Raw genomic sequence first — 271,299 nt, forward strand, 5'->3', positions numbered from 1 at the left:
TCCTTCTGCTCTGACTTCCAGGAAGGGTTACCTGTGATGGTTTCATCTGAAGCAGGCATTGAGAACGGTTTCCTTCCTGAGGGTTATACAACTTTCATAGCGTGCTTCATAAGCATGCAGGTTTCCCTGAAGTTGCTCTAAAATAAGAGGCGACAATTTATTTTTAAAAATTTTATTTTGGAGAGAGAGGGTGAGTGGGAGAGGGAGAGAGAAGTTGAAGTAGACTCCGCGTGAGTGCAGAGCCTGATGCTCGATCCCACGACCCCAAGACCATGACCTGAGCCGACACCAAGAGTCGGCCACTTAACCGACTGCCCCACCCAGGCGTCCCAAGAGGCAACACTTTAAATTCTGATCTTTGCCATATGGTGAGTCCCTTTGTTTAGCTGAGCAGTCTTGATAGGCCTTTCTTACTGAAGACCCCTTTTAATATGTGGGGTTCAGAAGCAGGAGACTTATCAAGCCCCTACGGCATGTAACCCCTGGGCTCTCTCCATTCCCTTCAATCTCTGCAGGAAAACCATTTATTTCCTGCCCGAGTTTACTTGTATACTTGTAGTTATTTTTCAGCAGGAAAAATATCGAATACACTGTTGCTTTGGCTCTTTCCATTCATTTCCCCTGAACTATAGGTTCCTAGTCTTACCAACCACCTTCCATGTACAACAGGCAACTGTTTTATCAAATGCTTTGCCCCTGCGTGATACGGGTTATAGTTTTCAGCCTGCTCTTAGCTATTCCCCCACTGCTGGGTGCTTGGCTGCTAAGCCACTGTCACATACTTGTAAACATTCATTCTCGAAGAACCCCCTGCAAGGTCCCAATATTTGTTTTGGTTTCGATTGTTTGTAGTAACAAGTGGGCTCTAAAATGTGTAAAGGCTCAAATACAGTAGAAGTTTTTCTTCTCATTTATGTTAACATTCCAAGGCAAATACATCTGGTTGTCTCTTTCCTGTGAAGTGACTCAGTGACCCAGAATCTTTCCAACTGGTGGCTCTGCCATGCCCTTGGCTTTCATTTTCCTCTGTATCAGCCAGTGGGAAGTGAAAGGAGGCATGGAAACAGCACAGTTATTCCTTAAAAAGCCTCTTCGAAATTGGTGTGCGTCATATTCCACTGGCTAGAACTCAGTCGTATGGCCATTCGTAATTTCAAGGGAGGCCAAGAAATGTAGTCTTATGACACCAGAAAGGAAAACATGGATTTTGGTAAAGAGTGGGCAGTTTCTATCACATGTTAAAAGGATTGCTTGGAAAGTTTTCCCTTAGATATGTTTTCCTTATGTCAACTTAGTATATGCCTTCAGTTTTCCCCTCTAGCTAATATAAGTTTCTGAGATTCTTATATAATTTGTCCCCGTTTATTTGGCATTTAATTACATAGAAGCATTGAGTGTATTATTTTAATTGATTGAAAAGCACTAATTAAACAAAATTTTTCACATATTTACTGAGACCTTTTATTTTTAAATTGAGAATTACTTTATTTTCAAATGGGAAACATCATGGAATATTTTGATAATCTACGGAAAGAAAAAGTTGACTTAAATATTTTGCATACTGGAGATCAAAAGAGTTACAATCAATTTGCAATTAAAACATAATCTTGAGTATTTATTATATATATATATATATATAGAGAGAGAGAGAGAGAGAGAATATGGTATGATGAATAACTACCTAAATCCCTCTGCAACAATAAAAACATGGTAATTTAATGATTTTCTAGTTATAATGCAGATGTGCCTATTTTCTGCTGGAAATTTCACTTTATATCAATTGTAATTCTGTGAAAGACAGTAAGCCATGACCCAAATAAGTATCACTTTTTTTGGGGTAAGCGCATAAGCAAGTCTATTATTTTTGCTTCTTTAACCTTAAATGTCTTAATAGTTGAAACCCAGCCTGTTTTTTGTTTTTGGGGGTAGGGGGGTGAATTCAGCAACGAGTACTGGGAAGGGGTATAAGTTCCTTAAACTTAGCTGGAGATTAAATTATGAACCCATTTATTTTAAGCAGAAGTGTTTCACATTTTGTATTTCAGTAGACGCAACTCTATTGAAATTTAATTTTAATTAAAAAAAAATTAAACCAGAGAAATCGAGCATCGGTGTTCTAGTCTTAAAAAAAGTTAACTGAAAAAGACTTCTGGTTAATTTATGGAACTAAAGATTCAAAGACAGAGATTAGAGAGTATTGTAGCAACTTTAATTTCTGTCAATTTTAGAGCACCAAAAGTTTAAATTCTTTTCAATATGGAAAACAGGACTTCTACAGTCTGTTTTTATAAATCTTTGTTGCTGGAAATAAAAGACATGGGAATAAAATATGAAAAAATATATCTAAACTCAAGGTCTTTGGGAAATAATACAATAAATGCCTAATAAAAAAGGACTGGGAATCAACAAACTGCTATTGCCAAATACAAAATGATTTTCTTAAATAGAATGGTGATACCAATGAATTACGACACGTTCACAGTAAGCTAGGTAACAGTGTACGTGTATACCTATTCCAGCTGAAGATGCTGAGATCACTTTGAAGCTAGTTTCATTCTTGACTTATTTGTGAACTTTAAAGGAGATGATTTTAAAATGTTTAAATTTGCTGTAGTCTGTTTTCTTTGGAGGTCACATTTGACTCAGAATTAAAATAAAATGACCGAAACACTGTGACAGCAATATTTTATAGCATGTTGAAATGAGATTCCTTTCAAAATCGACATCTTAATAACATTTACATGTCTCCATCCGATATTTGCTTATGCAATTGACATTATTCTGGGCAATGATCATATTGACGCTTGTCAATGATAAGAATTTGGGCTGGTTTTTGTGTATGCTCATCCGAGAAGACGACTGCTTACCCATTCCAAGTGAATGCTAACACGTGAAGAGATTTCTGACAGAAAGGTGAAGAAGAAAGGTAACTTTTAACCCACACAAAAATTTATTCTCTGGAAAATCAAACTGCCATTAAAATTTCCTTGGATTAATAATTTTAACAGTTCTTATATTGTTTACAGAGAGGTCAGCGATTTTTTTTACGTAATACAATTATACAAAAGGAAAAAGGCACCGAGACAATCGGTGTATAGATAGTAGAAAAGTAGACAGGAGAATAAAATACCACATATAGCACATTTCAATTACATGAAAGTGATTAGATATATGCTCATTCTATAAAATGGGTTGTTTCACACACGCATCTGTTTAGATTTTTGACCCCAAATGCAAATGAATATGTGACGATAGTACAACACTGTTGATAACCATAAAGACGCTTATATATATTAACAAGATCCATTAATGGTGTAGAGTCACTAGAAAATATGGAGACAATTGAAGACCAAGGGAAATGTTAATCAGCAGTGCATTTCTTCAGGTTGTTTAATAGTTTTGCTCACAGAGCATTTAAACTTCACCACACTGTTATATCCATTATTAGAAAAATAAGTAAGAAAGCTCTGTAGAAACTATACTATTAAGGAAGTCTCTTCGCCTCCAAAAAAAAAAAAAAAAAAGAAAAGAAAAAAGGAAAGAAAGAAACAAGAAGAAAGGAAAAAAGAAGCAAAGTAAGGGGATATTCAATGTAACATTCCACTAATTGAGTTTTCCATAAAAATTATGTTACTTTGAGAAATAAAACACAATGCAAGAATATTGAGCAGTTGTGAACATTGTTTTAGAAAAAGAATAGATCCTAACATTTATCGAGAACCTTAAAGCTCATATAATAATTGGTTCTTCATAAAGACTAACTGAACTGAAAAGGAACATTGATAACACTTTATTTCAAAATTCTAATAAAAATCCAGCCAAAGTTTGGCTGTCCTCTCTATGACAGTTTTAAAGATTCCTCAAAATTGTTGCCACTATATTTTCACCACAAAAACAGAAATCATCTAATTAAAATTAGGGAGAAACATTATAAATTAATTTTGTAATGCAAGCTACTACTGGAAACTTTCTCTTAAGTAAATTTAAAGTGATATTTATAATTGCAAAATACTGTTAGAAGTGCCACCATTACTTTCTAGCTGTGCTTCAAGTAATTGTTTAAATATATTTAAGTACTAAGCCAGCCGATTTATATGCAAAAGCTACCCTGGTTTCCCCTCGCAAAACAAATGTGACATAATCATAGAATGTTGTAAATGTTCTCAGTATTTGTCCAGAACGACTGCCCCAAACAAAAACAAACGCCCTCTCCCTCCCAACACAAGCCTTCCTATGACTCTATGGTCTTTACTTCAGTTTCCCTTTTTTGAAATTCTGCCAAGTTAACATTTGACATTTTTAAAACCATGGCTTTTTGAGGCTTTCTCACAAAATTAAAAAAAAAAAAAAAAAAAAGAATGTACAAGGGAGAGGGAGAAGATAGAAGACCAAAAGGAGGGAATTTAGGATAGGACATAATGCCCTAAAGTCTCACTTCTGAGAAGTGGGCTTCTACTCCGTTATGACTAGAATCAAGTGTAGGTATTCAGGTTACCATCCTGTGCTGGGGGCTCTAAGATATTGTTCCTTTATGCTTTTGGGGTCCTTTTTGCCTATTGGTGCTCATGTGGTACTTCCATCCACATTAGTGAGGTTAGGAACAGGAATCACTGCGGAGGACCTCCCCCCGGGGTAGAAAAGGTTTGGTTGTTACTGGAAACAATACCATGCGGAGGAGGTGAGCACACTCAGAAACTGACAGATGAAGGGCTGGTAAGAGGCTCACAACCATCCCCCTTCGACCAGATGTGAGGCAAGACAAGCAATAAATCTCAGAGAAATGGGAAAATTCCTACTTTCTCATTAAGCAAAATAGTCACCTTTAATATTAACTGCACTGGATGTTAAATAGCTAGAATTTAAATAAAAATTTGAAGAAAAAAATATTAACTGCTTAGATTTACAGAAATAAGCATTCCAGCGATATCTGAATATATAAATGAATACCAGAAAATTATTTTTTCGGTGCATAATGGAGTATTATATTTCATCTATTGGGTATTCATTTTAAAAACAATGTGTCAGGTGAGAGATCACATGTTAAAGGAATGAACAGAAAGGTAGTAAGGGTGTTCTTTTTAAAGTAGTCTTGAATATTTAAAAAGACAAGCTCAAACATCAAATACTGATCAGAATAATAAAGGGTGAAGAAGGAAAGTAAACTAATAGGACAATGGAAGATAGACTGTCAAACTGACATGGAAATAATGTCAAAAATCTTGCATGACGACTGCCATAGCAGTGACTTTGCAGTTATTTAGAGATTTTTATGTGCTAAGGGTTGAGATTCTGTAATAAAATATGCCAAAATTCTGTTGGATTAATACTCAAGTTTCCTTCTCCGCTCCTGACCCGGACAACGTTTTAGAGTACTTCCCACTAGTGGAGGGGAGTACAATCATCGCCAGAGCAAACCTAACCTCCAGTGAGTAACGGGAAACGTGCTTTGCTCCCTCTCGTCATCGGGAAAACCCAACTGGTCCTCCCACTGTCGGGTCCATGTGATTAACAAAAAAAAGTCAGGCTATGAACTCCGGTATTCGGTGTGAATGTATGTGAATGCAAATGGGCAAAAGGGCAGGGAGAAAGAAAGAAGGACTGTAAAGAGAAACATACCTGTCTAAACAGGGAGAGAAAAGAGCAAGACTCATTTTTGATAATGGGCTAATAATTCCCGTCTATCACACACTTTCACGTTAAATTTGCATTAACCGGGTCTCAGGTTATTTATAAACAGACCAAACACAATGATACAGCAGCAGTTACAAAACAGCCCAATTCCCTACCAGATCATCTGAAATATTCAAATAACCGCATTTTTCAGTGGGTTAATCACAGATCTTTCTTGGGGGGAAAACGTTTCTAAATGTAAATTCTATTCATGTGAAATATTACACGAGAGAAGAAGGTATGTCTACATTTTGAATGAGGGAAGAGAGAAACTCAGATGAACTGCACGCACAGTATTTATTTTTACAGAAAGAGGAAGGCAGATCCTAAGAAAGAGCAGAAAGAAGCAACGAAATAGAGATTGGGGAAGAGGTGATAGAAACATTGGTGTTGCTAGTGAAGAATCCAGAAACGAGGTTCATGTGATGAGTGTGAGGACAGGGAAGCCACTGACGAGAATGCTAAAAGTTAATAAAGCTGACTATCCACAGGAATTAAAAATGCCACCATTTACAGCTGTTACCATAAACTTACCTATAGGTCAGCCTAATTTCGTTGAGAATACCGACAGAGAGATACTCGGCAAATAGCTCCTCAGACTCTCTCTTTGCCTTATATTTATCACTGTAAAGACTGCTTACAGGGGAGTATGTGAACCATAAACCAAGTAATTTTCAGGAATCATAAAACATAATAGAATTTATTATACCAAGGAACACTTTGAAAAAGTTATGTTGAATGTGAATGTACAGGAACTCATAATTAAACATCTTTTAATGTTTTGTTAAATATTTTTCTTTTTAAGGCAGCACAAATAAAAGATCAATAGCACTAGCCCCAGTCATAATCTCACTCTTAATTATCACTATTATAAATTTAATCTATGGACACTGAAACATTGCTATCAGTAATTCTGTATCATGAGCTCAATATTCTAAATCAAGGTATCTCACACAGAATTTCCTGGAAAGCTTAATAAAATGTAGATTTGTGGGCTCCACTCCAGACCAAATGAAACAAACATCTCCGGAGGTGGGACTTTGGAATACAAATTAAGCTCTCGAAATAATTCTTAAACACCATAGTTTGGGACATACTACAGTTGTTTCAGATTTTGCCCTTGGAGAGAATATATTCCTTGTGTTTGTTCTTTAAGATCCACCTCAAGGGTAAACTTCCCCAGGAAGATTGTTCTGATCCCACATTGTACTCTACTAAATGCATATCATTCTTTGGCTATCTTCCTACCTTAGAATGCAAGCTCCATGAGAGCAAAAAGACTTTGTCTCTCTAATATACGATCTCTGCATCTGTAGTACTTAGAACAATACATGACACATAGTAGGTCCCCTTACAAATATATATATAAAATAAAAGAATAAATAAATCCATGCATTACATAAGATTCATAAAACTGAGACCTATATAACAGTATTATTGATTTCTTTATAGGAAATTTAGTTCGATTCAGTATTTATTATATGCCTACTATGAGCAAGGGGCACATAAAGATAGTAAGACAAGGCATTTACTACTATTAAGGAAGAAAGAAAGACATGTAATAAAATTAGCTGTAATGCAGTTATACCTTAATAAAGGGTATGTAAGAAACAAATAAATTACAATGAGAGCACAGAGGAAGAAAGGGTCATTTCTCTCACCACTGATATGGGCAAGATACCTGCTAAAGGATACAGGATATCTACTTCATAGAAAGGCGATCATATACAATTAAAATATCTTGGATTCCCAAAAGTAGATAAGGAGCAGAACCAATTGATTAACATATTTTCAGAATATAAGTATAGGTTAAATTTGTAGAGTAAATTAGTTTCCAAGTCTCTGGAAATCAAAAGTCATCTACAAAATATTACACAGAAGTACCATTTGTATCCTGAGGGAAAAAAAATCTCTGATCTTCTTTGTCTTGTGTTTCTCTTTCCCAAGCTCTGATTTTTCCTTCTTTTTTTCTAGTTCTGCCATTCCATTAGGTGGATGGGATTACTGATGAATACAATGTTGTCCTAACTGTTTTTCTTGCAACTGGTAAAGAGGGAATGCAATTGCAGTAAGTGTAGTAGAGGTTTTAGAGTAATTTATACCTGGGTTCTAATCTCATTTCTACTACTTACTTACTGGATGACCTTGGGCAAGTCTGCTTAACCCCTATGCTGTAGTTTCTTCATCTATAAAATTTGAAAATATTCTTTACTTTATAGCATTGTTGTGAGAATCAAAAGAAATAATAAATTATAATGCTAGACCTTAATAAATTATAGCAGTTACCATCATCATCATTATACATTTTGGTGGGCACAGATGATGTCTTAAAAGTTAATTAAAAAAATGTTTCATCGCATATTTAGCTTTCTGCTCAATATTGAGTTTGGTTGGTGGGGATGATGATGGCTACCTCCAGTGCAGGCCATGGGTGAGCTGGGGGGTGGTGAATGGAAGAAGACAAGAAATAAAAACTGATGGATGAGAACTATCAGTGTGAAATAATGTAATGACCATCGATGAGAAAAATCTCTATGAATTGGCCATCTAGTCCATCTAGGCGAATGGCAATTTTAGGCCAGTGGATTTGTGTCATTTCTATTCATATCAGGAAAAAATTTGTTGGTGACTACTGTTCTTATTTCATCTGAGATTTATACCTTCAAATCGCCTCTCAGTTCACTTGAAAAGCTGTGATCTCATTTGGTCTCCATCTTCATCTTAACACCCTCAATTCTATGACCTCTTACCCTATGGATGCTGTCTTACCTTGCGATCAGTGATTATGCTTCTGATTCACCTGAGAAGTAAATGAAAATAATGAGGGTATCAAGAAAATGATTTAACATGTAGCCCTGGGCATCTATCTGCACTAGGCTGGATGAAACCACCCTACCAGGCCCTATACTTAAACATGTGTATACTAATCAAGGTAGCTTCGATACTTACTGGCTTTTCTTTAAATTTAAAATTGTGGTCCAATTTATTATTTTTGTCACTAAATACATTATGGAGAATTCACTGAATGCATAGTAAGAAGACAGACAAATAAATGGATTTCACACAAAATGTGGACAGTACAGAAGACACGAGAGTATAGAAGAACGCTTCTGAAAGTAAGAGGATATTCTACTAAACAAATTCTTTACTGATTTGAAATACCCTTTGTTTCCTGGGCAGTAATAAGCAACTACATTTTGCAGCTCATTTGGGAGACAGATAAAGCCTGTAATTCCAGGCTCAGGAGCTCTCATGAATGCCAGTCAATTGCCATATTTGGACTATCTCATTTTTTATAAAACTTTGGGGACTTTAAGAGAACAATAAGAAAGTGCGTTGTCTTGCTCAAGTTTCTGAGACAGAACCTGCTGCCCACCGGTGGGCCCCTATTTGCTGCAAACTGCTGAGATATAAGATTTTGCCTTTACGCTTTCATGCAAATTTAAGCACACAAAAGAGCAGTAGCACTGTCTTGTACATTAGATTCAGTAGAGTGAAGTGGGTCTCTCGAGACCTATTTAATCTTTTGCTAAAAGAATAGATAAATTTTGGGGAGTAATTACGCTAAGTTGTGTCAATCCACAAGATAAAAATATACATATTTTGCTGTGTGTGGAGGAGAATGGTAGCAAATAGCACCCAAAACCAAATATAATTTCTAGTAAATATACAGAGGAGAAAAATAATCCATAAACTTGATAAATGTTTCTCTAATTAGTTATTGGAAAAAGCCAGGGCACCTTCACCTTTACAAGTGTGTGTGTGTGTGTGTGTGTGTATAGGCATGTGTGTGTGTGTGTGTGTGTGTGTGTGTGTGTGTGTATAGGCATGTGTGTGTGTGTGTGTGTGTGTGTGTGTGTGTGTGTGTATAGGCATGTGTGTGTGTGTGTGTGTGTGTGTGTGTGTGTGTGTATAGGCATGTGTGTGTGTGTGTGTGTGTGTGTGTGTGTGTGTGTGTGTGTAGGCATGTGTGTGTATACAGATACACATACACATAAATTCATACTCTTTGAGGACTTGGCAGCTGGGGTGGAGGTAGGGTCCTTCTTAAAAAACCTTTAATATTGTTGATTAATTTTTAAGCCACATTGGATTTGATATCTATACCAGATAACCCCGTAATGACAGACCAAAGTGCACACACAGTTCTGGGCAGAGTCTGAAGAAAGCCAGATTTAGCAAATAACAGCTAGTTAGGTCTTTTCATCACTGAAGGAGAAAGCACCACACTGGTCTCATAATGTGTTCGATTACTGATTAGGCTTTGTTATAGCTACGACTAAGACTAACTCTTTCCATTAGGAAGATCCCAGTTCTTAGCAATGCAGTCAGTTGTTTCAAAGCCAGAAAAGATCCTCGTTGCGTGAAATGCTTAAATCCAGTTTCTCACTAAGGTCTACAACCCCCCTTCAAATCTCTTTCCATACTGTTGCTGAAAATATGTACGTGAGATATTTCACCATTTGATACAGATTCTAACTTTGTAACTTAACTCATTTATTAAAAAACCCTGGAAAAAGCTCGTTAGTGTAACAATAGAAGAATGGGTTTTCTCTTTAATGCAACTCTGTAACATACATTCTTAAACCTCAGGTCACCCAATATAACATCTGTATTTTATCTTATAATTCGTGTACATGAGTGCATAGAGCTGCCATTTTTTAAACTAAAAAATATTAGGAGTTCACTGTCTTTTTGGATTTCTTTTAAGGCCTTTCAGTAGAGCCAAGCTGAAATAATAATGTCTATGCACGGTTTTGTTATTGTGGTAATAACAAGTCCTCGTGTAATAACAAGCACTAATATATAGTGCTTAGTTGGGACTAGGAACAATGGTATGCTGCTTTTTAGTAACTGGTAAATAGTATGTTTTTGTCTAGTTTAATTAGAAATTAGAAAGAGAAGGAAGAAAATATTTTTCATATATACAAAACATATTCTATTTTAATAAAGTATATGCATAAATTATATACTGGGCAAGAAGCAAAATTAAAAAGAAAACAGCTTATAATATTCCTGATTAATAAGAGTTCCTAAATATAAAAACAACAAATGAAAATGCCTTGCCATTTAAAAAAATTAGCACATTATACAACTTTTACATACTTCAGAGGAAATAAAGATCTTGTGACACTGTTCTGAGGAATCTTTACATTTATAAAAATTGAAGGCCTAATTTTGCAAATACAACTTTCAAGCTGTATGAGCAAATGTAACTTACATGAAAGGCACAGAATGACGTCACGTTGAAGAACGTATCTGTAAGTTTCATAAAATCTAGTCACAGGTCACTAGAAATTTCATAAGGAATCTCAGAACTGTTTTTAACATGATGTTCTGATTCAAACTGAGAACTGGAGAGTCTTTAGATCACAAGTACAAATCGAAGTAAGACTGAAGAAGATTTAGAGAGAGAACGGTTTCTTATTGGAACTATACCTGCTTTATGCAGTGTTGGTCATTCCATTCTCAGAGCAGACAATTAACATTTTCTTTAACTTGAACTGTTTTCAATTTTCATCAGCTTATCTACTATATTTTTTTTTAGTTTGTAAAAAAACGTATTTTCACATTACTACAATTTTAGAGAGTCAATTGTTGAAAGTATTTTAAAGTAAAGTCCTGCTCTATTAGCTTCCTACATTGGAATACAAGAATACAGGAAGTGCTTTCAACAGAAAGTTACGTGGTTCCACAGTACAACCTGTCTAAACGACTTGCAAAGGACCAGCCCAGGGACTGGGTCTCTTTGGATCAGGCAAAAGCAGAGGCAAATGAAGAAATGAGTTGTTGGTTTTTTTAAAATAACATATAAAAAAATTCCTTTATGAAAATGAATACTTGCTTGCACTTGAGATTGAGTGCTATTGAGAAGAACTGAGGCACAATGAAACTAAGTGCACAAAGGGAAAATATCTGAAATAAAACAATTTTCTATGTAATTGAAATCCTTCACCATTAGATATGCCTCATGATAGAGCTGGAGACCTACTTTTTCCAGCTTAAAGAACATTTCCAACACCAGGGATGAGCCAGTCAAAATATGTGTTTCCTGGTTAACATTTAGGGTGATCCTAAAACAGTGTTGCAACTAAAAATTCTGATTTAAAAAAATCACTTATAGTTTTGATTTTTTTTTTTTCATGAAATTACTGGCTCTTTTGCCAAAGTAAACTTAACTTCAAACCAAAAGTATGTTCTTAAAGCTCTGGAGGACTGTTAACAATGATGATGCAAGTGTCTCATTTCCCAAACAAGCTCTACCAGAGACACATCTTTTCTTCATTTGTGTCAGTATTAGACGCTCTTTCCGCAGACCTTAACGCATTCTGGTAGAATGTTGAGGATGATGCTCCAAAGAACAGCTCTTCTAATGGTGACTAGGTAAAAACAGTAATGCTGCAATCAGAGATAATGCTGCCTTGGATTGTAATTGCTTGGTTACCCTATTCATCATGACTCTAGTAACGCATGCCATCTACACACTTGCTGTCCTTTCAACTCTTTCATTTCAGTCCAGTGATTGAGCTCCTCTTCTCCAGAGCTGTTCAGACCTAAAGAAATCCAGCCTATCATCTCTTTTCTTTTCATGCTGCGTTTGTTATACACAGACAGTATGAGTGTCACATCAGAAAGTTGAAATAGGGCCACTTGAAAAACAAAAGTTTCCTTGTATACTGGATTAGGCTGCCCTCTGCGGATGGATGTCTTGCATTTGGACATCTCTTGACCCATGGAATTCAGGAGAGTTAATTTAACATACGTATCTACAGAAAAAAAAAAATACCACAAATATCATTTGAAACAAACTCAAAACACCTTCCTTGTGATGTTTGTTGAGAACGTGAAGTCTTTATACTTTATAAGGATATGGTGTATACCATGTTTAATGGAAATTCAACGAATTCCATTTTGATGCTGATGCTTACAGAATGTGACAAGTACAGAGAATGCAAATCTTTTGTGGGTCATAATATCTCAACCTCACTACTTCTACGTCATAGTTAGAATTTAAAGGTATACCTCATAATCCTTCCTCCACCCTCCCACCCCCAATCCTTGACCTCCCATTCCCACCCCTTCCCAACCCCATCCCCATTTAGCTTCACTAAGCAGGACATCATAGCATTAATAAACACTTAGCAAGCTCAATTAGCCACAACACTGTAAAGCATTCCACTGTGTTTTCAGAGAATAAGAATAAACAAACAAATAGAAATGAAGGCAAATGGTAAAGAGAAAAAGAAGACAAGAATGCAAAGATGACATCAAAACAGCTTAGGATGAAATGTCAAAAAAATCTCTGCATGGATGTGGTTTTTAAATATATTTTAAAAACATTTAAAAGGGCCAAAATGAAGCCAAATGCATTAAGGGCTCAAAGTTTAGCAAATCAAGGAAAACTTTCTCCTGGTTTCATGCAAGAGTACATTTAATGTGCTTTTTGGATAGTTAAAATAAATACTACAGGATTCTCTTTTTTTGGCAGAATTTAATGTAAAATTTAAAGTATGGTATTCTTAATTGTTTTCATGAATTACAAAAAAAATGGATGTGATGTTTAGTGTACAAAGTGAAACATAACAGTTCATTGCCTGATTATTTGGGAGATAAACCCTCTCTTCAAACAACTGTGTTTTCAGGTTCTTTAGACTCATGCAAATGATCTTCAGCATGGTGATCCATCATGTGTACTTCATATCAAAATTTCAATTAATTTTAATGAAAATTGCAATATTTCTCATGAGATATCTATTGTATGAATCAAAATACAATACATGAAAAATAAAACCTTTAATTTAAAAAGTTTTGCTTATTTTATACATACTCTGAATACCATCATCCATAATCAGAGATAAATTCTAAGTTAGTTTTATTTAAAGTACCACAGATAATAAATGTGCATTTTTTTGGAAACCAACATGGTGGACAGCTTCACTGCTGGCAAGTTTTAGGGTATTTTGTTTTTGCATGAAAAGACAACATCCAATTAGCCTCTACAGGAACTCACCTCGGATTATATAAACCTGTCCACCTATCAAGTGTTTTAGACAACAGAACAGTCCATCTGACAACAGGGGGTGGAAAGCAGTAAAAGAAATAATGACCAGATGTCAATTGTTGGGTGAAAGAGGGTCAAAGGTTAGAATTAAAGAGGAAACACTGTTCACTGGAGTTGGAAGAACACAAAACTTTAGCATTTTAATTCAGGTAGAGGGGTTGAACAAAAGGGTTGTTGGGTAAATTTCATGGAATGAGAATTTTTAAGGTCCTTGTGTAATCTTAAACAAAAATTACACTGTTTTAAAGGCGGAACATCTTTATAATGATATCCTCTTGGTCTAAAGCACATTGAACATAGAATCATGCAAATTATCAGACTATATAAAAGACTGAATAAAAGTCATTATAAGACTACTATTATGCTAAGTTTTGAAGTCTATCCATGCAATAGTAAATATTTCAAATACTTCTATTACTTTCAATGTAATACAAAAAAATTAAGTTTAAACAAAATAAAATAGGACTATTAAAAGTTTTGCTCTTGAATGTTCCCATTGTTTCTTTGGATCATTCAGTTGATAACACAGTTCAAGGCCTAGAACTAGGTATATACGAAGAGTCACAATCTTATAGAACATATACAGTATAAGACAGACTGATAAAACTGGATTATATTTTACTTTGTAAATACTCCACTTCATTTTTTTAAAGATTTTATTTACATACAATTAATTTTAATGTTGACTTATATTTACCTACTAGCTGCCTCCCAGCTAACACCATTAACCACCCTGATATTGAAGATCTAATTCTAAAATAATGGAAATTGCTCTAATTTACTCTTTAACCTGAAAACACCTACTCTAAGTTGTGGATGCTAATCTCTCAACCTGTTTATTATCCACCCTGCCTCCATCCCCCCACCCCTCTTCATTTTAGTTCTGGTTTCTCTGTTTCTATCAGAGTGGGTACAAGCAAGGACAGAAAGGCAAGCATATCATTCCATTCTGCTAGCTTTTAGCATCTCAAGCTAAATATATGTCAAAAAATCAAACTGTTAGCTAAAGCAGGAATGGCAAGCTGAGAGCTGCTGGCTGGATGTAACCCCACGTAATATTCTGTTCATCCGTTACAGTGTTCAGAAGTTGTGACTCTGCATGTCTCGAGGCAGGGTATGCATGCTTGCATTCGTCACTGCCTCCCAATGCTCCTTATCTTCCACCTGCCAAGTTTGTTCATTTAAGTTACTTCCCAGACCATTTGAGTTTGCATTCTAAGTATGTATCAATAAAGAGAACCCAGGTCACACTTCCAAAGCTGTTTATTCTAGTAATTGCTTCTTTCCTCCCTCTGAACTCTTCCTTCTGAAAGGAGAAAGGGGACAATAATAATTCCATCCTTCTTTTATGCACCTTTATCCGATTTGAGTCTCACAGTTACCCTGTGACAGACACAACCTCAATTTTACATATGAGGAAACAGACTTAGGGGAGTTAGGTTACTCATCCAAGGGTAGAAGAATACACATAATTTTGGCCTTCTGACTTTTAATTCAGGAATAGATACATTCCATGATATCTGTAAGAAGCAAGGTTTCCAATATTACTTAGGGAAAACCAAATATATTTTTGTGACTTTTCACTTGAATTAAAAAGACAATGTTGAAGACATCTGGAGGTAAATGAATTAATTTAATTCAAGGGAGGAAAAAGTTTCCCCTCCAATAATTATTTGAGACTCTGAGTAGAAGATGGCTTTAAGCAAGTCTGTGAGAAATCTTTAAGTAAATTTAAGTGGCCATTACTATTCAAGATTTCCTTTCAACTTTTTTAGCTTAGGAGACTAACAGCTTTGATTTCAGAGAAGTATAAAAAAGCTGTTACGTTCCCAACTCATTCCTACAGATATTGACAAACGGTTTTGGAGGTCTAGTGAGCGACGATCTCTCTGCACTCCCGTAATCTGCCTCCACCCCCATGAGCAGGAAGAGAGATAAGGAGGGAGGCGTGACAGGCATATAGAGCAGGGCACAGTACCCCATCTTGCTTTCCTCTCCTCGCATCTAGGGGAAATATCAAACTATTCCTTATTCTACTTGTCCTGGGAAAGGCAAAGCCAAGCCATTTAAGAAAAGACTCGCTGGCAGTACTAATTTATAATATTAGAGGAGGAAAAATGTGAGGAAACAGTTTCTTCTTAAATAATCTTAACAGAGAAAAGAGAAAAAATACAGAATTATTAACATTAGTTCATAGTACTGCATGCAGACAGAAAATACCACATCATTCTTCAGTTGACACCAACAGCCATATATATTCTTGACCATATCTGTGGAATATTACTAACTTTAAAAAACTCTGTAACTTTTTCTAGCATTGGAAGATAATGGCTATGATAGGGATAATTTATTCGGCAGACACTATGAAAAATTAAAAGTCTTGTCACCTTACAATATTTTGAATTTCAAATTTTTCCACTTCCCAAATGACTGGAAATAGAAAACATGAAACAGATTGGCTGATGATTATACCATTTCATTTTGATCGGTTAAGACTAAATGATAGGATTGAGGCCCCTAACACTGAGAGTCCCGTAAGTGCAGAAAACATAAGCATTAAAAAAATTTTTTTTCACTCACTGGGTGGTCTGTTTGCTGCCAAGTTTTTGAAGTGGCTGCCTTTTATCACTTCTGCTGATAGTCTTCCAGTTGTGGCATTATAAAGCAGGCCAATGAGAATTTCTGGAACCGAGCCATGTTCAAGAGACTGACATGAGGATGTACTTTCACTACAGGACATTTCTGACACACTCATTTGGGAGTCACAGCCCTGTAATCAAGAATGAAATCTTTATAGTATTTTGTGAAAAAGATATATTAAGAGATACATCGTTAATGCTGTGTTATTGGAATTAGGTAAATCACAATAAAGACAAGAGCTGCAGGCAAAATTCCCAAAACACTAAATCAGAAATGTTGTTCTTAGTGTATTTTAGCCCCTGGATCTCTTTTCATTATATAGCAGTCAAAGAAATAATAGGACATGAGAAGGTTTCATAAATCCCTACACATTTATATACAAATCAGAGAGGATAAATTTCTTACACTCACAGGTGTTAATGAACTATTTTCGGAACGTGAAAAATTGTTGTTTAAAGACTGACACAGACTCAGACTCAATTACAATAAGTGTAAATGTCTTCACTGTGTCTTTAATGACAAAGATTGGTAAACTCTGATTAAATAAATAAGACTATCTGCTATTTATAAGTCAATAATGTAAAACACTGAGAAACAGAAAGTTGAAAAGGATGGGAAATTATTTATCGTGCAATAACTAAAAGAAAATTGTAGCTACATTAATATCAGTCAAGGTTAGCCATTAATAGTAATAACCATTACTAGAGATGAAGAGATAAACTCAATTTGAACTTTCAATTTACCAGGAAGATAAAATAGGTCCAAATTTGCATGTATTTAGTAACATGGGCTCAGACTATAGAAAGCAGAAATTGCCAGAACTAGAAAGAGAAATAGGCCAATCTACAACCAGTGGGGATGACTTTAGCATACTTTCTTTTAGTAACAGACCAAACAGACAAACACAGTAAATATGTAGAAGATTTGAATATCACAATAAGCAAAATTGACCTAATAGTAATATGCAGAACAGCATACCCCACAACTATGAAATACACATCTTCTTAAGCACGTAGTGGTATTTTTACAAAACTATTTATAAAAATGAAGCAAAGATTTTCAAATGGCAGAAATCATTCAGAATAGGTCTTTTAATCAGCTAGAAATCAAAACTATCTCCTAGTAAAGAAAACAATACCTATATGCTTGGAAATAACCCACGGTAACTAAATGATAATGAAAACAAATTATCTGAAAAGAGTAATAAAAATAGATAAATGTTAGAGAGTCCAATTTAAGAAGAAAGAGAAGGCATGACTAACAAATATCAGGAATCAGGAATGAAAAAGGAGACATCACCACATATGCTATAGACCACAAAAACATAAAAGGATAGTAAAAACAACTTTTTTCCCAATAAATTTGAAATTCTGATGAAATGGACAGATTCCTAGAAAACCACAGCTAACGAAGATGCACACAAGAAGAAACAGAATATCTGAACAGTGTTAACTGAAGAGATTGAATTTATAATTAAAAACCTTTCCAAAACAAGCAAAAAACAAAACTAAAAACCTTTAGCTAGAAGGCTTCACTGGTGAATTCTAATGAATACTGCTAGTCTTATGAAAACTCTTCCAGATAGTAGGGAAAGAGGAAACTCTCCAGTTGACTTTCAGAATCTAGCAAAACCTTAAAGTGAAAGCCTGACCAGGACATTATGAGAAAAATTACAGAATTTTCTCTTTCATGAACTTAGATTTAAAAATCTAAATTAAATGATTAGCAAACCAAATCTAGCAATGTGTAACATCATACTTAAGAGAAAAACTTTTGAATGTTTCCCCTTTGAAACTGGGGATGTGACAATGGTGCCAACCATTACCACTTCTAGTCAACACTGTAGTGGAGATTCCAGCCAGTGAAAGTCCTAGCCTTACTAAACGCAACGCAACGCAACGCACGCAACGCAATAAAAGGTATAATGATTTGGAAGGGGAGGAGATAAAACCGTCCTCAGGTGCAGATTATGTAATTAGGTACAAAAGAAATCTGAAGTCCACAGATGAATTACAGTTGTATACAAAGGTAAAAATTTTAAGTCCATACATTGCTATACACCAGCCACAAATCTAAAAATAAAATTTATTCAAAAATAGCATTTAGGGGTGCCTGGCTGGCTTAGTTGACAGAGTGAGCGACTCCTTGGTCTCAGGGTCATGAGTTCAAGCCCCACATTGGGTGTGGAGCCCACTTAAAATAAAAATTGAAAAAAAAAATTTTTAATTAGCATTTATATTAGAGCATAAGATATCAAGTATCTAGAAATAAATGTACAAGTGATAACGTGAGGCCTCTACATAGAAAACTATGAATAGAGGCAAACTGAGAAGCGCTACACGGATATACTATTGTAATGTACCAGAAAGCCCAATTTTGTAATATTATCTCTAAACTGATCTACAGATGAAATGCAGTAACAGTTGAAATCTCAACAGGTTTCTTTGTGGAGCCTGACAAGCTAATCCCGAAGTGCTCACGGTCTATACATACAACGCAGTATTATTCAGCCTTATAAAAGAAAGAAATGTGACAACATGGATGAACCTGGGGACGTGATGCTGAGTGAAATAAGCCAGACACAGACAAATACTGCATGATTCCACTTATATGAAATATGTAAAATAGTCACAACCACAGAAGCAGAGAGCAGAACGTCGGTAGCCAAAGGGTGGGGGTAGGGAAAATGGGGAGTTGCTGTTCAACGAGTATATAGTTACAGTTACCCAAGATAAATAAGTTCTAGAGATCTGCTGTACAATGTAGTGCCTATAATTAACAATATTGTATTGTACGCTTAGACATTTGTTAAAGGGTAGACATCATGTTAAATGTTCTTACCACAATAAAATAAAATAATAAAATAAAAATTAACACAGTAGAATGCCCTGTTCTACGAGTATCAGAATTTATCATAAAGCTACATTATTTAAGATAATGTGACAAAAACAATGTAAAATACACTAACAGAATAGAAAGCCCACAAATTAACCTAGGCATAACAGACAATTTACAACAAGGGTGGAACTATACAAAGCAGTGGGGAAAGGATCATCTTTTTAATGAATAGTGCTAAGACAATTGATTATCCATCCAGAAATAAATGAAAATTAACCCCTACCTCAAAACATACCAAAAAGTCAATTCTGAATTTAAATATGAAAAGCAAAATGATAAATCCATATGTTAACATATGGGATTATATTCATGATCTCAGGGTAGGGAAAGACTTCCTAAAGAGGACAGAATCATAAAGGAAATCTTGGATGAATCTGAAAATGTTAAAATTAAGCATTTCTGAGCTTCAGCAGAATCTTTCAGGATGGTGAAAAGGCAAATAACCGGGTGTGAGTGAGGTCTAGAACACATACACTGCACAATCAGCTCAAATCCAGAATACGTAAAGAACACTTATAAATCAACACAGTATAAAAAGAGCCAGACACTTGAACAGCAACTTTACAGAATAGCCAATAAATATATGAAATGTTGTTCAACTTTATTAGTAATGAGGGAAATGGAAATGAAAACCATGTGGTATCCCTATACAGAGAGGCTGAAATAATAGTGTGGCTAGGACACAGAGCAATGGGAACTTGCAAGAGCCCTCTGGTGGTAAAGAAATATGGCTTTTAAAAATGTTAAAAACACATATACCTTATGACCTGCCAATATACACCCATCAGAAATATGTGATATGTCATATCAAAAGACATACGAAAGAATGTCCATAGCAGCATTGTTCCCAAGGGCCCCAAACAGCAGAATGGATAAATAATTTGTGGTGAGTTCATATAATAGAGCAACGATACCGTACACACTCCACAGCAATGAAAACTAATTATAACTACATTTACAAACATGACTTCGAGTGAAAAATGTTGAACCTAAAAAGATACTTGGCTGTATTAACTCCATTTATGTAAATTTCAAAGACAGCAACCACCACCACCACAAAAAAAACCAAAACCAAGAACCAAAGACCAGATAAAACTAAACCATAGTATTTCAAATGCATGAATAGGAGCAAGCAAGAAAGCGATCGATGTAAAAGTTAAAATTGTGGTTAACTCTAGGGGTGGGGAGAGAAGGTACAGTGATTGGAAAGGGCATGATGGGGGTATCTGGGGGTACTGGTAACGTTTACTTCTTGACCTGGATTGCAGTTTACATGGGTTGTACATTTTTGTTTTTCATACTTTTCAAAAAAATACTTTATTGATTTATTTGAGAGAGGGCACACGTACAAGCAGGGGAAATGGCAAAGGGAGAGGGAGAAGCAGACTCCCTGCTGAGCAGGGAGCTTGATCCCAGGACCCTGAGATCATGACCTGAGCTAAAGGCAGATCCTTAACCGACTGAGCCACCCAGGCGCCCCTGTTTTTCATATTTTTCTAATGTGTGTTGGATTTCAAAAGATAAAAGGCTTAATGAAAGAATTACTTAATACAAGGACACAATATATACACAAATTAATGTATGGTGATAAAAATAAATATTTAGAACTTTCTCTTAAGATTCCTAAGGGAATTAACTCCACAAGTTCAAAAAAAGATAACACTATTTTCTATAATGGGTTTTTAGATTTAAAACATTTTAGATGTAGATTTTTCAAATTTAAAAAAATCTAAAAATGTTTTATACAAATCTTCGAGTCTACAGTTGGCTTTATAAGTGGTTAAGGATAATTAATGCATACCTGGGAACTGAATAAACTCACTGGGCTAGTATTCGGAGGGATAAAATCTCATATTTTCAAATCTAACTCTAAATCACAGAGGAGAAAGCCAAAAGGAATATATATCTTATATTCCTAAATCATGGGTACACAAAACACATAGTTTGGTATGTTTTCATGACAGTTGGAGGAGAAAACATAATTTTAGTAAGTTTCAATTAGGATATATCATCACTTATGAAAATAGTGTCAAAAACATGCTCAAGCACATTTGGTGCATTTGCTACATTAGGCTATTATACTAGCAGCATCTGTTAGAATATTGTGAAATACATTTTTCATAATACAGTATTTTTCACATTAACCTACTGTCAGATAATAACATGTGAATCTAATATTTTCTTATTAACGCAGAGGTCATATTGCCAATTTTGAGCAACAAAGTGATGTACCAACAAAGTCCTGGGAAAGGCCTTTCTTGCTTCTGAGGAAAACAGCCAACTCCTGTCCTCACTTTACTGCTGCAAAAAATGTCCTTGTCTCCAAGCTCGACAAAAAAGCAAGAGTGGTAAGATCCTTGGTGATCACATTCTATTTCAGGAAGCCCTGCTGAAATATAGTAGTGTTAAAGAGAAAAACAAAACACAAAAAACACAAAACACAAAAACACTATCGTCTAAAGGAATTCATTCTGAATTTATTTGGCCCCTTAGAAAAATGCCCATCTCATGGCCTTCCCACCACCATGGGTGTAAGGCCCCTCCGAGGCTGGCATGGGCGTGGCAGTCCAAGGAGATCGTGGAACACAACAGAAACAGTGTGGAGTAACTATATAAATAGACCAACAGCAGGAAAGGCAAATTAAATACAGATCCTTTATACTCCAGTGGCATCTTTCCTCCGTTCCTCAGGGCGTGCCGCTCCATCCGATGTATGCTCAGGAATTTCTCCTCTCTCTGCAGACCCCTTCATTAATTTATAACTGGGGCTTGCCCAGGTTGCAGTAACTGCAGGTGATTAACCCAAAGTCAAACAAATCCCCATCATAATTAGGTTACTTAAAGGAATAGTCCCACAGGCTCCCCAAAGTAAAAGTGTATCTTCTTTCCGTCTAACATAGTTTTTTTTTTCTTTTTAATACTTCCTCTCCTCCCCCCTGAGTCCTCTGCCCTAGGGTGGAGGATTATAAGCAATTCTGTGAAAGTAGGAAGAAGTCTATTGAATTTTTCAGAGAAATGAGTAAACTCTATATAATGTTTACAAGCAGAATTAGTGGTTATGACACCCACTACATGTCCTTAATGGAGTTAATAGGTTAAAATTAGGTGGGAACTTGCAAATACAGAGGAAAAAATCCATAAGATTAAAAATACAACATAATTCCTATTAAGGAAATGTACTGGGCTTTTTATTAATACTAAATTGATTCTACCTTACTTGTAACCACTTATACTCAGTATTTTTAAGGTAAAACTGCTGAGCTGTGCAATGGTAATTACTATAACTTTGAATAGTTTGTTGAATTTATTTTCACTGTGCCTGGAAGATATTCTCTGGTTTTTAATGGAATTTACACATGAAATGCTTCCATTACACTTTTCTGGAAATGGGGCGACGAGGATGCGGAGGGTGCCGCAGTGTGACAAGAGGGAAGTCACCTGCTGCAGCACCTTCCCTCTTCAGGGCCCCTTCCCAAACCCAAGGTGCTCAACTTCTCTCAGGCTAGGGAAGGAGGAGATAACAGGGGTAATTTCAGGGAAGAGAAAGCAAGAACAGCGTAACGGCTCCGAACCTTGCCCCACTCCCTCCCCAATCCAGTGTGAAGGAGAAGCATTCTGTATCTGAGTCGGGGTAGAGCTACCGAGCGACCCCAAAGGATAATGTGCGAGTGAGCTAGGGATGGGTGGATAGCTTAAATTTCAGAGTAGTGTTGGAATCAGGATCCTTTCAGTTGCCAGTGCCAGGATCTCCAGCTTTAACTAGCTGAAGCAGCTCAAGGGAATGTATTGGCCTCTGTAATCCAACAGTTAGTAAGGAGGTAGCCTCAGGTACTCACCGATCCACACTTAACCCAGGTCAGGAGGAATGAGTTCTCCTTGTCCATTTTTGTGGGTGTGTTCCCCAAGTTTGGCTTTATTCTCAGGGAGACTCTTCCCTCCTAGTTGCCAGATCATTTCCAGCAGTTCTGAGTGTTGTAGGAAAGAGGGAGACATCATCCCGACTGCTTCAAGCCAAACCCCGGAACTTATGAGTTAGGGCCCACGAGATTTGATTCCGGGGCTTTGGGATAGTCACTTCATCAGAAGCACAGGGGCAACTTGGTCTCCCAAACAAAATCTGGGAATTGTGGCCACAAGGGGAAGGTGTGGATGCCAGGTCGTTTGGCCCTCTGTGAGGACTATCACCCACATTAGGGAGGAGCTGCTCGTGCGCTGTGACTACTTCCCTCATGCTCTTTGCTGGGTTGGCTCTGCAGTCATCAGTCTTGCAAGAGCCACAGAGGAGGAAAAAATGGCTCAGTGGAAGGGACAGTTACTCTACTCCTGGAGCACAGCTCTGACATCCACGTTAGGTAATGGAGAGTGAAAGAAGACGTAGTAAACTCTCACTTTCTCTTTCACAAAGTTTTTCTCATATTAACACTGAAAACTTAATGCACTGATAAGTTTAAGATATAAGGAAAATTGTAAAACAAACAAAATATTTTGTATTATCAATACTTGACTACAGTATCATGTAGAAATGGTCATGCAAAATTCCTGCTTCGATTAAGATGTATATGTAAGTATATACGTGTATGCACAAGTGCACGTTATTTTTCTTGCTGTGTTCAATAGGAACATACTTAATTTGACACTCCTGTATATATGCTTGTAAGATTGGTTTATAAAGTTCATAGATTTTTCTCATGCTCTCAGATAACTCCTATGCCATATAAACTATATCAGAGGATGCAAAGGAAAAGTACCCAGCTTCTCTTTTGAGACTTGTTATAATTTTGACACCGACTAGACAAGAACAACATAAGAAAATTATAAGCCAATCTCACTTATAAACATATATGCAGAAATCCCAAATGAGACACTGTTAAGTTGAATTGTGCAAAATATATATACACTTATGCACATATACATATGTAATCATATACATATATACATACACATATATATTTTTCATCAAATAGGCATTATTCTGGGAGAGTTATTTATTCCCTGAAGTTGGGTAAAACTTGCCTCTGAAGTTCAACCATCTTTTTTTTTCTTTCTTTTGTGACACTCTTTCTACTGATTGAATTTCTTAATGGTAATAAGTCTTTTCATATTTTCTATGATCCCTAAATCACTTTTTAGAAATTTGTATTTTTCAAGAAAATTGCTCATTCCAAAAAGTTTTCAAGTTTGTTTTCCTAGAGTTATTATCCTTATGGTCTTAAAATTTCCACTGAGGGGCACCTGGGTGGCTCAGTCAGTTAAGCACCCGACTCTTGATTTTGGCTCAGGCCATGATCTCAGGGTCGTGGGATCGAGCCCCACATGGGGCTCTGGGCTCAGCACAGAGTCTGCTTGAGATTCTCTCCCTCCCCCTCTCCCCCTCCCCCCGCTTATGTGTGTGCTTTCTCTCTCTCTCAAATAAAATCTTCTAAAAAATAAAAATAAAATTTCCACTGAATTAGTGATTATGTCCTCCTTTTCATTTAACATACTGTTTCTTTTTCCTTCCTGATAAACATTTCCAGGGGTTTACCTATTATATTATTAATTTCAAAAAAACTTTTTTGTTAAACATCTTTACTATTCTTCTTACGATAATTTGTTTTTTATTTCAAACTTCTTTAGGTGGAAGAATTTGCACTCTTTCTTATCTTCTTATAAATACATTTAAGGCTATACATTTCCCTCTACTACTGTTATAGCTGCACCATACAAATTTAATAGTGTTTTCATTTGTTTGATTCTAACTATTTCTAATTTCCATTATGTTTTTTCTTCTGACTCAGAGTTAATTTAGAAAGTTTTTTTGTTTGTTCACTTGAGTATCCAAATATATAGATTTAGGGGATGGGAGTGGTAGGAGATTGCCTCTTTTACCTCACCTTCTAATATGGTACTCCTAATCATGGAGTTCTAGCTGAACAGGCCTCCTTGCTATTCCTTTTAACAACACACATACTCTGAGCTCTCAGAATTGGCTGTTCCATCTGCTTGCAATGTTCCTTCCCCAGATATGCACATGGCTAGCTACTCCTTGCTTCCAAGTCCTTTGCTCTCATGTTACACTCCCAATGAGCTTTATCCTACCTCTTATTTAAAATTATACCTCCTTGAAACCAAAAGTGACAGTATAAAGGCAGGAAACACAAAGCAGTAAAAATGAGTATTTCTGTAAAAATCAGTCGAGGAACTCACACACAAAAGCGCATATAAAATAAAATAACATACACCTAAAACATGGGGGGAAGAGGAGGAAAAATGGGTTCAAACTTGAATGACCATCAACTTAATACAGACTGCTATTTGCAGGAGAGGTTATATCCAAACCTAAAGGTAACCATTTATCAAAAACCACTAATAAATATGTAAAGAATAAAGAAAAAGAAATCCAAATATATCACTAAAGAAAATCAACAAAACATGAAAGATAAGAAAGGATCAGAGAAAATCTCCAGAAACGACAAAACAGATAATAAAATTTCAATAAATACATGTATCTACCAATGATCACTCTGAATGTAAATGGACTAAATGCTCTGATCGAAAGACAAAGGGTGTCAGAATGGATAAAAAACCAAGATCCATCTATATGCTGCCTACAAGAGACTCATTTTAGACCTAAAGACACCTACAGATTGAAAGTGAGGGGATGGAGAAACATCTACCATGCAAATGGATGTCAAAAGAAAGCCACAGCAGCAATACTCATATTGGACAAACCAGACTTTAAAACAAAGACTGTAAGAAGAGACAAAGATACCATTTTATAAAGGGGACAATCCAACAAGAAAATATGACAATTGTAAATATTTATGTACCCAATGCATGGGAGCACCCAAATATATAAAACAATTAATAACAAACATAAAGGAACTAATTGATAATAATGCAGTAACAGTAGGGGACTTTAATACCCCACTTACATTAATGAACAGATCAATCAAATAGAAAATTAACAAGAAAACAATGGACACACTGGACCAGATGGACTTAAAAAGATACATTCAGAACATTTCATCTTAAAACTGCAGAATACACATTTTTTTCAAGTGCAAATGGAACATTCTCCAGAATACATCATATATTAGGTCACAGAACAGGCCTCTGCAAATACCAAAAGTCTGAAGTCACACTATGCACCTTTTCTGACCACAACATTATGAAACTAGAAGTCAACCACAAAAATAATCTGGAAAGACCACAAATACATGGAGGTTAAACATGCTACTAAGCAATGAATGGGTCAACCAGGAAATCAAAGAAGAAATTTAAAAAGTACATGGAAACAAATGAAAATGAAAACACAATGGTCCAAAACTTCTGGAATGCAGCAAAAGTGGTCTTAAGAGGGAAGTATATAGCAATAGAGGGCTACCCCAAGAAGAAAAATCTCAAATAAACAACCTTACCTTATACCTAAAGGAGCCAGAAAAAGAACAAGAAACAAAGCCTAAAGCCAGGGGCGCCTGGGTGGCTCAGTTGGTTAAGCGACTGCCTTTGGCTCAGGTCATAATCCTGGAGTCCCGGGATCGAGTCCCGCATCGGGCTCCCTGCTCGGCGGGGAGTCTGCTTCTCCCTCTGACCCTCCCCCCTCTCATGTGTTCTCTCTCTCTCATTCTCGCTCTCTCAAATAAATAAATAAATAAAATCTTAAAAAAAAAAAAAAAAAGCCTAAAGCCAGCTGAAGGAAGGAAATAATAAAGATTAAAGCAGAAATAAATGATATAGAAACTAAAAATAGAACAGATCTTTGAGGGGCGCCTGGGTGGCTCAGTCGTTTAGGGTCTGCCTTCAGCTCGGGTCATGATCCCAGGGTGCTGGGATCGAGTCCCACATTGGGCTCCTTGCTCAGCAGGGAGCCTGCTTCTCCCTCTGCCTGCCACTCCCCCTGCCTGTGTTCCCTCTCTCGCTGTCAAAAAATAAATAAAAATCTTTAAAAAAAAAAAAAAAAAAGAACAGATCTTTGAAACCAAGAGCTGGTTCTTTGAAAAAATGAATAAAATTGATAAACCTCTAGCCAGACTTATCAAGAAGAAAAGAGAAAGGACCCAAATAAATAAAATCACAAACAACAGAGGAGAAATAACAACCAACATCATGGAAATACAATTATGAGAATATTGTGAAAAACTATATGCCAACAAATTGGACAGCCTAGAAGAAATGGGTAAGTTCTTAGAAACAAAAACTAAAACAGGAAGAAATAGAAAACTTGAGAGACTGATAACGAGCAAAGGAATGAATCAGTAATCAAAAAACTCCCAACAAACAAAAGCCCAGGACCAGATGGCCTCACAAGCAAATTCTACCAAACATTTAAAGAAGAGTTAATACCTATTCTTCTCAAACTATTCCAAAAAAAACAGAAAAGGAAGGAAAACTTCCAAATTCATTCTCTGAGGCCAGCATTGTCCTGATACCAAAAGCAGATAAAGACACTACTAAAAAAGAGTACTACAGGCCAAAGTCCCTGATGAACAGAGAAGCAAAAATTCCCAAGAAAATACTAGCAAACTGAATGCAACAACACATTAAAAAATTTATTCACCACGATCAAGTGAGATTTCTGGGTTGCAAGAGTGGTTCAATATTTACAAATCAATCAACATGATACATCAAATTAATAAAAGAAAGGATAAGAACCATATGATCATTTCAATATGTTCAGAAAAAGCACTTGACAAAGTACAACATCCTTTCATGATAAAAACCCTCAACAAAGGAGCTTTACAGGGACCATACTTCAACATAATAAAATCCATCTATGAAAAACCCACAGCTAATATCACCCTCAATGGGGAAAAACTGAGAGCTTCTCCTCTATGGTCAGAAACAGGATAGGATGTCCATTCTCACGACTTTTATTCAACACAGTACTGGAAGTCCTAACCAGGGCAATCAGACAACAAAAAGAAATAAACGGCATCCAAATCAGTAAGGAAGAAATAAAACTTCCACTACCTGCAGATGACTTGATACCATATATAGAAACCCTGAAAGACTTCACCAAAAAACTGCTAGAACTGATACACAAATTCAGTAAAGTTGCAGGATACAAAATCAATGTACAGAAATTTGTTGCATTTCTATACATCAATAATGAAGCAGCAGAAAGAGAAATTAAGATATCAATCCCATTTATGATTACAACAAGAACAGTAAGATACCTAGGAATAAACCTAACCAAAGCTGTAGTCTGTAAACTATAAAACACTGATGAAAGAAATTGAAGATGACACAAAGAAATGGAAAGACATTCCATGCTCATGGATTGGAGAAACAAATATTGTTAAAATGTCTATACTACCAAAAGCAATGAACATATTTAACGCAATTCCTATCAAAATACCAACAGCATTTTCCACAGAGCTAGAACCAACAATCCTAAAATTTGTATGGACCCACAAAAGGCCTGGAATAGCCAAAGCAACCTTGAAGAAGAAAAGAAAAACAAAGGTGGAAGCATCACAATTCCAGACTTCAAGTGATATTACAAAGCTGTAGTAATCAAAACACTATGGTACTGGCACAAAAATAGACGCATCGATCAACAGAATAGAAAACCCAGAAATGAACCCACAATTATATATGGTCAATTAATCTATGATAAAACAGAAAAGAAAAAAAAAAAAAAAACAGAAAAGAATATCCAATGGGGAAAAGAATGTCTCTTCAACAAATGGTGTTGGGAACCTGGAAGCAACATGCAAAAGAATGAAACTGGACCACTTTCTTACACCATACACAAAAATAAGTTCAAAATGGATGAAAGACCTAAATGTGAAACCATCAAAATCCTAGAAGAGAACACAGGCAGCAACTTCTTTCTAGACAGGTCTCCTGAGGCAAGGGAAACAAAATACAAAATAAATTATTGGGACTATGTTAAAATAAAAGCTTCTGCACAGCAAAGGAAACAATCAACAAAACTAAAAAGGCAACCTATGGAATGGGAGAAGATATTTGCAAATGACATATCTGATAAAGGGTTAGTATCCAAAACATATAAAGAACTTAAACAAATCAACATCAAAAATCCCAAATAACTCAATTAAAAGTAGGCAGAAGACATGAACAGACATTTTTCCAGAGAGGACATACAGATGGCCAACAGACACATGAAAAGATGCTCATCATCACTTACCATCAGGGAAATGGGAATCAAAACTACAATGAGCTATCACTTCACACCTGTCAGAATGGTTAAAACCAACAACACAAGAAACAACAGGTGTTGGCAAGGATGTGGAGAAAGGGGAACCCTCTTGCACTGTTGGTGGGAATGCAAGCTGGTGCAGCCACTCTGGAAAACAGTATGGAGGTGCCTCAAAAAAGTTAAAAATAGAACTAACCTATGATCCAGCAATTGCACTACTATGTATTTAACAAATAAATACAAGAATTCTAATTCAAAGGGATACAGGTATCCCTATGTTTGTAACAGCATTATCTACAATAGCCAAATTATGGAAACAGCCCAAGTGTCCATTGACTGATGAATGGATAAAGAAGATGTGGTGTATATGTACGTGTGTGTGTGTACGTTATATATAATATATATGTATAATGGAATATTACTCAGCCATAAAAAAGAATGAAATGTTACCATTTGCAATGACATGGATGGAGATAGAGAATTATGCTAAGCAAAATAAGTCAGTCAGAGAAAGACAAATATATGACTTCACTCATGTGTGGAATGTGAGAGACAAAACAAATGAGTAAAACGGAAAAAGAGAGAGAGAGGCAAATAAAGAAACAGACCCTTAACTATAGAGAACTGATGGTTACCGGAAGGGAGTGGGTTGGGGGATGGGCAGGTGATGGGAATTCAGGAGGGCACTTGTTGTGATGAGCACCGGGTGTTGTATGGAAGTGGTGAATCACTATACTGTACACCTGAAAGTAATATTACACTGTATGCTTCTAACTGGAATTTAAATAAAAACTTAAAAAATATATATAAAATTACACCTATCCTTTCCCACTAGCATTCTTGATTCTGCTCATCCTCTTTCTTTTTCCCCCCATAATACTCACAACCTTGTTTGCTGTATACTTATTATATTTATTTATTATGTTTATTGTCTCTCTCCCCCCACCCCCACAATTAATTAAGTTCCATGCAGGTCAAAATTTATTTCTGTTTTTCATTAATGTACACCAAATAACTAGAACAATGTCTGGCAAAGTATGTGTGCAATAGATATATGTTGAATGAATTTCTAATTTCATTGCAATGTGGTCAAAGAAGTTTATTTATATGATATTGATTCTTTTGATATTTGTGGAGACTTCCTTTGTGGCTTAGCATATGGTTGACATTTGTAACTGTTCTACATATGCTTACATTTATTAAGTAGAGGTCTCATATATAAATCAGACTTGTTAAGTGTTACTCAAATCTGCCATATCCTTACTTGTATTTTTCTGCTTGATCTATCTCTGTTTATTTCAATTTTCTAAGTGTTTAACATTCTCTTGGCTCACCATCAGTTCTTCCATCTTACTTTTTCCTTTGAATTCAACGTTTTTTAAAAAATTTTATTAAAATTTTTTTTATTATGTTAATCACCATACATCATTAGTTTTTGATGTAGTGTTCCATGATTCATTGTTTGCGTATAACACCCAGTGCTCCATGCAGAACGTGTCCTCTTTAATACCTATCACCAGGCTAACCCATCCCCCCAGCCCTCTCCCCTCTAGAACCCTCAGTTTGTTTCTCAGAGTCCATCGTCTCTCACGGTTTGTCTCCCCCTCTGATTTCCCCCTTCATTCTTCCCCTCTGCTTTTTTCATTTTTTTTTTAAATATATAATGTATTATTTGTTTCAGAGGTACACGTCTGTGATTCAACAGTCTAACCTCAATGAGATACCACCTCACACCAGTCAGAATGGCTAAAATTAACAAGTCAGGAAACGACAGATGTTGGCAGGGATGCGGAGAAAGGGGAACCCTCCTACACTGTTGGTGGGAATGCAAGCTGGTGCAGCCACTCTGGAAAACAGTATGGAGGTCCCTCAAAAAGTTGAAAATAGAGCTACCATACAATCCAGCAATTGCACTACTGGGCATTTACCCAAAAGATACAAATGTAGGGATCTGAAGGGGCACCTGCACCCCAATGTTTATAGCAGTAATGTCCACAATAGTCAACGTTCTTAAAAAAGTATATGCTTTAGTGATTATTCCAGGAACGATCTATGAGTGGTAAACTCTCTTGGTCTTTGCCTGAAAATATCCGGAGCTTGCCGTCTCCCCTAAGTGATAATTTAGGTGGTGATAATATTCTCAGTTGGTAGTTCGTCTACCTTCTTGGCACCTTGAAGATACTGTACCACTGTCCTCTGGCCTTTAGCGCTGTTGAGAAGCCTTCTGTTAGATGAATTGTTGTTCCCTTATATTTTCTCTGTGGTTACATCCATCATTTGGTCTTTGGGATTTTGTCCTCTCACTGTAACTATAGGTGTGCATTCATTTTGACAATCCAGCGTAGGACATGTGTTTTCTCAATCTGATGATCTAAGTATTTCAAACATTGCCTCTCATTTTCTGTAGTCTTTCATTCTGCAGTTCTTTTAAGAAAATATATTTAACGTTTTCATTCCACCCTCCATTTTCCTTACCCTCTTATTCATATTTTTCATTGATTCTATTTTTAATGACTCTATTTTTCATTCTGGAAGTTCCATATGGTCATTATTTAAATCTGCCTCCTTTTCCATATTGTCTTGTTCTTTCCTCATGGTTTCTATTACTTCTTTTAGCTCTTTACTCATTTAAAGCATATTTATTTTATAATCTCCTTCACCGTGTTCTATCAGTTTATGTCCTAGAGATGCCAATATACCTACCTCTGGGGTCTACTGACTATCATTCATGGTGGATCATTTCTTTCTGCTTATATTTTTAAAAATGTGAGTTAATCTTCAGGGGGGATTATTTTTTTCTGTAGGAATTCTGTATGGCCTGGGTTTGGCTACCTGAACAAAACAGGATGTCATTTAAGGAAAGAAGTAAGAAGTAATAGGGATAGCATATTGGCAGAAAACCAACAGTGTCCATAACACCATCATACCTAGTATTTCCATTCTCAGTTTGTTTAATGATTTTTAGAATCACTCATATTCATCTCACAACCCTGATTTGTGACCAGACTTCAGGCTAGTTGCAAAAAGTAATTATAAACAGCGTATATTGTTTCTGTCTTCCTAAAGGAAACAGAACAGAGGCAAAAGAGGTATTTGGGAACCCAGCAGTATAAATGTTTACTGACTGCTTGTTCTGTTCAAGGTACTGTACTAGGAAAGAGATTAATTGATTTCAAGGCAGACTATAAAAAAATGCCTTGAGAGGCTTTATGGGAAAATATAGGTGGATATGATTAACTTGGGGAAATCAGAAACCATATTCCTGAGAAGATATATTTGAAGTTGGCCCTGAAGGGATTTCAATAGGCATGGGGAATGGCATTTCAGAGTTTGAGCTAAGGCCCAAATGTAGATAGCATGTTTGGTACATGTCAGCTGATCTGCTATGGCTGGTATATGTGGGGAAAGGAGTAAAAATGTAGCTAGAAAGGAGGGCTGAAGCCAAATTTACTCACTGAGCACTGTTTCTATCAGAGACTTGTCATACTGCACTGTAACCTTTGCTTTGTCTGTCTTTCCTACCAGACTGTTAAGTCCCTTGGGGCAGAACCTTCGTTTTATTTATCTTTGTATGTCCCCAAATATCACTCAGCAGGCATTTAATAAATACTTTTGAATGAAAAGAACTGTGAAAGATATGAAACATGGTGGCAAGAAAAACCGGACCTGCCTCTAAGCAGTGGGAAGCAGGAGAGGCATTTGAAGTGGGGAGTAACAGGCTCAGACCTGTGTCTTAGAAAAATAACCTAAGGCCAAACACGTGGCAGGACTGAGAGCCTGGGCAGAGGGCACAATTTACTTTGTTGTGCTAGTGATAGCCAAGTCTCTCCTTGAAACAGGACTCATGGTCTGTCTCTGTACATTTTACATCTTCAGCAAAAAATTGCCATTTTTCACCTTGTAGCAAAACATGAGACTTTAAAAAATCTGATTTATAATAACTGATCTTAGAGATCTAGAAACATGTCATAGTGGCAGTAATCACTTAAGATTTTTGTACCCTAACAGATTGAGCACATATTAAGAACTATGACTTTTATTTCAAAATTAATGTAGCCGACTTCCCTGTCTTCTTAGGGTCTATCACTTTGCTGAAAATTGTAAAAGCTTTTTTTTTTTTTTTTTTTTAAGATTTTATTATTTATTTCAGAGAGAGAGAGCGTGCACGCAGGCAAGTCAGGGGGAGGGACAGGAGAGGGAGACGGGGAGGGGGAGAGAGAGAGAAGCAGACTCTCCGCTGAGCACAGAGCCCAAAGCAGGGCTCAATCTCACGACCCTGAGGTCCTGACCTGAGCTGAAATCAAGAGTTAGACGCTTATCTGACTGGGACACCTAGGCGCCCCATGCAAAAGCTTTCTTTCTCTGAGATGTTTGAGTCACTGGCAACAAATATTGGGTTGTAAGGTAGTAAAGACTGTACCCCAGAAATGCCCTCACGTATACATCTGGGGGAGGTGTGAGCTTTTTAAAACTGGTCACTAAGCTTAAAGAGTGCTAGAATCACAGTTACTCCTGTGCAAATTAGTGTATCCCACATGTGTTAAATGTTCCCTTTAATTACTGTTTGAAATGAGATGATTCAAATCTATGTTTTTAATAGAAATATATATATTTTTGAACTACTGGAAAACGAAATAGAATGACAATTAGAAAATAACAGCCCCAAATTATTTCTAAATGTCTTCTAAGTTTGGAATTACATTCTATTATCCATAGGCTCCTAGTTTTCCAACTGTGGTTAGTGCAAACTCTTGAATTTCACTTTTAAAATATAGTTTTATCTATTTAAAAAAGAAAACAACAGGGGTGCCTGGGTGGCTCAGTCGGTTGAGGTCCGACTCTGGATTTCAGCTCAGGTCATGAACTCAGGATCCTGAGATCGAGCCCTGCGGCGGGCTCTCCGCTGGGAGTGGAGCCTGCTTAAGATTCTCTCTCTCCCTCTCCCTCTGCCCCTCCCCCCCAAGAAAAGAAATAATAGCAGTATATGCACATAAATGAGTATTAACATAAGGAGGCAGAACAATGTGCTGGTAAGGAAAGGAAACTAAGAGTCAAGCAGGGTCAGTAAGTGATGGGAATGTGACTTTCGGATACAGTCTTTAGCATCTCCGAGCTTTAGTTCATTTACCTAAAAGACATGGAGTAACTGTCTGCTTCCTTAGTAGCTCTCCCACTTGTTAACATGGAGGGGAACGGTGTTTGTATCTATACTGCAGGTTTCACTCAACATTGCTTGTGTTTTGGACTGAATATGTCTGTTTAATTGAGAATTATTTGGAGATTGCGGAGTAAGCTGTTTAGAGAGATACCATTTCCAACTTCTTATCTGTGTGAATCACTCTTCTCTATACGGTGTAATTTGAAAAAAGAACTGAATTGGGCTTAGAGCCGAAGTAAGACTAAGACGTATCATCAGCAATTGTATAATTGTAGGTACGGGTGCTCTGGAATAAGACAGTTGGGCTACTCTCTGACATTTTGCCATCTGTGTGACTTTGGGCAAGTTTTAAAATTTGCTTGAGACCCAATTTCCTCATCTGTAAAAGGAAAACAAAACTAGTACGACCTTAAAAATTTTAGTCTAAATTTTTTGCTTATTAAAACAGCTCCATGATTTTTAGCGTTTGATGTTGTAAGTAAATAGTATAAAATAAGACTTCTGTTAGTAAAGTATCACTATTATCTGCTTTATATATTTGGGTTACAAATAATATGTCATTTGAAATAAAGGGTGTGAGTGCTTAAAAAACCTGAAAACCATGTACCACACTATCTTTATATCTTTCTGTTCGTGAATGGTCCATTCAAATGACCAAATTTTAAACACTGTAAGATGGTGCTGCCCCCTGCTGACTTCGTTTCTCCAACGTATTTTGAGTCTAAGGAAGTCAAAACTTAAGTATAATAGTTAAGTAACCCTAAGGTAGGCTAGAAGACTATAATAATGCAGATGGTAAAATATTAAATGTAGCTTTAAATAATATATGAAGTTTGTCAAGATACTGAAGTACAAACAATCTCATGGTGGGAACAAATAAATACAATAAAATACTCCTAACTGTAATCTTTAACAAATTTAGATATCCCATTCCAAATAACCATTACAATTGCTATTGTTTTAAGTGCTGCTGACACCTTGTGGAAAATTAGCAAAATATATACATTTTGGCCTAATTTAAATCTTCAATAATTATTTCCCTGATTCTTTCACTGAATTAACAGCAACTTGATCTTTATTTCCTCCTATTAGAATAGCATTTGTCTTTTGACTAGTTCCAACGTACTAAATTTATACTTTCTGTGCTAGAAATCTTGGGCATCTTCTTTCTTTTAATCTCACATATCCAACCAGACATACCCTGGTGATTTTTCCTGCAGAAATCATCTCAAAATTGGTTCATCCTTACTAGTAACAAAAACTCCTCTAACAGAGGCTTATCACCTAGTAGTGCAAAGAGTACTTGACAAGAAATCAAAAGAGCTAAGAGTAATGCTACCTGTTGTTAGCCCTAAGACGTTTGGTAACTTACTTATTGAGATTTTCATTTTTCCTCATTATAAAATAGACTCTTTTTCATATCCTGTCCAGTAATAAGATTACATGAGCTAACATATAGTAAGTGCTATGAAAACAGATCACTATGACAACTTTATTTCTATAATGCAATAGCATCTAAGTTAGCTTTTCCCCATTTTAATGTTTTCTATACACCATGATCTATGTACTCTGCCATGGACGTATGGAGTGCAAAGTGGGGGGATGGGAAGGATGGGGAGAAAGCAGGCAGAGAAGAAATTTTCTACATTCAGTTAGATCAACCACCTTGTCCACTCAATCTGTTACTTATACTTTTGATTCTTTGAACTTTGGCCTTATAACTCTCCTCTGTAATGTTCTTAGGTCTTAATTGGATGACCGTTTTGAGTCAGCTTACCACACTCTGTGTCACCAATCTCCATATGCCAGAGGAAAAGATATCAGACACTAGTAAACCAGACTTCCATAAAATTGGCTTTGATGGTGATGCACCTCTTCCCAAATATAGTCAAAGGCAGAATGGTGAAGTAAGGACCTCTGACAATCTGCTCCTTTATAAAAGCGAAAAGAATACTGGCAAAAATGGTCAAAATCAACTTTTTCAGGACTCCTAGTTACCCAAAGGCTTGCAATAATCCAAGGACTGTTTGTGCAAGAGAAATGGCTGAATACCAGTAAGAACAGTAAGCTTTGTGGTGTTTTTAATTTACCCTATTCCCATCTCCCACTCCCCAGTTCCATGGTGGCCTTGAAAACCGAGTCTCACAACCCTATGGTAGCTGTGAAAAACAGCAGCTGAGCAGACCGTGGAGGGATAAGAAAAGGTTTGGAGCTTCCCCAAAGCCTGATTCCCAGAGAACTATTATGACTTGTCTGATAGGTCCCTGATAAGCTCCATTCTCAAGCTTTGTTTTGATTTCACCTTACTCAGAGCTTGATATATGTGTACAGCATGACTGTATCCTAAGGAAATTTGTGGAAACAATTAGTGGCAAGTGCTTAAAATCACAGTCACCTGAGAAAGCAGTACTAGTTGGGGCTAACAAGAGATTGATGAAGAAACTGAAACAAAAATCTTGGGAATGAGAAGTTCACAGGGGGCTTTTTTTTTTTTTTTAAAGATTTTATTTATTTATTTGAGAGAGAGAGAATGAGAGAGAGCACATGAGAGGGGGGAGGGTCAGAGGGAGAAGCAGACTCCCTGCCGAGCAGGGAGCCCGATGCGGGACTCGATCCAGGGACTCCAGGATCATGACCTGAGCTGAAGGCAGTCGCTTAACCAACTGAGCCACCCAGGTGCCCTCACAGGGGGCTTTGATAAGCTTCAAAACATTCCTAGGACTCAAAAGTCCATGCACATATGTAAGGCTATGCACACACCCAGGACAGACCTGGGAAGGTCCTAAACTCACCTCTAGCAGAACCTGAGGCTCAATGCATGCATGAAGTAAAAGATAAGGCGCAGTTGTAAACTTGCTGCCGGAGCACTGAAGGCATGCCAAACACACAAATGCTAGGAGATATTATAAGGCATTTAAGGAAATCTTGACAATGGCTGGGAGATTTATACAACATATTTAAGGAAATCTTGGTCCAGTCATTAGCTGACAACTAATCTTTTTCTTTTTTTAATTTTTATTGTTATGTTAATCACCATACATCGTTAGTTTTAGATGTAGTGTTCCATGATTCATTGTTTGTGCATAACACCCAGTGCTCCATGCAGAATGTGTCTTTTTTTTTTTTTAAGATTTTATTTATTTATTTGAGAGAGAGAGAATGAGAGAGAGAGCACATGAGAGGGGGGAGGGTCAGAGGGAGAAGCAGACTCCCTGCCGAGCAGGGAGCCCGATGTGGGACTCGATCCAGGGACTCCAGGATCATGACCTGAGCCGAAGGCAGTTGCTCAACCAACTGAGCCACCCAGGTGCCCCAGAATGTGCCCTCTTTAATACCCATCACCAGGCTCACCCATCCTCCCATCCCCCTCCCCTCTAGAACCCTCAGTTTGTTTTTCAGAGTCCATCATCTCTCATGGTTCGTCTCCCCCTCCGATTTCCCCCCCTTCATTCTTCCCCTCCTGCTATCTTCTTTTTTTTTTTTCCTTAACATATATTGCATTATTTGTTTCAGAGGTACAGATCTGAGATTCAACAGTCTTGCACAATTCACAGCACTTACCAGAGCACATACCCTCAGTGTCTATCCCTCCCACCCCACTCCCCACTCCAGCAACCCTCAGTTTGTTTCCTGAGATTAAGAATTCCTCATATCAGTGAGGTCATATGATACATGTCTTTCTCTGTTTGACTTATTTCGCTCAGCATAATACCCTCCAGTTCCATCCACGTCGTAGCAAATGGCAAGATCTCATTCCTTTTGATGGCTGCATAATATTCCATTGTATATATATACCACTTCTTTTTTATCCATTCATCTGTCGATGGACATCTTGGCTCTTTCCACAGTTTGGCTATTGTGGACATTGCTGCTATAAACATCGGGGTGCACGTACCCCTTCGGATCCCTACATTTGTATCTTTGGGGTAAATACCCAGTAGTGCAATTGCTGGGTCGTAGGGTAGCTCTATTTTCAACTTTTTGAGGAACCTCCATACTGTTTTCCAGAGTGGCTGCACCAGCTTGCATTTCCACCAACAGTGTGGGAGGGTTCCCCTTTCTCCACATCCCCGCCAACATCTGTCGTTTCCTGATTTGTTAATTTTAGCCATTCTGCCTGGTGTGAGGTGGTATCTCATTGAGGTTTTGATTTGGATCTCCCTGATGCCGAGCGATGTTGAGCACTTTTTCATGTGGCTGACAACTAATCTAAATGAATAAACTCCAGTGGCCCTCCCTCTTTCTTTGTCCTTCCCCCACCCCCCACATGTACGCACGCACACACTCTCTAAAAAAGAGTAACTCAAACCACACAAAGAAACAAAGAGAATTAGTAAAGGTAACTACATAGGTAAATAGAGAAGACAGTATAAATGTATTTTAGTTTGTAAAGTTGTGGTAGGGTGAATAATGCCCCCAACAAAGAGGTCCATATCCTAATCTCCAGAACCTATGAACATTTTACCTTATACGACAAAGGAGACTTTAGATGGGGTTAAGTTAAGGAATCTGAGATAAGGACATAATCCTGGATTATCTGAATAGGCCCAGTGCAATCACAAGGTCCTTAGAGGGAGGCAGGAGAGGAAGAGACCAAGAGAGAGGGAGGACTGTGAAGACACTAGGCTGCTGGCTTTGAAAATGGAGGAAGAAACCCATGAAAAAATGCAGATGGCCTCTAAAAGCTAGAAAAATGAATGAATGAATGAATGAATGAATGAAGAAAGAAAGAAAAATCTTTCTTTGGTACTTCCAGAAAAAACAGCCCTTCTGATATATTTTGGACTTCTGACCTCCGGAACTGTAGGATAATAAATTTTTGTTGTTTTTAAGTTTGTGGCAATTTGTTACAGCAGCAATAGTAATATAATACATAACTCTTTTCTTCACTATCTTATTTAAAAGACATGAAATAAAGAATAAGTATAATCTAGTTCAGATTAATACCAACTTAATTTCAAAAGTATATAAAAATTTTAATAAATAGTTCCATTCCCTTCCTCCCTTCTTTATGCTATTACTGTCATATAAATTATATCTTTGTACATTATAAATTCATCAACAAATTTTATACTTAGATTATTTTAAAATAGGATGTTAATTTTTATCCCCAGGCAAACCACTAAGAACTTAAAAAATAGAGTCAAAGAAACAAAGCAATTAAAATGGTATATTAGAAAATAACTATTTAACATGAAAGAAGGCAATAATGGAGAAATAGAAAAACAAAAAAAGGCATAAGACACAGAAAATAAATAGTACAATGGCTGTTTTATTAATCAGCAATTACACTGAGACTAAACAGTCCAATGAAAAGGGAGGGGTTGGCAGAATGGTTTAAAAAAACATGACCCAATTATACGCTGTCTATAAGAGTCACATGTTAGATTCAAAGATCCAAAAAGACTGAAAATAAAATGACTAAAAAAGACCTACCATGCAAACAGAAACCAAAAGGGAGCTGGCATGGCTATACCAATGTCAGACAGACTGTAAGACAAAAATTAATACTAGAGACAAAAAACATTTTATAGTAATAAAAGAGTCAATCTATCAAGAAGATATAAATCATATATGCACCCAATAACAAAACCCCAAAATACATGAAGCAAAACCTGATAGGATTAAGAAGAAAAATAGACAATTCAACGATAGTAGTTGGAGACTTCAATACCTTGTTTTCAATACTGGATAGAACAACTAGACAGAAAATCAAAAATGAAATATAAGAGGGGCGCCTGAGTGGCTCAGTCGTTAAGCGTCTGCCTTCGGCTCAGGTCATGATCCCAGGGTCCTGGGATCAAGCCCCGCATCGGGCTCCCTGCTCCACGGGAAGCCTGCTTCTCCTTCTCCCACTCCCCCTGCTTGTGTTCCCTCTCTCGCTGTGTCTCTCTCTGTCAAATAAATAAATAAAATCTTAAAAAAAAAAAAAAAGAAATATAAGACTTGAACAAATAAAGCAACAACATCTGAAAGATATCTGTGGGATACTCTAACCAAAAGGAACAGAATGAACATGCTTTTCAAGTGCACATGGAACAATTCTTTATGGAAAGAACATATGTTAGACTAAAAACAAGTCTCAATAAATTTTTAAAAAGCCCTAAAATCATATAAATTATATTCTTGAACCACAAAGGAATTAAATTAGAATTCATTAACATAAACAAAAGTTGCAAATTCACAAATATGTGCGATTTAAACAACACAATCCTAATAACCAACAGGCCAAAGATGAAATCACAAGGGAAATTAGAAAAAAAATTGCATAAAAACAAAAACACACCATTTCAAATCATATGGGATGAAGTGAAAGCTAGCGTAGAGGGAAATTTATATCAGTAAATGTCTATACTTAAAAAGGAGAAATAACTGAAATCAATAACCTAACTTTCTACCTTAAGAAACTAGAAAAGAGTGAACTAAACTCAAAGCAAGGAAAAGGAAGGGAATTATAAAGATGGCATTTTAGAAAGACTAGAAAAAATAATAGAGAAAATCAACAAAATCAAAAAGTTATTCTTTGAAAAGATCAACAAAATTGACAAGCCCCTACCTGGCCCCTACCTAGGAAAAAGAGACAGCACTCAAATTACTAAAAAAAGGTATAAAAGAGGGGTCATCACTACTGAATTTCCAGAAGTAAAAAAGATTTTAAGAGAGTATTACCTACAATTAAACAAGTTAGATAGTCTAAATGAAATGGAAAAATTCCTAGACAGACATAAACTACTAACATGGACTCAAGAAGAAATAGAAAATATGAATACACCTATAGCAAGTAAAGACTTCTTAAAGTAAAGTAACTTCCTACAAAGGAAAGCCCAGGCCTAGATGCCTTCACTGCTACGTTCTATCTGCTGCCGACTGAATGTGCCCCCTACAGATATGGGCAAACCTTAACGCCTGTTACTTACAAATGTAAAGTTATCTGGAAACAGGGTCTCTGAAGACTTACTAAGATGTAAGTTAAGATGAGGTCATACTGCTGTAAGGTGGATCCCTAATCCAATATGACTGGTGTCCTTATAAGAAGAGAAACAGACACAAAGACACACCGGGAGAACACCGTGTCAAGATGGAGGTGGAGACTGGATTGAAGCAATTATTTCAGGGCCAGGGATGCTAAGGACAGCAGCCATCACCAGAAACCAGGAGAGAAGCATGGAACAAATTATCCCTCAGAACCTTCAGAAGGAACCGATCTGCCAACATCTTGGACTTGAACTTCTGGCCTCCAGAACTATGAGAGAATAAAGTTCTGTTGTTTCATGGCTCCATGTTTGTGGTACTTTGGGATAGCAGCCTTAGTAAACTATACACTGCCAAATGTTTAAAAATTCTGTCAAATAACAGAAGAAGAGGTAACACTCCCCAGTTCATTCCTTGAGACCAGTAATACCAGAGCCAGGAATAGGTATCACAAGAAAACTACAGATCTATGTCTCCTACGATATCACAAGAGTCCTCAATAAAATACTAGCAAACCAAATCTAGCAACATATAAAAAGGATTATACATTATAATTAAGTGAGATTTATTCTAGGAATGTAAAGTTGGCTTAACATAGGAAAATCAGCCAATGTAAAATGTCATAATATAAAGGACAAAAACCACATGATCATCTCAATAAATGCAGAACAAGCATGTGAAAAACCCAATACCCTTTCATGATAAAAACACTCAACAAACTAGGAATACAGGGAACTTTCTCATTTGATAAAGGGCATATATGAAAAACCTATAGCTGACTCACATCATACCTAGTGGTCAAAGATTGGATGCTTTCCCCAAGATAAAAATCTCTGTTCTCACCACTTCAATTCGGTACTGTACTGGAGTATCTAGTCAGGACAATTAGTAAGAAAAAGAAACAAAATGCTGTTAAAAATTATTCTGACACCTGTTAATACAGCAAGGAAGTCTTTACAAGTACACCTTGGAGATATTATGGGTTAGGTTCCAGATTACTGCAATAAAGCTAAGATCACAATAAAGCAAGTCAAACGAATGTTTTGGCTTCCCAATGCATGTAAAAGTTATTTTTACCCTATACTGTAGCCCATTAAGTGTGCTATACAGCATTATTTCTAAGAAAAAAATGTACATACCTTAACTAAAAAAATACTTTATTGCTAAAATATACTAACCATCATCTGAGCTTTCAAAGAGTGATAATCTTTTTGCTGGTGGAGGGTCTTGCCTTAATGTTGATGGCTGCTGAGTGACCGGGTGGCGGCTGCCAAAGGCTGGGGTGGCTCTGGCAATTTCTTAAAATAAGACAATGAAGTTTGCAGCATAACGGACTCTTCCTTTCGCAACCACTTTCTCTGTAGCATGTGATGCTGTTTGACAGCATTTTACCCATAGTAGAACTGCTTTCAAAATTGGATGGCAATCCTCGGAAACTCTGTTGCTGTTTTATCAACTACATTTATGTGATATTCTCAACCCTTGGTTGTCATTTCAACAATCTTCACAGCATCTTCACCAGGAGTAGATTCCAAGAAACCACTTTCTTTGCTCCTCCATAAGAAGCAGCTCCTCATCCATTCAAGTTTTACTGTGAGATCGCAGCCATTCACTAACAGCTTCTGGCTCTACTCCTAACTCTAGTTCTCTTGCTATTTCCAACTGTAGTTACTTCCTCCACGGAGGTCTTGAACCCCTCATAGTCATCCATAGGGTTGGAATCAACTTTTTCCAAACTCCCCTTAATGTTGATATTGTGACCTATTCCCATGAATCACAAGTGTTCTTAATGGCGTCTAGAATGATGACTCCTTTTCCAGGTTTTCAATTTACTTCGCCCAGATCCATCAGAGGACTCACTCTCTATGACAGCCGTAGTCTGATGAACTGTATTTCTGAAATAATAAGGCCTGAAGTTAAAATTGCTCCTTGATCCATGGCTGCAGAATGGATGCTGTGTTTGGAGGCACGAAAACAACATTAATCTCATTGGACATCTCCATCAGAGCTCTCGAGTAACCTGGTGCACTATGAACAAACAGTAATATTTTGAAAGGAATCTTTTTTCCTGAGCAGTAGGTCTCAATAGTGGGCTTAAAATATTCAGTAAACCGTAGTAAACAGATGTGCTGTCATCCAGGCTTGGTTGTTCCAGTCATACAGCACAGGCAGAGTAGATTTAGCATCACTCTGAAGGGCCCTAGGGTTTTCAGAATGGTGTGAATGAGCAGTGGTTTCAGCTGCATTAGCTCTTAACAGGAGAGTCAGCCAGTCGTTTGAAGCTTTGAAGTCAGGCACTAACTTCTCCTTTCTAGCTATAAAAGTCCAAACGACATCTTCTGGTACAAGGCTGTTTCATCTACATTAAAAATCTGTTGTCTAGTGTGGCTAACGTCATTAATTATCTTAGCTAGATCTGGACAACTTGCTGCAGCTTCTAGATCAGCACTTGCTCCTTCACCTTGCACCTTTCTGTTATGGAGGCAACTTCTTTCCTTAAACCTCATGCATCAATCTCTACTGGCTTCAAGCTTTTCTTCTGCAGCTTCCTTACCTCTCTCGGCCTCCACAGAATTGAAGAGAGTTAGGGTGTAGCTGTAGATTAGGCTTTGGCTTATGTTGTGGCTGATTTGATCTTCTATCCAGGCCACTAAAACTTTCTCCCTAACAGCAATGAGGCTGTTTGCCTTTCTTACTATTCATGTGTACACTGGAGCAGAGCTTTTAATTTCAAGAACCTTTCCTTTGAATTCACAGCTTGGCTGTTTAGTGCAAGAGGACTAGCTCTCAGCCTCTGACATGCCTTCCTCACTGAGTTTGCTCATTTCTAGCTTTTGATTTAAAATGAGAGACAAGCAACCAATATTACACTCTATGTTAACCACATAAAACTTAAATTAAAAAAACGAGAGATGTGCAACTCTTCCTTTCACTTGAACACTGAGAGGCCACTGTAGGGTTATTAACTGGCCTAATTTCAATATTGTTGTGTCGCAGGGAATAGGAAGGTTGAGGACAGGGAGAGATGGGGGAACAGCCGGTTGATGACGCAGTCAGAACACACACAAAATTTATCAGTTAGGTCTGCGGTCTTCTATGGGTCTGGCTGGTAGCACTCCAAAATAATTACAGTAGTAACATCAAAGGTCGATCGTCACAGATCACCGTAACAAATACAATAATAATGAAAAAGTTTGAAATACTGTGAAAATTACCAAAATTTGACGCAGAGCCATAAAGTGAGCAAACGGCTGTTGAAAAAATGGTGCCAACAGACTTGCTTAATGCAGGGTTGCCACAAGTCTTCGATTTGTAAGAAATGCAGTATCTGCAAAGCACAATTAAGTGCAGGGCAATAAAATGAAGTATACCTATATTCGAGACTACCACAATAGGTGTCAAGACTATGGCCACTGGGGAGAAAGTTCAGGCTCAACTCCAAATACAGCAGAGACAAGTGGAGATTTATAGCCAATGAATACAGCGAGGGGGTCAGTGAATGAAAATTTCCAGAGACTGCAAGGATGGGAAAATTCTTGCTGAACTGACTTAACAGCATTTCTACTGAAGGCAGGTCAAGGACTATTACACCAAGGTGGGGATGAGAAACTTGATCTATGAAAGGTGGGGGGATTCGCACTAAACTGACTAAGCAGCATTCTCTGCTAAGACTGGGCTGTGCTGGGCTGGTCAAAGACAGGACCACCGTCAAGTTGAGGGCTAGTCAAAAAGAGGGCTCAGGGAAGCCTGATTAAAATTGGTTCAAGGAGAGAGTCTTTGCCAAGGCATTCATATTGGGAAAAAAAAAAAAAGTAAAATTATCTCTATTCATAGATGACATGGTCTTGAATACAGTAAATCCTAACATACACCAAAAAACAAGCAACAAACCCTATTAGAACTAATGAATGCATTAAGCAAGGTTGCAGATATGTGATCAATATACAAAAATCAATTGTATTTTTATACACTAGCAATGAACAATCTGAAAACAAAATTAAGTAAAACAATTCCATTCACAACAGCATCAGCAAGAATAAAATTCTTAGGAATAAATTTAACAAAAGAAGTGTAAGATTTACACACTGAAAGCAACAAAACATTTTTTGAAAGAAATTAAAGACAACCTAAATAAATGAAAAGTCTTTTCCTATTAATGTACTGGAAGGTTTAGTTTTGTATTATTATTTTTTAAATTATGAATTCCACCATTTATTCTTAAAGTATACATCCAGCATGGGACTTGAACTCACAACTCCAAGAACAAGAATCACATGCTTTACTTACTGAGCCACCCAGGCACCCCCTAGAAGGTTTATTAACATTACAAGATGGTAATACTTCCCAGAGCAATCAACAGATTCAGTGCAATCCCTATCAAAATTCCAATGGTATTTTTTGCATAAATGGAGATGCCAATTCTAAAACTCATGTGTAGCAAGGGACTCATAGCTACAACAATCTTGAAAAAGAAGAGCAAAGTTGGAAGGACTCACATTTCCAATTTTAAACTTAGTACAAAGCTACAGCAATCAGGACAGTGTGGTACTGGCACAGGACAGACATATAGATCAGTGGAATATAAATGAGAATTCAGAAATAAAAATTTAAATTTGGGATAAATTTTTTTTTTTTAAGAGTGCCAACACAATTAAATGGAAAACGGTAATCCTTGCAACAAAAGGTACTGGGACAACTGGATATCTCACAGGCAAAAGAATTAATTAGAACTCCTACCTTACACCATATAAAATAATGAACTAAAAATGGATCATAGACCAAAATTTAAAAGCTAAAACTATAAAATCCTTAAAAGAAAACATAGGAATAAATCTTTGTGACCTTGGATTATGCAAGGGTTTCACAGATATGACACTAAAAGCACATATAACAAACGGACAAATAAATTGAACTTTCTGAAAATTAAAAACTTTATGCTTCACAGGACATCAACAAAGTAAAAGGACAGCACACAGAATGGGAGAAAATATTTTCAAATAATTTTTCTGATAAACAGCTTGTTTCTCAGGATATATAAAGAATGCTTTCATCTCAATAATAGAGAGACAAATAAGCTAATTTAAAAATGGACAAAGGATTTTAATAAAACTTCTCCAAAGAAGATATACGAGTGGCCAGTAAGCACATGAAAAGATGCTCAACACCATCAGTTACTAGGGACATAAATATCCAAACCACAATGAGATACTGCTTTACACTCACTAGGATGGCTATATATGTATTATTGTATAAACACACACACACACACACACACAAAGAAGTGTTGGAGAGGATGTGGAGAAATTGGAACTCTTATACATTATTGGTGGGATAGTAAAACAGTGCAGCCACTTTGGAAAACTGGCCATTTCTAAAAATGTTAAGCATAGAATTGCCAGCAATTCCAGAACTAGGTTGTCTACTCAAGAAAAATGAAAACGTATGTTCACACAACTTGTACACAAATGTTCATAGCACTATTATTCATAATAGTCAAGAATGCAAACAACCCAAATGTCTATCGACTGATGAATGGATAAACAAAATGCTGTATATTCATAAAATGCAATAATATTATTAATCCTAAAAAAGCAAGGAAATGTGGATAGATGCTGAAACATGAATGGACTTTGAAAACATCACATTAAGTGAAAGAAGCCAGACACAAAAGACCATATATTATATGATTCCATTCATATAAAATGTCCAGAAGAGGCAAAACACCATAAAGACAGAAAGCAGATTAGAGGTTGCCAAGGGCTGTGATTGTTAATGGGTATAGGGTTTTCTTTCTAGCTGATAAAAATGGTTTGGAATTAGATGGTGGTGATGTTGCACATCTCCATGAATATTCTAAACACATGATTTGTATACTTTAAAAGGGGGAATTTCATGGTATATGAATTATATTTCAATATAGTTATGAAAAATTATTTAAGGGCTCCATATATCAGCATGAAATAATTTTAGAAAGAACCTCAAAGAAATTGAATCCAGTGGTTTTCAAAAATCTTACTAACAGTACCCTTTGAAAAAAATAAAATCTTACTCCAAGTTCAAACACATGAAACAGACAGGTGTAGCGGTTTGTTGGAATGCACTTATTATCGAGTTCTAATTTATAACAGGCCATTTGGATAAAAAAATTTGACAGTAAGGTTGTGGACAACAGTGCAGTCATGGATTAGGTTGGCATCCAGTGTTTGTGTTTCATTTTATGTACAATATTAATAAAGGCCTGATAAATTGTGAATTACTGTGCCTTGCAATGTCAGAATATTAATCCATTTAACTGACCGAGAAAATGGAAAGATAAAGTTATGGGAAATTAAAGAAACTTCTCAAGTTTCGTCACTAATGGTATCAAACAATTACTTACATCTTTTTTTTTTTTTTAAAGATTTTTTTATTTATTTGACAGAGAGAGAGACAGCGCGAGAGGGAACACAAGCAGGGGGAGTGGGAGGGAGAAACAGGCTTCCCGCGGAGCAGGGAGCCCGATGTGGGGCTCGATCCCAGGACCCTGGGATCATGACCTGAGCTGAAGGCAGACGCTTAACGACTGAGCCACCCAGGCGCCCCCAATTACTTACATCTTAAAGAATGTATTACCCTAAATTCAGACAAATCACTAAAACTACCTGACTACTAGGTCATAGCAAAGACACTGACTAGTATTGACTGTAATACACCAACTTAGTAAAATTGTTATGGGCAGACATGGATTGGAGCAAATTAAAGAATACATCAATACCAAGCTATAATATTCCTAAGCAAGGACATAATTACAAGAATTTCAAATATAGAGAAATACGGCAGCTTTATTAGTAAATCTATAGGGAAGAAAAAGTACATAGTGTGGGTTAACATGTTAATAGCTTCCACTGGATTAAAACTGAGTACAAATCAGTATGTGTACTGATTTTTACAATCTTAAATTATATTCTCATTTTAAAAAGAAATTTGTTTTTAAAAGATTTATTTATTTTAGAGAGAGAGAGAGCATGTGTGCGCACATGAACAGGGGGAGGCAGGGGAGAGGGAGAGGATCTCAAGCAGACACCCCACTGAACACAGAGCCCGACTGGAGGCTCGATTTCAGGACTCTGAGATCATGACCTGAGTCAAAACCGAAAGTTGGATGCTCAACCGACTGAGCCACCCAGGTGGCCCCACTTTCAAAAAGAAATCTGAAGCAAATGTTTCCAGGATCCAGAAAGTATTTCTGTAGAACATGGTTCAAATCCACCTATTTACCTAATTATGCTTATCTTAAAGATTGGAAAAGTCAGGCTAAATATTTAATTTCCCAAAGTTTTATATCCAGTTATCCTACAGAAAATGAACTAGGGTTCAGGATTCTCAACTCAGGATTCTTAGTACCATAGTCACCTCTTACTACCAAGTCGAAATTCCTCATTTTCAAGGGTCTCTCTATCTGGCTTCATTCTAATACTTCTTTCCTCCACAATTCGTAAGAGCAGTGAAGTCCCAACAATTCTACTGGAGAAGATGGGGAGCAATTGTTGGACAAGCACTGGTGAGATGGGGATGGAGATGTTGGTAGGGGGAGTACCAACAGCTCATCAAGAAAGCAAACACAGGGGCTGGACGCTGTGTCTTGTCCGTTTCCCTCTCAAACGTGGGGCCCGCAGCCTCTTCCTGAGAGTTCCTGTTATTATTTGAGAGGCTTTCAGTGGGGGCTGGTAAAAATTAAGGAATAGGATAAAATCCCCTCAAGACTGCTCATAACACTGACACAAATTTATTTTATTTATTTTTAAAGATTTATTTTAGAGAAAGAGGGAACATGATTGAGCTGGGGGCAGGGGGAGGGGCTGAGGGGGAGAGAGAATCCCAAGTGGACTCCCTGCTGAGCACTGATGCAGGGCTCGATCCCAGGACTGAGATCACCACCTGAGCCAAAACCAAGAGTTGGACGCTCAACCAACTGAGCCCCCCAGGCACCTTGACACAAATTTATTTTTATACAATTTTGAAGTAGTTCCAGAATCCCTGAGCCACTTCTGTACAACATGCTTCAGTCTGAAGCTCCTGCCATCTGACTGCACCATCCTTCTTCCTCAGCATGTTTTCAACTGGCACATTGACTGAAGATTTTCACCTGGCTCACAGACTGCCCTTTTACCCAACCTCCGACTTCAGGTGCATTCAGTTTCTACATGAATAACCCCTGGGCACTAAGTTATTTGATTTTTTTTCATTCCTACTGATTTCTTCCTTCCAGTCTCATTACTTCTTAGATCTCAGCATCATCAGAGGCTGCTGGTAGGTCCTCACCAAAATTAGGAAGTAAAAATTCCAGATGCTTAATTAAGCACAAGCTCTTATCCATGTGATCTGATCATTCAGTTCTCTCACAACATCACTGACTGGATCTCCAGTCTCTTGACACCATATTCGCTGGCCCCTTTCTGTCCTCACTTCCTCCTCCATCAACTTATAGCCCAAGATTCATCATTTCAATCATTCTCTTGCCTTAAACTTCCTTGCTTCTCTGTCTATTCAACATACCTGACTGGCTAGCAAAATGCTAACCTTGGATGAACTTGACAACTCCCTCACTGTACTGGAGGGATGATCACACAATGGAGTGGATTGTAACCTTGTCTGGGCCATCATCTGGTTATATATATAATCTTGTTATACTTCTCTAATAAATTTATTTTTCCAGTTTCTCAATGATTATAAACCTTCGGTTCTAAAATCACCTGACCCCATTTCTTTTCTCCTTCCTTATTTTTGCCTCCTTCTATACACACATACATCTGTGTAATCTTCCTCAGTTTTCCTCCAAAATATCTACAAACTTTCTTACATCTAAATCCTCTGCTTCTTTCTTCCCATTGTTGTAAGAGAAAGTATCTCTATTTCAGACCAATTTCTCCATGTCTGGATTCTATGTCCTCAAACTTTCTTAAAAAGATATTGCATGTCTCTATTTCTCTCATATCCTAAATATCTCTCTTCACTGGATTCTTCTCATCCATATTTAAACATGCCTAAGTCTCACTCATATTTTTAAAAAACTTTTTTTAGATCCCAAACCTTGTTCCAGATACTCTATTCTCTTTCCCCTTTCTCTATCTTTTCCCCATTCAGTGTCAGACTTGGTTAAAGAGTTTTGACTACATTAGCATCATATACTCAGTTCCCACTCATTCCTGAGCTCATTATGCTCCCACTGCTCCACCAACATGACTCTTATTAAGATCAACTGGTGAGACCTTCATGTTCAATCTAATCGGTGTTGAGTGTCATCTTAGTTAACCATGTAGTAACATTCAATACAGCCAATCACTTTCTGTTTGAGACCCAATCCTTGGCTTCGGTGATACCACCCTCTCTCTCTTTTTTTTTCTTTCTTCTTTTTTTTTTTTTTTTTTTTTGCTATTCCTCTTTCTAATTGTGACAAGGACTGCTAATTGTCCACAAAAATCTATTTTCCACTTCCTTCTGGGCTCAAGGCTTCCATATTTTCCAGCTTCTTTTGGGGTCAGGTATGGACATGTGACTGAACGTGTAATGTAAGCAGAAAACACACAGGCCTGAACTTTCAGTCACTGGGTAAGCCCCCTCTCTATCCTCCTTCCCCCTTTCTTATCACCTGGAACCCAGAAGCAATGGAGATCCAGCTTTGAACAGTCGCATGACCGTGCCCTAGAGTAAGAGCCGGTGAAGTACAGCTTGTGGGCCAAATCTGGTCTGTGGCCTGTTTTTCTATGGCTTGGAAGCTAAGGATAGACTTTACATTTTTTAAAGTTGTAAAAAAAAAAAGACGATGATGAAGAATATGACAGAGATCCTACGTCACTGGCTAAGCCTAAAATACTTACTTTTTAGCCCTTTACAGAAAAAAATCATGGACCACTGTGCTAGGGGACAGGTGGCAGAGCAACACCAGGAGACAAAAATGGACTCCCAGATGCGCGTGCGGAACAGAGGTTCCCCTTATCTTACCCCACGGGCGGGCGACCATCTGGGCCCATCTGCACGGCCAGGTGCGACCGGGGCACAGGGGAACTGATGTAGACCTCCTGATGCTAACGCTGCTGCTACGTCAAGGCTAATTCAATCCTTACTGCCAGCAGGTGTTACGCTGCGGCAGGCGGATCCGTCAGCTAGAAGTAGGTCAAATTCTCTGCCCCTTCACAGTTAACAGTCAACTTCGGTGTTAACTATCTTTCTTTGAAATAACATACAGTTTTTAAGGGGCACTTGGGTGGCTCTGTCGGTTGAGCACCGCCTTCGGCTCAGGTCATGATCTCAGGGTCCTGGGATTGAGTCCTGCACTGGGCTCCTTGCTCTGTGGGGAGCCTGCTTTTCCCTCTGCCCCTCCCCTTGCTCGTGCTTTCTCTCTCAAATAAATAAATCTTTTAAAAAAATTTAAAAAAGAAATAACATACAGTTTTAAAAACTGAGAATTTTTAGAGCATTTAGTCCATTTACATGTAATGTTATTACGGAGACATTGTCTTTTGTGCTTTTTTCTTTCTTTCTTTTTTTTTTTAGGGAGAGAGAGAGAATCTTAAGCAGGCTCCATGCCCAGTGCAGAGCCCAATGCAGGTCTCGATCTCACAACTCTGAGATCATGACCTGAGCCAAAATCAAGAGTTGGATGCTTACGAATCGGCAAAGAAGAAGTCAAACTCTCACTTTTTGCAGATGATATGATACTTTATGTGGAAAATCCAAAAGACTCCACCCCAAAACTACTAGAACTCATACAGGAATTCAGTAAAGTGGCAGGATATAAAATCAATGCACAGAAATCAGTGGCATTCCTATACATCAACAACAAGACAGAAGAAAGAGAAATTAAGGAGTCAATCCCATTTACAATTGCACCCAAAACCATAAGATACCTAGGAATAAATCTAACCAAAGAGGCAAAGAATCTGTACTCAGAAAACTATAAAATACTCATGAAAGAAATTGAGGAAGACACAAAGAAATGGAAAAACGTTCCATGCTCCTGGATTGGAAGAAACAATATTGTGAAGATGTCAATGCTACCTAGAGCTATCTACACATTCAGTGCAATCCCCATCAAAATACCATCCACTTTTTTCAAAGAAATGGAACAAATAATCCTAAAATTTGTATGGAACCAGAAAAGACCCCGAATAGCCAGAGAAATATTGAAAAAGAAAAGCAAAGCTGGTAGCATCACAATTCTGGACTTCAAGCTCTATTACAAAGCTGTCATCATCAAGACAGTATGGTACTCGCACAAAAACAGACACCTAGATCACTGGAACAGAGTAGAGAGCCCAGAAATGGACCTTCAACTCTATGATCAACTAATCTTCAACAAAGCAGGAAAGAATGTCCAATGGAAAAAAGACAATCTCTTCAACAAATGGTGTTGGGAAAATTGGCCAGCCACATGCAGAAGAATGAAACTGGACCATTTCCTTATACCACACACAAAAATAGACTCCAAATGGTTGAAAGACCTAAATGTGAGACAGGAGTCCATCAAAATCCTAAAGGAGAACACGGGCAGGAACCTCTTCGACCTCAGCTGCAGCAACTTCTTCCTAGAAACATCGCCAAAGGCAAGGGAAGCAAGGGCAAAAATGAACTATTGGGACTTCATCAAGATAAAAAGTTTTGCACAGCAAAAGAAACAGTCAACAAAACCAAAAGACAACCGACAGAATGGGAGAAGATATTTGCAAATGACGTATAGATAAAGGGCTAGTATCCAAAATCTATAAAGAACTTATCAAACTCAACACCCAAAGAACAAACGATTCAATCAAGAAACGGGTAGAAAACATGAACAGACATTTTTCCAAAGACATCCAAATGGCCAACAGACACATGAAAAAGTGCTCAACAGCACCTGGCATCAGAGAAATCCAAATCAAAACCTCAATGAGATACCACCTCACACCAGTCAGAATGGCTAAAATTAACAAGTCAGGAAATGACAGATGTTGGCAGGGATGCGGAGAAAGGGGAATCCTCCCACACTGTTGGTGAGAATGCAAGCTGGTGCAGCCACTCTGGAAAACAGTATGGAGGTTCCTCAAAAAGTTTAAAATAGAGCTACCCTACGACCCAGCAATTGCACTACTGGGTATTTACCCCAAAGATACAAATGTAGGGATCCGAAGGGGTATGTGCACCCCGATGTTTATAGCAGCAATGTCCACAATAGCCAAACTGTGGAAAGAGCCAAGATGTCCATCGACAGATGAATGGATAAAGAAGAGGTGGTATATATATACAATGGAATATTATGCAGCCATCAAAAGGAATGAAATCTTGCCATTTGCAACGACGTGGATGGAACTGGAGGGTGTTATGCTCAGCAAAATAAGTCAATCAGAGAAAGACATGTATCATATGATCTCACTGATATGAGGAATTCTTTTTTTTTTATTATGTTATGTTAATCACCATACATTACATCATTAGTTTTTGATGTTGATATGAGGAATTCTTAATCTCAGGAAACAAACTGAGGGTTGCTGGAGTGGTGGGGGGTGGGAGGGATGGGGTGGCTGGGTGATAGACATTGGGGAGGGTATGTGCTATGGTGAGCGCTGTGAATTGTGTAAGACTGTTGAATCACAGACCTGTACCTCTGAAACAAATAATACGTTATATGTTAAAAAAAAAAAAAAGAAGAAGAAGAAGATAGCAGGAAGGGAAAAAGGAAGGGGAGGAAATCAGAGGGGGAGACGAACCATGAGAGACTATGGACTCTGAGAAACAAACTGAGGATTCTAGAGGGGAGGGAGTGGGGGGATGGGTTCACCTGGTGATGGGTATTAAAGAGGGCACGTTCTGCATGGAGCACTGGGTGTTAACATGCAAATAATGAATCATGGAACACTACATCAAAAACTAATGATGTAATGTATGGTGATTAACATAACATAAAAAAAAATCCTAAAAAAAAAAAAAGAAAGAGTCAGATGCTTAACCAACTGAGCCACCCGGGTGCCCCTCTTGTGCTTGTTATTTTTTTTTTTCTTCCTACTTACATATTTGATTTTTAAAAATCAACTTTTTTAAAGAATAATTTACATAGAATGAAATCAGCATAGCAATTTTAAGAGCACAAGCTCAATAAATTTTTATAAATGTACACATTTTGTGTGTAACCACCTCCCAACCAATACAGAGAACACTTAAATCATCAAAAAGTGTTCCACTGTGCCTCTTCCCAATTAATTCTCCCACCCACAACAGGCAACCACTGATCTGATTTCTATCACTATCACTTTTAACTTCATCTAATTGTAATCATATGGTATATACACTTGGGTATCTGCCTTCTTTTGTTCACAGCATATTTTTGATATCCAACTGTATTATTAGTGCTTATTAATTTTTATTATTGATTTGCATTTCATGGTCTGACTACTCAACATTTTCTTTTTCATCTGTTGTGGGTACCTGGAATGTTTCTAATTCTTGGTTAATAAGTTTCTATGAAAATTCAAGTACCAATCTTTGATGAAATTTTTTCATTTCTCTTACATAAGTACCTAGGAACTTCTGGGATACATGATAAGGGTTAATTTAAAAAGAAATAAAGTAAAAAAAAGTAAAATAAATAAATAAATAAAGTGATTGTACTATTTTACATTCCCATCAACAGTGTATGAACGTTCCAGGCATTCCATAGTCCCAGCAACACAGTCTTTTTGTTGTTAGTATTTTTGTTAGTCTTTTAAATTTTAGACATTCCAGGGATTGTATTAATAATATCTCCTTGTGGTTTTAATTTACATTTTCCAAAGACAACCTTGTTCATGTGCTTATTAGTCACGTGCATACTTTCTTTAGGGAACTATGTGTTCAAATGTTATGCCTATGAATTATCATATTGTTTATCATTCTATTATTGTGTTTTAAGAGTTTCTTATATATTCATTTTTTAAAAAATTTTTGAGAGAGAGAGAGAAAGAGAGAAAGAGAATATCCCAAGGAGGCTCCATGCCCAGTGTAGAGCCCAATGCAGGGCTTGATCTCACAACTCTGAGATCATGACCTGAGTTGAAATCAGAGTCGGACACTTAACTGACTGAGCCATCCAGGCACCTAAAGAGTTCCTTACATATTTGATACAAGTCTTCTGTCAGATATACGTGTTGGGAATTATTTTCTTCTACTCTGTGAATTGACTTTGTTTTTCTATACATAACAATACATTTTCTGAAAAAGAAATTAATCAATCCTACTTACAATATCATCAAAAACAATAAAATACTTAGGAGTAAATTTAACCAAGGAGGTAAAAGATCTCTAATCTGAAAACTACATGACATGGATGAAAGAAATCAAAGAAGACACAAATAAATGGAAATGTATCCTGTATTCATGAATGGGAAGAATTAATATTGTTAGAATTAATATTGTTAGAATTAATATTGTTAAATGGAAATGTATTCTGTATTCATGAATGGGAAGAATTAATATTGTTAGAATTAATATTGTTAGAATATTGTTAGAAATTGTTGATACTACCAAAAGCCATCTATGGATTCAATGTAACCCTATAAGATTCCAATGTCATTTTAAACATTCCTCAAATTTATATGGAACCATAAAAACCCCAAATAGTCAAAGAAATCCTGAAAAAAACAGAAGACTTCACACTTCCTGATTTCAAGCTATACTATAAAATTATAATAATTAAAACAGTATGGTAGTGGCATAAAAACAGACCAGAGGAACAGAACTGAGAACCCAGAAATAGACGCAAACATATATAGCTAGCTAGTATTTGACAAGGGAGCCAAGAATACTCAATGAAGGAAAGACAGTCTCTTTAATAAATGGTGATGGGAAATTGGATACAGGCATACCTCATATACACATGTATTTGTATAATCTCACATGTAAAGCCTAAAAACATTGAACTCACAGAAACAAGACAGTAGAAGGTGGTTGCCAGGGGCTGAGGGGTGTAGGAAATGATGAAATGTTGGTCAAAGAGTACAAACTTTCAGGTATAAAATGAATACGTTCCAGGGACCTAATGTACAGCATGGTAACTACCGCTTACAACACTGTATATTGTGTACTTGAAAGCTGCTATAGGAGCAGAGCTTTAATGAGCTCACCATAGCACGAACAAGACTGTAAGTACATGAGGTTAAAAAAAAAAAAGTGCTAACTTTATTGCGGTAAGCATCTGCCCTATATGTGTATCGTATCATCACAATGTATGCCTTACACTTACACATTATGTCAATTACATACCAGCAAAGCTGGAAAAAAAGACAAAAATCTCAGAAACAGGTAACAGGCATAGTTAGACCTGTAACCTGTGAGTAAGATTCAAGCCAGCTAACAAGAATTCAAGAGAGAGGCCAGGAATTTGTTGGTACCATGGATAGTTCCATGGCTCAACTGGTTTCTCTGTCTTTAAGGTCAGAAATTATACCTAGTTGCAATACTCTGAATTTTATACTTGGTGGCCATTTTATATACACTTGGAAAAGATAAATATCTCAATTATTTGTGACATAGAGAATGGCCGTACGTGATGTATTACTGGCCAATATAAGTTAGTTGCTAACATCATCATTATCACCGACCTCACTCACTAAGGGACAGTCAAGTGATCATTAATTTACAAAAATCTATTATATCCAAGCAAGATGAGGAGGGCATCCTCATGGATGAGTGGCATATCAGCCTGGACAAGATAAGGACTGTGTACTTGCTGGCGGTGGGGCAGAATATATGAAGTGGTAAGAGGGAACCCGGATGCACAGCCTGGTGGTGGCTACCAGATCCAGCACAGAATGAAGAGGCCATTTCCAAAGAGGGGTGGCCTAGGCTGGCGTGTAAGGGCCCTCCCCCCACATGGGTAAGGAGGACATCCCGCAGAGGGTATTGATGGGTAACACAGAATGGGCTCTCAGAGCCTCAGCAGGGTGAGGGCATCCATTCAGAGACGTGAGTCAGTATGAGATATTAGATCCTAAATAAGGTGAGGATACTTCCACAGAAAGGTGGTCCAGTAGGGGTGTCACGGCCCTAGCAGAATAAGCCAGGTGTCCCTGCAACAGGGTGGGGGTTGGGCGGACTGGGTGTCAGAGGTCAAGCACAGTGAGGACTTCTATGCAGGAGGAGCAAACGGACACAAGGATTTGGAGTCTGAGTTTGGGAAGAAGGGTATGAGAATGGAGTAGGAGATGGCTGCAGTGGAACCCGAGTTACCTACAAAGGGACTGATCAAATAGTTTAATGCATTGAGAAAAGGAGCCAGGCTTCTATCAAAGAAGGTAGTTACAAAACAGAATGAACCCTGGGGTGAACTGGAACTGGTGATCTCAGTATGAACGCACAGCTTTCAATAAACAGAGAAATAAATATAGATGTAAATACGAATGTGTATGGATATATATATACACATACATATTAATAGAATAATAATACTTGAAAAGAGAATAGAATAAATATTTCATATGTCTTGCCTCGATGAAAAAGTGGTGCAGACCATGAAAGATATCTTGGACGGTTCATATGGTACTAATGTAAAATGAAAACTTAAAAAATTTACATTTCTTTCATATTTTATAACAAGTTTTACTTCTGTATTAGTACAACTATCCATATCAAAAGGAGAATTAAAAAAATCATCATCCATGTATAATGTTAACGGGGACAAAATGGATTATGGAAGTAATTAACTGTGGCTTCTCACCAACAGGAAACCGAATTAAACTACCCTATTCTTATGGAAAAAACAAGTAAAAGGTGAAAGTAGAAGTGGTGATTTCATGGTAGCAGTAAGGGAGTGATGATGCCTATGATATTAGTACAACTAATATCTACTGAGTGCGCACTAAGTCCCAGGTACTGTGTAACTGCTTTATACACATTAAAATCTTAGAGACGCTGGCACCAAGGCATTAGGAAACGATGATTTCAGTTTAAGTTTATGAACACCTTCAAGTTTCAAATTTCCTCTCTTAAACTTTAAAATGGTAGTAACAATTCTCTTATGCCACAAAACAGACTATCTGAAGATTAGTTCTGATTCAAATGTTGAATGTTACAAATAATTTAGTGACAAATGAAACAGCAAGGTATGATTTCTATGTTCAATATAATGTGAATATAGAAGGATATTTCTGAGAGTCTTTAATGCAACTTCATAATGAATTCTCCAGTTACCTGAATTATTTCACATGATGTTATTACTGTTTTTTGTTCATATCCTCACAGAGCATTCAAAGCAGTTCCCAGGAAATGAAATGTTAAGAGCTATAGAAATAGCAGTGCTTTTTATTTCACTTTATCACGATGCATACCACTTTAGAACAATTTTTTATACTATTTCCATTTTACAGTGTGATTTCAGGATGGTCTAGGTGGGACTACACTATAAAGATGGCCTTGAGGACTGTTAATAAGCCACATGGCATATTTTCCCAAATTCAGGTTCCTAAAAGACCAATGAGGCCCAGGAAGTGTTGAATTTGCCAATTTATGAAAATTTACTTCTAATGTCTTCAGTGCCATGATAAACTTTGTTTAAATAAAACCGAATTCAAAGACAATCTAATCTATAATATTCTAAGGTTACATATAATGAATGTTTTTTGACAAAATAGTTTTTTCTTATGGCCATAATGACTTTAATCCCTTTTAAGATGTTTTTCATCTTTTTCTGTTCTGAAAATATGTCAAGCTCCTGATGAATCAAGGAGATAAATAATTTTAATCTTATAATAGATCTGAAATATAAAGTTTTGAAAGAAGCCAAAGGCAATGAAAGTTAACACTTACTAGTGTGCATAACCATTTCTTCCTATTCAGGCCTATTTCAAAATAATTTACAAAAATCCAATTCTCATTACAAGTATTTTAAACAAAACCATTTGTATTAAACGTGAATTTTAGTAGTTTAGTTGGTTGCAATTTGAGCAGATAGTTTGGGGAAAAAATTTTATACTATTAACAAGTCTTACAGTAGAGTTTTCTTAACGATATGGTTAGTTTCGTGTTACATCTTATCAGATGTCAAAACTTGGCAAGGACTCATTTTAGTCCTATGGCTACCCAGGAACTAACAGGAGAGAGTAAGATGTGGACATAAGACAGATTCTATAGGGCAATGATAATCAATGCTACTCAGGCACTAGTGTCTCTGTCTTTTTAAAGGTATGAAGAACCTGGCCCTATTCCTTTAATATTTTGATTCAACAAGTGGAAGCCTATTCACCTTTATTTTAAAAACTCAAGTCATACTAATGTAATCAGGATTGAGAATCATAATTTTCAGAATTTAGCTCATAGCCAATTAAGCATATCAGAAAGACAGTGTTTAACACAGAACTCAAGATTCCTAAAACAGTACACAGAGAAGTATGCCTAATTCTAAGGTATTATCACATTGTTTAAAATAGGATTTCATCCATGGTATGTCCAATCACTAAAGTTTTAGGGCATATGGAGAGGGAGAGAAAACTTCAGCAGGCTGCACGTCCAGTGTGGGCCCAACATAGGGCTCAATCTCACAACCCTGAGGTCATGACCTGAGCTGAAATCAAGAGTCAGATGCTTAACCGACTGAACCACCCAGGCGCCCCTAGTGAATTTTATTTTTAAGAAATTTAAATAAACATTATACTGGACTTTAGTCATCTCCATAGTATTTATTCATCACTTCTTTCTAATAGTGAACATACTCCTTTCCATCCCTTACCTAATGTAGTTTGGGAGGTGATCCACTGACCAACTCTAGGGCTTAAGCTAAACAGTAGAGCCCATCCCTGTGATTGGTTCTGGGACAGGCAGGTAACCTAATGAGACACAAGAAGTTTCAAGAGGGCAATTATGTGAAACCTCATTATGATATTGACACATGGAAGACAGGGTGGGGGGGTTGGGGGGGCAGTGGAAGGAGTAGAAAGAGAGAGAAACCAGGACTTTAGTGGTACTATTTGAGTCACTGGATCAAGCCAGGCCTGAAGACAGGATTACTCTCTGGATGGTCCGTTACTGCTCAAGCCCCTTCCCAGTTCCCCCCATGCTTACATACTCTTTCTCACAAAAAAAAAAAAAAAAAAAAAAAAAAAAAAAAAAGACTTTTACTTTCCTCTTTTCCAGACTGTTAATGTTCCTTCTTATTCTGAAACTTGAAAAACACAATGCAGTAATTTTTACTTACGGACTAGCACCTAATGAAGATTACTACTGAATTAGAACACTAAATTTATCCGCACATGAATAACACCAAATTAGTTAACAGTGTCAAGTTCCTATATGTGCCAGACGATGTTTTAAGTTCTTTCCATGGATTATCTCCTTTAAGCCTCACTAACATTTCTGAGGCAGCTATTATTGTTACTATCCCCTTTTATGAATGAATACACAAGGCACAGAGCGGCTGAGTATTCACCGAAGAACACAAGTCAGGAAGAGGTGGGGAACTAAGATGTGAAACCAGGGACTGCAGAGCCCTCTATGCTCCCAACCTCAAAGCCACACCGACCCACCCAAATGCAAATATAAACTTGGTCTTGGATGCCTAACAAGTTTGACATTAAGACTGTAGATTTCCACTATCTGGTAATTCTTTAATCTTTTATGAAAAATCACAAACGAGTAGTATAAAGAAACATTTTTTATAACGTGAATACAGCTTAAGGGACAATGCCAGCGTTCATTTCAAAGTAAAATATAACCCCCCAAATTAAGCTAATATGAAAAATCTACTTATAATACATGCTATTTTCCATGAACTAGGTATCTTATTCCTTGAAAAATGAACTAAAGTTTAATTAGTTCACTTTATTTTTAATTGTAGAATAAGGAAATATTAAGAGATATATAATTTTGATTATATAAATTATATACTTTGACGATACAACATGAGAGAATTTAAAAACTGTGTGTACCAAACTTACTCAGTTTTCAGTTCCTATCAGCTCTATCAGCTTTTTCTGCTAGAAAAAATGTAATCAGTACCATTCTAGTAATCAGCTGCCCAAAATGACAGATTATAAAAAGACCACTATAAACCAGTAAGATACAGCCTATATAAACAATTGCAGGTCTAAGATTAGATAAAGGAGGGATAAGACATTATTTTTTGTTAGATAAGAGAGTACCTTTTTTTTTTTTGAGAGAGAGAGAGAGAGAGAGCATGAATGGGAGGGGCAGAGGGAGAAGCAAACTCCCCAGATCGCGGAGCCCGCGGCGGGGCTCCATCTCATGACCCTGAGATCAACCACCTGAGCTGAAATCAACAGTCGGGCGCTCAACCGACCGAGCCACCCTGGCACCACGAGAGTATCTTTAAAAAACAGTAAATGATGGCAGAATGATTCAAATTAAGGATAACCTATTTCATTTCAAGTTAACAACTAATACTTCTAGTCTATGAAGGTTTTCCTGTAGCTCATTCATTTACTCATCCCAACCTTGTGAAGTAGTCAGGTCACATACTCCAGTCGTATCCCTGGCGCTAATATATACACTAGGGAGAATTAGGCTTTTCCCAAGAATACCTCTGCATGCTCAACACTTAGAAACATGCATTTCACTTGAACAGGAGCTTCCAGTAATGAGTAAGCACACACGGCATATGCAGGACGACCATGCTCATTTTTGGTGATAGAAATCACTTAAATATATCTGCCTAATAGAAACAGCATCAGGAAGTGATATTCAGGCTTATCATGTACTATCATTTTTTTGACCAGAATTATTCTTTGCTCTGAATAGAATTAAGTAAAATGTAACTGTCAAATGGAGATATTTTCTGGCTCCTTACAGGTCCCTATAGAGTCCATAGAACAAATGTGATAATCAGACTGAAAACTCACTAATAATAGATTTCCTTTAACTTTAATTTTTAAAAATTCAGTTCCCTTGTCCTAGGCCTGATCAGTATTTAAACTCGTATTCCATCCCAAGAACATTTATGTGTCAAATGTAAAACTGTTTTTCTAAATTAAATTTCAAATTTTCTAATGAGAAAAACATTTTTGTAATTAGTATTTATCAGCTCTCTTTAAATTTGCACTGTATGCCTAAATAGGCATTACTCTAGAAAAGTAGCATTAAACCCTGTCAAGTTCAAAATAAATGTCCCAGCAGATAAAACCACAACTCTTTTGGGAGATGCATCCTCAATACTATTAATTCAGATGAAAAGACTATAAGCAATATTATTGCTACTGGTCGGTTTAAAAAATATATTCTGATAAAATACATTTTCATATCTACCATGTTTCAAAATTAGTACCACTTTAATAATTTTTCCAGTGAAGAACTTACTATTTTAAATTATCTGTCAAGACTTTAAACATGAAAGTCCTAAAACTGAGGATTTGGGTTTTGAAACACATCTGCCCACTGGATACTGCCCTGCTATTTAATATGAACATGATGGGGGGAAATGACTAAGAAAAAATTAAATGTTGCTTCTGTTTGCTATTTCTTTTATCTGTAAAAGGCAGGCCTCAAGGACAACCTCACTCAATGTTATTGTTCATTAATTATCAGCCACCGCACCACATAAACAACATGCACAGTGGCTATAACTCTTCCATTATTGTTCAACAACCCAGAAGAAAGGGAACTGCTCATGATAATGTACTAAAGCGCACCTTTAAAGGGAAGTGCATATAACTCCTGGTTGGTATTAACGAACAAGGTATGTATTCAGGATGTCCACCATCTAGACCCTCCAAAAGAATACTTTTTAAAAATAGCGGTCAATACTTATAATTTGAATGTTGAATATCTTTCCATGATGTTTCTATAAAGTACATTACATTATCCCCTCTTGCTAATGCACTTTAGAGTGTTCTTAATTATAGAAATATGCTGCCCTCTTGAACCTAAATTTAACTGTGATAATCCTTATTCCACTCTAAATTGATCAAATAGTACTGTCTTCCCATAAAGCGTTTGTTAATTTCTCTCATTAGTATTACAAATAATTGAAATCAGTATCTTGGAAAAGTTAATTGCATAAAATAAAATATAGGAGAAAAGGAACACAATACCTGTACTTTAAGCTTATTCTTTAATTTTCTGGCTTTAGAAAAAAAAAAAACAAACCACGAAACAAGAAGTAAGTATAGGTTGGTCCTCAGTAATTTATAGTTTAGCACTTGGATGGTTCAACGGAATGAATCCCAGTTGAGCTGATGTTCTTTATTCCCTATACTCCATATACAAAATAGTAACCACTGAAATTTCAGTTTTTCCCACTCAATTTTTCTGCATGTTCAAAATTTGAGACATAGGGTTTAAACTTGATTTCTTTTTGTCTTGTAAAGTAAGATCTGATTTAAACGAAAAGCTTCCTTTTATGCTCTAATTTAGCTTCTTTCACTGAAAGATTTATCTGATAACAATTCTTCATGTGAGACTAGAGTTATTCCTCTCCACTGATAATATATGCTCACCTACTTTGAATAACTGTCTCTAAATAGGTCTGTAACTATTTAGTTTTATACTAAAGTGAGCCATGAGTCATATTAGTGTTAGCATCTAGGGACCTAAATTGCACACATGCAGCTTTCCCCTTCATGTAGTAACTGTTAACTGTGATCATCAGTTTATCATGAAGTATCTACTTTAAATTGCTTTAGGATGAAGAAGTGTAATCTACATTTAGAAAATGTAAATTTCTGACAAGGTAGTATGTGAATGTAGTGAATATGAAAATAGGAGAAGCCAAGTTTTAAAAGACATTTGCTAATAGTACAGACTAAAGTATGATTCTTAGAGGGACACACATTTCAATTACAGAGTATGGCCGATAATTTACCTGTCTTAATAATAAAAGTCACAGTATAAATATCAAACTAAATTAATTTAGTCTATTAACAAAAAAGATAGGCTATTTTTGAGATACAGGAATTTTAGGAATTAAAGGTTGAAACAGCAAGTACCTAAAAGAAGATCATCATTTCAGTAAGTCATGAGGAAGGCTGATCACTCTAAAAGACTGTGGCATTAAACTCTTGAATAGGAAATAATATAAACATATATGTCCCTCACTGATTATTTTTTAGGAGTAATACTTCATGATGTGTTCCTACTTAATTACTCTAAGATCATGCTTATTGGATTCTAGGTCATAAAAGATTCCTAACAGGGCTATTTTAAGGATACTGGTACCTGTCAGGGAATAATGTTATATGGATCTTAGTAAGAATTTTAGAACTACTGGGTTTACCTGAACATGTTAATAAATCAATTTAACAAGTATTCACTGAACACCTATATTCTAGTTCTATGAAAAGTTAAGTATAACTAAAACCATGTAAGTCAAACACACAGACTCTATTTTCAAAGTATTTAAAATCTAGAAGGAAGACACTGAACAAGTTCAATAACAAGAAAACATATGACTGGCTGCAGAAACAAGCATCAGAGGCAATAACTCAGAAATAATATGGACCACACCCACCCACTCACCCACCCTTCCAACCAACATTCACACAGCAATAACCAGGACTCCATACTTGGTATACAAAGACAGAGAAGATCAACAAATTTAAATTTGTATCAGAAACAGTCTAACAAATTTCTATAAAGATGGGATTTAAATTAGACTTTAACATCTGAGATTTAAATAGATTCAAATTATAATCAGGACTGACATTTTAGAACAATCTAAATGAAGGTGAATCCCTGATGATATTGGCCAGCTCTCTTGCTTTAACATTCATTCCGTTATTCTCTGTACTTCTTCACTATCACAAACTTCCATCACGCTCCTCCTTTTCTAACTCTTCACTATGCCTCTGGTCCTTCTGATCTATGATAAACTCCTCCAGAACTTTAGTTTCTTCTCTGAACCCCAACATCTTACTTCAACCAAAACCCAATTCTTCCCTGAGGATACATCATCCTCTGCAGACTTCTCATCCTGGCTATTCCCTCACACCTAAAGTGCCTTAGGGTCAAAAAGCAAAGTTCTCTGCTGCTTTCTCAAACATTCCTCCTCTGAATTTATAGGGCAGAATAACTTATTTTTCTTTAAGGTTTATGTCATCCTGTCCTCCTAGACAGTCTGTCCTGGACATTTCCTCTTCATTCCTTGAGAACAATAATCTTTAATTCAAACTTCTTTTACACTTCAATTTCTGCCAGTATCTTTTGTGACTTCAATGTCCATGTGGATAACCTATCCACCAAGAACCTGGCCTCTCCTGACCAACTTACCCATCTCCAGTGATTCTGCCTCCTATTCCTCTCAGATGCCCACTCTGGACCCTTGCCATCCACCGCATTAACTGAAAGCAGTCTTCTCTCTAGTCACATTCCCCTGTCATGCTGTACTTCTTCAACTCCTCCTCTCACATCTGTCCCTTGATATCCCTGGGATTTTCAGTCCACCAACCTTTCCTTCCCCTGCCTATCAGTCCCTTTCTCTCTTCTTCACTTCTCTCTTTCTTCAACTGAGATTTCATGATCCAAAATATAAATACATGTCTTAAAAATACTCAACATTTTTGCCTTTCTCTTCATCCCAGACATATCAAATAATGCCCATCTTCAATTAGCAACCCCATATTGTACCTTCCACCAATGATGACATCAATGGCGTCAGTATTTAAGCATGTTCATGTCTCTCCTAACCTCAAAAAATCTTTCCTAAAGCCCTACTTTCCAAAAACTGTCTCTTCTTCCTTCCTATTTTCATAGCCAAACTTGGTGTAAAGGTTGTCCACATGATTGCCACTCTAGTTTGGATTTTGCCCTCACTACCCCACCCAAATCTGTCCCTCTAAGGCTACCCATTACTGGCATATCCTGAATTCAATAAACAGTTTTCAATACTTAGATTATTGGTTCCATTAGAAGCATTTGACAAAGTTGATTAGTCCTTCCTTTATAACTGATTCTTGGCTTCTGTGATATTTTGCTATCTCTTTCTTCCTACCTTACCCTTCCTTTCACCAGCCTTTAAGTCTTAGAGTTCCTGAGGATCTTCCTCACCCCTGAGACAAGCCCACCCACTCCCATGTCTACTTACTACAGATGCTATGCATTCACACAGAAATATAACATGGAACCAGACTTAATGGAACACAGACATCTGGGTGCCTATTAAGTACATTTAGCATTACAATTTCATCATGTTTTCTGTAGGTCGGAAGGCCATATGGGCTCAGCTGGGTTCTCTGCTTAGGGTCTCTCAAGACTAAAATCAAAGTTTCAGCTGGGCTGGGCTATTACCTAAAGGCTCTGGCTGAGAATCTACTTCTACGCTCCTTCAAGATGTTAGCTGAATGCAGTCCTTTGCAGTTGTAGGACCGAAGCCCGCATTTTCTAGCTAGTCACACTGTGTACATCATGCTAACTAAATACTGTCTGTATAAGGAAGGGTTGTGTATGTTCATGAGAGACAGAATGAAGTCTCATTATTAATGAATCATAAGAAAAAATCTACATTACTATTAAGAAATCTAGTAAGTTGACTAAGAAATACCACTGGACTGAGGAAAGGAGGAAAGGCTATTCCAGGCAGCTGTTACACACAGGAATGCAGAGCCAAAAATGTAGGTGAAGAAGGTAACTGGGGTTCTACACTAGGGAAGAGTACCATATGAATGCAGCCGAGTATATGAGAAAAATTCCAATTATAAGAGGGCTGTACCACGGTAGGAAGGGTAACTGCTAACACTCTAGCTGTTGAGTATGGCTTAAGAGATCACTAAAACAAGTAACTAATAAACCCTACGGCTATTTCAACATTTATCAGTCAGGGTCCTATTTGAAAACCCTGGAAGCTAACTCGAAGTGGAATAGTAATTTACTAAAGGAATCGGGATGACTAGAGAACAGGCTTATGGGTAAACTTCTCAAAAACAAAACCTAAAGCCGTCCTGCAGAACTGGCCTGGTGAGGAAATTTTGCTGCTGCCCCCACTGGACACTTCTGTGCCAAGGTCTTTTCTCTCCTACAGCTGTCACTGTCTAGCACCAATACTGTTTCTGCACCAGCAAAGCTATTTCAGAATTTTTACTGACTCTGAGGATCTGATTCCTCCACCATCAGCCTCATGCAGACATGAGGTGAGCGCAGCAGCCTCTTCTCTGTTCAGTCCGCACTGAGGTTTCCAGGAAGATAGTTCATATTTTCTCAGTTAATAACGAAACTGCCCTAGCTATCGGTCAGACTGGGAAGTGAACTTTATGGCTTACCCCGGTTGGGGGGGGGGGGGAGACTAGTAGCTGGGGCTTTCTCAGACATTAGGAGATGGTTGAAAAGATAGGGAAGAGTAAGAAAACATAATCAGTGTCCGAACAAAATGTCATACATTTAGCACACAAAACTCATCTAAAATCCACCCATTTCTGTTCTTACCTAACGCCTTTCCCAATATAAACTAGTAGAATTGGAATATCAGAGATAGATGGACATTTGGTTTAATTCCCTCATTTTACTAATGCGAAACCTGATGCCTAAAGTGATTAGATCATTTATCCAAGGTTATAACCACAACTAGTGGAAAAAACTCATGTTTTTTTCAACCCTTTGTATATTTTCCATCATTCAGTGATCAAACTGTATCTTTATCTTAAAGTTCAACTTAAATCCTACCCTACGGAAAATTCAGGATTTAGTTCTCAAAAAGTCTTTGGGTGATAGTGGTCACTTTTCTCTCAATGTACTGATTTGATCAGTTCCTGAAAAACTAGCTATAGAGTTAAATGTTACATTGTAGAATTCTATTTTTCTATTATTAGCCATGAAGGTAAACTATAACTAGGCTTCAAATATGTTTTAATCCGAGTATATAAATTTTTTGGCTGGATTAAAACTGTCCCTTGCCAAAGGCTAATATTCTTGCAACAACAACAAGTAATTATTTAAAAGCTACAAGAATAAATGTCTCATTATGAAAGAACTTCTCACTCATATATTACATTTTACAGAATTAAAGCTAAAATCACCCATGTAATCTATAATCACATGATTTCTCCATATCAAAACTTAAGCAAAGGGAACATTAATACTGTAGCATACACAGAACATACACATTCTAGTAGTATTTTATTATGATAAGACAAATGATAGACAAAATTATGAATCTTGACCTCACAAAACTGCGGTGTGAATTGCTTCTGGCACAGAATCCAAAAACAAGCAATGAGATTTTGAGAAGATAGAACAGGAAAGAAGATAAGAGAGAAGAACAATTAAACACAGGCATTAAATTTGGAAAGTGTGGCAATGTAGAGAAGAAATTCTCCAAGAGCAGAAGATGGTTTTATTCAGATTTAAATGTTATGTCTTAGAAGCTGTTTGTCCAGCACTGTCTTCTTTTTGTGAACATGCCTCAGAAATTTATTGTACTCGTTGTCAGAAATACAGAATCTATGACCATAAGCTAATACATGTACTGTAGGTGTGTACAGAAATAATTAAGTTTGACCAGACATAAAACCATATCATTTTCTATAGCTTCATTTTCATTGTGAAATGAATATAATTACTACAGAACTGGGAATGGATAATTTGAAGTAAATAAACACAAAATACATACCTCGTGATGACACAGCCATTCTCTTTTAATTTAAATCAGGTACTTCTCTAAAAGAATGTATTTTCCACAGATTAACTAGTCATCACTCAGACCAAATCATGAAAATGTTTAAAATCCTATTAAGAATTGCAGACTATTCAAATTTTATTAAAAATATCTTTTTCCCTCTGAAGTATTGCCTGGACTTTCTTTTCTCTCTCCTCTGATAAACTGGTAACTATATTTTTAAAAAGGACACTTCCCCAAAATGGTAATTCTGCAACTTAAAATTATAACAAGTTATCAATAAAGGCTATTATCCTACAAACCAATAGGGATATACTATATTTAATATCACCTTTTGGTTTTAAAAATGTTGAAATCATGTAGCTAAAATGGTATGGTGGAAAAAAAAAAACAAACCCGTCTATTGTAAATGACTGTCCTGTAAGATCAAATGTTATCTGGTATAAATTCAGTGAGGCTCTGATCTTGGATTTGTGCTTACACCTTTAAAAGCTTAAAAACAACTCTAAAATACTATACTTTTACTTAAAAATATACATCCATTCTAAAATCTCCGTATTTGTATTATAAAAATGCTTTTAATTCAATATAACCCAGAGAGGAATAAATATAATTCATAATTTACATTTATAGCATATCACAGATTTTCTCATAATCTAAATAACTATGTGGCATAATGTATCTCCCCAGTTTAAAGAAGTTGTTCAGCTCTCCTGTGCTTTGCAATGTGGGAATTTAGTTAAAAATATGGAGAGAGAGAGAGACTTGTATGTGATCAGAACATGGAGGAAAAAAGAGAAAAGGGAGAGCAGCTCACAGACCAAACTTAAGTATTCTCCCAGATATACTGCAAAATCTTTGCTTAAGAAGGGTGCAGAGTATAACAAGGCCAGGTTTTCTTTTGAACCTTTAAAAATAAGTTCACAGGAGTTCTGGAAAGATAATCAGTCACGAGCTGGGCAGCGGTACATATTCTATAAAAGCAAATAATTTCTGCACTATATTAAGTAAGATACGGGGCTCGATCTTGCTAGAGCCCTTCGTTTTAACCTGGAAAGAAAACAATAAATTCTACAAGGCATTCACTTGATGTCATAATTAATCATCTAATAAATATATAACCAAGGAACAAACGTGTAAGACACGGCACCAGACCCTGTGAAGGATAAAATACATAAAATGAATCACATATAATCTTCAAGGGCAACTTTTCCAGAAGGAGGAAAAACTATACCTACCTAGCTGGGGCTTAGAAATTTTGTAAAGGTATGATTATCACATGCAAAAAAAATTGAGAAAGTTGTTGGGTTGATCATGGCTTTTAAAAATTATGTATATGTTACACAGCACGACGTAAACCGTCTTCAGGCTTTTTGATCAGATACTCACAGAATGATTGTAAGAAGGCTCCAATATCACAGGTAATGACATTTTCCCTTGAAGATTCAATTTTGTTAAATAAAAAATCTTTTCCCCCACAATCTTTTCTTTTTTCATGCGATGTACACCATATAGTCTAAACCGAACTGCATAATTTCCAATCATCTCAGATTCAACGTGATTAAATTTGAATGTTTCTGTGAAGACAGGGCATGGTCCTCTCTGGATGCTGGTTTTTGCTCTCTGTTTCTTTATAGGTAGAAGAACAAGGTGTACTTGCCATGAGTTGCCACCTGTCCTGTTATGTGTTGGGATATCTGTGACAGCCGTCACTGTTACCAGAAGCTTCTGTTCTTGGGAGTCATAGTCAAAAGTCACATCCAGTGTGCCGTATTTAGCTTCTGGCTCAGGATCAAAAGGTTTAGGAAGCTGTGACGATGATCCTTGAGCTGACATATCCTGAAAAAAGCAAATTTAGATGTTTTCAGTTTTTAGCTCTATCATTTAATCTAGCATGTAAATAAACACCTGATATTTCTTTAGGGAGATGATGTGAAAACTGTCTTGATTTGCTGTCAGAAAGAAAGAGTAATTAATGGTCAACTACCATCAAAAGCGACTCTACAGGGCCAGGGTGGGAAAAGTGGTAGGTTAAACTCACAAACTTACTGTAACAAAGACAAAGAATATAGTATCCCCCATCACAATTTTGAGAAAGCTGGATATATGTCTTCATGATGAGAATTGAAAATATATACTTCAATGTGTATCTCTTTTTGTAGGAAACTACTATATTTTACTTCCTACATTATAAACAACACAACTGACAGCTCAGTATTAGGCTGGCGAGAGAGATAACATAAATACGAGTGTAATGCCATCGAAAAATCTGGTCCCATTTAAGTCTGTTCTAAAACGCCTCTATCTGTAATAGAATGTAAACACATTCAGGCTTGGAAATCAATGGAAATGTGAAACATGAAAGGATAAATCCAAAGGCCTCAAAAATATTTGCAGCTAAACACTTATTTTCCATAACACACACACACACACACACACACTTTTTTACACTTTAACTTTTAATCTGAGTTTAAAACTATGTATGATTTCTTAATGTTAATTACTGCTGAAAATTGCTGACCACACATTTCAAAAGTTCAAGAAAGACTGAAACTATACATTTTGATTATAAGTTTGAAAGAAATTATACCCATTCTACCTGGAGCTGTCTCAGATTCCTGCCAGTCTAACCCTCTGGAATGTAACAGGAGTGTTGGCTAGTTACCAACAATGCCAAACCCAGGTCTCTGACCTTTCAACTATAACCACTTTGCCCCTTCAGGTATTTTAATGAATCTTAAATGTTTTTTATTTTGAAATGTGGACCAATTTTGCAATTTTCTAACTGTTGCTGAGCTTGTTCTTAGTGCCTATGGTAGCAGTCACTAAACTATTAGTCCCAGTCTTCCCTTTTTGCATTTCTCAGAAGACCTACCTGAGTTTTAGGCAGAAAAACACTGCCTGGCAAGAGCCTGTACTTCCATACTTGCCTTATGGCTGATATGCTCATGAGACTCAGCCTTGGTCAATGGGAGGCAAACAGAAGTTACTTCGGAAATGTCCAGATCAGGTTTACACAAGGCATTACTAGCCCTTCACTCTTTCTCAGTCTTCCCACAAGCAGATACGCAGGTAGGATGTGGCTCTGCCTGGACCAGGTGGACTAGGACAGTATTCTAGGGGACGGCAGAGTGACAAAACCCAACAATGGCATCAAAACCCTGGGTCCCTGAATGATGTTGTAGAGCAAAGCCACCTACTCACACTGGACCCTGGACTGTCGTTAAATGAAAGGCAATCTTTGGTGGTTTTTAGCCACCGTATTGGTCTCTTCTTAAAGCAGTTTAACACGTACCTATTATACTGTGTGCCAGGCCATAGTTTAGGTGGGGAGGGGGGGTGCAGTAGAGAACCAAAAATATTCAGGTCTTTTACCTTATAAATCTTACACGTCTACTTATGGTGACCTGCTTGGTACCACGTATGAAAAGAAAGATAACAAATGAAGAATACTTGGGGAGAGGCAACAAACTCTTAAAGAAGAATTCAGGTTTTTTTTAAACGGAATATGATGAAATCAGGGTAACGTATTCTTACTCTGTCAAAAAAACTGACAGCCTAGAGAAAAATGGTTTAATGTATGCCACTTCATAACTGGCAATCAAAGATGATTAATTACATGGCTTTGATTTTTCAATGAAATGTTTTCTAAAATAGTATAATAGCTAGGATTTTCAAGGTAGTAAAAAATTTCATAAGGTCCTAGAGAGGGTTAAAAGGGGGGAGCCTTACAGATAAAAACTAGTATTTGTGTTCTGTAACAGACAACTAGAAAATAATTCTTCCTTTCAAGGTGTCTGAATTAAAGTTTTGAATCGTTGTTAGCGAGCAACAGGTAGTCGACAGAGTCTGTGACCTCCTTGCCAGGGAACTTTCCGGAACCCTATTTCAGTTCAGTCATGTATGTGGATGGACTCTAACATAGCTATATCCTCGATAAACCAAGAAGAAAGTAAGAATTTTCTATTTGATAAATAATATCTATTAAAGGAACAGTAGGAAGCAAAATAAACTTGAAAAAACACAAGACTGGGCTTTGTACTAACAGGCTATAAAAGCATCTAGTTATTGATATAATCTGCATTTGCTGTATTGTTTGAATATATTCAATTCTGCTGTAGAGACACAAAACAAGCAGCATACAAGAGACTCATCAGTGTTAACAGAGAGCAAGCTGGCAGCTTCTGAAATATGGGCAAAACTCAAAGGTTGTATTAACTATAAATCATGAATAAGGAAGTAACTTGAGAGACAGGCAAAATTCAGAAGATACAGTAACTACAGATATTAACTAAGTTAATAACTTGGAATCTATGCCAAAGATAGACATAATAAACATATTATAGAACAAACGAGCACTACCTTGAGAAAGGGGTGTGAAGCCCATGCCATGATCACATCACCTCTGAGCTAACAGTTGTGTCACCCACGTGTTCCTTAAGCAGAAACGCAAATAAAAACGCTAACTGGCAAGTTTCACTGATGACCAGGAGTACCTGTCCCTGCATCTCTCCCAGAAAACAAAGTTTTTGGCCCTTGGCACCCCTGTTCAAATCTCGACTCTTGGGGCACCTGGCTGGCTCAGCCAGGGGGCATGTGACTCTCAAGCTGGGTGGGGGTCGTGAATACAAGCTCCGCGCTGGGTGTATAGATTTACCTGACAAAATCTCAGCTCTCGCCCTTGTCATCAGACCGCATAAAGGGAACACTGATGGGGCAGAAAGAACGACAGGGACATATGGGCAATACTTACATCAAGGCTCACACGGTGTGTTCCTGCCACCTGTACCTCCTGGCTTCCTATGCTAAGTGTGTTAACACCTGGCTCATCTTGCTCCTCTTACTTCTTTATATTTGAAATAGATTAAAACACACACACGTACATGCACACACACACACGTAATCTGAGCATCTGAATTTGGTCCACAAGCCCTCCGAAATAGCTTGTCTGGTGGTGTACGGGGAGGGTACAGATGCATCGAAGTAATTTCCCACACAATGACTTAGGTCAAGAGGGGCAACAGGATCTAGTCGGTAAGAGCACTGTGTGCGGTCGCACCTGGGTTTGGATGATAGCGCCACCACCTGAGAGGCGCGTATGTGCGGGCAAACTGCTTCCCTCTCTGAGTCTGAATGTTTTCGTTTGTAAAGTGGAAATAACTTCCTGAAGATGAGGTTACTAACATGGAATGTGCTGACTGTAAAGCTTATAGCAAAATCTCTGGCATAATCGTGGCCAGCCACTGTTGTTGTTGATTCCACGATCCAGGCTTGGCTGCCGGCTTGCCGGCCAGCTCTGGGGCGGGTAAGCCTATACAAGTGTTCTCAACATGTTCAGGCACAGGGCACAGGGAGGGATTCTTGGGGAAGATCGTGGAATCCTGATGGATTAAACTTAAAACACCAATGTGGAATTTTCTTCTAAGTTAGATACTATATTAGAATACTAGAAATAGTAGAAAAGTAGTAACAGATAAAATGTGTTTTTAGAAATTATATAAGAAAAACTTAAAATTAAGGGAATTCTGTTCATAGCTCTACTTCCATTATTTAATTTTGGTGGTAGATGAAAATTCACCCAGTAAGAACACTGACACACTACAGTATTATGAAATGTTGTCTGGGACAAAAGTTGTAAAAACCTGCAATCTGAAAGAAATAAATCCTAAAAGCACATACTACCTAATGGAAACCTTTAAATTACCTTTACTGTTTTCATCATAAAAGGAAGATTAAAACAAATCCTTTCTAGAACATGGAGAGACTTCAAAAGTTCAACACACCTATTTTTGTTGTTATTTTCACATTTTTGCTTCAAAATAGGAAATAACTTAAAACACAAACAACGACTCTAAACACATGATGCCATGCATTCAAGTTTCATTAGTAAAGCTGAACATCACTTATCCATTCCATATTCCGTGATATGAAAATGCAAAATCATCATTTTTGAAAAACCTATAAAACACGAATGAGCAACCTCCCCGAAGTAAAAATATCCCAAATAAAATAATTTTAAAAATAAAAAGCACATAAATAGGAACCTCAAGATGAAAGAAACATTTAAGTAATTCCAGAATGTTTTGTATAAAATGTGAAAATAAAAAGACCTATCTTGAGGTTGAAACCCAGGGAAGATAATATGTTTCAGTATCTTGTGAACTGCTCTCATTTTTAGCTACCCATCTTCCTTTTGGGGAAAAGGGAGGAGGGTGGGTGGAGAAGGATTCGGACAGTCCTGGTAAGTCTGCCGGATAAAGAGGAGATCCAGGATACCACTGGTACGTAAGCCACAAAGGACAGGAGAGCGATAAAACCTTCTTACCGAGAGGAGAAGCACAGGGTTATCGTCCTCCAATAACATGCACGTAAAAAGCTCTAGGTGTTGTGTTACTTACTTCCGGGCTCAGGACTGCGGTGCTGTCGCTTGGAACATCTTCTTCATATCCTTTATTAGGAAAACTTTCTATTTCACGACCTATGCTTCCTTCACTTGGGCACTTGTTATATGAGCATCTTGGACTGTTGCTGCAGTGGGAAAATTCACATTTACTGTCCCCAATTTCTGAGGGCGTACATGAGAGATGGGGAGAACCACTGTCATCCTGATATGGTGGTGGCTGCAATTCATCCAGTGGGGGTGTTCTTCTCATTCTCTGAATGCAGTTTCCTGACAATGATTAAGAATCTGGTCACTGTTTCCAATTAGCCTCAACATGCAGTACAGTCCACAATTACTGTAAATAACTTTAAAAAAACTGGATCAAGAAATTTGTGGCAACATAACTAGTAGATTCACTCGTGAGTTTCCTTCTTCCCTAACGGAGAGACGCAGAAGTAAAATAGCCTGGTTTCCCACTCCTCTCCTCCTGCACAGTAAGATTAGGAAAAATAAAAGTCACATATGTGGAGAGATGCTGTTATAGACCACAAAGATGGGAGAGCGATAAATACTAGTGAACTAGCTTATTTATTTAGTTCTTTCTTTCACAACAATCCGGAAGCATACACATATTTTGCCTACTCCCCTATGATGTGTGGCCTCTCTAGCCACACTAGGTACAAATACGGGAGGGACCACAAACATAAAAACCTCATTTATTTTCTTCAGCTACAGAGATGGACTTAAACTAGCACTCAGCTCAACCATGTCAGAAACTATTTCTCCACATCCACAGGAGATCCAGAATCCTAAAATGAGGTGCACTGTGAACCCAGGCCTAATCCCCATTAACGAGCAGAAACCGAACGCTGCATTTCAGCCAGTCTCCACAATCAGGCGGCTGCTCCCTGCCCCACTGCGGCTCTCCCTGCCCCCCCCGTGGCCCCCTGCCCCCAATGCCGCTCCCTGCCCCCACTGCGTCCCTCTCCCCCTTCTAAAGTGTAGGCTCCACCTTGTCTACAGCAGGCATCTCTACCTCCAGCAATGAATCTGAAACCACATTTTCTTGCAGTCTTAAATTATCCTTTTAATTTTTACCTCAATGATCTGTCTCAGGAGCTCAGAATAAACAGGTCTGTGAACAGGATAGAGGTGGGGGGAGGAGGGGGGTGTAAAAAAATAGAGCTGAGTATACAATTTAAGAGTAGCTAAGTCTCTGTAGATAAATCCTGAATGCAATATCAGGTATTAAATTTAAACACTGCTCGTTTTTTCTTTTAATGGGCTGTGAATCTCCGTTCTTAAAAGGGGCCCTGAAAAAAGGTATTTTGTATTATAATTCTTATAATGGAGTTCAGTTCAAACACTCAATAGGTCTTCTGTTCTTCCTAAGATAGTAAAACTTTACATAAGAAATACAAAGCTCATTTAAAAATTATCACAATGCCTGGTTCAATGAAAAATATTAATTTGCATGAACTTAGCACAAATTTACATATTTGCTCAGAAGCAAATTTTAGAAAAAGAAAACTAAACATCTTACCTAGTGAGTCTAACATACCAACTTTAGTTTATAAAACACAAGCAAAAAATAAAAAAGTTACTGAATTAACATACTTGAAGCTAAATTTGAGAAGGGAAGATAGATTAAATTGATACACTGCACTTAGTAGCAAATAAATATCCCAGATTTCAGAGAGGGGCTTCCAGGAAACCTTTGGTTTTCCTGATAAAAGCAGGCAGACTCAACTGGCAGGCACTTTTTGTCCCTTCTCTTTCCTCCTGCCTGGAGCTGCGGCAGCCATCTTATAACCATGAAGTATACAAGCATGACAATGAAAGCTAAGGAGAAGGAAGCAGAAAAATAGAGAGTATCTGGGTAACTGAAACATCACTAAGTAGCTATCGCCAAACTTTCTGAAGCCTAAGACAAATCCCTCTAGGTTAAAAAACATAACAACAAAACGGTGACAGTTGGATTTTCTGTTTCCAAATATATTATCTATTGATACTTCTAAAATTATTTAACCAATATCCCCCCTCATTAAAAATGTATATTTAATCAGCCATTGAATTATAAATTAAATGGTAATACCTAATATTTGCTGTAACAGGAAGTCAATTAAAAATTTCTCAATGTAGTGGTTTTAGGAGTCAGCATACATTTTTTCCTTTACCTTTATTTTTTTTAAAAGAGAGGTGATCTTTCCCAGATCTCAGACCTGATTGCCCAGCATATTATCTCACAGGTCACACTGAAGAGAATTGGGTACATATCTATTCCTCAAACTATCTCTTAAAGGGGGGAGGATGGGATCACCACAATTGACTTAGATTAATCAGTAGCCATCAAAGTAAAGCTGGGGATGGAGTCAGCTTCAATGTCCATATTTACATGGGAGAGAGTAGATGCCACTCACCAAGAAAAAAAGAGAACGAACTTAAATGAATAAAATTAGGTATGAAGATAGAGACATTACAACTGAAACCACAGATACAAAAGATCATACAAGATTACTATGAAAAAGTATATGACAACAAATTGGACAACCGAGAAGAAACATAAATTCCTAGAAACATACTAGCTACCAAGATTGAATCATGAAGAAACAGAAAATGTGAACAGACCAATAACTAGTAAGGAGATTAAACCAGTAATCAATAACCTCCCAACAAACAGATGTCCAGGGCCAGATGGCTTCACTGGTGAAGTCTACCAAAACTTAAAGAAGAATTAATACTAACTCGTCTCAAACTCTTACAAAAAACAGAAGAGGAGGGAACACTTCCCAACTCATTTTACCATGTCAGCATTACCCTGATACCAAATCCAGACAAGGACACTACAAGAAAACTACAGGCCAATATCTCTAATAAATATAATGCAAAAATTCTTAACAAAATATCAACAAACCAAATTCAACAATACATGAAAGGCATCACACGACATGATTAATTGGGATCTATTCCAGGGATTCAAGGGTGGTTAGACATCTGTCAATCAAGTGATGCAATACAACACATTAACAAAATAAAGGATAAACAACATATGATTATCACAATAGATGTAGAAAAAGCATTTGACAAAATTCAACATCCATTCATGACAAAAACTCTCAAGAAACTGGGTAGAGAGAACATTAATCAACATAATAAAGGCCATATACAACAAACCTACAGCTAACAGTATATTCAACAGTGAAAAGCTGAAAGCTTCTCCTCTAAGATAAAGAACAAGACAAGGATGCTGACTCTTACCACGTGGAAATCCTAGCCAGAGCAATTAAGCAAGAAAAGAAATAAAAGGCATCCAAATTGGAAAAGAAGAAGTAAAACTGTCTCTATTTCCAGATGACATATTATATATAAAAAACCCTAAAGACTCCACCAAAAAACTGTTAGGATTAATAAATGAATTCAATAAAGTTGTAGGACACAAATCAATATAAAAAATCAGTTGCATTTCTATATACTAACAACAAACTATCAGGAAAGAAATTTTTTAAAATTCCATTTACAATTTGCATCAAAAAGAACAGAATACTTACGAATAAATTTAGTCAAGGAGATGAAAGATCTACCTGCACCATACACTAAGAACTGTAAGATATTGATGAAAGAAATTGTAAAAGACACAAAACAAATGCAAAGATATTTTATGCAAATGGATTGGCAGAAATAGTATTGTTAAAATGTCCATACTACTCAAAGCACTCTACAGATTCAAAGTGAACTCCATAAAAATTCCACTGCCATTTATTCACAGAAATAGAAAAAAACAGTTCTAAACTTTGTATGGAACCACAGAAGACTCCAAAAGCCAAAGCAATCTTGAAAAAGAAAAACAAAGCTGGAGATATCATGCTTCCTGATTTCAAACTATATTAAAAACCTACAGTAGTCAAAAGAGTATGGCAATGGCATAAAAACAGATACACAGATCAACAGAACAGATAGCCCAGAAATAAACACATATATTGCCAATTAATTTATTACAAAAGAGCCAAGGATATACAATGGGGAGAGGAAAATCTCTTTAATAGATGGTGATGAGAAAATTGGACAATCACATGCAAACTAATGAAACTGAATCACTATCTTATAAACAAAAAACCAACTCAAAATGGAATAAAGACTTGAATATAAAGCTTGAAACTATAAATCTTAAGTGAAAACATAGGGAATAAGCTCCTTCACACTGAAGCAAAGGCAACAAAAGCAAAAATAAACAAGTGGGACTATATCAAAATAAAAAACTTCTGCATAGAAAGCCATCAAAAAAATTATAGGCAACCTATGGAATGGGAGAAAATATTTACAAATAATATATCCAATAAAGGGTTAATACTCAAAATATATAAATAACTCCTCCAACTTAACAGCAAAATAACAATCTGATTAAAAAATGGGCTGAGGAACTAAACACATTTTTTTCAAACAAGACATCCAAATGGCCAATAGGTATATGAAAAGGTGGTCAACATCACTAATCATCAGGGAAATGCAAATCAAAAGCATAATGAGATATTTCACACCTGTTAGAATGCCCAATATCAAAAAGACAATGGATAACAAATGCTGGCTAGGATGGGGAGAAAATGGAACCCTTGCACACTGTTGGTGGGAATGTAAACTGGTAAAACCAGTTTTAAAACAGTATGGAGATTCCTCAAAAAATTAAAAATAGAACTACCATATGATCGAGCAATTCTACTTCTGGGTATTTATCTGAAGAAAATGAAATCACTATCTCAAAAAGATACCTGCACCCCATGTTCACTGCAGTATTATTTATAATAGTCAGAACATGCAAACAACCTAAGTGTCCATCAATGGATGAATGGATAAAGAAAGACACACTGGACTGTTATTCAGCCACAAAAAAGAAGAAAATCCTGAATTTGTGACAACACACATGAACCCTGAGGGCAAGTGAAATAAGTCAGGAGAGAAAAATACTGTATGATGTTACTTATATGTGGAATCTACAAAATCTGAACTCACAGGTACAGAGAACAGATCGGTCATTGCTAGAGGTGGGGATGGGGGGGTAGTGAATGAAATGTGTGAAGGGGCTTTCCAGTTATAAGATAAATAAGTCCTGGAAAGTAATGTACAGCACGGTGACAGCAATAATGTATTGTAGACTTGAAAGATGCTAAGGAGAAGATCTTCAAAGTTTTTTGTTTTTTTTTTTAAGATTTTATTTATTTGACAGAGAGACAGCGAGAGCAGGAACACAAGCAGGGGGAGTGGGAGAGGGAGAAGCAGGCTTCCCGCTGAGCAGGGAGCCCGATGCGGGGCTCGATCCCAGGACCCTGGGATCATGACCTGAGCCGAAGGCAGACGCTTAACGACTGAGCCACTCAGGCGCCCCTAAAGTTCTTTTTTTTTTAAAGATTTATTTATTTATTTATTTATTTATTTATTTGACAGAAAGAGATAAGAGAGAGAGAGCATACAATCAGGAGGAGCAGAGGCAGAGGGAGAAGGAGAAGCAAGCTCCCCGCAGAGCAGGGAGCCCCGACAGGACTCGATCCCAGGACCATGGGATCATGACCTGAGCTGAAAGCAGACACTTAACCGACTGAGCCACCCAGGCACCCCAAGATCTTCAAAGTTCTTATTAGAAGAAAAAAATGTCTAACTATGTGAGGTGACCGATGTTAACTAAACTTACTGGGGTAGTCATTTTGCAACATGTATATATATCACATCGTATGTTGTGCAAATACCTTGAACTAATATGTCATATATTGATTATATCTCAGTAAAACTGGAAAAAGAAAAGTAAAGAATGACTAAACACTTCCCTTTCAAAAGCTTATACACTAATTGGGAGTATAAAAATACATATACACATGAAACCAAAGCAAAGAAACAAACCAAAAGAATATATGCCTAAAGAATACAGGGTTCAGGAAGAAGGAAGATAAAGGACATTGGCTAGAAAAACCAACACAATCAAGTCCTTGCCTTCTAAATCCTTCACTCTGATTCCAGTTTTCATCTTTATTAAAATACCTTCTCTCTCTGTGGCTCTTTCTTCTTTAATAGCAGTTTCACTCTATTAACCCTTCTCATGTAACCAACACAATCTAACTTTTGTCTGGTAATAATCTTATACCTTACCTCCTTTAGTTTGCTTTTTTTACATCAGGTCCCTGTCTAGATGCCAGCCAACTAGGATATATTTACACAGCTGAGCTCCTGTCATCTGGGTCTTGTTGAGATTCAGTGTAACCACACTCCAGAGACCAAGGCATAAGTTACCCAAAAGACATTTAGTGATATTTAAAGATACTAAGTAGGTTCCATGAGTAGACCTCACTAGTGTTTCTGGATTTGAGAGAAAAAATTTTAGAGCTGTGAATTTTGGAATATACATATCAGGACATATAAATTACATACATATAATTTATGATATATAAAACATATTAATAAGAATAAATAAATATATATTAGGATACCTTATATTTATTATATATTTATGACACTTCATAATTACATAAATATATAATATATAAATTTGTAACATGTAAATTATATTATTTATATATTTATTATACATTTATATAATTATAAGGTATTATATAAATCCTTAAAGTTTTAAAAATAATAATACCATACGTTTCACTTTTCACTTTACTTTTGCATTTTACTTTACAAAGTGAAGAACACCCAAATGTATCCAGAACAGGAATTTCATTTAAAAAAACGCAGTTACGAAGATTTTTCCTTTTTCAATCTTTTGCAACAATATCTTCTTTCTCTAACTGGCAACTACTTCATATCATATTCACAGTATAATAACTAAGAGTTGGCTAAAATTTAATGAATATTGGAAAATTTTTAATACAAGTGTTTTATAAAATAACAATTTATACTATAGTTGTTAAATTACACTGTAAACATCCAACCTTAAGGGGAAATTTCTAGTAGAACTATCAAACACCAAAATGATGATAAGCTACTATTACTTTTTCCCTCATTTTACAACCTAATTCCATACCCTATTTTGTGGAAATGATAGATCCATAAAAGGATTCATGCATGGAAATATTTTAAGCATGTTAGCTTACCATCTGCATATTGCAGAGCACCCACAAAAGAAGACTAAGTATGTTTTTACCTTACAAAAAACCAGGATGCATGCATATCTGGAATATGACCTGGAGTTTTTAACATATTTGAGAGTAGTTTTCTAAGTTTCAGAACTTCAGCTCTAAAAAAGGTGAACATTCTACATCTGCAGAATTCAGTTTTCAAGTGTCTGTAGAAATTTGCCAAAACTGATCACATACCGTGTAGTAAGTTAAGGCTCGACACATTTCACAAAACTGGAAGCATAAAGAAGATATTTTCTGACTACAGTGAAATTAAACTAGAAATCAGAAACAAAAATATAACTAAAAAAACTATAGAAATCTAGATAAAATAACCAGAAATTAAAATATACTTCTAAATAATTCATGGGTCAAAGAAGAAATCACAATAGAAATTAGAAAATGTACTTAAATAATGATAATAAAAATAATCTGGGAGCACCTGGGTGGCTCAGTCAGTTAAGCTATCTGCCTTGGCTCAGGTTATGATTTCAGGGTCCTGGGATGGAGCTCCCCATCAGGCTCCTCACTCAGAGGGGAGTCTGCTTCTCCCTCTCCCTCTGCCCCTCCCCCTGCTCGTGCTCTCACTCTCAAATAAGTAAATAAAATCTTAAAAAAAATAATCTGTATAAAATACTTATGGAATGTGGCTAAAGCCATACTTAGAAGGAAATTTAAGGGCCGAAGTGCTTATGTTGGGGAAGGAAGGGGAGTGAGGAAGGCTGAAAACAAGGACCTAATTACTCACTTCAAGAAGTTAAAAACTTAAAAAACAAACAAGTTAACTCAAAGAAAGGAGAAAGAATGATATAATAAAGAGCAGAAATAAAATAGAAAACATACACACAAAAGAGAGCATTAGTAAACCAAAATAAAACTCATTGAGAACACTAATAAAATTGATAAATTGCTGGAAGAGACTAGTCAGGAAGCGAAAGAGAGATGGTATAAATTATTAATATCGGGAATAAGAAGGAGGACATCATTTCAAACCCTCCAGACATTAAAAAGAGAGCAAGCTTTTCTTTCGTCCTTTCCTTTTCTGGAAATTCCAGTCCTAAAGCTAATCAGTGGGGCTGAAGGAGGCAGCAGTCTGCACTGGTAGTAGCATCTGTCAGAGCCTGGGTGAGATGAGGATGTCTACCCATGGCAGAAGCTCAGCATACTATTTCGGAGCCCAAGAGAGACGAGAAGGGCATCCATGTCCATACAGGGACAGCCCAGCATGAGGTGTCAGAGCTCACGTAGGGTAAAGAGGGCACCCATCCATGGGGCATCCCCTAAACAGCATGCCGGAGCCCAAGCTGGGTGAGAAACGCCCAGCATGGAGAGCCAGAGCCTCACCAGGATGAGAAGGCTCCCCACAGTGGGGCAGCCTCACATGGGGCAACAAAGCCCAAACGGGGTAAGCAGTGTATCTCCAATGAGGGAAAGGGGAGTCAAAGCCCGAGGAGGATCAGGGCCATGGAGGGGGGACTGGCGTGGGTTGCTGAAGCCCAGGAATGCAGAAGAGGGAACCCACACAGAGGCACACCTGTGGAAGTGCATCAGCACAGCTGGCCTGACACAGGAAAACCAGACCCGAAGCAGGATGGGGAAGGTATCCACGTGTGGGGGTAACCTGGCGTGTGGTGTTAGAGCCCAGGTGGGGTGAGGAAGGCAACTGTGTGGGGAAAAGGGGAAGTCCTGGAACACAGTGTCCAACCCCAAGCAGGAAGTGAGAGCTTTGGTAAGGTGGTGAGGACATCCGGTGTGGATGGTATGCTAGTCTGGAGTGTCAGAACCCACGTACTGAGGGTCATGAGGACATCCACAAGTAGAAAAGGCTGCAGGGGATAGCAGAGCCCAAATAGGGTGAGGGGGCATGCATGCAGACAGAGGGTGTGATTAATTGAATAATAAATATGTTAAGTTTAATGGAAGCCAGGTCTATCTCTCCATGTTGGAAAAGGAAGTTACAATATGGAAAGGGGAAAATCTAGAACTCTGGTCTTGGATTAGAATTGAGAATATCAGTGAACTTAATTTTTAAATATTAGGTAAATACAGCATAAATATGCATATAATATGCATACACACATACACATACACACCATTTCGAAGTATCCTAGCTCTGTCCACTGAGAGGGTTTAAGAACAACACCTCAATAGGGGCTCCTGGGTGGCTCAACTGGTTAAGTGTCCGACTCTTTATCTCAGCTCAGGTCTTGATCTCAAGGTTGTGATTTCAAACCTTGTGTTCAAGAAGCTTGGCCAGTAGCTGGCCAAGAAGTATGATGCTTTTTGGCTTCAGAATCTCTGATCAAGCAGATCCCACAAATCCTAGGCCCAGGCCTGAGTAAGACTGGCAAGTTCCCTTCCTTGATGACACACAATGAGAACATGGTGGCCAAAGTGGATGAAGTGAAGTCCACCATCAAATTCCAGAGGAAGAAGGTGCTGCATCTGGCAGCAGCCACTGGCCATGTGAAGATGACAGATGATGAGCTTGTGTATAACATCCACTTAGCTGTCAATTTCCTGGTGTCACTGCCCAAGGAGAACTGGCAGAACATCTGGGCTTTATACATTGAGAACTCCATGGGCAAGCCCCAGTGCCTATACTAAGGCACAGTTTAATAAACCCTAGTGTGCGACCATTAAAAAAAAAAAGAAGAAGAAGAAAAGAACACCACCTCAAGAGCAGTGTACACATCTAGTACCCAGATCTTGGCTTCTAAATCTATTCTTCGCTAAAAGGAACCAGGACTCCATGAGGAAACAGCAAATTTCAGGGCTAGGAAAAGAAATTGAGAATAAGAATATATTCAGAGAATAAGGGGGACATGTCAAAAAGACAAAGACGCCAGCTTGAAGTGATTTGCACTGAGCAAATCCCACAATTTGAGCTTCAAAAAAAAAAAAACATAGTTGAAGTAACTGATTATAACACATTGAAGAGGAAAATTTTAATCCATCTAGATATAAATATATGAATAAATTGAAAGAATTTTGAGGAACAGATTTATGTACATAGTTACAAAGTACTTAATTATCAAGAGTACATACTTCCTTAATGAAGAGATCAAAGTGAAAAATAGGAATAACATGACAAATCAAAGTGTGCATCACCTGATAGGATGCAATGAGAGGAATAAGCACCACTTCCTTGGTCTTCCAGTTAAAGGTGCATAACCTGAATCTAATCATGAGAAATCTCAGACAAATGCAGATATTCTAAAAAATAACTGCTCCGTAATCTTCAAAAAGGAATGACTGAAAAACTGGTCTAGCCCAAAGGAGACTAAAGAGACATGACATCACATAATTTTGAACTAGATCCTTTTGCTCTAATGGACACTATCTGGACAACTGTTGACCATGAATGGATTCTGAAGACAAGATGGCAATATAAACCAATGTTAATGTCTTTATTTTGATGGTTGTATTGTGGTTATGCGAGAGAATATTCTTGTTTGTAGAAAATATACACTAAAGTATTTGGGGGTGATGAAGCATCAGGTCAGCAGGCGACTTACTCTGAAATAGCTCCAGGGGTAAAAAGGATTTTGTACTATTTTTTGTACTATTTTTTGGTACTATTTTTCCAACTTTTGTTAATTTTGTGAATGTTTAAAACATTCTCCATAAAAAGACACTGTCGTATCTCTTGAAAATTTGAAAATCATAGGATACAAATTCCTAAAGAAAAAAAACCTAAACAGATCCAAGAAACAGGAAAATTATATAATCTTACACCTATTACAGAAACTGAACTCATACTTTAAAACCTTCCTAACAAAGAAAAGTCCAGGCAAATTTACCATTTAAGGAAGAAAAATCACCAATTTTATACAAAATATTTTAGATAATATTAAAAAGAGGGAACACTTGTGAAATTATCTTATGAAGCCAGTATAAACTTGCTACCAGAGCCTGATAAAATATCTTACAAGAAAAGAGTAAGCCAATTCCTCTTGTGAACACAGATACAAAAATTCTACACAAAATACTAGCAAATGAAACCCAGGGTCCTATAAACAGGGAACTACATCATAACCAAGTTGGGTTTATACCAGGAATATAAAGTTATTGTACAAATGCAAGGTGGATTTACTTTTACTGCATTAAAAGAATAAAGGTAAAAAGTCACGTGATAATTGTAATCAATTTTAAAAAAGCATTTGAAAAAAAAAGCATCTGATAAAATTCATTATCCATTCATGATAAAATCTCTACTCTGCGCAAATGAGGGATAGAAGGCAAATTCCTTTATCCCATAAAGAGTATCTTTAAAGTCCTACAGCAAACATCGTATTTAATGGTGAAATGTTGAAAACGTTACGTCTGGTATCAGGAATAAGACAAGGATGCCTATTTATCACCACTTCTTTTCAACAATGTACTGGAAGTTCTAGCCATTGCAATAAGGTGAGAAAAAGATGTAAAAGGATTGGAAAAAAAGAAGTAAAACTGTTTTTACTCTCAGATGACGACTGAGATATAGAAATCCCCAAATACTTTAGAGATAATCTATTACAGCTAGTAAGCAAATTTAGCAAGGTCACTGAATATGGTTATCAATGTAAAAAAGATCAACTGAATTTCTACACACACAAATGAAAAATTAAAAAATGAAGTTTAAAAACAATCCCACATAAAATGGCACCAGATAACACCAAATACCTAAGAATAAATCTAAGAAATCATTTTGCTGTTATTTCTCAGTTTAGGGGTTTATAATTAGAATTATTATTAGCAATTGGCAGAGTCCACACTTTGGCTTTCTAAGCAATGGCTATATGGTGTAGAAAGGGATTGCCAGAAACCACTGGACTTTCCTTTCTCTAGGAACAAGTCATCCCAAGAGAAAAGGAGAGATGAGTCTACCATCAGAGACTTGAGAATTGCAAGTTTGGTGAATGTCTTCACTAGTTTGGTCACTGTGAAAATTAATAAGCTTGAAAAATGATGGCAGATTATCATAAACTTCTAATTAGACGATGACTTTAACTGGAGTTGCCACTCCAGATGGAGTCTCCTTATTAAGCAAATTAAAACAGCCTTGGTATTTGATATGTAGCTTTTACATAGAAAATGCTTTTTCCTTTGTAACAATCCAGAGAGAACAAAAGTAACATGTTGTTTTCACCTGGCAAAGACAGCAATACTTCTACTTCCCAGGGAAACATAATAAAATATTCTTGTTCTATACCACAATCTGCTCTGCAGAGACCTTGGCTGCCTCAATATCCCATTCTACATGCCCTTGATCCTCCTCTGAATGACAGCAAACTATTAGGAGCTGGAGAGTAGGAGACTTGAGGGATTGAAGTGCCTTGGTAAAATATACATGTGTGACAGAATTGAGAACTCAATCTTATGAAATTACAAGGGCTTGCCTCCTCAGTAAAATTCCTGAGAATACAGGAGTATGATGGAATATTCCTTCCAACGTCAAAGAGAATTTCCTACCCCTTGTCTGCGTCCCACTAAGGAGACAAAAAGTTTCGTTGGCCTTTTTACACTCTGAAAGCAGCACATTCCATAGCTGAGTATACAGCTTTGATCCATCTACAAGGTAAAATAAAAAGCTTTTAGCTTTGAGTAGCACCCAGAACAACAGAAGTCTCTCTAGATGATCCAGGGTACGGTGGAATGAGCTTTACACTTGACCTTTAAAGACTCAGCAAACCAAATGGTCTTCAAATGTCTGTAGTAGGTGATGATGCTTAAAAGTATTAAGAAGCTCTGATGGTAGAATTCATTGGAGGACTCAATATTTTTTTTTTTTTGCCATATCTTTGCTGACATTCTTGCTTCTTTTAATTTAAAATATTTTATTTATTTTATTTGAGAGAGAGAGTGAGGCCGAGAGAGAGAAAGAGAGGCCAAGTGGGCAGAGGGAGAGGGATCAGCAGATTCCCCACTGAGTAGGGAGCCCAATGCAGGGCTTGATCCCACGACTTTGAGATCATGACCTGAACCGAAGGCAGACACTTAACTGACTGAGCTACCCAGGCGCCCCGACACTTTTGCTTCTAAGATTTTAAATCTTATTGCCAATCTGATGGGTAAAAGTTAGTATCTTGTTTTAATTTGCGTAGGGAGGAGGACATCTTTATCAACAACTTATATTTTCTCTATATTCCCCATTAGATATTTACCTCTTTGAAGTGCTATAGTATTCTGTATATATTAAACACAGTATTCATATATTATTGGTATTTGGTATATGCTACCCATAGCAATCTATATATTTAATGCAATCCCTATCAAAATACCAACATTTTTTCATAGAACTAGAATAAAACTAAAATTTGTATGAAACCATAAAAGACCCTGAATAGCCAAAGCGATCTCAAGAAAGAAGAACAAAGTTAAAGGTATCATAATCCCAGATTTCAAGATATACTACAAAGCTATAGTATGGTACTGGCATAAAAACAGACATATAGATCAATGGAACAGAATAGAGAGCCCAGAAATAAGCCTACACTTACACAGTTGATTAATCTACAACAAAGGAAACAAGAATATACAACAGGGAAAAGACATTCTCTTCAACAAATCGTGTTGGGAAAACTGGACAGCTACATGCAAAAGAATAAAACTGGACCACTTCCTTGTACCATACACAAATAAACTCAAAATGGGTAAAAACAAACAAACAAACAAAACAAAAAACCTAAATGTGAGACTTGAAACCATAAACTCCTAGAAGAAAACATAGGCAGCAATTTCTTTGAGATCGGTCATAGAAACATTTTTCTAGATATGTCTCCTTAGGCAAAGGAAACAAAAGCACAATTAAACTACTGGGATTACACAAAAATAAAAACCTTGTGTGCAGCGAAGGAAACCATCAACAAAACAAAAAGACAACCTACATTGAACGGGAGAAGATATTTGCAAATGACATATCCGATAAGGGGTTAATATCCAAAATATACAAAGAACTTACAAAACTCAGCATGAAAAAAACAACCAATCCAATTAAAAATGGGCAGAGGACCTGAACAGATTTTTTAAATTATGATTTTTTGCACCTCCAAACACATTTTATTACAAGACAGAGTTCAGATTATTTTTGTACCATGATTTAAAACTCTTAATCTTTCTCACCTTATTTTCCTGGTGGTTTGAAATAATTTCTGAATCAAACTATATTTCACATAGAACTACTGACTTTCTACCAGTACAATCTTGCTCAGTACATCTATTTTCTGAGTGAAAAATCAATTCACGGTGTCTCATTTCTTGACTTTTAGGTTTTGTTAAAGATCATAGTCAGTTCAAGTGAAATGAGAAGTGGTTTGTTTGTTTTTGAGAAACAACTCCTGGCCTACTATTAATATGAAACAGAAACTAACTGGAGGATCAAGAGATGCCAGGTAGCTACATGATCCAAACTGTCCAGGAGGAAGTAGATAGCATGTGCTCATCTAGCTATAAAGTTGGGGATGTCAAGCTGCACTCCATCATCAAGGGAAACTAGCAGATACTGGATGAGGACCGAGTAAGCTCTGAAGGCACAGGCAGGTATTATAGGTACGCCTGCTCTTTTTTGCTTAACCCGCATGCATTGCCTCGTGAGTACAGTATGACTAGTGAGGGCTAACTGAGGGTTAAAACATTATGTCTAGTGATATGCCAAAACCATCAGAAGTGGAATGTTCTAATATTATAATCCTTTCAGAGGAGGCCCTGAAAAACAATATGGAAGGAAAATCTCGGTGGACAGAATTCTTAGTAGCCCATTTGGTTTTCAACTTTGCTTAGAGTAAGAGTTGATCTCAATGACTGGGTTGCCAAAGGTCTGGCTGGATGTAAGGACTTGAGAGAGACTGGCAGACTGGTGTCACCTAGAATGGCTCTGGGGCCTGAAAACATTAAATCCCCAGTACAACTTAAAACACAAATATGCAGCAAATACCATGACTTCTAAAATTTAACTTTATATATTTTAAGTCTGATTCTTTTCCAAATTGAAAAAGGCAAGATTCTTGATAAATTAGACTCCTAGATGAATTTTGAAAGCATGTCCCAAAATTATGTGAATTTCATTCAATATTTTTGTTTCTCATTTTAGCTTTGTGTTCAATGCTATTCAATTTTATCTACAGACAATATTTAATATTAATGAATGATTAAAAATAATATCAAGCAATTTCTGTTTTCATGCACAAGGGAGTAACTGGTGTTTGGTCAGTCTTCCTGCTGTAAACAACTACCAAACTGGACGGAATACATGACACAACTGTTTTCAGATGGAGGACAGCATGCAGTGTGAAAAGGAACACTCACAAGGTGATCCCCTCAACTGACCAACTCTCTGCTTGGGAACAGTATCCTAACGATAGCAGAGAGAATTAAGGTCTGCATAGGGCCAAACAGTCACCTGAGCTGAGGAGGCAGAGGTAAGGGTTTGAGGCAGCTACAGCAGCTGAACAGGAGGGAGGGAGCTCTACAGAGAAAATGGGGCCTCAAAAGTCTGTGTGGAGGACCCCCCGAGTCCCCGGCCAAAGGCTGGCTATACCCGTGCACAGACAGACTGCCCGGGGCGTACATGGAGATACTAGAGGCCCAGCAGCACTGGCGGAAGAGCTGGGCTCTTTCAGAGTGACGTCGACTTTTAAAATCTATTTTATTGTGATATAATTTATAGACAATAAAATCTATCCATTTCAATGTTTCAACAAATGTATACAGCCTTGTAACCACCACACAAAAGAGACAGAGAAAGTTTCCATCCCTCTCAGTTCTCTCCTGTTCCTTCATCTCCCATAAGTCCAGCCACAGGCCAACTACCGACCTGCTTTCTTTCACTAGTTATGCCTTTTATAGAATCTCATACAAATAGGGTCATAGAGTACATACTCTTGTGTCTGGCATTTTGTACTTCCTGTAAATGTTTCCCTGATTGTCGCGTAACCTTTTGTCAAGTTGTATTCTACTGTACGGATACAACTTATCCTTTGAACCTGTTTTCCAGGAGGCTGTACAATTTGCAAAGTATGAGAGTTCCATTTATTCTACATTCTCACCAATATTTGTTATTGCTAGTCTTTTAAATTTTAACCACATCCCTGGCTGTGTAGAGCTATATCATGGTGGCTTTAGTTTGCATTCCCCAAATGACTAGAGATGTGAGCATATCTTCATGCATTTATTTGCCATTCATAAATCTCCAGTGATGCATCTGTCCACAAATGTGCACATTTTTAGGTTGTAAATTTCTTATAATTGACTCATGAGAGTTCTGTGTAATCCAGATACAGCCCTTTATAAAATGTACATTTTCCCTGTCTATGGCTTACCTTTTCATTTTCTTAATAGTGTCTTTTGAAGAGCAAGTGTTTTTTACTTTAATGTAGTCATAATCATTCCAGTTTTATTTTATGATTCATGCCTTTTGATTCCTATTGAGAAAATCTTTGCCTAACCCAAAGTCACAAAGATTTTCTTGGTCTTCTAGTAATTATATAGTTTTAGCTTTTACATTTAGGTTTATGATCCATTTGGGATTAATTTTTGTGTATGTTGTGAAGCAACACTTGTCACTTATTTTTTCATATGGATTTCCTGTTGTTCCAGCACCACTGATTGAAAGCTTTTTATCCTCACTAAATTCACTGGACACCTTGTTGAAAATAATTGTCATGGGGGCACCTGGGTTTCTCAGTTGGTTAAGCATCTGCCTTTGGCTCAGGTCTGATCCCAGGGTCCTGGGATCGAGTCCCACATAGGGCTCCTTGCTCAGCGGGAGGCCTGCTTCTCCCTCTCGCCTTCCTTCTGCTTGTGTTCCCTCTCTTGCTGTGTCTTTCTCTGTCAAATAAATAAATAAAATCTTTACAAAAAAAAAATAGTCATGTGTGTGGGTCTGCTCTACATAGGGACTCTCTCTTCTTTCACTGACCTATACGTTAAGACTTGTGCCAATACCACACTTTCTTGATCACTGTAGCTTTACACTAAATCTTGAAACCAGAAAGTGTTAAGTCCTTTTTTTTTGTTTATCTCTATAATACTTTATTCCTACATGTTTTGCATTATACTTTTTAAAATTTAAATTCAATTAATTAACACATAGTGTATTATTAGTTTTAGAGGTAGAGGTCAGTGATTCATCAGTCTTATATAATACCCAGTGTTCATTACATCACATGCCCTCCTTAATGCCCATCACCCAATTACCCCATCCCCCCACACCCACCCCCAGTAACCTTCAGTTTGTTTCCTATGATTGAGAGTCTCAGGTTTTTGTCTCCCTTTCTGATTTCGTCTTGCTTTGTTTTTTCCCTCTCTTCTCCTTTTATTTTGCTATTTGTTTCCACAGCTTTTTTGCCCACTCGGTGCCCATTTCATTTCCATAAATATTTTAGCTTGTCATAGGATACAAAAACAAAAAAGAAAAAAAAGAAAGGCCTCCTGGAATTTTAACTGAGATCATATTCAATCTTTAGATCAATTTGGGAAGAAGAGACATCTTAACAATATTGAGTCTTCTAATCAATGAACAGGATATACTAACACATTTAAGTCTTCTTTAAGTTATCTCAAGTTTTGTAGTTTTCAGTGTAAAGATATTGCTTATTATTCTTATTCCTAAGAATTAATGATAGTTTAAGATGTATTTTTAAAATGTATTTTCCACAATTTACAGCGCTCACCATAGCACATACCCTCCCCAAGTAGCGCTGTGAATTGTGCAAGACTGTTGAATCACAGATCTGTACCTCTGAAACAAATAATACATGTTAAAAAAAAAAAAAAAGAAGAAGATGATAGCAGGAGGGGAAGAATGAAGGGGGGGAAATCAGAGGGGGAGACGAACCACGAGAGACGATGGACTCTGAAAAACAAACTGAGGGTTCTAGAGGGGAGGGGGTGGGAGGATGGGTTAGCCTGGTGATGGGTATTAAAGAGGGCACGTTCTGCATGGAGCACTGGGTGTTATGCACAAACAATGAATCATGGAACACTACATCAAAAACTAATGATGTAATGTATGGTGATTAACATAACAATAAAAAATTTAAAAAAATAAAATGTATTTTCCAATTACTTTTGCTAGTAAACAGAAACTAGATATTTGTATATTGACCTGGTAGCCTAAAAATTCTTTATAGATTTATTAGAAATTTCTACATAGTCATATCATCTGCAAAGATAGTTTGGTTTCTTCTTTTCCAATCTCTATGACATTTTTTTTCTTGCCTTATTGCACCAGCTAGACCCTGGATTAAAACACCATATAAAACAGTAATGAGAGAGGGAATGTTTACCATATAGTGAATTTTTTTAAAAAACATTCAAAATTTCACCACTAAGTGTTAGCCTTATGGGGTTTTAAAAAAGTTTACTTTGTTTTGTTAAAGCCTGTAATCAGAGATTAAGAAAGTTTGTTGGAACTTTGTCACAAATGGAAATTGAATTTTGTCAAACACATTTCTCCTCAAGTGTAGTGAATGATTATATGATCTTCTACTTTATTCTGTTATGTGGAGAAATGCAATCCTCCAGTGTTAAACTAAATCTGTATTCCTAAAATGAACCCTACTTGGTAATGATAAATTATTCTTTTTTTACTGCTAGATTTAACTTGTTATCTTTAAAGGATTCTGCACCTAGGCATAGAGCAACATTGACATTTTTCTCTTTGTAATACCCTTGCCTGTTTTTGCTATCGTGGTAATTCTGGACTCATACAAAAACTTGGGAAATGTTACCTCCCTTTCTTATTTTCTGGAAGAGTTTGTGCTGAATTGGTAATACATTTCTTTTTAAAAATGTTTAGTAGAATTCATTGATGAAGCCAGCTGGGCCCACAGTTTTCTTTACAGGAGAGTTTTTAACTATAAATATAGGGCAACTGAAGTTCTCTCTCTTCTTGAGGGAGATTTGGTTCTTTGTGTCTATTTGTCTATTAGGTCAAATTTATTGGCATAAAGTTGTTCATAATATTCTCTTATAATCCTCATAACATCTGAAGGATCTGCAATAATGTACCTATTTCATTCTTGATTATTTGTCTTTCCTTTTTTCCTGGTCAGTAGGGATTGAGACTTATAAATTTGAGTTTTTTCAAAAACCAGCTTTTGGCTTCATTGTTTTTTTTTTTGTTTCTTCATTTACCTATTTGTTTTCCACTCTTACTTTTATTATTTCCTTTCTTATGCTTAGTTGTTTTTTAAATTTCCTAATTTCTTTTTTTTTTTTTTTTTAAAGATTTTATTTATTCATTTGAGAGAGAATGAGATAGAGAGAGCATGAGAGGGGGGAGGGTCAGAGGGAGAAGCAGACTCCCTGCCGAGCAGGGAGCCCGATGCGGGACTCGATCCCGGGACTCCAGGATCATGACCTGAGCCGAAGGCAGTCGCTTAACCAACTGAGCCACCCAGGCGCCCTAAATTTCCTAATTTCTTATAGGAAAAGCTTACATGATTGATTTTCAACCTTTTTCCCTTTCTACTATTAGCAATTAATGTTATAAATTTCTGCCTAAGCACTGCTAGCTGGATCACAAAAATATTGATATACTATACTTTGTTTCATTCAGTTCAAAATGCTAATTTTCCTTATGATTACTTATTTGACCCATACTTATAAGTTTTTTAAATGGCCATATTTACAGATTTTCCAGATATCTTACTACAACTGATTTCTAACTTAATTCCATTGTGGAGAGAGAACATAGTCTACGGGATTTCAATACTTTTAAACTTATTGAAACTTTTTTTTAATGGCCCAGAATATGTGTTTCTTGGAAAATGTCTATGCGCACTTAAAAAGAGTATATATTTTGGGGCGCCTGGGTGGCTCAGTCAGTTAAGCATCTGCCTTCACAGCTCAGGTCATGATCCTGGGGTCCTGGGATCGAGCCCCGCATCAGGCTCTGTGTTCAGCGGAGAGCCTGCTTCTCCCTCTCCCTCTACCTGCAGCTCCCTCTGCTTGTGCTCTGTCAAATACATACATAAAATCTTAAAAAAAAAAAAAAAAGAGTATATATTTTGCTACCACTGAGTGGAGTGCTCTATCAATCCAATTGGTAGATTCTGTTGTTCAAGTCTTCTGCATCCTTACTGATTTTCTTTCTACTTCTACTCATTACCAAGAAAGAAGTACTGAAAATCTCTAAATATAATTATAAATGCCTGCTTCCTTTGCTTCACTTTTATTGAAACTGTTATTTAGGATTGTTATGTCATCTTTTTTTCTTTTTTAAAAGGTTTTATTTATTTGACAGAGACACAGTGAGAGAGGGAACACAAGCAGGGGGAGTGGGAGAGGGAGAAGCAGGCTTCCCGCTGAGCAGGGAGCCCAATGCGGGGCTCGATCCCCTGGGATCATGACCTGAGCCAAAGGCAGATGCTTAATGACTGAGCCACCCAGGCACCTCAGATTGTTATGTCTTCTTGATGAACTGACTCATTATTATGAAAATGTTCTTCTTTATCCCTGGTAATAATACTTGCCCAATAATCTTCTTTGTCTAATATAAATATAGCCATCTCAGCTTTCTCTGAATTCATGTTTGTATAGTATATCATTTCTGTCTATCCTTTTTTTTTAAAAAGAAAGATTTTATTTATTTATTTTAGAGGCGGGGAAGGACAGAGGGAAAGGGGAGAATCTCAAGCCATCAATCCGCAATGTGGGGCTCAATCTCACGATCCTGAGATGATGACTTGAGCCAGGATCAAGAGTAAGATGCTCAACTGACTTGAGGCACCCAGGTGCCCTTCTATCCTTTAATTTTTTTTTTTTTTAAGATTTTATTTATTTATTTGACAGGGAGAGATACAGCGAGAGAGGGAACACAAGCAGGGGGAGTGGGAGAGGAAGAAGCAGGCTTCCCGCCGAGCAGGGAGCCCGATGTGGGGCTTGATCCCAGGACCCTGGAATCATGACCTGAGCCAAAGGCAGACGCTTAACGACTGAGCCACCCAGGCGCCCCTATCCTTTAACTTTTAAATTATCTATGCCTTTATATTTAAATTAGGTTTCCATACATATGGATCTTGCTTTTATATCTAGTCTTGCTTTAAAAAAAAAAATTTCATCGGAAAACCTGTAACTTTTAATGGGCATATTTAAACCATTTACATTTAATGTAATTACCTATATCAGTGACTGACAAACTTTCTGTAACAAATCATATGGTAAATATTTTAGACTTTGTAGGCCACATATAGTGTCTACCACATATTTATATGTGTGTGTGTGTGTGTCATATACTGCTTTAAACCATAAAAATCTAGTAATACAGGGGTACCTGGGTGGCTCGGTGGGTCAAGCAACTGCCTTTGGCTCAGGTCATGATCCCCGGGTCCTGGGATTGAGCCCTGTGTCAGGCTCTCTGCTCAGCAGGGAGTCTCCTTCTGCCCCTCTCCTGCATGGTGCGTGCTCTCTCAAATAAATAAAATCTTTTAAAAAAATCTGGTAATACGTACAATAAAATATTTTTCAGCCATAAAAACAAATGAAATTCTAGCATATACTACAACATGAACAGATCTTGAAGACATTATGCTAAGTGAAATAAACCAAACAAAAAAGAACAAATACTGTATGATTCTATTTTTATGAGTTACCTAGAGTAGTCAATACAATAATCTATGGTCTATACAAAACTTAACATTACTTAATACTTAAGAATGTGGGTTTTGGTATTAGCCTGCCAGGTTCTAAATCTACTTCTGCCATTTACTAGATGTGTGACTATGGGAAATTTATTTATATCTCTGGTGCCTTTATTTCCTCATCTGTAAATTAGGAATAATTAGGTATAATAGCACCAATGTCACTGGGATTTTTGAAAATTAACTGAGATGTTTAAGTGCTTGATTAATACAAGAATCCAAGAGGGTAGGTGAGACTCAGAAAGGGCAAATGAATTAGATCTAGATATTTTTCATTTTTTTTTTAGTATTCTTAAGAAAAAACAAAAGGACTTCTAAATCTGTTTGCAGATAAATTTTGCAGGAACTCTACTCTGGTAAATTGTACAGAACATTATGTCACCTTATTCCAACCTTATAAAAAAGAGGACATAACAAAAAGTAACCAAACAAGGATTTTTCAAAAAGCAAGATACAGGATTACTGCTCACCTCATGTCATTTAGCAATATATATACTCCATGCCATCTTTATTAGTATGAGCATTTTAATTTACAGCTTTTACTTCGGATCGACCTAGTAATCAATATTAATCGTGACCCTAAATTATCATTAAAGATTCAATTAAGCTAAGTATAAAACACAAATCGGAAAGGTTTCCATTTAAAAATTAAAGAATTCTCAGGCTTAAGAAATGAATTCCCCATTATTTTTGAGGGATATAGATAGCTAGGGGTTTATGGTATTCAAATTACATCAGAGATGCAACAAATCTAATAAAATATAGCCAACTCCATTTTCACATTCAAATTTTCGATATCTGGTACTTTCTCAAGTCTCCCACATTTATATACTCCTATAATTTTATATGCTCCTGTCAATCAGCACATAAAATATGCACATCAGTAAATGAGTAAAAAAAGTAGAAGTTAAAAAATACAATTATGTTATTAAATCATATCTGCTACATTTCCCCTTAGTAGCTTTTCACATGTCTGAGTTTTAATTTAAACCAATCAATAATCTGAAATAATATATTTTAGCTTTATTTGCCTTATCTGATGTACTGAATCAGGAAATATAATTCTGTAGGTGCTATATATGCAAATAATATACTGTAATTGATATTATAACACATACCAAAGATTTAATTTTAGAATCAGCTTAAGCCCTGTTGAGATTATATATTACATTTTTTGCTATGAATAATTTGGTGAGAAGTTTTTATATTTGTTTTATGAAATGGAAAAGAACCAATATTCTTAGAAAGACAAAAAATATAATTCAGTTCTGGCCTGTAAAATATACAGATTTACACTGGATGATGTTAACAGTGTAGTTTGGTGGTGGGGGTGGTGGGGGTGGTGGTTATATACTAATAAAGACAATAATGAGAACAACTAAGTAGCTTTTACTTATGACATGAACTGGGGATGTGATCTCAATTCTTTGAGGATAAAACAATAAGGCAGTTTTCATTCCCATTTTGTTTTAAAAGACTTCAGGCATTCTTAGGACTTTTTATTTTTTCATTTTTATCACACCAGTAACCAGACATTTCAAAAATAGATGGTTGAAATAGTAGCAATTTAGGATTATGAAGCTGTTAAGTGCTTCACAATGTTGATGTAATATAGCAATTATAAACCTTTGTAATTCAGCAAAAAGGCTTTGTTTTCTTGTTACTCATATTGAAACTATACAATAAGAATACCTCTTTATTTTCACAGAAAAGGACTCAAATTTTAAAAATCTTTGCATTAATGTTTTGACCATTGTTATGAACTCACCGTTGAAATTTATTATTTTGTAACTAAAAATAAAATGAAGCACTAAGGGGGAAAAGGTTGTATAATGTTAGAATTTTGATTAGCAATCACAGCTGCACCAGAATTAGTTTCTATAGCAACAGGAAGAAATAATGTGTTGAATTGCAATGCAATACAAGATTATTCTTCACAGATTGCAATTCAAAAGAAAATCTTTCAAGAATTTTGTCTTAAAAGAGTTATTAATCTTTTATCCATCATAATTCTCTTATAGAAAATACTTAATTATTCTAGTCTACTTTCCATGAATCCTGTTTTAACTCATTCAAATTAATATGTTCCAAAAAAGATTGAAAATTTAATATACCTGAACAGTAAGAATTTTGGCTACTGTCTTATTTGTGTTTTAAAATAAAAATGCATGGACTCATTCTTGCACATTGTATAGATAGAAAGTATGTTTCCTAGGCCCATTAGAATCTACAAAGAAAAGCCTAAAGGGTCTTGTTTTGAATAAACTATGTTGTTGGAATAAGAATTAAAAGCAATAAACAAACTCAACATTTTTATCAATATGAAACTAATCCTCCCTTTTATCAATGCGCACTCCCATTCCAAATTATGATTAAGAAACTACACCACTGTGAATATTCAGAGTGTACATCTCCCTTACTTTAGGAAGAGAAAAGACAAGCATTAAATTTCATATGCTGCCCATACCATTTCTAACAATGAAAAATATTATTTCATGGCATCCTTTCCACTCCTAGCTATTTCTGGAAACTAATTAAAAGCATATGCCTGAACCTTTTATGTATTTTGCCCTTATAATGAGACCCATTACTGTGGCTTACTCTATCCATCTGAGTTCCAAAGTATCTTTGGAGTTACCATGGATACCAGTGACAAGCATTCTCCCACAACTGCTTTATGTGTCTCATCAAACACAAGAAAACTGACATGGCAGGAATCAAGCCATCTAGACACCATGAATTTCTAATTGTACTAGTATTTGTGCTTTTTTAGAAAATAGAAATATATATATACATATTAAATTAAACAAAGCAGCTGACCAGCAACTTATTTAAAAAATCTGAGTAGACATCAAATCACTGGGTAAAAAATAAGAGGTTATAAAAGAAAAGGTACAAACATTAAAACACATCAGTACAACAGTCATCAGTGATTCATAGGGTCCAAAGTGAAACCTGAAGCCCAAAATAAACTTGGGTTTTGAGATCTTCAGTAATGAAAACTCCTTATTAAAGACAATATATAATAGGGACACTTGTATCATATAACCCATAATAGAAAATGTCAGAAGTCATTTATGAAAACATATAGGATGTCCAGGGTTACTGCTGGCTGTTAACAAAAACATCCTTGTAAAATTGAATAGAATGCTTTTTTTTTTTTTAAATTATCAGGCAAAATTACCAGTAAAAATTATTTAGTCTATGTCAGAAATCATCTCATTCTATCTGTACTTTTTTCTTATCGTAGCAGTCTAATCTCTCTTAACAAATTAAAACCTTTTACTAAACAAAACATCTTTTTAAAAAATCAAGAACTGAGTATCAAACTTGACTTCTAACAAGAAATATTTTCAGCATCTCCTTTTGTGACTTACATTTTAAAAAACAGCATAAATATGTAAGGAGTGTGAGACAGATTTCCTATCAGAGCTATGTAATTTCATTTTTTAAAACAAATGTAGACACACAAGTCAAAGGTTTCATTCTCTTCATACAACATAAATCACAAGAATTATATTATTAAATGTAGAGAGATATGTCCTTTCAATGAATGTTTAATTATTCTAACTTTAATGATTAAAAAACTTCAACCTAGTACTACATATTATTCCATCTACAAGGACCTGTGACTTAAAGATCATATAGATTAGGCAAACACAATGTTTTTATTGCCTAATATGTGAATATATGATTTACTAAGGCAAAGCTCTGGAATTTATAAGCATTACATATAAGATACACATTCAGTCTGATACAGTGAATTCCACACAGAGGTTCCAAGTCCAACCTCACAACGCCTCAATTTTGCCATCTGTAGAGGGGGAAAGAACCTATTATAGTTATTGAATGATTATAAAAAGTTAATAGAAGCCATAAGAACAGTTAAAGGAAATAGGACTACTTTGTTTAAATCAGAATTAGCTGAGGGAAAAATAATACATTTCTGAAATTCTTACAAGGACTCAAAGGAAATTTTTAGTACCTGTTTTCCTTATCACTAAGGACTGTGGAAAACATTATACTCTATTCTTGTTCAATTTAGTTGAGCAGAGAAAATTTATCCACCTAAATCAGCTTCTCTTATGACTGGCGCAAGAGACCCAAAGCCATGTTCTGTTAAGACTGGTTTGGGGAAATAACATGTAGACCTCTATTGAAAACACCCATCTAATTTCAGTGTGCCTCATTTTTGCCCAAGTTAATGAAGTGCAAACCGCCTAAAACAGAGCAATTCCAAGTTTACCTGTTTTTCTCTCCCAGGAAAAGGTAAACAACATGCATTTATTTTAGTACCTATTTTGTGGTAGGCAATATGGAAGGTACTAAAATGCTACTAGCGCTTAGAAGAAAACCTAATTTGTGATGCTTTTATGTCAGGGATAAGGAGAATAACACCAAACGGGGAGGGAGAAACCCTGGGTGTGAGTCTATGATCTTCTATGAAGAAGCTAAGTAAGCATTTAAACTCTAGGCCTATGTTCACAAAAGGAAGAGAATGAGCTAGATCACTAAGATCCCTGCAATAATAACAATAAAAAAAAGATCTCTGCAATTTTAACTACTATGAATCTGTAATATTTAACGGCTCCATTTTGGAACTGGAATAAAAGAAGGCATTACTTCTCTTAACTAATGATGCAATGGACTATGAAAGGGAACTAGAGGATCTCCTTTCTGGTTTTACATTTTGATATCTGAGACATAACTACTAGCTCTCAAGATCCTATCTGGTTTGTGATTCAACAACTAAATGCATGGTGACTGCACAATGCAAAAGGACTTGGAAAACAGGGCATGATAGGTTGTTGTAAAGATTAAAAGAGGAAAAAACAAAAACATTTTTTCCTCCCGAAAATAAGATGTTTATAGCAAGTAATCTTAGTGACCATTAAATTTTGTAAGCATTTTACATTAATACTATTCTAGATCTTATCAGTAATTTCAACTTTAATGTGAACAGTGTTTTCTTTGATTGTGGCTAAATTCCTAAAGTTGTTTAGAACATTTACAAATATACCCTTTTCTGAGGATATTTCTAGAGATATAGATGCCACCAAATATGAAGACCACCAAAAATTTCTACACACTACATTACAGTCTTAAAAAGTCCATTAGAAGGAGGAGTTAAGATGGCAGAGGAATAGGGGACCCTAATTTCATCTGGGCCCTGGAATTCAGCTAGATAGTTATCAAATCATTCTGAACACCAGTGAAATCAATGGGAGATCTAAGAAAACAATTGCTGCAGTTCTACAAAAATCCCATCAGACAAAAGCAAAAAAAGGAAGACAAAGCAGCATAGAAAAGTGGAGTGAATAGAAAAATAATAGGCAGAAATGAATTCAGACATATGAATAACTATAATAAGTACTGTAATAAATACATGGAAACTAAAGTTTAAGAAATAGAACTAAGAATGTAAGAAGGCTGAATATTAAAGCATAGAAAAAGACATATTTGACAAATATTAGAAAAAAGCTATATAGGTAAGTGTATTATATCAAATGAAATAGATTTGAGACTCTTCTCAAAAGGCATAAAAATAAAGGGATAAAGAGGGTTAATACTATGTAACGGTAGAGGAGATGATTTATCAGAAATATATAAATTTGTAAACATGTAAGTCCCTTGAAACATAACTTTAAAATAATTAAAGAAAAATGAACAGAATCCCAAGAGGAAAAAACTGACAAATCCACAATCATAGTGACAGACTTAACACATCACTCCTAATGAATAAAATGTGAAGCAGAAAAATATTTAGGAAGGATACAGCAGATCTGAACACAATAAGTTGACTAAAGGACATTCATAGAACCTTGCAACCAAGAATTTAAAAATACATATTCTTTTGATGGACACACTGAACACTGACAACCTTCCCCTTCCTCCTAAATAAATATATTAGTTACAAAAAAGCAAGTCTTGGGATGCCTGGGTGGCTCAGTCAGTTAAGCATCTGCCTTTGGCTCAGGTCATGATCCCAGGGTCCTGGGATTGAGCCCGGCATCGGGCTCCCTGCTCAGTGGGGAGCCTGCTTCTCCCTCTGCCTGCCGCTCCCCCTGCTTACGCTCCCTCTCTGACAAATAAATAAATAAAATCTTTAAAAAAAAAAAAAAAAGCAAGTCTTAACAAATGGCAAGAGTCAGTATCTGTTACCTGATCACAACACAATTACTTAGAACTCAGGAACAGGAAGAGTTTTGTTTTGTTTTGTCTTAACTGAAAACATTGGGAAATTTTCTCTATGTTTGGATATTTTTTAAACTTCAGGGCATGATAACCAAAAATCACGACAGGGATTAGGAAAATTATAAAAACAAATGGAAATGGAAAAACTATATACTAAAATGTGTGATACAGTTAAAACAATAAAAAGAAATGTATATCCTTAAGTGCATATGTTAGAAAACAAAAAAGATAATAAAGTATCTAATTCAAGATGTTAAAGAAAGGAAAAGTCCAAAGAAAACAGAAGAAAGAAAATAAAGAACATAGAACTAATGAGATTTAAAAATATATTCAACAAAGAAGATTGATAAAAACCCAAACCAGATTTCTTGAAAAAAACTAAGGAAAAAAGAGAAACCCTAACAAGATTAAGCAAAGATTATGATTAATAACTTCATTACCATGACTTGAAAACTTATAAAATAGAGAATTCCTGGGAAAATATAATTTACCAAAACTGACTCAAGAAGAAATAGAGAACCCAATTACTCCTACAACATTTAAGTACTGAATAAAAAATCTACCCACAAAAAAAATCCTAAGGTACAGGTAGATTTTACAAATTAACTATGCCAAACATTTAGAGAACAGATACTCTCAATTTCATATAATGTTTTTAGGGAAATGAGAAAGAGGAAATAATTTAAAACTCATTTTATAATTTTAGTAAAACCTTGATTCTAGGAATCAAACAAGGTCAATATGAGAAGGGACATTTTTACAGTAAACTCCTTCAGGAACATAATTGTAAAAATCCTAAGGGAAACAAAAGAGTAAGCCAAATACAGCATGACAACTTTGATTCAATAGCCGGAATGCAAGGTTGGTTTAACATAGGCATTTCTTTTAATTTACAAAAGAAGCAGATCAAAACTTAAAAGCCATGTGATCTCGTAAGATCAGAAAGAGCAACTGGTACCATTAAACATCGATTGATGACTAAAAAATAGTCTTAAAAAACTAGGAACTGAAGAAAATTTCCTTAACTCAATAAAGGATATCTTCCAAATACCCACAGCAAACATCACAAAAGGAAAATATGAGAAGCATTCCCTTTACAACCAGAACAAGAAGCGGTCACTAGCATTCAACACTGTACAGGTGTTCCTAGCCAGAGCTAGAGGCAAATTATTAGAAATAATGACCAAAGCTGCTGGATGATAATTTGCCTATATAGTCTCTTTCCTTTTCTAAGCAATCATATCATTTCTCAACAATGTCTATTTTATTTCTTCCTTTCAGAGCTCTACAAATTTCATTTCTTTTCCCATTTTAACTGTTATTCCTAGGGACTCCACTACAATGCTGAGTATCATCCACTAGATTGCCAAAAATGCCTAAGTCTGGCAACTACAAGTATTGATAAATATATATAAGACCAGTAACAATGGTTACAACTGTTACTGGAGGGTAAATTTTTTTAAATGTAAAAAATGCATGAGAATGATAAACACCAAATTATAGGCACTAAAGATGCCTATATATAGAGAGAGATCTTTAAATCTACCTAATGTCTCATGTCTTTAAAAAAAGGTTTTGGAATATAGTAAAATGTTAGAATCTAAAAAAGCTAGAGAAGCATGCATCATGATGAAATTACATGTATGCTTAAAACATTTAATTTAAAAACAAAATAGGAGACCAAGCCACAGCATGGCATTATAAGGAGCTCCACTGATCCATACCCAGTGAAACTGGTAAAACCTATATGTTTTTAAAAAGGCCATATAAAGTCATTGGAAGTGAACAGGAAATGAAGAAACATCTGTTCAAGAACATCTGAAAATTCACCAAGAAAGACAAGGGTCTACGGTACTTGAACCAAGACTGCTCCCTCCCTCACCCCTCCTAGCTTAGCAAGGCAAGGACTCTACTCCAGATTGATGCAGCCAAGAACAGAGAGCTCACCTCCCCACAACACCCGGATGGAGGGCTTTTTCCTGGAGGAGCAAAATGCCAGCACTTTATCCTGTTCCCAGCTACCGGTTACTGAGGCTAAGTCTCAGACAAGTGCAACTGAGAGGTGGGCTTCCTTCTTCTGCCCAGTCCTCAATCATGGAATGAGGGCTCTAACCTTGGGAATGGTGTCCTGAGAATACTGCAGCTCTGATCAGCTTTGCCCCGCTTGTGAGGCATAGTTTCACACTGGGAAAAGCACCTCAGGCTGCTTCTCCCCCCACAGTGAATACTTAGCTCCTAGAGCGGGAGTGTCAGAGAAAAGTTTGCCATTGTGTCCACCCCATCTCCAAAGCCCTGGCTCAGAGATGTTGCCTCAGGGGGAGAAACATGCCATAAAACACACACACACACACACACACACACACACACACACAGTGGAGCATCAAGAGGAATGAAATTCTGATATATGATGCAACATGGAAGAAACTTAAATTATGCTAAGTGAAATAAACCAACACAAAAGACTAAAATTGAATGATTCCATGATTCTGCTGATATGAAGTTCTACTTCTGTGCAGTAAATTTTCTGCGTTTATTTTATCACAATAACAAAATTAAATTTAAAAAATTTCACTAGAGTGAGAGAGTTGAAATCCAACCCCAAGTGACTGGAAGTAACACCTAGTGAAGATATGCAGGTATGGTTAACTAGCCTCCAGGAGAACTTGAAAGGCAAGGAAAGAGAGTGTTAGTACAAGGTAACTCAAAAGATTAGGATGTTACCTCAAATACTAAAAACAAAACAAAAAACCCACACAGACGAAGATTAGAAGGATGGACATTGTTCATGCAGGGAGACCTAGGAATGTTTAAGAATGGAAGGAAGGGAGGGGCTCCTGGGTGGCTCAGTCGTTAAGCGTCTGCCTTCGGCTCAGGTCATGATCCCAGGGTCCTGGGATCGAGCCCCACATCGGGCTCCCTGCTCTGCGGGAAGCCTGCTTCTCCCTCTCCCACTACCCCCTGCTTGTGTTTCCTCTCTCGCTGTGTCTCTCTCTGTTAAATAAATAAAATCTTTAAAAAAAAAAAAAGGAGAAAAAGAATGGAAGGAAGGGAAAGGCACCTGAGTGGCTTAGTCAGTTGGGCATCCGACTCTTGATTTCAGTTCAGGTCATGGTCTTGGGGTCAAAGGATCAAGCCCTGTGTCGTCAGGCTCCGCACTGGGTGTGGAGCCTGCTTGAGATTCTCTCTCTCCCTTTCCCTCTGCCCCCTCCCTCCCTCACATGTGTGTGTGCACTCTCTCAAAAAAAAAAAAAAAAGAAGGAAGGGAATCATGGAAAGAATTAACTTGCACAATAAAGAAAGATAAGTGATTGCTGATAACATCCCAGCTAAGGCCAAATGGAGAAAGTAGCAAAGGCATATAAAAATGATTTGACCCCTAAAATATAAAGTAGAGAGGACGGATAAAAATAAAAAGGTATTTTTATATGTAAAGGAGGGGCACTGAAAAACTTCACATTGGTAATTAAAGTCAATGTTAAAAAGAAATCAAGAAACACCCTTGATTAAAGGTCAGTGTGACCCCTTGTCAAACTAGCATGAAAACTGTTCTAGAGTTCATCTAGAAGAATTAATGTAAAGGAATAACCAGAAAAAAATTGACAAAAAAATAATATAATGTTACAGTATTATCATTAGACACTGTAACAGAGAAAGTAACTGAAACAGAATAAAGACATGAATCCAAAAAGAAATTCAGCATCTGAAAAAGTAGTATTTCAAATTGGTGGTTAAAATATTACATTTTTCAGTAAATAACAGTGATAAATTTGGAAAAGAAATTTAGTAATTTGAAAGAAGAAAGCTAAATCACCACTTCAGTCCTTGCATCAAAATAAATCCCAGCTGGATCAAAGATTTACATGTTAAAAAAAAAAATGAAACCACAAAAATACTAGAAGAAAACATGACAAAATTTTGCAAACCTTAAAATATGAAAGGTCTTTCTAAGCCTAACATAAAATCCAGAAGCCATAAATTAAAAGACTTAAAAATCACAATCAACATAAAATTAAAAATCTGGGTTGGAAAATCACTATCAATAATATAGAAAAACCAACTATAAAAACATTTATTAACATACAAGAAAGGCTAATTTTCTTTTTTTTTATATTTTATTTATTTGTGAGAGAGAGCAAGAGAGAGAGAGAGAGAGAGAGAGAGAGAGCACACATGAGAAGGGTGGAGGGGCAGAGAGAGAAGGAGAAGCAGACTCCCGGCTGAGCAGGGAGCCTGACTCGGAGCTTGATTCCGGAACCCTGGGATCATGACCTGAGCCGAAGGCAGACACTTAACTGACTGAGCCATCCAGGTGTCTCGAAAGGCTAATTTTCTTAATATCCACGATCTCTTATGAATTAGTAAGAAAAATAGTATCAGTGCAAAAGAAAAATGAGTCAAATTTGCCAACAGTCACAAACGCAGATACACGTAAACATACATGTAACATAAGCACGTAAGCTTTAGAAACCAAACACTGAATATCAAATTCCAGAACTATTCTTTTCACAATTTAAAAGCTATTACAGCTTCATAGAAAATTTATATTTAGAGATATAATATAAAATATAGGTGTCAAGGACATGGATTGTCCTTAGAATTGACTGATTTCCCCCCCAATTTCCATGAGAGTGAAAGGTACAGGATTTTATGAGACTAGAATGTCAAATGTCATTTGTAAACTACAATGTTTAGTTGTACCCACTGTAATTTTAGAATTCAAAATGGACATGCTGATGGTAGGGTGCTATAACCAGCAACAAAAAGCTTGCCGCCTATTTATTTAAAAAAAGAAACGGCATGCCTGAGCCATCAACTCATAATCTGTGAAAGGTAATCCTTATTCACTTGCACATTACAGTGTTTTTGTTTTCTACTGTCAAAAGTTCAACAAATTAGAAAAAATATCACTGACCTAGTAAACCTATCAGATAGCATCTTTTGTATTTGTAATATACAAAACAAGTTATTGGCAGTCAACCATTTGCAGAGATCATCCCTGTACAGTTTTGCACTGTAAAAATCAAATTTCCAAATATGCACTTGGTTATTAGTTCTATTTTTAACCTGCCACTCATACACTGTCATGTACTTAAAATTCAGAACATGTTTACATTATCCATCCAGCAGGCTAATGCAACTGCACACCAGACAGTCATGCATAATTCAAATCAATATCCTCAGGCTTGCAAATCTAAGTCAAGGCTGCCTTTAAAAAAGCTAGGGTGTGACTTTAACATGAATAAAGTATATCTAATTTTTCTTTTTATGTGACAAATTGATACTTGCTGCAACAGAATGCCAAAAATGCAAAGCCACTGTATAATAGATCTTTATGCTATTGAAAAAAGAGATAATTGAAAAAATAAATAAGGCAACTACAGTAGTCTTAGGAAATTAATTCTAAATAGTAAAAGAGATCAAGCTCAACAAGATTCAAATAGCAAAGCTCACAATATAACAATCGATTATATGAAGTTTTGCCAACAATCAGAATGTACATAAAATTACAAAACCAAGGATCTAAGTTACACTGTGAAATGGAAGTTCTTTTTACACTTAAATTCAGATTACAGTTTTAATATCTGTAAAGTTAGTTTCATTTAAATTCCTTAAATAAAAACTCCACTACTGAATTTCTATAACTAGTTATATGTCAAGAAATGGTTTAGGTCTAGAAAAACTTGAGTCTATCAAATGTAAATTGAGGTTTATTGGCTAAGTATGTCGAGATAGAGCCCTGAATATCTACTATACCAGACTCTAGTCTCTGTTACCTTTACAGCAGAGATATGATTTTTTTTTTTTTAATAAGAAAAGAAAGATACTGGGTCTTATCTACAAAGGTCTCCTTTTAAGGCTTCTAAAAACATAAGTATTTACCAATAACTTGAAATGTGACACATAACCGATCTAGATTAAAATTCTCATAATAAATGTATATATTTTGATAATTTTTCCTCTTGGAAGCTTCAGATTTGACTCATTTAAAGAAACCCTCCAGATATGAATGACATCATTGCTCGGGCAACTCAACTCAATTATGAAAATTTTATATTAGTCCTATTCAATATTACAGACATACCAAACATAATATCCTTTACAATGACAGTCCATTAATGTCAAGGTGCAGTAATATGAAGGATGAAATTAATGGGATAGAGAGAAAGGATTCAACGGTATCTGAGATAATGAAAAAGAAGATTAAATGGCAGACCTTTGGGAAATTCAGTAAAGGCATGGAAGTCCTCCCAGTGAAGACAGAATCTAGTTCAGGTACACAGAATATATCTTTTCAGTTTTCTTGTAGAGATGGAAAATTTAAACAAAAGTTCAGATGACAGAATGGATAAATCAAAGATGTCTTCATTGATTAAGACTTGAATTTAATTAGGAGCTTATAGGTAACACTTGTTAGTCACATCAGTCCAATAACTATTCTTCAAGAAAGTAGCAGAAAAAAAGTTTGATAGCAATTCAACTACCAATTAATGCTAAAGAAACGATTCACAGAAATTCAGAATTATAATAGCAACAGCTAATGAAAAACTGCCCTAAAAAAGAAAGTTCAATCTCACCTAGCAATAATAGTGGCATGAACCATGGACTGAATTTTTCCCCTTCTTCTGGGGATACGTTCCTTTAAATTTCCATAGTTCTTGCCCACAATTACCACCATGTAACAGTTTTAAGGCTCTCCAAAGATAAATCAATTTTTAGATCAGAGTTGTCTTCCTTTGTTTACAAACCTACTTTGGAGAATATTTGTGGTATAGTATAATAGTTCAAAGAGCACAAAGATTCAAAGAGCATTTTCATATTAATTTTGACATGGAGACTAATGATAGGTTTTAGAAAAGTAGCCAACAAAAAGAACCATAAGAATGATTACAGACTATAAACTGCATACATAAATTATTTTTCATAACTTACTATACTGAAAATTATGAAGGCAATAAAATGAAATTTTAACAGTTCTACTTAGGAACATATGAACTCAGAATGTGAGATCTGGAATGAACCTTAGATCATTCTGCCCAAGTCTATCATTTCTGCAAAGGGAAGCACAGAGAGCCTGTGACATGCCCAAAGTAAGAGCCTATAGGAAGGATAAGATTAGAAGCCATGTTTACCACTTACGGGGCTGGTGGGTAGAGACCTGTTCGGCCCTACATGGTGGTGGCTCTAACCACTTATATGAAGTAGGTTTAGGCAAAAAGAAAAAAATAATGAAGTTGCCAGTAAAGTTTTAATGATAATACAGATATAACAGGGGCCAAAGTTAGACTAGAGCTGAGATTCAGGTATAGCTCATAGATGAAATTAGATGACACCCCTTATCACCCAAGTTCCTCAACTCCCACTCTCCACACCCCCACGGATCTACCTACATCTCTTGATTTATATAGTGATTTATACACAGGCTGAGAAGCCTCCCAGGAAAACATCTTAAGCTAGACTACACGGAAACATGTCTGGTATATAAGAGGATAAAGCACATGAGACAATCACAATTTCTGAAAGGAGCAAGAAGACTCCTGCCCCTCACGATAAGGGAAGGAGACATGTGCCCTAGAAAGCCATTCTAAGCTATAGGGCCTGAAGTTAGAGAAAGGAGAGGCTCCCGTGCAGGTGACGGATGGTAAATGCATCCATCCTGCCAAGTTACTGTGACCATGCGTTCCCATTCTGGGAAGACAACATGCTGGGCATGAGCTGAAAGCAAGCCTCTTAGACTCTGTGACCACTTCAGAGCCCAGAACTCTGGCACAGGATTCGCCAAATAAAGCCTAAAGCAGAGGAGAATTCTTTTTCTCGCCTGCAAAAGAATGCTGAGCCGTCGTGTCTCAGCGATAACCTAGTGCCATGCTGCTAGAGGCCAACTGGTAAGTTCTTCAGAGCAGCGCTGACAACGTGTCCTGGGTGGCAGGACTGGTGAATGAAGAACAGTTTAGAGCAACACGGGTCAAGAAAGGGAGTAGCTAGCTGGCCTAATCTGCGAGTTGATGAACGGCACCCCTTGAGAGCTCCCTAAAATCGTTGAAGGAATGGGATATATGAGAGATTAGAGTCTCCATGAATAGGTAAAGCTGACACTATTACGATTTGAACATTAATATTAATGTTCAGGTTCACATGATGAAGAAACTTGTCAATGTCTGGGTTATCTACGTACATGCAGACACAGACACACGCACAGTTTCTCTCATCAGGTTAAGCAAGGGTTAATTTATCAACTCTGAAACTACCAGTTTCATTCACAAATTAGGAATATGATATGCTCTATATAACCCGAATGCTGTATTTCACTAATTATAGATTAATACAGCTGGTTTTCATGATATACTATGTATGTTTATATTTATGACATATTTTAAATATACTAAAGCTGAGTCCAATTGACTTTAAATATAAATATAAATAAGCAGTTTATTAAACAGTCTCAGTTCAGTGGATTAGGACACAAAGCAGCTTCATTTTCACGCTAATCTCTATCTTTCAATTGTATGAAATTGAATTTCCCCACTGTCCCCCTGATTTGACCTTAGGGCAGAATTCAGACACTCACTTTCCGTTAGTAAAGAATCTCAAGCTAGTAGAATTTAAATTCTATCCCCCAGAGGTCAAACTCAAATCTCAACTCTATACCCTAAGTTTTGTAAAAGGGAGTTGATAACAATCCATAGCTGACTGACCTGTTACAAGATTAAATGAATTAGCCGAAGAGCTTAAAACAGTGCCTGTTACATAGTGAGCACTATAACTCCCTCCCAAGGATGCCAACTACGCTTTTGCTCACAGAACTTTGAGTGGGAGACACAATGTGGGGTGCACTTTTTCTCTTTTTTTCTTCTTAATCCCCTTCATCTACCTCACACGTCACCTCACCTACCTCCCCTCTGGCGACCATCAGTTTGTTGTATGTAGTGAAGAGTCTGTTTGGTTTGTTTGTTTTTTAGACTCCACATCAAAGTCATTATTTTAACAGGAAGAAAGAAAAAAGAAAAGAAAAGAAAAGAAAAGAAAAGAAAAGAAAAGAAAAAGAAAAAAAGAAAGAAAGAAAGAAAGAAAGAAAGAAAGAAAGAAAGAAAGAAAGGGAAAGAAAGAAAGAAAGAAGAAAAGAAGAGAAAGAAAAGAAAGAGAAAGAGATCCAGCTCTCGATTCTCCTCATTTTATTTCTCACACCTTATTTTGTCTTACTCCTGGGGAAACTACTACCAAGAATCTACAGGACCCATTCACGGAGCACAGGTTTAAAACTATTATATATTTTGGGTCTCAACTAGCTTTCAGTTGTTCCAAGTCTCATCTAGTATCATACCCTATGGACTCCTTTACTCAGGGTTTCACTGCAAGCTCCTGAGACACATCAGCCCCAAAAGGCTAAATGTTGGAAATGTTAGTACAACTTTTGTAACACAAAGATGTCATCAAATGTACTTTAAAGAACATAAACTTCATGACAGTTATGGGTCTAACATGTCAATATTTTAAATGATTTTAAAATAAGCAAACTTTGCTTCTACCTGTATAACTACAGAGCTTTTACCAACACCCAGGTTACTCTTAGGCAAAAGAGCAAATACTTTTTAAATACAGCATCGAAAATCTTATTTATATGGTGTTTTTAAATATTCTGTAAGAAGAGAGACATCATTTTTAGAAGTGGTTTCTGAAAGGTTTGTCAGAGGTGACGTGGCAATGGTCTCTGGGAGCTCAATTTAAATTTTAACTGATATCTAACCAACAGCTGTGACTGGAAGTAACTTTCTGGACGGAAGACAATTCTGTTTTTAAGAGGAACATTCTGACAGGGAAAAATGAGATACTCTGCCCTTCTGACTAATAAAATACCAATAAAAGCCAGCCGTTACGATGCTTTTCGGTAGTTTGAAGTTTACGAACTCTATTTTTCCAACAAATTAGCAATGTGTAACTATGTGATTTAATTTTACACATGTAAAGACCTTTCATATGTACAGGTATGTTAATAGCTAACATTTACTCAGAACCGCTATATCCAAAGATATGCAGAGTTTCTAGTCCTTACAGTAAGTCTTTAAGGTAAGTTTTATTAGCTATGGTTTACATTTACAAAAAGGAACTCAGAACAGTTAATTATGTCACATGGATGATAATAATCAAGGATAGATTTGAATTCAGTTTTTCCACAGGGTATTCATTTCCTGACTATGTGACTAAGTCAGAATATGATAAAAAACAAACCAATTCACTCCACAGAGCTCCAGAAAGGCTCAAGTACTATGGAAGGTGGTGGGTGAGGTGTGTCTGCTAAAAACAAGAAAAGGTGGATGAAAGCCTGCATAATAAGCAACTAACAACACTCCGGACCCCAAATTGCATCCTCCATACTAAGCATCCAAGCGTCCAAAGGGAGCTCAGGCATAGGAAAAAGAGAAGGAGAGGCATCATACCGAAAATGGAGAATTAAGTGGAAATCTATATGGTGAATGGTGAGATGCCTAAGCTGCATTTTCTCCCTTAGTTCCAAGAGTGCTGGCAGTCAAATAATACCACACACTACCAAAAAAAGGATGATGGAGGCTTCTTCTGAAAAATTGAATGGTCTCAGAGACTGTAACTTACAATAAATTTGTGCCCAAAGTGTATTGTGACAAAAAGAAGGAGAATATCCATACATTTCCAGAGAAAATAAATCATCTAAGAATGACTGAGAACCAAAGTGGCACAGGCTTCTTACAGCAACCGTAGGAAGACAACAGAGCAATGTCTTCAAAATTCTAAGGGAAATTATTTTCAAACTAGCATCCTGTACCTGGCCAAACCAACAATTAGGAGGTTGGCCTAAAAATATTTTCCAAGTAGAGTACTTCAAAAAGCTTGCCTTCAATGTAACAATTCTCTGGAAGCTACTGGAAGATATGTCCTACACCAAAATGAGAAAATAAACCAAAAAAGAAGACTGCAGATTTTTTATACACTTATCTACATGAATTATTTTCATACAACCTAAAAGGTGTTCTGATAAGATCAGGGTTAGAATAATGATTAATGGCTTTAGATTTTAGCGAGATTGGTACCAGAAGTTGAACATTTAAGCACTCATTCTACGGACATAATCCACAGAATTGCCTAAGGCATGCTAGGAATTATTACCATTAGCTCCTTGATAAAATTTTCTATTACTGCCGAACTAAACATAAACATCTCTTGCCTAAACAGTTAACTTAGCTTCCTACCTCCCATTTCTCACATGTCTAATCCATTCTTCATAGACTTTGTAGTGTTCTCTTCTTAGAACAAATGTCAGGTCATGTAATGCTCCCATTTAAAAAAATCTTCTAGGGGCGCCTGGGTGGCTCAGTCGTTAAGCGGCTGCCTTCGGCTCAGGTCATGATCCCAGGGTCCTGGGATCGAGCCCCGCATCGGGCTCCCTGCTCGGCGGGAAGCCTGCTTCTCTCCCTCTCCCGCTCCTCCTGCTTGTGTTCCCTCTCTCGCTGTGTCTCTCTTGGTCAAATAAATAAATAAATAAATAAAATAAAATATAAAAAAAGCTTCTAATTGCTCTTCAGTGCCAAAACAGAAGTCCAAACGGCTTCGCCCAGCAGCTGAGACCTAAACGATCTGCATCAACTTTTCAGTCTATGTTCCTACTATTGCTCCTCCAGCCACACGTGACCACCTGCTGCTTCTCAGACTCAGCAGAAAGAAGTTCATTTTCTCTTAAAAAGCTATTTTTTTTCCCATCTCTGTGCATAGCACAGTTGGCATTCCAAAAAATACTGTGGCATAAATTAGTGATTCATTGTAGTAAAAGAGCAAAAAAGAGTCTGCTACGATATAATCATATCCTGTATGTATCAAAATAAAAAAAGTAAAAATGTTTTTTTCTTTTTTTTTCAAGAGTTTATTTATTTGAGAGAGAGAATGAGGGGGAGGAAGAGGGAGAGAGAATCTGAAGCAGACTCTGCACTGAGCGCAGAACCCAACACGGGGCTCGATCCATGACCCAGGAGATCATGACCTGAGCCAAAACCAAGAATCAGACGCTCAACTGACTGAGCCACCCAGATGCCCCAAAATTGTTTTTTTCTACAGTGTATGTATGGATATAAAATTTCCCCATTTTGGTGTAATTTGGCCTTTTTTGATCTGGGCTATGTATTTATATGAAAATAAATAAAGGAAGATTCACAGCCATGTAACAGACATTTTATAAAATTCTAATACTGGAAATTGTAAGAAAATGAGGAGAGAGAAGACTAGGGCATTTAATGCTGCACCTAAAACAAAGGTTAACACATGGACTGAATTTTTTAAAAAGGGAAATATAGGGGGCGCCAGGGTACTCAGTCAGTTAAGCGTCTGCCTTTGGCTCAGGTCATGATCTCAGGGTCCTGGGATCGAGCCCCGCATCGGGATCCCTGCTCGGCGGGGAGTCTGCTTCTCCCTCTCCCTCTGCTGCTCTCCCTGCTTGTGCTCTCTCTCATGCTCTGTCTCCTGCTCTCTGTCAAATAAATAAATAATCTAAAAATAAATAAATAAAAATAAAAAGACAAATATGTAAACTTTAAATAGGCAAGTGGAACTATTTTTAATTAATTAATACATCTCATTAATTTCCTGTTAAGAACCTGCTGAATGGATCTCTAACCATTCATAATGCTCCCTGCCTGTCAACATTTTAATATTTCTTAAATTGCCTAAGAATGCCATTGTTTCTGGGCTTGGAGAGTTTTTAATACCAATTAGTGGTTCCAAATAGTTTACCAAGAAGGGGACCCCAAGAGCCTAAATATACTGAAAACTCTATATTAGAATTCAAATAAATTGCTCCTAAAGAGTAACTTCCCATGCAAGAGCTTGAAAAGAATTCAGTAAATCATTGTTAGCAATTTCTCTGAAACAATGCTCCTAATGAATTTCAGTTCAGAATACAAACCAAGAAATTTGACTATATAAACTCAAAAGGATCCAAAAGTTAACATACGTAGCAGACAACAAGAAAGTTAAATAATCTGCTAAAAACAACTGATATAGTTAATAGTCTCAATCCTATTAAGCATAAAGAAAACAAAGTAACAGATACAAAGCTAGTCTTTTAAAGAAATTTGATATTAATATTCTACAGAAAGTAGTCTGAAAAGTATTTCCTCTTTTCAAGAGTGTACCTTGGGGCACCTGGGTGGCGCTTGCGATTCTCACTGCCTCTCCCTCTGCCCCTCACCCCCCCAATGCGTGCTCTCTCTCTCTCTCTCTCTAAAATAAATAAATAAATCTTAAAAAAACGCGTACCTTACCTGCAGATACAAAACAGAAGGAAGATCTCTATGACCTCACATGGGGTGATTTCCATGATAATTAAGTGGCAAAAGGAAGGTGCAAAAGAAAAAACATACACATACACACATAATACATACACACATACTTATATATAGTATACTACCTTTTATATAACACCAAAGGGGAAATAACAAAACACACAGTTATTTTTGTAAAAAAAACACAGAAACAAAAAAATACAAACTGAACTACACTTATTCCAAATAGGTAAAAAACCACAATGAAGAAAATAAAAAGAATTAATCCAGGTGACTTTTGCTCAGTTATATACCCTTAGTGGGATATACTCTATGAATAATCAGAATGCGAAAACGAATTTTCTTTAATAGGTTTACTGTCGGAAGCTGTGTGTAGCAATGCCTAAGCTACTCTGTATCGCAGGACTGAGCAAGTGAATAAATGCATGAATGGTGCTGGGAACCACAGTTCCTACTATGGGTGAGAGTAGATACACAGAATGGGGAAAGGAGAGGAAGAACTCTGTGGTGTTGGATTCTAAACTGTGGTATCAGAATGAACTCTATCCACTGAAGAGCCCAGAAGCAATGACACCTGATAGTAACAAGCAATCTAGATCTTAAACTGAATATAAAAACAAAAAAAAACAAAAACAAAACAAAGCAAAAACACATTTAAGACATGATACCTTTTGTGGAAGTTCAAGTAAATTTTAAAATACATGCTAAAAAAAAATACCACTCCTCATAAAAAAGAGCAAGGGATAATCAAAAAACATGATTGATTCTTGGGCTGGTCAAGGAAAATACAACAGAAAAATAGAACTTCTTCTGCCAAAAAATATTTAAAGTTAGAAAGTGCTCAGGGTCTGATGGGGAAATGTTGGAAAGATACAGGGGTCATGGTGAGTGCATCTTTTCATGTGTCTGTTGGCCACCTGTAGGTTTTCTTTGAAAAAATGTCTATTCAGGTCTAAAAAGATATATGCACCCCTATGTTTGCTGCAGCATTACTTACAATAGCCAATACAAGAAAATAGTGTTGTGTAGTGACGGATAGCACCTCAATTGTGGTAAGCATAGCATGAAGTACAGAGAAGCTGAATCACTTTGTTGCACACTTGAAACTAAAGTAATGTTGTGTGTCAACTATATTCAAATAAAAAAAAATTTTAAAGAGAGGAAAACCAAGAAACAGACTCTTAACTACAGAGGACTGATGGTTATCAGAGGGCAGGGGCAAGGGGATGGGTTAAACAGGGGATGGGGATGTATGTAAGTGTTGAATCACTAAATTCTACACCTGAAACTAATATTACACTGTATGTTAACTAACTAGAATTAAAATAAAAACTTGAAAAAAAAAAAAAAAGACAAAGGAGTCAAGAGCAAGAGCCAAAGTTGGGACAATTTGAGCATCCAAATGAAAAATAACAGGAATGGATAATAGTGAATACAAAAATAACCTATGAGTGCTAATAAAAAATATTTAATAATTGATTTAGGCAAGAATCATCAAAGAATGCTAAAACCACTAGGTGTTGGTGAACAGGATATTCATATGCTATCAATGTACAACCAAGAAATTATTTACTCATTAGAAGGTGGAACAGGATCCTTTAAAATGAAGCAATCTAATGGACACCACAGTATTGAAATCAAACAAAGTTAGTAGCACCAATGAGACCAACCTCATGTGGGCCCTAATGTAACACACTGAGGATCCTTCATCCACAGTAGTAGTCCTACAGAAACAATGTTACCCTGAAGACGGTGAGCATTGTATTATTCATGTTTTGTATAATATGTAACTAGCATTTCCAATTCTTCCATTCTTTCATTCTTTCATTCTAATGAAAATATTATCCACATTAAATTTTTCAAGTTAGGATACATAGGAAAAAAGGTGAATAAACAATAAAGGCAGAAAAATTATACCTAAACCTAGACTAGAGAAAAATCCAAACAATTTAAAATTTTTATTTGGCTACATTAATTCCATACACATTCATAGGATACCTTTCTATGTGCTATACTCACAGTGCTAAGCAAACAAGGATGATTATGGCAAAGTACTTTTTCTCTTTTCACAAAAATTTCAAATCATAATAAATCCAATGAAAAAGAATATTTACCTTAATTCTGGTTTAAAAGGACTATATAATGGTGGATCTAAATTAGTCAGAATCATCGTTTAACTATATCAATATAATGAGGGCACAGTAATATAAAATAAATATCATATTGATTAAATACAGAGGTAGATCTGTGATTCAACAGTCTTGCACAATTCATAGCAGGAGGGGAAGAATGAAGGGGGGGAAATCGGAGTGGGAGATGAACCATGAGAGACGATGGACTCTGAAAAACAAACTGAGGGTTCTAGAGGGGAGGGGGGTGGGAGGATGGGTTAGCCTGGTGATGGGTATTAAAGAGGGCACGTTCTGCATGGAGCACTGGGTGTTATATGCAAACAATGAATCATGGAACACTACATCAAAAACTAATGATGTAATGTATGGTGATTAACATAACATAATAATAAAAAAAATTAAAAAAAATACAGAGGTAGGAAATATAGTGATTAGAAACAGGGAATCTACCTGGCTGAATCTGGGGCGCAAAGTAAAATGGGGATGGGGTGCCTGTGTGGCTCAATCAGTTAAGCATCTGACTCTTGATTTTGCTTCAAGTCATGATCTCAGGGTCCTGGGATCGAGCCCCACCTTGGGCACCACGCTCAGCGCAGAATCTGCTTGAGATTCTCTCTCCCTCTCCCACTACCCCCCCCATTTGTGCACTCACTCTCTCTCTAAAATAAAAAATAAATAAAATCTTTTAAGAAAAGTAAAACGGGGATGATATAACTAACTTACAGAGATGTTGTAAAGATTAAATGTATAATGTACATGAAAGGATCTTACCATACTTACTGGCAACCACAAAGATTTGCATGAGAATGTTCATAGCAGCACTGTTTGTAATAGTCAAGAACTAGAAATGTGCTAATGTTCATCCATGGATGAATGGATAGGGAATATATGGTATATCCATACAATGAAACACAATTCAGTAATAAAAAGGAACTACAAATGCTATTCTACTATTTTAATCTTAATTTTTTTAAACAGCTTGGAAGTATAACTGATATATAAAAAACTGCACATATTAATGGATACAATTTGGTGAGTAATAAACATATCCACCACCTCGGAAAGTTTCCTTTTGCCCCCACCCCTTCCCCTTTTTGTGGTTAAGACCATAACAGGAGATCTTAAAGAAATTTTCATTAAGAGGGTAGATCTCATCCAAATGCTATTCTAAACCAAAGATCAGAAGATGAGAAATCATGTTTCATTTGGTAAAAATCCCTTCTTGTTTATTAATGTAACTTTCACTATTACACTTCAGAGATGTGAAATGGCCAGAGGAAGCTTTTTTCAAAGGCTTCACCTCAGAGGGAGGAGTATTCCTTCAAAAGTGCTTGTAGCATTATTCTGTTTTTAAAGTATATTTTATCTGAATTAAAAAAAGAAGAAAAAAACCCACACAGACAGAATGTGTCCTCCCTTAAAGTATACTAAACTTATAAATTTTAAAATGTGTTAATTTGAAATGTAAGGTTCTGAAGTAAATGAACTTCAAATTAACTGCATTCAAAGCATCTCATATATTTTTTATAGAAATCTAATTAATTTGGGAAAAGCATTTACTTTGTATTTAGCCCTATTTTGAATAAACATCTTCGTTTGACAAGGTTTTATAATACATTAGGAAAATATTTTGTAGACTAATTTACACTGATGAAATTAACTTCTACAATTTTTACTGTTTTAGCAGCTTTCAGCTGAATGTGTGTAGCACTGAATGCTATTATTTTAAAATCTAAATACATAAAAATTATAAATATTCAATAAGAAGATGCACTATTAGTAAGAGAATCACTTTCAGGAAATTCCAAGGAAGGGGAAAACTTTTAAGGTACTTTTATCCTTCCTTAGAATGAACATGTCTGAACAGTAAGGTATCTTTAATATCAACACTATTCGATCTAGAAAGAGTAAATCTATCATATTTGATAGAAGCAGCACCCTGGTAAGTTTTAAAACGAAACAAAAGAATCCTAAGGCCTTGATTCACTAAAAGACCATCTCAAGCAACAGATTTCCACAAAAGGATAGAGGCCAGCAATGGCTTAAATGGGGAAAAAATTGAGGTACACTTTCTAAAGGATCTAAAACATATAATTTATCCTCACAGAATTTATCCTTACAGAGATTCATATAGTAAAACACAAAGACTGCTACAAATATTTCTGTATTAGTTAGCAACAGGAACCAACTAGAGCTACCATAAGCCAAAGAAAATAAATGTATAAGAAAATGCAAGGATATATGGAACATGATCCTAGAAATCATTACAAAACTAAGCCTTATAAAAGGCATTAACCAGGACCCTTCCGGGGACCCTAAAGTAGAAGTTTATGTACTTGCTCTTCAGAACATTGCATCAACAAGCACAGCAGCAAGGGTAAGGTGGTGAAATACAGACAAAGCTGCTGGGGGTTCAGCCCTAGACCTTCGAGATAGTTCCCAGAGGAGGGAGAAGTGCTTTAAACTGAGAAGCCGAAACAAAAAGAGTATAAAATTAAAAAAAAAAAAAAAATACTACATGTCCACATTCCTGAAATTTACCTTGTCAATATCATCCTAACAAATGATCTGGGATAGTCTGTTAGACAGATCTGATTGCAGTGTAATGTATAATAAACAAGTATAACTAAAAGAGTCCCTGGTTTTAAATACCATCTATAGACAGTAATGATTCCCCAAATCATATTTCTAGCTTGGACCTTTTCCCTAAGTAATCAGACTCATCCAGTGAACTATCAGTGTGTTACGTTAAGTGGATATCTTGAAGTTGTCTGAACATGTCCACAAAATCCTTATTCGTGTCCTATTCTTCCTCATACTATCCTCATTTATCATACAAAGCCCCAGGAATCTATCCTAGATTCCTCACTTTTTTACCCACATACTGAACCCAAAACTTGTTGATGCTCCTTCCAAAATGTCTCAAATCTCCCTACTTCTATCCCCAGTGCTACTCCTGCAGCTGAGAAAAGTATGATGTGCCGCTTGGATTACAGTAACAGCATCTTCCTATCAACACAACTTCCCCTTTTGAAAAAAAAAAAAATCAAACATCTCTTTGTCTGGTTAGGGTAACAACACAGTCTCCTCTGTTTCTCTGTGCTTTTGGTTTTTAGAGAGTATGTTTCCAAATTTAATTTCCTTATATTTATGTAAAACAAGGTTTGTCTGAGAAGTTGCTTCCATCCTTTCCTTGCAGATTACTATTTTTAGAAGTTCTTGTTTTCCCTTCCATTGTTTTTAAATATAAGCAAAGACAAACCTATTTCCCCTTAGATAAAACATAATATAGTGCACAAAATTTTCTGCACCTTGCCTTTTTTTTTTTTTTCACTTAATATAAGCCAGACATCTCTCAGTAGAAGAGTAAATGTTAAGCACTCATATACTGCATGCCCCCCCCCCTCCGCCACACACACACACATCCACAAACACACACTCTTCCTCTAGGAAATAATTTTTTAGTAAATTATAGGGCTTCACCTATTTCACCAATTATCAAACCATAATCAGTGATCAGCTCAGGGCTGACATTCGGCCATATGGTACCAGTATAGTTTTTGTTTCCTCATTTAGAAACTTCTTTGAGGCTGGTTGGTGCCTCAGCAAGGAGCCACCACAAGTCCCACCTCCTGGACACTGCAAGGACTCAAGAGGGTTGACTGAAGGCCTCCTATCTGGCTCCTTCCAGAGCCTTGGGTAAAGGCTGCCCTAGCATGCCCCAGTGCTCGGCCCTATCCTTACCTGTGCCCACACACACCACAGAAGGAGACAGCCTTGGCAGCCCAGCAGACAAATGCTCCATGTCCATCTGGTCTACCTGCTGCCTATCTACATCCCCTCATGCTGCTCCTTCTAGTAACCGCAGCCTCTATAGGACTGGCTCTGAAAGATCTAAGGACTGCAGAGGAGTGGGTGGTAATGGAAGTCCTCACCAAAGGCACTGTCTTGGTGCCATACCGCAAGCACTCCCGTAACAGCATGGACTTCATGATTTGAGACGTGGAAGATGCCCTGGACGGGGAACCCCTGTCCAGAGTTTCACAAACTCCCTGACTGTCCAGCTAACGTCAACATAGTATCATCAACAAAAATGACAGCTAACCTTATCCATCATTTGTTCAGTGAATGGCACTGTTATAAATAAATATTACCTTATTTTGGTATTATATTTATTATCATCATGTCCACTTACCAGATAAGAAAACATGAGGACAGAGAGTCAGGAATCAAACCTAGGCAGCTCAACAACAGAGCCCAGGTTCACCACTTTTTTTCTTTCTCTTTCTCTCATCTATCCTGAAGGATTAAGTCTAAACTTATTAAATATGAAATTCCAATAAATTATTTTTTTTGCATTTGATGTTACTAGAGATAGTGAATATATAAAAACAACTGTCAATATGGCAAACATTTTCATGTAATTGTTCAGTTCAGCAGGAGCTGATAAAGGATTCTCTACTGTAAACAATATCATTACTATTTGAGAAAGTTTCTAGTTATTGTCACTACAAGTCAACTAATGACTACAAATTGAATGGAAAAATAACTGGATGAGTTTGAAATAGTTCCCAACGTCAAATCATGGCTCAGAAAAGCATATCATTTAGCTAACAGTAGCAGCAAATTAAAGATCACAGCATTGATTTCTAAAAATAATTAAACGATTTTGAAATCACTAGAATAATTTGATAGTTTTTCCTACAACTTATACCCTTTGTAACTAGTTTTATTATAAATAACCTTTAATGTAGTGAGAGAATAAATATATCCAATTTATTTACTCTTTATTCATGTTAGTTTATATTAACCAGCTGTTAAATATTTTTAATATCACCTGAGTCCATATAATGCCCTCACAAATGTACAGCACCTTGAATTATTTACAGAATACAAAACACAACATGCACAAATCACATCCAGACCTCTTATTAAAAACAGAAGCACAACTGAGGGTTTTAGAGGGGAGTGGGGTGGGGGGATGGGTTAGCCCGGTGATGGGTATTAAGGAGGGCACATATTGCATGGAGCACTGGGTGTTACACACAAACAATGAATCATGGAACACTACATCAAAAAGTAATGATGTACTTTATGGTGACTAACATAACATAATAAAAATAACTAACTAAATAAAAACAGAAGCACAGAATGAAAAGAACTCCTTTGACCAGTGACATTCAAGTCAGAATCTTGAATCAGAAAACAGAAAATGCCAGAGAACATGGTAGAAAAGAAGTAATTTTAAGATATTAAGAACAACCTTATCCATAGGAAAAATCAGAAACAGACTAAATATCAGTAACTAAAAACTGCTGAATAAGCATGGCACACCCATGTAATAATATATTGTACAATTTGTATATGTGATGTTGTGAAGTATTTATGTTGGCAAGAAAAGATGTATTTTTGAGTGGAACAAAAGCAGATCACAACGCTGTGTAAGAAACCCATTTTAATTTTAAAAATATGTATGCAAATAAAAATGTCCATAAAAGGATACAACAAAATAGAAGCAATGGTATTCTCAGGATGGGAATATGAGTAATTATTCTTTTCGTCATCAGTAATTTCTGATTTTTCTATAATGAATATACATTACTTACATATTAAAAACAGCAATAAAGAATTTATTTCGGGAGTATGGGTGGCTCAGTCAGTTAAGCATCTGCCTTCGGCTCGGGTCATGATCCGAGGGTCCTGGGATCGAGTCCCACATCGGGCTCCCTGCTTACTGGGGACCCTGCTTCTCTCTCTGCCCCTCCCCCATGCTCATGCTTGTTCTCTCTCTCAAAAATAAATAAATAAAAATACTTTAAAAAAAGAATTTATTTAGGTGTAAAAGTTACATAAAAAGACAAATTCTTCTCACAGGACATCATCCAAGGTATTTCAGTGGAGAGGCTCAGTGCGTTAGCTCTGAGGACCGAGGACTGGTACTTGAACCCTGGCTCTCTCGCATACTTGCTATATAACCCTAGACAAGTTACTTACCCTTACTGTGCTTCAGTGTCCTCTCTGGAAAATACGGACACCAACAAAACCTGTGTCTTAGGGTAATTGTGAAGGTTAAAAGACTTAATTTATATAAAGTGCTTAGAATAGTGTTTATAATCATTCATTATATTACAGCTTATGTTATTTATGGAACTGTAATTAACCTGTTATCAATGTACTCAAAATACAGATTTTCAAACTTCAAAAATATTTTAATCCATCATCTTGAAAAAGCTATTCATTAAAAAATTTTTAAAAGATTATAAAAATTTATAAATACTTTCCTCTAGATTGCTGATGCTTAAACTTGTACTTAAAGCATTTCTGGAGTTACCAGTGACCAAATTCCCTTACTATGTTTTTCCCTTAACTACTAAAACAAGGCACAATGAGTAAAAGATTGTGTAAACTGTAAAATGCAAAGGACTTCATAACTATCTAGACCTTAAATAACTACCATACTAATTCTCAAAATCTATTTAAATTATCTTAGTTTCAGTTGATGGCATTACTGAAAACCTCAAAGACTTAAATATAACCAAATTTTCTAAGAAAATATTTATCTTTTTGAGTACATATTAAGCAAAAGGAAAAAGATATGCCAAGGCATCAAAATACCTCTCAGCTTATGAAGGTAATTTTTGACTCATTCATCAGAGATTTTAATGTAATTTATTTTCTCAGAGGAAGGAAGTCTCAAAACGAGAGCCCCACATCAAGATTGCTTACAGGAGAGATTTTTCAGAATTTTAAAATTAAAATAGAACCTCAATTCCATTTCACCAAAAGCTGTTAATTAAGTTGTTACCTCTTTGAAACAGCTCAGTAATTATTTAACATGAATGAAGCAGGAGGAGTATCTACATACCATGATGTGTAACTTGTATCACTGTATCTCCAATTCAATTTTCATTGTCTCTCCCCATTGCCCAATAAAAGTTCGCATCCATTCAGGCCTCCTCTCCTTTTACTTCCCAAAATTCAAACTGTGATTCGCAAACTGATTCTCAAACATAGGGCAGACAGGATATGGTCTTCTGATACTCTTATGTAAACAATTTAGTTCATGCTTTCATGGTCATAACTGTTTTTTCCCCCTCTCTTAACTCTTACACTAGCTTGTGTTATAGCAGAAACTGGAAAGAAAATATTTGAGTGACCTTACCCCGTACTGAGGTTTAGTTTCAAGGCAAACTCCTTTTTTTTTTTAAAAACAAAAGTGTTAAAATTTCACGAGTGTTGTGAACCAGTTTAGAGAATATGTAAATAAACTTAGTGCAAATGCTTAGTTAAGTCTGTATCACATACAATGTGCAGAGTGGGAAACATGGAAGAACAAACTGGAAAAACAGCACAGGGAAATCAATCAATTTCTAATTATCATCTTCACAATAAGAAACCAACAGCATCAATACATTCTTCAGTTCCAGTATCCACTGATATGTATTTATGTTCTCTTTCTCAGTGATAGATTTTTTACTGAGCAGTACAGAGGCAGTATTACTTATTAAAATAAAATAAAAGGATATATGAGGAGTTAACATCATAAACAATTATGATTTCATGTTTTAACACTATATTTTCCTTTCCAACTTTTTCTTTTTTTTTAGAAAGACAAGTGATAATTTAGAAACTTCTAACTGTAAAGAATCTTCCTACTGGTCCATGAACTATACATTAATTGAGAATAATTGTCTCTTCAAGATAAAAATCTACCCAAGAAAATTATTTGATGGCTTTAACCAGATTATGTTATACATGAGGGGATGGGAGGAAAGGGGTATTTAAGAGTTGAAGACAGTCCCTGGTCTTCTTCACTTCCTTTCACTCACCATGGACTTCACTCCCTTTTTCCCAAGGAAAAAGCAACATTATACCTTCAATGAGCCTATGATAAAACCATTTGTGTGAGTTTAAAAACACACAAAAGTATACTTTCTATTAGCAGCTAACGTGTTTATAAAGTATGAAGACAAAGACTGGAAGGATATATGCCAAACTTGTAACAAAGGTGGCCTCTGGGAAGGGGGGTGGGGGGAAGGATCAAGAGAAGGAAACATTTATTAATTTCCTAACAGGTTGAATTTTTGAAGGAAAATGTATTCATACATTGCTATATAAACTGTTTTAAGTTACAGCCATAAAAAATTCTGGAAAAAAGAATCCTGAAGTACGAATGGTGGCTGATTCTGAGTGGTATGAACATGCGTGAATGCCACGGACTTCTCTGTAATTTACTACTGAAGTTGCTACCAGTCCATCCCAGGGTAAGGTGTGGCTTTTGATCGGCTGACTAGTTCATGCTACCAGAGATGTTTACAAAAGCTCCTTCATACTGCACCTGGACCTACACTGGAGTCTCACACTGGTAGTGGTATCTTTAGTTACTGCTGAGACTGTTACAAAGACTTAAAACATTAGATGCGGCTTCCTAAGTCTCCTATAATGGATTCTAAAGCAAAGGTCTACAGGAAGATTTCTGCCACGACATGAAAAAATAACAATAAAACTAAGGTGTGACACTGCAGGGCTGTGCAGCAGGCTGCCAGAGTGGGCCTCTCGCTCTTGCTGTGGTATCCTTAATCCAATCATACCTCAAGGGGACGGGGTGCTACTTCTGGATTCCTGTATCCAGATGGAATACTTCCCATGTGAGCCAACTGCTGAAATCTCTCCTCTTTAAGTGAACGCTAACAAGAGCCCACCATGGAAAAGTTCTGTAGTATCTCAATAAACCCCTGCTGCTTTTCTTGGAATTAAGGCTAGAGGTCAAGTGACAAGTCACTGGTTTTCCCCCCAACTTTCTGTATTGGGTTTTGAGGACAAGAAGTCTGCACATAAACCCTGGGGTCTTACTAGCCTGCACAGCCTGCAGGGGGCTGCCCAAGGTTTGGGTTCCGTACGGCTGGCGTGAGTCCTGCTTCATCCCTGAGTCCGAGACCAAAACCCTGGGTCCTTCCCAGTGGTATGGTTCTTCCTTTTCCTGGAGGCCACAGTCTTCACAAAATTCTCTTACAACAATGAGACATCATTTTTGGAAGAAAAAAAAAATGGTTTCTTTATCCTTGTGCTAGGTAGGAGAGTAGCTGACATGGTAGATGAGAGCGCTCGGGTGCCTGAGCTCTGGAAGCAGCTGACCCTGCGTTTACACCCCAGCTGTCAGAGCGGCTGGAAACTGGAAACGTGGGCATGCTAACGTACCTCTCTAAGCTACTGTGTTTTCAAAACTGGAATACTAATTAATTAATTAGACAGAAAAATAAGAAAATAAAAAGATTGCTGTGAGGATAAAATTAAATATTCTACACAAAGACTTGAGCAGTGCCTGAAGGACAGTAAAAATGAATGTTACAACAGCCACATTCATCAGCATCCCGCTGGCTAGAGGGCTCCTTCCTCTTCAGGCCTCCCCACTGTACCGTCCTCCCGAACTCCACTCCCCGCTGAAGCAGTGAGGGTCTTCCCCAGGCGCTAGACTTGACAGGCATGTGAGGCAGTTTTTAGAAGGAGCTTCAAATTTCTATTACACCACCTTAGGGAGATTATCACACGTGCTGGAGTACAAATGGACTTGCGCCTCCCTCATTAGGGATAGTTTCCTACGAGATCTACTTCATTGGTAAGCTTGAACTGACAGTGAATACAGATATTCTCATCACTGCTTCAGGTAATAAGATTACTGGCAGTCCATTTGTGACTCTATGTCATGCTCCCCAAATATATCTGAGACTGAGCTCCTATAGGCTTTGCTAACAGAAACCTGCAGAGAATGTGTCAGGTCTCCATAATTGCCAGATTGCTGTTAGCATTATTCCTCTACTTAGCAGACATGCCTCTTCCCCCTAGCAAGGGACACAGCCTATGTTCAATTTATAGTGCATCTCTTATCTATTCACTTGGTTACTGAATAGTCCTCTTTTAAAATTTATTTTTAATTGAAGTAGAGTTGACATATTTTATACACACTTTTTTTTTTTTAGAGAAAGAGAGAGCGAGAGCATGACATGAGCGGGGTGAGAGAAGGGCAGAGGGAGAGGGAGAAAGAGAATCCTAAGCAGGCTCCACGCTCAGTGTGGGGCCCCGTGTGGGGCTGATCTTATGACCCTGAGATCATGACCTGAGCCAAAATCAAGAGTCGGATGCTCAACCAACTGAGCCACCCAGACACCCCGGTGTACAATATTGTATTGTTTCAGGTGTACAACATAGTGAGTCAACAAGTATACTCATTACAAAGTGCTTACCACAGTAAGTATGGTTATCATGTGTCACCATACAAAGTTATTACAACATTACTGACTATATTCCCTATGCTGTACTTTTCATCCCCGTGACTTATTTATTTTATAACTGGAAGTCTGTACTTAATCCCCTTCACCTATTTCATCCATCCCCCTACCCACCTCCCATTTTAATCACTAGTTTGTTTTTTATATTTTTTGAATCTGTTTTTCTTTTTTGTTGTGGTCGGTTTTCTGTTTGTCTGAATAATTCTTTTTAATGCATTGACCTCTCTGGTTACAATCACTTACAGCTTCAGTTTTGCCATTCATGAATTTTATGATCTTAGTAAAATCACATGACTCTGGGTTTCAGTTTTGTATTCAAAGATATCTTTAACTCTCATTTAGTTTCTATCATTCTAGCTACCAAGTATCTCAGACAAAAAAAGAAATGTGAAGGATCAATATAGATTCACCATGGAAAACACAGAAATTCTACCAATTCATTTTAAGATCAGAAATGTAACACAGGTGCCCAGGGCCCTGTGTATAGTTGTGCAGTTTGTGCACTGCGAAAAGTTACCTGAGGGTTTGCCAAATCTTACAACTGGAGGAAGGGATGCCTTTTCTTCCTATATAGGTGCTATCTGCTCATGACGCAGCGTCTGCTCAAAGGTGATACCTTTTTCTAACTTGTCCACCCAGCAGACTGGACCTTTACCTGAACTGCACAAAGACATCTCACCTTACAGGTCAGAGGCAGCCCACAAAGATTCTACTCTACTGCGGGTGACTGATCTCATCACATAAAAAGATCTCCAGAACACAAAGATGCAGAAGTCTTTAATTTCTCTTCAAACTGGCCATATATAAAGCTATATACACAAATTCTTCAGAGAAAGAAGAAAAAAAAAACATAAACAAAGACCTGAAATCAAAGAAAAAGTTTACCAAGAATGTGAACAAACCAACATTTCACTGTTCTAAGACACTAAACATTTTTGTGACAAAGGCATCTGGAAAATACAGAATTTTTTTGTACTTGCCTTCTTCACAAATTGTGAAAATTAAGAGAATAATCTTTATAAAGCAGTTAAAATGCACTTGAAGTATACATAATACGTATATACATATGTATTACATAATTTATTTTAGTATACATAATTTATTTAAAAAGTATAATTAAGCATTAAATTATTTTAGAAGTAACATTTAAATAAAATGTACAAGTCAATATGTTTTAATGCCCCTAATCTTAAGATAACATCAAAATTAATAGCATGAAGCTTGTGAAGTAGCCATAAGAAAGAGAATGACAGGTGTGTGTATATGTCTGGGCCACATAACCCTAAGAAATAAGTGGTGCTGGAAATTATTTTAAATAGCATTTTCAATTAACTCACCCTGAAATAACAACATATGATTTTAGTTATATAGCTATGCCACAATATGTAAATATAGCTTGGTAATCCCTATGGTGAACTAAGAATGGAAAGCTATAAGTAATAGACATCCTAATAATTTTACACTAAATTTGTTCTTTATATATAAAATCATCTTTAATAGGCTTCTCCTATCTAATATAGAAATGGGAAGTACTAATTTGCATGAATGGAATTTCAGAGGTTCTATCTTACCAAATACAAAATATCTGCAGCCTACTACTTAACTCTGAAACCTTTTAAAAATAAAATAGGATTATCAGAAAATGCCTTTAATTTTAAGAACACAGTAAAAATAAAATTAAAACTGTGAACAAAGGAAATTGGATATATTATTTTAATGTTTATTTTTCCTGGAAAAATTTCTTATAGATATCATTCCCTTTTGTAATTCAAAAAAATGGAAGATTAATATGGCCACCTAGAGGAGAAAACATGATAACAAATATGCCATCACATTTTCTTACTTTTTCTAGAGTATCTGTATTTCAGATTTATATATATAAACTGTTCTAAAGGACTCAACTGAAGAGGTTAATCATGTATGAAAGAGACCTTGGTTGGATACCATAGTAGTAGTAATGACCCAACAGAAGCTAAAACCATATTCGTTTTGGAGTGGACCTGACAAATAGTTTTATAACTTACTGTGTCACCTTAGGTTAAAAATTACCTACTTGATCTAAAATCTCTTCTCACTTCTATAAAATGGGGATGATCTTACCTACCACAATGATTTGCAGTGAAGATTAAATAGTAATGGTGTGTAGAGAAAGTAATAGTCAGGTACACAGGAGGAGCTCAATATGGTAGTTCGTACTACCTGGTCAGGGAGTTCTGTACTATTCTCTCCTAGCCCTATCCAGGCCCTCCCTGACCCTCCCTAATCTCACAGATACTTCCAGTATTGGCTGTTCCAAAGCTTCTCTACTAGAATTATTCAGTGTTGAGAAATGAACTAATGGTTCCTTACCAGCACTAATGAGGTAACAGATTGTCATGTAAAAAATGGACATTTAAGAATATTTTTGCTCTACCTTGTAATTCCCTTTAGTTACCTCAACCTACACCTTTCAGTTAACTTTGATCCCTATAAACTTGCAGAATAATATGCAGAATAAAAGGTCAGAGCAGTAGAGAAACATAACCTACTATATCCATCCCTTTACTTGTACCTCAGGAAAATGAACCAAATTCTACCAAGAGAACTATACTCAGCAGTCCTCTTAGGTGACCAGCCACCAAGTATTTCTGCTGAGTTAGCTACTCAGAGGAATGACCACCTGGTGGAGACTCAAATGTGTATTTGAACCAAATCCCTTTCCTTCCCAAATATATGCCAGAAGAGGGTTACCACTGCTGGGTTGGAGGGAGAAGGTGAACACTATGGTTAGAATCTCATATGTACTTCTGTATCTTTCTGAGGGGGCATGTTAAGAATTTACTATCACTTGAAATTGCTTTTACTTAAGACCTTGGGCTCTGAAATCTCCCCCTCCAGTCAAATTCTCCTTTCTTCCCCCACTCCACTGAATCTTATTTTGGGCTCAAAGCGACTTTGACTTTTCAATAAGCAATAACCTACGATACAAAACTATTCTCCTAGTCTATTGTTTTCTTACATTATCACTTGGTCATCTCTCCATCCTAAATCCCAGTGACAGCATTTTAACAATAAGGATATCCATCTCCACCCCAATGTTTCAGACATTAAATTACCTCCTCCCACATAAACTTACTTCTCTAATACTCTCTAAACTAATTAAAAATACTGATTCTTCACTCACTGCACATATTCAATCATTCAAGATATATTGAGATCATCCTTAAATCTACAAACTCTGTGTCCCCAAACTCATTGCAAATGAAGGTCTCATCACTGTTTATCCAACTGGTCCTTTCTACCTCCTATAGTCCCACCTCCAATTCATTTTCCGTTACAATAGTTAAATAATCTTTCTTAAATACATTTCTAAAAGTGCCACATTGTCCAGCTTAAAAATCTTCCAGTACTCTATATTTCCTATAAGACAATGAAGTCCTGAACATGGCATTCAAACCTATTACCTACTTATTCTCCAAACAGAGATCCTAAGCTAAAGACACTAAAATACACTCTCATTTGCTTTCACGCCATCAAGATTCCATAGCTGTTGAAACAGATCTTACTCAAGTCCAGTTCACCTAGTCTGTGAAGACTACATTAGACTTCCCCATAACCCCACCTCCCCAACAACTGAGTCACCTCCTTCTTTGAATGTCTATAGCACTTTGTTCATGAAACTACAGTCAATGGTCTTCCTCCTCTAGTCTGTGGGCTCTTCGAAACAAGCTTGTTTTATTCATCTTTACATCCACAGTATATAGTATGGCACATAAAAAGCTTTCGACAAATGTTTATGAAATAAATCTAATTTCAGAACGCCTAAAGTCAATCTACCCTGGGTGTTTTATCAATTAATGTAGAGTAGAAATGGTAAGAAAGTAGAGATGGGTCCCAAAGATATAGGTAAAATGAAAAGAGAAGGTGACTCCAGGACATTGGCACCAGTTCCAGAGCTTACGGCAAGAACAGAAGAGCCACTGAGGTTATGCTTCTCTCCTCACTGCTCTTCTCCCAGACTACAGAGCCGTGCTAGAATAACAGAACTGTGGGGAAGCAATCAAGACAGCACAGAAGTGTAGGGAGTGAGGGGGATGAAGCAGTGAGGAGGAAAAAGTAAAAACCCTCAACTGAAGCTACAAAAAGGGAAGTGTCCCGGGTCACAGATGACAAATGCAGCCCATGCTCAGGACTGCTCGCTCTCATCACCAGCACTGTTTCCACCACCCGCAACCACAATGACCATTTACTGGTCACCTACCCACAGGGGCCAGAACTATGCTACAAACTACCACATATACCATGTAATGTTCATGACAACCCTGTCAGGAAGGTATTATCCATGTTTTAGAGACAATGAAACAAACCTAAAAACCATTAGCTATACTGCCCGAAGTTTGTAGCTAGTATGTTAAGTCGCACAGCCAGAATGTAAACAAGGATCAGGTTCAAAACCCATTCTCTTGAGGCTCTACTATTCACTTGCCAGGGGTGGACGGGGTGGATATATGCTGGGGACAGGCTTCACCGCTTCGCGTCACTCAGTTCTCTTTGTAAGCACGGGCTTTCTTTTCTCTAGTACTAGAAAGGTATTTTTGAGGGTAGAGTCTGGTATTTTTTATTTCTTCCCTACCATCTCATAATGAACTTTCTATATAGTCATTTGATTAATTTATTATAAATTGTGTACTAGTAGAAAGAAAAAGGAGGTACATCAGTCATTAGCTAGTATTAAGCCGAATAAAAAAAAAGATGATTTAGCTCCTTTGACAACTCTATGTGCTGGGGTAAGACTTTATGTAATCAATAGTTATAGGCCCTTAAACACAAACCACAGCTACAAAATGAAGGACAGCTTGTGTTTGATGTAATAAAAAATTGTTGTCTAAGATATATTGCTCTCTTCTTCATAAATGAGTATAAAGATAATAATTACTAGGAATACTCATACATTCTATCAAGCATGTGAACAACCTACCTAAAATGTAGAAATAAATATGCTTCAATTAATGGCAATTAATTTCCCTTACAGAAAGATGTAAAAACATGTTAGAGTGGACATGTATCTTCTATATAAGTTGAGTTTTAAGCCAATGTCAGTACATGAAGCAAAGATCAATTAGAGACAAAATAATCCTTGAAAATTCCTACAGTCACCCTTACAGCAGAGTATAACACAGCACGAGCTCTCAGTCCAGCCTGGACACTTTCTCCCCCTACGCAGAACAGATCACCGTTTCTTCGGCTGTGTGCCACATGAAGTATTTGGCTTCTGTTTAGGGGCCACACAGAATGAAAAAGCATACGTTTACACACTACCATCAAGTTCAACACTGTAAGAGACTTAGACTCTCCATCAGTTCCTATACCAGGTATTCAGAGACCGATTCCATGTCAGAGAACAGCAGACTCACATCTTCTACCTCATGCTTGCATTGTGGAAAGAGAAGCAGAATTACTACGGTATTTAAATTATTTGGTGTTTTGCTTTTATTTAGGTGTTTTAGGTTTGGGCTTCAGTCCAAAGATCTGAATTTTGATAAATTATATTCACAGAAATGTGACTCTGTTTATCTCTTGTTTATTGTGCAGCCACAGATGCCTAGAATTTTAGGTACAAATAATCTAACACTATAGTGTGTGATCTAAAAAAATAAGTAACCTGTGTTACCTTCATCTATCGATGCTTCGCTACTGTAGCCATCATACTCCGCAGACAGAGGGCTGTATTTTTGTCTTGTTTCCCAAGCATAGTTCTTTTGTCTCGAATCTGCCAATGGCAGTCTGGAATTGTGGGTTCTGGACAAGGCCTCGTGATATTTACCCAGTGCTTCATCTTCACTTTCAGAGGATGAACCATGCTCATCTTTATCCATGTAGGAATTATCTATTTGGAATGACAGGGAGAACAAATCAAAATTTTAATACAATAAAGTATGATGAATTTGATACACACACACCTATACAAAGAGATATATGTCACATATATCCATATGCACATGGATATACATATACATACACAATGTGAATTTCCAGCTTTAAATAAGTATAATTTTTTCATTCAAGAAACCCGAAGCTTTAGATTTTCATATTTTTAATAGAAAAAAGATCAATTTGTATATTTTAATTATAAAAAAATATTAGTTGCAGGGATTTTCCAACCATGTTACAGATAAAGGAAATAACAGAACTTGCCACCTTACACAATTTTTTAAAGGATCAGTAGCACACAAAGAGACTTAGAAATATCGCCAGTACATATGGACCTGATTCGAACTAGAATGTGACTAGAGGCATTTTAGTTATCATCTGGGTCCAAATTTTGAAAAATGATAAGGCTTAGTTCTAGGAGAACAGAGAAATGGGCAGACATATACTACTGGTGGAATTATCATTGGTACAACTCTTCTAGACAGCAATTTGGCAATACATATCAAATTTTAAATCTGCACCGTCTGTGATTCATTTCCAGGAATTTACCAATTCCATTTCCAAGAATTCGGCCTAAGAAAATAATTAACAGGTGAGCAGAGATATGTATTTCAGACAATTCACTGCACTGTGTTAAACAGCAACAGAAAACAAAAATGAAATATAATCTAAACGTCCATCACTGGGCCTTGGTTAAGTAGGTTGTGATATACTTATGCAACGATACAGTATGCAGTTACTACAAATGAGGAGGTGAACTCACAGGTACTCACAGGGAAGAATAACTACAACATCATGTTAAGAGAAAAGAGAAGGTTATAAAACAGAAGGCATACCTATGTTCTTATTTAAACACACACACATATGCAGTGTATGTTCATATACACATACAAAAATATGTGGAAGGATACACTTATTTTCTGTGAAAAGGAGAATTATTAAGAAAATTTTACTTAAGTATAACTAAATTTCAAATAAAATTTTTAGGACATATAAAACTTGCATTATTCTTAAAATAAGAGCAAACTAGTATAGTAATAACTAGCTGTTACCATTTTTTTAAAAGTAAAAATTTTGAAACTGCACTATGTTGAGGTTCATTTAACCTAAGATGAGCCTTCTCAGAAAAATAAAACAACTCTGGAAAGATAAAGAGACCACAGCCGGTAGAATTTATTAGGTCAGTCAAGATATTTTTCTCTTTATAAACATTTGAGATCATCTGCACAAAAGGAATCAAGGTTTGAAATTCAGGAGGGGAGACACAGAAAAAGTAATTTAAAAATATGGTAGAGGAATGGTACGTTTAGAGTCAGAAGGAAGGGAGCTTGGATGTCACTAGTCTAAGTCCTCCCTTTTAATTCAGTAAGAGAAAGCCATGAAAGGGTAAAACTATGACCTGTGTCATATTCTGCACGGCCCAATACGTAGTCACTAGCCACATGCAGCTATTTGATTTAAAATAAAATAATTTATGAAAGTTCTTTTGAAAATCTCCTTTTCCTTACCTCCCCCAACTCCCAAGTATATAATCAGCCACCCCTCACCAACCCTGGGGCAGCAGCTCTTTCTGCGCACGGGTCCTGTCCGTGTGCTTTAATAAAACCACCTTTTTGCACCAATAAACAAATAAATAAAATAATTTAAAACCCAGTTTCCCTGGTGCTACTGGCCACATTCCAAGTGCTCAATACGTGCGTGTGGCTAGTGGTTACTACATGGAACTTTTCCATCACTGCAGAAAGTCCTGTTAGACAGTGCTGAGGTGACAGCAGATCTGGTCTAGAACCTGGGCCTTCTGACACCCAGTTGAGAGCTGTAGCATTTTGTGGGCTACCATGGTGATGGTCTCTAAGGCAGCAGGAGAGCTCTGAGAAATTCTGCCGTCATACTTCACCTATTACAAAATATTACCTACAGCAGTCCTGCATTCAGAAATATAGAAGGAAACTCTTCCTTCTCTTTCTAAATCCTATAAGGTCTATGAACGAACCTAGAACACAGGTACTAGTAATACTGATATTACTATTAACGAATAATATTAGAGTTCAGCTATAGGAAGAAGTAATCTATGGGTCAAATGATTTTCAAACGATTTTTAGAACATAGTATGTTTACGTTTAGTACTGACTATAATCTAGAATACCTGAGAGATACTTGGGTTTTCTAGTGACCAGCATGATTCTGAATGAAAACAAATCAAAACAAAATTACCTCTATACTGCTATGCGTGCAGCTTTTATCACTACTGCCTATTCTGTTATTTTCTGAATAACATAAGTATTCTACTTTGTTTATTTTTGCTACTTCAAAGAATAAGACTAACAAAACTAAACCATGGCTACCCAAAACTACTGATTTGGATAATTAAAAAACTGCTAGCAGAACAGACTCCAAAATGGCCATATTTCCAAAAACTGGCTTTCCTTTTTAATTAGTCTATCCGTCCTGGATCAGCCTCTATGATATCACTTAAAAATCATTCATATAATCGATAAATAGCAGATCTTGATTATGTATGAATTCACGAAGAACTGAAAGTCTTCCTCATTTCTACTGCCACTCAGATTTTTGTTATTTTAATGAGAATCTACATTTATAGAAAAATGTCAGATATATATATATATATATATATATATTTTTTTTTTTTTAAATAAAAGCCAGTGTACTTTTGGCCTTGTGATCAGATCAGCAGCAAATGGAAATGACTAAGGGATTAACAGAAGTAATCACTAGCCATACAAAGCAATTCTGCAACCAACCCAAATAACTGTCGGCTCATTGTTTTGAAAATTGTCACAAGTACTGCAGTTAAAAACTATAAATGATTAGTTGGAATCTTAATTCTACATAGAGAACTCATAAAAAATAATAGATTGTTCACATATACTCATTGTAAACACAGAACTCATATAAAATTCTTAATATGTGGCTAAATGAATAGGCACATATCCTGAAGCATGTTATTCAATAAAATAAACTCTAGGGGCACCTGGGTGGCTCAGTGAGTTCAGCATCTGACTCTTGATTTCAGTTCAGATCATGATCTCAGGGTCAGGGGATGGAGCCCCTCATCAGGGTCCGAGCTCAGCACAGAGTCTGCTTGGTCCTCTCCCTCTGCTCCTCCCCCTGCTCACACTCTCACACTCTCTCAAGTGAATAAATAAAATTTTTAAAAATAAATAAAATTAAAAAAACTCTATTGCTCTAAAGGAAAAATATAAAACACTTGATACAGATTCTTATTGGGATAGACTCGAAGGGCAACATAGTATAAAGGTCTCAGGAGTTAGTTACAAAAATATAAAATTTTAAAATTCAACTTTAGCACACTAAATATACTCCAACTAGAGAATGCACACTACTTAAAGCTATGGAGTCTCTGGTTGTCTAATAAACAATCATTAAGAAAAATTAGCCAAATAATGCAGGGACCAGGGACAATATTTAATTTAGCAGTGTACAAAGAATATGAATGCTTTCAAAATGATGGTCAGAAAAAAAAATGAATGACCTTAAAATTGTCTCCCAGTAAGAGGATTCAAGAAAATCTTAAATTAGACATATAGACATGTATAGGAAAGTTTGGAAATTTGGATGTTTTCTTAATTTAAAAAATCAAGAGAAAAGTTTATCACTCAAACCCACAGGAGGAGACCTCACCTTTTCCTGGTATTATCTTAGAATATTTTTCATCTTTACTCTTTGCTGTTCCTTTCTGGGCAGAAATGGCTTCAGTTTTCTTTGTTTTTATGTCTCCTTTCACTTTGTAGGATGTTGTTGGATTTTTCTGTTCTTTGATTTTTCCGTGTAACTTATCCTTAGAATTAGCTGTTGGTGCGGGATGTATGTCTTCTTTCATAATGGGTTTCTGTATCATATGTCTGTTGCTTGCCAAAATATCTTTTGGAGAACACTCATTTCCTGACCACTCATTCCCTTTGGATCCTTTACTTTTAATATGTTTTTCAGCTTTCTTTAAATGATTTTCTTTCATTTCTTGATATCTTACCTCCTTTAAATCATTCTTACCATTATCGGGCATTCCTGATCCAACTTTTTTACATCTGTCAGTATGTTCAAGTTCCTGACAAGCAGATCCAGCCCTTGCATTCTGCTTGATAAATGATATCTCACCATCACTCAGGTGAGCTTTCAAAGAAGAATCACCACCAACATTACTGCTTTCTTGATATCTTGATAGAGTCCGCTGCCTATCATTAATACGTTTGAATACTCTTTCTTCATTCATTCCGTGATCTTGCTTTTGTGAAACTGAAGTATTGTGACAACTGATTCGATTTGCTCCGTGCTCTAAACTGGACTGTGTTTTCTGACAAGTAGTGTCTTTGGAGACTTCTGGTGACACGGCGTTTGCTTGTTTAGAAGTAGCTACTACAGCTTCTGCTACTGCACAGCTTTCTTCTTCTGGGCGAAAGCCATTTATCATACTTGTTACCTGTTCAGCAACTGAGTCAGTGAAAGCGTAGCTAACTTCCCCCACAGCAGTGGTTAAATCTTCTACAGCATTACTGATTGTGTCCACCAGAGAAGACACTGAAGGCAGATTCTGCTGGAAAGTTTTGAAAAATGCCATTTTCTAATTCCTTATTCCTAACAGATGCAATAATGGAATTTTCTCTTCTCAAAATATCAACCACTTAGGAATTTGAATTTAAAATGTACTTAAATGTTGTTACTCATGAGCTTGGTATTATTATTTTGCATTGTGGCTTTTAATCTTTCTGTAAATGCATTATGCATTGAAAGAAATACGTCGAAGCAAAGACTCTTCCAAAAAAAAAAAAAAATCAAACCACTTGGTTTAAATGTAATGACATTTTTTCCCACTCCATAGCTATCATAACAGCAGCAAGACAATATTTTCCCCTCAAATACTATTGTTTTTTTATTCTATACCTGCAAGAAGAAGTATAAAAAGGACTTTATTATGGACTTTTGGTTTATTTACTAACAGTCTATGTAGGGGAACTACCCTATATTATTAACAAACTACCAATATCATTTCAAATTAAGACACCTACTAAGGGGAAAATAAGCAATTTGCACAGAGGTCAGGATAGAAAAAAGAGCAGAGGGTGAACACCTGCAGAGTGGCTACTAGATGCAAGGCATTGTGATTTACAAGTTTTATCATACCCGATCTCGCAATAACTCTAGGAGGAAAATATTATTATTCCTATTTAATAAGTGAAAAAAAAAAAAAAAAACAAGGCTCAGAAAAAGTAAGAAGGTTCCCAAAACCTTTCCAAAGGATCCTCAAGGTCAAAACTATTTTCATAATAACAGTGAGGGGATATTTAACTTTTTCACTTTCATTTGCTCATAAATGAACACTGGAGTTTTCCAGAGGCTACATGGCAGATTGAATGCAGAAGCAGACATGAGAATAACAGCTGGTTCTTCTTTGCCAGTTATTAAAGGGATTTGCAAAAAATATAAAACAATGGCACTTTTCTCACCATTTTGGGGGGGGGAGTAAAAAAATATATAGTTTTTTAAGTTAAAAAATGTTACTTATATTTAACATGTATGTAATAGGCTTATTGTTTTTTTTGTGGGGTTTTTTCATTCTAAGTTCTTATTTAAATTCTAGTTAGTTAACATATAGGGTACTATTGGTTTCAGGAGTAGAATTTTAGTGATTCATCACTTACAAATAACACCCAGTGCTCATCACAACAAGTTATTGGGTTTTTTTTTTTTAAACAAATAAGTTGATAAGAATATTTTTAAATTCTCTCAGTTTTAACTTCTAATATGGTACATATCAATAGATACAACTCACATAAAAAAAACTCTTTGGGGTCTTCAATAATTTTTAAGAGTGTAAAGGGGTCATTAGACCAGAGAAAGACCAGAAATGCTGAACCAGGGGATTCCTGGAGGCTGCCCAGAGAGATATCTTTAACCAGTTCAACTCTACACAAATGATCAAGAAGCAAGACTGAAGTATCAGAAACGTTAAACTTAAACTCACAAAAGTACTACACTTTCCTGATGCAGAAGTCACAAATGTAATTCAATAACCAACAGATTTTTTATAAACAATAATGCTATCACTTTTTAAGTTACCAAGGGTAAGAGAAAAATCTCTCTCCAACACAGTACACAGACAAGAAGAGCAAGGTTTTGGGCGCCTGGGTGGCTCAGATAGTTAAGCATCTGCCTTTGGCTCAGGTCATGATCTCAGGGTCCTGGGATCGAGTCCCGCAGCGGGCTCCCTGCTCCTTGGGAGCCTGCTTCTCCCTCTGCCTCTCTCTCTCTCTGTCTCTCATGAATAAATAAATAAAATCTTTAAAAAAAAAAAAAAAAAAGAAGAGCAAGGTTTTTCTGCTAATGCTCTGCAATACTGTTCTAAATTAACACCTTGCTTTTATAATTCTCAAGTCGCTTCTGCTATCATTTATACAAGCCAGTCTTTGGAAACAGCAAATAAAAAACTCTTATAATAATATAAAAAAAAAAAAAAAACCTCCACAGAATACTTTTCATGAAAGAAAGAACAAGATTACAGTCCTCATCTCCCCTAGTACATAGTGATATAAAGTGATATCGTGCCTATGGTACCAAGGGAGGGAGAGGAACACTAATTTTTATAAGCAGACTTTATCTATACACTAAGTTAATAGAGAAAACTACTTTCTCCAAACAATAAAATTATCCATCAGCTGAGAATTCAACAGCAGGTAAAGAAAAAGGGTGAATACTTTCAAAAAGCCTTCTATGGGAATATGGGGAAAAAAGACAGTATGATTTAAGCTATATAGAGAAGAAAGATACTTCCTTCTTAAAGCATATCTACTCATATTACAGGCTCAGAAGCACACCTTATATATGAAAAATAAAAATGTCATTTTCTGATAGTATGCAATTCATCTTTATGCGATATATTTGCAATTTGTGAACAGAAAGATAATTGAACATAATTTACTTAATAGATTTTTTTTTTTTACTCTCACAGAAAAGTGGCTCGAATGTTAGTTTACAGTATGTCAAAACCAACCTTACCATATTATGTTTAAAAAAATAAAATAACGGAATGGTATAGATACAAAGAACAAATAAAAGCAGTGATGATACTTACAAATTTTATCTTGTGAGTTCTTCCTTGTACTGTATCCTGAACCAAGATCTGGAAACCCGCCAACATTTTCAAAACAGAACTTCTTATTAATATAGAGAAAAAGGAGCAGCATCAAGATAATAAACACCCCAACAGCTGACAAAAATCCAACTGCCTCTGGAGAGACTAGAGAAAAAAAAGTCACATCTGTAAGCATTTATTCTCCTTTAAGCTACAAATAAGAAGGAAACCCCTACACATATGTTAGATTACTGCCTTAGTTGAATTATACTTTTTGTCATAGTTTACATAGGTTTATAAGAAAAACAAACTGCACAGTTTAATGAGCTGTTCAATTCATTCAACAGTACTTACTCAAATCTAAAAGTGTCTGTATAAATTACGTTGGAGCAATCTTAAAAGACAGTTTATAAAATAGGCAGTTACATATTTAGTCCATTTAAGAGTATTACAAAAATTTTAGCACAAGAATTAGAAAAAATTATTTCCCATGCACAGGTATCTTACTTAGCCAAATTTATAAGAACATTTATTATTATTCTTATCTCTAAAAGCTTCAATGGCCATTTTATTTAATAAACTCTGGACTTCTTAACATGGCATTCAAAGCTCCAGCCTCTCTTTTCAATATTACCTCTAATCAAATGGTTCCACCCACTGCCTCCAAATCGGCTATATGCATTACCACACACCTTGTCTTTGTTCATCTTCTTCTCCTCGCCTGGAATGATCAAATCTGCTCTCTACCATATCCCACTCATTCATTCAATCAACAAATATCCTGGACCAGCAGGCATTACCACATACACAGTCCCTGTCTTCCATGAACGGTCTGGTGAAGGCACTTACAACATGGCGTAACAAAGGCTAGGAGTAGGAAGAACAGGGACTATGAGCTACAGAAACACTTAAGCCAGTGTTGAAGGATCCAGTAGGCTTTTCTGAAAGTTATGGACCCCATGATTATATTCTAAGAATTATTAAGAATTAGCAAGTTAACACTATCCCAGCCAGAAGAAATGGCAAGTGCAAAGGTCCAGAGACAGGAAATCACTGTATATTCCAGAAACTCAATGAAACTTTGTTATGATAAACCAGATTCTCAAGAGAATCTGATCTCAAGAGAATACATGAAGACTTTGTACAGTGAGAACAGCAACAACCAAAATCTACAACTCCTTCAATCCTCAGCAATCTCTCTTTCAACGTTTGCATTATTTGTCACTATACCAGTCATTTGGAGTTAAACAGGAACTAAATTTTTTATCCCCCATGCCTCAAGGGATATCCATAGATGAGAATGAATCCTAAGCCTCAAATATCCTCTACAACCTACAATCTACTCTTCCTTCTTCCACTGCTCAAGCAGCAACTAAGATGTCATCTCCTCCAAGATTCTTGCTTTAATCAGAAGAGCCACAGCAATTAGCATCTAAACTCATTTGTTTAAAATGAAGTCACCAACCAGTCTGATGATGACTGTTTTTATCTCCTAGCTTTTCATTATTTGTGAAAGTCAGCCATCCCAGGTGTAGAACTGCTAGGACATTACAGTCTATTCAAAGCTGGATCAACAGTATTATGGTAGAGGATGGAGCAGAGTGACACTGTGAAGGAAAAGGGGAGAGACTGAACAGAAATGCAGTCTAAATATCAGGCCGAGGAACAGCTCCTGCTACTAGAAACAAGAAGTCATGCCCAGACATTAACCCTGACTGTCCCATTTTTCAGGCTGGAGAATAGTCAGGAAAGAGAACAGTATTTTAACTTAAAAATCTAAGCTATATTACCAAAAACAGTGGTATGCATCAAGCCTGAAGGAGGAGGTAAAAATAAAAACAGAAGAATTATCTTCAGCAATTCTTATAGCTAGGAAAGTCAGAAGCAGGCCAGGACCTGGTATAAAAGGCAAAATGCTCAGTAAACTTATATTCAATATTACACTGTAAGCACATATGTATAGGAGCTCCCCCTTTAGCCCAGGTCCCAAATACACTTGAAAATTTGATGCATTTAAGTGAACACACAGGGTTAGATAATATGCAACCTGAAAATCTCCCATCTCTTAAAAGACTAATAAATGAGAGAAAACATAGCTCACCTCACTTAAAAAAGCTAATTATTGCTAACAAAAATAGCAAAAAATACATATACCATATATTATGTACTAAGGACTGTTTTAAGTACTTTACATATATTAACTTTTTAAATCTTCACAATCAGACTACTATCCTCATTATAAATTGTGATATGGAGACATTAAACTATGTGCCCAGCTTACAAGTGGAAGAGTCAGGATTCAAACCGTGTCTGGTTACAGGGTCTGTGCTTTCAACTACTGTTCATACTTCTCCTCCTGTATTCCTTCTCTCCTCTCCTTGCCTCTTCCTATTTCATGTCTCAGTCCTTATTTCTGTGTTTCTCTTTTCATCTCCCTCCTTTGCATTTGGAAATTTAACCTGGGGTGGGGGGGAATCAACTATAAGCAAATATGACACAGTAAGTGCTATAATAGAGGCAGGAATAGAAAGTATTACTGGAACACAAAGAAATGCCACCTGGGGACGTTACAAATGCTACAGAAAGGAGGTAACACTTGAGTAGGGTATGAAAGATTAATAAACTATCAAATAGTGAAGGGACAGATGAAATAGCACAGTAAAAGACACAAAACGTGCCTGGCATTCTAGAAACACTAATGGGTCGTGGTCATGTCGGTCTTATTCGCCTCCACGTTCTCAAAGCACCTAGCACAATGCCACAGAGCTGACGTTACATAAACATCTGTAAATGAATGAATGAATGAATGAATGGTGCTCAGGGAAGATCTAGAATATACCAGAGGAGCTGAGACTGGAGATAAAAGCAAGATCCAAAATATCAAAGAAACTTGAATACCATCCTAAAGATTTTGTATTTGCAGAACTATATTGCTTAAAACATTTAGAAAACTGAAATATGGTAGGGAGTGATTGGTGGCAATGCAGGAGTTGTTCTTTTTTTTAACTTAAATTCAATTAATTTTAACATACATTATTAGTTTCAGAGGTAGAGTTCAGTGATCCATCAGTTGTATATAATACCCAGTGCTCATTATATCACCTGCCTTCCTTAATGCCCGTCACCCAGTTACCCCATCCCTCCACCTCCTTCCTCTCCAGCAACCCTGTTTGTTTTTCCTAAGAGTAGGAGGAGTTCTTAAATGAAGAAGTAACAGCGGTGACAGAGAAGAGGGGTGAACTCTAGTTTTTGTTCAAGGAAAACAGATAATAACCTAATTGATTAGAAGCTGAAGATAATTCTAAAGTTTCTAGTTTGTGTGAATGAGTTAATGGTTATGCCATGAACCAAAATGAAAAAATATAAAGGGAAAGGGATATAGTTTAGGGCATGAGGGCTAAGAGGGAATTGGAAAGAGAGAGGTAGATAATGAGTTTAGTTTTTGACATATTACATTAGAAATGTCAGACTATTTCAGTGTGGATGCCTAGTAAAGAAAGGGAAGTATGAGTATAGTGCTCTCGTGAAGGTTGGGTTAATTATACAAGATTTGAGAGTTTTCCTCCTTTTGTTCATCCTACTCCACGTGAAAGATTTCATGGACTAATTACAAACCAAACTGGCACATGATGGGTAAATCTTATTTTACAAGTTTTTAGACAAATATACTGTGACTTTGGACAAATTTTTAACAAAAAAATCTTTCCCCATCAGAAAAAGGAGAAAGACGCTTAACATAAATATATTAGTCACACAACTCTTTTCTTATCCATCACCTAAATGTTCATTTTCTACATTCTTTGAAAATATTTTATGTATTTAAATTTTAAAACAGTAATATGGTTGTAGACAAGAAAAAAACATTTTCTAAAAGAAAACATTAAAAATCTTCAGACTTCTATTTTTCATCCTTATCTCAGAATTAAAATAACAAATGACATGATACCATAAGTTGGCCAGAAACAGTTCTAGGCATGAAAACATTTGACAAAGCCTACTTATGCATAAAACTGCAATAGGAAATACACTGAAATTAAAGACATGAATGCTATACACCATCAAAAAAAAAAAAACAAAATAAAATTACACTAACTTAGATCTCACTATAGAAAATATATTTTCATTCAGTATAAGAAGTTATGCCTAAAATCTTATTTATATTATGAACCTGCTTATAAAGCCAGTCTGCATAGGTATTTCTAGGATTATGATTAAATTATCTGTACATAAACCTACTCTCTCCCAAAGTTCTAGATTAGCCACTGCAAGCAAGTAAACGCTATTGTAAAATGCCTATTACCTTTTAAGGAGAAGCTTCAAAATCTATTTAATAGCAAACAGATAATTAGTTTAGGTTAATATTATGCATTTGAAGAATTTAATTTGCTGAATCTGAATTTGAGTTAATCAATAACTCAAAATTCACTAATGCATTATTTTCCCATAATCCAAACCTGTAAAATTTACATGTGATAAACAATAAAACCAAGACCAAATAATAATAATATTAGCAACATCAAATATTTAAGAGTGCTTATTATTTGCCAAGGGCTGTTTTTTTTTTTTTATTTAAATTCCATTTAGTTAACATATACTATAATATTAGTTTCAGGTGTACAATACAGTGATTCAACATTTCCATACAACACCCGGGGCTCATCACAACAAATGTTCTCCTTAATGCCCATCACCTATTTCACCCATCCCCCACCCACCTCCCTTTCTGGTAACCATTAGTTTGTTCTCTATAGTTTATAAAGAGTCTGTTTCTTGGTTCGCCTCTCTCTCTCTCTCTCTTTTCTCCCCTTTGTTCGTTTTAAGCATTACATTTAGGAGTTACAAGCATTATCCAGCTGATTCTTCACTAATTTTACAAATTTTACAAATATGGGAATTGAGGCTCAGAAAGAGTCAAGCAGAACTTCCAAGATCTTAAAATCATTATTCAGTGATAAGTCTTGATTTGAAGGCAGGCACAATGACTCTTGAGCCAAAATGTCAAACACTAATCCCTATGGCTTCCCATTTGCCAGGCATTGTTATAATCTCTCTCATTTTAAAACTTAATGGTCAAAACAACTTTATGATAGGTAAGTACTATACATCATCTTAATCTTTAGATTAGTAAACTGAGGCCCAGAGACTAATTAACTTGTCTAAGGTCACAAATACAGGAAATGGTAGAACCTGGATTTGAATCCAGACATTCTGACTCCAGAGCCCGTGTTCTTAAACATCAAGCAATACTGCTTCCTTACATGCCAACCTGCAACATAAAATATAAGGGAAAGCTATGTGATCAAAGTAATAGAGCTTACTATATACATTAAGAGAAAATATTTTTAGATTTAGATTCTATATATGTTAAAAAATAGCAACTGATTCAAGCTTTCTCAAAGTAAATATATAAATTATAAAACTGGAAAAAAACTGGAATAATTTTTTCTATTCAAGATTCCTTCCTAAATATGCTAAAATTATAGAAGTATGCTTAGAAACCAAAATGAATGGTACATCCTTTTATTAAATGCCATGTCTGAAAAGTTAAAAACTAAATGTATCCTATAGAATAAGCCTGATATTCATTAGTAATGCTCATTAAAAATATATACAGTCTGTACATAGTCCTATCAGGTCTCTGTGACCTATGTGATCCCCTATATGAAGTATATAAAGATTATACCTCAAAATAAAAAGGTGTAATATCTCACCAGGAAATACAAGAAGTTTAGCTTGTCCAAGATTAATGACTACTTACTTACGTTACATATAGTTAACTGGCTTTATAGTTATCTTTACATACATTTAGAAAGGAATATATATATATATTTACAAAAGATGAAAAACCTACTTTTTGTCAAAATTCAAGTTTCAATAATAGTAATACAATTCATTTTAATTTCTACAGATAAATTGTTCATAGGAAGAAAATGATGAAATGATAGTCTTAAAAAGTAAAAGCAGGAGCAAATCCATTTTGACTCTGTATTGCACAATTCACTTAAATTCTACTTCCCATTTTGTCACAGAGAAAACATTTTCTACTTCAGTTTCATGAGAAAAATACTAGGATAAACACAAAAATAAGTATAAGGGAGATATTTATATATTGAGCTTTTGTATTTTCAGTATTATTTGTGCTCTTCTCAAAAGTTTATTTGTATCAAAACAAATTAATTACAAATGCTAGATTTATATCTGTAAATTATAATTTTACAAAACTATTCTTTTAATTATATTGTAAATGCAAAATTAAATTAAAAAGTACCCATGCTTCTTATAATTCTTTAAAAAAGAACAATTAAAGAGAACCACTTACAATTTGTATTATAAGGTCTGTATTGCTGATCTGTCTTTAAGAACTTGGCATGAAACACTAGTCCTCTAACTACTGTCATGGAGACTTTAATAATTCATTTAATAGATGTAATTCTATCTCTTGAACAAAACGTGAACTATACAAGAAGTCAACTTTCATTTTAAAAGAAATACTTATTTACTATTTAATAAGTCCTGAATAATTTTTTTCTGATATTCTAATCAGAAAAATTTCACAATTTGTGTTGCTCTGGTTTGGATGTAAAATAGAGAACTATCAGTATTTCTAAGAAACTATGTAGGAAAATAAAATATTAATTTGATATACTTAATCTCCTTGTATAATATCTCAGTTGCTTCCACAAATAAAACCCTCCTTGAAATTTTTATATTAGGATATAAATAACACAAAACTGGAAAGGTGACGTATATAAATCAAGAAAGGAATATAATAATATATAACTATTAACTTTAGATTTCATTAAAAAAATCAGTAAAAAACGAAAAAAGCATTTAGTCGTAAGTGACATAATTCCTTGCTGAGTAACTTCAAGGGACAACGAGAGGGGAAGGCACAGATGGCAGCGATGTGGGACAGTGCCTAAAATCTTACAAACAAAACTGCCCTCTGGGAGAAAGTCACGTGACAAGTTTGAGCCAACCGATGATATCCAACTTGTTTCAAATGTCAAACCATCAATAGACTGAACCAATATTTCCTATAAGTACCATGTAATAAATTGAAATTTCATTCCAATATCAAAACAGTGAAAAATCCTAAATCAGTCTTTAAGAAAACTGGAAAAAAAATCCCAAACATTTATTAAGTATGGAAACCAAATGCATAATATATTTAAACCATATGCCTCATACTTAGACGTGATAATAATATACTTAGCATGCACTTAACAAACATAATATATTTAAACCAAATACTTAACATAAAAACTGTCAAACATTCTCTGGAAGTTATTTTTCTTCAAGTATGCTCTTGATTGAGGCTTCAAATTACAATTCCAATGAAGCTTAGATTAAGACAAACCTAATTTTCCTGGCAAATCTGCATAGAGCAAAGCAGAGTCATTCTTTTGAACAACAAATTAGGGTTAACTGCCTCAAAATTTCCATTCAATGTGTATGAATTCCTCCAAAATTATCTGAGTGATAAATGGTACAGGCAAATAGAGGGTCACTTCTTTCTGTCCTTTACTTTGCCAATGATTCTTTGCTCTTCCTTTTCAGTAAGATCTTCATTGCTGAGCTACTATAAATAAGATTTTGAAAAGTCAACACCAACTGCAGAAGAATCTTCTAGTTAAAGCCAATTTATGATGTCAAACGAGTTTCAGATATGCTTATTTCAGGCTTTAATTCTAGGCCATCAAATTCTGATAAATGCAAATTGGTTTCTTTCTAATATCTTAAGAGAGACACCACCTTCCTCCTATATTCTAATGTTATGTCAGTACTAGTTCTTTAGAATTTTTTTTGTTCTTATACATTTTTTTCAAACTTTACTGAGGTAAAACGATTGAAAATTATATATGTGTAAGGTACAACTTGATGATCTGATATACATGTAGACTGTAAAGTAATTACAATCAAGGTAATTAATATATCTATCACCTCACATATTTATCTTTTTTTTTTCTTTTTGTGGTGAGAATGCTTAAAACCTATTCTCTTAGCAACGTCAAGATACCTTGTACAGTTAATTTTAGTAACATTGTTGTACATTAGATCTCCAGAACTGATTAATCTATTTTAACTGAAACTTTATACCAACATCTTCCCATCTCCCCCTACCCCCCAGTCCCTGACAACCACCATTGTATTCTCTGCTCCTACAAGTTTGACTATTTTAGATTCACATATAGGTGACATCATGCAGTATTTGTCTTTCTGTTTGGCTTATTTCACTTAGCATAATGTCCTTCAGGTTTATCCATATTGTCACAAATAGCAGGAATTTTCTTCTTTCTTAAGGTTGAGTAATATTCCATTGTATATATACACCAGCATTTTATTTATCAATTCATCTGCTGATAGATGTTTAGGTTGTTTCCATATCTTGGCTATTATGAATAAGGCTGAAATGAACATGGAAGTGCAGATGATTTGGGTTTGTTTCCTTTGGATATATACCCAGAATTGGGTTTGCTGGATCATGAGGTAGTTTTATTTTTCATTTTTTAAAGAAAATTCACACTGTTTTCCATAATGGCTGTACCAATTTACATACCTGCTAACAATACACAAGTGTGTGTATATTTATGATTATTTCTTTCTGTTGAATTGGCTCTTTTATCATTATATAATGAAACTTGGGTTGAGAAGCAGTTTTAGAGTCTATTTTGTCTGATGTAAGTATAGTCATTCCTGCTTTTTTTTTGCTTACCATTTGCATGAAACACATTTTTCCATCTCTTCACTTTCAGCCTGTGTGTGTGTTTAAATCTAAAGTGAATCTCTTGTCAATAGCATATTGCTAAATCTTGTCTTTTTATTCACTCAGCCACTCTATGTCTTTTGACTGGTGAGTTTAATCCACTTACATTAAAAGTAATTATTGACAGGTGAAGATTTACTATGGAAATTTTGTTATTGTTTCTATTATTCAGATGTTTTGTCCTTATCTTCCATTCTTACTGGCTTCCTTTGCTCTCTGATCATTTTTGTAGTAATTTGCTTTCATTTTTTTCTTTATCTTTTGTGTATCTATTACAGGTTTTGTTTGTGGTTAGCTTGAAGCTAGCATAAAATACCATGTAGTAGAATCATCTATTTTAAGTTAACAATTTAACTTCAATTGCATACAAAAACTCTACACTTTACTTCCATTTGTGTTCTTAAAGTCAGAGTTTGCTTTTTATATAATGTACCCACTAACAAAATTTTTATTTATGCTTTCATATATACTTTTATGTTCATACTTAGTGAATTTTTGTTTCAATTTAAAGAACTCCCTAAAGTATTTCTTGTACAGTAGATCTTGTGACAACAAACTCCCTTGGTTTGTCCAAGAAAAATATTATTTTGTCTTCAGTTTTAAAGAATATTTTTTTCAGGTATTGTATTCTTGGTTGGCAGAGTTTTTTTCTTTAAGCTCTTTGAATATATCATCTCACTCTCCCCTGGCCTTGCAAAGTTTCTGCTGAGAAATCTAATGATCATCCTACGGTGGGGGGGAGGGAGTGCTCTTGTAGCTGACAAGTTGCTTTTCTCCTCCTGTGTGCAAAATTCTCTTTGTCCTTGACTGTTGACAATTTGATTATAATGTATCTCAGTGAAGTCTTCTTTGGGTTGATCCTGGTTGGGAACATGTGAGCTTCATGAATCTCGATGTCCATTTCCCTACTCAGATTTGGAAATTTTTAGTCATTATTTCTTTAAATAAGCTTTCTGTACTCCCCCCACCTCCCACCCTTCTCCATATGGAACACCCATAACAAATATATTGTTTCCCTTGATGGTTTCATAAATCCTATAGACTTTCTTCACTGTTATTCATCCTTTTTTTTTTCTCACTGGATAATTTCAAATATTGCTGGGCTCTTCCTGCTGTCCTTTCTCCCGGGGGGGGGGGGGGGGGGGAAGGGCTGTAGTCAAGGGTCTCTCTTGGTCCTGGGGCACCCATGACTACAGCAGTGGCACCCGTGTCCAGGACATGGACGTGCCCAGCACATACATGGCAGTGCCAATGCCTAGGGTGCAGGTACAGACAGATCGGCCGCAGCACCAGTGTCCACGGACATGTGGAATGGCTGTGGAGCCAAAATCTGGCATATGAACAGAGCAGCACCAGGACAGGGAAGTGGGGGAGGTTGTGGTGACTCCAGTCTGGGAAGGGTAGGAGCAAAGAAGTAGCTCTATTCTTGGGGGCTACGGGAGAGATGCAGGGGTGACTAATCCGAGGGGGCACAGTGGGGTAAATTCCAGGCAGCTTCATCAGCTGGGGTCAGTGTTGGCAAAGATCTTGGAGGTCCCCAGTGGCAAAGACTGAGGGTGTCCATGACAGTGGCAAGGACTACCAGGTTCCTCACTGGCAGTGGTGAAAGCTGCTGAAGTCTTCCTGCTCTTCTTTTCCCCCGAGGGGAGGTCACAGCCAAGGAGATCTCTCCTGGTGTCGAGCTCTGCTAAACTAGAGGATGGGGTGATGCAGGTAAAATGCTTCCTATGCTTTTCTATGTGGCTCTTCTCAGTTTGTGTGCTCCACTGGACGGCTGCAGCTTCTCCACTATATTCTAGAACTGTCCTAATGCTATTTTCATCAGTAGTTGTTTAATCATTGTTTTTGTCGGGGCATGAGTGTTGGGATTTCCTAGTCCCTCATCTTGCTGATGTCGGTCTCTCTACTTCTCTTCCTGGAGTGATTAAAACATCCTTTGTTCATCTTAAAAACATCTTTCTTCACCCTAAACTTGATCCAGTTTGAGAAGACACAGCCTTTTCCAAAAACACTATACAGTTTAAGACATGGATTTACCATATCTGAATACATATGTATGTAATCAAAAGTCCACAGTAAGGATTTCTTATTATCACTAAACAGGTCCAACACACCTTAGTTAGTGGTGATAGGGGCTCAACATCATATGGTGCCCCTACTTCCACGCAGCAATTTGGAAGTTAAGGATTAGTTAATCCTTAACTTGCATTCTCAATGCATATTGAATAAAAAATGTGGAGCTCTGTTTTCAAAGTGATCTCTTTCTACCTTTACACATATACACACACACACATATATATCAGATATAATGATAGCAAAGATATTTGAAATTTTAAAGAAAATTACCCTAACAGCTTTGCAACAGAGCTCTAACACATTCCTCTACTTTTGGCTGCAGTGTTACTCAAAAGCCACTGAATAAGCATGGCAGTGCTGGGGCAGAATCAAGTAGGAAGCAGTTGGAATCTTGGTCTTCAGAGATTTTATTTATTTTTTTTATTTTATTATGTTAATCACCATACATTACATCATTAGTTTTTGGTGTAGTGTTCCATGATTCATCGTTTGCGTCTAACACCCAGTGCTCCATTCAGTACGTGCCCTCCTTAATACCCATCACCAGGCCAACCCATCCCCCCACCTCCCTCCCCTCCAGAACCCCCAGTTTCTCAGAGTCCATAAATGCAAATTTCGAGTCATTAAAGGACATAATAACCTCAACCTAAAATATTCTATAAAATAAGGGGTGGTGCTGCAAAAACAAAATCAGCGTTAATCATATAGCTGAAGAAAGAAACTGCCAACCAGAAAGAGGAAAGATAAGCAATGGAATGATGAAATTGAAAAATAAAATGTGTAGATCGACACATCTTTCAGTAGTGTCTATTTTAGTTGGGAGATTTAGGGAAATATATAAATTGATAATAAAGCAAAATAAAATTTTCTGAAATTTAAAAAATAAATGCAGAGCTTTAAGAAACCTTCCTGCTTTTAGCAAGGATCTTTGTGTATTCACAAGAGACAGATGTTCTCTATGCAGTCAGTGGAAAAGTCTGAGAAGTACTAACTATACATTAATTTATTCAGTAAATACTAAGCAATAAGAATGAAGCCTGAATAAGACAAATGTGTTTCCTGAACTCAGAGGCTTAATAAAGTATAAAGGGGCACCTAATGTTGACTTGGGAGATAAGAGAAGACTTCCTGGAATAAGTGACTGCTACACTGAAATATGAAGAATCTAGAATAAGAAAGAGGAAGGGGGTAAAGTGGGGGGGGGGGGGGAAGAAGAACAGTATTTACAGCGAAAAGGCCCAGAGGCAAGAGATAATGACACAACTAAGGGAACAGAATAAAAGGTGTAAAGTGGTTAAGAGATAAAGCAGGACAGTAAGCAAGGGCAAAATCAGGCAAGATCTTGTAAAAACCGTTAAGGAGTTTTAACTTTATCCTGAAGGCAATGGGGACTCAGTAAAATATTTCAAGCACGGAAATGATAAAATCATTCTGGTGTACAAGTAAGGATAGGAATGAAGGACTAGTAAGAGGCAGTTTATAAAGTAACTGCAGTAATCCAAGCAGGAAATGATAATAGCCTGAGATGCTAGGTGCCTCAAATGAACAGGCTGGAAGAAAGAGGCTCTTCTTAGAGCCTACATTTTAGGCTGTCTCACTATGCAAATTAGTAAATATAAAAACACACATATAATGTCCTATATTAATTTTTAAAAAGCTTTCTCTGTACTTGCTCCATTAATGCTTCTATTTCAAGTGACAAAGAACAAACTTCCAATTCAAGGCATTGTATGACAATCATCTAACATAATAAATTACTTACTGATCTTATGAATATATTAAAAAGGTAGTAGTTCATTCACATGCTTTAGCAAACAATCTCCCTTCTATAAAAATCAGATTGATATTCAAGCAAGTGAAATATAGACTGTGGGTTAAATGCCAAATGCTATTGTTTTCTAAGAGCAACCATGAAAGTTATATAAGAAAATATTAACACAAGTTATCAAAATACTTTCAATAATCTAGAAAAACATGGGATACTAAGGAGCAATCTGTATGTCTCAACGAAATACGTCAGATAACTTGTTAATTTCCTTCTGTGAAAGAATGACTCATGTAGACAAGGAAAACACATTATGATGTCTGGCTTCCTTAAATAAATCTCACATTTTGTCTAAAATGAAATTTCAGTTTAATCAACAAACTGACAGGTAGGATCTAGGTTCTAGATGAAAGATTTCAAAGTCCAAGGCCATACCACGTAGGCTCTCTCTCAGTCAAGCACTGGCATTAGACCTGCTTTTGTTTTTTTTTTTTTTGCCTTGTGCCAACCTTTCTGGGTTATCACATTTGCCTTTTTGGTAACTAGGTTTAATGTCAAAGAGGCCATTCGAGTCACTCCCTCCCTATTTTTCTGGCACAGCAACTTGAAGTCAGGAAAGAACCAACAGCTGTATATGTGACTGTTTAGATAGATAGAAAGAATGAATATACACAAAAGGATGCAAGATTACATTCCAAACTCAGGGACTCATGATCAGCTTAAACAGGATCACTCTATAAAACTGTGTTACTTAATACCTTTGCCTAACCTGAATGAAGGAATTGAGAATATGTTCATTAATTTTGTAGAAGGTCCTACAATCTAGGTTGGGCACGGTTGCTAATTCACTCAAATAAACATACACAAGGGACCTCAAAATATTAATGAAGTAATACAGCAAAACAAAATGAAGATCAATATGGATAACTGCAAGTTACTACCCCACTAGGGGCCAAACACTGATAAAGATTAATGAAAATACTGGCTCAATAAAATGTATCACGAACAAATGTTTCTAACAGGTGAAAATTAAGCCTTCTATTATGCTATCAGATTCCTATTAAAGCAGTATGGTCTCCAATTTCAAAATATAACTGAGAACACTAAAAAGGTTCAGAGAGGAACAATAAAATCACTACACATATATTAAAAGCCTTATGCCAAAGGCGAAATTACTTTATACTGAAGAAATGGCAAAAAGGTGTTTATCAAAGGATTTAGTATACACAGATCAGTTGGACCACATAATGCAGAATTCCAGCATTATAAAAAAAAGAAACTGACCTCTAATGATAATCTAAAAAGTTGATTACAGAAATACTATATTTAACTGTGAGCACTAAAAATTGAAACAGGCTATCAAGAAAGACTAGAGGAGTATAAAATTTACAGGACTGAGATTAACAATTTGCTTGAGAAAAAAGCTAATAAGATCCTATTTTAAATAAATCTCAAATGGCTAAGGTTACTGTGATGAAGATATTAAGAAAGTGCATAAAGGAATTTTGAGAATTTTCAAAACTGAGAAATAAGTTAGTGGTGATAGATGATAATTATAATTGTATAAATACACTAAAGTGGATCTAGTAACTCAGAAAAGTTGAAAAGAAAAAAGTACACAATGGATTTGGAGACTATTTCAAATGAGGAATAAATCAAAAGGCAGAAGAAAACAAACAGGAAAAACATTTGTCAATGAAACTGAGTTAACAAAAGAAAATATATTAATAAAGAAAACTGATATTTGTAAGGATATGGCAATATTTACTGAATTTTAGGGGGCAACCGGTTTAAATGTCATAGAACACAAATAGCATATAGATACAATATGGTTCCCTTTACAGAAACTTTTAGAAGACTACTAAACATCGTTTGTTTTGCAATTTTGAATACCTGCTGCTGGGAGTCTAACCTAAATAAAGTTCTAGGTCTTTGCTAGTGCAAACAAAGCCCAAAAAGCCAGGTCAGGTCTATTAACAACTCTGACCATTAGGTTAAAGGGAGGGAATCGACTCCTCCTGTCTCCTATTCTTTCCTCTTTTATTTAAGCCTCTCCCCTTCATTCTTCTCCAAATTCAGGTGAATGACAGTCAAACCTCATAAAATCATTTGAAAATTATTTTCCATCTTTGTTGCTCCTCTCAACACATAAAGACTATATATTCTTCTAGTCTTTAGCTTCAAAGCAGTGAAACATTCCTAAAGGAAGGAGAATGTTTCTGAGAACTAGATCTTAATTAACTTTGATATTTTTTAGAATACTACTTTGGACAAGTCACTACCTTTTAGTTAAATGGATGACTGAGGTTAATTATTAATGAAGTTTGCCACATTATCCCCCTAGATCTTTAGAGTGAAAAGATCAAGAGATGAAAGGGACTGGGGTATAAAATAGTATAGTAATTCCTTTGTATGTTTAATATGCAAATAGTCTGTACAGTTAAGAGAATCAGAGACCCCTGAAAAAGCATTGTTAAAAACTAAAAATAGCTTTTACTAATTGTCCAAGATAAACTGCTGATTACTCCCTACAAATCAGGAATGGTAGTTTCTTTAAAAAAAAAATTTTTTTTATCCTTTATATTTACTTTATCAAAAAAAATTTTTTTTAAGTTTTTTTGACTCCAGTATGGTTAACATATAGTGTTATATTAATTTCAGGTGTATAATATAGTGATTCAACACTTCCATACATCACCCACTGCTTATCATAAGTGCAATCTTTAATCCCCACCACCTATTTAACCCATCCCCCTGCCCACCTCCCCTCCTGTAACCATCAGTTTGTTCTCTAGAGTGAAGAGTCTGTTTCTTGGTTTGCCTCTCTTTTTTTTCCCCTCTGTTCATTTGTTTTATTTCTTAAATGACACATATGAGTGAAATCCTATGGTATTTGTCTGCCTCTGATTGGTGTATTTCTCTTAGCATTACTCTCTAGTTTCATCCATGTTGTTGCAAATGGCAAGATTTCATTTTTATGGCTGAATAATATTCCAATATATATATTTATACACCACATCTTCTTTATCCATTCATCTATTGGTGGACACTTGGGCTGCTTCCATAACTTGGCTATTGTAAATAATGTTGTAATAAACACAGGGGTGTATTTATTCCTTTGAATTAGTGTTTTTGTAGTTTTGGGGTAAACACCCAGTAGTGGTATTGCTGGATTGTAGGGCAGCTCTATTTTTAACTTTTTGAGGAACCTCCATATTGTCTTTCACAGTGGCTGCACCAGCTCCTACCAAGAGTGCAAGAGGGTTCCTTTCTCTCCACATCCTCGCCAACACTTCTCTCTTGCGTTTTTGATATTAGCCATTCTGACAGGGGTGAGGTGATATCTCATTGTAGTTTTGATTTGCATTTCCCTGATGATGAGTGATGTTGAACATCTTTTCACGTGTCTGTGGCCATCTGGATGTCTTCTTTGGAGAAATGTCTGTTCATGTTTTCTGCCCATTTTTAAAAAGATTTATTTATTTATTTATTTGAGAGAGAGAGTCGGGGAGAAGGGCAGAGGGAGAGAATCTTCAAGCAGACTCTCCACTGAGCACAGAGCCTGATGTGGAGCTTGATCCCACAACCCATGAGATCATGACCTGAGCCGAAACCAAGAGTTGGAAACTCAACTGACTGAGCTACCCAAGCACCTCTGCTCATTTTTTCATTGGATTATTTGTTTCTGGGGTGTTGATTTATATAAGTTCTCTATGTATTTTGGATACTAACCCTTAATTGGATATGTCGTTTTGCAAATATCTTCTCCCAAGGATTGGTAATTTCTAAGATAGTATTACTGGTTTATACAAAGTGTTATAATACTTCCAATATATCCCAGGCTCTTCTTTCACTCCCAAGTTTCCCCACATACTTGATAGAACTGCCCTTCTCTGCCTCCCTTCTCTCTTCACTTGACCTTGCTAATTTGAATCTCATACTTTTCAGGATCCTGCTCATATGTGGACTCCCCTAGAAATCCCTCTCAGACTTTAAAGATGGGCAAGATGGCCTAACTATACACTCCCACGGTGTGCTGCTCTTTCACAGCACATATCACAATGGATCAAATTCCAAGATTACCTGTCAGCCTCCTCTAAGCTCCATGAAGGCAAGGATTTTCAAAAACATCACTGGTTCCCTTCTGAATGCCTAGTACAGTACCCAGAATGTGGTAGTACTCAGTATTTGTTTTAGGAAAGAGGCACAAATTTGTTTCATAAAAAATTATAATCTATGCTCAAAAAAATTCACATTCCCACATTTTACTTACAAATTCTGACACTGATAAGTATAATGTAATGGCTTAAAGGAAGCAAGTTAAGGAGCATTGCCAGTAAGTGATTGGCCAGCAAGTAGCTTTCCAGGATAGCATTATCTCTGATGAGTTCATCACTGTCTAATATCTTGTCCTCATTTTTAGAAGTCAAAAGCCTGTCTTTCATCAGGGCCTAGAGGTCCTGTATGAGGAAAAAAAGTAGGCATAGAGGTGATCATATCTGTCTTTTAGATTCTGGTACACAGCAGTCAAATTCAAATGGGGGTAGGTTATATGAACAACTTTTAGAACTTACACTGGTGAAAACTCTTTTAGAATAACAGGAATGTTTACAGAATGTCAAATCAGGACACTCATCTTCTTGGTATCAGAGTACCTAAAAAAGCTGAAACTAAAAAGTTGCGAGGTGAGCAGAGAATAAAAACCTATCTGGTGATGCTTTATCAGACATCAAGAATTTGAAACGAATTAAAATGAAGTGGTAGTGGTACAGGGATAGACAACAGACCTATAGTACAGAAGAGATGGGCCAGAAACATGCACACAGGGATTCTGATGTATGATGAAGATGGCTGCACAGCAGTGGAGACAAATCATCTTTTCAATACACTGAGCTGGAAATATGAGGGGGGAAAATGAATTTACATACAAATCAACTCCAGATAGATTAGAGATCTAAATGCAAAAAGCTTTTGCCAGTAAGTCTTTTAGACAAATGCACAAAGACTCGTCTTCATGATCCCCAGGGAAAGAAGGATTTCTTATTAAACAAGATACGAAAAGAACTACAAAGGAAAATATTGATAAACATGACCACATTAAAATTTAGAATTTCTGGTCATCAACAGATATCATATAATGAAAAGGCAAGTCGAAGAATGGGATAATATGCTTGCTATATATATATATATATACACACACACATATACATATATATATATGGGGAAAAAGGTTCATGTCTAAAATAGACAAAGAATGCCTACAAATTTATACATATATGTAAATATGTAAGCATAAATATATTATCAATAAAAAGTGACTAAATCTTGACCAGGCTTATCACAAGGGATAAAATAAAAATGGCAATAAACCTATGCAAAGTTGTTCAGCTGTTATTAATCAGTAAAATGCAAATTAAACCATGATGAAACACCAATATTCCAAAAAGACCAAAATTTAAAAGTCTGTCAATACCAGGGATTCACAGGGAAGTGGAGCAACTGAAAACTTTACAAACTGGTAAAGGTCTGATGATTAGTATAACACATTAAAAAAAAAAAAAAATCATGGTACAGATGGTTCCTGACTTACAATGGTTCAACTTATGATTTTTCAACTTTATGATGGTATGAAGGTGAGAGGCATTCAGTAGAAACTGCACTTTGAATTTGGATCTCTTCCTGGTCTAGTGATAAACGGTACAAGGCTCTCCTGATGCTGGGCAGGGCACGTGACCACAAGGATAAGCGACTGATACACTTACAACCATTTTGTACCCACACAACCATGCTGTTTTTGACTCTCAGTACAGTATCCAATACGTTGTGTGAGATACTCAGCACTTTACTATAAAACAGCCTTTGTGTTAGATGATTCTGTAGGCTAATCTAAGTGTTCTGAGCACATTTAAGGTAGGTTAGGGTGAGCTATGTTCGGTAGGCTAAGTGTATTAAATGCATTTTGGCTTGCAATATTTTCAGCTTATGATGGGTTTATTGGGATGTAATGCCACTGTAGGTTGAAGAAGATCCATATATTCATACACAAGAAGATAATGTAGCCATAAAATGAATGAACTGGTTACATGCAACAAAATGAATCATATAAACGTGAGGTTGAGAAAAAGCAAGGCTGAAGAGTACATACCGCAAGATTCCAACATAAAGTTCAAAATAGGAAAAATTAAGTAGATTTTTCAAGGATGCACACTTAGGCAGTAAAACCATAAAGAAAAAAAGGAAGTGATTTCCATAAGAGTAGACAGGGAGGGGGTGGTAACCAGGAAGAGTACATGGGACTTCTAGAGGAATAGCAGCATTCTACTTCTTTACATAGGTGTTTACTATTTTTTATGTCCCTTATGTCTCAAATAAAAAGAGAACATAATGTTTAAGTTTACAGAGGTTATGGTGATACCTGATAAATCTTTTCAGTTCTGCAAGAGCTCCCAACTGGACTACCTACTTCCAATCCTGTCCTTCTTTGTCTATTCTCACACAGGATCTGAACAAGCCCTTTAAAACTCAGAATTAACTGTCTTCTGCTCATAACTTTGGGATGGCTCCCAATTTCCTCATGACCTGGCTCTCTATTACTCTTCTAACCTCATTTCCTTCCACCTCCCCCCTGCCAGCTCATTCTGCTTGTCATGCAGGACCCTTTAATAGTCCTCATACACTAGCCAGCTTCTTTTTCCCTGGTTGCTACCTCTGCCTGCATGGCATTTTCCAAGCTATTCACACAGACAACTCTTTCATCTCCAAGTCTTTGCTTAAATGTTACCTTCTCAATGAGAGCAACTTTGTCCGTCTTATTTAAAAATGCAATACCACCCACTCACCTCCCTTTCCTTGATCTGTTTCCGAATCTATCTTCAAAAGTACCAAGTAATTTAATTTTGCTCTTGTTTATTGTCTCTTCCCCAACTAAAATATAAGCTCCAAAAAAGATAAGATGACAGAGAACTCTCATATCTGTGAAAATAAATGCTTATTTTTTATGAGATTTGGGATGGATTGTTATGTAGCATGACTGGATCAAGAGTTGATCTCTAGGTTTATGAACATAAATATAAAAAATTAATGTTAAAACCAAATCCATGAATGCAGGGAGAAACACATCAAAACAAAGTTGACACAGAGACTCTACCAAAAATATATGGCAAACAAAATGAATGTAATACATTACAACCCAAAAGTATTCACTTTAAAATTAGGAACACAGCAAAGCTGCTGGCTATCACTGCATATTTTCAGAATTGAAGTAGAGATCTTAGGAGGTCTCAGATTCAAAACATTAATTTCTAGTCTCCCTGAGTTTCAGTGAAAAGAACAATCATTGATCTTCTATGATATCCCATCCCCTTTATTTCACAAATACCCTAGACAATAAAACTTCATTTTTGCAGGCTAATGAAAACATAATCCAGTCTTAAATGCTGTGTTTTTAATCACAAAAGGATGAAAATGATGAAGCATTCAATTAAAGAAGTTTTGAAAAGATGACATAAAATAGCCCTAAAGAGGAGGAAATAATGAAGATAAAAGCATCAATTAATTAAATTAGATAAAAGCAATAGAAGAATCTAAGAACTTTTTTTTTTAGTTTTTGTTGTGTATAGGGGAAAGGGGACTAAAAGAAAATGTACAAACCTTTAGCAAATCTAATCAAACTAACATTAATTCACAGCTCACTCTGATCATGCACTATGCCAAGTATTTTACAGGTAGTATTTTACTCAACTTTCACAACAACCCTACTCTTGCAGAAAAAGAAACTGAAACTTGATGAACTGAATAATTTGCCCAAGTTCACTGAGTTGTAAGTAGCACAGTCAGGATTCAAGCAAAGCCTTATTTAACTCAGATCTCATTGCCTGAACCAATATATTGTTTAAAAATACAGAATACTTAAAAAAAAATAACAACCCAAAAGCAAAAAGCCCAGAATATATACACGAGAACAAGGATATAATCACAGAGATATTTAAAATTTTAAAGACTAATACTTTGTACACCTCAGCAGATAGTTTTCCAAATGTCTATGAAATAAGCATAAAATACAAATATTAAGTATCAAAGAACTACCTTAAATAAAAATAATAGTCCTAAAAGGATTTACAAAGAAGTTTTCTAATATGTTCTAGGACACAAGATGAAAAGCTTCCTCATTTTTCAAAGCTAGCATGCTTCTGATACCAAAATTGGACAGGAAAAAACCCTACACAACATTATAAATTAGGGGGTGAAAACTCGAATACATTCAGAGTCAAGTGGGTAAAATAAATGTGTAATTCTAATAGGATAAAAGAGTATGATTAGCAAGACTGTCAAAGAAAATGAGAGAAGGCTCAAATTACCATTACCAGGACTGAAAAGGGATATCACTATATACCCTGCAGACATCAAAAGGACAATAAAAGGCATGCTACAGACAACCTTATAAACAAATTTCACAACATGGTGAAATGGACCAATTCCTCAAAAAGTATACACTACAAAAAAAAAAAAGTATACACTACACGCTATTATAAAATAAATAATTTGAATAGCTCTACAACTACTAAAGAAATTGATTCATAATTTAAAAAGCTATTGAAAAAGACATCTTCAGGTCCAGAAAGATTTCACTGGAGAACACCAAACATTTAAAGAATTAACACCAATTCTACACAACCTTTTCCAGGAAACAGAAGAGGAGAAAATATTTCTCAATTTATTTTATACCAGTATTGCCCTAATACCAAACCAGACAAAGTCCGTCAAAAAAAGAAAACTATAGGCCAATAACCCTCATGAATAGAGGCACAAAAATCTTTGACAAAACATTAGCAAATAGAACTTAGCAATACATATTGGAAAGGAAAAAATAAAACTGTCCCTATTTGTGGATGACATGATTTTTCTACATAGAAAATCCAAAACAAAATGAAAACCAAAACAAAATAAAACCAAAAAAAAAAACAAAAAACAACCCTAAAAACAAAACAAAACACAAAATAAAACCTACTACAACTATAGGTGAGTTTGACAAAGTCACAGGATACAAGACTAACATTGAAAAATCAATTACAGGGGCGCCTGGGTGGCTCAGTCGTTAAGCGTCTGCCTTCGGCTCAGGTCATGGTCCCAGGGTCCTGGGATTGAGCCCCATATTGGGCTCCCTGCTCGGGCAGGGGGCCTGCTTCTCCCTCTCCCACTCCTTGTGTACGCTCTCTCACTGTGTCTCTGTCAAATAAATAAATAAAATCTTTAAAAAAAAAAAATCAATTACATTTCCATTTCCTGGCAATGAATATGTGGAAACCAAAATTTAAAACACAATGCCATTTATAATCATTCCAAAGAATATGAACTACTTATAAATCTAACAAAATATATACAGGACTTAATATTTTGCATATAAAATGCTGCTGAAAGATCTTAAAATCTAAATAAATGGAGAGTATGTTAATGAATTAGAAAATTCAATATAGTAAAAAATGACAATTTTTCCCAAGTTGATATACAGATTTACTATAATTCCTATAAAAATTCCAGCAAGATTTAAAATTCAGCCTGATTCAACTTTATGTTCCTTCCATCATTATCTCACACCTTCATTATCCATTCCCACACCCATTCCCTAGATTTGTCTTGTGGAAAAATCATAAGGATTTTTTTTGGATTATAGGGCATCTCCTCATGGGTCACACTTTGTATCTCACCTTTAGGGGCCTGCTGAGACTTGAGTCTAGTTGAAGGTCTAGAAGTAAAGCAGGATGGTAGGGGTGGGTCCTAAGGAGAATCAGGAGTGCCTCGCAATGCAACCAACCACCTCGAGGGGAGACCATTATAGTTTCTTCAGGCAAAGCATGGCTAATCTCAGATGAGAGTAGAATAGTTGCTTCTACTAACAAAGAAGACTCAGCAGAATGTGGGAGTTCAATGCCTCAACCTCATCAGAATTTTCCCATATGTCCCCATTCCAATTTTCAGAATCCCATTCCCTGCCAATCAATGCCTTCATTTCAACAGATACTCTATGAGTTGGGAATCCGATTTGCATTGTAATTCAGCCACTCACAGGATGTGACTTTGGATACAGTTTTCAGCAAGCTCTGAATTACAAAAGATAGTGATCTTTTTCTGGGAAGACATAGGAACTCTGTGGTAATTTCTGTGGAGTTCAAATCCCTAAATTCATCCTTTTCTTTCCTCACTTTAGGAGCAATAAGCCAATGTCATTATATGCATTAGTTTGACAAAAATGTTCTAAAGTATCAAAATATATGGTCACCCAGAACCTTGCCTCTTTATACATTGATGAGATTTTGCATATCACTGTTGCCACATCATGCCATGGACTATCAATCCTCTCTTTACTGCTGAAAATAGAGTCCACAGCTTTAAATCAAATCAGATTAGGAAACCGGGGAGGCTGGGTGGCTCAGTCATTAAGCATCTGCCTTCGGCTCAGGTCATGGTCCCAGGGTCCTGGGACTGAGCCCCACATTGGGCTCCCTGCTCGGCGGAAGCCTGCTTCTCCCTCTCCCACACCCCCTACTTGTGTTCCCTCTGTTGCATTCTGTCAAATAAATAAAATAAAATCTTAAAAAAACAAAACAAAAAAGAACTAAAAAATCAGATTAGGAAAGCAACTGGAGAAACCCCAGAACAAATTCAGAAAAATCATTCTTAAGACTCTATTCCTCTAGAACCACTCTTAGTAACAAAATCTGTATTAGTCAGGGTTCTCCAGAGAAACAGAACCAATAGGATATATTTATTGGGAGAGCTTTATTTTGAGGAACTGGACCACATGATTACAGGGCTGACAAATATGAGATCTTCCGGACAAACCAGTAGGCTAGAAACCCAGGAAAGAGTTGATGTTGTAGTCTTGAGTCAGAAGATGCCTGCAGGCACAGTTCCTTCCTTCTCGGCTGGGTCTCAATCTTTTCTCTTAAGGCCATCAGCTGATTAGATGATGCCCATCCATATTATGAAGGGTAATTTGCTTGGCTTAAAAGACTAGACTTAAACACTAATCACATTTTTAAAATACCTCACAACAACATTTAAACTGGTATTTGACAAAACAACTGGGCACCACAGACTAGCCACACTGACACATAAAATTAACCATCATGATGTCCACACAAAAACCTGTACAAGAATTTTCATAGCAGCTTTATATGTGATACCACTGAACTAGAAAGCATACAAACGTCCTTCAACAAGTGAATGGTTAAATAGACTGTGGTACATCTCTACCATGGAATATTCTCAGCAATAAAAAGGAACAAATGACTGATACATGCAACAACCTGGGTGGATATCAAGGGCATTATGCTAAGTGAAAAAATCCAGTCTAAAAAGATCACATACTAGGGGTGCCTGGGTGGCTCAGTCGTTAAGCGTCTGCCTTCGGCTCAGGTCATGATCCCAGGGTCCTGGGATCGAGCCCCACATCGGGCTCCCTGCTCCGCGGGAAGCCTGCTTCTCCCTCTCCCACTCCCCCTGCTTGTGCTCTCTCTCTCTCTCTGACAAATAAATAAAATCTTTAAAAAAAAAAAAAAAAATAAAAAAAAAAAAAATAAAAAGATCACATACTATATAATTCTCTTTATATAATATGTTGAAATTATAAAATTATAGAGCTAGAAAACAGATTAGTGGTTACTAGGGATTAAGAATGTTCATTCAGGGGCGCCTGGGTGGCTCAGTCGTTAAGCATCTGCCTGTGGCTCAGGTCATGATCCCAGGGTCCTGGGATCCAGCCCCACATCAGGCTCCCTGCTCAGCAGGGAGCCTGCTTCTCCCTCTCCCACTCACCCTGCTTGTGTTCCCCCTCTCGCTCTCTCTCTGCAAATAAACAAATAAAATCTTTAAAAAAAAAAAAAAAAAGAATGTTCCTTCAGGTCACTGTGAAGGTGTATTCATCAATATAAGAGATTTTTTTAAAAATTTATTTATTTGAGAGAGAGGGCGCACACACAGGCTTGAGCAGGGGTAGGAGCAGAGGGAGAGGGACAAGCAGGCTCTGCACTCAATACAAGGCTCAAACCCAAGGCCCTGAGATCATGACCTGAACCAGAATCAAGTGTTGGCCACTTAACCAACTGAGATACCCAGGTGTCCCAATATAAAAGGTTTATTTATAAGAATTCATGGTAAGGCCCAGAAAGAAAATGTTTAAAACATATAATGAGGCTTCACTGAACCAGTTACTAAAATACACTACCAAACTGCAATTAAATAATATGATATTAACAAAATAGACTAGATTATAATCCAGTATACACAGCAAGTCTGTATATGATAAGGAAGGAATTTCAAATCAGTACAGAAAACATAAATTTACTGGTTATTTATTAATAGTGCTGTCATCTTTCAGTATAGAGATTATGTGTGATTTTTAATTTTTTCTTAATCTCTGTTACCCAAATGTTTAATAGTGAATATATAGTTGTTTTATAGCCAGAAAAATATGTATTAACTATTTGAAAAAAGTTAAATGGAATTCTACTTTAGGTAAAATTTATAAACATAAAACAAAGAAACCGTAAATAAAAATGATTAATAGTTTTTTCCTACATACAAATATGAAAATTCTGTGTATCAAAAGATAACACAAAATTAAAAGTTAAATAATAAAGAAGGGCTAAAATTAATATATGGCCAGCAAAAGTTATCCCTCTTGGGCACCTGGGTGGCTCAGGCGGTAAAGCGTCTGCCTTCAGCTCAGGTCATGATCCCAGGGTCCTGGGATCGAGCCCCACATTGGGCTCCCTGCTCAGCAGGGAGTCTGCTTCTCCCTCTCCCTCTGCTGCTCCCCCCTGCTCATGCTCGTGCTCTCTCTCTCAAAAATAAATAAAAATACTTAAAAAAAAGTTATCACTCTTAATATATCTTTAATATTTTTAAATAAAGAAAATTAATAAAACTACAAGAGTAATTTCCAAAGGACACTCACCAAAGAATTCTAAGTCACCATTAAACATGAATAATATCCAACCTCACAGTAATCAGAGAAATGCAATATACAATAATATACCAACTTCACAACTTTTTTTTAACTAAGTGATAAAAAGAGTTTTGTATCTGATTATTATCAATGTAAACTGCTACAAATTTTAAAAAAGACCTTAAAAATGAGGATATTCTTTGACTCAGGCCATTTCAACACATTTTTTTGTACATATAAAAGACTTTTATCCCCTAAGGAAATAATCAGAGCTATTACAAACATCATAAATTTTTTGTACTCACTGAAGCACTATTAGTAATAGTACAAGAATTTATACATTTAAAATTCCAGAAATAGCAGATTGGCTAATAAAAAATAGTGTGTCCATACAATGGAAAACCATGCCATCATTACAAATCAGATAAACAATAAAACAAAATGACAAATGGTCGATAATAATGGTCATATATAATATTAGGTAGGTGTAAATTCTAGATAAAAAACAATCAACAGAATGTGAATCCTATTTTGTTTATTTATATATGTATATAAAAAGGCTATATGTTACTATTCTAAATATTAATATTTGTCACTTGTGGGAGGTACAATTATGTGTCCTATACACTTCCCAAATATTCTCTGCATTTTCTAAATTTTTGATAATGAACAAGTGTTTTTATATGACCAGAAAAACCAAAAAATTTTATTTTGTTAAAACAAAAAGAAATCTATATACATACGTGTGTTTGTATATATATATATACATATATATATATATATGAAAGGTCTTTTTATTATTAAAAAGAGAATATAGAACAACAATTCTCAAATAAGGTTAAAAAGCACTAGATCAAAAGGATTTTAACATGTGTTTTGTTTTTTTTTTTTAAAGATTTTATTTGATAGAGACACAGCGAGAGAGAGAACACAAGCAGGAGGAGTGGGAGAGGGAGAAGCAGGCTTCCCGCTGAGCAGGGAACCCGATGTGGGGCTCGATCCCAAGACTCCGGGATCATGACCCGAGCCGAAGGCAGATGCTTAACAACTGAGCCACCCAGGCGCCCCAAACATGTGTTTTTTTTTTAAAGGAAAACAAGGGGTCCATTATGAAATATATTTAGGAAATACTGGGTTCAACAGAGTTGAGCAGTCTTCTTCAGTGCAGAACTTCCTGAGGCTTCAAACTGCTAATTTTTCTAGCCTTAGCCACCTCCATGACAGCCTCTAGAGAGCTCCACAGAAATCTAAGAATCTGGAGAACGACTTAAAGACTGACAATCTAATCAATCATTCTCCTGTTCTGAATATATTTTATAAAATATACCAAAAAAAAAGGAGAGAAGGAGGAAGAACGAATTCTGTCTACAATAGAAGTGAGGTTCTGTAAGGCATTAATTAGTAAGTACATACTGGAACTAGGAAGAGGGAACAAGAATTTAAAAAGATAGCAGATGGGAAGGTTTGTAAACTTGACTTGCTTGTTATAATTGGTTTTACATGTATAAGTTTAATTTATATTGAATATAACTTAAAATATGCTAATTTTATACGTAGGCCTTCATATGGGAGGAAAATCAGACACTGATGTAGTTGAATTTTAAAAATACTATAAATTGAAATGAAACTATACATATATCTTAGTGTTTAAATAGAACTGTACCTTGTACATTTAAAGCACCAAAGACTTCAGTGTTAAATTTAATCAGCATATAAACAAACTGCTAAACATTATGCTATTTACTAAACAGATTTTCATATTAGCCATTAGATGGCACCATATATCTACTAGTTAACATAGTTTAGTATACTAATTTCTCCCCACATGCTTAAAAAGTATTATAAAATATATTTAACTTTTAAGTACGTAAGATACACGTTATCTTTTATCGTGGTTAAAATTTAAGCTTTAAAATGAAAAAAAAAAAGATATAAACAACTACATTTTATCACCATTTCTGGAAAATTACTATTTAAAGTAAATAATCCCATCCCAGAAATCAAACTAGAATGGTCTAAGACAACTACTCAAAAGTCAAATGTCAGATGGCTACAGAATGTCTTCCTCTAGGCTAAATCTAAGATAAAGCTAATTTTTCTACCTTAATAAATATTTTACTTTTCATTCATAAACTACATTGTCCAGTTTCTAATTCTTAATAATCAAATTTCTGTCTACTCTTGTTAGCTAGATTTCATCATATCTTGTTCTCTAATCCAGAATCTCTCAATTCTTCTCAATTTAAAGTGCAGTTTCCTGGTTTCTATCTTAAAATCCTCTGCTCCAGATTTCTGTATCATCATCTATTTACATATCAAAAATGACCCCATTCTGATTATCGCTGTTTCCATTTCCAGTTAAAATAGAATAACAGGGATAAGATTTACCCTACCACCCCAAAACACTAAGCATCAGACAAAATATATGAAACAATGGCACCAAGATACTGGACACAGGCAAGAGAGAGAGTGATCACTGATGAAGAAAAAAAAATTTTCCAAGCTTACTGCCTAGACAAAGTTTCCAGGCTGCAGCAAAGGGAGGGGGAACCCAAGCAGAACCCAGGGGTCTCCCTGAGCTGAAGAGCTGAACCTAGGAGTACAAAGAAGCTAAGGGGGCTAAAGTTTGCATGGATGAAATCCAGAGAATAAAAAGCTGAGCAGAGAGAGAACTCGATCTCTGCACTGAGTCACCTATGGGTATACAGCTAAGGATTACTCAGGACATTCATGTGAGGAAACTATCAGAGGTTGGGCAAAGAATCCTCCCCTCTCCCCCGCCCCGGCCCCGAAAATCAGAGGGAAGAGTGATCTAATCTCACATAGGATAAGAAACAGTGCTTATTCTCAATAACCAAAATTTAAAATCTCAAAGTGATGGGGCCACTGACAGAGTACTATGAAGGATCTTCCTCAGAAGAAAGGAAAAATTAACCCTACAGTAAATGCAGGTAGGGTCCCACCTAAACATATTTCAGAAAAAGACCAAAATGAACAATATTTTCCTAAGTCACAACTTACTTCAGAACAAAGCTCAAGAAATAAACAAAAATATCCAAAACACAGTAAAGGAAACCTCACGATGTCTGGCATTCAATAAAATATTATCAGCCATGCAAAGAAGGGGGGGGGGAAGGAGAAAAATAAGTCAAAACTGACTCAGAAAGAGGATAGAGTTAGTAGATAAGAATACGAACAATTTTTATGATATATTCCATGGGTTCAAGAAGCTAGAGGAAAGACGGCATACGTTAAGAAGAGACATGGAAACACATTTTAAAAAACCTAATTCAAGGGGTGCCTGGGTGGCTCAGTTGGTTGAGCATCCAACTCTTGATTTCAGCTCAAGTTATGATCTCAGGGTCATGAGATAGAGCCCTGAGTCGGGCTTCATGCTCAGCACAGAGTCTGCTTGAGATTCTCCCTCTCCCTCTGCTCCTTCCCCGCTCTCTCTCTCTCAAAAATAAAAATTAATAAAAAACCTAATTCAAATTTCCAAAATAAAAATATACCAGAAGAGATCAACAGCAGATTAAATATAGCAAAAGAAAACGTTAGTCAATTTAAAAGACATACCAATAAAAAGCAGGTGAATTAAAACAGAAAGATAAAAAAAAAGAAAGAACAGAAAATCCATAAAGAGTCCATGAAAAATGGAGTGCATGAAAAATGAAGCCAGAGAAAGAGGAATCAAGAAAATATATGAAGGGGCGCCTGGGTGGCTCAGTCGGTTAAGCGAATGCCTTCAGCTCAGGTCATGATCTCAGGATCCTGGGATCAAGCCCCACATCGGGCTCCCTGCTCCGCGGGAAGCCTGCTTCTCCCTCTCCCACTCCCCCTGCTTGTGTTCCCTCTCTCGCTGTGTCTCTCTGTGTCACATAAATAAATAAAATCTTTAAAAAAAAAAAAAGAAAAGAAAATATATGAAGAGGGGCGCCTGGGTGGCTCAGTCAGTTAAACATCTGCCTTCGGCTCAGGTCATGATCCCAGGGTCCTGGGACAGAGCCCGACATCGGGCTCCCTGCTCAGCGGGGAGCCTGCATCTCCCTCTCCCTCTGCTGCTCCCCCTGCTTGTGCTCTCCTTCTCTCTCTGTCAAATAAATAACATCTTTTTAAAAATTTTTTTAAAAAAGAAAATATATGAAGAAATATGGTCAAAATGTTTACAAATTAAATTAAAACTACCAACAAAAAGAAGCTTAATGAACACCAAGTACAAAAACAAGAAGAAAACTACTAAAAGGACATCATACTCAAATTGCTTAAAAACCAGTTATAAAGATAAAATCTTTAAAGCAAACAGGAAAAAAAAAAGTACAAAGGAAAAAAGGTAAGGTTAACAACAACAAATTATTCTTCAGAAACAATACAACCTAGGAAAAAAATGGAGCACCATCTGGAGAGTATTGAAAGAAGGAAAAAAAACTGTTAACTAGGATCATTTACCAGTAAAAATATCTTTGAAAAACAAGGATAAAACAAAACAAAACAAAAAAGTGAGACATGCAAAAGCTGAAAAAATTTGTCACCAGCAAACCTGCTATGAGATATGCTGAAGTCTTTCAAGCAGAAAGAAAATGATACCGGATGGAAACCTAGATCTACAAAAAAGGAATACGGAGCACTGGAAATTGTAAATGTGTGGGTAAATATAGTTTTTGTCTTGTTATAAATTTTTTTAGAATATAATCAAGAGTAATCTCACAAAAGATGATGGAGTTAGGAAGCTTCAAGGGTTGGTTCCTCCACTCAAACTTCACGTGGGAAAAAATGATCAGAATCAACTATTTCTGTATTCTGAAACCTGAACGGACACTTACAGCAACCAGAGACCCAGCTGATGAAGGAAAAGGCTAACTTCACTATGAGAGCAGTACGCACGAACCAGCGATCATCCCCCATCTTCAGCCCTGCTGTGGCAGTGGGGAGAGAAGCTGGTTGGTACTCAGGCTAGCAGGAAGGACTGAGTCCTCCAAAATGTTGGGGTTATGCATTTTGGTCACTTTAGCAATTCCCTGAAGGACCAGCATAGAGGCTTATCTTTGTTTTGGCCTCCTCAAGCTACAGCAACTTCCCTGACAACAGTTATTGGAAGATTTGAAGACACACACATCTGTTTTGCTTGGTATTTCGGGTACAGACATATAAGGAAAACTCTGTAAGGTCACTGGCTGACTACAGATTACACATATAATGGAAAAGAAATGTCAGTAACCACACATAAAAAGGAATACAGACTTTAAAAATAGTCTGGAAAAGGCACGACATTGACAACTGCAGCCCCCCACCAAGCAAAAATCAGCAATCCCTCAAAAGCAGGAGAATTTGATTTCACTACCACATTACAGTATTCAAAATGTGCAGTTCTCAACAAAAAATCAGAAAACATAAAAAAAAAAAATATGGTCCATTCTCAGGAAAAAAATATTTTTGACAGAAATTGTCTCTAAGGAAGCCCAGAGATAAGAATTACTAGTCAAAGATGATAAATCAACAGTTTTAAATATGCTCAATGAGCTAAGGGAAACAATGGGGGAAGAACTAAAAACAATCAGAACAATGTATGAACACATAATGTCAATTAAGAGATTAAAACTATTAAAAGAAAACAAATGGTAATTCTGAAGATGAAGACAATGGGAGGATAAAACAATTGGAATTATTCATTTTGAGGCGCAAGAAAAAAAAGAATGAAAATGAACAAAGCCTAGGGGACCTTTGGGATACTATCAAGTGTGCCAATGTATGTATCACAGGAGTCCCCAAAGAAGAGAGAAAGGGACAGAAAAAATATTTGAAGAAATAATGGCCAAAAACTTCCCAAAACACAAGGCGAAGATATCTGTTCCCAAATTTGTTGAAAGAAATGAATGCAACATTCAAGAAGGTCAGGAAATTCCAAGCTGGATAATCACAAACACCCGTTCTTACTACTTCTACTCAATACTGTACTAGAGGTTCCACTCATTACAGTAAGGCAAGAAAAATAAATAAAAGGCATCCAGATTGGAAAGGAAGAAGTAAAATGATTTTTATTCACCGACATGATCATCTACACAGAAATTCCTTTGGAATCTACAAAAATCTACCACAATTAATAAACAAGCTAACAAGGTTGTCGGATATAAGATCAATATGCAAAAATCAACTGCATTCTTATATATTCTTATATATTCCCAATGAACAGCTAAAAACTTAAATTTAAAAACTCTATTTAGAAGGATTAAAAATTATGGTATACTTAGGGATAAATCCAATAAAATATATATAAGATGTACACATAAGAAACTATAAAATTATCTGAAAAAATTAAAGGAAAGCTAAATATATGCAATATATACTATGTTCACAGATCGGACAACTCAATATTATCAAGATATCGATTTCTCCCATATTTACAAGTTAAATACAACCCTGTTCAAAAACGCACGAGGCTTTTCTGTACAAACTGAAAATCTAATAATAAAATGCAAAGGACCTAGAATAACCAAAAGAATTTTAAATGGAACAAAAATGGAGGACTTATCCTACCTGATCAATAACAGACACAACTAAATGCAAAGATATTTCACACTAATGTAATATAAGAATTATATTGTTAAAATGTCTGCACTGCTCAATCTACAGATTCAATGCAATCCCTATTAAAATTCCAATGGCATTTTTCACAGAGATAGAAGAAATAATCCTACAATTTGTGTGGAATCACAAAAGAGCCCAAATAGCCAAAGCAATCTTGAGAAAGAACAACAAAGCTTGAAGCACTACACTTCCTGATTTCAAATTATATTATAAAGCTATAGTAATCATAACAGTATGGTACCGGCATAAAAAGGGACACATAAATGAGTGGAACAGAATAGAGAACCCAGAAATAAAGCCATCTGTATACGGTCAATTAATTTATGACAACAAAGCCAAGAACATATAATGGGGAAAGGACAGTCTCTTCAATAAACAGTGTTGGAAAAATTTGGCAACTACATGCAAAAGAATAAAACTGGACCAATATCTCACACCATACATGAAAATCAACTCAAAATGGATTAAAGACTTGAACATAAAATCTGAAACCAAAAAACTCCTAGAAGAAAACATAAGTGGTAAGCTCCTTGACAACAGTCTTGGCAATGATTTTTTGGATCTGACACCAAAAGCAAAGGCAAAAAAAGTGAAAATAAGTGGGACTACATCAAACTAAAAAGCTTCTGCATAGCAAAGGAAACCATCAATAAAATGAAAAGGCAACCTACCAAATGGGAAAAAATATTTGCAAATTTTATATCTGATAAACAGTTAATATCCTATATCTATATAGAACACATACAACTCAATAGCCCCCCCAAAAAAATTACAATCCAACTTTAAAAAATGGGCAGAAGACCCGAATAGACATGTCTTCAAAGAAGACATACAGATGGCCAACTGGTACATAAAAAGGTGCTCAACATCACTAATCATTAGGGAAATACAAATCAAAACCACAATGAGATATCACTTCACACTTGTTTAAATGACTATTAACAAAAAGACAAGAAGGAACAAGTGCTGGCAAAGATGTGGAGAAAACAAAACTCTGGTGTGCTGCTGGTGGGCATGTAAATTGGTGTAGCCACTATGGGAAAGAGTACGGAGGTTCCACAAAAACTTAAAAATAGAACTACCATATAATCCAACAATTCCACCTCCGGGTATTTATCTGAAGGAAATGAAAACACTAACTTGAAAAGATATGTGCACACCCATGTTCACTGCACCATTATTTACAACAGCTAAGATATGGAAACAGCCTCAGTATCCATCGACAGATGAATGGAGAAAGAAAATGTGGTGTATGTGTGCATATATGTGTATATATGTGTTTACATATATATATATATACCACCTCCCCACACACATAATGGAATACTATTCAGCCATAAAAAAGAAGAAAATCCTGCCTTTTGCAATGTGGATGTACCTCGAGGGCATTATGGTAGGTGAAACAGAGGAAGACAATACCATATAATCTTACTCATGTGGAATCTAAAAAAGCCAAACTCATAGAGAATAGAATGGTGGTTGCCAGAGGTTGGGGGATGGGAAGATGAGGAAATGTTAGTCAAAGAGTACAAACTTCCATCTATAAGATGAGTAAGTTCTGGAGGTCTAATGCACAGCATGGTATGTGGAATCTAAGAACTAAAACAAAACAGAAAACAACAGAAACTTACAGATACAAAGGATAGATTAGTGGTTGCCAAAGGCAGGATAGGAGATAAGCAAAATGGGTCAAAAGGTACAAACTTCCAGTTGTAAAATGAGTGAGTCCTGGGGATATAATGTGCAGCATGGGGACTACAGTTAATAATACTATATTGTATATTTGAAAGTTGCTAAGGGAGTAAATCTTAAAAGTTCTCATCACAAGAATAACATTTTGTAGCTATGTGTTGAGATGTTTAGACTTACTGTGGTGATCACTTGACAATATATACATTTATCAAATCATTAAGTTGTACAACTGAAACTATGTTATATATTAATTACATAACCATTTTTAAAAAGGGTGATAATAAACTACAATAATCAAGATGGTTTGGTATCAGCAACAAGGCAGACAAATAGATCAATAGAGCGAGACAGAGTATACAGAAACAGACCCATAAATATATGATCTATTGATTTTTTTTTTAAAGGGACAAAGGAATTTTCAATGGAGACAGGAAAGTCTTTTCAACAAATGATGCTGAGACAACTGGATATCCATTTGCAAAAAGTGATCTTTGATCTGCATAGTACATCATATACAAAAATTAACTCAAAATGGCTTTCTTCAAAATATGCCCTTCTTTGGCACTGACTTTCTGTATAGAAAAGAGCTAACATAGCAGGTGTAAGACTGCTATCCTTAAAAAGATCTGTTTGCAAGGCTGGCCCTTGGTTAGCATTTGGGAACCTGGCTCTCGGAGTGCTCCCAATCCACAATTAACTGGTAAGAATGGTTTCCTGTGCCAAGACTATTTGTGTAGACACTCTGTTTTATGCTGAACCTCTGCTTTCCTTCTGGGAGGCTGGAATTTTGCTACAAGCTAGGTGCCTATGTGACCAGTCCCATATAAAAACCTTGAGCTCTGAATATTTACTGGAGTTTTTAACAGACAAAAAGAAACATCGCACTGATGTTGCCCCACATTCTCTGCTGTGCAAAGAATGTCCTCCATAAGGAAGGCTGCATGTACATTCCCCCAAATTCTATCCATGTCCTTTTTTCCTTACGATCCGACTGTGCATCTTTGTTACATTGCTGTAATAAATCTTAGCCATGAGTACAACTACATGCTAAGTCTACGAGTCCTAGCAAATCTTCAAATACAGAGGTGGGTCTTGCGGACCCTCAATATCTTATAACACAAAAAAATATTAAATCAACACTATAGCATGCTGTTTGATTTCCTTAACCAAACCATGCATTCATTCATAGTCATCGTCAGTTACAAAATAAATATACATATAATTAACTTTTTCATATGCAAAAAATGACTAGATAGAAATAAAAGGTCCCATTCACAAAAAAAAAAACACATATAAAATGCAATAAAAGTATGTGCTATGGTGAGTGCTGTGAATTGTGTAAGACTGATGAATCACAGACCTGTACCCCTGAAACAAATAATACATTATATGTTAATTTAAAAAAATAAAATAAAGGCATAGTCACAATATAAAAAAAATGCAATATAAGAATAACTCAGTAAGAAATGTGCATGCCTATAAAACTGAACTGGAAGATACAAGATAATGGAAAGATAAATGTATTTTTTAAATTTATTTAAATTCAATTAGCCAACATATAGTAAGATAAATGTATTTAAGAATTAACCCAATCCCATTAGGATTAATTTAGGGGAAGGGAGTGGGACATAAGTTATAGGAGGGGAAACCTGACAAGGTGATTCCAAATTCATCTGGAAAAATAAACATAGGAGAATCAGCAAAAATTTTAAATAAACATTAATGCAAGAAGCCCTTTCTCCCAGATAATAAAAGCCACAATAATAAAAGCAGTGTACTAGTTGTTCCAGAAAAGACAGATCAGTGAAAGAAAAAAATCTAAATACAGAAACTGACCCACATATGTACAATATAGTATATAACAGTGGTACTTCAAATTAGTAAGAAAAGGATGAATTATTCAATAACTGGTATTTATATAACTGATTAATCAGTTATAGATAAATGTAAAGCTGGATCCTTCCTTCACACTTTAGACTGAAATAAATTCCAAGTGGACCAAAGATGCCCACTCACATTTTCACTAAGCTGAAACAACTGAGCTGAACAACTGATTCTTTAGGGAAATCATCTCCAAACCAAAGCCATATCACCAGATACATTAACTTTGTGGATACATTTCTTAAAAGGTTCCTCTATGGTTATCTATCTTCTGTGATTGAAAGGTGGAAAAGATGAAGCATATTTTAGCTGATGTATGGAAACTGTCCTCTGTGGATATTTTCCCTCCTCTTGAAAATGGTCATAGGCCAACATAAATAACCAGAAAATTTAATTGATCAAAAGAACCCAGCCATAACATATAATATGCATGAAATTCACTAAGTAAAATAAGTACTTAAACCAACATTAAATTAATTAGTATATATCCAACCTCCACCATGTAAGACATCAATTCTGTCAGGATGGTATCAAGAATCCATCCCTAATCCTCTTCTCTCAAGGGTTAAAAAAAAAAAGCATAGGTATATAGACTCTGGACATCTCAGTTTCAGATCAGTGAGTCATCTACCCTGTGCAAAAGTATGAATAGACCACTTCCCTTGCACCAAGGACTGGGCAGTGAAAAACATTCCAGTCCTTCTATTCTGGCACCAAATAAATGAATTTCTTTTCCTTCCTGAGTGTTAGTTATTAAAGAGTATAGAACACAGCTGAATAATGCTTATGGGCTAGGAAAAACTAAAATAGGCTTTGGCTTTCAGACGTTGGTCCACAGATGTCATTCTTTAAAATGCTTTAGTTTTATATATACTCACAGGACTCCAACTAATACGGGCTTTAGAAAAAGGAATAAGGGGAGAAGAGAGAAAATGTAGACATAAGTATTTCAGAGGAAGGTAGGACTTGCTGAGGTATAGGACTGGCTCTCGCATGGTCTTCATCAGGGCTTTGCTCTCCATTTTTATGATGATTACTCCAGATTCTTGTACTCCTGTGACCTTAAAATATTCTCTGCCTTTATCTTCTGAAATTCAGGCCCCCCTTCAAATACTGAGGGTCTGCCTTACTTACTTAATGCAGCAGCCTCAATTTGGATATAAAACTAAAAATAACAAGTATGAGTCAATGCAGTCAATGCGGTAGGCTCTTGTCTCTCTGGGTGCACATAAACCTCTCATTAAGAAGTTCAAGGAAGCTGAGAATGAATCAAAGAAAATATAGTGCCATGATTTCCACCTTCTATTAAACTGTAAATGAAAGTGTCATTGTAATTATAGTAGCAAACGCCCTATTCTTTGTTACCATCAAGGCGCTGTAAATTCACAATCTAATTGAAAATTCTTGAGCCAGAAAAAAAAAGCTTAAAATGTACTCTAACAGAGCAGCTACAAAAATCTATTGTCCCCTCAATTCAAGACTATCTCTTATTAGCACTTTCTAGAAGTCACTGAGCTATATGTCAAAGGGAAAGAGAGCTATCCTAAGAGCAAGAAAAACTGAAAACAGTATTGTTAGAGCAGGCAATTAAGTTATGTTCTAACGTGATAACTGGAAGCTAGTGAAGAGGAAGTCATGGCCAGCTACTGGGGAAAGTCTGAGAGGCCTGTCCTGGCAGCACTTCCCAAGAAGCCATAACAAACTAGACAGGCCGAAGATGGCAAGTGCCAGGACAGGAAACCCCTCACCAAATAAGGAAGAGAAGGCAAGGAAACCTTGCTTCCAAGAAAACCCCACCTCGAGTAATGAATATTCCACCCCCTAATTAAAAACTGTCAATAAAAGATAGAAACCGAAACCCCAGGGCGCACAGCATGTGTTCTCTCTCTCTTGAGTTCACCCATTCTCACATCTCAAGAGTGTACTTTCACTTTAATAAACTTTCCCCACTGTGTCTCTCCTTTGCTGTGCTGTCTGTCCTTGAATTCTTCTCATGACTAGACCAAGGACCTTTGGTGACATCTTTGGGATGGGCTGGATTGTGGCCCCAAGGTCCAGGGTCTCCTCAGTTCACCCCACACAGTATAAAAGGGAAGAACTATTACAATTCTAGATATTTTTAAAAAATAAATTCAAATTAAATTGAATACTTAGAAAAAGAGCACATTATTTATAACATACTACTATGTAATCACAACAAAGAAGTAAATTAGAGGAATAGGACAGATTTATGGTTTTTACATGATTTTTAGTTATTTTACATTTGAGTGTTGATCTAACAATAAAAGAATAATAATTTTATTGGATTTGCATAGAAATTGAATACAGAGGTCTGCTTATATGCCAACATTCATTAACATGAATTAACATCAATTCATTAACATCAGTAACATGAATTATTGGAACACTTTGGTAGACTCATGTTACCAACTCACTAGTAATTCTCACACATTCAAAATCCTAAAAAACAGAAACAAAAACAAAAAAAACAAAATCCTAAATGTCATACCACTGAATGAACGAGCAATAGAACAATCAGAACATACTTTCAAGATTTGTACAGAATCCATCTGGCCCATCTCTACAAGTTCCAGAGTGTCCCTACCTCCATCAGTAGGATAATAATAATATGTATATATACCAGTTTACTTGCTACAAAGGCTTTCATATACTTTTATTTCATTCAGTCTTCATAATTCTTGTGAGATTAGTATAGATAGCATTAATTCTATCTCTACTTTATATATAAGGCAATTGAGACTCCCAAGAATTTAGTGACTTATTCAGTTGCGCCACCTAGATGGAGCAAACCGGGAAACTTAGGCCAAGTTTCCTGATTCTAAATCCTATAATCTTTCTACTAAATACTAGCTCTACCAAATACCAGAAATAAGAAAAAGTACTTTATTATTTTTCTACTCTGGATCATTAGAGCCAGAAAAGGTTTGAAAGCCAAGTTTGGTCACTAACCAAAAAATTCCTACCCTACACCAGCCCCCCAAAAGTCAAAATATAGTTCACTCCCTTATATATATCATGGTTTGGGGGGAGTGCAGATTCTATATTCAAAATTATCATTTACATTATCAGATACTTATCTCATGTTCCCCCAAAAAGAGATAGCTAAAAACACCACCAAAAGAGGGGAAAAGCCCAGGATGCACTATTGAAGGGGGAAGAGAAAGAGAGAGAATAAATCTGTCTTCCCAGCTGAAAGGGAGAATCTGAGGCCATAGGCAAAAAAAAAAAAAAAGATGAAAAGTTAAGTGGATTATCGTTCATCACGCACAAAGCAATGGCAGCCACCCACCTAAAGCAAGAAAAGTAATGTCATCAGCTGGGAAAAGTAGCACCAAGTTCAGCTTCCCCAGCTAGCTCCATTAAACTATAAGCATTCTAGCTATCATCTCCAAATTCTCCTCATCTCTTATGGCTTTTACTCTCTTTACAACTGTATTAGGATAAGAAACTATCAGAATTGAATAGATTCAAGATACTTTGTAAGCCAGGCCCATAATATATAAACCTACCACTAAGAAGCAAGATCCTCTGTCAACAATCGTATAAGATAGGTGGTAACTATTCCCCCTAAGATGCTAACTGATAAAGTTTAAATTATTATTTAAGGTTATACTTGTAAGAAATCATAAAGGCCTCCTAGACCGGTAATGAGCAGGACACAACGAACCACAGGTGACCACTTCAAGACAGTCTGGTTCAAATGAGATAAAAGATGATCAGTCTCCCTCCTCTAGAAGGTAAGCTCCACGCGGGCAGCCATTTCTACGTGTTCTACTCCCAGCACCGTGAACAGGGCCGTGCACATACAGGTCAGGAAACCTTAAGAATACACCAGAGGTCATCATGTACTATGAACCCTAACTCTCATTGACCGTATGCAGTGCAAACAGCACCTCCCATTTTGTGACTTGTCTTGTGTACCTGCTTATAGTAGCTCTTATTGAACAAAAGTTTTAAATTTAAAAATGGTAAAATTTATCAATCTTTTCCTTCAGAGCTTGTGCTTTCTGTGACTTCAAAACTTGTTTCCCACACTGAAATCACAGTGATTTCAAATATTCTCTTAAAACTTTTAAAGTTAATCCAAATAGTATTTCAGTTTACAGCATGAAACACAGACCTTTTATTTTTTTTATATGGATAACCAATTTTCTCAGCATCATTTAATAAGTAGTCCATCTTTATTCCACTGAATTGTGGTATCACCTTTCACGTAAACTAAGCTTCCTTGTGTAAGAGTATCTGCTTCTGTTCTCTTTATCATGTCTCATTAGACTATCTGCCTATATCTGGCCCAATTCCATACTATCTTAATCAGTGTAACTTTACAAGAAGCTCTGGATCATCAGCAGGGCAAATCCCTGAAGCAGAGATGGCTACCTGCCACCCAAGGTCATTCTTTCTCTCTCTTGTTTAGTTACGGAATCAACTTCCCGGATTCAGTGTGAAGGGCCACCTGGCAGAACTAGTCTCAACTTCCCCTGTAGCTATGTATGGCCCTGTGACTAAATTCTGGCCAATGACATGTGAGTAGAAGTCACGTGTTTGCAACTCTGGATCACGGCCTTAAAAAGAGCTGCTTTCAGGGTGCCTGGGTGGCCCAGTCGTTAAGCGTCTGCCTTCAGCTCAGGTCATGATCCCAGGGTCCTGGAATCGAGCCCCGCATCGGGCTCCCTGCTCTGCAGGAAGCCTGCTTCTCCCTCTCCCACTCCCCCTGCTTGTGTTCCCTCTCTCACTGTCTCTCTGTTGAAAAATAAATAAAAATCTTAAAAAAAAAAAAAAAAAGAGCTGCTTTCTCCCTTTCCCTTTCTGGCAACTGGAATGTGGACACGGTAACTTCAAACATGCCAAGAAAGACAACATCCTGGAGCACATCAGAGCAAGACAGAAGAAACTCACTAAGTAGAATCAGCTAAGTCCATTCTGCCTATCAGCTTAGACTTCTACATTAAGAGAGAAATAAACCTTTCTTGTTCAGTCACTTAATCTCTCATAGAGCAACCAAATGAATATTTTAATTAATACATACCCCCTACTACATTCCTTTACTTCAAAGCTATTTTAGTTATTCTTGGCTATTTGCTCTGCCATATACATTTAAGAAATAACTTGTACATTCCCTGAAAATTCTTGTTGGGGTTTAGATTAGAATTCCATTAAATTTATAAATTAATTTGGGGAGTACTGCCAATTTAAACATACTGCATATTTCTACTCGGAAAAATTATTTCTCTCTTCATTTACATGTTTTCTTTAAGTCTATATATAAAGCTTTTTCATTTTCTTCATAAAAGTCATACATGTTTTATTCAATTTGTCCCTGGGTATATTAAAGATATCACAATACTCTATAAAAGAGATCTTTTATTGCATTTTCTAATTGTTTGTTGCTTATTACATATAAAAATGTTACTTTATTTTTATATAGTGATCTTGCATTAATCAAATTTACTGAACTCTCTTATTCTATTAATTTGTTTATAAAGTCTCTTGGATTTTCTGTGTAGATAATCAACATCACCTATGAATAATATTAGCATTATCCCTTCATTTTTAAACTGATATTTTCTATTTCTCTGTCCTGGCTTACTACTGGCTAAACTGTCCAGTATGATGTTAAATAGCAACATTCGTGCCTCTAATATTTCATCATTAAGTATTTAGTTGCTTACTTATTTTTGACAGATACCCTTTATTAGGTTTAAGAAGTTTCTTTATAGTCTTAGGGTAAGAGCTTTTATTATAAGTGAATGATAAATTTATCAAATGCTTCTATTGGGATGCTCACATAATCAACACGGTAAACCTTATGAACAGATTCCCATACAACATTCTTGGAATGATTCAACTTGTCATATGTTTATATGTTTTTCTCAAACCACTGCAGGATTTGTTTTGCTAATTCTTACATTCATATTTCTAAGTAAGATCAACATGTATTTCCTTCTCTCATACTGTACTACTCTGGATTAGTATCAAGATTATATTCTAGTCTCATGAAGTAATTTGGGGTAATGTTCCATTTCTTTTAGTCAGTGGAACAGTTTTCACAAGATTGGGTCCTTTTTTCTTTGAAAACTGAATGGCTGTTTCCTGAAAAAAAAAAAAAACCCACTTATGATTAATTTAACTTTACTATCAGTTTAAATTATATTTTTCTTGGGCGCCTGGGTGGCTCAGTCAGTTAAGCGGCTGCCTTCGGCTCAGGTCATGATCCCAGGGGCCTGGGATCCAGTCCCACATCAGGCCCCCTGCTCAGCATGGAGTCGCTTCTCCCTCTGTCCCTCACCCTGCTCGTGCTCGCTTGCTCTCTTTCTCTAATAAATAAATAAAATCTTTAAAAAATAATAAATTAAATAAATTATATTTTTCTCTGAAATTGTCCATTTCATCTACAACTTCAAATTTACTAACAAGAAGTCATTAATGCTTTTAGGATATTTGAAAGCTCACTTGTAGGTGCAATTATACCCCTTTTACAAGCCTAACATGATTTACCTGTGGCTTCTGTATTATGTTCTTAATTAGCCATACTAGAGATCTATTTCATAAACCTTTCCAAAGTACTGGCATTTTCGTTGTTTATCTTTATTGTATCTCTGCTTCTATTTGATTAATTTGGTGTTATCTTTACTCTTTTCTTCTTTCGACATTCTCATAGCTTATGAGAAGATAGCTCTAACTTCTTACACTGAATGCCTGTCTCATAAATTGCATTCTTTTCTTTTCTAACATAAGCATATAGGATATTGATTTTTTTTTAACGGCTACAAATTCTTTGGCGCTACTCACATGAAGAGTCTCCTCCCCTTGAACCCAGGCAGGCCTGCCAATGCTTGTGCCCAGATAGTCCAGCACAAGTGATACCATGTGCCTCCTTAAGGGGAGATTAAAAAGTCACACGGTATCTACCTCATCTGTTAGGTATTGGCCTGTTGGCCACCATATGAGAAGTCTATGGCTGTGAACCTATAGCTCTAGTTTTCAGTTCCTGGGTTTAAAAAAAAAAAACAGCTTTATTGACATATAAGTCATTATAAATTCCATCCTTTAAAGTGTGCAATTCAATGGATTTCAGTATATTCACAGAGCTGTGCGACCATTACCACTGTTTCATTTCAGAGCATTTTCATCACCCCAGAAAGAAACTGTACCCATCAGCAGTCACTCCCCATTCCCTCTCTCTCCCAGCCCCGGGAAACCACTATCTACTTTCTGTCTCTATGGATTTGCTTATTCTGGACATTTCATATAAACAGAATCATAAAATATGTGGCCTTTTATGTCTGCCTTCTTTCACTTAGGATAATGTTTTCAAGGTTTGTCCATATAGTAGCATGTATCAATACCTCATTCCTTTTTATTGAATAATACCCCTTTATATGGATAGACCCCATTTTGTTTAGTCAACAAAATTCATCCATCACCTCGTGGGCATTTAGGTTTTTTTCTACTTTGGTTATTATGAATGATGATGTTATGACTATTACAATACAGGCTTTTGTGTGAACACAGTTTTCAATTTTCTTGGTTATATACCTAGGAATAAAATTTCCGGGTCATCTGGTAACTCTATGTTTAACTTTCTGAGGAAATGCCAAACTCTTTTCCAAAGTGGCTGTAGCACTTTATAATCCCACCAGTAACGTGTGAGGTTCCAATTTCTCTACATCTTCATCAACACTGGTTATTGTCTTTTTGATTTTAGCCATCCCTAGTGGGGGTGGAATGGTATCTCAACATGGTTTTGATTTGTATTTCCCTGAGGAGCCTCCATATTTTTTTAACTCTGATGGTTCCCTAACTTTTCTCTGGGCTTAAAAATACATTTAAAGGTATATATGCTAATATTTTCTCCAGTGTTTTTAGGTGTTTTACTGCAGAAAATTTTATATTATCTAGTTTAAAATATTACTGAAAAAAGAAATCTTCATCGTCATTACATTTAGGATTGTACTTGCACAGAGAAAGTGTTCAATAAATGCCTCCTAACTGGTAAGCACCGAATAAAATTATTCAAGATTAATTCAGCTAAATCCAATTCAATCACTCATTCATTAACTCCACAAACATTTATTAAGTATCTACCATATGTTCTATGTAATTCTCAGCACTGGGGAGACATCAGTGAACAAATCAATCAAAGCTCCTACCCAATTAGAGCTTATATTTGATGGAGGGACACAGAGTTCCTCCGCAAAAAAGTAACTAACTATCTAAGTGATAAGCGCCAATTAAGATAGATGTTACTAAATGGATAGGATGATATCATTAAGATTAAAGAATAGAAAGGGCTACTTTAGATATGGTCAGTAGGAAATGTGTAATTGAGAAAGTAACACTTGGAATGAGACCTCAAGGATTAGAGGAGTCAGTCACTCAAAGAGCTGGTGGGGGAGAGTATTACAGGCAGAGAAAATAACCTGTAATAAAATCTTTAGCCAGAAACAAGCCTGGACATTTAATGAAGAAAAATAAAACCAACGTAGCTGAAGCATAGTGGGTAAGAGACAGTATACATAGATACAAAAAACATGAAGTGGGCAGGGCTCAGACTATGTAAGTGTATCAGGCTGAGCAAAAGCCTCTCAAAGATATCCATGTCCCAATCCCCAGAACCAGTAAATATTACCCAAAATGGCAAAAAGGGATTTTGCATATTTCGTTGTGTTAAGGATCTTGAGATGGCGAGATTAGAGTGGATCATCCTACTAGGCCTGATGGAATCACAAGAGTCCTTAGATGAGGGAGGTAGGCAATCTGAATGAGTAGGAGAAAAAAGAAATAGAACATCAGAAGCAGCCTTTGGGGAGTGGCAGGCTTTGAAGATGGGAGGAAGGGACCACAAGCCACGGACACAGGTGGCCTCTAGATGGAAAAGATAAGGAAAGAGAGCCTCCCTTTGAGCCTCCCAAAGAAAAGCTTGACCTTAGCCCAGTGAAACTGACTTTGGACTTCTGGTCCCCTGAACTGTAAGAGGATAAGCTTGTGCTGTTTTAAGCCACCAAAGCTGTGGTCATTTGTTACAGCAGCCGTAGGAAACGAATACAGATTTCAGTACCTGAAATTGGGGTGCTGCTCTAACAAATACCTAACACACGGAAGTGGCTTTGGAATTAGGCAATGGGGAGAGGTCTGAAGAATTCTGGGGACCATGACAGAAAAAGCCTAAATTGCCTTGAGAAATATTTATTGCCTTTTAGTAGAAACACAGGTGTTAATGATTCTGCTAGTGAGGACTGAGGGGGGGAAAAAATGAGGTGCATGGCAGAAAAAAACCTATACGGTCTTAGATCTAGATGACCTAAACAGTCATAAAGGGACCACTATGGAAACATAAACGTTAAAGGTGCTGCTGGTGAGAAGCCAGAAAGAAAGGAAGAGCAGGTTACTGGAACCCAGAGAAAGGAGATCCTTATGACCCAGTGGCAGAGGGCCTGGCTAAATTGTGTCCTTCAGTTATATGGAAATTACAGTGAACTTGGGTATTTAACTAAGGAGATTTCCAAGCAATGTGCTGAAAGGATGGCCAGGTTTCTTCATGCTGTTTTTAGTAAACCTTGGGAGGAAACGGATAAATTGAGGGAAAAACTTTTAAGTAAAAAGGCACCAGGACTTCATGATTTGGAAAATCCTCAGCCTATCCAGATTGTGAATTATGTTAAAATTAGGGATTCAACATCAAGAAAGCACACTCTGGAACCAAGGGTGTAGCTAGACATCCTTTTGCCAGTGTCTCAAAAAAACAAATATTCAGTGACACAGAGGGCTCTCTGAAGAGATTAAACATACTACTCCCCTGAACCCCAATCTGAAAAAGCCAAAGAAAGAGATTGAGTAATCCAAGAAAGACTTGTGGAGGAGCACCTTGTCTAACAGAATGAATCCCGATGACATACTGAGAAGACTCACGAGGTTTTTGAGAATATTATATATACATCCTGCCAGCTTGAACTGAAAGGGTCAAGAGGACAAAAGACAAGACTGATGGCCTAACATAATTCTACAGGCAGAAAACCAGTGCAAACATATACTAGCTTTCAGGAAAAAGGACGGATGACTCCAAGGGTAGAGACTTAAACCCAGAGGGTGGAGCCTCACACTTCAGGGTCAAGAGCTAGACAGTGTGATTCCCAGGCCTTGAAACCTAAAGCTTTTTCCCAGTTTCAAGTTTCAAAATTGCTAAGTACCAGTGACTCCTTTCCTCCTTCCATTTTCTCACTTTTGGGATGGAAATGTCTGTAACTGTTATCCTATGCCTGTTCCATCGTTGTATTTGGAGAGCAGGTAACTTGTTTGCTAGTTTCACAGGTCTGCAGATAGGAAAGGAATTTTGAGCCAGGACAAATCATACCCAGAGTTTCACCCACACCTGATATAAATGATTTTAGATGAGGAGCTGATGATATTTAGATGACGTTTTGGACTTTGAGTTGATGCTACAATGTAAGGCTTTATAGATCAGGGTAAGGCTCTCTGATTTTATGCCAGGTATAATGGGAATCCACAGAAGAGGACATATATTTAAAGCCTGATATACATTAATACACATAAACCTCATTTATATTTAAAAAGATCATTGGGTTAAAAAAAAAAGGCTCATTGGTGTGTACTAAAGGAGAGAAGAGTGGAAGTAGGGAAACCAGTTAGAAAATTATTACAGTTGCTTAGGCAAGAGAAGAGAGAAATGCAGGCTACAAGGATAACAGCAGGATGGAAAAAAGAGGATGGCTTCAAAATCTATTTTGAAGGTAGAACTGGCAGAACCAGCTAATATATTAAATAAGAAAGACAGAATGAGTGAAATAACAGTTATTCTTAAGTTCGGACTTGAGCAACTGGATAGACTGGGCTTTCTATTAACAGAGATGAGGAAGACTGAGGAAAGCACAGGCTCGTGTGAGACAATCAAGACTTGCATTTGAGACATGCCAAGTTTTTGTTTCTGGCAGACATCCAGATAGAAAGATCAAGTAAATACAGGATGGAAGAACAGGGAGCTCGAAGACAGCTCAGAGCTGGATTTATAAATTTGTGTGGCATTTAAGAGAGAACTAAATTAAAGCAAACAGAGGGAAAAGATGGAAAAGTGAAGCAAGCCCAGCACCAAACTTGGATGCATTACAGTATTTGAAGGTCTGACGGGAGAGAGAAGCTAGCAAAGGAGACAGAGAAGGGACAGCCAAACAGGTAAAAAGAAGCCGAATATGTCATCAGAGATGCCATTTTACCACAATCCCTGATACTAATTACAATTCCTCAACTTTATATAACCTTCTTATGCTCTACTCTGTCAAAAGTCCAGCTTAAAATGTAAAAGCTTTAGCTCTGAACATTCATTTTGAAATATTTAAATACTTATGGAACATCCATCCACTGTAACAGGACACTGTACTGAATGCTGAGGGCATACATAGAGATTCAGAAATTTTCCATGACATGGCTACAGTAGGATTATTTTTTATAAATTTTAATCACAGATTTAAAATTCTATGAAAAGCAGAAGGAAGTGAAAAAGCTGGACTGAGAGAGAGAAAACCGGGCAAGGTATTATCTGCGAACTACCTGGATAGGAATTAAGACATAAATACAGAATAATAAGGAGAGCCATAATAAAAAGGTATGTTCGGATCATCATCTATCCCTATCTATACTATTTTCTCTGCTGTGGCTTTATGTTCCCATTGTAGCCACAAAAGACCCTCTCCTCTGCACATTGATTCTCCTACCTTCTAGCTGCCTCTGTTCTTGTCTTCTCATTTCGCCTAACCACAGCCTTAACAACTTTTGATTCCAAGTGATGTGTACAGTGTCTTCTGCTATCCCACCAAATAAATTCTGTGTTTTAAAAAGTTTTGGTGGGACAAGTTAATAACTGTAAAATTATTTAAAACATTTTTCGTAATTCCAGATTAATTACTATAGAAGAAGTTTTAAAAATATTTACATAGTGGAAGAAAACAATGTATACATTTGCCCCCTCTCTCACCTGTTTTAGATAAGAAGGACAAATCAACAATGGTTATAGCATGAAAATCATAATAAAAAATTTGAGATTTTAGGAAATGGACTTCAATTTTCTCCTTTATGGTACCAGAGGAAAGGTAGATTATAAACGACACTTTAATCAAGGAGGGAGATTGTTTTTAAATGTACAGCAATCACAGGTAGTGAAACATAAACTATAGTATGACCATGTTAATAATGGTCTCACAAATTCACCTAAGAAGGATTAGAAATTTTTTTCAACTCTAAAGAAGCCGAGGCTTTTCAGAACTGTTGGAGACTTACTGAAAATACGCTGGCATTTCCCTGGCATGCCAATCAGGTATCACAAATACTGACGCCACCTCAAACCTCCTTAGGGTGACTTATTAGGGAGAGAAGTGCTGCTTGCTGGCCAGACTCGGGAGGGCCAAGTCAGTTTTCAAGAGAGATGCAAGAAAAATAAAGTCTCCCAAGTTTAAAAATAGAAAAGAGTACTAAATTTATGAGGACTTTCTCCCCTGGCCTCCCCAGGTGTATCTTTTCCTTTCTTCACACCATTTCACTGTTTTCTCATTACTCATGAATGTGGGGACTCCTAAGGTTCTCCTGATTCTTCCAAATCTAGAGAATACCTGATTCCTTGCCTCCCACCTAATAACTGAATTACCTTTCCTGGGGCCACCTTGTTGAACCACCCAGTTGTCAGGTGGCTCCTTCTAAGGAAGCATAGACAGCTGTTGGTGTCAAAGGATGTTGTGGTCTTTGGACATGATCCCGATTTGAATTTCAACCAACTCCTCACATCTCTCTGATGGGGTACAGTAATAGAACAGAAGTCAATGGGAGATCAGCATGCACTCAGATTCCAGATTCTGAAAGGGAACAAAAATCAAACCCTCCATTCTTTGCCTCTTCACCATGTCTAATAACCAATATGCTAGAAACCAGGCTTTATCAGCCCAACAAAACTAAATATAAAGTAACAACTCTCAGTAACCACATAATAAACAATATGCACTTTGTGGATACTTAAGTCTATAATACAAATAAGAAATATTAGTATTTATTAAATTTTATTCTTTCTAAGTCCAAATTATCTGCCGTCTTACTAAAATTTAACATATGCTGTGAAGTGTTCATTTTGTATCTAAATATCCATGCATAGCATTGACTTACCTTTTCTAATACAAATAAGTTCATGTACTCCACAGGTTCTTTCTCCACCTGTTAAAAAAATTTTGTTAGACGTTAAAAAGAGAAAATAATGTGAGTCTATTACAAAGAACTGTTTTAAATTAGCTTTTACCAATGACCTCAGGAAAAAGAGTTTCCTAATTTTCCTTAAACTCAACTATATAACTTGAGATCCAGAATTTTCCTGAACCCATAAACTAAGATCTTATAAAGTCTTGTAATGAAGAGGCTTCATTTAAGCATGTTATTTTTAAACGGCAATCTTCTCAAGAGCTGATATCATATCACCATTTCCTAAGTACCTCTTCACATCATCTAGAAGGAAACATCGTAGGAGAGAAGGCTCTTTTGATCTGAGGTTAAATATATACAGGTAAGTTACTATGGAAGGGTCAACCCTGTAAAGGCCCTATTTATATTTTTTCACACATATACTCATATGGTATAAAATGAAATGCAATCTTTTCCCTGTTCTTCAGCTACCCACTCTTATAAATCTGTAAAAAGACAAATTTTATAAATAGTATGATAAAAACAAATTTAACCAAAAGCTTACTTTGATTATAAAAATTACTCTATCATAAAATATTTAAAAAGTAATATTACTAGTCTCTCCAGAAATAGGGATTCCTTCACTCTGAAACATAATGCCAATGCTTTATATGAATGTAAGCTAAATGAAACTTTGTAGTGTTCTATATACGCATGACCTTATAATTATGCTGTGAATTATGTTTAAACTTTGCATAATAGAAATATTAAATAATTTAACCTTAGCTCATTACAGAAGATTATGAACAGTTACGAATAGTTAAGTGTATTTCTTATAACAGTTACAAAAAATAGAAATACCTTACAGCAGTAACATGAGAGGTAAAAACCATGATATCCACTAAAAAAAAGTAGGTCATCTGAGAAGTAAGCTAAAAAACTATAAAACAGTATTTCTATCGCTAAAGTAGGTTAGAGCTATATTCCAACTTGGTTGTAACAATGCCAGGTTTATGATTATTATCAACACTACAGACTAATCACTGGTTATCAGGAAGACAGACTCAGCAAGAAGAAATACCTAACTTAAAGCGATGATTATGAAACAACCATTATTCAGCAAACCTCAGTGTAAATACAGTGAGACCTTACTCACTGGAATATTACCAGTGGGCTACCACTGATCACTTGCTGAAGCTACAACTATATACTACATAGCTTTAATACTGAGAAGACCCTATGCAAAAACTAGAAAGAGAAAATTTACCAAATCACAGAAGAAACTATTTTCAAGAAATTTGGAAGAATCATATAATTAACAATAACGTAACTATAACATACGCTAATGCCATCACTGATGTTTTCACATAAAAATATTTCTTATATGGTCATTAAGGCCTATTCTCCAGAAGAAAACACTTGTAATGTAGCGTAGTTTGCCTTATGTACTTAATTCATGTTAATAAGACTGTACTTTTTAAAGCCCGTAATTAAAACTAGACTTCCCCCTTATTTAATGTAAATTGGTTAGGTTTTGGTATACACAACTAAGCTTAAATATAAATGCACAGTTTGTACAGGCTCAGTATTAACTATTATATAAGACTATTACATAAGACTATTATATATATTGTATAATATATATAAACTTATATAAAAACTATTACATAAGACTTTTCTCAAAACTACAAAATGACCATGAAAGCTAACTCCCACTTTTAAAAGTATTTGATTTATCTATATCAAATGAAAGAACTTCATAAATAAAAAGCTAAGTCAAATAATTACTGTATTTTAAATTTATAGAGTCAATTGACAATTGTCAAATTTGTCAAAGTATGCACAAAAATCATAACTAGGGAAAAAAAAAGAAAAGACTGTGCTCTACTCTTCCTGGTATTTGTTACCAAAATTCTAACCAAGTGAGATTTCAATGATGTACATGTAGAAACCAAGAACAATCACTATTATTACTGAAATGGAAAGGAATATTAAGGATAAACAAATGTCAGTCAATAAAGTAAAATTTAGAAAAAAAAAATCTTCCTTTAAAAGTACAAAAGAAACACAGAAAGTTAAATAAACTTTATTATATTATTGGACAATGAAATCAATATTCCTTTTGTCCCCAATCCTTTCAGAGACCAGTAAGAGTGTTAAGGAAAAGAAATATGCATTCTATATGTTAAATGTATAGGTTTTTAATGAATACGTTTGGGAGTCAAAAGGCTTAAACACTTTTTCAATCAGAGATACAGTGAACTTTGTACAAACTTCATGCCTTGTTTTAAAATCTCTAAAAATAAATCTGAAAAGTTTCCAAATGAATCAAATTTGTAAGCAAAAGGCAAGTCACTGAAGGCATATCTTGACTTAGATATGGTGGCAATTCAAAAAATGGTTTACTGATTTTAAGAGCATAATGCAGAAGAGGAATGATTTTTTTAAATTTCAGCTTTATTGAGGTATAGCTGAACATATAAATTATAAGATATTTAAAGTGAACATCGTGATGGCTTGATATATGTATATAACAAATATGCACATCAAATGCACAGAAGAATGATTTTTGATTATTTTTATTGAGCTATAACTGACATAGAACACTGTGTAAGTTTAAGGTGTACATGTTGATTTGATATTTATATATCACGATACAATTACCACCATAGCCTTAGCTAACACCTCTACCACATCACATAGTTATCACTTCTTGTCTGTGGTAGTCACAATTAAGATCCGGTCTCTTAGCAACTTTTAAGTTTATAACATAGAATTGCTGTCTATAACCACTGTACTGTGCATTAGATCTCCAGGACTTATTTATCTATGGGTTGCAAGTTTTTACCCTTAAACAACATCTACCCAATTCCCCCACATCCCCCACACCCTGGTAATCACCATTCCACTGTTTTTACAAGTTCAGCTTTTTTTAGATTCCACATTTAAGTGATACCATACACTATTTGTCACTCGTGTCTGACTTATTCCACTTAGCATAATGCCCTCAAGGTCCATCCATGTTGTCACAAATGGCAGGACTTCCTTCTTTTTAGGGCTGAATAATATTCCATTGTATATACATATGCCACCTTTCTATCCATTCTTCCGCTGATGGACACTTAGGTTGTTTCCATATCTTGGCTATTGTGAATAACGCTGCAATAAACATGGAAACACAGATATCTCTTCAATATATTATTTTCATTTCCTTTAGATATATACCCAGCTGTGGGATTGCTGGATCTTATGACAGTTCTATTTTTAGAAACCACCATACTGTTTTAGAAACTACCATACTGTTTTAGAAACCACCATACTGTTTTCCGCAGCTGAGCCAATTTGGGGCAATGATTATTTAAAGTAATAAATTAGTCAATCTCTTTAGAAAGAAAGAAGTCTTCTACTAAAATGAATAATCATCCCCAAAATGAACTTATACAATTTTTCACACATCAAATTTACTGCAAATACATTAACAATAATGAAGACTTAGAGACCAGAAGAGAATGACAGAATATAAAAAGTGACCAGAAGTCAGAAATAAAGTTGTCTAGCTCATTACAAATAAACAAACTGAGGCACTAAACATTAAGTTGCCCAGCGTCACTAGTTTATTGTCAGAAAAAATAATTGGGACCCTAAGGTTAATATAGTAAGAAATTTAAAAATGGACTGTTCTTCATTTTTATGAAAAAAATAAAAATTATGAAATTGTTTTCTAATCCTTTAAGGTAATTTAAATAAAAGTCAGGATCTCAAAACTATTCTGAGAGATAATACCAGCACTGCTCTTGAAATAATCATCTCAGCAACATGAAAATGAGAAATAGACAGAAAATGACAAGCTTAGTCAAAGTTACCATCTTTCCCCTCAGGCAAACCCATGTAGGAGCATAATGTAAACTGGCAGAATCCTCTACAATTGGTGTAAGTACATAGTTTAAGAGGAAATAGATGTGTGTGGGCACACGCAGACATGCTATGAATGTGTGTATTTGTGTATGGATGCACATGACTGAGAGTGTACCTGGGAAATGGGAATTTCTTTTTAAGCAGGGGTGGGAGGGGTAGGGGAATGGTAGGGATTTATAAAGTATGTACTTTTCCATACGCCTACAGAAGGAAAATGCGCAGTGACGTCATATTCCCATCAAAATATGCCCAAGTATACAAAAATGGAATTAAACCTAAAGATTTAGTTCATTTAAAATGGATCTAGGAGTCCTTTTCAAAATTGGACTTTATTTTTTCTACCATGTTAATTTTGACCAATAAACTAAGTCACTACAATTTACAGTATCTATTAATTTCTTCTCAAACACCACAAGGCTACTTTAGAAATACCTTAAATTTGGGGCACCTGGGTGGCTCAGTGGGTTAAGCATCCGACTCTTGATTTCGGCTCAGGTCATGATCTCAGGGCTGTGGGATCAAGTCCTGCTTCAGGCTCCTAGCTCAGTGGGGAGTCTGTTTCCCTCAGTCTGTCTGTCTCTCTCTTTCTCCCCCCACCCTCCTCCCCACTCACACTCTCTTTAAAAAAATAAATAAATCTTAAAAAAAACCTTAAATTCTACCTTATCTAAAGATGTCACCAAAACATATGCATTAGTCAAAAATTAAATTGTGTCACTTATCCTGATAAACTGTTATAGCTGATTCTTAAGCAGACACATAGGCTATACATAATAAGCATGAAACATCAAATGTTTCCTATTAATGCTGCCAACTACCCCCACCCAACCAATTTAACCCATTTAGACCAGTCACTAATCTCTAGATACTTTTCAGTTTTGACCCTAATTAAGTCATGCAAGGAATGATCCCAATTTTGGTGCCTAACTGAAAGCAGAGTGTTATGGAAAGATCATGGTTTCTGAACTGAGCCAGTCTCCAATTTTTTTAAAGATTTTATTTATTTATTTGAGAGAGAGAGAGAGCGTGCGCATCTGCGAGAGTAGGGGCAGAGGGAGAGGGACAAGCAGACTCCCTGCTGAGCAGGACCCTGAGGTCATGACCTGAGCCAAAGTCAGATGCCTAACCAACTGAGCCACCCAGGCGCCCCCAGGCTTCAATTTTAAAGACAGTATCACCTAGTATTATCTTTGTGAACCTTGTGCTTATAAGAAAAAGTAAAAATAACTAAATTCATTTGTAAAGTAGTAATAATGGTAACCCCAGGATGAAAAATAGCTTTCATTTTGTATACCAATTCTGGGGATTAAAAGTAGCTGCTGGAATGGGAGTGGAGGGCAATGTTGAGAAGGATACTGAAACCAAGTCCACACTGCGTAGGGAAAAGATGTTGAAAAGATACTTTAACAAAACAGATGTCTGCTACAGTCAAGAGAAGAAGCTCTGCCATGCAATTGCTCTCCACGACTGAGATAATGGACAGATGATGCCTGACCCATGGTGAGCACCCGAAAAATGGTAATTCCCTTTGCATTCCTCACAAGTAGAATACAAAATTCAAAGAAAACTTAGATTTATACCTGGAGACAGGAAAGATTCTGTATGCTTTCTTCTCTTCTACAGCATTAGTTGTTAGTTAATTTCAAACACTCTCCTGTGTAAATATTCCCAAATAAGTTTAATCTTCTTATACTCAATTTGTCCTCTTTTTAGAATTTTTCTCCTTTTTTAAAGTTTTTTTTTTTAATGTATTTGAGAGGGAGAGCGAGCATGAGCAGGGGGGAAGGGGCAGAGGCAGAGGGAGAAGGAGAAGGAGACTCCCTGCTGAGCACGAAGCCCAGTGTGGGGCTTGATCCCAGGACTCTGGGACCATGACTTGAGCCGAAAGGCCAACACTTAACTGACGGAGCCACCCAGGTGCCCCTTTTTAGAATTTTTCTTTAAAAAAAAAAAAACAACAAACAACAACTTTTAGGCCTCCAGTCCCCTGGGAGTTATCCTTCCAAATGAGAATTCCTTTATTTTTTTTGTTGTTACTGTGTAATTACTAGAGTTAAAATAATCTGAAGAAGTCCTTTCTCTATTTACTTTTACAAGCTCATTTTATGTATAATATTCCTATACAACAGCCTGAATTCTGAGACACATACTCGCCTACCACTCTGGCATCACACAGAATAACCAACTATATCTCTTTTTATAACAATATCTTAGAGTACTTTATAATCTGCAAACCATGCACTAAATACATTATCTTTTGAGCCATATAAATTCCTATGAATTTATTCAATAATTTTTTCCAAGAGGTGCAAATTTTATCTTATAAAAGTAAACTTATTGTTCATAAACATAATCCATTTTTCCTACTTCTGAGCAACTTTTAATTCAGTTTTTGAGTTAATTATGTTTTGGACTGTTTAGAAGCTCATTAAGATAATACCATAAAACTCTGAATAAGTATATGCTCATTAAAAAGGTATTCTACTCAATTTAATTTTCTAGTTAAATGAGAACACCTTTTGTTTTGACTACTGCACCAGATCATTTGTTAAAGCTATTAATATGCATTATTACATTAGTAAGTTCAGAATACTGAAGATAATTTTTCATTAAAATCCTCTATCTCCTGATGATTCAGAATATTACTGTGATTATCAATTCTAATACAGCCCTAAAATGTGAAAGACAATGTTCTGAATGCACATATGAATCCTGGAAGTTTGTTTTTAAATAAATCCCTGATGACAGTTTGCTGTATTGTCCCTATTTCCTCCCTCTTAAAAAAGGTAAATAAGGGTTCCAATCTGTTAGGTTTCAATTAAGATTTTACTGCATATACATACCAAGTATGCATATAATTATCTTACTCAGAAATTTAGAATGTTTTGATAGCAGTTTGTTCAATCCGAGGTCCTCCCTGTATAGGCACTTTCATGTTAGGTATAAACTAGGCAGGATTTGGGAGGAAAGAATGAAGTCAGCTAAATGGAAATCAAATCCAGGAATACAATCTACTACGTTACTGCACATATGCTATGGAAAACATTACAATCACTTTAAAGAAAGCAATAATGCAAACAGTATTACTCAACAAATAAATAAGCCAACATGTGGTTCTCTTGCTTTCCACGCTGGATGCACTGTCACATTCTAATATTACCTAAAACAACAAAAAATGAAATGTTTCTTAATACAACTATTTCTCTATTGTTCCCTAATTTTTCCTCATTTTGTTTGTGAATTAGGAGAGGAACCTTAAGTAGATAAAGTACTCCAAAGTACTCCCGGAGAGAGGTCTCTGAACAAATATACTGTATATCTAAACATGTCCTAAATCTCTGCAAAACGTTAGAAATTTTATTCCTGCTGAAAGTCAAAATATCCCTTTTAGGAATATCATTGATTAAACTGAACTGTAAATCCTCCAAAAAAAAAAAAAAAAAAACTGTTCAATAAATTGCCTCACTCTGCCCCAGACTGTGGAGAGGCGTGCCTTTCTCATCATATCGCCCCCCCTCCCTTACATCCTAATGATCTCTCTCTAACAGTAACACTGAAAGCAGGAAAGAAGTGTGATGTTCTCCCTCAGGACTCGTAATGTAACAGGTTTGTACTCGGTTTTTAAGTCAGTATTTCAAAAGCCCAAATTCTGCCTTGGAAATCTTAGAGTCACAACAAGCCTTCAAGAGCACCTCAGAATTGTACTGATGATTTAAAAAATACATACGTACATACCACGTAAGTATGTGGTAAACTACAAAGTGCCTTTATAAATAAAAATATGTATACATACATATACGCACACACACACACACACACAGATTCCTTCTAATATAGTCTTCTTTTACAACTTTAAAAAATACTACCCAGAAAGATTAAGTAGTTAAATACACAGCACAATAACAATAAAGATGAATATTTTTACTTCAGCAAAAAAGTTTTGCAAAGTGTTCTGATATTTTTTTAAGTTTTATTTTTTTTAATAATTGAGGTAATTCATTTTATTTTTTTACAATTTTTTTTATTATGTTATGTCAGTTCTTACTGACAAGTCAGAAAGATGTGGACTAAATAAAGGAGGAGCTTAGGTCAGATCGTTAAAGATCTCTATCCTGAGGTTTTAAATATTAGTTCTACATTTTACAAAGAAAACTAGCAATAGTTCAGAAAATGGGTTGGAAGGAACCCTAAAACTAGTGCTAACAAAACAAGACTAGCTTAGGGCGCCTGGGTGGCTCAGTCGTTGAGCGTCTGCCTTCGGCTCAGGTCATGATCCCAGGGTCCTGGGATTGAGCCCCGCATCAGGCTCCCTGCTCTGTGGGAAGCCTGCTTCTCCCTCTCCCACTCCCCCTGCTTGTGTTCCCTCTCTCGCTGTGTCTCTCTGTCAAATAAATAAATAAAATCTTAAAAAAAAAAAAAAACAAGACTAGCTTAGAAAACTAATACAAGCCTCTTAATGAGGGGGAATAAACTTAAGTGTAAGCACTAAACATCGTAAATTGCGATGCAGACTTGGCAGGACTTACTGATCAACAAGGGGGAATGAGTTTAAGACAGGGCTGATTTCCAGATTTCTATCTCAGATCCCTGGTTATTTAAAAATATCACTCAGATAGTAAATCGGCATGGAGTGGGGAGTACAGAAACTGGATTTGGTGGCTGTAATGACAATTTTCGTTTGGGACATTTTGAATGTCCCAAACTAAATATTTTAGATTGCAAGATATCTAACAACTATCTGAAAACATAAATTAGGAAAATTCTGTTTAATCATAGTGCACTTTTATTTTTTTTCAAGTTTTTATTTAAATTTCAGTTGGTTAACATACAGTGTAGTATTAGTTTCCGGTGTAAAATATAGTGATTCAACACTTCCATACAACACTTGGTTCTCATCATGCGTTAATAGTGCACATTTAGGGGCTCCTGGAGTGGCTCAGTCAGTTGAGCGTCCAACTCTGGATTTTGGCTCAGGTCATGATCTCAGGGTTGTGAGACTGAGCCCCTGAGTCAGGCTCTGTGGCGGGGAGTCTGCTTGAGATTCTGTCTCTCCCTCTGCCCCTCCCTCATGTGTGCGCACACTCTCTCCCTCTCTCTAAAATAATAAATCTTAAAAAAAAATAGTGCATTTTTAATTTACTACTCCAGAAAGCAGAACTAAGGTGAGCAGATAGATAGAAGTTACTGAATGGCAGGTTTTTGGTCAAATACATCTGGGAAATGGATGCAATCAATGTAGATAATGTATAGAATTCCATTATAACAATTCAAAAAACATTTGTTGAGTACATACTATATTTAGATACTGTGCAAAATTTAAGGAGTACAAAAATAAGACATTACCCTCTAGGAATTGACAAGGAAGACAAATTATAAACAAGTGATTATAAAATTACTCAATGTGTGCAATTATAGCAGTATGTAAAGAGGATGAGAACAGCATTAAGAATGGAAACACAAAGAACATTAGGCAACGTAGATGAAAAGAAGACTGAGAAGTAAGTAATCAAGAGAGGAGGAGAAAATTTCAAAAAAAAAAACAGAAAATGGTTAACAATGTGAGATTGACAGAGGCCAACATTATAAGAGTTAATACAGTGGACGGCAACTAAAGGTCTTGATAGGCTAGGGTAGAGCAATGATTCCCAACCTGGTTATCACCAGACCTCTAGGTAACAATAAGGCTCTGTGAACTACTCAATATTTCAAAATGCTTTTTCAAAATTGTACCTTAACCTAAGATAGGACTAATTTCTTCACTAATTATATTAGATCAGTGTGGTAACACCACCATATTTGTCTGAAGTCCTGATTAGCAGTTACCTGTCTGATAAAAGGAGGAAATGAGTGATTACTTAGCATGTAAAATACGGGTTTTACACAGAGGAGGAAATAAAAGTAACCCTTACTACTTAAAAATCTAAACTCAAGGGCTAAAATGTTGGGCTACAGCTGATAAGAATATGCTGAACAGATACAAACGATTTGTTCTTTGATTCAAAACATTGGTGTGCTATGCAAGGGATTGAAGACACCTGATTTGAAAGTAGTCCACGTGGAAGAGATTCTATGGTTTTGGTTGATTTCAACCTCATCTTGAGCTAACATGCAGTTCCAAAAAGGCCATGTTACTCGACAATACAACTGGAATGGAATGGCTATCATATTTCAAACTTTAAAACATACAACTACACACCATCCAGAGGAAAAATTGGGTATTTTGTCTGCAAAAAAAAATGCTCAAAAGTTGTCTTCAAATGGTAGAAGGGATGTCATATACACTGGGAAGAGTGGACTTTTAATTTATTGCTCCAGAAGGCAGACCTAGGATAAGTAGATAGACAGAAGTTACTGAATGGCAGATTTTCATTGAACTCATGTGTCATTGAATGTTTTTATACAAAAGATGATTCATCTTTTGTTGTTCACACTATATTATAATTGCATGGCTAAAATTATCTGTCTCCCCCACTAGAACGTGTGCTCCTTAAGGGAAGGAGTGTGGTCTTAGGCATCTTTATGGCCGCACAGAACACTGAGTACAGCTAGTGCTCATTAAGGCTGCTGAACTAACAGGTGAATGAAGGGACTGCATGCTTTATGAGCCCCTTCACTGGGAAGAAGGTTGAATAAGATGCCCCCTTGGGCATCTAAAATTCTAAGATGTCCCTAGTACAAAGTCCTCATCCAAAGCTCATTTACTTCCTAACACAGCAAGGGAATGGTGTGTATAAATAATGGGTTCTGGTATGTGAAAAACAGAACAGTTAGATTAACCTGACCCAACATCTTTATTTGAAATGCTAATACTAACTTTAGTGTCTTATCAAACTAGAAAACATATAATTCGTGATCTTTATATTATGAAAACTTCAATGAATGCTTAAGTATTTGAAAATTGATATGAATATCTGAAACACGTAAGAATCTCTAGGATATGAGAATTTCAAAAATCTTGTTCTTTGAATATACAAGTAGTAGTAGGCAGAGCAAAAAAGCCATCAGTTGACATAAAAAAAAAAAGGAATCAATCACATTTAACTGCAAGGGGGTAGGGTGGGGGGAGAAGAGTGAGAAAAAGAGAAAAAATTGTAAAAATAGTCCAAGAAATTAGAAGTTACAGGGTTAGATCCAGATGCTATCTGGCTAATTTTTCCTCACCTTCTGCATAAACTTTTTAGCTTTACCATGTCATTAAGAAACACTTATAAACAAATTGGTTATAGAAATAAAGTACAAAACATTAATCAGTGGATTTGGTTTCTGTATTTTTAACCTCTAGTTAAAAGCATAGTAAGGAAAAGAGTTTGAAAGTACCACTCTGGGTAACAGGAATATCAAAGATTATAAGCAGATCTTGTTCCCAAGAGCTTTCCATCACGTTAGCTAAAGTAGTTATCTGAAATGTGTCTGAATGTGCGTCTTGCATATAACAGGTAATCAATCCCTTAAATAAACAAAATAAAAATAAACACAAAGCTCAAGTTATTTTGGAGGCCACACGATATGACAAAGAGATGTATGCTACTGGTGATTAGCCAGTCATCAAGATGGGAAGTCCTCTTTAAGTTTTACTTAGGAGGAAGACACACAAAATTTAAGCTAATGATTATATAGCTAGAGGTACCGTGAACATCTGTTACAGATGATGTGAATCTGTACACACGTGCGCCCACAGGTAAATTTTACAAACTACTTTCAACTGAGTTAAACTAAGAGTCTCACAGGGGCTGGAAGATGCTGCAGTCTTTCACATAAATATCCTAGACATGTGATGTTAATTTTCACAATATCCTCCTTAAAAACAAAGCAAAATATAGACACTTCATTCCAGATAGATATTTTTGGAACAAGAGGAAAATACACTCTGATGCCAACCGCCTTCTCTGGCTGGGCAGTAAATACGAAGCTACTTTTTGAAAATACTGAGTATTGTTGACACTGTAACACTTAGTGGACTGATAATACAGGCAGGATTCTAAGAGTGTGCGTTTGTTATTTCAGATGTATTCTCTTAGGGAAAAAAGCAGTTTTGAGTGCTAGGGGAAAAAAAAAAAACGCTTGAGGAAATTAACCTCACCCCAAATTTCCTGGCCCCCTACAACAGCAAACAGAAGGGTATGGATGGAGAGTGCAACCCAGCGTCAGTTCCGGAGAAGGGACTAAGAAGGGTTAGGACTGGGACAGCAAAACTGGACTCCCAGTTTGGTAGCAAGGCGGGTACCGCGGGAGGAGGGGTGCGGGGGGGAGCACAGTGGAGGGGGAACGCCCCGCAGTCCCACGCTCCCCCGACCCGTCCCGCGGGCTCCGCAGGGCCGCACCGGAGCCCCACTCGGCACCGCCAGGCACGGTACCTGTCAGGGGGACCGGCTCCTCCCCGCGCCGGGCCACGGGCTAAGGCCGACAAGACCGCCAGGGCCGGAGCGAGCGAGCCGGCGGACCCGCGGCGCCGCTCCGCCCACCCGTCTCCCGAGACGCGGTCGGGACCCCTATGCTTCGCCGGCCCGCTCCCCGCCCGCAGGCGAGTGCCCCACCCGCGCCACGGCCTCCCGGGCGCCTGGGAGCTCGGCTACCTGGGCGTTCCCCCTCCTCCCACACCGCGGCCGGCCTCCACTTACCTTCAATCGCCATGATGTGCTCGCCATGGACCGCACCAACTGGATGGCGGGGGCGGCGGACGGGCGTGCGGGCGCGCTGGCGGAGGACGCGCCGAGTCCGCCAGCCAGAGGGGCGGGGCTGGCCCCGCAAACGCCCGGCTGCGCGGCCCGGAGGGGAGCCGCGGGCGGGGCAGGCTGGGGCGGGGCGGGGGAGGGGCCCCCCTGTGCGCCCGACTGCTGGCCGCGGAAGAAATGGAATCTTCCCCGGCCGTCGCCGCTGCCGCCAGCACGTGACGCCGCCCCGCCCCCACCCCGCCACCCCCACAGAGCCTCGCGCCGGGATTCAAAACAGGTGCCCAGTCCGGGGATCCCCGGCACCCGCGCCCGAGACTGGCCCGAGGCGCACTGAGCATGTGCGGGCGGCTCTGACCCCCTCGGCCCGGGGCTTCTCCGGGCCCAGGACCACGGCGGAGGCATCCGCTCCTCAGGTGCTGGCGGCATCCGTAGTCGACGAAGGAAGGGAGTAGGGAAATGATGTGGTCAGGACCATGGACAGGTCTCCTCAATTGAAGACTGGGCTCAGGGATTCCCACCCAGTGACTACTTATTTTGGTAATCTGAAGGTCTGTTTTGGTTTTGTCTTGCTGTGCCTGAATCAGCCAAGTACTTGCCTCAGATCTCTGCTGTGGGGTGAAGAGATAGCTAGTTGGCAAAAAGCAAACAGGAGAAAGGCATCCTAAGGACAGCAGCTTCCGTTTCTCTCTCTGTCTCTCAGTCTCTGTCTCCCTCTCCCTCCAACTCCCGCTCTCTCTCTCTCTCTGGAGAGACATATCTTTGGCACTATACATATTTTACCTTCATCTCATAGATATCTATGGTAAACACACACACACACACAAATTCCTGATAAAACTTGCCACCACCCTGACCTTGGAAATATGAGTTGACATTTATCTACATATTATAAACACACATTTGAGGCCATACAAAAGTAGGGATCAGACACGTTTTGACAGATTTTAAATTTGCAAGCCTGTGGGTGTTATGAACAGTCACAGGCCAACTTGGAACACAGCAACAATTGGCCCCTTAATTTTTGCCTGAAGTGCCTGAAACACTCAACCATTTACCCAACTCACAACTTAATTTGGTTACTCTGAGGATCCGGACAATCAACAACATTGAGGAATAGGGAGTTACTGATTCCACCATGCAGACAAAATGCTAACTCCTAGTGCAAAACAGCTATATTGGGGATGACACAAGACAAGATTTTGCACTTATGTAAGTGAGGTTGGACTGTAAATCTAGAGCAGAAACTGTCTTTCATTGCTTTTATATAATCTCTCCCTCAGTCACAGCTTATGTTCAATAGACATTCATTTTTTACCATTTTCATTAGTTCAGTGAATATGTATTGAACCAGGCACTGTGCTAAAAGCTGTTTACAAGCAAGTGTTGTTATTGAAGGAACAAATGAATTTGACCCAGAAAAATATTTAAATGTCTATATTTCAGGAAAGCTCTGTGTGTGTGTGTTTACCATAGATATCTACATGCTGCAGGCAAAAGATGTATAGTGCCAAAGATATGTTCTCCAGGTAACTGCCTTTTTAAAAAGTCTTGAACTTGAGGGTCGCCTGGGTGGCTCAGTCGGTTAAGCAGCTGCCTTCAGCTCAGGTCATGGTCCTGGGGTCTTGGGGTCGAGCCCCACGTCCGGCTCCCTGCTCGGCGGAGAGCCTGCTTCTCCCTCTCCATCTGCCTGCCACTCTGCCTACTTGTGCTCTCTCTCTCTCTCTCTCTCTGTCAAATGGATAGATAAAATCTTTAAAAAAAAAGTCTTGAACTCAAAAGCATGAGTTTGAACTTGAAACTGACAGTTCTGAGTTCATGGTTTCTGGCTGGCTCTGAGTAATCCAATTGTTCAACCTTTTTAAGAATTTCGTATAGAAAGCCAGAAAAACTTAATCATTATTTCATCACCAATACACAAGTTACTGTATATATGACCAAGTTATACGAGCTTCCATTCCCAGGTTAATATCACCACAGTTGGCTCAGAAAATTAATTTGTGTATGTATAGTGAACTTGAGTCTCAAACTTGTCAAATCTGGGAATTTAGACCAAGGCTACTCAGTACTGATGACATTTTCCCTCAGATTAGAATACAGAACTCCCCTGCCAACATTACCTTTAAAAACACAAAACAAAACTGTGTTCTCCACATTTCTAATTGGAAGTTTTCTATGAGACTAGTCATGAACAATAGCATATGGCTTACCTTAACTTTCCAACATTTCATATAGCTGCTAAGTTTGCTTAGTGGCCACTTGGAATTAAGATTTATCTTCTTATACATATATACTCATATTTCTAAAGTATGGTATGGGTTTGACACTTCTAATTTTGGGAAGTGTCAATTTTAATTTAAATGCTTTACATTTTATTAATTACCCATCCTACCTACTGACATTTTTCCTAATTTTGACCTTATACCTCTAAACTATGTTTAGTCTATATACCTTTATGCACTAGGGGATATTCAAGAACTGCTGCATTTTAAATTCTTCATTCTTCCTTATTAATACATTTGCCAAATAGTTTCCAAACATGCAGTTCAAGCAATTACCTAATTTTCCCACCATGTGTTGTGGAGATAGGGGCTGATATGGAAAAAGAAAAATAAAAGAAGTCAAAGTAATTCCTTTTTTTGTGATTCGGAAATATAAATGTGTTCTTGGTATTCTAAGGTTCAGCTTAATATTTCATAGAAATATTATTTAAAATGACAGTTGACTTCCAGGAGGGCAACAAAGCTTGTGCCTTCCAGCAGTGTGGCTAAAACATTAGTAAAGAAAGTACCGAGATTATGTGGAAAGGCCAACTCAAAGGGAGAGTGAAAAGTAATGTCACCTGCATTAGTTAATGTGCCAACCAAAATCACCTACCACCATTAATAGCAATAATACCTTGATGGAAAAGTATATTCCAATTTATAAAAGTTCCCAATTTACTCTTTAGAAACAAATTATTTTCAAAGTTGGAACCTTCGTTTATTTAACTTAAGCTATTCAATTGAAAAAGACCAAAGTCACTAAAAGAATGAAAAAAAATACTATCTAGCGATATATAGTTGCATATATAGAAATGGAGACTTAACAATTACCTATATAAAAAATACATTTTGGAAAATTTAGTAGGCATTAAATTATGTTACCCAGGGATTTTGAGTCTTTGAGCAAAAGAGACATTTTTAAACTTTAAGCTTTGTTAGCGGTTGCAATTATCTAAGATGTAGCTGGATATAAGAATCTAATAAAAAATCTAGTTAAAACCATTAATATTGCATTTCTTTCATGAATCATAATGTCATGGAAACAGTTATAATATTAGTTATTTGCTCTGGTAACTTTGCCAATGAGAGCAACTCAGCTTGAACTAGCTTAAGGAAAATGGAAAGTTAATTATAAAGATGTAAGTATAGAAATAAAGCTGGGCCTCAGTATCGGCTGAACTTGGGAGCCTGAATGCTATCACTACACTTTCTGCCTCTTTTTTCTACCCCTCTCTGTGCATGTTGGCTTCATTTTTCTTGCTCACCACAGGGTAACTTTATCCCTATGGTGGAAAACGTGACCCCTGAGAAATTCCAAGCTCTATGGCTCACAGATTCTGCCAAATTTCTGGGCCCTGAGTCCACAAATTCCAAAAAAGATGGGGTGTCATTAACACTATTTAAATAAGGTATCCTGCCCCAGACCAACCAGGAGGCCAGGTACTAAAATTGACCCAACTTGTGTCGGGTGCATACCTCTGACAAAAAAAATCCTGTGGCCATAATGACAGGGTCATAGAAGAATAAAGCAGTCCCATGGGGACCTATATGGATGACGGGGTGGGGGGAGATAGTTCCCAGTAGGGGATAAAAATAAAAAGAAATCAGGATAATTCTTTTTGCTCTTTCATTTCCTCCAGCAATTATTTTCCTCAAGATTTGTCCCCTATCCCACTATAGGCAGCACAGTAATAGCTGCAAAAAAACTAAACATGGAACATTTTAGAATTGTTTATATTCACTTAGGTCAAATGGTAGTTTTCCTTCATGCCACCTAAAGCTTTAAAGAGAGCAGAAGCTCTACCAGAGGAAATAAAGAAGAGAGTAAATAGCACAGACACTAATTATTACCCTATATTTTTCTGCCATTATCATCTTTGAAGCCTTTCATGCAGACTGAAGGGCCACCTACACTCTCTTCCCTTTCCTCTGTAAATATGATGTGCTCCTATATAATCTCTGTTATAATTTCCTATTGATCAATGAAGGTATTGCTATTGGCTAAATGCATGGAACAGTTCCCTGTGGTTTGTTGAGACAACTGCAACACAGCACAACGCTGACCTGTTAGAGTGGAGGAGTGAACAGAATTTCCAATCATAGAGACTAATTTAACACAAAACGTCCAACAAGTACATGCTTAGTAGGAAACAAGCTACAGTAGCTAAATCTTATTCACAACAAAGAAATATATGATTTTGTTCTAAGTTGGAGTACTTGATTATATTTAAATCCTTTTTTCACAGCTGGATGTTCCCATAATGACAAGTGACAGTTATATAACAATTTTCACTCAAAGGTCAAAAAGTATGCCACAAATCTTTTAAATGCCATAAATATGTCACACACCAGTAAATGCAGTCACCTCTCATTGTAGAAAGAGGCAACTTATAGAAGGCCTCAAGAATGTACCAGTGTAGGAAGGAAACTGAAGACTACACTTAAGAAAATCAATAAGTGGGGTGCCTGGGTGGCTCAGTGGTTAAGCGTCTGCCTTCGGCTCAGGTCATGATCTCAGGGTCCTGGGATCGAGCCCTGCATCAGGCTCCCCACTCAGCGGGAAGCCTGCTTCTCCCTCTCTCACTCCCCCTGCTTGTGTTCCCTCTCTCACTGTGTCTCTCTCTGTCAAATAAATAAAATCTTTAAAAAAAAAGATACTCTAATATTGACTTTAAAAAAGAAAAAAAGAAAGAAAGTCAATAAGTAATCTGAGTTAGATGAGAAAATCATCTTCTGCTGGAAAAAGTCATTTAACTCTCCTTAGTTTATATAACTATAAATGTGGGGGCCCAATTCAGAAAAGGTCATTAAGAACTTTTATTGCTTAAATTCATCAAATACAAGAAGACCAAATACAATTCTTTGTATAAAAGTAGATAATTTTTGTTAAGTGAATAAATAAATGGTAACAGGTTTAGGTGTCATGGATCCTTTATACTAGTAGTTTTTAACTTTAATATGTACATCTGCATAACAATCTGATAAAATTGTTGATTATTGATGATTATGATAAAGAGAAACTTAAAAGAACTCTTTAAGAAACCCAAAGAACTTTTTATCTAACATAGTGTTTCTACTTATCATCTTCCCAATTATTTTTTCCCCAGTGTAGACTTTCTCTTTGTTTAAATATATACCATTATGAATGAAAGGGGAAATCTCCACAGAGTTTAACATGGTATAACATGCCATGCTCTGACATTAAAAAAAAAGTTTACAGGTGTTTTTTATTTTACGGTGGAACAATTTATTAAAGGAATTATGGGACATCTTTTGAGGATTCAGAAAGAAGGGCTGCAACAATCAATTATAGGACAATGATTTGTAAGAGTACAATTTCTGAGTTTTACATGATATGTTAAGGATTGAAAGTGAATTATGAAACTCTAAGCACAATTTACATTTCTTTTCTTTTTTCTTTTTTTTTAAGTAGGCTCCACACCCAGTGTGGAGCCCAACCTGGCGCTTGAGTTCATGACCCTGAGATCAAGACCTGAGCTGAAATCAAGAGTTGGACGCTTAACCGACTGAGCCACCCAGGCGCCCCAACAATTTAAGTTTCAATCACTATCATAAAGTTTTAATTTCATGAAGATGCTCACTAAATTTTAAAAACACCACAAAATCTGATTTAAAAAACACTTGCTAGTTACTCCCTAAGTAACCCAGTTTCTCTCCTAGAACAATAGGCATAGGTATTTTTTTAACTTTCAATAGAAAATGTTATATAAAAATAATAGATACAGATTTTAGGGTACATGCCACTTCTACCACTTCTTATCTACTGCATTTTATTGTGATCAATCTACATAGGAAAAAATGTACTTTTTCAGATGCTAAGCCCTGTCTTTTTTCTCCTCCACTCAGACTCCTCCCCCAACCAAAATATATTTGGTTGAGTTTATCTTTATATTGCTAAATATTCATCCAATTTAACTCCATAGGTATAATTTGTACCTAGGATAAAATCAGAAAACTCTAAAGAAATTTAACAGCTGTCTAGGAAGATGTAAGGCTCCTAGTGTAGATACCCCAAAATAAACCCTCAATATTTTGATACACTAACTACCTATATCATTCAACCTGGTCCTTTATTTAAAAATATGAACAGAGAGGCAATGATCTCTATACATTTGGAAAGGACCTAAGTGAACAATGGATAAATGATCCCAAGGGAAACTCAGAGAGTTTCAAAAAGATGAGCCATCTACTTATTGAAAGAATAAGTAGAGAAAACTCCAAGAACAAGGAAAACTTACTGACATTTTAAAAAATGCTTGTTGAAACAAAACATTCATTAGAAGGGATGGAAATGGCACCAGGACTTTGGAAAACAGTTTGGCAGTTTCATAAAAAGTTAAATACATACCTACCATACAATTTAGTCATTCCTCTTCTAGATACTTGTCCAGGAGAAGAGAAAGCGTATGTCCATACAAAGACTTGTACATGAGTATTCATAGCAGCTTCATTTGCGAAAAACTGAAACAACCAAAATCTTCATCAGTAGGTGAATGGATAGACGAACTGTGGCATAACCATGCAATGAAATAACACTTCGCAATTAAAAAGAAATGAAGTATGGATATACATAACATCACGGGTAATCTGAAATAATTATGCTAAGTGAAAGAATTCAGAGACAAAAAAGGATACATACTGTATGGTTCCATTTATATAAAAGTCTAAAATATGCAAATGACATAATCTATAGTGACATAAACCAAATGAGTGGTTGCCTGGGGAGAGGGGAATGATGGTCTAGGGAAGAGCAGGAGGGAGAGATTACAAAAGGACAGAAGGACATTTGGTGGTGATGGATATGTCCCTTATCTTGACTGTGGTGATGGTTTCATGGGTATATACTTATGTCAAGATTTATTAAACATACACTTAAATATATATACAATTTATTATTTGTTAAATATGCTTCAAAGGTATTTGAACAAAGACAAAACAGAATATGAAGAAAACAAAACAAGAGCTAGAAGAGGAAAAAAGCAAATTAATGGAAAACATGAGAAAAAATTAAAATTCATAGATTAATCCTGGAAGTCTAGTGTTTTGCTGATAAGAATTCAGAGGGAAAGAAAAGAGAATATGAAGCACAGATAGTTAAACAATGGAAAGATACTTCTCAGATCTAAAGGAAGCCTCAGGACTCCAGATGGAAAGAGCCCTCCAAGAGCTAAGGAAGCTCTTGAAAGAATAAAAACCCATATCTAGAAACATCCAACCAAATTTCAGAAGAAGAAAAATAATGAAGATTCTTAAAGCTTCCAGAGATGGAAAAAAGGTAAATCAAAAACAAAAAATCAACTCCCCCAAAATGAGATTCAAATTGACATCAGAAATCTCAACAACAAAGTGAGGGTTAGGAAAGGATGGAGCAAAGCCTACAGAGTAATGAGGAAAAAATGATTATGAAGTTTGAATACTATGTCAAATCAAGCTCAATCAAGAATGAGACAAAATTAAGTCATTTAAAGGGACACCTGGGTGGCTCAGTCGTTAAGAGTCTGTCTTCGGCTCAGGTCATGATCCCAGGGTCCTGGGATCGAGCCCCACATCGGGCTCCCTGCTCCGCGGGAGGCCTGCTTCTCTCTCTCCCACTCCCCCTCCTTGTGTTCCCTCTCTCGCTGTGTCTCTCTCTGTCAAATAAATAAATAAAATCTTAAAAAAAAAAAAAGAATGAGACAAAATTAAGTCATTTAAAGGGACACCTGGGTGGCTCAGTCGGTTAAGAGTCTGCCTTTGGCTCAGGTCATGATCCCAGGGTCCTGGGATCGAGTCCCACATCAGGCTCCTTGCTCAGTGAGGAGTCTGCTTCTCCCTCTCCCTCTGCCTGCCACTCTGCCTATTGTGCTATCTCTGTCAAATAAAAAATGAAATCTTTTTTAAAAAAATAAGTCATTTAAGGAATGCATGAATTCAAAAAATTTATTCTCATGCACATTTGATTAAAAAAAATTTTAACTTGATGATATAGCCTAATAAAATGAGAACAGAATCCAAGGAAGAGGAAGCTAAGGATCCAAGAAACAATGAACCTAACCCACGAATACAATGAAAAGGAATCATAGGATGATAGTTGGGCAGCAAGCCTAGAAAGCAACACACTCAAATTAGAAACGAAAGTCTAAAGAACACGTTCAGGAAGAAAATTCTTTCCCTTCAACAACGAATATACTACAAAGCTGGAAGATCTTATTATCATGAAAAGGGCATATATTTCTTCTCTCATTAGAAAAAAAGGCAATTAGATATTCTAAGGAGGGAATCCATATGGTCTACACATGAAACAAATTAAATATGGCATGATTCTGAGTAGTTGTTAGAGTTTCAGACAAGAAAATCCATTTGACCTTGATGCTTGGAATATTCTCTTTGGGTCAGTACTGATTTAGCAACGTAGTATTCCATTTTCCAATTTAGAATTCTAATCATACAATTTGGATCACAGTAAATAATATTTATTTAATCATAATATTATAAGTATGTGTTCCAAGGTATTAGAAAAAGTATGGAATCCTTACTGTACAGAACAGAATGTAAATGTTATCAATTTGACAACATCAAAGGAAGAATATAGCCATCAGAGGCTAAAATTGTAAAGCAAAGGTATGAGAGATGAAGAATGGTTTAGGGATGGTAATTTCTCTCATCTTACATAATGGAGAATTAGATGTTTTAAAATTTATGGAAGATAAGTAGAAGTTTTATATATTTTTAATTGATATAAGTGAACAATAGAATGTATACATATATCATATCATTCATATATATCTTGTTGTTTGTATATAATACACCTAATTTTATGTATATGGTATAGCATTGAATAACATTTTTATATATGGTATAGCACAGAATATATATTTAGGAGGAGAGGGAAAAGGGGAAGTGGTAGGAAATAGTATGTATAAGCTAAATTCCTCTTCTTTCATAACTTGGAATCAATAGGTGTTGTCTAAACTTACAAATCAAAAAATAGAATTATAAGTATATTCTTTAGAATTACGGTGATAATTGCAAGAACCAAAACCAGAAACATAAAGAAATCTCTTGAGAATATGCTAGGTGCATGTGGAGTTCAAATTGGAAAGTATTTATTTTTATATTGTTTTATGCCATTCTACACATGAGTATGTTTTACTTTTATTAAGAACAAAAACGTAGTGTCCTGGGTGGTTCAGTCAGTTAAGTGTCTCCTTTGGCTCAGGTCATGATCTCAGAGTCCTAGGATAGAGCCCCATGTCAGGCTTCCTGCTCAGTGGGGAGCCTGCTTCTCCCTCTCCTTTGCTGCTCCCCTTGCTTATGCGCTGTCACTCTCTCTCTGTCAAATAAGTAAATAAAATCATTTTAAAAAAAAGAAGAAGAACTAAAACATAAGTTAATTGGCTCCCACTTCCATGGCCCTCAGGATAAGATCCATACTTATGTTCTTGACAATCTAGTTCCAAATGACCTTTTTAATCTTGTCTCCCAGAATTCATGCATCTGGGCCAAGTCACTTTTTCCTGAAAGTGCCCTGCTCTTTCACTCCTTTATGCATGTCTTTTGCACATCATTAACTCTCTGTCTTAAGATGGAAGATAGGGATCTGCTTTGCTGGGGAAATTTCTAATCATCATTTAAGAATAAGATCGCAAAGAAATCATAAAAATAGAAGAAATTTGACTACATAAAAATTTAAAACCTCTATATGGAAGAAAGACACTATAAACAAAGTTTAAAGACAAATACAAATTGGGAAAAGAAAGATTTGCAACATATATCACAAAGGGCTGGAAGGCAGTAGAGGAAATGGGTAAAGCATGGACTCCAACAACTCCTACTAACCACTGACTCTACCACTTATCAGCGGCAAGATCTTGGGCAAGTTACTTTACTTGCATGTGCCTCACAGTTTCTTCCTCTGTAAAATGGGAATAATAATAGTACCAACTTTATAGGATGTTTTTGAGGAATAAATGAATTAGTACATGTAAAGCATTTAGAACAGCACCTGACATATATTAAGTGGCATGTAAGTTTAGGTATTAGTACATTGTTGAAGATTTTAAAGAGCACTTAAAATAAGAAAACAATATGTTAACATCTACTAGGAAAGGGGTTATAGATAAGAAAAGTCAAAAGAAGAAATACTAATGGGCATTAAATATGTGAATTTGCTCAAGTTCACCATTTATAAAAACAATGGAAATTAAAACAAATGAGACTTTTCTTAAATATCAGATCAGCAAAGATGTAAATGATTGATAGTGCTCAGTTTGGCAAGGATATGGACAAGTGGACATGCTCCCGAATGTGGGGATGGGGGCGGAGAGTGCCAGGAATAAATTGGTACAACATTTCTGGAGAACAATGTGGCAATATTAATCAAAATTAAAGATATGTAGTTTATTTTTGACTTAGCCATTCTAGTTTTATGAATTTCTCCTAAATAAATAAGCTGGTGAGAATATCTTTTTGTTGTTGTTTAGAACAAAAAACAATTAGAAATAACCTAAATGTCCATCAATAGGAGTCAGTTAAATAAATTAGGGTTTATCCCTATAACAGAATACTATGCATTTACCAAAAATGGATAAAGTGGAGCCACATTTATTGACATACAACAATATCTACAGTATATTAGGGCTTATTCTCTGATAGACAATTTTATTTGCAACATTTCATTTAATTCTCATCACAACTCTGTAAGTTATATCATGTTATTAGATCAGTATTATAAATAAGGAAACAGAAATTCAAAGCCATTTGGTGACTCATCAAGGTCACAACTCAAACCTAAACCCACTGACTCTGAAGCCCATGTTCTTAATGTCAATGCCATAATGCACATAGATTACAAGCCAGTTTATATTCTATGAGCCCACTTATTATATATAATAAACATGTGATGTGATTTTATGGGTCAACTTGACTGGGCCCTGGGGTGCCAGATATTTGGTAAAACATTATTGTGGGTCTGTCTACGAGGGTGTTTTTGGATGAGATTAATATTTGTATTGGTAGACTGAGTAGAGCCTTATCTAAACAGTTGGAGACCTGAATAAAACAAAAAGGCTGAGTAAGAGGGAACTCTTCTTGCCTGACAGCCTTGAGCTTTTCTTGCCTTTGAATGTAAACTGAAACATCAGCTCTCCTTGGGTCTCCAGCTTGCCAGCTTTTTGGATTGGAGCTTTCACTATCAGCTCTCCTGGGTTTCCAGATAGCCAACTGTAAGACATAGAAAAAACCAAAATGGCTATAATCTGGGGACTGGGGACTTATAGTCATGTGAGCCAGTTCTTTATAATCCCCCACTCTCTCCCCATACATATAAAGAGAATAGATAGAGCTATAGCTATAGTTATAGATATATATCTCCCTGGAGAACCCAGACTAATACATATGTAATAATACATTTTTAAGGACAGGAGTATTGGATGGATCTATACCAAAATATTAACAGTTGTTTCCTCCGGAGGGCCAGAAGCATGGAATAGACTTTCACTTTATATTTTATCAATCCATGGTCTTTGAATTTTTCACAAATAGCAAGAATAGCATTTAAGATGAAAAGTATATAATGATTTTCTGAAAATAAACTTCAAATGGCTCCTTCCCCTCTCTGTGATTCCTTCCAACCTTCTCTCCCCCAATCAGAGGTAAGAATTCTCTTGACATTTTGCCTTTACATATATTAGAAAATTTAGAGTATCCCTTCATCATTGAATAGGGCCTAGACTGAGTCCTAAATACTTACTCTGTTTCATTCATCTTCCTGGTCCCCTTTCACTGAGAAAGCTAAAATGGGGAATTCCTCAAATAGATTTGGTTTGAGCTGGACCAGGTAAGCTAACCTGAGGGAGGAGATATGCATTCAACCCATCTTTGCTTGTGCTTACCTTCTCTTTGTTTCCTGGAAAGGGTTTTACTGCTCTCTGTTAGGGACCATTCCCTTTTGATTTTGCCTCCTTTTATGTCTGAGGCTTTGTTATATAATCACAGCGGAAATTCTTTATTTTCTCCAAATTTCCTATGGAGAGCTTTTCTTTGGTGCTGGCCATTGGGAAATCACTTAATGTTCTGAGCTATATTTCTGCAGAATGGGAAACTCTAGATCCAAGGGATAATTTTAAAGAAAAATTTGGACAATGATAGGAAGGATTCACAGCCCAAAGAAAACACATGAGTATAAACACTTCCAACTGTCCAAATTGAGGACAAAGGTTGGATTTGTATGCTTCTCCTCTCACTCCTTACTGTCATGGGAAGATCTAGGAAAAATCCCAATCTTGTAGTCTGAACTCCCTCGCTCTGACCATATGCCACATAATGACTATCATTTTCCCTCACGTATATTAAATAAGAGTATATACTTGCATGGTTGTTTTGTAGAATATAAAAGTACTAACTCTAAAACTTTGTTTTGTAGTTAAAATGGCCGACACCTGAACTAACCTACCTGATCTATGTTCTCGGATTATCCAAAGCAATAAACTAGAGAGGAGACTGGTTAAGAACTCTGTCCAGAATACTACACTACTTGTACTACCATGCTTGTACAAACCTGAGAGTGAGTGCCTCCTTAAAGGTTGCACCCTAGACACTTTGCTTCCCTCATTCTTAGTCCTGACCCAGTGTCCTGCCATCTCTAGTTTCCCCAGGTCACAGCAATCAGAGAGGATCCTGGTACTGATAAATTTTTCCCACTCCCAGTACCAAACCCACGGTGGTTCCTCATTAGTAAAAATGTAATTAATGAGAAATCTTCAATAAATGAATAAAATAAATGAAAGAAAACAGAGTAGAGAAGACCTATGTCAGGAGAAGCACAAGTGGAAAGGACTGGAGTTTTCATTGACAGTAAGTTCACTTTTCATACATAGGGTGACTACTAATATTATTAAGGTGATTTTAGGCTGTAATTTTAGATGTTTATTATCTATCCCAAAGAAAGCAGTAATCCCACTCGCCTCTGCCCTAGTAAGAAAATACCTGGAGTGAATTCAGCAGCAAGATATTTCTAATTATATTCTACAAGAAAAGGTTAAAAAGCAGATAATGTTTATTCTGAAAAAGAAATGACTCAGGGATTCCATGATAATTGCTTTCAAATATTTGAATGGTTGCCAGATGAAAAAGGATCAGGCTTATTCTGTATGGTCATAAGAGTTAGAGCCTAAACCAGTGGGTAGCAGTTGCACAGAAACAGATCTTGGCTTATTATAAACCCTGATACCCAGATTATTATTGTCACAAATAATCCCTCTTGGTTTAGTGTATAAAATAATTGGACTTCTTACCATAGGAAACCAGATTGTAATCATACCCTACATGCAAGCTATGTAACAGGCCTAGTCCACAAAAACATTAGAGGGATGGAAGATTTGGGAAGCTGCCATCCCTCCTTCCATCCATCCCTTTCCCCTCATACTCACTTGGCTTTTTTTTTTTTTTTTTTACCCTGTGTTGGTGGAGGCCCTTGGAATAGTTGGAAATGATGAGGTTTTCTCAGGTGGGCTTTCTTCTTGCTACAAAGGGCTCCTTTCTGAAACCCATTCCATACTCTCTCCATCCCTCCTTCTCCCACAGTCCAGATCCCCAGTAGCCTTCATTTCATCCCAGACACCTGCTTTCAAAATCCTAAGGACCACATGCTGGTTTTGTCACAGGACCAGACCTTAGACCTTGCACTACCCCTCCCCCTTCATCTCTCACTTTCTCTGTCTCTCTTTCTCTCTCTCATTTCCCTTCTCTTCTTTTATACTTTTGTTTTAATCCCCGAAGATTCACCTCTAGTCTCGCTGAGGTCAAAAAGCTAGAATGGAGACCAATTGATACTCATCTAGAGACTTTTCATCTCTGAGACTCTATGATTCTAAGACACATCTGGGGTGGAAATGAACGTGATGTACTTGAAGGATGGTGATATTTGCAAGATACAGGAGTTGCATTAGGGAATAGTAAGAGTCATATTAGAAGGTCCTGAATGCCAGACTGAAATTTGAGACTCCCCTGAAATCTTGCAGGGCCTTAAGTAAGAAAGTGATACGTTCAAAGTGATGTTCTGGTCAGAAAATTATAAGGTGGAGTATAGGCTTTGTTGAAGAAGGTTGAGAAGAAAGAAACTAATTAGAAGATGCTCTGGTAGTCTAAGAATAGGATAATGGAAGCATGGACAATGGTAGCAGCTGTTAGAATAAAAAGGAAGAGTTGGTTGTAGAGGCATGTTAGAAGAATTTTGAAAATACTCAGTGTATTAGATGTTTTATCTGTCCACAAAAATATCTTTTTTTTTTTTTTTTTGAGGAGCTGCCCATCTCCCACTCCAACCACATGATCCAGGAAAAGACTAAGGTGCAGCCATGAGAATACCCCTCATAGACCTCCTACTGCAGGGAACACAACTGACTAAGGGCCCCAGCTGCTGTGTTTCTGAATCCATCTCCACGTTTGCACAGAGGTCACGCTTCCCACAGGCTGCTCTTGCCACTGACTGAGTGTGACTGGAATACCAAGGTAGACCTGTTCCTGGGTGACAAGGAGACAAAGGACTCCTTTTTCAGCCAACTTTGGCTTGAGAACTACCCGAGAGTCTTGCTGAACTTCCTACAGACTGCACAGCAATCTGGGCCCAACCCACTCTCTCTCTTTCACTCAGGGTCAGGCTGCATCATGGTCTAATGGTTTCTCAGCCATTTCCAGTTCCTTCCCTTACATATAGGCAGTTCCCCCAATAAAATCCTGATACATTTAATCCCATTTGGGCGTCTGCTTCTTAGAGGGCATGGACTAGTACAACTGCCAGTCCCAATCAGAGTATAGCATCCCATGAGCCATGGTGATTAGTCCAAGGAATAGGCATATGACCCCAACTGGACCAATAAGAATGCCTCCCTGAGACTGGCTGAATTTAAACTGGAGGCCAAACTCAGTTTTTCCCTAGGCACATTGAGCTGTAGTTGTGTGGCATCAAGGCTTCTACTGTTTCTCAGACCTGTGGAAAATCCCCAGAAAGTAGTTATCATCCAGATAGAAAGCATATTCTAGCAGCACCATTTTGCTGTTCTAATTCCAGAGGTTCCTAGACCTATTCCACTTCTTGCAACTCTTTCTTTGACTCTGGGAACTACCCTTGGATCCTCTAGCAAATTCCTTTTTTTCCCTTAAGCTAACTGGAAACTCTATCTCTTGCAACCAAAAGAGTCCTAACTAATAGATATAGTGACAAAACAGATATCGGATTGAGTATAGGAAAAAGCAAAATTAGTTCTAATATTATAAGCATAAGAGACCAGAAATATGGGGATGAGAAACATTTTATGGGAGATGATTCGGTCACTACAGGATACCCAAATCAAAATGTACCATAGATTACTGAGGTTAGTAAAATCGGAACCGTAGTGAGAGGTCTTAGGCATGAGATATAGATACTTCATAGACTTGCTACTTGGAAGTGGAATGTAAAATCAGTTTACCAAGGTAATACCAAGGCTTTTACACTGTAATTAGATGATTATTTCCTCTATTTTTTTTTTAAAGATTTTATTTATTTATTTGACAGGGAGAGACAGCCAGAGAGAGAACACAAGCAGGGTAAGTGGGAGAGAGAGAAGCAGGCTTCCCGCCGAGCAGGGAGCCCGATGCGGGGCTCGATCCCAGGACCCTGGGATCATGACCTGAGCCGAAGGCAGACGCTTAACGACTGAGCCACCCAGGCGCCCCCATTTCCTCTATTTTTATCTTGTACATAACCTATATGAAATTGTTATTAACATATATATTCTTCATTAATGTAATTTGGTAATTAGTTCAAATTAACTGTATTTTTATTTGTTATAACAAAGGTTAAACAAGGTTAAAACCAAAATAATGGTTAAACAACACAGAAGCTAGCATGTACTATAAACATTTTTGTGTGTACGTGTGTGGGGCACAACAAAGTTATAATTAAGTAGTAATTTCATATATCTAAAAAAATGTGAATGAAGAGCAGAAAAAAATCCTACTGATGCATCATTACAATTGTTAAAACCTATGAAAAGGAAGAAACTGAATGCTAACTCATTCTAAAGCTAAGTCAACATGGATTAACTTTTAAAATTTTTCCTCCACAAATCCCATTTCTGAGTCACATGATAGCATATAGGGCGCTTGACTCATAAAATTTAAGTCCGATGTCATTGTTATAACATTGATACATTTGAGGACACAGAGAATTAAAAAAATATGTGACTTCTCTTTAAGAGATAAGAAACCTTTTTCCCAGAAAATTGATTAGGCCAGTAGGTGATGAGGTGACTGTGATAATTATGATATTGTGCCATGCCCTCATTGATCTGAATTCTCAACTTGAGTTTTTTACTAAGAACTTTTGGCAGCAACTTCATAACTCTTGCCAAGAAGAATTTACTCTGGTGGCCATCCAAACTAGTGAGTTAAGGAAAACATCCCCCAATAAGGTATTAAATACCTAAGACTTTCTTTTATATATTCGCCTTAACGAATTCATGTGTTTTCTTGACTCCTGAAATAAAATCAGATTTTTTTGTAACGAGTATCAAAAAGGCCTTCTCTACAGGTGTTTCTCAAAGTGTGGTTTTTAATTTCTTAATACTCCATCAGTACCATCCAGGATTTGTTAAATATACAAATTCCTATACTCCATCTCAGATCAAATGAATAAGAACCTTTGGAGGCAGGGCCTGAAGATACCCATCTTTAAAAAGCAACTCCTCCAAGGGGTTTTCATGTAAAACAAAGCTTTACTCCATAAAGACTGATCTTAAATGCAGAGAATTTCCCCCTCTAAAGATGATTTTGATTTCAGTAGTCTAACACATACAAAGTGTTTCAAGTATTAAAAGTATTGAAGAATACTTTCCCGCTATCTCAAGAAGAAACACCAGAGAGACAAATCTTTTTGGGAAACAAATCTTCCTGCTTATGATACATCTTACCCTCTCTGAGAACAGTTTCCACAACTATCAGTAGTGAGACTTTGGGAGTCATGTTTAGTATAGTCAAGTATGGTATAGTCAAGTGTAGTATACTTAATCTTTGGTTCTAATTGATTGGGCTGGAGTAATACCTATCCTAGATGGACCAATCAATCCCAGCCAACCACTTTTTGTCATTTGAACTGAAAAAGCAAAAGACCACCATAGTTGGGACCTATCACCTAAGGTTTAGCATGAAATTCACTAATTCTTGACACCAACATCCCCAGAGCTACCCTGTTCCCAGTCTTAACTTAGTCCAAGATAAAAGAAGATAATTCAACAGTGAAACAAGAACAGGATAAAAAGGAACATTTAGAATATACAAAAAAAGATTTTTGAAATTAAAAAGAATATAAATTTAAAATTCAATATAAGGGCTGATAGATACAGTGAAGACATCTCCCAGAAAACGGAGTAAAATGACCAAGATGTAGAAAATAGGAAAAGAAGATATGATGATACAGAGCTCCAGTATACAAATAAACAGGGTTGCAGAAAAATAGAAGAGGCAAAGAAATCATAAAAGAAAAAAAAAATCTAGAAAATTTCCCATATTTGAAGGCCAAGCCTTTTCAGAATGAAAGGGTACTCGGAGTGCCTAGTACAATTGAGTGGCTTGTACACCAAAACACAGTTCATGAATTCTTAGAATGCTGGGATGGCAAGAAGATCAGATATCAGATGCATCACAAGGATAAATATAGAACAATCTGATACATAACGGTTGCTCAACAAACTATAAACTAGAAGGCAATAAAGCAATGCCTTCAGAATTCTGTAGAAAAATTAATTCCTAAACTTCTGTATCCAGTCAAGTTAAAAGTGAAATGAAAGGGTAGAATAAAGACAATTTCAGACATCTATGATCTCAAAAACATCTCACCTCCTATGCACCCTTTCTCGAAAAGTTATTTGAGAACGTTTTCCAACATAGTAACTGAAGAAACCAAAAAAGGGAAAGACACAGGTTATAGGAAATAGGAGCTTGAACATATAAGAGAAACTCTTGGAATCCCATGAGGATTATAAGGGAAGAGCCGGGGGGACATCTGGATACCACGCATTGAAGGCAATGAGTTCTAATGGGCCAAGTCAAAGGCTCCAAGAGAAAGACTTCTTCATGAAGATAAATGTGATAGAACACATAATGTGCCTCAATATCTTGAGAGGGTATTTTTTTTTTTTTAGAGAGAGAGAGAGAGCACACTAGCAAGAGGGCGGGGCAGAGGGAGAGGAAGAGAGAATCTTAAGCAGACTCTGTGCTGAGTGTGGAGCCTGATTTGGGGCTCAGTCTCACAACCCTGAGATCATGACCTGAGCTGAAACCGAGTCAGATGCTCAACTGACTGAGCCACCCAGGCACCTAAGAGGTATTTAGACACATGGGCTTGAATTAGTGATGGGCACATAGAGAACTAAGAAGTTAAAAAAAAAAAAAAACAAAACACCAACCAATGATTAATTTCAATTTGCAGGAAAATAAATGTAATCATAGTTTACTACAATGCTTAACTCTGAATAGCAATCACTTAGTCATCATATGTAAACATTGAATATTGATCTAACCAGAGTATAATTTAACACTTTTGGAGTATAAAAACTATGGAAAGTGTGCATATGAGTGGTAAGAGTAGGGGATAGAAAGAGAGCTAAGTCCTGTAGTGGAACAGAATTCTGTAGTGGAATAGATCATGACTAAAATGGAAAAATTAAGTAGTAACAATACAATCATGTTATTTGGAGACATGGAGAGAGACACCAAAATTATCAGGTAAACAAGGAGAAATAAATGCCTACTAGAAGGAAGAAACCATGGGAGAGGACCCAAAGGGTGCTGTTTTTTATTACAAACTTCGTAGGACTGTTTTGCTTTTTAAATATGTACGCATAACATTGATTCTTTTTAAAAGAAAAAAAGTAAAAGAACTAAAAAAAAAGGAGGGTTTATTAACTTGAGTAATATAAAGGCACAAGCTGGGAAGGCCTCACAATTGATGTGTCAGTTTGAGCTCTCTGGAAAGCAAATGCCGAGGTAGAAGTAGGAGTGCAAGAGTTTCACTGAGGCTAATACCTGTGAACGAGAATGGAGAAAGGGAATAGGAGTAGGCATGGAAAGTCTCAGACCACAGCGCAGGTCTGATCTCTGCTAAAGAAGGGGAAAGATGGGGGATTAGGTAGAAAGAGCTTCAGACCATGGTGCAACTCTGAGAAAGTTTCAGCTAGTCCAATAGCAAACTCCAGAGCAAATATTGCCTCTTGGAGAAATGTCTGTCTGAGCAGAAATGGTCAAACCCTAGTCGCCCCACCATATTCCATCTTTGGCTCAATCTCTTCACAAAGAGAGCATTTCTTTGCCTTGAACACTGCAACTTATCCTTCCATAACTCCATGGTTCATACAGGCTGGAAAAAAACTTAGAAGTAGGAAATTAATGAGATAAACTACAGCACCCATCTCTACAGTTGATTGTAGGGTTGCAATTGGTACTCATCAATTTCTTCTTCCACTATCCATTCTAAATTTTACTCACACTGGAGCTATCACTTCTGAAAGTGGAGCTATCACTTTCCTTCTGCTCACCCATTCTTGCTTTCCTCTGATTGTATGAAGCAACACCCTTGTTGTTTTCCCATTTATCCTGTCCCTAAGGATGCCCTGTTCACTTAATCACCTCCAGAGCTCCCTTGTTGATTGAGTCTCCTTAGCTATATCTCCATATTTACCGGTCATTACCATAATTGTTTTCCCTGGCTTCTGGAAGCTGAGGGCCACCAACTGGGCTCTGATGTTTCAGAATCCCATCATCCCCACTGCTACTGGCAGGTTACATGATGGTAGGGCCAACCCACATTTCTGAGGAATCTGAATCCCTGACTCCTTTAACAGGTCAGAGTTGCTGTACTTTTCCATTCATAGTCACAACTGGTCAATAGAGTACCATGAAGCATGCATGGAGATCCCCTGCATTCCATAGATATCCCTCTCTGCCCTTACCATATAACAGCAGGCTTATCTCCTCCTGATAATCAGGGCCAATTACCCCTGAGAAGATGGTGACTCTCTTCTCTCATGATAATCCCTGGACACAGGAGTCCACAGTGGCCAGTGGCAGTTTTAGGTTGTGGTTCAATAAGACCCCAGCAAGAATGCTTCCTCTTTCAGGACCAAAACCTATAACCCTGCAGAACCCAGAACTGTGGGGACAGGAATCACAAAGTTCCCCAGTGGATCTTTAGAAATGGTGGTAAATGGGGCCACTCACACTTCCACTCCATGGTTCCCAAGCCATATATAGAAACCTGATTCAGTGTTAAGTAAGTACATATACTGTGTCTTATAGTACCTATTTTCATTCCTTCCAAAGTATGTTTCCAAGCTGGCACTCAGTTATAACTTCAAAAGGCCATTCAGTGCTCTGTTAGGCCTGCCTTCTGGATGGTGTGATAAGTGAAATGACCAGTAGATCCAATAGTCATTGACTCCCCCCCTCCTGCAGCTCCTTTGCTGTGAAGTTGCTCCCCTGGTCAGATGATGAAGTTGACCGCCAGTCACATCGATACCATGAGTGATTCCATGCTTATGAATTGGGTACTCCATAAGGAATGTCATAATTGTGCTGGCTGAGGCTCTGTAGGCAGGAAAGGCAAATTCATAACTGTAATAAATTTCTTTTTCTGTAAGAATTAATCACTGACCCAGTGTAGTACACATTAAACTGAGTGGCAAATTGGTCTCTCAAAGAACAGTGCCATATTGTGAGTTCAGTATCACTCTCTGTTGCTGGCAGGCTGGACATTCAGAAGCAGTAGTAGTTAGACAGGCCTTGGTAAGTAGGACTCCATGCTCTTGAGTTCATGCATAAACTCTATCTCTGACACCACTATCACTCTGCTCATGTGTCTATTTTGCCAGTTCTGGGGTTCCTGAAGATAAAGGCTGGCTAAGGTCAACTGGCCAAGTCATTTTGTCTACTAGGTTGTTCAGTGCCCCTTCCATGTTGAATGCACACTGATGGGTCTAGCTATGCCACAATGGAGGGTCACAATGACACTTAAGGTTCCCAGGTTAACTTCCTATGTCCATAATCCCCCAAAATGTCTGGCCATTCTCCTTTCTCTGAGTAAATGCCTGAAGGTCCTTTGGGGATGGACCAGAAGAATCTTTACCATATATTTTTCCTGGGGACCTATTCACATTTTCAATCAATAGATTTGGAGTCTGAAAATTGGCATAGGCCGATTGGCTTAGGAACTGAGCAAGGGGTCACAATTTTTTATTGGGGTAACTGCCCTTTGCCTTCTGCTCACCCATTCTTGCTTTCTTCTGATTGTATGAAGCGACACCCTTGTTGTTTTCCCATTTATCCTGTCCCTAATGATGCCCTGTTCACTTAATCACCTCCAGAGCTCCCTTGTTGATTGAGTCTCCTTAGCTATATCTCCATATTTACCGGTCATTACCATAATTGTTTCCCCTGGCTTCTGGAAGCTAAGGGCCACCAACTGGGCTCTGATGTTTCAGAATCTCATCATCCCCACTGCTACTGATGAGCCCCATCCTATGACTGCATCATGCACCATCAGCCCTGGCCTACAGAGAGGAGCCAGGACTCATCTTCTTGGTGAGACTGGTGCCTGTCTCATTAGCACATTCCTGATAGTTTGGTAAATGATGTGACTTCTAGGCCCTCCTATAGAACATAATCCTCTGGTGGGTCTTCTGGCTTCACATAATATATATTTGCCAACATGCTCACCTTCCTGAGCTTTTAAATCCCTTCTGCCACCATCTGCCATGGCCACGTGGGCATTTCAACTTCTCTAAGGATGAGCTACCACTTTCTCCAGGTGTCTAAGATCCACCCTTCTGCCACTGAGAAATGTCCCCAAGCCAATGAATTCTTGCTTGCCCAGTCTTATTTTCTGGCTTCTTAAATCAAGCACCCTGGCACTTTGCCAGTATATGCTAGCTAATTCTTGCAGCTTCTTCGAGGTAAAATCTCATTCTTCCCTTTTCGGGTATATAATGTCCATAACTGAGCATACCAAATGTGAAGCCTCGTGATTACCCTAGCAGGCAGAGAGGAAGAGGGAGTAAGTCCTTGTGGGTGGCACCTGCACCGGTTCCAAATGCTGGAAGGGGCCGCTTCAGCAGGCCTGCCCTTTCTCAGTTCTCTTTATGAGTTTTCTTTTTCTGAGGATTTTCTCTAGAATATTGGTATTTCTAAAAGTTCTTCTCATGCACTTAATTACATCTTATACATTTTACAAAAGAAATTCTTAAAAACACCATGATAATAAGAGGGGAGTGAATATTTGGGGGGCTAAGTAATCGTCATTGCAAAATACACCATAAAGGGATGCTCCCTGTGGATAAAGATTTTTCTAATTACCTGAATACTCTGTGACCTGTTGTTATCAGACACCACAACTTAAAAAGTAAGATACTCTTCTTCGAATTGCGTCTTATCTTTTCTCCTTAGGAATTTATACTATGACAGCAAGAAAGACAAGCAAAAGTGCATCAGTGCCGAGTATTCCCTGTCCTCCTCATTCTGCTAACATCCACAGCTCTCCAGCAAATGTGCATCTAAATAAAAGACCTACAAGTAAGCTGTTTTGCCATGGAAATAATGAACCAAAACTATCCTACTGTGTAGTCGCAGGGGATTTTGACAATCTGTCTTCCAAATATATGCAGCTGTATTCTGAAACATGGATAAAATATTAGAAAAGCTTCACATCATACTCATTGGCCCTATAGTGCTCATCCCCAAATTCTATTTGGCTTTCCAGTGCAAGAGCCCTGCTAATGACAACCAAAGAAACCATGGGAACCTTATCCTTCCTGTCGGTCATAGTCCTTCCACCAGTGTAATCCCTGGGCCTTGGGGGGATGTGCTGTGAATTTTTATTTCTTGGTTGAGTATAATAATAGCTATCATTTACGGAACACCTAGCATGTACTGCATCATTTAACTCCCGACACCACGTAGATATTATTATGCCCATATACCCATATATTATACCCATATACCCATACAAAGGGGGCTGGTTGTTGTCAGCCAGCAAATGCCAGCACACTGTTTGTTTGTTTGTTTAATTCAAGCTCCCTCTTCCATTGTATATATGATTCTGGAAAGGCTCCTCAAATCTACTGTAGACTGAAGAGCGGTATAAATACAGACACATGCAAGTAAACCCATACATACAAAAATATTATGAGAGGGTCTTAAACATAGTTCAAGGAACTAACACCATTCAAACAAGTTACTTACATACTACATAGCTGGCTGCTAAGGAGGCCTAGTTGCTAGGTAGCATTTTAACAAGTGATTACATTACTTTAATTAAGTTGCTATGGGGCCTATTAACAAGTAATCATATTAATCTTGTGTTTGTATATAAATTCAGTTTTCACCGGGCTAAAATTGGAAACTATAGTTGAAATATAAAGCTTTGGTTCTTGTGGTTAAAATATGGAACTATGCTGATATGTATTCAGCCTTCTTAGTTTGTTTCTCTGAAAGAATGACGGCCTTTCCAGGCCTTTCTCAATGGTAGTGAGGACACTGGATGGCAGGAGAAGTACTCCACTGGCCATTGTACCTCTGCCTGGGCTCCTTCCTTCCCCCCACGCCTTGGTCAGAGTGTCTTCTTGTCTGCACTGTCCACGAAGGCAACAGAGAGGTAATTGCAAAGAGAAAATGGAAAGCAATGGAAAAGAGGAAAATCAAGAAACTATTACTAGGAGGAGATTTACAATCAAATTTAAAATGCAAAGCTCCAGGGCGTTGGTATAAATAAGCACACATAAAATATATCCCAATAAAATGCAGATTTTTTTTTGAGAGCGAGCACACACATGTGCGCACACACACACGTGCATGTGCGGGTGGGGGTGGGAGGGCAGAGGGAGAGAGAGAGAGAGAATCTTTTTTTTTTGAGAATTTTTTTTATTATGTTAATCACCATACATTACATCATTAGTTTTTGATGTAGTGTTCCATGATTCATTGTTTGTGCATAACACCCAGTGCTCCATGCAGAATGTGCCCTCTTTAATACCCATCACCGGGCTAACCCATCCTCCCACCCCCCTCCCCTCTAGAACCCTCAGTTTGTTTTTCAGAGTCCATCGTCTCTCATGGTTTGTCTCCCCCTCCGATTCCCCCCCTCCATTCTTCCCCTCCTGCTATCTTCTTCTTCTTTTTTTTTTCTTAACATATATTGCATTATTTGTTTCAGAGATACAGATCTGTGATTTGACAGTCTTGCATAATTCACAGCGCTCACCATAGTACATACCCTCCCCAATGTCTATCACCTAGCCACCCCATCCCTCCCACCCCACCCCCCACTCCAGCAACCCTCAGTTTGTTTCCTGAGATTAAGAATTCCTCGTATCAGTGAGGTCATATGATACATGTCTTTCTCTGTTTGACTTATTTCGCTCAGCATAATACCCTCCAGTTCCATCCACGTCGTTGCAAATGGCAAGATCTCATTCCTTTTGATGGCTACATAATATTCCATTGCATATCTATACCACATCTTCTTTATCCATTCATCTGTCGATGGACATCTTGGCTCTTTCCACAGTTTGGCTGTTGTGGACATTGTGCTATAAACATTGGGGTGCACGTACCCCTTTGGATCCCTACATTTGTATCTTTGGGGTAAATACCCAGTAGTGCAATTGCTGGGTCGTAGGGTAGCTCTATTTTAAACTTTTTGAGGAACCTCCACACTGTTTTCCAGAGTGGTTGCAGCAGCTTGCATTCCCACCAACAGTGTAGGAGGGTTCCCCTTTCTCCGCATCCCCGCCAACATCTGTCATTTCCTGACTTGTTAATTTTAGCCATTCTGACTGGTGTGAGGTGGTATCTCATTGAGGTTTTGATTTGGATTTCCCTGATGCCAAACGATGTTGAGCACTTTTTCATGTGTCTGTTGGCCATTTGGATGTCTTCTTTGGAAAAATGTCTGTTCGTGTCTTCTGCCCATTTCTTGATTGGATTCTTTGTTCTTTGGGTGTTGAGTTTGATAAGTTCTTTATAGATTTTGGATACTAGCCCTTTATCTGATATGTCATTTGCAGATATCTTCTCCCATTCTGTCGGTTGTCTTTTGGTTTTGTTGATTGTTTCTTTTGCTGTGCAAAAGCTTTTTATCTTGATGAAGTCCCAATAGTTCATTTTTGCCCTTGCTTCCCTTGCCTTTGGCAACGTTTCCAGGAAAAAGTTGCTGCGGCTGAGGTCAAAGAGGTTGCTGCCTGTGTTCTCCTTTAGGATTTTGATGGACTCCTGTCTCACATTTAGGTCTTTCAACCATTTTGAGTCTATTTTTATGTGTGGTGTAAGGAAATGGTCCAGTTTCACTCTTCTGCATGTGGCTGTCCAATTTTCCCAACACCATTTGTTGAAGAGACTGTCTTTTTTCCATTGGACATTCTTTCCTGCTTTGTCAAAGATTAGTTGACCATAGAGAGAGAGAATCTTAAGCAGGCTCCACATTCAGTGTGGAGCCCATGTTGGGGCTTGATCTCACAACTCTGAAATCATGACCTGAGCTAAAATCAAGAGTTGGATGCTTAACCGACTGAGCCACCCAGGTGCCCCTACAATGCAGATTTTATAAAAATATGCAGACTAGACTATTTCTTTTTTTAAAAAAGATTTTATTTTTAAGTAATCTCTACACCCAACATGGGACTCAAACTTACAACCCCGAGCTCCAAAGTCGCATGCTCTACTGACTGAGCCAGCCAGACACCCCCAGATTAGACTGTTTCATAGCACTATTTTAAGGCCTTAAGGAAGACTCTAGTAAGAGTATATCGGGTTAAAGCATAGAATTTATCATTATATCTGGGATTTAGTTGAGACTTTGTCCCAATAAGTCCTTCATTTTAAGTGATATTTTAAATATTCCTCATCCTAAATTTGGTCAGATAACCAAACTTCTTTTAGCCAGATATTTAGTTGCTATAAGCTTTTATCTCTCTGAAAAAAAATATAGTTATAACTTATAATGATATTTAAAATAAACTAGGGGCACCTGAGTGGCTCAGTCGGTTGAGTGTCTAACTCTTGGTTTTACCTTGGGTCATGGTCTCATGGGTCATGAGATTGAGCCCAGCATCAGGCTCTGTGTTCAGCGGGGAATCTGTTTGAAGATTCTCTCCCTCTGCCCATCCCCCTACACCTGTGCATGTGTGCTCTCTCTCTCTCTCTCTCAAATAAGTAAATAAATCTTTAAAAATAAATAAATAAAATAAAAATAGTCCATTCTCTTGGATGAAAAGTGTCCCAAGGAGGTTTTATTCATTGTTGAGCTATCGGCCATACTATTAATTGGAGAATTTTTTATCCTCTTTGTATAAATTTCCTTTCATTAAAAACTAATTGGATATCGTTTCAAAACTGTAGGATACAATTTTAATGGCATTTATGAACACTTACATTTATTTGCAGACTAAGAAAATCAGTCCATGAATAAGGCTTTGAAAAACTCAAGTAGCAACTTTCTAAAATACATAATGTTATGGGAGATGACTATTTTGTTCATTAGCATTTTCAGGGTTTTAATAATTTAAAATGATTCCTTCTCACCAGAAGTTAATGTTTTTCTATATAATGTGAATTGAAAGTAAATTGCGATCTCATACATTGTTTTCCCTTTTATTTATAGAACTATCAGCAGTGGAAAAGAAAAATAAGATGCACTGCTTTGCTGTGCCAATTTGGCATATGTATTCTGGACTGGCCTCAGGGAAGCGAGGCAATTTGACTTCTTAAAGCTGAAAAGTAGGTGAAAATGCAGGACAATAGAAATACCCCCAGTGCTGGAGCGTGAGACCACCCACACCCTCCATGCACTGGGTATTTCTTAGGATTTGTAATCCTATACCCTCTTTTTGTTTCACTTTGGGTTTATGGCAATGCAGTTATGAACTGACCCTACAGCTTATAGTATTTTTTCTCAGTATTTGCCCTCTACCACTCCAAGCTCAATTGTGGTGCCCGCCTGAATTCCTGCAGACCCTAGAGCCAGGCATCATTAATTTAAGTTGGCATATGGGGAATACCTGGAAGAAAAACCGAGATGGACAGTTGCCCCCAGGAGGTTTATTGGAAGTACTGTTGGGAGACATACCTTGAAGAAACTGAGGAAAGCAGGATGGAGCGGAGGGAGAAAGCATCCCACGATGAGGTAGCTCCAGAGGATTCAGCTGATCCTACAGGGAGGCAAGGAGGGCTGGCCTTTACATCCCCTCATTCAGCCAGTCATTGGTCATGAGCCACCTCTAGCAAGTGATGGAGCCTTGGGCATGCTAGTTCCCTGCAGCTGAAGGCACTTTCCCTGGGGCACACAGCTCTGAGACATCAGCAGCGGATATTCTTGGCCTCTGGAAGATGCTTGCTTTGGCCCTGAGGAGGGGATCTGGGAGGACCAACGCTCAGGTTTCACCTTGCACCACTCGGGTTCACTCGTTTCCTAGAGTAAGTTCTCCCCAGCCAGAGCTTCTCCAGAATTAAGAGGTGTAAAGTTGTTTACTAGGTACCTAAAAGAGTAAAAGAGAACTCTAAGGTATTATGGAGTTAGCCATAACAGGAATCGCTACCATCCTAGAGCTAATGAAGCAAATGCAAGGGGTTGGGGTCGTTAAATCTTAGAAACTGAAGAGGAGCCACTTTGAGAATCTAAAGCTCAGACTTTGAGGAGGGGACACTGCTTTGGGCCTCTGAGCTGGGAAGAGGGCCTCTGTGGGGCTGGGACCCAAACCTCACAAAAGTGAGGTCACTCTTCCTCTGTGCTCTCGCTCTCTCGATCTTGCTCTATCTCAAGTAAATAAATAAAATCTTAAGAAAAAAAAAACCTCTGCTCTCCTGCTTAGTGGTTGTGAAGTGTGGTGATTATCTTAATTTTCTGTGTCTCAGTTTTCTTGTCTGTAAAATGGAGTTAATCGTGTCTGCCTTATGGGGTTGCCTTGGGAGATAAAGTCTATAAAACTCCTAGCAGTCTAACTCATAGTAGCTGCTCAGTAATGAGTTATAATTATTACCGTGGGAAAGACTGGAGACCTGTGGGAGACACTTGTGGTAGCCCAGAATTTAAGTTTTAAAGACCTGAATTGTACTGATGGTAGCAGTAGGAATAAAAGAAAATGGGATAGACAGGTGTAAAAGCCCTTTGAAATAAAGAATAAAAAGAACTCAATGAGCCACTCTGGAAAACAGTATGGAAACTCCTCAAGAAGTTAAAAATAGAACTACCCGATGATCCAGCAATTGCACTACTAGGTATTTACCCAAAGAATATGAAAACACTAATTCGAAGGGTTACATGCACCTCAATGTTTATACCAGCATTATCTACAATAGCCAAACTATGGAAACAACCCAAATGTCCATCGACTGATGAATGGATAAAGATGTGAGATATATATATCCATATATATATATATATATATATATATCACAATGGAATATTACTGTATCTATCTATATCACAATGGAATATTACTTAGCCATGAAAACAATGAAATCTTGCCATTTGCAACGACATGGACAGAGCTAGAGAGAATTTTGCTAAGTGAAATGAGTCAGTCAGAGAAAGACAAATACCATATGATTTCACTCATATGTGGAATTTAAGCAACAAAACAAACTATCATAGGGAAAAAAAGAGAGAGGAGATCCAAGAAACAGACTCTTAACTACAGAGAACACACTGATGGTTACCAAAGGAGAGGGAGTCGGGGGGGTGGGTTAAACCGGTGATGGGGACTAAGGAGGGCACTGGCTGTGATGAGCACCAGGTGTTGTATGGAAGCGTTGAATCACTGAATTGTACACCTGACATGAATACTACACTATATGTTAACTAATTGGAATTAAAAAAAAAAAAAGAACTCAGTGACTGGTTGTGTTGATTCCTTTGGAGGATGAAGGAGAGGGAGAAATCATGAAACAGGCACCCTATTCAAATGGAAATGCCTTTGTCTCCTCTTGAAAACCTGTTAGTGGCTTTGTGCCAGCCTAAAGAGATAACTCCATAATTAAAGAACTGTGTGTTGTTTTTTTTTTTAAAGATTTTATTTATTTTTTGACAGAGAGACAGCGAGAGAGGGAACACAAGCAGGGGGTAGAGGCAGAGGGAGAAGCAGGCCTCCCGCAGAGCAGGGAGCCCGATGCGGGGCTCGATCCCAGGACCCCGGGATCATGACCTGAGCTGAAGGCAGACGCCTAACGACTGAGCCACCCAGGTGCCCCTAAAGCACTGTGTTTTAAGGGGCGCCTGGGCGGCTCAGTTGTTAAGCATCTGCCCTCGGCTCAGGTCATGATCCCGGGGTCCTGGAATCGAGCCCCGCATCGGGCTCCCTGCTCAGCGAGAAGCCTGCTTCTCCCTCTCCCACTCCCCCTGCTTGTGTTCTCTCTCTCGCTGTGTCTCTCTCTGTCAAATAAATAAATAAAATCTTAAAAAAATAAAAAATAAATAAATAAATAAAAGTTTAAAAAAAAAAGAAGTGCATTTTAAGCCACTGCTGAGGTACTGTTTTCAGTACACTTAACCATCAGTTATTCACTCAATAACCTACTTCTGCTAAGTGCAGGTGGGGCTGTGGCCAGTCTGGCGTGCGTGCACACAGCCAGCCCTTCTGAAGAGCAATATGGGAAGGCTATCACAAATGGGTTAAATGCTCACTTCTTTTGATTCAATACCTTAAAGGTGACATTTACAGGAAGAAGTTAGGAATGTACAGGATAGCTCGACCACCCGAGATGATAATCTTAGGAGCCGTTACTCCTGGTGTTGTCCTTTGGCAACAAAATTGGTTTGACCCAGAATGCCATATCTGATGTGCTCTTGTTCTTACTCTTCGCCCTGGGTCCTGCAAATGAACCAGGAGGCATTTTGTTACACAGGAGTTCCGCAGCCCATCTCTAACAGAAGGCACCTTTCCTCTAGCTCCTTGTCTATATGGCTAATCATCGCCTTATAATTTATAAGCATATGGGCTCTCTCGGTTGAATGATGTGCTCTTCCAGAAACATCACGATGGATCTGCTATTTAAAAATTCCCTGAATGACCCTGGCTCCAGTCCCACAACTCTCTAGCATGAGGTGTGCCCTGGGCTCTTCCCTTCGGTTCGCCCTGCCATGATTCCTTCTGCTTCTGTCTCGCAGCTTCAACAAAAGTGCAGCTACCTTTCAAGACTGCCATGTTCAGCACAGCCTGGAAACCTCGAAGTCAAAGCTCCCTCCTCATACCCTGATACCCTGCAACCGTTCTTTCAAGCTGTTGCTTGCAAACTTCTGTTGACACTTAGATCAAAGGAATAGAAAAGCATGCCGGGATCCTTTGGGACGACCAAAGTAATGCACTGAAAAAAAATGCATTCTCTGGTGAAGTTTTAAAATATTACTCAAGTTATACTGCTAATACAGTTGAAATCTGGGAAACCTATTTCCCTTTCTAACCTTGCCTCAAACTCATACCCTCTGTGCTCTGGCATCTCCTCCATGAAGCCTTCCCAGTCCTCTTTAGACTGTGAGAGAGGCATTATCTCTCTGTTCGCTCCCTGTGGATGATATTGCACAGGCCTTTATTATAGCAGCTCTTCTTCTGAAACAATAGTACGTACGTGTTTTTATTCTCCTCTTATACGATGAGCATCTCCACGTGGTGTAGAAGAGGCAGAACGGTCCCTATACCTTCTTAGGGTCTCTGGCTGGACCTAAGAATTAAGTTGATATAGGACAGATGAACAGGAGAAAGGCATACAACTTTTATTATTTTCATATCTACATGGGAGTCTTCACAGAAAAATGAAGACCCAAAAAGCAGTTAGGCCCAAGTGTTTATGTACTAGAGTAAACAAAGAGTAGCAATTATGGCAAAGTAACAAAAATATATGGGAAGGCTGCAGGAAGATAAGGTTTTGACAAGCTCTGTTATACAGATTTCTCTTGGCTTCAACTCCCCATCTCTGGTGATAAGAATGTTCTTTTCCTTCTGGTATAGGGAAGGCATCTTCCACGTGGGGCATTTGATTTCCTGCTTTCAGGAAGGGAAGTCAGAGTGCTCTCTTCCTGTGTCTGTTGTCGTTGTTTTAAAGATTTTATTTACTTATTAGAGAGAGAGAGAGAGAGAGAGTGAGAGAGAGCACAAGCAAGGAAGAGAGGGAGAAGCAGGCTCTCCGCTGAGCAAGGAGCCCTATGCGGGACTCGATCCCAGGACCCTGGGATCATGACCTGAGCTGAAGGCAGACGCTTACCTGACTGAGCCACCCAGGCGCCCCGTGTCTGTTGTTTTTCTAAGCTCCTCTAGCTCAATATAACCAATACACCAAAGTGGCATACTCTGCTACTCTCTGTAGCCTACATTAAGTGCTTAAGTATTTGCTCAGTGTTTGTTGAATGAATTTCTCACCTTGTGCCACTCTAACACTTATTCGGCTTCCAGTCACCCATGCTAATGCAGGGGACAGGGGGCTCGGACTGATATAAAATAACTGACAGTTCTGAAATCCCAAATCCCTGGTTCGAAAGGCTTTGTATGCTCAGTGACGCCGTCACACACCCACCCTCAGACGGACAGACTGCCAAGAAGAATTTCCTGGAAGAAGCCAACAGCCTCAGACTCCCTCCAGGGTGGCTTAGCTGGTCATGGAGCACGGTAACACTGCCGCGGTGGACTTTGCCCGGCCAGATGCCTTTACGCCAGATTCCCTGCGGTCACATATCTCCCGGTCACAGCTGCAGGCCAACAGCTTCACTCCATTAGAAGTGCAGTCAATGACTTACATCCTCTATGCCTGAGACCAGTGTAAGCCTGGGAGGCAGAAGGAAGCAGATTGAAGAAGAAAGCTGACCTTGCTTACCAGGAGGGCCCTGAATGCCACACTCAGGAATTGGAGTTCGAGGAGCTAGTTAAGATGTTAGAGCAAGAAAGCCGCATGAGATGTGGCTTCCTGAGGATCCCTGGACAGCCGTGTGAAGGGTGTGAGAAGCAGGGAAAGGTCACCAAGGAAGGGGTGAGGAGAACAAGCGGAGAAGGAAATCTCTGAATGGAAATGGAACACATCTTCTACTCAGGCAGAAAGGGAAAAATGAAGAGTTGGTGATAAATAAATGCAGTGAAAACCTCCCCAGCTTTAACTCCTTTGTTGATCAATCTTCAGAGTTTTGCCAACTTGTTCTGCAAAGTTTTCTGCCAACTTTTTTCTCACAATCTTCTTCTGTAAACGTACAGTAAACACTTGGGGCTTTGCAGGTGATTCAGTCTGTAAAAACTTCTCAACTCTGCGACTGCAGTATGAAAGCGGCCGTAATGACTGGTAATGAAGGGGCACAGCTATGTTCCAAATAAAACTCTATTTATAAAAAATAAAAAAACCAAACACAGTCGGTGATAAAGGACAGCCCCTGACGCGAGGCCAAGGAAGCGGAGAGCTCACCTTAGACGACCCGCCATTTCTCCAATAAGTGGGAAACCTGAGGAGAGGAGCACAAGGTCTCCTCTCTGGGAGAGCCGTTTGGTTTGAAACTGACGTGGTGGGGAATTTGAGTGAGGGGCTCTTTATCCAGCAAGACTGTTACCTCAGCAGTGCGACTGAGAGACAGCTACTTTGGAGAGAAAGGGAAAGAAGACAAAGAGCAAGTCTTTGGGACCAGACATGATGGTTGTAGGTATCTCTGTTGTACCTTGTGAGTGGCCTCTTTGTTCTTCTTGATCTCTTTTCTGCTTTCAGTGACTCAGCAAGGACATACCGAGTCCTAAAATCAACATTTATTCATTCAGTTTATGTTTACACAGAGTGTGCCCAATATACACTCTTCACTGTTCAAGGTGTTGGAGACGAAGAAGAGGTGAACGAATCCCGTGAGTGAATGAATCCTGCTCTCATGGGACTTAGGCGCACGGTCCTACTGAGGGGGAAAAAATAAGAGTAATTCCACACACTGGTATGTGTTGCAGAGAAAGTAAATCAGGGTAACAGGACGGGTTTGGAGGAGGCACTGTTTGAGCTGGTGGTCAGGGAAGGCCTCTCTGCAAAGACTATAGCTGAGCCAATGTCTGAGACAAGAGGCTCCAGCATATGAAGACCTAAGGCAAGGCCCTTCTGGGCAAGGGGGACGAGTGCAGTGGCTCTGAGGTGGGAATGAAGCTGGAGAGCCAAGAGCCTACCCTTTAGCTGAGCTGTTCTCTTCCTTACAAACACAACATAACACTCTCTGCCCACCTCCCCAGGTCTGCTTATGTGCAACACCCTCCTTTCTCTTTTCTACCTGTTCTCATCTATTCTTTAAGCTCCAGATTAAACCCCACTTTGCTCATAAAGTCTCCTTTGATCACCCATCTTCATTTAATCCAAGACAGTTTATTCCTCTCCATTTATGAGTAATCACCTGCTATTCATTGTTTTCCTTTGTACACATTTTAATCTTCCCAATGTGATTCTAACCTCTTAAAGGTGGCGTTATTAGCGTTCTCCAGAGAAATAGAACCAAGAGGATATATGTGTGTGTGAATACAGATATAGATATAGATATAGATATAGATATGGATTTAGATATAGATACATGGAAAGAGATTTATTTTAAAGAATTGGCTCATGCAATTTGTGGGGCTAGCAAGTCTAAACTCTGCCAGGCAAACTCTGCAGAGTTGATATTGCAGTCTCTTTCTCTCTTTATGTTGTAGTCTTGAGTCTGAAGGCAGCCTGGCAACAGAACTTTGTCTTCCTTCTGGGACTTCAGTCTTTTCTCTTAAGGTCTTCAACTGATTAGATGAGACCCACCCACATCATGGAGAGTAATGGGCTTTCTCAATGTCTCCTGATTCAAATGTCAACCACATCTAAAAAAAATACTTTCACTTTCAGCAACCTTTTAGACCGGTGTTTGACCAAACAACTAGGCACCGAAGCTTGGGTAAGTTGACACATAAAATTAATCATCATAGAAGATGGAGCTTTATGAGTCTTTGTATTCTTCGCTGAACTTAGCACAAATGTATTGTGTGCAGTAGGCATCTGATAAAGACTTAACTAAAGGGCTCTGATGAGTGCTTTATATGCATTCATTCAGCAAACATTATATTTAATGAGGACCTACTTTGTACCAGATGCTATTGTAAGGGCTGGGGAAATAGCAGTGAGCTAAACTAATAATAATTAAATCTGATTCTTTTTCATTCGTATGTTTGGATATCTTGTAGACCCAATCTGAGAGAGTTTTTTATTTGTTTGCAGTTTTTTGTTGTTGTTGTTTTCTTTTGTTTTTAATTGGCTGGTGCTATAAAGTTATAGTAAGTATAATTTCTTGGCAGGTCTAGTCATCAAAGCTATCAGAGCAGGATTCTAAAAAACCTCAGGTCAGTGGAGGTTAGGTAACTTGCTTAATTGTGTTAGAATATGTGGTAGACAAAATTCTAAAAAGGGCTCCTCAAGATTCTCGCCTCCTGGTTGTTTATTCAAACACTAGGTAGTGCTAAGAAAGAATTTTGCATATGTAATTAAAATCCCAAGTCAGCTGACCTTGACATATGAAGGTTATACAGGTGGGTCTGACCCAATAGATGAACCCTTTAAAAGCGGAGACTTTTCTCTAGCTAGCTGCAAAAGAAGAAATCAGAGATTCAGAACATAAAGAGGATTTGACACACCATTGCTGGCTTGAAGAAGGAAAGGCCCATGTGTCAAGGATGCGGACAACATTAAGGAACTAAGAGCTTCCCCTCACCAATAGCCAGCAAGGAAATTGGACCTCAGTCTTGCCATCATGAGAATCAAATTCTGCCAACAACCTAAACAAGCTTAGAAGCAGATTCTTCCCCAGGGCCCCCAGACAAAAGCCAACTGGTCAACCCTTGATTTTGGCCTTGTTGTATGGAAAACCCTGTAGAGCTCACACAGACTTCTGACCTACAGAAGTAGGAGCTTATAACTGGATTGTTGCTCTGAGTGGCTGCTTGTGGTAGTGTGTTATGCAGCAAGGTTAGAAGACTAATACAGAATATACAGCTAAATAGTGATATGGCCTGCTTTCAGATCTTGTTTTTTAAGGGGCTGAGAAAGTAAAACTCTTTCTCATTTCAATAATCTTTGACACACATTTGCATGAAAGAATTTTTTTGTTATGTGATCAGTGGTATTTATCTATGAAAATACTGTAAATCTGAGACATATCTGTTCTGTTTGGGGTGAAAAAGGGCCTATGGTAAAGTATTAAGCTATTATGCTAAAAGCAAAAGAAATTAATGAGGATCCATAAGCCATATCCACTCTCATTTGTGTAAAATATTTAGTATTGTCTTTATCACATGTTATGAGGATAAGTGATAATATGGTCAAACCCCTGGTGTTAAATACCCCCAAGGACTAACAAACTTATGAAGGAAATGAATAATTTGTTAATGCTTTGGAAATGAGGGCTTTAGGCAAGCAGAGATGAGTTTCCTGTTCTTAATAAATGTAGATGGATGTGTTTCATGATAATTTAATATGCCTGGAATAAACTCCCACTTTGCATCTGGCAAGTTTCTCCCTTTTTATTTATTAGATTTTTCCTCTGGACTCACTCCTTCCCCAAAACCTCTCAGAACCCACAATATACCCTGAAGGCAACCCAGGCCCAAATACTAACTTCTGACTATAAGGAGAATGTGGGAGAAATGGTCTGGATCGGAATACCCACTATTCAGATGAGGAAATTGAGGCCCAGAAGAAGACTTTGTCCGAGTTGCAGGACTTTGGTGGTGAGGCTGGGGCTAAAACATTATTTTTAAGATGGTTAAGTAGAAATATAAGGAAAGCTGCCTAGACGGACTTCCGTCAGAATTAACTTGGTTAATGTGTATGAGCTATTTCTGACAAAATTAGAATAAGCAGTTTTTAGTTTTGAATTCCGAGCCCTTAAGCAAGTATTACCATCTCTTAATCTTTGTCAACTGTAAAATGAATAAGTTTCCAGTGACAGGCCTTCTTTTGCAGGTTGTTTGACAGTATTTGTGTATATGGCTTAAAATCACTGAAGAGTCCTGCAGGTTAGCTGAGCTATGAAAATAAGGTTAGCTTTGATGTAGAACAAAGAAGCAGAAAGCGATGCAGAAAGCCCCTGACCTAGTAATGGAGCCAGTGGTTCCGCCCCTAAAATGACCCTCTTTCTCCTTATGGATTCTGACCATTAGATTATATCTATATCTATATCTATATCTATATATCTATATCTATATCTATCTATCTATATATATATATATGAACCGCTAGGCAAAAGGAAACAAAAACACTGACTTTATTAGCAGCTTGGCAAGGGTACGGATCTATGGTACAACTTAGAAAAGAGAAGTCTGCTGAGAACTGATGTCAAAGTGGGGGCCTCTCACTTCCACGCTGGAATCTGGGCCTTGGGACAAGCCGTCCCCGGGGGTGGGGTGAGGGCTTGGGTCTGAAGGCCACCCCTCAACAAACTGCTACGGGGTTGAACACTGGAGATCACACACACCATGATGAGCAGGGTAAACCCAGTTCTCTGTATCGCGTGGACAAGGGAAATGCAATGGGCTCTCCTTCACCCAGGAGGAAGAAAGATGTAGAAGCCTACGCCAGATGACCTGCTGGGTCTATTCCTGTTTTTGAGGCCAATAACCCTGCCCTATGAAAAGTCAGGAATTAATCATTTTTTCCTCACTGGGGAGGAACTAGCAGATAGTAAAGACTCGAACAGGTGGCAGACGTCACCTCCTCCAAGAGCAGGTGAGAACGTAGGGAGAGTAATATGAACTCTCCCTCCAAAAAAAAAGGTTGTTTTCTCTTTAGACAGGATTTGAAACCAACGTTGTTTCAAAATTTCTGAGAACCCAGAAGGAGTAATGATAGAACTCTGGGAAATTGATAGTGCCAATCATGGTTCCTCACCCTGGCCTAGTATTTAGGACACCTCACCAGCAGAACCCTGAGCAGCAGGAAAGTGTGGTATTTGGAGGAGGACCCCCCTATTCACAGGCTGTGTGCCCCTTCAAAGCTACTACCCTCTCTGTTTCTTCACTCATAAAATGCAAATCAGCTGTCTTCCTTAGAGAGTTGTTGGGAGACTGATAGCAAATAGGGGCACCTGAGTGACTCAGTTGGCTAAGCTCCTGACTCTTAATGGTGAGCTCAGATCTCGATCTCAGGGTTGTGAGTTCAAGCCCTGTGTTGCATTCGAAGTTGGGTGTGGAGCCTACTTAAAAAAAAAAAAAAATGATATCAAATAGTAGGCACTCGACAAATGGCATTACTAATGGCTCTTGATTTTTCTATAGGTATGGATACTAAGAGAATAAAGCGGAAAAAATGTATTCAAACTAACAAGGGAAGAAAAAATTCTCGCTAAAGAATGAAACTGTACATCCCTCTGTCCAGATTTTAAAACAAAGATTCTTAGTTGGGACCTATAGCTTTCTCTATCCCTATGCACACGTATGTGCAAGAGTGTAGCTCTAATACTTCTCTAATTGCTCTAATGTGAAATACTAAACATACTAAAACATTTAATGTGCCAGGCCCGCTGGCAAATATGTGGATATTATTTTGTTTCTCCCAGGAACTGGCAAGTAGTACAGACTCAGTAAAATGCTCGTTGATGAAATGAATAAATGATCCTCTTAATAACATTATAAAGTATGTTTAATCTCTATTTTGCAATGAAGTTAGACATGCAAGATCTAACTTCAAGATCTAACATCAAGTAATGAAGTTAGATATGCAAAATAAGTTGTCCAAGGCCAGATAGCTATCAAGTGTTAGTGCTAGGGTTGGAAACCAGTCCTGTATGCTTTCAAAGCCCTACCATCCACGCATGTGCGTGTACACACACGCCCATGCCCACACACACGTGCAACTATTCATATGATACACTCCTGATTTACACGTGCTTCTTTTATGAATCTCTCTTGTCATAGGGACTCTCTTCGCTGCTATGCTGCTCTGGTATGCTAGGTTTTTTTTAACCACTGTCAAATTTAGTTTGATAAATAAATAGAGATCCTACAAAGGATAAATAAGTAGACAGTTAATGTCATTTATGTGGCCTATAAATGCCAGATAAATATTTATTGTACTAGACCCCATGGAAGATACAATGATAAATCAATCTGTGCATACTGGGTCTTTAAGGAGCCTCCAGTTTCCTGGGGGAAATAAATTAAGTACATAGATATTTATGATGCAAGGTGGAAAGATATAAATGCCCTACATAGATGTAAATAAAGTGCTATAGGAGTTCAGAGAAGAGAGAGAGAGATTGAATACACATTAACCAAGAAGATGAGATTTGACTTCATGAAGGAAATTAGGCGAAACAGGTCTTGAAGGATGGGTAGAAATAGGATGTGTGCGGATTTAGGAAGGGAATCCCAGGGAGATGAGTAGCTGCAGCAAAGGGCAGAGAGGGGAAAACACAGGGTGTAGACAAGAAACTGCATTTTAGTTTGAAAAGGGACAAGAAGCAAAATGTAGAATGAAGATTAGGAAGATAGGCAGGGGAGGAGGGTAGCTAGGTAGTGGGGAGGAGGGAGAGAGGGTGACATTTAGTGGTAGGCCAAGAAGTTTAGACTTTGTGATAGGGAATGGTGAGGGATTTAAGAGTGACTTAATCTGTGTCGAGTGCTGTTAGGACAGGAATTTGACATTGGTGTGTACAATGATGGGCCTGGGAAGAGCCTGGAGCCAGCCAGTCCAAGGAGAAGGCCCTCCCAGCATACTAGGTGGGCAGTGCTGAGGGCTGGCCGGGAATGGGGCAGTAGCAAGAGGGTCAGGGTGGTGGGCTTAAATGGACAGGAACACTGGGTGCAGGTGAGGACAGCACCATGATCCAGGAGGCAGTGTGGCGAAGGAGGGAGAGTGCTGGGTCCCCGCCCCATAACTGAGACATGAGACAAGGGGAACACGGTGAGAGGTCAGCTCACATTAGATGAATGGAATATGTGACTCCTTCACCCCCAGAGAGCTAACAGACATAGAATCAGCAAACCTGAGAACCAATCCAGTGTTGGAGAAGGGGGAGGGCTGGTAGGAGGCATCCTTTCAAGACGACACACATTTCTAGACTGGGCTGATGGGGTAGATGGTGAGGTCACTAACAGAAACTAGAACAACAAAGAAGGCACATGCCTGGGGGGAGACCTGCTGAGTTCAGATTTGAACATGTTGAGTTTGAGGGGCTGGCAGGACATGCAGATGTAGATGCCCTAGTGGGAGATCCCGCAGACACACACCTGTCCAGCCGTCCCTTCATTTTCTGAGTCCTGCCCTTTCTTCTTTTCTTTGTGCTCTGTGTTTCCCCTCCCTCCCTTCCTCCCTCCTTCTTTCCTTCCCTCCCTTCCCCCTCCTTCCTTCCTTCTTTCCCTCCCTCCTTCCCTCCTTCCTTCCCTCCCTCCTTCCCTCCTTCCTTCCCTCCCTCCTTCCCTCCTTCTTTCCCTCCCTCCTTCCTTCCCTCGCTTCCTTCCCTCGCTTCCTTCCCTCCCTCCTTCCTTCCTTCCCTCACTTCCTTCCCTCCCTCCTTCCTTCCTTCCCTCCCTTCCATCACTTCCTTTCCTCCTTCCTTCCCTCCCTCCTTCTCTGCCTTCCCTCCCTAATTCCTTCCTCCCTCCCTCCCTCCCTTCCTTCCTTCCTACCTCTCTCCTAATCTTTTCATCTTTTCCATCTTTTTCTTTTTCACAACTGAGTTAAAAACATTTTAAAATGAAAAGCTATAAAAATAAACAAAACTATTATGTTTTTTTAAAAGATTTTATTTATTTGAGAGAGAGAGTGCACATAAGCAGGGGGAGGGGCAGAAGGAGAGAGTCTCAAGCAGACTCCCCACTGAGCCTAGAGCCTGACTTGGGGCTCCATCCCACAACCCTGAGATCATGACCGGAACCGAAATCAAGAGTTGGACCCTTAACCCACTGAGCCACCCAGGCGCCCCTATACAGGACTATTATTAATATTCTCTTTCCTTTGTACCAGTGGTTCTCAGATGGGGGCAATTTTTCCTCCCAGGGGACATTTGACAATGGCTGAAGAATTTTTGGTTGTCACAACCGGACGGAGGGGACATGGGCATCTAATGGGGCAAGGCCAGGATGCTGCTAGCCTACAGCACACACAAGAGCCCCCACAGGTCAGTAGCGCCACAGTAGAGGAACCCCACCCTGTGCCTTAGGTTTGGTAGTGACCACGGCAGCACTGTCGGGTTCTACCAGGAGCTTCAGTTTAAGGCAAGGGGGACTGACTTGTTCAGTCCGAAGTCAGGCCATTGTAGATCGAGGCATTCAGAGAGTCCAAAGTTTTTTCAGTGGATTGTTTTTCAAAACCAAAAATAATAGCTAATATTTATTGAGCACTTACTGGGTGCTAAGTATTTCTCTAAGTACTTTATATATATTAACACAGTTATTCCTCCCAACCATTTAGGTAAGAACTAAGAAGTTTACACAGCAAGTACATAGGCAAGCCAGGAAAAAAACACAGGCAGCCTCGCTCCTAAGCCCACTCTTAAACACTTCACCGTATTGCTCAATATAGCAAAGATGACACTCCTAAGATGTTTGGCCTATTTCTTTAACAGTTTTCCCAACAGAGGTCTAGATTATAAAACTCCATACTTTCTCATTAAGACTGGCTTTTCTTAAGCTACTAATGATTTACCAGGACTAGATGGGCTATACTTCCATGGTCCTGAAATAGAGATGTTTCTGTTGCAAAGCTAATTGACTGCTAAAGGATCTCATTTGGCCTCATTAGTGAGATAACTGCTTTGTGCCTCAGTTTCCTAATCTGCAGAATGGTGGCATTAACTGCATCATAGGATTTTTTCTGAGGGCTAAATGAGGTAATACAACTCCTCAATATCTGATCTGTAGATGGGTGCCAGGCTGTGAAGGTTTGTTACTGGCCCATGGGGAGACAAGTAAAACAATTAAGAATAAGCATTTAGGGGGCGCCTGGGTGGCTCAGTCGTTAAGCATCGGCCTTCAGCTCAGGTCATGATCCCAGGGTCCTGGGATCGAGCCCCGTGTCGGGCTCCCTGCTCGGCGGGAAGCCTGCTTCTCCCTCTCCCACTCCCCCTGCTTGTGTTCCTTCTCTTGCTGTGTCTCTCTCTGTCAAATAAATAAATAAAATCTTAAAAAAAAAAAAAAAAGAATAAGCATTTAGAAGCTTTTATAGCCATTTGCTAGAGTCATTTTAAATCTGTTAAGCCTAACAGTAAAAACAAAACAAAACAAAAAACAAACCAAAAACAAAACAAAAAAAACCCAAACACCTGACCTTGAATTTTGCTTTTTTTTAAAGTTTAACTTTTCTAGTAATTAATTTTTATTGACTTCTACAAAAGCATTTGTCCATGATAGATAGGATATTAAAAAACATACTGACTCATCATCACAGTCGGTATGGGAAGTATTGAGTTAACATGTATAAAACACTTAAAATAGTACCTGGCACTTAGTAAATGCTTAATAAATGTTAGCTAATAGCAATAATAGCACTATCATCTAACAAAATGAGCTATCTATCCCAAAGATGTATGGTCCTGAGATTTATCTTCCATGTCATTTTAAAGTTCATCCTCAATTCTACTAAATTTCTTTCCTACAGTGTGAGCCATTAAGGGAAGTGCTACTATACTCCTTGCTCATTCATCATATATTATCCAACGCTAAATATTTTAACAGCCAGTGTCTGCCATTGGTCCCAATGGGAGTATAACCAGCAAAGTCCACGGCCATTCTGGTCGTGATTCTGCCACAAAATGTGACATCGTCTTGCATCGGCCCCGGCTGCCGAGGGACCACTCATCATCAGCCATCAAAGAAAACCAGAGCTGAACAGTAGTTAAAGTGGTCCAGACACAGTTTATTCAAGATCGTTACAAAAAGGAAAAAAGAGACCTCAGTATAGAACCAGGCTCAATTCCAAATATAGCAGAGGCAAGTGGGAATTTAGGAACAGGGTTGGGGTAGGTGGATGGAAAATTACTAACAGAAACATCAGGGGCTGGGGGATTCTGGCCAAACAACCTAACAGGATTCCTGCTGAAGAAAGGCCATGGGCATCACCTGGGGGGATGCTGGGAGATGAGGAACCCGATCAGCTATCAAGGGTCAGGGGTTCTTGCTAAAACGGAATGTTACCAGGAAGTGCACAGATGGGCCAAGGGAGAAGGTCCAGGAGCCTGACTAAAGGTTGATTAGAAAAGAATCTTTGTGAGAGGAAGACCACCTACTCACCCTTTCTTCACCATCCTTCTATGTGCCAGTGGCCCTTTCCTAAGGAATGGCACTATTTAATAGTCCAGGCATCATTCCATTGCTCTGTCTGCTCCTCAGTTTCCTTCAGGATCCGTGATCCCTCTCCCTGATATTCCTGACTGCCTGTAAGTTTCATTTAGTGGATAAATGAAGTAAAAAGAAAGTAAGAAGTAAAAAAGAAAAATCCACTCCATGCAAGTGGTCCAGTGCATCTGAGCAGAGCGCGCTGACTTCCCAGAATTGCACTTTTTCCTCCCTCTCTCTGACCTGCTCTGTGCAGCCTCTTTTCTCTTTCCTCTCTTGAACCATGAGACTCACAGCACCTTCTCTTCTGAAACCCCCGTGGTTCTACAAGGTCCGATTCTAGCCTGCCTCATTGTTCTTTCCAAATGAATGTTCTATTCCCTCTGACTTACGAAGCTCTGGAGAATGTCATGATGCCCTTGAGGAGAACCAAAGGCACAGTGAAGTATTGGAATCGCAACACACAGGCCTAGAACACCTTTCCTAAAAAGATTCGCTTGGCTCACCGGGCTGGGCACCAAACTGAAACTTCCTGTGGAACAGTATGTCGTGTGGGTCCTTTGCTCCAAGAGCTTATCATTTGGAGTGGGAGTCAGAGCCCTCAGAGAGCTAGGACACAGGGCTCACACATTCCCTCCTTCTGGAAGCTCTGAGGAGGGCCCCTCACCCGCTTCATCATTCACATCATAATAAAATCTCTTTGCCCCAGAGGAACGTGGCTAGATTTCTTTTGTTAAAATCTCATTAAAGACTGCCTCAGCTGATAATAATTTGTTAATAGATGGCAGTACTATTTGGCTACTATTGGGTTTTCATTCATTTCTTCTCGGGTCTCATCATTGTTGCTTGATCTCCAAGGCATTCGGTTGTCACTGAAGTGTGAAAGATGCTGTGTAGCCGCTGCAGACCACTCGGTGAGCAGCCCACGTTATCCGTGAGCAAAGAGATATCTCATTAGCTCCCTTCCTTCCTTTTTCTACTTGTTATGATTCTTTCTATTCCACGGAAAATTATGGCTTTTCTTATAAAGCCAGGCCAAATTCCCAGGTATGTTCCCTGCCACTGGTTTGAGTTAAGCCTCTCTGCCCGTGGTCTCTTCCTCCAGTTGCGTCTACACAAAATCACCAAAGCAATTATTTTCCATTAAAAAAAGCTGTTTAATGAGTGTCCATCCAAATGGCAATGAAACGCCTTTCCAGAGGTGTGCGACAGAGTCTGTCTGCGGGTGGGGATGGGTCACTGTGAGAAGCACATGAGATCGTGGAGGTGGGAGAGCTCTAGAAACTGTGCCTGGGTGGCTCAGTCGGTTGAGCGTCCAACTCTTGGTTTTGGCTCAAGTGGTGATCTCAGGGTGATGGGATCGAGCCCCTTGTTGGGCTTCATGCTCAGTGCAGAGTCTGCTTGAGGTTCTCTCTCCCTCTCCCTCTGCTCCCCTTGCCAGAATAAATAAATAAATCTGAAAGAAAGAAAGAAAGAAAGAAAGAAAGAAAGAAAGAAAGAAAGAAAGAAACTATAGCCCACAGGGATGCAGGGCCATGGAGTGATTGGCAGTACCATGGATTCTGGCTGAATTGTGGAAGGCTCTGGTGGCTTAAGCCTAAAGAGAGGCAAGAAGTGCTTTTACCCAGTATCAGGTTTACCAGGCCAGGATTTCCCTTTATCAAATATAAAGCAGGGTGGGGTGAGGAGGAATGGGTTGTGTGTTTTCATTGGCACTGTAGTACCTGTCAGTCAGTTTCTGCCACCAGTGGGAAAGCAAACATAACTGCTGAGTCACACAGTCTTCCCACACTCTTTCCAACGGTGATGGCGGTAAAATCCTTCTGATGATTTGATAAGGAACATGGAATTCTATAAATAATACTACTGCTGCTGCTAGTAACAACATCAACAGCTAAGATTTAGCAAGCACTTACTCTCTGCCAGGCACTGTTCTAAGATCTAAGATCTTTACTTGTATTAATTTCTTTACTCTCACAACAAGCTTCTGAGATAAGTATTATTACTGTTCCCATTTTCAAGATGAGGAAACTAAGGGTTAAGTGATGAGCATTAGAACCCAAGCATTTTGACTCCAGAGATTGCTTCCTTATCTACTTAAGCTCTTCATATTAGCTCAGTTAAAGAGTATTTCCATTTATACTAGAAATATAGGGTCAGTCCATTGTCATGATGTCAAGCCACCGTAATGGACCTTAGATGGAGAAGGTAGTTGAATTGCCCTGAGTTCTTGGCCAGCTACGTCACAATTATTGTTCTGCCCTAACTTCAGGCCTACCTGCTAGAGAGGGAGGTCCTCTTGTAAAAAAAATGACTTAGTAACAATGGGGTCAATGAGTGGCAGAGGGCACACCATGAATAAGGCAGAAAAAGCATGAAGAAGCATGGTTGGCCTGGAACATGGCAAAAGGGGGAAGTGGGATGAGGCAAGGAGGTGTCTTTAGCAGAGATAAAGTTGCAGTGTTAAGCAGAGACACTTTGTTGCCTACCTCACAGGCCATCCTAAGAAGCTTGGATTGTGTGCTGAGGATTTTATTTTTATTTTTAAGTTTGTTTATTTGTTTATGTAACCTCTATAACCAATGTGGGGCTTGTACTCACGACTCCACGATCAGGAGTTGCATGCTCTTCCAACTGAGCCAGCCAGGCGACCCTGTATGCTGAGGATTTTATTCAGGAGGATAACATGATCATATCTGCCTCCTGGGAACCATTCTGTGGTAACATTGCCAAAAAAAAAGGATCAAGGACAACTCTTCCTATTGGAGAATGAGAGAGAAAAATGATGAGGGCCTAACTGGGGTGGGAATGGGGAGCAATAGTAGAGAAGAAGGGAGAAGTTGGGAACAGAGATGGTAAGAAGGTGTGAGATTTTGTGGGTAGATATGGGGGTATGGGGAAGAAGGAGAGGAAGCTGTCTGAGAAGTTTCCCAGGTTTGGGGTTTAAGTGATAGGGTGGCTGCTGAAGCCAATACAAAATAATTCAGGTAGAAGAGCAGACTCTGGGGGAAGTCTTAAGGAATTCTGTTTGGGACATGATGAGTGGTCCCAGATGGGGAACACTGAAGTGAGACTGCTGATCTTGCAGTTGGATGTGGGGATTTCATGCTCAGAGAAAGAGTTGATTCCAGAGATGGAGACTTGGAAAGTCCAGCTAAAGATGGCCGATGAGGTGGCATCGTGTGATTGTCCAGATCTAAGAAGAAAAGAGGGCCAAGGGCTGAGCAGTAACAGGGAGGATAAGCTGGGGACTGGGGTGTGGGACTGTGACCAGAAGCCTGGAGTAAAATTCTGGGGCTTTGGTGTTCACCCCATGTTTGTAACATCCTTGCATCCTGGCTGTTTCTTCCTGGTGGCAACTGGTTAAACAAACAAAAGGCCTCTGGGTTTGTCTTTGAGGATAGCAAAGGAGAGTGTAGCTGATGAGCTACTAACCAACTCAGAACTTAGTCTTGAGGAGAAAAGAGGTATGAGAAGTTGAATAAGCACAAGGGACATCTGTGAAGGCGAAGGAGGGCAAGCTGGTCTCTGAAGGAGCATCTGGGAAATGACAGAAGGGGACTAGGGCCACTGGAGCTGGGCTGAGGGAAGTGCTTGCCTGGCCTTTGTTTTCTGAGCTGAAGGAATTGCCCTATTGTCTTCCAGGGAATTTGGATAATTTCATGAGATCACACAAAACTGACTGCTTCAAACGCCCAGTTGCTGCCAAGGGGGCTTCCTCCTGTGGTAGACACGGCTTGATAGGCTCATGGAGGAACAGGGAATCATTCATATCCCCTCCCCCAGGACTGCCTCAGGACCTCTGTGTTGGGAAAGAAGAGGTGGGTTTGTCTCACCTGATAATCTTCTCTTCATTTCTCCTTTTTCCTTCCCAGCTGGAGAAAAATATACCATGAAGACCCTTTGAAGCCTATTGGCTCTGTGGAGACCTGATGTCTAGGCTACATGAGATGTATCTTACAAAGTGTCCTAGACTTGTAAGCTCCCTAACGACAGAGATTGGGGCTTCTACTTACTAAATTTTCTTTTGCAAGCCTCAGAATAGGCAAAACTTGTCTTCAAATCCACTTTTTCTTACCTTTCTGGAACTACTACTATTTATCCTCTCTCTACCTCGCCTATAATCTCTTTCCTCTCCACCAGGTCCTCCCATAGCCTACCAGTTTTGCAGTGGTATTTCCTAGTGATATCTTTGGGCAAGGACAAAGCTCAAGCCAAGGAATGAACCTGAAATGGCGGGATTTTAGTCATCAGTGAAGCAAAAGAGAGATGTCTGAGGAGGACTGAAGGAAACTTGCCCCGGTCCCTGCAGTCCAGTAGGCAGCTACTTCTCCCAATGGCCTAGACGGCTCTTCTTGCTCCAAGTGTAACCTTACAGGCAATTAAAGTCGACTCTAGGTCACCGTTAAAAAAAGCCAATTGGCATTATGTTGAAAGACAGCATGTCAGCCATTTGCCCTGGGTTGCCCTCTCCGCAGACCTATAGCTTTTCCCCTTGACTAAGGTTAACTTTCCCATAGAGATTTTTATATAAGGCAGAGTCACTTGTGCTCATTGTGCTTGTGGGATTTTTCTACTTCTCAAGTAAATACTTCTGGAGAAATAGGTCCAGCTCTTTGGAATACAAATCCTTAGCTCGAGGTTGCTTGAGTGGAAATTTTTAACAAGCAGCTCCCTCAGCTACAGAGCCATGCAAAATGTGATTTCCTTAATGTGTGTGTTCCCACAGAAGCTAATAAATGGACATTACTCTGGTATGGACACATCCTATTACTCAGCTTGATCCTAATATCACTGGCAAAAAACCCATTTGCTGCTCTAACAAACAGCTGAATTCATTATGTCCAGCTACATGAATAATCCCCAGACAAATTCTTGTGGACACAGACAGAACGCCGGTCTCTGAGGGACGACAGGACTGCCCGGCTGGGCAGCCAGTGTTGTTGCCATGGTCCCTCCCGCTGCTCCTGCAGTATCCCACTAATCAGAAGTCACCACTTGCTACTGATATGGTGATGCATGGCAGACTCATGACATCTCGTTATTTTTCAGACAAAGAAAAAGAAAGGACACTGGGAAGGAAGGAATAATCTCTAGGTTTAGGTGGTGGAGGGGGGGGGAGGTGATACACAGCAGAAGATGAAAGACTGCTGCATTAACCACACCTGCCATCACTCAGGGAGCTGAAAAATAGGTCATCATTATGCAGCCACTTGCCCTTGATAATCCAGGATTCTCAGGCTAAATGGGCTCCCTGAAGGACATTCGGTCTCCTCCCTGCCTTGGGGCTAAATCATCCCCACCCACACCTATGCCCTCCTGGGTTGGGAAGACTTTCCTGAAAGAACTGCATGGCCACCCTGTCCCTCATTCTGGGTAGGCACAACCCCATAGAACAAATTTAGGGAGGGTTCCTGGGTTCAAGGAATGACAACCTTCAGAAAGATAGTACATGTCATCCTCTGTGAGAGTTCCACTGACCAATGGAGACTTCAGTGAGCGGTTTGTCCTGTGGAGCATGATGGGACCTACCAGGCAGGGGTCCTGGCAGGGCCCTTCTTGCCCTGAAGCCACCTCCATTTTCCTGACAATTCCCAGACTGGTCAGAAATTAGGTAAAATCATCCTACCAACCCACATATGCACAGATCTGACTGTACTTTCCACTGTGTTCAAGAAAGGGTTAATTGTGAGAGTGTTCATTCTCACCAAGTGTTATTGTTCCAGCTGGTTATGTTCCCTATCGTTCTCAGCAAAGTTATTTTCCTCCCCAGTTGTCCTTGAGCTCCAGGCAAACAGTCCACTAACTCTTTGTTGAAAGCTTCTCCACAAAGCTTTTTCTAAACCAAATCTTTCAACCTGATGTTATTTTCTCCTCCTTTGTACCCCTATAGCATTGGTATCCTCCTGTCACTCCGTTCATTCATTCATTCATTCAATAAGTATCTATTGAGCACCTACTATATGTAGACTAGGCATTGTTTTGGGCAGTGAGGACATTTAGGGATAAGACAGGTAGTGTCCTAATCTCGTGGAGCCTACAGGCTAGCTGGAGAAGCTGGCCAGTAAATAAGTTCCACTATCGTTGCTCAGAGTAGGCTCAAGGATTTTTATAGCAGAAGAAATAAAAATTATAATCCCTCCAAATTCTCTGATTTGGCCTTGGCCTAAATTATAACCATGGGTCACAGAGACGTCTGACAAACCTTGGGTGAAAAGAATCTCTACCTTGATGAACAGTATCCTTATGCTTTTCAAAGTGCTTTCCTGAAGCTGCCAACCTCCAAAATTGTTTTATGATCCCAAATTCCCTACTTCTACTTTTCCAACCAGAATCTTTATTCTTTTAGGGCAGCTGCTTAACAGCTGCTTAATGTAGGAGCAAGAAAGCAATTCTATTGAGTTAATTCATACTAAGTGTGAACCATTAATCCACACACAACCCTCACAGTGTTTTTGACTTCTTGTAAGAGAATCTTTACTAACCCTAAATAATACCTAGATTTTTCAGTCCTCGATATAAATTGGAAAAAGGGCAATACAGGAAGTTTCTACTAGGTTGTGAGCTGTAGGTTCCTTGAGGGCAGAGACCATCTCATTTTGGGTACCGTTACTTAGGCTGATCAATTGGGTACCTAATCAACATGTATTTTAATTGAGAAGAATTCAACACAGAGAGAGAGGGTAGGAGGAGGGTAGTCAGGTGGAAGAAGACTAGGAGGAGGGAGGTGGGAGGGAGAAGATAAGAGAGCAAGGAAAGTGAAGGGACAGGAAAGATAAGAGGGAAAGGAGGAAAGAGAGGAGGGAAGAAGAGAGCAAGGAAATCAGAATGAGAGAGAAAGAGAACTAAACACAGCCCAAACTGTGGTACGGTTTCCGATTTCTCTTCCAGTCAAGGCCCTCAGAGAAACAGTGGCAAGGAGGAATTTATTCCAGTAGAAAGGGAAAAAATGGAGCCAGGAGATGCTGAGCCCTAAGGAAAGAAATTGATCAAAGCCATACATTTCTATTTTCCAGCATGATAGAAATGACTCATGACAGATGACTGGCCTCCATCAGTTAGCCTCCCTGAGGGACCCCTGTACCCAGAGGAATGGGGCCATGATCATCTAACAATCACAGGAACTCAGGGACTAACCCTGTTAGAGTTATAAAAATTGATCTCTGTAGAATCAATATAATTAAGGCTGCATTCATCCATAGAAGGCTGCAGTGGAATTTTCCACTGAAACCAAACTAAAATGGAAACTTGAGAGAGAAGTGGAAGTCAGAAGGCAGGGAGCCAGGACCACCAATTTTCTTTTGGGTCTCAGGAAATAAGAGGAGAATCTTTTTTAGATGCTAAAGTAGCAGGAGGCTGGCTACAGGAAACCCAAGAGACAAATGTTCCAGAATTGGAGAGAAAGGGACTCAGGCACTCTGAGCAAGGGAATCCTTGAATAAGATCGGCCCAAGAACCAAAGGGAATTGGCATAGTTTTTGCCAAGATATACCTTAGGGACTGTAATCTGTATACTCTGTGACTAGCCTGTCCTAGACAAGTATGTCAGAAATGGTTTTGCTCAGTCCACAGCCAATAAAACTGTATGCATTCTTTTTTTTTTTTTTTTTTTAAGATTTTACTTATTTATTTGACACAGAGAGAGCACAAGCAGGGGGAGCAGCAAGCAGAGGGAAAGGCAAAAGCAGGCTCCCTGCTGGGCAGAGAGCCTGATGTGGGGCTCCATCCCAGGACCCTGGAATCATGATCTGAGCCGAAGGCAGCCGCTTAACTGACTGAGCCACCCAGGTGCCCCCGCATTTATTTTTTTTTTAAGATTTATATATTTGAGAAAGAGAGCACGCACGTGAGAGCAGCGGAAGGGGCAGAGAGAGAGGGAGAGCCAAGAATCTCAAGCACACTCCCTGCTGAGTGCAGAGCCTGGAATGGGACTCGACCCCAAGGCCCCGAGAGCAGGACCCCAGCTGAAATCAAGGGTCGGATGCTTAACCGACTGAGCCACCCAGGTGCCCCAAAATTATATGCATTTAAATGCTTGCTTCCATCTGTACCAACAATGGAACTGTGTTGCTGGATTTAGGGTCAAAGAGACTCCTGACCTTACCATTCACTGGTTTGATGACCTTGGTCAGGCTACTTAATCTCTCCAATCTTCTGTTTCCTTATCTATAAAGTAGAAAACACTTTCTCTCTCTCTCTCTACTGTTTCATGAGTGTTTTCTATTGCCAGACACTATGTACTCTACACATACGATCTTCTTTACTCTTCACCAGCACCCCAAGAGGTAGGTATTATTATTGTCTTTTGACAGATGAGAAAAATGAGGCTGAGACATATTGCCCCAGTTTGTCCAAGATCACTCAGCTGTGGGAGGTGTTAGAGCCGGAACGGACACTTGGTCTACTTTCAGAGCCCACAGTCTCAAATTGGGCGGCATTGCCCCTCCAACTGTCCTAAACCATGGAGCTGAATGAAGGTGGAGAAATTCCATGCTTCTGACTAAATAGGATGGAAGGAGCGCCCTCCTTCCCCATCACAGCCAGATCTGCAAAAAGGAAGCCCTCTCCTGCTTATTTTTCAGTTACCAAATGGCAAGGGAGATTTTTCTGTTTTTTGTTTTTGTTTTGTCCTGGTGACACCGAATGATCCTGAACCTACAGACTGGGAGACACAAATCTCAGCCCCCAGGTCTCCAGTGAGCAACCTTCTTACGAGGAACTGTCATTTATCAGTTTGCCTCGGTACCCTCCCCAGGGTGAGGGCATTGCCAAAACATGGTCCCTGTTTCTGTGGGCTATCAACCACTGCAACCTTGGAATTCAACCTCTTTGGCTTATTAGAACAACAGATTACCCAACATGAGCACTGCAGAGTGCATTCAGATGGAAAACGGTCTTTTTTTTATGAAGTGATTTAATTAGGAGCCATTTTCCTATCTGCTCAGTTGTCAGAGCATGGCTGGGGCAGCCACTGAGAAGAGCATTTGGCCTCTGCCTTCCTGGCTCCCTTCTTTCTGCGCCTGCCTCTTGGAAAAGGAGGAAACTGAAACCGCACTAGGAAAGAACTGTTGAAGCAGGGAAAGGAGACAGATCAGGCCTGAGGGCCATTTTTTAAGGTCTTCTGTGAGTCCACCCACAGTCTCAGGCTGTGATTCTTCACTTTGTAGCCTGAGTCTTCAGTACAAGGATTTTTAAAACCTTTCGCTTCTTGTGCTCTCCCTTCTGCTCCTTGCCCCTAGCCATGACCTCCTGCAGCCCCAGCGGCTGAGAAAACAAAATGAATTTCAAAGGTATCCTTGCTGGGAGTGTAGAACTCTGGTGGAGCGTTAGTGGGAGGCTGAATCCAGCCGGGGCTGTGCTGTTCAGAGGCTGAAAAGTTTCTAAAATTGCACTGGAAATCTAATTATGTATATTTTTTAAAAGCCTGGGTCCCATTCTGGAGCAGCTTGATTTTGTACTTGCATTCCTATTTTTAGCACTCAGATAGACAGAATTTTGATCTGTATGGATGACATGTCATTCTACACCATACATATGAGCTTCCATCCCCACTCCTAGATTCGGGACTATCATGGCAAGAGTCCCCCAGGCACCAATGGGAATTTTTTCCCCAATTTTCCTAGAAGGAAAGGGGTAAAGATGAGGTTTAGGATTAGTGACGGAATATATTGCAAAAATGCATATCAGTGTTAAGAGGATCAGAGCTCAATGAGTTTAGACTGGAAATAATTCATGGAAAAAATGAGTTTTGAACATGGTTTGAAAATATTTGACAGATTGGTGACTCCTTTGATGCATATTTAAAAATTTTTTTTTTGCCCAAGAAAACCAAATAAATAGCTACAAATTCTTTCATGAAAAGTGGCACAGAAATGTAATCTTTCAAAGGGAAATATTTGTTCACACTGTTGTAAGAAAGCATTCCTTTCCATTTGGTGTACGGTTATGACGGCAGATGAGTAACACGGTCTCCTAAAGCAGTGTTTATCACAAACTGAGCTGAGCCGGAATCTTTTAGTGGGTTGTGAAGTCAACTGAGTGGGCCAGGACCAGCAAAGGACAGAATTGAATAGAAGAGCAAAGAACAGAAATTGCCAGTTTATAATTGTAGGTGCGCTCTTGCACACACACTGAGTCACAGTGTAAAATGCAGTCCTTACTGTGGTTCATAGAGTTTTAACTTTGGCATCAGAAGACCTGGGTTCTAATTTGGGTTCTCCCATGAACTCTGTAACCTTAAGCAAGTTCTTAATGTCCCTTCTCTAAACTTTCCTTTCACAGCATCTGTAAAATGAAGGGGTCTGGTAAAATTCTAAGCGTCTGTGATTCCACAAAATACGAAAAATATAAATTTGCTCTTGCAAAACTGTACTACATCCCCAAGTCAACTAGAAATGGGTTGAGAGTGTTTTGAATTAACTGCATTGCTGCTCCTCCCATCCATGTAGCTCTTCAAGACTTGACTGCGGTAAGCCTTTCGATCCATCTAGCCACATTGTGAAAGGAACTTCACGTTTACCGCGGGTTTTATGGAAAGGATATATCAAGTCGTGATGACATTTTAGAAATAAATATGTCAAAGACCAAAATCTAGGCACAATGACTTGCTGGTGGTCAAAGCATCTCCTCTACCCATCTCCTCATCTTCCTGAAAAAAAGAAATAGAACAAGAAATACAAAGCTTTGTGGAGCTGAGGGCCATGCCGTGTGAACGTTACAGCATGGCTCTCCGTGGTGTTTCCTGTTCACATGGAATGTCCCGTGCCACATTCCAGAACCAACGCTCTCTTCACCAGTTCTGCTCCACAAGCCACTCCTCACTTCTTTGCACTGGAACAAAGGTCTGACTTTACCACAAATGGCCACCCTCCTGTCCTCAAGGGCGGTCTGTCACGGCATCGCTCTGCGGACCGGTCCCAGTCTGAGTCAGAACTTCTCTAAGAGGTCACAGCCATCACTCCTCACAGAAATGCACCTTCAGATGGCTCACTCAGTGTTCTGTATCTCCTACACACGTTACCCTGCAATGTCCTTGACGCTGGTGCTCTCTTGTACCCAAAATGGGGACGTAATGGAACTTAAGTCTTGATCATCGATTATAGCACGATTATAAGCAGTTATTGTAATGTTTTTGTAATTATGTAATTACTTGCATGCCTCTTTCATTACACTGTGAGTAACTTGAGGTGTATGATTTAGTCATGTGTATTGTTAGATTCCCCAACAGTATGGGCACCACCTGGCACCTTCTAGGCTCTCAATAGATGCTGAAATTAAATGTATCCCTGGAGAAGAGAGAAGGAAAGGTGTTATCTAAAATGACTAAACTATTGGAGTTACTATATTTGGGATTTTATATTTAAATGTACTGTATGTGTGCTATCAAAGAAATTCACTTCTAACCTAAGGGAATTATTGGGACTTTACGGATTCTGGAGATCACCTAGACCTGGGGTTCACAAACTACGGTTTGTGGGTCAAATCCAGTCCACTGCCTGTTTTTATAAATCAAGCTTTATTGGAACAAAGTGGCGTATTTTATATGGCTGCTTTCACGCTACATCTGTAGAGTTGAGTAGTTGTGACACAGACCATGTGACCCACAGAGCCTAAAATATTTACTCTCTGGCCCTTGACAGAAGAGGTTTGCTGACCCCTGGTCTAACAGAGCACCACTCTGATTTTATATGTAAGGAAAGTGAGGCCAGGAAGAGGAAGTGACTTGCCCAGACTCATTAACGATATAGCTGAGATGGTATGCTAGGTCTCCATGGTCCTGCTTCTCTTCTTGAGTATCCCATTCTTTCTTCACCTGAATAACAAAAGCTCAGTCTAAAGATCTGATCCAGAAGAGCCAGGAAACCGTCCCCTGTGATCCTCTGCTTTGCCAAGTCCATATTCGTGAGCTTCCTGTCAGAGCTGATGGGTAACGTCCTGTTTTTCCATGCATATCCCTTTGAAGGAGTGACAGGGTCTCAGCCCGGGACCTAAGCTTTGTTCCCCTTGCATTCAGGCGTCCTGGGGCATGTTTGGAGAATCATGGCATGGGTCTCCTAAGGGGCCTTTCCTGTGAGCCTCCAGGAAGGAGTTCACTTAAGGAGCAAAGGGTAGAGTGGCACAGATCTGAGGTCATGGGAGAGGAGCGGAGAAATGCAGGCGGTTCTCCCCCCAGGCAGTAAGTGCCCGAGTCCTAGAGAGGAAGGGCTGCAATAGGGAAAGGATGAAGACTCAGTGAGTTCTGGCAGGGGCCTGGAGGGTATAAGACAGCACAGGGGACTTGGGGCCCTGGTGCTGGTGGCTTTGGCACAATGCGTGGTGGTCTGTGGTTGCTCCGGGGGGCCGCATGGGCACATGGGACCTTTCTAAAAGAACTCAGCCCAGCAAGCTGGGGCAGGGCTGGAGATAAAGGACCGATGCTAGTGATAAGCCAGAAGACTATTCTACATACCCATGTGAAATGCTCGTTGGGGTTCCCCGGAACTAGCAGAGAGGACTCTGGAGGGCTCCTAGTAGCAAATGGGGCTCAACTGTAGACATGCTGTTTGCTTGTCTGCTATCCCCAGCTGGTACAGCAGGTAGCAATGACCTCTGCCAGTTTGACAGTGCCATTGAGGTGAGTCTGGGCTCGCCCCCAGCCATACCCTCAGAGGTGGACGGGTAAGCCTCCAAAGCTCTATTGCTGAGGGTATTAACCCTGGTTCAATAGGGCAGGGATGCGCTCCAAGTCACTCCCTCCCTGTCAGACAGTGCTGGCTATAAATACAGCCGCCGTGGCGGATGGCTTCGGCACGGCCAGCCTGAACGTGAGTGGGGTCCGGAGAGATGGCTTTTGGTCTGGGAGGGACAACACAGAAAGAAAACAAACCCTTGCTTGACAACCGCGATTTGCATTCGTGCTAGGAAATACTGGCTTATAAATCGAGGGCTTAAAATAAGTCAGAGAGGTAAGTCTATTCATTCCACGTAGGTGGTTATTGCCGCACAACTCAAGTACGTGGAGGAAGGTTAAAAATGGCAAAAGAGTGCAGGGAGGAAAAGCAAGTGGGGTGTGTGGTTTGGAGGAGAGAACTTCTTCTGACAACCATTTGGTGGGCCTACACGTGATCCTGCATGGTGACTTATTTACCGGCAAATGGTGTCTCACGAAGAGTGAAGCTGTGTCTTAAGAAAAATCATCCAAGGGGCGCCTGGGTGGCTCAGTCAGTTAAGCATCTGCCTTCGGCTCGGGTCATGATCCCAGGGTCCTGGGATGGAGCCCACGTTGGGCTCCCTGCTCAGCGGGGAGCCTGCTTTTCCCTCTCCCGGCTGCTCGCACTGCTTGTGCTCTCTGTCAAATAAATAAATGAAATCTTAAAAAAAAAAAAAATCATCCAAAACTTGGAAATAAGACCAAAATTATTGTGTGTGCCGTTTGATGTCTTGCCATCCCACTGTCTCACGAACCCACCCGAGGATCACCCAACGCTCCAGGGGAGGAACTGGGATTTACTAATTACTAATGCTGAGAGCCAGGACTCTGGGAACTTAGATGTTAACTTGAGAACACCTAAAGTTGCAGATGACATTTATTCAGTAGAAATGCAAATGAATTCCATCCAATAGCAAACATAACCCCCAAAGGGTCTGATCTTATCACTGCAGAGGATGTTAACCAGTTTTATCTAACTTCACAAACCTCCTTTCACATCCTTTCTCTCAGCAATCATAGAAAACAGTCTCTCGTATTCTCCCTTGATTTGGCTTTGGCATCCTGCTGGTTCCCTCACTAATGAATTGAATAAATCTTTGACTCTATGTCTGTGTGAGAATCATGTTTCTAACGTTTTATAGAAACCCCTCTTCTAAAATTCGCTGTGGGATTCCCTGTCTGCAGTTAGCCATCTTATTTTCCATGCACCATAACAAACTGGACTCATCTGGCTTTCATTTCTTGGCTGACAGATTAGACAAAGTCTCTGTTTTAAAAAATGAAAGTTCCTTTCATTTCTACTTCGAAGCCAATTCACTTGAGCAAGTTGCTTGGTGACCTTTTGGGCCAAGGGTTGTACTGGTTAGTCCATGAATGACAGAAGAAAGGTCAGAGCCCCCGTCCTAACATATTTTCCAGGCCACCTGGGGAGATGAATCACATGCATTTTTTAATAATAGTCACCTGTGTTGAGACATTGCCATGGTATGGTCAGACCGGTTAGCTTACCTGGTTTTATTCTAGGATCTAGAAGGAAAGGTAGCAAGAAAGATGACTGTGGCTGTAACAAGTTTCTGCCTCTCTTGGCTCTCACCCAAACTAATCGGCCTGGGAGATTGATTCCCCCTCCAGCCAGCATCTTGTTCAGCATTTCTGCTCATCATGCTTCTGGCATTGCTTCCTCAGAGGACTGTCCATCATTCCTAAACTCTCGCCGCTCCTCTTGATAAATGAGCAGACAGATGTTGGGGATGCAGAATGGAAATTCAGAAAATATACCTGATACACAGACTCATTCCTTCCTTCTTGTTACCTTGTTTTCTCACATCAGAGTGAAGCATCAGGCAGTATGGCCATGAACCAGGAGGAGTGTGTGTGCGTGGGGGGGTGCATGGGTGTTTGTGCACGCACACGTGTGTTATGTGCGGGCATGTGTGCGTGGGGGGAGCACCCAGAGTAAAAGGAAGATTCCTGGGATGAGTTTGAGGGGAGAAAGCTCCTAAACAGGCCCATCTTTGAGGAATATTTGGGAGAATGATGCTGATTTTACGGCCTCTTCAAGGTCAGAGGAAAAAGGCCAGGGGATACAGTGTTAATAGAAAGAGAGAAGGAGGACCGACAGGGCTTTGGCACCCACGTGTTTGTTTGGATAAGAGGCTAAGAACTGAGTTGGGTAGAGCAGAAAGGAGGGGCAGAGAAGTCTGGCCACACTTCTGTGAAACCGCTTCACAGATGAAACCCAGCTGGGGTCTCCCAGGCCCTTTAGATCCAGATAAGGTTTGTTTGAACTGTCTGGATTATTCAAAAGCTAGATCCCGCTTCCAAATTTCTGTGAATTATTAGGGGATCAACATGATCTTCTTCTGCCCTGGCACCAACATTCTGCCCCTGCTGAGTTCTTGTTCTCTGCCCTATATCTTATGTCTGTTCCTTTCTTTTCATCCTGGCTTTAACCCAAGCATGGAAGAACTTGATCCCCTTTCCACAAAATAACCATTCAAACATGGAGATGAAAGAGATTTATATGCAGCAACATAAACAATTTAAAATTGAATAGTAGAAACGGTGTTGGGAAAACTGGACAGCTACATGCAAGAGAATGAAACTGGACCACTATCTTATACCATACACAAAAATAAACTCAAAATGTATTAAAGACCTAAATGTGAGACCTGAAATCATAAAACTCCTAGAGGAGAGCACAGGCAGTAACTTCTTTGACATCAACCGTAGCAACTTCTTTCTAGATATGTCTCCTGAGGCAAGAGAAACAAAAGCAAAAATAAACTATTGGGACTACATCAAAATAAAAAACTTCTGCACAGCAAAGGAAACAATCAACAAAACTAAAAGACAACCAACAGAATGGGAGAAGATATTTGCAAATGACATATCCAATAAAGGGTTAGTATCCAAAATATATAAAGAACTTTTAAAACTCAACACCCAAAAAACAAATAATCCAACTAAAAAATAGGCAGAAGACATGAATAGACATTTCTCCAAAGAAGACATATAGATGGCCAACAGACATATGAAAAGATGCTCATCATCACTTACCATCAGGGAAATGCAAATCAAAACTACAATGAGATATCACTTCACACCTGTCAGAATGGTTAAAACCAACAACACAAGAAACACCAGGTGTTGACGAGGATGTGGAGAAAAAGGAACCCTCATTCACTGTTGGTAGGAATGCAAACAGATGCAGCCACTGTGGAAAACATTACAGAGGTTCTTCAAAAGGTCAAAAATAGAACTACCTTATGATCTAGCAATTGTGCTACTGGGTATTTGACCAAAGAATACAAGAATTCTAATTGGAAGAGATACATGAACCCCAATGTTTATAGCAGCATTATTTACAATAGCCAAGATATGGAAGCAGCCCAAGAGCCCAAGCGTCCATCACTGACGAATGGATAAGGAAGATGTGGTGTGTGTATATATATATATTATTCAGCCATAAAAAAGAATGACTCTTGCCATTTGCCACAATATGGATGTACCTGGAGGGTATAAAGTTAAGCGAAATAAGTCAGTCAGAGAAAGACAAATACCATATGATTTTATCCATATGTGGAATTTAAGAAACAAAACAAACAAGCAGCGGGGAAAAAATAAGACAGAGAGAGACAAACCAAGAAACAGACTCTTTTTTTTTTTTTTAAAGATTTTATCTATCTATTTGAGAGAGAGAGAGAGAGACACAGCAAGAGAGGGAACACAAGCAGGGGGAGTGGGAGAAGCAGGCTTCCCGCCAAGCAGGGAGCCCGATGCGGGGCTCAATCCCAGGACCCTGGGATCATGACCCGAGTCGAAGACAGATGCTTAATGACTGAGCTGCCCAGGTGCCCCCAGACTCTTAACTACAGAGAACACACTGATGGTTACCAGAGGGGAGGTGGGTGGGGGGATGGGTGAACTAGGTGACGGGGATTAAGGAGCACACTTGTGATGAGTAGCAGGTAATATATGGAAGTGAGTTCCTATATTGTACACCTGAAACTAATGTGACACTGTATGTTAATTAACTGGAATTAAAATAAAAACCTAAAATTTAAAAAATAATAAAATAAAAGTGAGTAGAAGATATTCCTTCTCTTAAAAGTCCTTTGACCACTCTGCCTCATTGCTCTGCTAGCCCCCAAATCCTCTTGTTTTATGCACAGGCAGGTAGTACAGCACTTAGGAGCATGGAAGCCAACCCTAGAGTTCATGTTCTCGCTTAACCCTCCTCGGCTGTAAACCTTAGGTAAGCCACTGCACCTCTGTGTGTCTTAGTCTTCTCATCTGTAAAATGGAGGTAACAACCCACCCAGGTCATGGAGTAACTGTGAGCATAAAAGAATATACAAGCCAAGAGGCGCATTGAAAGATGTTTGCCACCATTAGTCATGAAGGAAATGCAAATCCGAACCACGATGAGATACCCCTTCACACCCGCTAGGATGGCTAGCATGAAAAACTCAGATAATAACAAGTGTTGGTGAGGATGTAAAGAAATCAGAACCCTCCAGTTACATTACAGCAGAAATTCCAAATGGTGCAGCTGTTTTGGCAGTTCCTCAAATGCCTAAATATAGTTTCCCAATGACTCAGCAGTTCCACTCCGGGAGAAAGGAAAACATATGTCCACACAAAAACTTGTACCTAAATATTCACAGCAGCACTATTCGTAACAGCCAAAAAGTAGAATGGATCAACTGACGAATGTATAAGTAAAAGGCTGTATACCCATGTCATAGAATATTATTTAGCCACAAAAAGGAATGAAGTACTGATAATTGCCAGTCGCAAAAGACCACGTGCTACATGAATTTGTCCATGTGCAATGCCCAGAATAAGGCAATCTATAGGAAATACATTAGTGGTGGTTAGGGCTGAGGGGCACGGTGAGGGTAGGGTGTTGATAGCCAAAGGAAATGGGGTTTCTTTTTGAAGTGATGAAAATGTTCTAAAATTGACGGTGGTGACATTTGCACATATCTGTGAATATTCTAAAAACAATTGAATTGGGGCACCTGAGTGGCTCAGTCGGTTAAGCATTTGCCTTGATGACCAAGGTCATGATTCCAGGGTCCTGGGATCCAGTCCCTGCATCCGGCTCCCTGCTCAGCGGGGAGCCCGCTTCTCCCTCTCCCTCTGCCGCTACCCCCGCTTGTGCTCTCTCTCTCTCAAGTAAATAAACAAAATCTTAAAAAAAAAAGAAAAATTGAATTGTATACTTTGAGTGAATTGTATGATAGATACATTATATCTTAGTAAGCTGTGTTTTAAAAAAAAAAAACAGAAACAAACCAGAAGATTTATAACCATGCCTAGCACGTAGGAAAGTTCAAGGTCCAGAGAGGAACAGATGGCAGGTTTAAATGAGTTGTTAAAGAGAGATTAATTAAAGGTGTCTATTCACAAAGGTGTAGGCAGGGTTAGGGGTAACTAACAGGGCGGAATGCCCCATGGGCAAGGGAAGGGAATCCAGAGAGTGGGGTGCAATAGGAGAGGGTGCCCGAGAGAAAGCAGCCACTGCTTACCAACCCAGAGCAGGGAGAAATCAGGAGAATGAGTGCCTCCTGGTGATCGCTCCTCATCTCCTGGACTCCCCATCATCGGAACCCAAGGGGAAGCCTGAGCCGCCCGCTGAAGAGCCATAGATGTCGTCCATACATTTGAGCCCCCTGGGCAGAGACCATTATTATTATGTGGACCAGCAACCCCACCCTATGGCCAATCTTCTAGGGCCAGCTTTTCCTACTTAATGGTCTAACGTAGTTTCTTAAAGATTATTTGCTTGCTTTAGTATGTGAATGGATAAATAAAATATTGTACCGTTAAAAAAAAAAAAAAAGATTATTTGCTTGCTGAGATTTGGGTGTTTTTATGTAGCAAAATATTTGTAGCCTTTGGCAAAGATGCCCCACAAACATTTAGGAAAACTAAAACATCAGAATGTTTCTCCCAGGCTCTCCACAGACAGTGGGAATGGGTGGGTAGAGACCAACAGGGCTAAATTATGGGGTGGCACCCTTGTCTTACAGCCCAGTGCTGGAAGTAACAACAATGAATGTTGAAAAGAGATGGATTCCCAGTTTCCTTTCTAGTAAGCATACCTGCAGCAGCCTGTATTTATTCCTCCAGAAGTTAGTTCCTCCTGGAGGTATGGCTCCCTCCTAATAAACTGGTGAATCCATATTTGGATTAAGGTCTGAGCAGAAAGGGAGTATGTCTACCTGCTATGGGCTGAATTGTAGCTTCCCCACCCCCAAATCCATATGGTGAAGTCCTAACCCCCAGTACTTCAGAATGTAATTAAGTCGGAGATAGGGCCTTTAAAGAAGTAATTAAAGTAAAATGAGGTCATTAGGGCAGGCCCTAACCCATTATGATTTATGTCTTTGTGAGAAGAGATAAGGACACAGACAGACACAGAGGAAAGACCATGTGAGGACACAGAGGGAAGGATGCCATCTGCAAGCCAAGGAGAGAGGCCTCAGAAGAAACCAACTCTGCTAACACCATCTTGGACTTTCAGCTTCCGGAATTGAAAATAAATTTCCGTTTAAGTGACCTAGTCTATGATGCTTTGTTATGGCAGCCCTAGCAAACTAATACACTCCCCATTCCAGAATGTTGTCCCACTTTCTCCTCCAACTCATGCCCTCCTTCCCTTTAGAAAGCTGAGAATAAAGCTACTCGAGTCCTGCTTGGAGTTTTGCTTCCCAGTTCTGCCCTATTTTTACTCCTAGGATGAGTGTGTGGGGTGCTGTACCAATATTCTAATTCCAATATACATCCTGTTCCATAAAATTTAGTATAAGCAACATCATATTTCATTTTATTTCTCTACAACAGATTTAATCTGCTCTGAACCTCATCCTTCCTTAGTTGACTAGAAACTCAATCTCAGTCACAGGTAGGGCACCCCTTTCCAGATGTGTGCAAAGATCCTGGGGGTCTTATAGAGTCTACAATATTTAGGGGAAGGCCTTCTGATCTGGTCTTCAGTTACTCTGGTCTGTTGACCTGCTCATTTCCCAGACTTGTGTGAACTCTTAAAGGGGGCAGTTGCATTGCTTTCATACTAGGCTTGGCATGGTGGTAGTTGTGGGAGGTGGGGGGTGAGGGGTGGGGAGTGGTGGGGGTGTCTTTGTAATAACCTTTCCAGTCTGGAAGAAACAAGCCCTCAGAATTCTTCCCCTTTGGCTGCCTCTGCCTCTTCTCCTCCAACCCTGGCCTCAATAACCCTCCACCTCCAGGGATAGTCATCAACGTTCTCTTCCTGGAAAAGGTTGCTTCACCCTCCCTCAAAAGCTCCCCAAGGAAGGGGAACATAAAGGACTGGTTAACTTGGTGGGAATTTGCAGGAACATCTATAGCAATAAAAACAGAACATAAATTAGCATCGCCCGGCTTTGTTTTGATGAGCATAAGGAAACTACCACACTCCCTTCACTCACAGAGCCATATTTTAATCATGGTACAGCAGGAATTCTGTCATGGAAGGAGCTAGCATAGGATTCAGCCGGCATTTCCTCTAAGTTCAGATCCCTGTGGGGGACAAAAGGCAGCTATGAAGGTGAAGGACTGCTGCTGGGTGACATTCTTTTCCACACCCAAGAGCCTCAAGCTCCCCCCCCACCCCCCACCCCCACCCCCGACCAGGGGAGCTAAGTCAGCACAACTAGATTTAGTCTTTGCCTCAGGTTTCATAACAGATAGAGCAAAACTGAGAACTCTCTCTGCCCGCCCACAGTGACTGGGAACAACCCTGTGACAGCTTCTACACATCCATCCCCCCTCCTGCCAACACCTCTGCACGCTGTGTGGAGATGGATAGCGGGAAAAGTCAGAAACTCCAGTTCCAGGTGCAGAGTGGCTACTTTCTGAGAAATGATTAGGATCCCAGAGAGAAGCTGCATTCAGACTCTGAGTATCTAATTAAAGAGTGTGAGCCTGCCATCGTGGTGCCGGAGCAGGGAGTGATGCAGGTGGCAGTGGGACGCACCAGGAGCAGGGAGGGCCCGCGGACTCGCTCAGCCCCCGCGTGCCTTTGATGGACAATGCCTTCATTCCAGTGGCTTCTAGAAATCTAGCCTTCTGCAGGAAGCCTTCTGGGCCTGCTAGAAAATGTAGGTTTTCCCCTCCTACCCGCCTTCATTGCTACCTGTAAGATGCGCACACACACACACACACACACACACACACACACACACACACACACGGTGTGATGTTCCATTCTGTTATTTGTTTGGAAGCTTGCTCCTTTGGCCCCCTGCAGAGGTTCCAGGATGCCTGCCCCCTGTCCCCTCACTCTCTCAGTGCTCACCCTGAGGATTTGCCACTTGGGAACTGGCACATCAGGCAGTTGCTTGGGGTGATGGTGTCAGTTTTCCTCTTCAGAGTATCCAAGAAGCTTTCTTGATGGACAATGGTTTGGAAAATGCAACAATGAGCAAGAGAAAGTGGTTGTCCTCAGCCTCACAGATAGATTTAGACCACCGGTGGGAAAGTCTACAGGAAGGCATGATTAAGTGTGATAGCAAACTGTGATTTCACAAAGATGATCATTTAAAGGGGGCCTTGAAAGATGAGCAAGAGTTCAACAGGGGTAGAAGTGGGGATTGGGCATTCCAGGCAAAGGAAACAGGTTGGTCAAAGATCTCTACCCTTGCTTTATTTTCTTCCAGCATTTAGTACCATCTGCAATTATATTCTTATGTAGCTTCTAATTGTTTACTTCCTGCCTTCCCCATGAATCTAACTGAGTACAGGAAGCATGTCTGTCCCACTTGTTGCTGTGTCCTAAGTGCCCAGAAGCATTCCTGGCATGTCATGGGTGCGCGTGCGTATTTGTAGAACGAATGAATCCATGCACAGTCCAAGTGAAACGGGGAAGGGGACTTCTACAAGCTCCACAAATATGTATGTGGTTTCATTTCATCCTTAACAGTATCACTCCCCAAGAAAGACATCATTATCTGCACTTTGCAAATAAGGAAATGGAGGTCAGACAAACGTTAAGCATCTTTCCAAAGATCCTACCCCCAGAAAAAAGCAAGGCTTGGATTAAAGCTTAGGCCATCAGGTTCCAAAGTCTGGACTATACCAGGAAAAGGGTAATAAATGAAGTAAAACTGTGGGAAGGGAAGTAGAGGAGAGAACTCATGCTCAGGAGGCACTGCACTGATAAACCAGACCAGAGCTGGCCAGACGGAAAGGGAGAAATCCCTGTGCAGATTCCTCTCCGTCCCAGCGGCTGGTCCTGACTTCTCTCCTGCCTGGAACCAATCACATGGGGATGACAGAAAAAACACGTGGCTTTGGCTGTTTTAATTACTGTTTAACTTTGGGAGAACTACCTGAATTGTCTGAGCATCTGTTCCCCCCTCAAAACGGTGATAGATACTAGCTTTAAGTTTGTCATGAGATGGTGTAGGGAAGGCACCCAGGACAGTTCCTGGCCCAAAGTAGGTGTTCAGTCAATATAAATTCACTTAGCTTTTCCCATGACCTCCTGATGTCATTTGACCTGGGCAATACTGTTCCCGAGAAGACCAAAGAAAGAGGAGGAAGTGTTAAGAAGACATCTGCCCTGGTGCAGGTGCTGTAATGGACAGTGTCAGGAAGGAAGTGAGGGACAAGCTGGGCCTGGGAGAGGCAGATGGACAACAGGCCAGGGAGGTACGCAGCAGGGAAAACTTCCCTCTCTGTGACGCACACTCTGGCCCCTCTTAGATGAGGGTTCAGACAAGCACCCAGAATTCTGAATCTATGGCCAGTCTCTTCACTGCTGAAAAGGTGTTGCCAGAGCGTGGTAAAGGGGAGCCATGGTCCTGGGATCGAGCCCTGCATTGGGATCCCTGCTCAGCCCAGAGCCCGCTTCTCCCTCTCCCTCTGCCTGCCGCTCCCCCTGCTTGTGTTCCCTCTGTCAAATAAATAAATAAAATCTTTAAAAAAGAAGAAGAAAGAGAGTAAGACAGACCGACAGACAAGCCTGGGTCCCTGGGTCTCTCCAGCTCACAGCGCAGGACAGCAGCAGCTTAGAGGCAGCCAGAGGGATGAGGAAGAGCTGCTACTGCCCTTGTTTACGGCGCCCCCCGGTGGTGAGAACTCCTAAAAATTCAAGCTGCTTCATCCTTAGGAGCTGAAAATTAGAGTAAAATCCCCACAGCTATCTTCTGAAGCATTCTCTCTCAAAATCTCTTCTTCATTTACTTGAAAAGAATGAGTCTTATAAGCAAGAATAATCTAAAATAACAGTTGATGCCACACGATTTTCCTTTGTTTTCGTTTAGCTTTGTAATGTGGAAAGGAAGGTCTGTAATACAAGACCGAGCACCCTGTGCCAGGCAGTGTTCTAAGTGCCCAGCATGGATTAAGTAAGTTAGCTATTTTAACAACTCTAGAGAAAGGTATTACTATTATCATGCCCATTTTACAGACTGGCAACTGAGGCACAAAGAATTTAAAGAATCTGCCCAAAATCACACAGCCATAAAGTAGCAAAACAGGGGTGCCTGGGTGGCTCAGTCAGTTAAGCGTCCAACTCTTGATATCAGCTCAGGTCTTGATCTCAGGGTTGTGAGTTCAAGCCCCACGTTGGACTCCATGCCCAGTGTGGAGCCTATTTAAAAAAAAAAAAAAAGAAGTAGCAAAGCAAAGATTTAAACCCAGGCAGCTTTGCTACCGTGCCCATGATTTTAACCACTGTTACGCCACTTTTCCATATAGGTGTGTGTTTCAAGAAAATATATCTTAATTTTTATTTGGCCTGATATTAAAAATTTAATTTCTCTGTGTAAAGCTTGGTGGACCAAGAAGAAACAGAGCAGCAAAGAAGTTAAAAATACGCCTTCAATAATCCTCTGCTATATGAGACATTGAGCTTTCCAGAAGCATGGACTCCCTTTTAGAATGTCATGAGATCCAGAAGGATGGCATACAAAACAATTAGTTGTTTGTTTATAATAACCTCCCCCCAAGAAAATATTATAATCCTCTCAGTCCTTTTAAGAACTCAACAATTCACCAGATCTCTCCTTTAAGAAGAGTAATAATAATTATGGCTACTATTTATTGAGTGCTTGTTTTTCATTTTAGAGAAGCAATTATCTACGGACGGTCCCTGACCTATAATGGTCTGACTTACAATTTTTCAGTTACTATGGGTGTGAAAGCCATCATACACGTTCAGTAAAAACCATACTTCAAATTTTGAATTTCGATCTTTTCCTGAGTTACTGATCGATGGCAGGATACCCAGTCGTGACGCTGGGTGGTGGCAGCCACACAATCAGGAGGGTAAACAACCCATACACTTACAGACCATTCTGTACCCACACAACCATGCTGCTCTTCGGTGCAGTATTCAGTTACATGAGACATCCAGCACTTTATTATAAAATAGGCTTTCTGTCAGGTGATTTTGCCAACTGTAGGCTAATATAAGTGTCCTGAGCATATTTAAGATAGGCTAGGCTATGATATTTGGTAGGTTAGGTGTATTAAATGCATTTTCAATTTACAGTATTTTCAACTTATGATGGGTTTACCAGGATACAATCCCATTCTAAGTCAGGGAAGATCTGTAGTGAAAAACAGTGTAAGTTTTGGGATCACACTACCTGGGTTCAGATCCTAGCTGTGTTACTGACTAAGCAAGTCACTTCACATCTCCAAACTCCAAATTCCTTCACAAAACAACAGGGAAGGGACACCTGGGTGGCTCAGTCGGTTAAGCGCCTGCCTTTGGCTCGGGTCATGATCCCAGGGTCCTGGGATCGAGTTCCACGTCGTGCTCTCTGCTCAGCGGGAGACTGCTTCTCCCTCTCCCTCTGCCTGCCGCTCCCCCCGCTTGTACTCTCTCTCTCTCGCTGTCAAATAAATAAAATCTTTAAAAAACAACAACAGGGAAAATAATGGTGCCTACACTTCAAACAGGTGTATGAGAATTAACTGATTTAATACACAAGAAGAGCTTAGAAGAGTTTTGGCACATAATAAGTGCTCCAAAAAAAATGTCACCTTGTAGTATAATGTGGCCAGGCACCGTGCTAAGCAGATTACAAACAAAACCCCCTTTTAATGCAAGTGTCCCTTTATAGAAACTGCTGGTTATGATTATTCATGCAGAAAACAATCTAGGAGGAAACATACCAAGGTATTAATAAGCTATCACCAAGTAGGTATAGTTTTGATTTTGTATTGTTTTTCACTGTTTTACCTATTTTTGCTGAATGCACATGGGTTGTTTTTTAGTAAGACCAAAAGTACTACACTTTTCAGGAAAAAAAGAAAAGAAAAATTATTGAAGGAACAAAGAATGATTTGGAACTACGAAGTCTGAGAGAGGACATGGTAGATGTCTTCAAATAGAGGATTAACAAGTGGAAGAAAGGCTTGTACTGTGTAACGCAGAAACTGAACTAGG

General features: G+C 37.8%; 1 protein-coding gene across 3 annotated transcripts; it reads right to left on the minus strand.

The window, feature by feature from the left end:
- Nucleotides 1-9,659: 9,659 nt before the first annotated feature.
- On the minus strand, nucleotides 9,660-203,714 carry SYT14 (synaptotagmin 14). 3 transcript variants are annotated; one of them, XM_078078157.1, is made up of 9 exons: nucleotides 203,560-203,714; nucleotides 191,018-191,065; nucleotides 142,124-142,288; nucleotides 134,756-134,971; nucleotides 75,478-75,749; nucleotides 70,469-70,918; nucleotides 16,313-16,502; nucleotides 13,682-13,738; nucleotides 9,660-12,437 (listed from the first exon to the last, which is right to left on the minus strand). In XM_078078157.1, the coding sequence occupies exons 1-9, from the start codon at nucleotides 203,570-203,572 to the stop codon at nucleotides 12,124-12,126; spliced, it is 1,725 nt and encodes a 574-aa protein (XP_077934283.1). In that variant the 5' UTR covers nucleotides 203,573-203,714; the 3' UTR covers nucleotides 9,660-12,123. The 3 variants fall into 3 exon arrangements, with proteins under 3 accessions (XP_077934283.1, XP_077934284.1, XP_077934285.1); XM_078078158.1 differs by lacking the exon at nucleotides 203,560-203,714 and adding an exon at nucleotides 147,311-147,389 and having other exon boundaries at nucleotides 191,018-191,045; XM_078078159.1 differs by lacking the exons at nucleotides 13,682-13,738; nucleotides 142,124-142,288; nucleotides 191,018-191,065; nucleotides 203,560-203,714 and adding an exon at nucleotides 138,679-139,903.
- Between the last annotated feature and the right edge of the window lie 67,585 nt (nucleotides 203,715-271,299).

The sequence above is a fragment of the Halichoerus grypus genome, chromosome 7 (assembly GCF_964656455.1).
Source record: "Halichoerus grypus chromosome 7, mHalGry1.hap1.1, whole genome shotgun sequence".
In the NCBI taxonomy this organism is placed as follows: Eukaryota; Metazoa; Chordata; class Mammalia; order Carnivora; family Phocidae; genus Halichoerus; species Halichoerus grypus.

Excerpts from the sequence above, each read along its gene's own strand:
- SYT14 (XM_078078159.1), bottom strand. The coding sequence starts at position 139,612 with ATGGCATTTTTCAAAACTTTCCAGCAGAATCTGCCTTCAGTGTCTTCT. Across the intron at positions 70,919-75,477 it reads CCGCAGTCCTGAGCCCGGAA|GATATGTCAGCTCAAGGATC; the intron begins GTAAGTAACACA and ends TGCTTTTTTCAG. Across the intron at positions 16,503-70,468 it reads AGCCTTCTTACAATCATTCT|GGCTGTGACTCCCAAATGAG; the intron begins GTGAGTATCTGA and ends TCTTGATTACAG.